Here is a 288,358-nt window from a genome sequence, read left to right as displayed (position 1 = left end):
TAAAGAACTATGAAGCGATATATAAGTCTTAATGCTATTGCTATTATTTTGCTCTCTCGGGAGTGCCAAACGAATTAGTGGTTTAGGGAAATTAATGCTCAAACCTTAATATTGGGAAGTGATTTGTGGGTTCTGTATGATCATTCTTCTTACTATTGCTGGAAGTTGTGTTTGATTTGGAAGTGGCAATGACATACCATAGAAGAATTCACTCTTGTTAAGATGTAGATCTCAGCTAGGATGGTCAATGATTATAATGTCTGAATTTACATACCACAAAAAGCCATATGTTTTAAGCATGGTTTCCTAAATAAGCGATGTAGGGTTGGATTTACACATGCAAAAATATAAATCTTACTTTATAATTCACCATGGTTGGGACCATGCAATATTCTGTACGAAAGTGAAACAAAAATATGAACGATCTTAACAAAACCACTGATAGTGGGCGCTGAACAGCTATAGTTGAATTATTAGTGAAAGCTCTTCTAGTTGCAATCCATGAGGCCTGTTGTGAATATTGCAAGATTTAAGCCACACCACTTGAATAATTGATATGTAATAGTTTATGGATGAGAGCAAATGGTTAGTTCCTTCAGACAAGACTTTAACATGATTACTTTTTATTTTTTAGAGAATTTCTCTCTGAGGAACGCAACATGGAATTAGTATTGATTAAAGCTTTTCTAGAAATAGACAAAGCATACATGAGACACGCCCACTCATCTGCGGATGGTAAGTACGAAATGTTTCTCTGTTTGTTGGTAACACAAAAACTAAATTTACTCCCGTAGCAGCCAAGTGGTACTAAAGCTGCAGGCTAGCTGTCCCAGGGGAAAAATTGCAACTTGAATATCAAGGATTTGCTATATCAAAATCCACAGTAAATCACGAAATCTACAGGAGTCTGTGGACCACAAAAGATTTTGAGAGAGAAAAATAAAATTTCAAAATTAAGTCGGTACATGCTTTAAGACCGTGTTTTCCCAAAGTTGATTCCAAATATTTATTTGGAAATCATCACTGAGAAGTTTTCAGTGTACACTTCCATTAAGTGAGTAATGCAGTTGTTAAACAAATCTGGCTTTTTCCCATTGATTTTGATTGTCCGAAGCTGGCTGAGAAGGTTGCAGATGGTGATCACATGACTTCAGATACTGCAACTGATGTAAGTACATGCCAGTTGCCAAGTGTCCGAAATTTGATCATGTGACCAGGAGGATGCGGGTTGGTTGCAAGTGTGAGGAGCAGTCATTATAACTTTGAACAGTCGCTAAACAAATTGATGTAAATCAAGGATGGTCTATCTGTACAGTATATAGTACTGTGGGTGTAGGAACAGTTTTTGTTTTGTTTCCTGACATACAGTCATGTGAAAAAAAAAACTACGAGTTCTACGGTTTTACATATCAGGACAGGACATTCTTCAAAAGTTTTTCACACATGGCTTCTTCATTTTGGCTTTCTTTTTGTAAAATAAATGAGGACATAGTGTAAAATGTCATGTGTTGTTGTTCATCTGAGGTTGTATGTACCTACTTTTAAGAACTGCTAAAGGACCAGATTGCAGTTCCCAGTTGCAATGTATGGCTGTGAAAGTTGGATCATAAGGAAGGCTGAGCGCCAAAGAATTGAGGCCTTTGAACTATGGTGCTGGAGAAGACTCCTGTGAGTCCTTTGGACTGCTAGGCGATCAAACCGGTCAGTCCTAGAGGAGAGCAACCATGACTGCTCTTTAGAAGGCCAGATCCTGAAAATGAAACTCAAATACTTTGGCCACCTAATGAGAAGGAAGAACTCGCTGGAGAAGAGCCTAATGCTGGGAAAGATTGAGGGCAAAAGAAGAAGGGGATTGCAGAGAATGAGGTGGCTGGATGGAGTCACTGAAGCAGTCGGCGTGAGCTTAAATGGACTCCAGAGGATGGTAGAGGACAGGAAGGCCTGGAGGAATGTTGTCCATGGGGTCGCAATGGGTCAGACACGACTTTGCAACTAACAACAAGGACCAGATGATTTTTTTTTACTATGTCTGATATGTAAAACCATCAAATTCAAAGCTGTATTTTCTTTTCACATGATTGTAACTGCCACTCTAGAAAGCAAACCTATTTAAGGACCTTAAGGTAATTTCATTAAAAAAAAAAAGTTGTGTATCCCACCTCTGAAACAATTCCATCTTCAGATATACGTGTCAGAAGTGATGGACATAATACTAGAAAAACCTTTCGAACTTTGATTGGGCTGGATAACAAAATGGGGGAGGCAGGAAGCGTTAAGATCCCAAGAAGACCAAAAATCTCTATAGAGGAGAGAACTGATCCTTCATTGGTATGTTTGACCTGTTAAGCCTTTGGGAAAGAAAAACTCCTCTCAGCCCACATGTGGATCCTTTACACCAGCCGTCTTCCAATCTGATAGGGTTATACATGCATTATTCTTCAACTCACGTAATTCACAAGAGTATGTTTATTTATTTATTAAATTTATATACCGCCCATCTCGCCATCAAGGCGACTTAGTAAGCCTTCACATTTGTGAATTATGGGAGTGGGTGAACATCAGTTTGGGGAGGCTGACTTACATTATTGCAAGAAGCAAGTTCTTAACAGAAGCTTTATTGCTCCAGCCATTTTTAGTATTCCCTGCTTTATTATGGGTAGTTAAATGCACTGTTTCCAAGAATGATGTTTATGATGATTATTACATTAATCTTAAATGGCGAAAGTATAATAGATGAAAATGTTGGGTTTTTCTAGTTAAAGAAGATGTGAGTCAAAGCCATGGTTTTTAAGTTTTAAAAGAAGGGAGAGAGCTGCAGAAAACTATCTTTAAATTATCATTTGGTATATTTTATTAAAATCAAATTTTCTAATTCTTTTTAATGAGGTTGTAATTAAATTTGAAGTGATTTGTATTTGTAGGACTGTCAGGTTGTCACTTAACTTTTAATTCCATTGGAGTACAGTAATTATTTTGCTCTTTAAAAAGATGCTATATTGTATAAATGGCAGAATCTTTTTATAGTGAAGTTAAGCACAGGCCTGAAGGATTCTACCCAGCTGAAAGTTACAAGACACACAGAAATCGGATATTTGTGTCTGAACACAGTTGTAATTCTTAACACATATTCAATTGCACATTTATGTCTTATTTGGTGATTTCTTATCCCAGTATTCTGAAATCTCAAAGCAAAACCTCTTAAGGTACATAAAAGTGCTCACGTATTAAAAATAAAATGTTTGCTTTTAAAAGTCTTTTGAGTACCTTAACATTTCAAATTATCACTGTTTAGCAGTAGTGAACACTGAAGTCGATTGATGAGATTGCTTGGGGGAAATTAATATGTAGGAAAGAAAATTCAAAATGATAAACATTTCCCCCTCTTTGTTTCCGTAACTGCTTTGAAGAGTGTTTGAATTCAGTGCCTCTTTTGCAGCTCTCTTCCTTCCAGCTGTTGCAGGTTTTCTGAATTGATTTGAAAGCACAATTCCTGGGTGAATTTTTCCTATTTGCCTCTATGTGTACATGTGATTTATGGCAGACACGGTATCCGACCAACAGCTCTAGAATTGGAGACCCGGGACACTATATGCTGGGCTCCAGTGGAAAGAGAGATCTACTTATGGTGGTCCCAGGTGAAGGAGTCCGGCGGGTTCCTAGCCTGGACTGCTGGAAGGTTCCCACATCCACTTTGTCCCATTAGTTGAGATGACATGCTCTAAAAAATGTCCAGTGAGTGCAAAGATACCTATTGAAAGATATTTTTTTTAGATTATAATATATGGATGCTGTTTGGGAAACCACCAATGTCATATTTATGCTTTACAAGTTAAATCAAGCTGTGTAAGTGAGCTTCATAAAAATGCACATGGAGATAAGCACAAGTGATTTTGATTCATGATATGATTCCTTGATTTTGGAACTCTGTTGCTGGTTAGATCTTCTCCTTCCTGCTGTGTTTCTTTTCACACCAGTAGAACTTGTAGCCTGTGAAGACTTCTTTAAGCCTCACCTGAAGTGGACCTAAATTTCCTTGTTATAATCACCATCCTTAACTTGATGCTTTCCATGGGTGTTATTAATATTCTTTAATATGCTATCCATATTAAAGAAGTCTTACAAGTCTCAAAACTTATAAGACAAAGAGATTTCCAGTTAATGAAACTAGAAATTAAGGACATAGGATTGGCATTCATTTCGTAGGTACATATGAAACGCCTATGGAGATTTCTCAGTCATCCAGGTTGTCCCAAAGGTGCTTTTCAAAAGGCAACTGGACTTTCTTAAGTTTTTTTCCCTTGAAAATGTTTCGCTTCTCATCCAAGAAGCTTCTTCAGTTTTCAAAGGAAAAAACCCCCAAGAAAGTCCAGTTGCCTTTTGAAAAGCCACTTTCATACATATGAAGTAGGACAGGGGTGAAATGTTCCCGGTTTGGACTGGCTCGGGCGAGTAGGTAGCGATGGCGGCGGGCAGTTCGGAGAACCGGTAGCAAAAATCCCTGCCCCCGCCCCCCATGCCCAGCTGAGCCGCGTGATCATCAGAGCCTTTTTTTTCTTTTAAATGGCTGTGACGATCCAAGCTCTGACGATCCCAGCTGAGTTGCCTGGTTGACAGGCAACTCAGCTGGGATCGTCAGAGCCTTTTGAAAGCATTTTTTTACATGGTTTTACATGTAAAAAATGGTTTTAAAAGTAAAAAAAAAAAAATTAGCCACGCCCACCCAGTCACATTACACCCCCCCCACCAAGCCACGCCCACAGAACCGGTAGTAACAAATTTTAGATTTCACCCCTGAAGTAGGAAATTTTCCTTTTCCTTTTTTTTTTTTTTTACCCTGTAAGAACTTGTCATTTGAAAACAACCCAGCTGATCTTAAATATTATCTGAAACAAATCCACCCAAATCTGATAAAAGGAGCAGAGCTAGTTTCACCGGAAAAAGCCTTAGCTAACCCTGATAACGACGGGGTGTGATCTGTGGATGTGTTAGCTCCATGAGTAGCTCCTACAGGTCTCTAAAAATAGTATACTTAGACTGACTCAACACATTTTGTACTAACCTATAGTTTACTTTCTGAAGCTTTCACATATTGGCTGGATTCTCATAACGTTACACCAGTGTTTATATTTGCTTAGTATGTTTTGTATACCTGTACAATTTAGCTGTTTTGTAAACTATGGCTTAAGGCTGTTAAACTGTTGTGTGAACACAGCCAATTAATGGCTAATCTAACAATTTTGCGTCATGTGTAAACCTATTGACAGTTGTGCAATTTCTTAACGCTGTTGCACTGGCAACCTCAAAGAGGAGGAAATATTGAATTCATAGTGTTAATCTGAAGAGCAATTGAAGCATCATGATTTAGTGACGTGCATGAATGCAGCCAGAGAATTAACCCTGATCCAAGAATGATTACTTTTTAATTGCCATTGATAGAGTCAGTATGAAGCATTATCCTGGCCCTGAAAAATATGTGTTTTTCATGGCAGAATCATTATATCTGCCATTTTCTTCTCTACTGCTTTAAATGGAAGACCTTCGGATCTCCCACGCAGTCTGAAACATATGAAAAAAATAAGCCCATTAATTTGCTATGTCCAGCAGTTAGACTGACCTTCCTCTAACCCAGTGCCCTTCAGAAATGTTGGACTACTATTCTGGAGTCGTGGGGGTGCAGTGGTTAGAATGCAGTATTGCAGGCTGACTGCCCATTGCCAGGAGTTCGATCCTGACCAGCTCAAGATTGATTCAGCCTGGCATCCTTCCGAGGTGGGTAAAATAAGGACCCAGATTGTTGGGGACAATATGCTGACTCTCTACATAGCTTAGAGAGTGCTGTAAAGCACTGTGAAGCGGTATACATAAGTCTTAAGTGCCATTGCTATTCTGATCATTCCTAGCTAGGCTGTGCTTGCAGGAGTTGGTAGTTCAACATATCTGGGGAGTTACTGATTTATACCTTGGAACAAAAGGATTCTATTGTTGGAAGCAGCATTTCCAAAAGCAAGGAATCGACTGGGGAGATTGTTGGTGGTCTTGAGACTTAGCCTTTAAGCATTGAAGGGGATTGAAAGGAAGAAAGCAACTGTCTTCTCATAGTGTTTTACTCGATTAAAACAGGTATTTTACGGAGAGCACAAAAAGGTTCAAATTGCCTGTCTCAAAGTTCTGTTTTTCCCATTTCTTATCTTAACTCACTTTATTTTAAGCACTCCAAGTAGATTGCCCATAAAGCATATTAATTCTCTGCATTTCACAATAATGAAACATTGAAATCATAAGCATACTTTTTTGCTGATAAGATTTGGTTGGTGGGCTGCCTAATGCATTGCTAAAGATGCGTTCTTAGAGTCAAACATGTGCTGTAAAAATAATCAGGACATTTGACTTTTATTAATACATGGCCTGCATAAAAGGAGTGGAGGAAGAAAACTTACCTCCCTGGAAATTGTCATTCTTACATAAAACTCAAGGACAGTATCCAAGAACTATTTAAAATACCTGTTTTAAATAATAGTAGTAGTAGAGTTCTAGGAATGTATCTCGATTTTCTTTCCCTTTTTGTTTCTTGAGTCTATGGAGTTTGCATAGCACAACAAGGCTTCATGCATATTTTTTTAATCTGTCCAGGATGTATTGAATCTGTTTGGAATATACAGCCCTTTCAAATAACCAGGGACCGAGTATCTTGTTATTTCTCCCCACCCCATTTAAATTCTACATCAGTTTTGTCATTTGAATAGCACTTGGTAACCCATTGGTAAGCAGTAAACAATTCAGCAATTACTATTCTGCCAGAGTGGCTTTCCTTTCACCCAGCTGCCTTCTGGACCAGCTGTAGTTTTTCAAGCAGTTTTCAGAAGCAGTCCCAAGTATAGTATTCTAAAAGGTAAAAGATTCCCCTCGCACATATGTGCTAGTCATTCCTGACTCTAGGGGGCGGTGCTCATCTCCGTTTCAAAGCCAAAGAGCCAGCGCTGTCTGAAGACGTCTCCATGGTCAAGTGGCCGGCATGACTAAACGCCAAAGGCAGGGAATGCTGTTACCTTCCCACCAAAGGTGGTCCCTATTTTTTTACTTGTATTTTTTACGTGCTTTCGAACTGCTAGGTTGGCAGAAGCTGGGACAAGTAACGGGAGCTCACCCCGTTACGCGGCACTAGGGATTCAAACCGCTGAACTGTCGACTTTTTGATCGACAAGCTCAATGTCTTAGCCACTGAGCCACTGCAGTCTAAAAGCATCAATCACTCTTGCCAAGGCTCGGTGTTCCAAAAAGAGCCACAACTAATGGGCTTGATTAAGTTGAGAAAATCTTGGCCATTCCTTCTACTGGTCAAGCGGTAGCCCTGAAGGACCCTCCCTGAATCTCAGACTTGCTTTTCCAGGGAAAGTTTAACCCTATCCAGAGTCAATAAAAGACTAAAAAATGGCTTGGAAGTCTCTGGGGTTCATATGTGCCCTGGAGCAGGGGTCTCCAACCTTGGCAACTCTAAGACTTGTGGACTTCAACTCCCAGAGCTGGCTGAGGAACTCTGGGAATTGAAGCCCACAAGTCTTAAAGTTGCCAAGGTTGGAGACCTCTGCCCTAGAACCCCAGATTGTCTCTTCCTGTCTTGTAAGAATCAAGGATTCTTATATAGGATGTATAGAGAGAGTGGGTGGGGAATTATGCTCTATAACTTAACATTCAACTTACATTGAAGAGCTATGGTGGTGCAGTGGTTAGAATGCAGTATTGCAGGCTAGCTCTGCGCACACACCAGGAGTTCGATCCTGACCGGCTCGAGGTTGATTCAGCCTTCCTTCCATCCTTCTGAGATTGGCAAAAGGAGGATCCAGATTGTTGGGGGGACAATATGCTGACATTTGTAAACCATTCAGAGAGTGCTGTGAAGCACTGTGGAACGGTATATAAGTCTAAATCAGGGGTGAAATCCAGCAAGTTCTGACAGGTTCTGGAGAACCGGTAGCGGAAATTTTGAGTAGTTCGGAGAACCGGCAAATACTGCCTCTGGCTGGCCCCAGAGTGGGGTGGGAATGGAGATTTTGCAGTCTCCTTCCCCTGGAGTGGGGTGGGAATGGAGATTTTGCAGTATCCTTCTGCCATGCCCACCAAGCCACACCATGTCCACCAAGCCACGCCCACAGAACCGGTAGTAAAAAAAATTGGATTTCACCACTGGTCTAAATGCTACTACTGTTGGTACATTTTAGTATCTTGTGGTCTTGTTAGCTAATAACCCCCTCCCTCTTTCATGAAGCCATGTTGTGTTTCTCTTTGCTCCTTCCATCTTTTCATGTCTTCAGAGCTTTAAATATTTTTAAGCGGCGGCTCCTTAGTGGAGTTAGCACAATCCATGCCATTTAAAGCTGAAGGAACTATGCCGTAGGCAAGTTTGGGGCTCAGGTGCTGATTACCTCTCTCTCTGTGACATTTATAGCTACCTTGCTGAATACTGGGACCACAGCAACGGTGGCTCTGCTGCGAGATGGCATTGAGCTGGTGGTAGCCAGCGTGGGCGATAGTCGTGCGCTGTTGTGCCGCAAAGGAAAAGCCGAGAAACTGACCATCGATCACACTCCAGAACGGAAGGACGAGAAGGAAAGGTACCTCTGCAAAATATGTCATTTTAGGCTGAGTTTTTCTCCCCCCAATTTTAAAGAGATGTCTTTTGAAGTTGTAGAAATGGGATGACTTGCCAGAATTCTTCAAGTAAATATTATTGTGTGAATTGTTTGTAGAAACATAACATGCACGATGGTAACTGTTATTTTATATTTTTTCTTTTTAAGAATCAGGAAATGTGGTGGTTTCGTTGCCTGGAACAGTTTGGGGCAACCCCATGTAAATGGCAGACTTGCGATGAGCCGTAGTATTGGAGATTTGGATCTCAAGAAATACGGTGTGATTGCAGAACCTGAAACTAAACGGGTGCAGGTAAGCAGTTGTGTAGTATGCCTTCTCTCGCAGGTCTTATTGAAAGCTTATGTCAGGTTTCAATGCTATCTCAAAATAAATGAGCTTCCAAACTGCCGATCTTTAAGGAAATTTTCTCTTTATTTGAGCACAGCAATCTGATCCTGACTCTTTTCGCGGTCAGTACTGACCTTTGCCCCCCAATCCCTCCCTTTCCGATCCCCAATTCTCTGCTTCTCATTGGCTATCTTCCAAGTCACTTTCCTGATTTTTTCTTCGTCAGGTCACAGGAATGTCTCCCCCCTTCCCATCTCCGAGGAGACCGAATCTTCAAAGGGATTTAGCAGGCAAAAGTTCGGGCTTCTCCTCCCTTTTCTGTCAGTTCTGAGACGCTGACAGCTTATTTGGTACAAACACAGTAGTTGTATGCAACTTGTATGCAACAAGTTGATGCAGGGGTGGGCTTCAAATATTTTAGCAAAGGGTTCTCTGCTGGTTGCTGGGTGGGTGTGACCATGGTGGACGTGGCCTATTCAGCTTCCTGCACCGTGGGGGGGGGCGTGTTTTTGCCCTCCCCAGGCTCCGGAGGCTTTCCTCTAGCCTCTGGGAGGGCGAAAATGGCCTCCCCAGGCTCCGGAGGCTCTCTGGAGACTGGAAACCTCTGGTAGGCCCGTTTTTCACCCTCCCTGAGCCTCCACATGCACCATGCACTTACCTGCATCCAAAACGGGCCACATGAGGACTCCATGGAGGGGAGGGGTGGGCGGGGCCAGCCAGGAGTGGGATTTGGGAGTTTTCTGAACTGCACAGAATCTTAGCTAGAGGTTCTCCCGAACCCCTGCGAATCCCCAGCAGCCCATTCCTGGTTGTGTGGGATGTCTGGTTGTGACATCCTTGTTTTAGGCAGAACTGAGCAAGTTCATGCTCATATCCTGGACTGAGAATTTTATTTATATTTGAACTTCATTGCCTCATTGTATAGTGATAACATCACTCACCTCAAAAGGAGAATAACACAGTGGACAGTCCATCATGCGTATGGTGTCCCTAGTGATGTGTGCATGCAATATGGATCTACGTATAGACCACCCTGCAGAATTCAGAAACTTATCTTTTCTTAAATCAGGAATAGGCAAATATTTTTCATCTGAAAGGTGTTCCTAATAATAAAAATAATAGATCTCCAACAGGTATAGGGTATGAGGTCCATGTTCTGTCCCCAACCACACGCACACACACCAACAGACGTTCAAGAGTTAAAGACCAAACCAGCCGGCAAAATCCTTTTCCTTATGATAACGGAACTTGGCAACAACCTAGTGGCTGCCTGCCAAGAATTTAATATTTACAAAGAGGAGAGAAAACTTCTCCCCACTTCTGATACATCAAAAGAAACAGCTCAATAATTACGGAGTCAATCAAGTCCAGAGATAATCCAGTAAAGTCTATAGCCAAGTGGAGCGCAGGGGGGTCACACACATGCGTGCCCACACCCATAATTCTATGCGCCCCAGTCCCCGCACATGCACGCGTGACACCCCCCCCTGCGTTCCCCCCGCTTTTGGCACGTAATGGTACAGTGGGCCTGGTAGACCCGTTTTTCACTCTTCCCCAGGCTCCAAAGCCTTTCTAGGAGCCTGGGCAGGGCGAAAAGAGCCTCCCCTCCCCCCCCGAGGCACTCCAGAGGCTGAAAATGGCCCTTTTGCTGACTGGTGGGCCCAGAAGTCCTGAAAATCAGTGCGCCGGAGCTGAGCTTGCGTGCCCACCGATATGGCTCCGCGTGAGGTTTGCCATCACAGCTCTAATTCCATGATCCCCAACTCCCGGATCACGACCCAGTGCCAGGCTGCCGCTCACTCAGAACCGGGACGTGGAAGTGGTGGGCGAGCTTGTAAAGCATTTACAAATGCTGCATTTGTAAAAGCTGCTTGCATGCGCGCATGAAACCATCCCACATCTCTTCTCTGCCTCTGGCCAAACTGGGAAAGTTGGAGACCGTTGCTCTAATTTATATATTTTTGCATCCAACCTTATCTGATGTGTGCTATTTTGGAACTGGGAAGTGTGCCAACTAAAATAGGTGTTCCTATTTTTAGTTTAGGAAGAGCCAGTTAGGTCAGTTTGCATAAAAATAGAATCCAAACAAGTTTTTTTTTCATTATTAATCTCCATGTAGCAGTTTCTACTAGAGCAGGGGTGTCCAACTCTCGTCGTCATGTCGTCACGTGATTCGCCCCCCCCTTGCTAAACTGGGCGTGGCCACTGTGTGATGCATTTGGCCCGTGGGTTGTGAGTTTGACAGCCCTGTACTAGAGCATCTTAAGTCTAGATAATTTGTATATTCTTTGTGTTGCTTTAGTTGCATCATACAAGCGACAGCTTCTTGGTCCTGACCACAGATGGCATCAATTTTATGGTAAACAGCCAAGAGATTTGTGATTTTGTTAACCAGTGTCATGATCCAACCGAAGCAGCTCGCATCATCACTGAACAGGTTGGTATTTCTGCCTTGGGAACAGTGGTTACTGGCCAACTTTCAGCTAACGGTACCTGCATTTCTAGGACACCATGGATGATTCCAGTGGAAGAGAATATCAGTAGCTGAAAGAGGAACTGTGATGTTTTTGGTGCTCTCTCAGCTTAGTTGTTTGCTTGCAGACATTTCATTACCCAGCTAGGTAAAATCATCAGGGCACCGGTGATGCTCCCACTGGTGTTGCCTAGTCTAGATAGTCCTTGGCCTAGGACCATAACGGTGCCTGCCCTTTACAGTGGTGATGGTCATAATAAAGCCATGTAAGTGACTCAATTTTATAACCTTTTTTGTGGTGATCGTTTAGTGAATGCAGTGTCGTAGAGTGAATGCCACAGTAGTTAAGCAAGTGTTGCCCTTGTGAAGCAAGAGACACTTTTGCTGAAAATGGGAAGTAAATGCTGGCTTTTGGGAAAACTGTCGCAGTCATGCAACTCTGCAAATGGCTGAAAATGCTGGCTGGTTGCTAGGCAACCAAAATGCAATCATGTGACGGGCGGTGTGGGGGGAGAGAGAGGTTAAAACTTTGGAACTGGGTCATAATTACCGTTGGGTGGGATCTGTTGCTAGGCAACTGGTCATAGAAGTCAAGGACTATCTCTAATAAAATGTCTGCAACAAGTAACCAAGCTTGGAGAGCATCCTTAAATTCCACAATTTAAGGATGAAGTATCCTCTTGTAAACTTTTACAGCTGATGCAATCAGAAAAGCCTGTTTTGTTTTCATGTCTCCGAAGGGGGTGGTAATAATTCTAAAACAACATGGATAGCTTGCCATCTGGCACTCTAGTATGATTTTAGAAGTTACAATTACAGGACAGTGTAAGGCAGAGGTGTCAAACTCAAGGCTTGCGGGCTGGATCTGACCCACAGGGTGCTTAGATCTGGCCCGCGGGGCTGCCTTGAAAACAGAGAAGGACCGGCCCACGGTGTCTCTGCCAGTGAAAACGAAGCTCGGGAGGACCATGTGCGGTCCTCTCGAGCTCATTATAACTGGCAGAGGTTGCAGGAGACCGTCGCAGCCGAAAATGGAACTTGGGAGCCTGTTTTTGCTGGCTGAGCACTCGGGACACCATAGATGCCCCCGGCACAAGTGACATCGAACTGACCATGCCCCCCCATCCTCCCCAAGGTCAAACACAACCCTGATGCGGCCCTCAATGAAATTGAGTTTGACACCCCTGGTCTAAGGCCAATCGTGGGATATGTACAGCTCCCCCAGCATCCATCCATCCTTCCTTCCTCCCTCCCTCCCTCCCTCCCTGTTAGAAACCATGATGTTTTCACCAAAATTGGAGGGCTTAAGCAGGACAGAATTTCCACTCTTGTGCTCCCACCCAAAAGTTTGAAAAAGGCCCCCAAATTAATCCTTGTTTCTTTTGTTAATGTCGTCATCCTTTCAGTTAGCACCTGGGGCGCTTCAGCATGATTGGGTAAGGAAAGGGGCAGGAAAAATTGCTTGTCCTTTGGACTGTGGGGAATCCTCACTCCTGGATAATAACTGTTTCCATAAGATACCCACAGAAACAGTTTGGTTTTAGAAACAGAAAAAAAGTTTTCCTTCTCTTTATAGAGGGTGACTTGATAGGAAAATGTTCCATTAGATTTTATTTAGAGGTTACTAAAAAGACTCCCTGATATGGTTTAATATTTTTGCTGGTCCCCTGCTTAGTTTATCTTTGCTTTTCTGTGAGAGCTGGAACATTCTCCCCATCAAAGCAATGAGCTGTCCCCATATATTATTTTTATTTATCCTATTGAGGCCAAGCTGGGCCTCCAGGAATTCTTATAAATGAACATGATAATAAAGTTCAATATCTCTTCTCTTTATCAATAGAAGAGAATATTTGTAGCTCAGGGTTGAACTGTGGAGTCCTTGGGGCTCTCTGAAGCTGGTTGTTTCCAGGCAGACATTTCATTACCCAGCTAGGTAACATCATCAGGGGTCTGATGATATTGCTTAGTAGGATTATGAAACGTCTGCTGTCAAGTACAATCAGGCTCAGAGAGCACCAAGGACCCCAAAGTTCATGTTTGTTCTATAGAATGACAACTTCCCATTTCCCACCCTTTAAAATATCCTTTAAACATTTTATTTGGGGCTGGAATTAGAATGACTACCATGGTTGTTAGATTGTCTCAACACTGCAACTGAGATTGTTTGAAGATTGGTGATTGAGAGTGAAACTAAAACTTCTGCCTTTCTCATTGTTCTACAAGGCTATGCAGTACGGGACAGAAGATAACGGCACCGCTATTGTAGTGCCATTTGGAGCATGGGGCAAATACAAAAACTCTGAGATCAATTTTTCCTTCAGCCGGGGTTTTGGTTCAAGTGGACGCTGGGCGTGAGCATCTTCTGCACCAAGCTGCTGAACGTTTAAAGATGTAGATTGCAGAAAGGTGATATGTAGGTTAAAAAAAAAATCCCTCCATCTCTTCTAGCAAAATGCCCTTTCTGCTTGGGTAGCAAACTGCTGTTAACTTGATGTCACCTCTTAACAAATGTCTTTGTTACTAGCTTCTCTCAAACCGAGCATTCTCACACTTTTGGTCCTTCCTTGTGGACGTCTGCAGGGGCAAGAAAGATGCTGATATTTTTGTGGCTGACTGTCATTGTGGTATCACCTGTTTCTCCTGATGTTCTGGAGATGTTTTAGAGAAATGAAGGAATGTGGCAGATGCAAGCAGACTGCACAGCACTGCAGTTGAGGAACCAAAGGCCAAGAAAAATAGCATTTTATCTCCTTCGCTATTCCATCCTGTGTAAAAGGAAATTCAAAGACTACTAGAAGGGTGGAGAGTTGGAGAGGTGGGTTTAATTGATAGTTCACCATCACTGTCAGATTGGGGGTTAGAATAGTTCAACTCTTAAAAAGCAGCACTTTGGTCTCAGGACTGATAAGCCTCAGGATTGTGGAGCCCAAAGGCAGAGATATAACTGTGTACTTCCTGTACTGATGTCCCCTTTCTTTGAAAAGCAGAGAGAGAGAGAGTTGTACACTTGGTTAAATATCTGCATTTTGTGTAATGTATGACTCGAGATGCACTATAGCTCTTGAAACAGTACTAACCACGATATGCTGTGTTAGTACGCGTTCTCAAAAATATCAAATGAATTCTGTTTTTTTTTTCTTCTTCTTTCTTTAAAGGGGCCAGTGCTAAAACCCTCCTTTAAAAAAAAAAAAGTTCCACATTGGCTACTCTTAAATTCTTTTTCTAAGTATTCATGCACAGCTTTTAATGCAATGAATTTTGGTGATGAGATTATTTTAGTTTGTTTCACAGTTGAAAAAGAAGATGACGTAAACCCACTCGGTTTTCTAGGTTCTGGCTATTTGAAAGAACATCGTCTAAAAAAGTCTGCTTAGAATCGTCCCCAACTTTTATCTAAAGTAAACATTGGAGGGAACTGAAAGTTTCAGAGAGGCTAAATAATATGTTTTCAAAAGATTCTATCCTTTCACATTTTAAAATCCAGCTGTGAAAGAGAACAAATCCATCAAGGCTACAGTAATTGAAATAAAAGCAAGGTTAATTTCATGGCCCAGACATCTTTCAATTCCCCTGGGCAGCCTTCTCCAACTTTCTGCCCTTTTGATGCTGGCCGCTGATTACACCCATCTGATTGGGAATTTCAAGTGTTTTATTATCCACCTGAGAACATCAGGTGGAAAAGAGAGCAGAAGTACTGGTGCTAACATCTATATTTCTAAATCTGAAGTTGTTTGTCTCAACGGTGAGATCTCATGACAGTGCCGAAATATCACGCATTCTTTGCCGAGTAAGAGAACTGCAGCCTCATGAGATTTGATGATCTTAGAAGCTTCCAGCCTTTGGGGTGGAAAAACCCAATGACTCTTCAAAACACCCCTCATTTAGTCCAGTGCCACCTACATACGTTGTGAGTGTAATGTTACTGGTGGATATTGAATTTCCAGTCCCTATTAATATATTTGTACGCACAAGGTGTGAGAAAGCTGGAGGCCTCCTGAGTCATAGATATCCTTGATAGAGCAAAGGAGGAAACCTTTGTCATGACCTCATCGGACAAATGTGATTGGCATCAATCCGGGGACAGATACAAATTACATAACGTTGTAGGATGGTGTCATGATGATGCACTTCATAATGTTATTGTGACTTCTGATGGATGCCTATGGCTACAATATAAACATTGAGAGCATTTCCTTGGACTAAAAGGGAAATAAATGTTAAATGTATAATGCAATATTCGTCTTCCCCTGCATAGAGTTACTTCACATGTAGGAATAATAGCGCTGAGCCATTTAGTTGAACCCTGGTCACAATGTGAACGATGGACTTTACACAACTGCACATCTAAGCCTGTAGCACCGAAAACCACTTTGGTGTCAATCATTCCGATGCTGCCTCTCTACATTTGCCTGTTCATAACGGATCCTTTGAACTTGTGAAAGACTTTGCAGGCAGCACCCCGGTGTTGTTCTGTTTTTGTCTGCTGTAAATTTTTATTTCTATTCTATATGCACAGTTTCTATAATATTATATAGACTTTAACGGTTAAGTTTACTTTTATCAGTTGCTATCATTTAAGACACTAAAGTGGTGTGTATTGATGTTAAAAACATTTTGTTCTTCCTGGGATTATTATTTTTTTTTAAAAAAGGGCTTTTGTTTTGTTCTTGTTCGCTATAATAAAAACACCATCTCTTCCGTGTGCTAAATCAGAATTATCACCATTATATAATATAAAGATATGACGCAAATATACTTCCAGGAAAAGGAGCAGTTTTGGCCATGAGTCAGCTTTTTTCTCTTAGGAAAAAAAACACTCAATAGCAGCAGCTCATAAAAGAAAAGGAAGCTAATAATTACTGAATGCAGGGAAAGATAATATGTTTTTCCCTTTACTATGGCCCTATCCCCACAAAGCACATGCCATTTTCAGAAAAATGGAATTTTCCTCTAGAGCTCTAATCTTAGTTATCCTATTCTAGATACCCATTCCTCCAGCTGACATGGCTGGCAAATTTTTTTAAAGTTACAGCAATAAACACAAGGACATGCAGATTATTTCCTTTGGCACTCATAAATCTAGAAATAAAGGGAATCTCAGTCAGGAAATTCATAAATCTAATCTTAATATATATATTTAAAGGCACAATATATTAAAAGGCAATGTGTATTGTATAGCGTAAATCTGAAATGGTCTGGTTAGGGAAAAAAATTGTAAAACTTTCAAAGAAATCATTTTAGGTTGTGATTGAAAGCATCAAGGCACTAAACTAATTGCAGCCCTTTTTAGCTACAAGAAATCCAGGTTTGGAAGATGCAATTGTTTGCTTCCTGTTGTCGATTGCAAAAGAGGTTTATCAAACACCTGAGTTACGGGAATAGTTGCCCCCATCCAGCTTAGAATATTACAAGGTTGAAGACATTTATTATCCTGCATCCCTTATTGATCTAGTGATAGTTCAGTAGACATGGAATTGAACTCGGTTGCCATTTCCTTTGTAACCAGGAGAAACTGGACGATGGTATATAGATAGAACTATCAATTCTTTGGCTGGTTTACCTGTGTAGTCAGTGTGCTATCACCGGTTCATTCAAGGTGTGTTTTGTATCAGATGGCTGAGTGAAAGTTGCCCTATGTTTTCATATTCTTCAGTTCCAGCATATTTAAGCTGCATAAGCATACATTTGGGAAAGGAAATAGGCAAACCAGCTGGGATTTAGGAAAGGAAGTTGAGGTGTGTTTTGACACACCGTTTATTGATCCCAAACAATAGGTAAATTTTCTCACCACATTGAATGTACTGCAGGGAAAGTTTCCCAAGGTTATGAAGCTGCAGTGCCTCCTGCACAGGAGGAAACAAATAATGGTTAAGAAAGGATTACTATTCCTGAATATCTAGAAAGGTTTGGCAAACTGGCACATCAAAATTACTTTAAAAAAAAAAATCTAAAGTGTGCTTCTATAAAAGTGTGCTTCTATATTGCTTAGCGCATTGTAAGCCGCCCTGAGTCTCTGGAGAAGGGCGGCATATAAATTAAATTTAAAAAAAAAAATCACTATGCATTTCTGTTTAGAAAGCATGTCAAAAATGTACACTCGGCAATCCAGATTTCCTGGGGGAGGCGTTGAAATTTATGGTGTAAGATGTGTGTTGGCCTTAGCTGCTGTATTTCTGTAGGATGTAAGACGGGAAATGATTGTGGTGAAAGTTGCACAAATGTTTATGAGACTATACTTATTTCTTAAGGCTTATTTATTCTTTCGTTGGTACAATATGCTTCCTTTCGGTTTTATTTCCAATGTTGCAGTGCATGTTCTTGTATGCGTCACCCCCTGGAAGCAATTTCCAAAGGAGCTGCACAGGCCTTGCAAAAGATAGGACTGTTTTAATGATGCAAAAAAAAAGATAGGACTGTTTTAATGATGCATTTGTTTATGTCCTCTTGCATGGCACCGTATCTCTTGGTTGCTTTTCATCACCATTTATTGTTTGGGTTGAAGGCAAGACTGTCCAAAATATCGGGTATTGTGATAAAATATGTACATATTTTGAACGAGTGTAAAGATGACTGGCTTGTTATGTCATTTTCACTGGTTTATTTTACAACTGTATATTTGTCATGGAGCAAATGGAAGACTGAAAACATTTGAAATAAAAGAGCCTGCTCCCTAGTGCTTTCTGCCTTCTTTTTCTTTTCTCTTCAGCTGCATAGTTTTTCATATTTATTTATCAAATGTAGACGCTGTCTATCTTCCTATCCAAGAACTTAATCCAATGCAATGTTGCCCAAATCTAGCATTCCCCAGATATTCCCAGCCAGTATTGGGGATGGGAAAGTAGAAGCGGTATATAATCCAAGAGGGTTATAAGCGATTTACAGAGTCAGCATATTGCCCCCAACAATCTGGATCCTTATTTTACCGATCTTGGAAGGATGGAAGGCTGAGTCAACATTGAGCCGGTGAGAATCGAACTGCTGGCAGTGGAATGCAGAGTTAGCCTGCAGTAGCAATAGCACTTAGACTTATATACTGCTTTACAGTGCTTTACAGCCCTCTCTAAGCAGTTTACAGAGTCAGTATATTGCCCCCAACAATTTGGGCCCTCATTTTACCCACCTCAGAAGGATGGAAGTTAACCTTTGGGCCTGGTGAGATTCAAACTGCCAAATTGCAGGCAGTCAGCCAGCAGGAGTAGCCTGCAGTACTGCATTCTAACCACTGCGCCACTCAGCACATCTGAGATTTATCGCCCTGCTGGGTGGGAATTTAAAGCAGGGTTTTCAACTTGCTTTGTCAAAGGAGAAGGATGTAATTTTACGGACTATGTGCTTTCTATACAGAGGTTAATTGGATCTCCAATTAAAAAGATCTCAATGGTTTGTTATTTCCAGCCTGCATAGACAGTGCTGGGTTTGGTAGGCAAATAATATGACTTGTTATATTGGGTCCGCCTTAGGAATGAATGTTCACATGCTACTTTATTAACCTAACTGACAAACCACAATGGTTAAGTTTACACAACACACCAAACCCAAGCAAAACAAATTACATTATGTTGTGAACTAGGTTCTTGTATTCCATTCATAAAATCAAAGATTGGAAGGACGACTCCAAATGAAGCCATCCACGAATGACACACCGTCCATCTCCCTTGTATTAGAAGACATCCTTGAAAGGGAAGCTCAGTGACAGCATGGTATTACCCTCTCTTCAAGCAGATCTATTTCATGTCACTATTTTTAACACAGAAAATGTACGCCTCAAAATGTTGAACAACAAATGTCTGCATGTTTGCTTGCAATATATACAATGGAGAAATAGCTTAACAGTAGTTACAAAAATCCGGCCATGTGAATTAATGAAGTGGAAGATGTTGGCACGAGATAGGAGTGGCACACATTACGTCAAATAGCTCAGGCAATGCAAAATTGGATTCTCTCCATGGCAAACTTTGAGAGAAATCAACCATGTTAGATGAGATACTTATTTGTAAACTTTTGCCAGGGTTTTTCCCTAGCGAGTAGTCAGAAGGGCCAGTCAAATTAATTAGTAATTGAAGTAGCATGCCACTTTAACCCAAATTTGGAGAGTGAAACTAAACAGGCTAAACTGAACTGCTAAATTCAAGTTCTTGGATTTATAGCCAAGATACGCCCTTTTTAGTGACAGGTGCTCTGACCCAGATATAAAACTCAAAATAGCTTTTGAAATGCTGGCCAAGGCTGACTGACACATGTGGAGAAGCACCTGCCCATCTTGTTACACAAATGTATACACAATAGTGTATGATGAAGGAATGCTCAGCTTTGCCAGGGAAGATGAAGCATTGTTTCTTCCATTGACTGGAACTGGAAAAAAACTTTTATTTTCTCTCTCTCTATATAAAAGCCAAATACCACTCATTCATCACAAAATCTCCAGAACGGTAAAGCCTACAAACTTGAAATTTGGCACATATGTTCCTATCGGCTTCTAGGTGCTCGCTAAGAAAGGATTTTTAGAAATGACCATCAGATCATGAGTATTTCATATACAGTATTATATTCAGACGCTCTGATGCTAAGGAGTTAGATGTTCTACTCCCTTCCCCACCTGAAAAGGACTCTGTTCCAGCTGCCAGTTGTCTTATATTAACACACTCTGATGCTACCACTTCACTAAACCGGGCATGGGCGTGGCCAGTGTGTGACTCATCCAGCCTGCGGGCTGGGACATTCTACTCCCCCTCCCCCTCCGTTCCAACTGCCAGTTGCCTTATATTAACACACACTGATGCTACAGAGTTAAACATTCTACATTAAGTTTCAGACTTTTAAGTGTCAGTTTATCACGCCCAATCACATACTTTTGTAATGAAGCACGGGTGTCCAGCTAGTATATATAATTATTTTATATATTGTTTGGTTCTATAACTCAAAAATACAGACACAGACTTCAGTGGACAATTAAAACAATTGCTACCAACCTGCCTTCCATTGAGGACCTGTATATTGCATGAGTCAAAAAGAGGGCTATGAAAGTATCTACAGACCCCTCGCATCCTGAACATAAATTGTTTCAACTCCTACCCTCAAAATGACGCTATAGAGCACTGCACACCAGAACAACTTGACACAAGGACAGTTTTTTCCCGAATGCCATCACTCTGCTAAACAAATAATTCTCTCAACACTGTCAAACTAAGTCTACACTACTATTAATCTTCTCATCGTTCCACCCATCTCCTTCCGCTTATGACTGTATGACTGTAACTTTGTTGCTTGTATCCTTATGATTTATATTGACTGTTTCCTAATATGATTTGATTGCTTATTTGTACCCTATGACTATCATTAAGTGTTGTACCTTATCTTTTCTTTTATGTACACTGAGAACATATGCACCAAGACAAATTCCTTGTGTGTCCAATCATACTTGGCCAATAAAATTCTATTCTATTCTATTCTATTCTATTCTATTCTATTCTATTCTATTCTATTCTATTCTATTCTATTCTATTCTATTCTATTCTATTCTAAAATTATTTGGTTTTAATGTGTACACTGCTCAGAGCCCCTCTATGAGATGGGCATTTAAAAAGCTTGATAAGCAAACAAACAATTAAATTCTTCCCAGTGTTAAAAAGTTAAGATGTTTAATAATGTGGTTTGTTTTTATCTCAGGTCCTTCTGGACAGAATGTTCTCATTACAATAACATTTCTGATTTGGCCGCTAAACATGGATGAGAAACAGTCACACACCAATTTCAGCCAATCCTTCCTGATAAAAGCAGGCTCCAGCAATTCAAAGGCAGGATGAGATTAATTCCCAACTACTTGGATTCTCTGTAAAATTCAACAAGAGAGCTGTGCGATTGAAGAATAGAAAATTCCTTTTTTAATAGCCCTCTGCTTAAATTACTGGGTGCTACTGGATTCACTTCTTGAGGACACATTTGTCATGCTTTCTTCCAATTTTCTCAGTTTAGATTATGTGGCTTGGTAATTAAAGTCTGGTTAAAAACAAACAATCATTTCATTTACCAAGAAAGTGAAACAGATACTATGGTTCCCTCTTTCTGAGCAGTGGCCAATCTTTTTCAATCTTTTCAAAAGATTCTTTCTAGGTTGGTCGTTCAACAGCCCAGCTGGAAAAGAGCCAGAACAGAGTCACACAGGCCAATCACAAAACCGGCAACAGAAGAGGCTGCCTTACTGTCAACATCATTCAGTTATCCCCGAGGAGGTGTGTGTCTTTCTCTTCCAATCAGAGCTTTTCCTGCAGGTCCTGCCCTCTTCAAACTTCATGCCAAACACAGAGTGTTGCCCGGGGCCAAAATATTCCATCGAGGCAGCTGGCACTTTGCTCATAGGATTACCAAATTGCAAAAGTTAAAAGTCCCCTGCAAAAGTTTTTTTAAAAAAAAACAAGAACAGCAGGATAAGTTTCCATTTTAAGAATCAAAATAAGCAACCCACATTCACATAGAGCTAAACAACCAAGGTCACTGACTGAGATGAGTCAAATGTCCATGGCCTGAGGTTACAGAAAAAAAAAAAAAATCTCTGGCTGGCATCTGATTGGCACCTTCTAGACATAGTCCCTGCGTTTCTTCTTCATACCTCTGCAATCCTGTGCTGTCAGTCTAGACCACAAGTGTCAAACTCGCAGTGTCACGATGCCATCACGTGATGTATCACAATGTTTTTTTCAGTGGTGAAATCCAATTTTTTTTACTACTGATTCTGTGGACGTGGCTTGGTGGGCATGGCAAGGGAAGGATACTGCAAAATTTCCATTCCCACCCCACTCCAGGTGAAGGATACTGCAAAATCTCCATTCCCACCCCACTCCAGGGGAAGGATACGGCAAAATCTCCATTCTCACCCCACTCCAGGGGAAGGATACTGCAAAATCTCCATTCCCACCCCACTCCAGGGGAAGGATACTGCAAAATCTCCATTCCCACCCCACTCCAGGGGAAGGATACTGCAAAATCTCCATTCCCACCCCACTCCAGGGGAAGGATACTGCAAAATTTCCATTCCCACTCCACTCCAGGGGAAGGATACTGCAAAATTTCCATTCCCACACCACTCCAGGGGAAGGATACTGCAAAAATCTCCATTCCCACCCCACTCCAGGGGAAGGATACTGCAAAATTTCCATTCCCACCCCACTCCAGGGGAAGGATACTGCAAAATCTCCATTCCCACCCCACTCCAGGGGAAGGATACTGCAAAATTTCCATTCCCACCCCACTTCAGGGGAAGGATACTACAAAAATCTCCATTCCCACCCCACTCCAGGGGAAGGATACTGCAAAATCTCCATTCCCACCCCACTCCAGGGGAAGGATACTGCAAAATCTCCATTCCCACCCCACTCCAGGGGAAGGATACGGCAAAATCTCCATTCCCATCCCACTCCAAGGGAAGGATACTGCAAAATTTCCATTCCCACCCCACTCCAGGGGAAGGATACTGCAAAATCTCCAATCCCCTCCCACTCCAAGGGAAGGATACTGCAAAATCTCCATTCCCATCCCACTCCAGGGGAAGGATACTGCAAAAATCTCTATTCCCACCCCACTCCAGGGGAAGGATACTGCAAAATTTCTATTCCCACCCCACTCCAGGGGAAGGATACTGCAAAATCTCCATTCCCACCCCACTCCAGGGGAAGGATATTGCAAAATCTCAATTCCCACCCCACTCTGGGGCCAGCCAGAGGTGCTGGTTCTCCGAACTACTCAAAATTTCCGCTACCAGTTCTTCAGAACCTGTCAGAACCTGCTGGATTTCACCCCTGGGTTTTTTTTCCTTCGCAGAGCTGGGGTGGGTGTGGCCTGTATGTGACGCATCCGGCCCGCAGGCTGCCAGTTTTACACCTCTGATTTCTAGATCAGTGTTTCTCAACATCACCCACCTTAACATGTGTGGACTTCAACACCCAGAATTCCCCCAGCCAGTGATATGTACAGCCTTTAAACAGAAATGATTTTTTTTAATGCTGTTCTGATCAACTGTAGTTAGCGGAAGCTCTGGACCTGAACAACCAATCTGGCCTATGATTTCTTGGTAATACTGTACTTACACTTTGAGGAGCACTTCAAAACATCACTGAATTGCCTCTCCTGAGTTCATTGTTCGAAGTGTCATGTCTCTTGAGAGCTGATTCATTGTTCGAAGAGTCGTGTCTCTTGAGAGCTCCTGATGTTTTGACTTATGCTGACCACCAGGGGGCAAGCATTATATAATAAATTTCATCCTAACTCGGGCTGTTCAAATGAAATTAGACAAATGTTATTCTATGAAGTTTAAATCATCTACCAGGAATTGTCTTTCAGCAATTGCAGGAAGGGATGTGTAGAATCTATGCAGATAATATATATGTTACTGGCAATCTGTCAAAAGCAGGCAATGCCTAGGAAATCTATAGAATGTGTGACTTTTTTAGTCAAACCATGAAATGTCTCAGTTATTTAAATATGTTATATACTTTCCTTGCATTGTATATAAGACCTAGACATTGGGCAGAATAACAACAACTATTTAGGTAAAGTCAGGGGTGAAATCCAGCAGGTTCTAACAAGTTCTAAAGAACTGGTAGCGGAAATTTTGAGTAGTTCGGAGAACTGGCAAATACCACCTCTGGCTGGTCCGAGAGTGGGGTGGGAATGAAGATTTTGTAATATCCTTCCCCCAGGAGGGGAGGGAATGGAGATTTTGCAGTATCCTTCCCCTGGAGTGGGGTGGGAATGGAGATTTTGCAATATCTGTCAGCCTCCGCTTTCACTGCTTCAGCTGCCATAAGAAACGGGGGGGGGGGAACCAGTCAGGGCGACGAGGGGGGGAAGAGCGCAGGAGGTGTCTTCCAAAGAAACGAAACCTATTCTCCAAAGGAGGCGTTAGACCAACTGTCACAAAGTCCTGATGGATGACGTTGCCAGATGTGATTCCACCTGACCTTTGGGAGACCTTTGGATTGGATGATGGATGATGAACACAGGGGGGGGGGGATGCTATCTAGATGCTATTTCGCGCATTTTGCTCACTTCCAGCTTTACCTGGGTTGCGATCATTTCAAATTCAGTAAAAGTACTAATCTCTATAAAATATGGAGTTTGGGTCTTTCTTTCCTGGATTTTGAAGGAAGCATACCTGACAATATCCTTCCCCTGCCACGCCCACCAAGCCACGCCCACAGAACCAGTAGGGAAAAAATTTGGATTTCACCCCTGGGTAAAGTATGAAAATACAGCCAAGAAAAGATAACCTAATCCTGGCAATGACCATGACGATGACCCTATCCCTATCCCTAACCCAATTATGCCATTATCATCCACCATATTTGAAGCCTCAAGCTACAGAAAGCAATTCTATGAGTACAGGTGGTCCTCGACGTACGACCACAATGAAGCCCAAAATTTCTGTTGCTAAGCAACACAGTTAAGTGAGTTTTGCCTCGTTGTATGACTTTTCTTGCCACAGTTGTCACGTGAACCACTGCAGTTGTTAAGTTAGTAACAAGGTTGATAAGTGAATCTGGCTTCCCTGTTGACTCTCTTTATCAGAAGGTCACAAAAGGAGATCTTGTGACACTGCAGCCGTCATAAATGTGAACCAGTTGGCAAATGTCTGAATTTTGATCACATGACCATAGGGATACTGCAATGGTTGTAAGTGTGAAAAATGATCATAAATCACATTTTTCAGGGCCTTTGTAATTTCAAATGGTCACTAAAGAAAAGCTTGTAAATTGAGGGCTACCTGTAGTAATTTCAATTCAGAGCAAAGTTCCTATATTTACTCTTTGTTCCCTGCAGATAGATTGTATTGTCTATTACGTCTGGATTCTAGAGCCAAGATTCCTTGGGGATTTGATTAGTTCTGGTTCTGGTTATCTGATTTTTGAGAATTCTGGGATTTGAAGTTCACACATTTTGAATTTGCTAAGGCTGATAAACACTGTGCTAATAGCTCTCAGTATGTCATCTATAACGTAACGGTATGTTACGTTATAGTGTATATAACCTAAATAATGTAACATTATAGTCAGGGGGGGGAATGCTCCCGGTTCGGACTGGTTCGGCAGAACTGGTAGTGATGGCGGCTGGTGGTTCGGAGAACCGGTAGCGATGGCACCTGGTGGTTTGGCAGAACTGGTAGTGATGGCGGCTGGTGGTTCGGAGAACCGGTAGCGATGGCACCTGGTGGTTTGGCAGAACCGGTAATGATGGCACCTGGTGGTTCGGAGAACCAGTAGTGATGGCAGCACGAAGCTCCGCCCAACCTCCCGGTCATCGTTACTTCCTGGTTTTAACCAGGAAGTAACCTGTTTTTTACCATCTGCGTATGTGCAGAAGGGTTTGCGCATGCGCAGAGGGTCTGTGTGCACATGTGACGCATGCGTGCGGTGCATGCACTTCCAAACCAGTTGGGAAGGTAAGTAGATTTCACCCCAGTTATAGTAAATATAACATTATAGTATATATAGTGTATGTGTATATATATATATATATATATATATATATAATAGTATAGTATATATTGCTATAATATATATAATGTAATGGGGTGAGCTCCTGTTACTTGTCCCAGCTTCTGCCAACCTACCAGTTCGAAAGCACGTAAAAAATGCAAGTAGAAAAATAGGGACCACCTTTGGTGGAAAGGTAACAGTGGTCCGTGTGCCTTTGGCGTTTAGTCATGCCGGCCACATGACCACGGAGATGTCTTCTGACAGCGCTGACTCTTTGGCTTTGAAATGGAGATGAGCACCGCCCTCTAGTGTCAGGAACGACTAGCACATATGTACAAGGGGAACCTTTACCTTTACCTTTATGTCACCTATATAAAGAATACAAATGTTAAAAATATCATACTTAGAGAAATAAAAAATAATGTCAATCCATTAAAAGCAACAAGGCCTAAAACAGTACAGTATGAATATTTAAAAATATTTCAGAGATGCCTATTTCTCTTGCAAATATGGATCTATAAGAATCCTGCCCAAATCTGTCACAACTGGCTACTACTGATAGCTAGGTCAGGAACACCTGCAGTACCACTGTAGGCCAACAGGGGCTACCACCGATCTTTACAAAGAAAAGCTTCTCTAACATTTACAAATAGAAGAAACATAGAATTGGAGTCCTTTTGTGTTAAGAAAGCTGTATGGTAGTCTTCTTGCGAGATGTGACCCCCCCAAAAAATCAACTATTTTGCCTTCTAATAACATTTGTTAGTTAGAAAACGTGCTCTTTGTATTCCTTCTAGTTCTTTGCCACTGTAGACTAACACTGCTTTTTTCCTCCAACAAAATGGAGAAGATGAGAGATGTTATTTTGGCTAGCACAACAGCCCTTTGATGGCAAGGTGAGATTAGAACGCCATTGATTGGTTGGTTATAGAAATAATCAACAATTTAACCAATCAGCCAGTTTGGTGTAGAGGTTAAGGTGCTGGCCTAACAGCCAGGATACTGTGAGTTCTAATCCCAGCCATGAAAACCACCAACTAGGTGCAAGTTGCTCTCAGCCCAACCCACCTCACAGGATTTTTGTTGTTATGGAGAACTGGTAGTGGAAATTTTGAGTAGTTCAGAGAATCGGTAGTAAAAATTCTGACTGGTCACGCCATTTTGAAGTGAGGAACCCAAGAAAAAATGCTGCACTGAGATGAGGATTGGACTAGCTAGCTACTAGTCCCTTTCAGCTCTATGGTTTTATCATTTTTGAGAAGCTCCAGGACGAATGGTAATTAATCCCTCTTCCTCTCTCCAGGTGAATCAGGAGTTTTATATCTTTCCCCTACCTATTGTGGCACTTGTGTCCAAGATGGCCTCTGACTAAAGAAAGGTTGCTGATTTTTGCAATTAGAAATAGCAATAGCCTGCAATAGCAATAGCAATAGCACTTAGACTTATATACCGCTTTACAGTGCTTCACAGCCCTCTCTAAGCGGTTTACAGAGTCATCATATTGCCCCCAACAATTTGGGTCCTCATTTTACCCACTTCGGAAGGATGGAATGCTGAGTCAACCTTGAGCCTGGTGAGAATTGATAGCCAGATCTGGCCCTAGATTCTGCCTCAGTTTTTACCTTCCCAATAAGCAACAGAACTGGAAAATCATTCAAAAGCAGTTTATTAGCACTTTATCCCCTGACAAAGTGGGATCTCTCTATAAAAAAACGAGAGAGAGAACCTTGAGCCCCATGTTACATTCCTTTTTATAGTTACCACAACAAAGAAAATGCAAGAGGAAAGTTGATTGGACAGGATAAAAGTAAAGTAATCTCCCCTTTGCATTGGAAATCAGTTACACGTAGTCAAACATGTTGCATATTTGCATCCCATAATACCACGCGTTTGTTAAAATGAGGTCTGACGTCAGAAGGGGTGTAAATTGTAAGGAAAAAGGCTGTTTGGAGTGCACAAAAGAGATAGACCAGACCTCAATTGGTACTAACAAACTTTTTCTTATCTGGAGCCAGTCTCCATCCTGTTTATCAGTTTAGGAATGTTAAAAGCTAATAAACCTGAACATCCTTTTAAAAGAAAGAAAATAAATCGAATGAAAATGCAGAGTAACTATGTTAGTTAGCAAGTTACAAAATCCAGGTCATGTGCCCCTCAGAATTGAACTGCTGGCAGCAGGCAGAATCAGCCTGCAAAACTGCATTCTAAACCACTGCGCCACCACATCTCTTATTCATAGACCTCTGGCTTTTCTAGGCAGGGCAATGTGTCTAGTTACACAACGAATACTACTGGCCTCCCTCTGACTACCTCTCAAGCCGTGTAAACCAGTGGTGGGTTTGCCCGGTTTGGACCGGTTCGCTAGAACCGGTAGTAAAACTGGTGGGAGGCCCTGCCCACCTCCCCAGATGTCATCATCAGCGATCTGCACATGCGCAGAAGCACATGAAGTGCGTTAAGTGAGTGCGTGGGTGCGATCCCGTTGCGAACCGGTAGTAAAGGTAAGTAGATCCCACCCCTGGTGTAAATATGTTTGGGAGTCAACTGTACCCTTCCCCACCTTCTCATTCCCCTTGCACAAGGGGGCCCGGATCATTAGGGGGAAAGACACAACTGTAAGCCCATGAGACAAACTTTTCCTTGCATGTAGAAGGAACACTAGTGTGGATGAGTTATATTGGATTCTGAGCTGGGTTCATTTGATCTGAGAATCTGGCATTAACGAATGTCAAGTGATCCAGTGTCAAGTGACAGAAATTGACAAAATGTGGACGAAGCACTGCATGTGATCAAAGTAGAAAAAGAAAGCAATGAAAGGCATGGGGAGAGAGATGCGACGTTGAAGTAAAATGAGAACTAGAGACATTGCCCTATAAAAGCATTTCTGCTTTCTGCTCAAATGCTGACTAAGACCTTCTCTAAGGTTTGGAAGAACCAAGAAAAAAAGGTTAAATGAGAGCTATTTGGCCCAAGCTGGAACTGTGAAGACACCTCAAAAAGTCTTCTTCCAAGTATACATTGCTTTTTCTTTAATTAGAGCACCACCCTGGACTAATTAAGGAAGGTTCGCCTCTTCAACCTGAAGATACAACACAGGCCTTCAGACCAGAGGGAGCCATCCTATTTGGTAATTATATCTTCTGCTATGATTGTGGCCTTTTGCATAATGGTAGCCTTGGGAAAGCATGCTAAATTCATTAAGCTATTTTAAGATCTTAATCGATATCTTAAATGTGTAATTAACAACCAATATCTTAAACCTGTAATTAATAAAATGGATTTACTTGCCTAAGTAGGTTTACGAAAAATAGAATAACAGAGTTGAAAAGGACCTTGGAGGTCTTCTAGTCCAACCTCCTGCCCAGGCAGGAAACCCTATACCACTTCAGACAAATGGTCATCCAACAACTTCTTAAAAATTTCCAGTGTTGGAACATTCACAACTTCTGGAGGCAAGTTGTTCCACTGATTAATTGTTCTAACTGTCAGGAAATTTCTCTTTAGTTCTAAGTTGCTTCTCTCCTTGATTAGTTTCCAGCCATTGCTTCTTGTCCTGCCCTCAGGTGCTTTGGAGAATAGCTTGACTCCCTCTCCTTTGTGGCAGTCCCTGAGATATTGGAAGACTGCTATCATATCTCCCCTAGTCCTTCTCTTCGTCAAACTAGACATACCCAGTTCCTGCAACCGTTCTTCATATGTTTTAGCCTCCAGTCCCCTAATCATCTTTGTTGCTCTTCTCTGCACTCTTTCTAGAGTCTCAACATCTTTTTTACATCGTGACGACCAAAACTGAATGCAATATTCCAAGCGTGGCCTTACCAAGGCATTATAAAGTGGTAAATATGGCATCTATTCAGTGTTGTTAAACTGTTGTAATACCAGTACTGTTAGCATAGTCCCAACTGGGATCAGGATTAACAGGTAATTCCAAGTAGCAACGAAGCCATTTTTTAAAGAAATGCAAATGGCTACTAAACTATCAGAGGAGGATGCACCAAGATAGGATGAGAACCAGGGGTGGTATTGACTTACCTTCACTATCGGTTCGCAAATGGGAGTGTGCACATGCTCTCTCTCGCTTCGCTCGCACGCGCCAGCTCCGTGCATGTGCAGGACCTTCTGCGCATGCGCAGAGTGTCGAAAACGGGACATGATGATGTCTGGGCGGGTGGCCGGAGCCTCCCGCATCCGCCGCTACCGGTTCTCACGAACCGGATAGAACCGACTGAATAGCACCACTGATGAGAACTATAAACTGAACCCCACATCTAGCTGTGGTCCTGACATTTGGAGAAAGTTCAGAAATATATTGAGAATGGAGAAGACGAAAAGAGAGGACTTCTAGAATATAAATGCTTCCAGTGGTGTTGCAGGACTTCTTTAGTTTGCAATATTACTTTGCAATATTCAGTGCAGGCAGCCAAATTGTTGGCAGAAGGGGGGTCAAAAAAGTCAAGATGATTATGATTTATAAACAAAAATTACTTAATTGGTGTTGTATAAATGGTATGGTTTGATAGATAGAATTTAGCATAATTGGGAAATTGTGTTTAAAAGCATTATTTGAACTAAGAACTATGTTTAAATGTTAAATTGCTAAAATTGTAAATATTTCTAAAATTAAAAAGATAAGATTTAAATTTGATAAAGTAATAATGGAATAAAGATTTAATGAGCATAATGATATATGGCCACCCCAGCGATGCCCTTGAAGTGATGGCCCAGTGCCTGGAGGCTGTACGGATCTGGATGGGGAGGAACAAGCTCAGGCTCAACCCTTCCAAGACTGAGTGGCTGTGGTTTCCAGCATCCCGATATAGTCAGCTGACTCCATCGCTGACTATCCGGGGCGAGTCTTTGGCCCCCGTGGAGAGGGCGCGCAATCTGGGTGTCCTCCTGGATATGCAGCTGTCCTTGGAGGAACATCTGACGGCTGTTGCCAGGGGGACCTTTTGTCAGGTTCTCCTGATCCGCCAGTTGCGCCCCTTTCTTGATTGGGATTCTGTGCGCACAGTCACTCATGCCCTCGTCACCTCTCGCCTGGACTACTGCCACGCTCTCTACATGGGGCTCCCCTTGAGGAGCACCCGGAGGCTCCAACTGGTCCAGAATGCGGCCGCGTGGGTAATTATGGGAGCTGCATGGCGCTCCCGCATAACACCGCTCCTGCGCGATCTGCACTGGCTCCCAGTGGTCTTCCGGGTGCGCTTCAAGGTGTTGGTTACCACCTTTAAAGCGCTCCATGGCATAGGACCTAGTTATCTTCGAGACCGCCTTCTGCCACCGACGACCTCCCATCGACCCGTGCGCTCCCACAGAGAGGGCCTCCTCGGGGTGCCATCAGCCAAGCAATGCAGGCTGGTGACCCCCAGGGGGAGGGCCTTCTCTGTGGGGGCACCTACCCTCTGGAATCAGTTGCCCCCAGAGATAAGGAAAATCCAAGACCTCCGTGCCTTCCGCCGTGCCCTTAAAACTTACCTTTTCCAACAAGCCGGGCTGGCCTAACAAATCTTTTAAATGATTTTAAATTTGTTTGTCTTTTTAAATTTTGGGCCAAATTGAGATATTTCCTTTTAATCTGTTCTTAATGTATTTATTATGTGCTTTTATTTGGCTGTACACCGCCCTGAGTCCCTAGGGAGAAGGGCGGTATATAAATTTGAAGTAAAATAAAAATATAAATATGTTTGAATTGTATTGTTAATAGTGAAGTTTTAGGGTAAGAATTGTTGTATTATGAGTTATTAATTGAATTAAGAATTAAGGTGGGTTAATAGAAGGGTAATTGTTTTGATTAAGTAAATATGTGTTAATTTTTTAAAGATGGTATTAGTTGAATATGTGACATAAGATTTAGAAATAAGTACTATGACAAAATAGTATAGTTAAAATTTTGTTAAAGATTTTGTTAAAAATTGAACAAAGTGATGACCGGATCAAAGCTCTGTTACGAAAGGATGTAATTTGTATGTTTGGGAAAAAAAAAAAAACTTTTTGCAAAAAAAAAAAAAAGTCAAGATGACAGTCTTCACTTTGTGACACAAATAAAAAAAAAATGGAGTTTCAGTCACATAGTGGACATCTCCTTTCGTTTTTTTAAGCCCTGTGGATATTTCAGGCAACCAGAATGCAACCAAATATAAACCATAGGTAAGCAAGGCTGCCAAGAATTTTTGAGCTCTTGTAAAACAATTAGCATGGAAAAATCAGATTGAGTTGAGCAGATTGAGTACAAACTCAGATTGAGTTATACAAATGGAAGCCCTGAAAAAAACAAGTGAATACATCCAGGATTCAGAATGTTAAGAAGGAAAATGCCCAGGAATGAATAGGCTGCATGTTACTAAAAATGGCAGATAGCGTTCTCTTTCACTCAAGCCCATGAATCACTGAAGCCATGCAATGCTTTTGGGAATTTGTGGTCGCTATGATATAAAAAAGACATTGAGACCTTGGAAAGAGTATAGAGAAGAGCAACAAAGATGATTAGGGGACGGGAGGCTAAAACATGTGAAGAATAGTTGCAGGAATTGGGTATGTCTAGTTTAATGAAAAGAAGGACTAGGGGTGACATGATAGCAGTGTTCCAATATCTCAGGGGCTGCCACAAAGAAGAGGGAGTCAAGCTATTTTCCAATTCTCTGCCTCCCGAATCCCAGTTGATCGGGAGGAAATGGGGATTTTGCAGTAACCTTCCCCTGGATTGGGGACGGAATGGAGATTTTACAGTATCTTCTCCTGGAGTGGGGTGGGAATGGAGATTTTACAGTATCCTTCCCCTGCCACACCCACCAAGCCACGCCAACCAAGCCATGCCACGCCCACCAAGTCACACCCACAGAACCGGTAGTAAAAATTTTTGAAACCCACTACTGCTACAAGTCCCAATTTACATATAAATTCAAGTTAAAGACAGATTTACTTTTACTTTACTTTTATTTGATTTATATACCGCCCTACTCCCGAAGGACCCATTCCATTTAGGAATGGAACTTGTTCTTAATCTGGGGACTGTCTATATTACTATATTTGGTTCAGTTAAAACTGAGACAGATATGGTAAGTATCCCATGGATCAGTTTAACAGTCATACAAGGAAACTTAAAAGAGCTTCAGGTTTGTTAAATTCAACTTAATCAGTGTTCACAACAAACTTCTGAATGGAGTTGATTGAAGATTAAATAAAGCAGAATTTCTCCTGATATCAAGTACGAAGGGAAGACCAGAAGCATCAAGAGATGTAAAAAAGCATAACAAAACAAAAAAACTAAAGACATTTTGAATGAACTCTGATGGGATTGAAAATCTTTTCAGAATAGTTGTGGGTGTACAGAAACATGTCACTGAGGAAAAGGAACTTTGTCCCTGTTACTGATGTAATAGTAATTCAAAGCATGTAAACACAACTGAAAATAGCTGATTCATTTCCATTGTGCTTGCTCATGCTTTTGTCATTCTTCTTAGTCATGCACAGAAGTTCTCTAAAAAAGAAACTTGCAGGATAATTTAATATTGAAGCATGTTTGGGAATGTGAACTTTTTGATTCTCTCTCAGAAATGCTGAGAGATGGACATCTGCACTTTGAAAATAGTAGAGAGAGCATAGGAGACAAATGGTAACATTGTCTGGTTCCCCCTTGTGAAGGTAATAGATTTTTTAAAAAAATTCAACTAAGTAATATAACCTGAGATTTGATTACTATGTATGATATGTGGATTTGGTGTCTTTCATTGGATAAGTTTTTTTTCCAGAAAGTATTTTATGAAAGAAAAGTCATAAATGTTCTGGAGGAATACTAAAAGCAGGAGCTTATATCTGTTGAGAGAAGAACAACTGTAATTATTTTGGTGGGTTTTTTTTACATGTGATTTTAAGATAGATTTGCAGACTTTTGGAAATCCAAAAATTGACTCTGAAGTAATAGGGTTTGAAGTAGGAAATTATATCTACGGTAGTGGCCAAAATTGTGGAAACCTTTTGGGAAAAGTATATTTTCTAAAAGTAGCCAATAACACCTCCTTTTTTTTTGAGTAGTACCATAAAATTATATATCAATGGAAAGATAGTTTAATCAAGAATATAAAGCTGTATGGTGTTTTTGGAAGATATATTAATTAATACCTAAGCTGCTAAGTTTTTATTTTTTTATTTGATGGTTTACAAATTTGCAGTTATTGAGATGTGAACTTTTTAATAGTTATTTTATAGGGATTTTTTTTATAATTATGGAACAGTGAACTACCCTAAATTGTGTTTAAGATTGGTGGCCATAAAATTTACTAAATGAAAAAAACAGCCAAAAACAGCCAAAATAAATTAAGATGGTGCTGCCAGAAAGCAATAGAATGAAGTCATAACATGAGAAAATGTGTGAATGTATTTGAGTGATTGGGAAGAAAGATATGGCTATCAGGCGCATGGTTAAAAAAAAATGATGGGAATCAGGTCTGGAAACAAGATTTGGTTTTGAATTTTTTTCCTCCTAATACTCTTGTGAGTGTAGCCTGAAAAGTACAATGGGGCAGCTCTCTAGAGAAGACTATACTGTAAAATCTGGGGAAAGTGGAAGGAAAGAGAAGAAAAAGGATAACCAGCAGGAATGGGGATGGACACAGGGATGGGTTCTACTTACTTTTACTACTGGTTCACAATGGCATGCGCAGATCGCCGATGACGACATCCGGGGCGGTGGGTGGGCCTCCCGCTGGTTTTACTACTTGTTCTTGTGAACCGGTCCGAACCAGGGGCAACCCACCACTGGACGGACAGGATTACAGCAGTGATGGGTGCGCTGTTGAAGACCTGAAGTTCTGAAGAGCTAGGTCGGGAATAGATTAGTAAATCTCAGTGTGATGCTAAGAATTGATAACTAATTGATGGCACATAATCAGTCAATGGGTCCTCCATGCAACCATTCTGTCTTTGACTTTGTACCTCATTAGACTAGACTAGACTAGACTAGACTAGACTAGACTAGACTAGACTAGACTAGACTAGACTAGACTAGACTAGACTAGACTAGACTAGACTAGACTAACAGAATTGGAAGGGACCTTGGAGGTCTTCGTGTCCAATCCCCTGCTCAGGTAGGAAACCCTATACCCGTGATGGCTAACCTATGGCACACATGCCACAGGTGGCACGTGGAGCCGTATCTGTAGGCAGGTGAGCATTGCCCTAGCTCAGCTCCAGTGCACATGTGCATGCTGGCCAGCTGATTTTCGGGCCTTCCGTGCCCACTGGAATTCGGGAAACGGGCTGTTTCTAGCCACTGGAGGGCCTCCGGGGGGATGGGGGTGGGGAAGGCCGTTTTAACCCTCCCCAGGCGCCAAGAAAGCCTCTGGAGCCTGGGGAGGGTGAAAAATGGGCCTACTGGGCCCACCGTGCCATAGCATGCCAAAAGTGGGGGGAGTGCAGGGGGTCGCTCATGAATGCATGGGGCGGGGCGCATTGCAACCCCCGCTTTTGGCATGCGACAGCAAAAAGGTTAGCCATCATGCCTTATATAACATTTCAGACAAATGGTTGTCCAATCTCTTCTTAAAATCTTCCAGTGTTAGAGCACTCGCAACTTCTGGAGGCAAGTTGTTCCATTGATTAATTATTCTAACTGTCAGGAAATTTCTCCTTAGTTCTAGGTTGCTTCACTCTTTGATTAGTTTCCATCCATTGCTTTTTGTCTTGTGCCACCTAATACTGATGGTTAAAATAAAGAGTTGAAAATGGGGAAATGAAGAAAGTCAAGTCAATAATCTTACAGCCTTTACTTATTACTGGGTTAAAGTACTACTCACTTATGCCTGAGTTGGCAGAAAACTACTCTGGCGTGACCCATGATATCCCATCCTTCCTTTATTACTCATGTTTTTCAACACTGCAATCCTCTGTGTCCTTACAGGTTAATGATGACAAAGTGCAACAGATTTTATATGCTTAGAGGCTGCCCTTGGAGGGTGTCAGAAGAAGGGAGAAAATATTACTTAACAGTGAAATAGTTAAAGAAAGTCTAAGTCCATCTTGCCCATGGACCAGAGATGAGATTAAGGCAATATCATGGCTTTTAAAAACGATGCTTACACTTAGTGACTGTTTGAAGTTACAGCCAACCCAAAAAAAGAGGAGTTACAATCTGGAACTGAAGTTCCGATGTTTCTTCCATCCCCACAGTCATGTGACTGCGCTTTGGACACTTAGTAGATGCTTGCAGTGTCCTTGTGCTGTATTGGGAGTGGTGGGAAGGCTTCTATTCTTTGGTTTAGATGGGATTACAGGGGGGACTATGTCTAGGGCAGCCAGAGTCATTTTGGGTCTGATGCAGAGGTGGTATTCAGCAGGTTCTGACCAGTTCTGGAGAACCGATAGCGGAAATTTTAAGTAGTTTGGAGAACCAGTAAATACCATCTCTGACTGGCCCCGCCCCCATCTATTCTCTGCCTTCTGAGTCCCAGCTGATTGGGAGGAAATGGGGCTTTTGCAGTAACCTTCCCCTGGAGTGGGGAGGGAATGGAGATTTTACAGTGTCCTTCCCCTGGAGTGGGGAGTAAATGGAGATTTTACAGTATCCTTCCCCTGGAGTGGGGAGGGAATGGAGATTTTACAGTGTCCTTCCCCTGGAGTGGGGAGGGAATGGAGATTTTACAGTGTCCTTCCCCTGGAGTGGGGAGGGAATGGAGATTTTACAGTGTCCTTCCCCTGGAGTGAGGAGGGAATGGAGATTTTACAGTATACTTCCCCTGGAGTGGGGAGGGAATGGAGATTTTACAGTATTGTTTCCCTGCCACGCCTACCAAGCCATGCCACACTCACCAAGCCATGTGGTATACTAAAAAATTTGGAATCCCACCACTGGTCTGATGGAATTCGGCAAGGAGATGAACTGGGTTTTTGACTCTGCTCGTGTCCAAAAGACAAGGTGCAGTCTTCATTGTGTTTGTTCGATTTATTTTCTCCACCACACAGGAATGGGTGTGTAGCAGGGGTGGATTCTACTTACCTACACTACCGGTTTGCAGGGGGGCCACACGCGCGCTGTTCTGCGCATGCGCAGAAGCGTTTAGATGACGTCAGGGTCGGTGGGTGGAGCCTCCCGCCGGTTTTACTACTGGTTCTATAGAACCAATGTGAACCGGGGGCAACCCACCACTGGTGTGTGTTGTCTGCAGGTTTACTGTGCTCATATGAAGCTAACATCCCTTAACCCTCTTAGAGAAGTTTCCAGGCAGCAAAGAGTCTTCATTTTGCCCCCTCCTTTTCATGCAGAATTACAAATCCCCTACCTCAGTGATGGCTAACCTTTTTGCCATCGCGTGCCAAAAGCGGGGGGAGCGCAGGGGTGTCGTGCGTGCATGTGCCCACACCCATAATTCAGTGCACCCCACCCCACCATGCATGTGCGTGCGACACCCCACGCTCTCCCTGCTATTGGCATGCAATGGCACAGTGGGACCGGAAGGCCCGTTTTTCACCCTCCCCAGGCTCCAGAGCCTTTCTAGGAGTCTGGGGAGGGCAAAAACAGCCTTCCCAACCCCCCCCGAGGCACTCCGGAGGCTGGAAACAGCCCATTTCCCGACTTCCGGTGGGCCTGGAAGGCCTGAAAATCAGCTGGCCTGCATGCACATGTGTGCTGGAGCTGAGCTAGGGCAACACTCGCGTGCCCATAGATATGGCTCCGCATGCCACCTGTCGCACGCGTGCCATAGGTTTGCCATCACGGCCCTACCTGTTTTAGAAAAGCAAAGGAAAAAAAAGTGTGTGTGTGTGTATGTGTCACAGAACTGGTGTTTCTCTAATGGTCTTATTGGCAGGTTGCTTATCTCCTTTGGCAATCATACATTTAGATCCCTTTCCCAGGTATGTCATGTAGATTGGTTCCAGTAGCTGTGAGACAGGATGAGACAGACTCTTCCATGCACGGCTAAATATTGATGTTTTGGCAGTGACAAACACTGTTTAAAAGCGGGATTTCCTATAAAGCAAGAATTGGAGGAAGTTAACACTAATTTGCTCTGATAAGCACTTGGCAATGTCGTTATATGATGGGCGTGGGAGGGAGAATGAATTCAATTGAGGCTCTGTGTTGCTTTATTGTATGAAAGAATCATAGGGCTTGAAGGGATCTTGGCAGGGGTGGACTGCTGGGGGTTCGCAGGGGTTCAGGAGAACCTCCAGCTAAGATTCTGTGCAGTTCAGAGAACCACCAAATCCCACTCCTGTCTGGCCCCTCCCCTCCCCTCCCAGGACTCCCCACACGGCCCGTTTTGGATGCAGGTAAGTGCAGGGCACGCGCGGTGGCTCAGGTAGGGTGAAAAACAGGCCTACTGGAAGTTTGGGAAGGCCAGAAACGGGCCCGTTTCCAGCCTCCAGAGGACCTCTGGAGCCTGGGGAGGCCGTTTTCGCCCTCCCAGAAGCTCAAGGAAAACCTCCGGAGCCCAGGGAGGGCGAAAACGCCTCCCTGCCATGGTGTAGGAGGCTGACTAGGCTATGCCTACCATGGCCACGCCCACCCAGCAACCAGGCAGAGAACACTTTGCTAAAATTTTTGATTCCCACCCCTGGATCTTGCAGGTCTTCTAGTCCAGCCCCCAGGAGTCCTTATATCATTCTGGGCAAATGGTTGTCCAATTTTTTTCTTAAAAAACTCCCATGATGGAACATCCTTATTATTAATGTTAAGAAGGTAATGTATCAGTCACTTATATTTTATTCCTTTTTTTTGTTCGTCAATCCACAGGAAAAGATGCTTGGAGATGTTTCTACAGCATGTTAAAATATTTTCGTTTGTCTTTAATTTGTTTTATAACAGGGGTGTCAAACTGGATTTCTTTGAGGGCCGGATCAATATTGTATTATTATTATTACTATTATTACTATTATTACTATTATTACTATTATTACTATTATTACTATTATTATTATTATTGTTGTTGTTGTTGTTGTTGTTATTATTATTATTATTATTATTATTATTATTATTATTATTATTATTATTATTAATTACATTTCTATACCGCCCTTCTCCCGAAGGACTCAGGGCGGTGTACAGCCATGATAAAATAATACCAACACAAAAATTAAAAAACAATTTAAAATAATTTAAAGCATTGGCCGTATTTAAAACCCCTAGCTAAAACCCCTTTAAAATCATTAAAACCCACTTAAATTAATTCATTCGGTCAGGCCGGCTTGCTGAAACAATAAAATCTTCAGCGCACGACGGAAGATGCGGAGGTCAGGGATCTTCCTTATGTCCGGGGGCAGCTCATTCCATAGGGCAGGAGCCCCCACAGAGACGGCTCTCCCCCTGGGGGTCGCCAGCCAACATTGTTTGGCCGACGGCACCCTGAGGAGGCCCTGTCTGTGGGAGTGTATCAGGCGGTGGGAGGCATGCGGTGTCAGAAGGCGGTCCTGTAAGTATCCCGGTCCTAAGCCATGGAGCGCTTTGAAGATGGTGACTAGCACCTTGAAACGCACCCGGAAGACCACTGGGAGCCAGTGCAGCTTGCGCAAGAGAGGTGTTACATGGGAGCGACAGGTCGCCCCCATAACCACTGGCGCAGCTGCGTTCTGGACCAGTTGGAGCCTCCGGGTGCTCCTCAAGGGGAGCCCCATGTAGAGAGCGTTACAGTAGTCCAGATGGAATTGTAGTTCTCCTCTGTGGGCCAGCACGGGGCAGAGCAGGGGGGGAAACGGGATGGATGCCTCCTGCATCACTTTACTGGCCAAAATGGGGCGCAGGGAGGGGAGGCCCTGTGAGGCCCCCTTGTGGCCAGTGATGGGTTCCTCCCGGTTCGGCCTGGTTCGGCCGAGCCGGTAGTGGTGACGATATGACATCACCGAACCGGTTCACCTGGTCACATGACCTCCAAGCCACACCCACAAAATAAGCCACGCCCACAGAACCGGTAGTAAAAACATTTAGAACCCACCCCTGCTTGTGGCCCATGTTTGGCCTCCCTGGCCTCCAGCAGCACTCTGCCAGTCAAAAACGGGCCACGTGGAGGCCTCTCTTTTACCATTGAAATTCTTCCTGTACAATTTCTATCACGGTATTTAAATTCAATCTTACAGTCTTAGACTTGTTCCCATCTGAATATATGATTTCATATGTAGATGAGTTCCATGGATGAAGGAAAAGGAAGGGAAGGGCTAAATTATCTGTAGTGAATCCAAAAACCAAAACTACTTTCAACGGCTTCCATGCATTAATATCTTAGTTTTTTTTTCCCCTTCTCAAATAATGCTTCAAATAAGTATCAAACATATTGCTCATTGGGCAGAATTTCAAAAACCTTTCTTATCTAAATCACATCTTGGAAAGGAAACCTCTGTTAACACAACCTAAAAACCTTCCAACGTTCTTGATGTAAAAGTTCCAATCCTTTCATGCACCTTCTACAAGGTTTTTATTGCCTGTCTGTTTTTTACGGCTATTTGAGCGGTTGTCACGCATTAGTGCCTGGAATATAATTATTTATTTATGAGAGTGAGTGTCTTTACTCACGGTATAAAACAGCTGAACTCAATTTGGCACTTGTTGCAAAAGAGCACTTGTTGCAAAAGAGCAATTTGGCACTTGTTGCAAAATAGCCAAATAGCAATTACAGTATAACTATATGAACAGTAGTCACGGAATATAGTTAATTATGAGAATGAGTGTCTTTACTCACAGTACAAAGAGGGGAATCCTACTCTAAAATATTGAGGTATTGAGTTGATCCGGCTCCTTTGGAGGAGAGGGGGGGGGTCACTTAACCAAAAAAGGTTGGTGAAATATCCAACCATAGCAAAATGTATTTTCTCCTTAAGGGAAAACTTAAAGAGCCTGTAGTACAGTGGACTAAGCACTGTTATTAAGAACTGCTGCTTGCAATTACTGCAAGTTCGAATCTCACCAGGCTCAAGGTTAACTCAGCCTTCCATCCTTTCTAAGGTAGGTGAAATGAGGACCCAGATTGTGGGGGCAATAAGCTGACTTTGTATAAAAAAGAACACCGCTTAGGGGAGGCCGAAAGCCCTACTAAATATATAATTTATATTTGTATAAATATACAAAAGTATGAAGGCTATTGCTTAACGCATTGTAAGCCGCCCTGAGTCTCCGGAGAAGGGCGGCATATAAATTTAAGCAAAAAACAACAACAAAAAACTGCTGCTTTAGCATTGGAACAATGTAGAGCCATTTTCAGCTGCTTTGGTATGGGCTGGGGACATCTTGAAGACCATGTTTCAGACACGGTAGAAAATAGAGGATACTAGGACATCTTCGTGCCATCATTGAGTAACAAAAAGCCCTAATACTGACTCTGTGCCTGTGTGTGTATACGTGTGTGTGTGCTCATATGTGTGTGCGTGCACATACGTGTGTGCGTGCACATGTGCAGAATTTGGCCTCCCTCCTAATTGCAGAAATGACTGGATTTGAGATAATGCTGGAGCTATATTGAGCCAAGTAAATTATGGAATTTACTACTATGTATCTCAAGGCTCAAAAACGATTGAATAATTGGTGATAGTGGTAAGATCACTGTTTGTTCCACACAGCTGATGGTCGCCATGTCTCTTTTCCAGGCCCTGCTTGCCCTAACTACAGAACAAGAGAGATCCCAAAGTTATTAAACATGAATTGAGTAAGATTGTTATAGTTTTCTCTTCCCATTTAATGGTCTAGGCCCGTGATGGCGAACCGCATATCTGTGGGCATGTGAGCATTGCCCTACCTCAGCTCCAGTGTGCATGCGCGTGCTGGCCAGCTGATTTTCGGGCCTTCCGTGCCCACTGGAAATCAGGAAACGAGCTGTTTCCGGCCTCCGGAGGGCCTCCAGAGTGGGTGGGGAAGGCCGTTTTAACCCTCCCCAGGCTCCAAGAAAGCCTCTGGAGCCTGGGGAGGGTGAAAAACGGGCCTACTGGGCCCACCATGCCATCGCATGCCAAAAGGGGGGGGGAGCGCAGAGGGTCGCTCATGAATGCGTGGGGCGGGGCGCATTGAATTGTGGGTGTGGGCACATACATGTGTGACACCCCCCTGCGCAATCCCCGCTTTTGGCATGCGACAGCAAAAAGATTAGCCATCACTGGTCTAGGCCTGTGATGGCGAACCTATGGCATACGTGCCAGAGGTGGCACACAGAGCCCTTTCTGTGGGCACGCGCACCATCGCCAGCTGGTCTTTGCGGGCGCCAGAGTGCCAGAAAACAGCCTGAAAACGGCCTGGAAAAATGGCCTGAAAACAGGCATGTGCGGTCTTCGGGTTTCCGGCATTCCGGTGTGTGTACATGCACTTGCGTTCCAGTTTGGGCACTCGGTGCCAAAAACGTTCACCATCATTGGTCTAAGTTACAATGTCACCACTTCTCACAGTTTAGATAGGGAAATGCAGATAATTAATTGCTTGGCTTTCTTTCCTTCTTCAATGGAAAGTTACAGATTCTAACCCAATTGAATGATTACAACAGGAGAAACCCAAGGAGAAGCATAATTGCTTATCTATACTTGATCTACACAGTTGCCTTATATTGCATCAAGCAATGAGTTGGTTTATCAAAATTTGGTGCATTCTGAATGCAGCTGGTTCTTTAGTATGTGCTTCCTCCTCAAGAACCTTTAAGTGGAAATACTGGGTATTAAAACTGGGGTCTTGTGAATGCCAAATGTTGCCCTAATGCTGAGTTATAGCCCTCCCAGAAATTTAGAATATGGCTTGGGACATGCTAAGCATTGCTTCTCAGGGATGAATACAAATATGCAATAGAGACCCCACGTGCAGACATTCCTGAATAATCCTTTGTCTCCTTTGGAAAATTGATAAGAAAGATCCCATGTGTTTAGAAAAAAAAGGAAGACTTGTCTTCTTTAGCTAATTTAATTCCTTCTATTTCAGCTGGTTAGTTTTTAACAGCTTGATTGTAGCTGTACATGTATATATGTATTTATACCAGGGGTGAAATCTAAAATTTGTTACTACTGGTTCTGTGGATGTGGCTTGGGGGGGGGGAATAATGTGACTGGGCGGGCGTGGACAACTTTTTTTTTTACTTTTAAAAGCATTCTTTCTACAACCTTAAGAGGTTGCAGAAAAAAATGCTTTTAGAAGCTTCTGATGATCAGGCAAGTCAGCTGGGATCGCCAGAGGCTTTTAAAGGCATTTTTTTCCCTAAAACCTCTTCAGCTGAAGTGGTTGCCGAAAAAAATGCTTTGAAAAGTCTCTGATGATCCCAGCTGAGTTGCGCGATCATCAGAAGCTTTTTTTTTTTTTACTTTTAAAAGCATTTTTTCAGCCGAAGAGGTTGTAGAAAAAATGCTTGTAAAAGTAAAAAAAAAACAGCCTCTGATGATCGCGCGGCTCAGCTGGGCATGGGGGGGGGGAAGCACAGGGATTTTTGCTACCGGTTCTCCGAACCACCCACCGCCATTGCTACCGGATCGGGTGATCCGGTCCGAACTGGGAGCATTTCACTCCTGAATTATACCAATTATACTTGAGGGTCAAAATGTACCTTTGATCCAGCTTTATTTCTTTTGTAGCTTTTTGTAATCTAGCTGTAGCAGTTAAGAGTTGGAAGCCCATACATTGGGAGGGGAACATGTTGGAAAAACTGCCCTAGTACTGCTCTTCAACATCCTACAGAATTTATCTATTTAATTTATATCCTACCTTTTGTTGTTCCGCCAGGCTGGGCTATGAACATAATAATTTTAAATTGGGGTATTTTAAATTTGTGGGGTTTTAAATTGAGCCAAATTTATTTAATTATTTTAAATTTTTAATCGATGTTTTGTCTTGTGTTTTTAAATAGGCTGTACACCGCCCTGAGTCCTTCGGGAGAAGGGCGGTATAGAAATAAAATTATTATTATCATTATCATTATCATTATCATTATCATTATCATTATCATTATCATTATCATTATTATTATTATTATTATTATTATTATTATTATTATTATTATTATTATTAATTTTACAAATAACTCAAGGCAGCAAACAACTCCAATACACCTTCCTCCCCCTATTTTTCCCACTATGTGAGGTGAGTGGGGCTGAGAGAGACGGACTGGCCCAGGGGTAGGTTCTACTTAGCTTTACTACCAGTTCGCAACAGGACCGCGCATGCGCAGAAACTTCTTGATGATGTCCATGTCAGTGGGTGGAGCCTCCCGCCGGTTTTACTACTGGTTCTTGTGAACCGGTCCAAACCGGGGGCAACCTATCACTGGATTGGCCTAAGTTCACCTAGCTAAGGAGGGACTAGAACTCACATTCTCCTGGTTTCTAGCCTGGTGCCTGAACTACTAGAAACCTGTCTCATGTACTTCCCTATGTTCTTAGCTCAATGTACCCTATTGGCAGTAGAGGTTCCTCAATGTACCCTATTGGCATTGGATCACAAGGTCTCTGGTTATTCTGTATTTGTCTCTTTTCTATAATTTATTGCGTAGGGATTCCTACCTGTGCAATAGGAACCTGTACCATTCTTGAAACAGCAGGTTATACAATAAATGGAGATGTTCTTCTGTTTTCCAAACAAACTTTTTATGTTGGTTGGCTGGTTGGCTGGTTGGCTGGTTGGCTGGTTGGTTGGTTGGTTGGTTGGTTGGCTTTCCAGAAATGGATCCACATTCTTTTTAAGCCTGGATTGGCAGCCCAGGATTGTGTTCTTTGTTCTTTGCTTCTTCTGTGCTTACAGCATAGGCATATGGGTGAGGTCTGGATCTATTGCATGTTTACTCCCTTTAGAATTTCAGCTGTTTGAACAGAGCTGGAGGCAGTGGGAAAATACATTTGCCTAAGCATTCTCCTTAATTTATCTCACATGGGCATGAACTTGTGGGCAGCCCGGATGACTCTGGAGCTTTTCCTCTGAACGTATTTAGAGTGGTGGAATCTGGGTGCATGGTGAAATGTCCATGAGGAGTTCCTGTGCGCCTTCTGCATTCTGCTTGGAGCATTATCAGCCACTGAAAATAGAGTCAGGCGAAAGTGTTCTTTGGTGCTAGCTAGTCCCTCCCTAACGCAGACCTTTCACCCCTCCCTTAATTGCAGCTGGAAGGAGGAGGAGGGATGAACCGTGATCTCTTTTACGAAGCGGTGCAAAAGGAATTGCTTGAATTGAAAGAGAGGAGGAGCTCACTGCTTTCTCTTTGTTGTACAAAGCGGGTCTCTTGGATGCCTCAGTTCAGGCCCCAGAAAGCTGTACGCAAGTCGCATTCCATACTTTAGCTCCAGATGTGCTGTGAACACATTTTATTTTCCTGCTGCTTCTGTTGCCTCTTACATTCATTGAAGGTAAGTCCAAAATGGGCATCTAGGGTTTTCTGCCTCCGCCCCTCCTTTCCTTTGTGATAGATGAGTTTTGTTTTGTTTGTTTACTTGTTTGGGTTCTAACTTCTCAGTCGTTTGCATGAGTAAAGAAAGAAATGAAAGAACAGAATGAAATGGTCCTTGTTAGCAGCAACATTTGTGGGTTTCCTTACAGTTGTTCTTAGCTGATAATAAGTCAGTTCCTAGCTCGTGTGATTGAAACTCAATGCTTTTTTCCCCCCCCAAATACCAACTATTCTAAGTAGGATAGGAATGTTCCTAATAGATTCACACAGGAAAGTACCCAAATGTACTCAGGTTTTGCAATGGCCAGACTCAGAAAGACGTAACTGTAAAAGGAAGAACCTGTCATATAACTGAAAATTACAGTAATGTATAAAACAGAGAGATTGGAATAAAACGGAGCAAGAGCTAGAACTAGGAATCACCGGAAGTCAGGCAGCCAGTAAATTTAATAAATGATGATGAATCTAACCAACACTTAATCTTACTGAACAGTAACCGTAGCTGATCTTACTGAATAGTAACCCTGATTGATTTTTTTTAAAAAAATGCACTAAATATTAAAAAGCCAAGCTGAGTTTTTCTTTTTAAAGGACTAATTCTGATGCCTTTAAAATCTGGAAGAAATGCAACAACTTCTTCAGGACCTGATTAAAACTTAACCTGTCCTCCCATTTATTACTATTTTTAAAACTAACTAGAATAATAATAAAAAAGACATGGGACTATCTTCCCACAATATTTTGAAAAGCCTAAACTGTCTTCCCATTTATAATTTTTTTTAAAACTAAGTAGAATAAAAACATGGGACTATCTTCCCACATTATTTTGAAAAGCCTCCCACTTCTGCCACTGTAGTAAGCTAGGCATATTATGGAATGTGAATCCAATATTAAAGTGTAACATTTTAACTAGTTATCACAAGGGTCAGTTTAACAGTGCTTCCCCCACCTCCCTTTCCTTCCCTGTGTCAATAATTCGGATCTATTTAGGCTGATTTATTAACAAGATCATCTATGTTCACTGGCCTTGCGAGAAGATTTTTATAGACGTATAGCGTAAAAACTATACCTAACATGACCTGCATTAGCTTTATACTGAGTATTAAAGAACATCAGACTCATAGCTCTCTCCATCTGGAAAGGTATAGAAATCACTTTTAATCAATCCATTTAAAATAAATTCAGGGCGTTTTTTAAAAATCTGCCCGCACCCATTTTATTTTTAAGGGAAGACATGAAATGTCTCCAAAATCTCACAGCGCCTTTAAAATTTTAGACATACCCTGAGCTGTTCAGACTTACAATTTAGGCTCCTATAATAGCATCAGCCATTTCCAGGAAGACCGTTTTTATCCATCCCTGGCATCGAAGAGACACAAAAGAAGTTTTAATAGCACTTTAAAGACTCAGTCAGGCTTTGTAGCAGAAGCTTTCAGGGAGCTAGTCTGATTCAAGGGATTGTCCTCGGTGTGGGTTATGCCAGGCAGAAATCATTTATTTGCTTAAAACCAAAGGTCGTTACGGAGCAGGTAACACCATCCACGCAAGCTACCTAGATGAATTCCAAAAAGTAAGTATATGATTCTCTCTAATGTGCAGTGCAGCTCTTTGTGTGTGTGTGTTGTGTGTTTTTGGCTTTTCCCATGTGTGCATCTGGGGCTCCGAGATTGACTCCTTATGTTAAGAAATCAAAGCCTTTTGTTGGCGGCATCCTGTCTGTACAATTCTATGCTCGGAAGGGCTAATGGGGGCTTGAGTACAAAGGCGAAACCTTTCCATACAGAAAAACAGCTGTTTTAGAAAACAGTTTTATGAATCAATTTGGAAATAAGTATCGTTTGATGCACAACGGATCTGTACCGGTTGCTGGGAGCGCTCTCATAATTTGCTTTTGCTTTAATTTCTCATCTTGGTATTAATGTTTCCTTCGTTCTGTTTTACTTTGCTGTCTACATTTTGAGAATAAAGGATCATTCAGTTTTTAGAGCCAAAAAGGAAACCTGAGCATGTTTATCCATGCACAATTCTTATATTTCTTTGCCTTTTGATTTTGTCACTTCTCTTTTCTTTGCTACTTTTATTCTACCTCTTCCTAATCGTCCAATATTTCCTTTTGGTACATGACATGATTGTCATGCGTTAATTTAATAATTTAAGTTTTCCAACAAGGTGTTTTTCAGATGAATCTTTTATCCTAGGAGTTCTGGATGTTCTCAGCATACCTTGAAGAAACCAAGCCAGGGAAAACTCTACTTTGCAATAAGAAACTTTAGAAATCAATACAAAGACTCTCTCTCTCTCTCTCTGTGTATTCCTTCTACACACGTACATGTCAATTTTTTAAAAACAAAAAATCTTTATCTTCCCTTTTCTTTTCTTTTTCGTGATTGTTCACCCCCACCCTCATTAGCTTTGTGTTGTTAAATAAGTAAAAGTTAAAGAGCCCCCCAGAGTTGGTTATAAGATAGGCAGCCATAGGAACGTTTTAAATAAATAAATAAAACAATGAGGGACTTTAGAAATGAAAATTCTGGGGAAAATGGAATGATCTTCGCTCCTTAAGTATTGTTCTTTACATCATATCAGCTCAGAAATAAGTATAGATGACTTTCCTTACGATTCTGCTACTAATACTTGAAAGAACCATGTTTTTAGACTTTCTTTGTTTTTCCTTGAAGAGGTTTCGCTTCTCATCCCAGAAGCTTCTTCAAGTTCTGACTTCAAGGCAAAACAAAGTCCAAGTTGCCTTTGAAAAAGCACCTTTGGGACAACCGTGACCTGGATTATTGATAATCTCCATAGACATTCAGTGTAACGTTAGTGAATCATTTATTAAATGCTTTCTTCTCAATATCCCCACTTTCTTGCCAATACAAGAAAGAGGCAGAGAAAGAGACTTCCCCGAATATCTCAAAATTTTCATCCCAAGTTTTCAGATCAATGTCATTCTTTACTCTTTTGCATCTCTCTTTATTTTGCTTCCTGTCTTCAGTTCACTTAGCCTAAGATGTATCTTTTTTTTTTTTATCTTTCACTTGCCTTTTCCTGTCTTCCTATGTTATTTAATGCCTGCAGGGCATCCTAGGTTCCAAAGACCCCCATCTCTGCCTGCTTCTAAATTTATACAGCAAGTTAGGACTTCCGTTTTTGTTTTTGCTGGCAACGGGAGAAGAGTAAATATCAAGAGGACTTTAAGCCATTGGTATGTCAGCCAGGAAGTCGAAAGTCTCAATCACAAGTCTCCTTTTCTTGACCAGCCATCTGCCATGTGCTGAGACACCCAGAGCAGAGTCTCTGTTGATTGCAGTATGTCAAGCCATAAGTAGAAATGTATGGCAAAAGGTGTTTTTCAGATGCTGCGGTCACAATCAGATTCACATAGCTAACATCTATGTTGTTGCTTAGTGCCAAGAAACATTAACTCTTGCTGAATCGTAGTGGCATTGTCTCTGGCAGTGAAAAAGGACAAAAAATTTAAAGCCACAATGTAAAAAATAGTTTTCCCCCTTCCTTCCTTCCTTCCTTCCTTCCTTCCTTCCTTCCTTCCTTCCTTCCTTCCTTCTTCCTTCCTTCCTTCCTTCGTTCCTTCCTTCGTTCCTTCCTTCTGTGAAGTTTCCAAAAGCTATGAAAGCTTTGCAAGTTGACACCTACCTTCCTTCCTTCCTTCCTTCGTTCCTTCCGTCCTTCCTTCCTTCCTTCCTTCCTTCCTTCCTTCTTTCCTTTCCACTATATTTCTAACTCTCTATCTATACATGCACCCAGATAGCATGTATTTAATTTTTTTTAAAAAATGACATATATTATGTGGTGATTAAAATAAACATAATAGAAAGAAAAAATAATTAAAACCCATATGAACCCATTTAATATTGATATGGGCTTAAAAGAACCTGAACATTACAGAAGGAAAAAAATAATTACAATCCATATAAAATCCATTTAGAGTTGATATGGGATTAATTAAATCCTTAAGCTTGTTAAACCTAGACCTTTGGAAATGGATTGCTTCATTTTCTCATTTTTAGAATCTAAAAACTTTTCAAAAATCAATAACTAAGTCCAGGAGTCTTTGGAGATATCTTTAAAAAGCAAAGTTTTAGTATATAATGATAACTTTTTTTCATAAAGTTTTGATTCATTATTATTTTTATATTCTATTTATCCTGCTCTGGGTCAATCAATGAATGTGAAGAATGCATATGGGTATATTCTTAGTACGTGAGAGATATTAGGATTCAGGCTCCTGATATCCTACGGAGCATTGCCTGAAATAATTTTTACATCATAAAAAGCAGAAATCTACAATGGATTTGTAGCATTGGATTGTTCTTAATTGCATGTTGTTAACATTTGAACTAGTCTTTATTTTAAAAAAAGGAGTAAAATTTTTTAAGCAATATGGCCAATATTTTTAAAAATGGTTCAGTTTCTAACATAATTTTTCAGGGCATATTAATTTTCACCTGGTGTGTTGATTGTTTAATACCATTTATGCATTTATACATTTTTAAAATTTGCACGATAAAAGAAAACATTAAATGAAAGACAGTGTGTGTCTGAAAAATAACACATGCCTATGTTTCCTAGGAGTAAATATAATCCAGAAAGATGTCTCAGAGCCCAGAAGTCGTTGTCCCGATGGCAGATTGCAATACAAATGGTATCCAGAATCAGTCTTGGAGCTCAACAAAATCCAGTACCGTCACCTTTCGTAACATCTGCTACAGAGTGAAGACGAAAAGTGGATTTATAGGCTGTCGAAAAATAGTTGAAAAAGAAATTTTGAGAGATATCAAGTACGTACATTTTAGTAAATCCGCTTGTGTGCTCAGCTTGTTTCCTTTGTAGTTATCCTTAGCATTTGCATAGGATTTTTAACATGGCTCAGCTGCAATATTTTGGAAATTTTTAGGACCAGATGGTGGCACTTGGATAATATCCCTGGGATTTGGAGTTTGTCTATTTGTTGAGGTTGTGCTCCAATGAAGCATCAGGTGTATAATTTGAACTCTCTTTTTTTGGTGTGTGTGGGTGTGTGTGTGTGTGTGCGCGCGCGCGTGCCTTTAAGACTCCTGGCCTGGCCTAAATTAGTTTTCTTGGAAAGATTTCAGAAGTAGTTTGCCATTGTCTCCATCCTTGGGCTGAGAAAGAATGACCGGCCTAAGATCACGCCCAACGTGGGACTAGAACTCATGGTCTCATGATGTCTAATTTCATTCTTAACCACTACATTATTGGGCTTGCATTGATAGATTCATTTAGGCCCCAGTGGCTTCCATAGTACGGAGTGCTTTTTTCAGCTTCAGCTGATCTACTAGTTGAGTCTATTCCTGGACAGTCAATATTTGAACTCTTATCTGTGGTATATATATTTTTACATCATCAGAAAGTTCCAATCAAGAAGGGTTCACACTCATGAGAAAGAATACAGTATGTCTTTTTTCCCTCAGTATGACTGTGACAAGCTCATCTGATGTTCTAGGACAGGAGTGTCAAACTCAAGGCCTGTGGGCTAGATCCAGCCTTTGGGGGCTTAGATCTAGCCCGCGGAGCTGCCCTGGAAACAGCAAAGGACCGGCCCGCAGTGCCTCTGCCAGCGAAAACAGAGCCTGGGAGGACCGCACATGGGTGCAGCTGACCACGCCCACCCTGGCCACGCCCATCCTGGCCATGCGCACTCGGCCCACCTGAGGTCAAATACAACCCTGATGCGCCCCTCGATGAAATCAAGTTTGACACCCCAGTTCTAGGATATATCTAATCAAATGTTTATTGACTAATCATTCTATTAAAGATAATTAATATGATGGCCATTGGTAAATTTCAGTGGATTGAGTCTAGTGGAAGCTGTGCAGCAGTGAAAAAAGTGCTATCTTTTTCGAGGTGTACTATAGTCTTTTAGGCTGTATCCCATACTTATTTTTTTTTAAAAAAAATTACAAATGAAAAGAAATAGATGTGTCCCAAGATAATGTTGTAGGATCGATCCAGTGGTGGTATTCATCCGGTTCTATCCGGTTCGGGAGGACCGGTGGCGGCTGCAGGAGGCTCCGCCCACCCGGCCGGACGTAATCACGTCCCACTTATCCACATTTTTGATGCTCTGTGCATGCACAGAAGGCCCTGCGTATGCACGCGTGCGTTCACATTTGCGAACCAGTAATGAAGGTAAGTGAATACTACCCCTGGATTGATCCAATCTGGGTCGGTCACTGGGACCAGAAGTTTAATTTTTTGAACTTTCAGACTCATGCTGGAGCTCATCTTCAGGGAAGTTCTTTCTCACCAGAATGTCCAGTAGAGAGAATGGGCTCCAGCACGGGTCCGAAAGCTCAGAAGACTAAACCTCTAATCCCACTGACCGACTCAGATTGGATCCTAAAACAATCTTATCCTCAGAATCAGCTAGAAGAAAACAGAATATGAGATGAATCTACAAAATCCTGTGGGCATGAAGTGTAACCACCAGATAACACAGGAAAAGACATGAGAAATAAGGCATTGTCTAAATCTAACACAGGGGTCAGCAACCTGCAGTTCCGGAGCCACATGCGACTCTTTGGGCCCTCTGCTGTGGCTCCCTGTCGGGTAATCCCACCACTGGCTGGCCCCACCCCTTGCCCTCCCCTCCCAGTCACTCCTTGCCTGGCCTGAGAAGGTAAGGGTGACAGCAGGGGATGGAGAAGTGGCCAGGGCAGAGACAGAGAGATACAGAGAGAGGGAGAGAGAGGGGGGGAAGGGAGGGAGGGAGGGGAGAGAGAGATATGTCAAAGGGTTTTGTGGTTCCTGGTGTTTTTTAACAACTGGTTCTCTGCCCTAATGACCGGCTGGGTAGGCGTGGCTAGAGAGTCATGTGACTGGTGGAAGTGAGTGACATTGAGTTGGTCACACCCAGCCATATTTTGTGGCTCCTGGTGTTTTGTTTTCTGTGGGAAACGGGTCCAAATGGCTCTTTGAGTGCTTAAGGTTGCAGATCCCTGATCTAACAGTTGGCTGACTTTCCAACAGTTTGGAAAGTATTAAGTAAACACGAAGTATAGTAACCCAGGTTCAAACACCAGGCTCCATTGTCTGCTGTCCTTGGGTGTTTTTTTGTTTGGATCTCCCTTTATTTTTTTTATTTTTTTTTAATTTAAAAAGTTTTTTATTTTAAAGACATTAAAAACAAAACATAGACATACAACATTTATAGAAAAAGAAAAAAAAAAAGAAAAAAAAAGAAAAAAAAAGAAAAAAAAGAGAAAATATCACTTTTCTTTTCGGCTCACCATCCGAAGAGGATTTAATTAAGAAAATTCTGGAATGCGCAGAATTAGATAAACTAACTAAAGAAATTAAGGGAAAAGAAGAATCAAAGTATTATAAGATATAGAGTAGATGGCATGAATGGTTGAAAAATAAGGAATTAAGTTAAATGAGTGAAGAAAGGAGGGGGAAAATGTGGCCGATCAATTTATAGGATAGAGGGAATGAAAGAAAGTAGAAAATGAATGTTAAATAAGTTAGTACTAAAATATCTGTAAATATTGATATACAGAAAGAAAGGATCACTGGATGTCCCTTTAAATGTTAACTTTCCATCATCGTTTTGACCTGTGTAGACTCAGAAGTTCATTACGATACAGGATCAATGTGTGATGCTATAAATAATTAACTGAATTATATTACTCTCTGTGTGAAAAGTAAAAGGTTACTCCCTGCAGAATATCCAACAAAATAGGCAGCTAGAAGCAATGGTTCATGAAGGCAGAAGTAATCAAACTTAATGACACCATAAAAAGTCAGTGTAAACTCAGAGTATATCTGAGGTCATGGTTATATTTTGAAATCAAGATTATTATTTTTCACACAAAAACTCCTGACAATGCATTCAAGTCTCTGCATATTTGAATTAATAGATTTCAATTTATTACTACAGGTAGTCCTTGACTTATGACCACAATGGAACCCAAAATTTATATTGCTAAGTGAGAAATTCGTTAAGTGAGTTTCGCCCCATGAACTTTCTTGCCCCGCTTGTTAAGGGAATCATCATGGTTGTTAAGTCAGTAACCCGGTTGTTAAGTAAATCAGGCTTCCCCATTGACTTTGCTTGCCAGACGGTCACAAAAGGGGATCACATGACCCTGGGACACTGCAACCGTCATAAGTATGAACCAGTTGTCCAGAATATAAGTCACATGACCATGGAGATGCGGCAATGGTCGTAAGTATGAAAAATGATCATAAGTCGCTTATTTCAGTGCCCTTGTAACTTTAAACGGTCACTAAATGAACTGTTGTAAGTTAAGGACTATCTTTAGCTAGATGTTCATGGAGATTCTCAGTCATGCAGGTCATGGTTGTCCCAGAGGTGCTTTTTCAAAAGGGAATTGGACTTTCTTTGTTTTTCCTTGAAGGTGTTGTGCTTCCCATCCAAGAAGCTTCTTCAGTTCTTCAGTATCTAGAAGTACTTTCAATTCATTTACTCATCCAGTTTTTAAACTGTGTTTGAAAAGATGCAGAAAAGCAACAATGAGAAGGATGTAGACAATTTATACAAGAAGAGGCAGAAGCAGTTGGATTTCCTATTTTAGGTTAGCAAGAAAAAAAGCAACTAAGGCAGAGAATACCTTGGATATTAAAAAAAAAAACATAGTTTGTACGGAAAGTGTGGGCAAGATTTTCTCTTCGCATAATAAAAAATATAGTCTTGAAATTAAGTGAGTCAGTAAGGAAGTGTTCTGCCCTAGCTACGGACGCCAAAGAACACAGCACACACAAAGTCCGTTCAAACCTTAGTTTACTGAATAAACCAGTCTTTTACAACAATGGCTGTTAATTAATTGCATTAACAGCCACCAAGAATTCAAAGAATAATAACTGAAAGCTTACTATGGTTGGCAGAATGCCCAGAAGCAATTTGCAGGAAGCTGATAAGATAAGCAAGACAAGACACAAAGGTATGTGAACTAAGTTGTTCCCTGCAAATTGCTTCAGTCAGTGTTCCTCCTTAAATAGGCTAAGGGAGTGGCCAATTAGCCCCAAGCCTTACTCTCAAGAAGACCTCCTCCTGAGGAGCCACTCCTGCCTTTTGGCAGCTCTGCATGCCCATGAAGAGCTCCTCCTCTTCATCCTCTTCACTTAAGGGAGCTTCTGGAGGTTCTGAAGGCCCTGGCTGAATCCCCGCCTCTGGCACCACATCTTCTCCAGCCTCCTCATTGTCTGACTTGAGTGCCAGCTGCACAGGCTGCTGATGCAGCACCACACCAGCCTCCTCGCTGTCTGAATCATCTACTAGCTGCACAGGCTGCATACGGGCCACAACAGGAAGTATTTGCCACAAGAACTATTAGTGGCCACACTGCCTCTTCTTTGTGGGTGGTTCATGTGTATTTAAGTTCATAGTTATGCCTGGCAACATCTGGACAAATCCATGCAGGATTTTTGACCAACATTTTTTTCGGTAAAATAGTCTTCCACTACCAATAGTCCTCAACTTACAACGGTTCATTTAGTGACTGTTCTAAGTTGCAATAGCACTGAAAAAAGTGACTTTGTTAAGGTAATGATGATTTTATAGCTGACCAGCTGCTGTAAGGCTGTAAACCGTAAACCGTTAACTGTAAATAACTGAGGATGAGTCAGCAGGGTTATTGCCCCTTTAAGAAGCTGTCCATATAAGGGAGGCCATTAGAGGGCGTCTCTCTCTCTCTCGCTCCTTGTGTATCTCCTCGCTGTGTTCTATCTGCATTGTAGTTCTCCATTTAGAGTTGAAGATTGATTGCTTGCCTGGTATGTGCGTACCATGTGTATGTTTGTATATAGAAGTCTTACTGTTTGTAAGACAAACCTCTGTGTCCTGAATTTTGCTCCTGGGTTGTCTCAAAATAGTAGTCACACTGTACACATTCTGACAGACTTACGACTGCTTTTCACACTTTTGACCTTTGCAGCACCCCTGTGGTTCACAGTGACCACAATTCAGACGCTTGGCAAGTGACTCATATTTATGGCGGTTGCAGTTTTCCAGGGTGCTGTTGTAACTTTTGAATGGTTACTAAACAAATGTTAGTAATTTAAGGACTACCTGTAATGCGCAGAGTATTTCTTCTGCACTGGGGATTCTTGTGACCTTTTTCCCCCCCTAAATTCTTTTTCAAGAAATTCAGCAGTGGCAGAAAAGCTTCCTTGAATTACAGTTTGTCTTTAGCGTGCAGCTGTTGCAGTGGTGGGTTGCCCCTGGTTCAGACCGGTTCGCAAGAACCGGTAGTAAAACTGGCAGAGGACCCGCCCACTGCCCCAGATGTTGTCAATGGTGATCTGTGCATGCGCAGAAGCTTCTGCGCATGTGCAGAAGCAAGGCGCACACGCGATTCCATTCCGAACCGGTAGTAAAGGTAAGTAGAACCCACCCCTGAGCTGTTGGGGTATTCCATACCATCAGAGACACATTTCTGACCTAAGATATTTGTTTCTACTGGCTTAGAAAGTGACACTGTTTTTTTGTAAAAATAATTTTTATTAAACAGGTTTTTTTTTGGGAAAACAAAAAAGAATCTTTTACAATTTTCTTCTTTTCAACAATATCGCATCGGTAAACATTTTCTTACCTATCCATTTTTTCTCTCTTATTTCAATTTATCCTTTACACATATAATTCTGATATTGATTTATTTACATATATATATATAGATAACATTGTACACAATTTCGTACCTACGATCTGCATCTGTTCTGTTTCCTCTTGTTTGTTACTGCATTTCTGCTCCTATATCTTCTTCATTTACTCTTTCCTTGCCTTTTATCCCTCTCCTCTAACCATTCATACCATTTCTCCCTCACTATATAATATTCTGTTTCCTCTTTTTCGTGTATTTCGTGTATTTGTAAGTTTGTCCATTTCTGCACACTCCAAAACTTTTCTAATCAGATTATCTTCCGTTGTGCGTATATTGTTCTTGCTGCTGTTATAATATGTATAATTAAATATTTTATTTTTTTTCCCGTAAGTCCCTGGGAGTATTCCTAATAAAAATATTTCTGGCTTCATCTCTATATGCTGTGTGGTTATCTCTTCTAATTGTATTCTAATTTTACTCCAATGTTGTTTTGCTTTGGGGCACGTCCACCACATGTGGTAGTATGTTCCCTGATGTTGTTTACATTTCCAGCACGTTGATGAGGTGTTGGGGAACATTTTAGCCAGCCTTGCTGGTGGAAGATGCCACCTATAGAACATTTTGTTCATATTGTCTTTATAGGTTACAGAAAGTGATACTGTTTTGTTGGTATATTTTTCAGTGGAATAATGACACCAGGACTGAATGCAATTCTGGGACCAACAGGCAGTGGCAAATCTTCGTAAGTTTTACAGGACAAATGTGGTTTTTTTATATGTGTGCTTGTGTCAGAAGCTGTGGGACTTCTAGATTGAAAAGATTAGCTGGTGAGAACATCATTGCCCAGGGGACGCTCAGTTGGGAGGCTCCTTTCATGTCCCCAGCAGCAGCTGGAGCAGTGATGGTGAATCAGTCATGTGGAAATGTCACACACGTGCGCTTGTCAGGGCCACGCTCCAGAAAAGCTGAACTTCTGGGTTCTAGTGTGCATGCGTGCCCAACAATCAGCTGGCTGGCGTTCAGTCGCAGGCCAGTTTTCGGCACTGCCACGTGCCTGAAGGGATCACTCTCCAGAAAAGCCGAATTTCCAGGTTCTGGCATGCATGCGTACCTGACAATTAGCTGGCCAGTGCGCATGCGCACATCAGTTTACGGCACTGCTGCATGCATGAATGACAACTGATCGTCGCACATGCATGCACGCCAGAAACCTGGAAGACAAACAGGCAAGGCTGCATGTGCCGGGCGACATGGCTTCGCCTGCCATTTTAGGCACACGTGCCATAGGTTTGCCATCACGGAGCTGGAGCAAAGGATGGGTGCTTACACCTTTCCCCCCCCCCAAGGCAGCACTCGGGCCTCGAGCACGTGCTTGCTAACCTCCAACCCAGCCTCCTAACCACAAGAGCTACCATCTTACACGTGGTTTTCTGTAATCCTTTGCTAACAAAGTAACAGAAATTACTTTGATGCCAATCATAATTTGATAGTTTGATGATGTCCTACTTCCTTTGAAATATTAATTACCTCCAATCTTGCAACATGAGATCAGATCATAACCGTGGTGAGGATGGTGTAATCCTGGCTGAGGAATTCTGGGAGTTGAAATCTTAAAGTTGCCAAGGTTGAGAAACACTGGTTTACATGCTTTAATAGCAACTGCTGCAAAATTAGGCTGGGAGAGATGAGCCAGATGGGTTTTGATGATCTCTGCCAAACTCTCTGTCTCTCTATCTAACCTTTCTATTGCATTTCATTGAGGGTTTCCCCATAGTTGCAGATTTTATATATATATAACCAAAACCATACAAATGTTTAATTGCAGTTGTGTACTTTTTCGTTTAGCAAAATGTGGCAATCACCATGCAATCCTGATTTCTCTTTTAGATTACTGGATATTTTAGCAGCACGGAAAGATCCCCGTGGCTTAACTGGAGATGTTTTCATCAACGGTGCCCCCCAGCCTGCCAATTTTAAATGCATCTCTGGCTATGTAGTACAGGTAAATTGATTATCCCTTTACCCCTCCACCCCACCTTATTGTTCATCAAATACAGTGAAAAATCAAAATGGTTACATGTACACTTCTTTTATGCAAAAAAAAAAATCTAGATATGTATAAAGTAGACTATGCTTTCTCTTCTTCTTTTGGTACTACAAGAATCTGGGGGCAAAAATTGCATGTGTTCCTTGAAATCTGATAGAGGATCAGGTTTTCAGCTGCTGATGCTGTTGAATGCTAAATTGGTCAATAAGAAATCTCCTCTCATTTGTGACCCAGGGGTGGGTTGCTGGGGGTTCGCAGGGGTTCAGGAGAACCTCTAGTTAAGATTCTGTGCAGTTTGGAGAACCCCCAAATCCCACTCCTGGCTGGCCCCACCCACCCTGCCCTGCCCATCTCAGGAGTCCCCACACGGCCTGTTTTGGATGCAGATAAGTGCAAGGCACATGCGGAGGCTTGAGGAGGGTGAAAAATGGGCCTACCGGAAGTTCCGGAAGGCTGGAAACGGGCCTGTTTCTGGCCTCCAGATGGTTTCCGGAGCCTGGGGAGGCCATTTTTGCCCTCCCGGAAGCTCGAGGAAAGCCTCCGGAACTCCGGGGAGGGCAAAAACACCCCCCTGCCATGGTGCAGGAGGCTGACTAGGCCATGCCCACCATGGCCATGTCCACCCAGCAACCGAGCAGAGAACCCCTTGCTAAAATTTTTGAAACCCACCTCTGTTGTGACCTTATTATAGAGGGGCATGCCAACTTTTTTTTTTTTTTTAAATTTGATTTATATGCCGCCCTTCTCCGGAGACTCAGGGCGGCTTACAATGTGCTAAGCAATAGCCTTCATTCTTTTGTATATTTATACAAAGTCAGCTTATTGCCCCCACAACTGGGTCCTCAATTTACCTACCTTAGAAAGGATAGAAGGCTCAGTCAACCTTGAGCCTTGGCGAGATTCGAACCTGCAGTAATTGCAGGCATCTGGTCTTAATAACCAGCTTAATAACAGGGTGCCTTAGACCACTGTACTACCAAGGCTCAACTTGGCAAGCATTACCAAGACATGGCTGGGCTTGAAAGCAGGAGGTTCTGAACTGTACCTGGTAGGATTTGGGGGTATGGCATCTCTCAGATCTGCAGGTCATGGGAGGGGAGTCAAACAGTTGTCATCCGGGACTATCTGTTGGCCTTCAGAGGTGCTGCTCCACAAGTTGCCAGTTGTGAGATCCTGTTTCACATGACATAGGCTTGTGGGATCAGTTGGGATTGTTGCTACTGTATGAGTCTCCCTGCTGCATCGCAACCTCCAGGCTACGAGTTGGCTATGAGTTCACCAGGCTTATGGTATGTGAAGGCTTCAATTTGCTGCCCTGGGATCAGTAGTGGGATTCAAATAATTTAACAACCGATTCACCCAGGGTCAAGTTGGCCATCGTGGGAGACATGGCCCATCCCTATCCTCCAGCTCTGCTGCACATATGGGATAAACCTCCCGTGATGGCCAACCTGACCCTGGGCAAACCGGTTGTTAAATTACCTCCCCTCCCCACTATCAAAGTGGATCCTGGGTGCTGCGCTGCATTGGAGAAATGGGAAACCCAGTGGCCGGCATGAGGGAAGGAGGAGGAACAGGGAGAAGAAAGAGGGAAAGCGGCCTTCTCCTTCCCTCGTGCCATCTGCCCCATTGCCCATTTCTCCATTGCAGTGCAGCGCACCACCCAGGATCCACTTTGATTGCGAGGGGAGGGAGTACTTAACAACCAGTTCACCCGAACTGGTGCAAACCGGCTGAATCCCACCACTGCCTGGGACTGGCCTTGGAAGCAGCTCAGGAGTTCATGGCCATCACCGATTGCATCAGAAGTTGATGCCCACCATATTTTGGTTGAGCCCTGGCAGGAGCCAGATGGGGATAATGGTGACTTTCAATACCATTAACCATGGTTTTCTTTTGGGTTTGTTTTGGGTGCTGGGAATGGGGGCCCACAATTTTAGGCTGGTTCACCTCCTTCCTCTGGACCAGTCTCCATTGGTGTGGTCAGTGCTGTATCTGCTCTTTTTAAATATCTAAATGAAGCCAATGGGTGGAATCATCACAGGATGAGGTATCATCAGTATTCTGATAATATTCAGGTATAAATATCCATCCTGGGGGAAGTAAGTCATGCTGTAGATGCCCTTTTGTGATGCTTGGAGGTTTTGGGGGGGAGGTTTCTGGATGGGGAACAACAAGTTTCAACTGAATCATGGTAAGTGGCTGTGAGTAGGAGGCTCCTCTGTATCTAGGAGCACCGTCCTCCAAGACGCTGGTGAACTCCACAGCAAATCCCAAGATGGCTTCCAACAGCTCAGACAAGGAAGTCTGTAGGTACCAGTTACATTGTGTGTTTTTATTTGTAAAGCACCCAGAGTCACTCAGGTGAAATGAGCGGTGTAGAATTTTGACAAATAAATACATAATTAATTTCTGGTTTGAAGCAAATAAATGGAAATAAGCTAAATGTTTCCTCTGTATTTCCAGGATGATGTTGTGATGGGGACTTTGACTGTGAGGGAAAACTTCCAGTTCTCTGCTGCACTCAGACTACCAAAAACAGTAAAAACTCATGAAAAAGAGGAGAGAATCAACCAGATCATCAAGGAGCTGGGATTGACAAAAGTGGCAGATTCAAAGGTAATGAAATTAAATCTCCCAGAGGACTGAGTTCCATAAAGGGAGGGCTAGAAATGGACTAGCTTTCCCTTATGTGATGATGGTAAGTGATACTTTTGCCAGAATTTCAGAGCTGATAATTCAGGGGAATTCCTGAATAATAAGACAGATGAAATATTCAAGCCAGATCCATTAGATCAGTGGCCCCCAACCTTTGGGGCACTAGGGACTGGTTCCATGGAGAGAGGTTTTTCACGGACTGGAGGGAGCATGGTTTCGTGTGCTGCCTGCATCCTGTGGATGGGGCTTCACTTGTTTGCATGGCCCGGTTTCTGGCATGATGTGGCCCAGTGCTGGTCCACAGGGGCCAGGAGTTGGGGACCCCTGCATTAGATAGAACTGCCTTGCCTAACCTCATGCCCTAACATTATCATGGCAGCCAGAATGACATAAAAACTCTCTGGAGGGCACCAAGGCTTGGAGAGGGTGTTATAATGTCAATTGATATCTTTTCATTTGGTGACCTATTACTTAGGAATATTTGTCAGCAATATATCTTGATTTTCTAGATACCCTATATTCAGAACTTTGCCTACAACATACATATACACACATATAGAAGATCTGTCTTCAATTATTTATATTTGGATCTGGTTCTATCTCTGTATATCTAGCTATACAGTAGTGTCCAAAATTGTGGGAACCTTTTGGGAAAAATGTATTTTCTAAAACTAGCTAATAACACCACTTTTTTTTTGGAGTAGTATCACCAAATTATATATCAATGGAAACATAATTTAATCAAGAATGTAATGCAATAACTTTTATGAAGGATTTGCTATTAGAATAGCAGTTACAGTATAAAGAATAAAAGTGAAACACATAGAAAAAATGAGATATACAAAAATCATCACCATAGAAACAATGAGATACACAAATATTATTACCATGTCAGTTAATATTTAGTTGGGTAACCTTTAGCATGAATTACGACCTTACAATGTCTTCCCATGGATTGAACACTTCAAGTCTTTTAGTTCTGCACATTCTGTTATCATGTGAAACCAAGATTGAATGATTGCTTCTATTAACTGGGTTTTATTGCTGGGTCGCTTCTGACTAACAAGTTTCTTTAGTCGGCTCCATAGATTTTCGATTGGGTTAAGGTCTGGGCTATTCCCAGGCCATTCCAGCAGTGAAATATGATTATCTTGAAACTTTAAAAAAAAAAAAAGTGGTGTTATTAGCTATCAAACCTCAAAAATACACTTTTCCCAAAAGGTTTCCACAATTTTGGCCACTACTGTGCTTATTCCAAAGTCTATACCTTATTAAGATATATACCTATATCTTATACTCCCCAGGACATGGGGAATATTCCTCCTTTCATTTCTTTGAAGTCAAATGCAATTTGGCTGTGCTTTGTGGCATTAATAGTGAGACCTATGATATGATCTATAACACTTCTGCGTAGCTTAACTACAACACAGTATCAACCTTTGGTAGAAGTGAAGAACAGGAAGACTTATGTGCTACCAGATTGTTACATTAAATAAAAGTTAAAGATGGAGAATACAATATTCTGGCTACTAAACTATCAGACTGAGAGAAACTGGTCTTAATGAAATGAAATGAAAGTAATGTATTATTAGCTTTCTGATTAACCATACTGAAGTAAATATGAACCAGGTTAAATGGAGATGAAGTACAGAGAGTGAATACTTAAACCAGATATTGCTATGTGTTCTGTCCCCACACCTCACATAGGCAGACACACGAGCAAAAGACGTCTACCAGTAATTTATTTTTACAAGCTGACCTGAATCCTTTGGCAGATAAAAGTTCTGGCAGCTACTTTCCGAATGCCTGCCAAGTTTCTTATCACCTCTAGAAACAGGAGTCAGCGTATCTGTAGTCCGTTGCTGGGGCAACCAAGAGTTCACAAGGCACAAAAGAATAGTCAGAAGTCATTCACAAAGTCCAAGCCTTAATTCCGAAAGATATCCCATCCGAAGCTCACAATATGCAGTTTTTGTCCGTCACAGAGCCTGCAGAGCAACCCCACCCACTTTTATCCCCTGTGGGGTATGGCTCAGTGACTCAACAATCTCTGCCCCTTCCACACCTCTTCCTTTGCTGCGCACGCCTCTCCCTCCGACGCTGCCTGGGATCAATCCAAGATTGATCTTCGTCACTCCCTATTAGTGGGTGCCCCGACATGCCTTCCTCCTGGCCTTCAGCTGGAACCTGAGGCGTTGCCAGAAAGGAGGGTCCTGGAGAGGGAGGCCTTGTCAGTTCCTCCCCATCACTTTCAGAGTCATCTTCCTCCATGAGGACAGGCTCAGGAACCGGAGTCACAATACTATGGCTTGTTCTTATCAACACTGAATTAGGGTGTTTTTTTAAAAATCTGATTTATATGCCGCCCTTCTCCGGAGACTCAGGGCGGCTTACAATGCGCTAAGCAATAGCCTTCATACTTTTGTATATTTATACAAAGTCAGCTTATTGCCCCCACAACTGGGTCCTCAATTTACCTACCTTAGAAAGGATGGAAGGCTGAGTCAACCTTGAGCCTGCGAGATTCGAACCTTCAGTAATTGCAGGCAGCTGGTCTTAATAACAGGGTGCTTTAGACCACTGTACTACCAAGGCTTCAGCAAAGGGTGCCCCAAAGTAATACTGTATTAACATTGTGCCTGTGCTAATGTACCACTGCTAAGGAATACATATTCCAATTGGAAGGGTCCTTGGTACTCTTTGAGCTTGGTTGTTTTCTGGTAGACATTTCGTTAGCCAAACTAGGTTACATTATCATCATGATGTTATGAAATGTCTTTAAGAAAACAACCAAGCTCAGAGAGTACCATGGGCCCTTCATTTCAACCCTGAGCCACAAATATTCTCCTTTATATTGTTTTAAAGTCAAATTCAAATATGAGTCTTGTATTGTTGGGTGCTAAATAATCTCTGCCTGAAAATGTTTTCAAGAAGACAGTATCATAGGCGTTCTCGTTTTCCATTAGGTTGGAACTCAGTTCATTCGTGGTATATCGGGAGGAGAAAGGAAAAGGACCAATATTGGAATGGAGCTCATTACCGACCCGGCCATTTTGTTCTTAGACGAGCCAACCACTGGTCTTGATGCCAGCACTGCCAATGCCGTTTTGCTGCTCTTGAAAAGGTAATTGCCAGATGAAGTGCTCCATGCAGAAACTACACAGACAATAACTCGAGGTTTTCAAAAACAGACTGGACAACCATTTGGCTGTGATGTAGAAGACTCCTGCCTTGAGCAGAAAGGTTGGACTCAGTGGTGGGATTCAAAGAATTTAATATTTGAGCCTTGGTGGCGCAGCAGACTAAAGTGCTGTTAAATAGCACCAGCTGCCTGCAATTACTGCAAGTTCAAATCTCACCAGGCTCAAGGTTGACTCAGCCTTCCATCCTTCCGAGGTAGGTAAAATGAGGACCCGGTTTGTGGGGGCAATAAGCTGACTTTGTATAAAAAAGAACACCGCTTGGGGGGCCCCCGAAAGCCCTACTAAGCAGGTATATACGAAAGTATGAAGGCTATTGCTTAACGCATTGTAAGCCGCCCTGAGTCTCCGGAGAAGGGCGGCATATAAATCGAACCAATAAATAAATAAATAAATAAATAAATAAATAAATAAATAAATAAATAAATAAACAAATAAATAAATAAATAACCGGTTCTCTGCCCTAATGACCGGCTGGGTGGGTGTGGCCAGGGGTTATGACAAGCAGCAGCACTTGGCCTCCTGCACCCCCCTGGGAGCAAAAATGGGCTGCAGGGGGGGTGACACCCCCCGTGCCCCGTTTTCAGCCAAGTAGGCCTCCCTGCAGCCTCCTGGGAGCAAGAATGGGGCGTGTGGGGACTCCTGGAAGGGGCGGGGCGGGGCAGGGCAGGGCAGGGCGAGGCCAGCCAGCAATTTAACAACTGGTTTGCCCGAACTGGCCTGAACCAGATTATTATTATTTATTATTTTATTAAATTTCTATACCTCCCTTCTCCCGAAGGACTCAGGGCGGTGAACAGCCAAAAGATAAAACACAGAGATACAAAATTTAAAATAGATTAAAACAGATTAAACAATTTGGCTAAATTTTAAAATATCCCATAATTAAACAAATTAAAATTAGTGTTTAAAATTTAAATTTTAAAATTTTAAAAGGGAGAAGATTTAGGCCAGGCCAGCTTGATGAAATAAAAATGTTTTAAGCGCGCAACGGAAGGTGCGCAGATCCAGGATCCTCCGTATCTCCGGGGTGAGCTTGTTCCAGATCGTAGGTGTCCCCACAGAGAAGGCTCTCCCCCTAGGGGCCGCCAGTCGACATTGTTTGGCCGACGGCACCCGGAGGAGCCCCTCTCTATGGGAGTGTACTGGCCAGTGCGAAGCTATTGGTGGTAGCAGGCGGTCCCATAGATAACCAGGTCGTAAGCCATGGAGCGCTTTAAAGGTGGTAACCAGAACCTTGAAGCGCACTCGGAAGACCACCGGGAGCCAGTGCAGCTCGCGCAGGAGAGGTGTTACATGGGAGCTCCACGTTGCTCCCATAACCACCCGCGCGGCCACACACTGCGCCATTTGGAGCCTCCGAGTGCACCTCAATGGGAGCCCCATGTAGAGAGTGTTACAATAGTCCAGACGAGAGGTGACAAGGGCATGAGTGACCGTGTGTAGGGAGTCCCGATCTAGAAAGGGACGCAACTGGCGGATCAGGCGAACCTGATGAAAAATCCTCCCGGTCACGGCCGTCAAGTGCTCTTCTAAAGACAGCCGTGAATCCAGGAGGACACCCAAGTTGCGAGCCCTTTCTGTGGGGGCCAATGATTCGCCCCCAATAGTCAGCGATGGCACCAGCTGACTATATCGGAACGTCGGAAACCACAGCCACTCAGTCTTGGATGGGTTGAGCCTGAGCCTGTTCCTTCCCATCCAGATCCGTACGGCCTCCAGGCACCGGGACATCACTTCAAGGGCATCGTTGGGGTGGTCCGGGGTGGAGATGTACAGCTGGGTGTCGTCAGCGTACTGATGGTACTTCACCCCGAAACCACGGATGATCTCGCCCAGCGGCTTTACATAAATGTTGAACAAAAGGGGCGAGAGGACCGATCCCTGCGGCACCCCACATATGAGGGGCCTCGGGGTCGACCTCTGCCTCCCTGTCAACACAGACTGCGACCGGTCGGAGAGAAAGGAGGAGAACCACCGTAATACAGTGCCTCCCACCCCCAACTCTTCCAACCGGTGCAGCATGATACCATGGTCGATGGTATCAAAAGCCGCTGAGAGATCTAACAGGACCAAGACAGAGGAGCAACCCCTGTCCCGAGCCCTCCAGAGATCATCAACCAACGCGACCAATGCCACCATTGGTTGGACTAGATCTCCAAGGTCCACGTCAGCTCTTTGATTCCATGATTCTATAAAAGGAAATGTTGCTACAGTATTTATGCACAAAGACCACACATAGAATAAAAGAAAGCCATTTTCTACAACATCATCCCCTTGAGAGGATCAAGATATAATTCAGAAGCAGCTTTCTTAACAGCCCCACCCACTTCCTGAAAAGAAAAAAAAAAGAGAATAATAAAAAGAAAGAAACTAGTTAAAATATTGACATTTTGCACAGCCAAACAAAATGACAGATGGATAAATGGATGGATGGATGTTTTAATATGCTGACTCTGTAAACCGCTTAGAGAGGGCTGTAAAGCACTGTAAAGCGGTATATAAGTCTAAGTGCTATTGCTAATTCATTTTCCCCCAAAAAACAAAACAAAACCTAGGGTTTGAGTGATCAATATTAATTTTCAGGGTCTTTTATCTTGAGGACTTAACTTTAGTTCTTTAACATATTTCTGCTTTCTGTGCAGGATGTCCAAGCAAGGAAAAACCATTATTTTTTCCATCCATCAACCACGCTACTCCATCTTCAGACTGTTTGATAAGTTGACCTTGTTGGCTGCGGGAAGACTTTTGTATCATGGACCTGCTCAAAATGCCTTAGAATACTTCAAGACCATCGGTAAGTGTCCAGAAGGCTATTTATTGAATGTCTGAATATCACCTTTTCTTTTTCAAATAACTGATCTGGGATCTGATATAATTTGGAACCACAATGTTGATGGAGAAGTAGTTACCTCTGAGATTAATCTGCCAAAGATCCGGTATGACTCTTAGTTCAAAGTATTCTGTCCCCGTCTCACACACGCACACAAACAGTCAGCCAGGAGTTAAATAAAACTTGCAGACAATAAATTCCTTCGATAATAGGATTGGCAGCAACCCAGTAGCTGCTTGCCAAGAACTTTACTCACAGAGAACCAAAACAAATACACAAAGCCACAGAGTTGTCAAGTCCAGTCCGTATTAAATCCAAGGCAGGCAGATAATGTAGTTTCAGAGATACAATGCGACTCGCTAGTTGTTTAGTTTTGTCCGTCACAGAGCCTGAATGGCCACCACACCCCCTTTTATCCCCTGTGGGGTGTGGTCCAGTGACTCATCTTAATCTCTGGCACGACTCCTTTTCTGCTCCGTGCACTTGTCTCTCCGACACTGGCGTGGATCCAGCCAAGACTTATCTTCGTCACTGTCCGACTGCGACTGCTTGGTGATACCTGGCTCCTGGCCAATCTCTTCTCCTTTGGGAGACTCCTGAGGCATTACCAGAGAGGAGGGTCCTGGAGTGGTAGGCCTGGCCAACTCCTCTCCTTCACTTTCGGAGCCTTCTCTCTCCGATAAGATGGGTTCGGGGGCTGGAGTCACAACACAAAGCACAGGTGAAATGCTCCTGGTTCGGACCGGATCAGGTGATCCGGAACCAGTTGTGGCAGATGGTTTGGAGAACTGGTAGCAATGGCGGTGCGAGGCTCCGCCCACCCACCCGGGTGTCATTATTTCCTGCTTTTAAAAGGTTAAAAAAAAGGCTCTGACGATTGCGCGCCACAGCTGTAATCGTCAGAACCTTTTTTAACTTTTTAAAAGCATTTTTTACAACCTATTCGTCCTAATAGGTTGTAAAAAATGCTTTAAAAAAGTAAAAAAAAAAAGTTGGCCACGCCCACCCAGTTACATTACCCCCCCCAAGCCACGCCCACAGAACCAGTAGTAACAAATTTTACATTTCACCACTGGTTCAAAGACAACAGTAAAGGGCAGGATTGCTCATGGAGTATCAATATGAATAAAATTATAAATTACCTTGCTTAATTTAAACCTATGTATTAGATCTTGGTAATGTATTTAGAGAGGCTTTGCACAAAGTAACCACAGATGGTCCTTCAGAAGCTCATCATATTTCGAGGCTTTCCCTCAGTTTTCTTAGTACTCCTTCTTTGTGTGCATGTTTACGTTCAAAAACCTGAGGAAAAAGTCCGAAGCTGTCACAATGAGCCTTGTAGAAATGTGGCCTTCAGAAACCACCTTCCAAAGACTTTCCACAGTTCTATTACACAATTAATAAGGTGTACCAAATACTGTACATGTATCTTGGAAACTTTGGAGTCTAACCATGTGCTGTTATGTAATAATAATAATAATAATAATAATAATAATAATAATAATAATAATAATAATAATAATAATAATAATTTTATTTCTATACCGCCCTTCTCCCGAAGGACTCAGGGCGGTGTACAGCCTATTTAAAAACACAAGACAAAACAATGATTAAAATTTAAAATGATTAAATAAATTTGGCTCAATTTAAAACCCCAGAAATTTAAAATACCCCAATTTAAAATTATTATGTTGATAGCCCGGCCTGGCGGAACAACAGGGTCTTCAGTGCGCAGCGAAACACCCGCAGGTCGGAGATCTTACGTATTTCCGGGGGCAGTTCATTCCACAGGGCTGGGGCTCCCACAGAGAAGGCCCTCCCCCTGGGTGTCGCCAGCCAACATAACTTGGCTGATGGCACCCTGAGGAGACCCTCTCTGTGGGAGCGGACTGGCCGGTGGGAGGCTATTGGTGGCAGAAGACGGTCTCGAAGGTACCCGGGTCCTATGCCATGGAGCGCTTTAAAGGTGGTAACCAGCACCTTGAATCGCACCCGGAAGACCACTGGGAGCCAATGCAGCTCGCGCAGGAGGGGTGTCACATGGGCACAACGAGTTGCGCCCATAACCACCCGCGCGGCCGCATTCTGGACCAGTTGGAGCCTCCGAGTGCTCTTCAAGGGAAGCCCCATGTAGAGAGCATTACAATAGTCTAACCGGGAGGTATTGAAATAATTTTGGAGAAACATTTATTAAGAAGTAGCCACGGGAGATATGTATGGAAATGTCAAGTCCTTCTCTGAACCAGTGCCCCACCCCCCCACTTTTTGGGCACCAGGGAGTGGTTCCTTGGAGAGGTTTTTCCATGGACCAGAGAGGGCATGGTTTCATGTGCTGCCTGCATCTCGTGGGGACTTTGCTTGTTTGCATGGCCTGGTTTCTGACATGCTGTGGACCAGGATTGGAGGTTGGGGACTCCTGCTATAAACAGTCAATTCTCCATTGACTTGTGGCCTCCCTGGTTCCTGTCACCAGCATTAATTCCCAAAGGAAAACAGCAGTGACGATCCTACTATCTTTGCTAAGACGGAGTCCTGCATTTTTGAAATTGGTGGATAAGTTTTTTGCTTCTCCTGGAGAAATTCACAGAAAATGTCTACCCAATTTCTCTGTCCTCAATTTTATGAGTGAATCTAGGAAGCCTGTTTTGGGCCAACTCTAGCAAACAGTAATGTACTGTAGGTGTTTGCGGTATTGTCAGAAAAGCTTTGCCCTATATTTTCACCAACCGTTGGAGTGACGCAGAAGCGTTTTGTTTCTTTTCTTTCTTTTTGAGGTTATGAGTGTGAGCCATACAATAACCCTGCTGACTTTTTCCTGGATATCATTAATGGAGACTCGACAGCTGTGGCTTCTCATAATGAAACCGACAAAGGTATAGTGTGTAAAAGATAGCTCCTTGTTCGGAATCTGGTATGTTATATGGAGAGGCAATCTGCTTTTTGCACTGTCAACTCTGACATTGAACTCCCTTAGGATTTGAATAGTGCAAATGGCACAGCAAGAAACATATATCCAAGTACATTAGATACATTTGTATGTCAGTATTCCCAAATGCTGCATAGCTTTCGCTAATCATGGCGCCACAGAAAGTAGGGAAAGCTGCATCCATCATTACATAGATCATCTTTTAATACCAGCCCTGACAAATTGATGGCAGAAAAATTGGCCTGATTAACACTTTGTTCTGCAGGGTTAATTGGACTGCATTAAAACCATAGGCTTATCAAACCTCTAGCTACCCTATGCATCTGGTGAAGAGAGCTACAACCCACAAAAGCTGGTACCTTTTAATAAAAGTTTTTTTTATTCAGTATAATGAACTAATATGAAGGTTAAAAGATAATATGTATGATAAGAAACTGTACATTTATGTATGTATTCTTTAAAAAAAAAAGAATAAAAGTTGTTACCAAAAAAGAATAACAGAATAACAGAGTTCGAAGGGACCTTGGAGGTCATCTAGTCCAACCCCCTGTTCAAGCAGGAGACCCTGTACCATTCCAGACAAATGGCTGTCCAGACTCTTCTTAAAAGCCTCTAGTGGTGGAAAACACTCAATTTCTGGAGGCAAGCCGTTTTAATTGATCTCACTGTTAATAAATTTCTCCTTAGTTTCCAGGTTACTTCTCTCCTTGATTAGTTTCCATCCATTGTTTCTTGTCTTGCCTTCTGGTAAGGCAAGCAGTGGTGGGTTCCTCCCGGTTTGGCCCAGTTCTCCCGAGCCGGTAGGGGTGACGATATGATGTCACCGAACCGGTTTTGCCCCCCTCGCCCCCCGCTCCGCCCCACTCCCCTCGCCGCCCCACCCCCCTGTGCCCCCCATCCCCCCGCGTTATTCTTACCTTTTATTTGGCCCCACCCCCAATCTATTGCTGCCTCCTGAATCCCAGCTGATGGCTAGAGGGAAAAAAACTGTTTAAACTCTTTCCACCGGGCTTCAAAGGGCCACCCTACAGCTGATCAGTGTTAAAAGAAAACAAATGAGTAGACCAGTGCCTGCAAAAATACATGAGTAGATTGGTACAGCTCTGCAAGCAGTTAAAAGCCTGGTAGACCAGTACCTCTGCTAAATCCTAAATAATTGTCACATGACCATCAAGCTATGCCCACAAAATAAGCCACACCCACAGAACCGGTAATAAAAAAATTTAGAACCCACCCCTGACTAGCAGACTCTGGGTTTTTTTGGCCATCATTGACTAACTTTGTTCCTTCTACTATTTTTGTCTTTTTACCAACCTTTTAATGTCAGTATTGTTGTTATTTCATCTTAGATTTTAGTATGCACCACTATGAGCCACCTTTAGATGTAAAAGTGTGGTAAAAAATTCAAAATAAGTAAAAGGATATATACACTCTCACCAATTTGTGGGTGACAAGAAAGGTGTTGGACCAGGGGTGAAATGCTCCTGGTTCGGACCAGTTCAGCTGAACTGGTAGCGATGGCAGCCGGTGGTTCGGAGAACCGGTAACAATGGCAGCACGAGGCACCACCCACCCACCCAGTCGTCGTTACTTCCTGTTTTTATCCAGGAAGTAACCTGTATTTTATCCTCTGCACATGTGCAGAAAGGTTTGTGCATGCGCAGAGGGTCCGTGCGCGCATGTGACGCGCGCGTGCACTTCCGTACCAGTTGGTAAGGTAAGTAGATTTCACCCCTGTGTTGGACCATGATCAGTGAGATACAAGTCAAAGTTTGAACTCGGCTACACAGAAATTCACTGGGTGACTTTGATTCAGTAACTTTGTTTCAGCTTAATTTATCTCCCAAGATTGTTATGGGGAAAATTAAAAGGAAGAGATATATGTATGCTATCTCACCTTCCTAAAGGAAAAACAGATATAGATCAAACAAACATACAGTTCTGAACTGGCTTTGCTGAGATCTATAGTTTGAACAGTTTTCTGTCATCATCATTAGGTTAGATTAGATTAGAATTCTTTATTGGCCAAGTGTGATTGGACATACAATCACCTCCCATCTCCTCCCACTTATGACTGTATGACTGTAACCTTGTTGCTGGTATCCTTACAATTTATATTGACTGTTTCCTAATATGATTTGATTGCTTATTTGTTCCCTATGACTATCATTAAGTGTTGTATCTTATGATTCTTAACGAAAGTATCTTTTCTTTTATGTACATTGAGAGCATATGCACCAAGACAAATTCCGTGTGTGTCCTATCACACTATTCTATTCTATTCTATTCTATTCTATTCTATTCTATTCTATTCTATTCTATTCTATTCTATTCTATTCTATTCTATTCTATTCTATTCCATTCCATTCCATTCCATTCCATTCCATTCCATTCTATTCTATTCTATTCTAATATATCTTCCAAAAATACCATACTGCTTTATGCCGATCTGTGAAATTATGCTTATTCTTGGTACTTGGTTGGTGAAAATTGCATTGCCCTTCTCCACACATCTAACATATTAAATGATACCATCACATTGACTCTATTCTATTCTATACAAGGAATTTGTCTTGGTGCATATGCTCTCAGTGTACATAAAAAGAAAAGATGCAGTCATTAAGAATCATAAGGTACAACACTTAATGATAGTCATAGGATACAAATAAGCAATCAAATCATATTAGGAAACAGTCAATATAAATCGTAAGGATACAGCAACAAGGTTACAGTCCTACAGTCATAAGTGGAAGGAGATAGGTGATAGGAATGATGAGAAGATTAATAGTAGTGCAGACTTAGTAAATAGTTTGACAGTGTTGAGGGAATTATTTGTTCAGCAGAGTGATGGCGTTTGGGAAAAAACTGTTCTTGTGTCTAGTTGTTCTGGTGCGCAGTGCTCTATATCGTCATTGTGAGGGTAGGAGTTGAAACAGTTTATGTCTAGGATTTATTATTATAAATATAGGTAGTCCTCAACTTACAACAGTTCATTTAGTGACCGTTCAGTTACAACAGCATCGAAAAAGTGACTTATGACTGTTTTTCATATGATCGTTGCAGCTTCCACCCTGGTCACATGATCAAAATTCGGATGCTCGGCAACCGGCTCATGCTTATGATGGTTGTAGCGCCCTGGGTCACATGATCACCTTTTGCAAACTTCTGGCAAGCAGAGTCAATGAGGAAGTCAGATTCACTTAACAACCTTGTTACTAGCTTAAAAACTGCAACGATTCATTTAACAACTGTGGCAACAAAAGTTGTAAAATGGGGCAAAACTCACTTAACAAATGTCTCACTTAACAACAGAAATTTGAAGCTGAATTGTAGTCACAAGTCGAGGACTACTTATATTTAAGCAACAATATTCTCACAATGTTGAATGCAAAACAATATTCAAAGTAATTAATTTTCCTCTTCTCTCTTTAAAGATGGTACTCAAGATCAGACACTGGCTGAGAAATTGGTAGAGAAGTATTCCAGTTCTTCTTACAATCAAGAAACCAAAACAGAATTGGAAAAGCTGTCTGCAAAGGGCGAAACCAAAAAGACCACTTTCCAAAAAGTCACCTATTCCACTTCCTTCTTTCACCAGATGAAGTGGGTCTCCAAACGGATGTTCAAAAATTTAATAGGTAATCCTCAAGCCTCCATAGCACAGGTAATTTAAAAAGTTTCAAGCGTCCTATCCATTGTCATTCCAGTCTTATGCTTACTCTAAATGTAGATGAGCTGTGGTGGCACAATTGTTGGAATGCGGTATTGCAAGCTAATTCTGCCAACTGCCAGGAGTTAGATCAGTGGTGAAATCTAAAATTTGTTACTACCGATTCTGTGGGCATGGCTTGGTGGTGGGAGTAATGTGACTGGGTGGGCATGGCCAACTTTTTTTTTTTTTACTTTTAAAACCATTTTTTCTACAACCTCTTCGGCAAAGAGGTTGTAAAAAAATGCTTTTAAAAGGCTCTGACGATCCCAGCTGAGTTGCCTGATTGGCAGAGGCTTTTTTTCTTTTAAAAGCCTCTGACGATCAGGCAACTCAGCTGGGATCGTTAGAGGCTTTTAAAAGCATTTTTTTTTTTACAACCTTTTCGGCTGAAGACGTTGTAGAAAAAATATTTTTAAAAGCCTCTGACGATCCCAGTTGAGCCATGCAATCATCAGAGGCTTTTTTTTTTTAACTTTTAAAAGCATTTTTTCTGCCGAAGAGGTTCTAGAAAAAATGCTTTTAAAAATAATTTAAAAAAGCCTCTGATGATTGCGTGACTCAGTTGGGCATGGGGGGGGGGCAGGGATTTTTGCTACCGGTTCTCCGAACTACCTGCCTCCATCACTACTGGATTGGGTGATCCGGTCCGAACCGGGAGCATTTCACCCCGAGTTAGATTCTCACCAGCTCAAGGTTGACTCAACCTTCCATCCTTCTGAGGTCAGTAAAATGAAGACCCAGATTGTTGGGGGTAACTCTGTAAACCACTTAGAGTGGGCTGTGAAACTCTATGAAGAGATATATAAATACCAGTATAAGTGCTATTGCTACTGAAGCTAGTGAGGTATTGCTTGGGACTTAGTTGTCTAGGCTACCTTATTTTCAAGTCCTTCATTATTTTTTACTTTTCCTCTTAGAGAAATCTTTACAGTACTGTTGAGAAATGCAGAGGGTTGTTGTTGCTTTCGGTTAACATGCCTTTCCATCACCGCTAAAGCATCTCTGACCACCCACACCTTCCAATTTGAGAAATCCCAGCTGGGAATTCTCTCCTGACATTCCCTTGACTATAGAAGGGGTCCCAGAAAAGATCAGCTGGAGAAAAAGCTGATCTTCTCTGAGACCCTTCCCATTCTCAGATATAGCACCAGTTTGAATGCTGCCTCTCTAGGAAACTAACCAGGGGTGGGATTCAGCCGGTTTGGACCAGTTCAGGTAACCGGATACTAATTTTACATCTGGTTCACCGAACCGGTAGTTGCAAGGATTGGCTGGCCCCACCCACTCCTCCCCTCCCCTCTCAGGAGTCTCCATGCGGCCAATTTTGGATGCCAGGTAAGTGCAGGGCCCACGTGGAGGTTCTGGGAGGATGAAAAATAGGCCTCCCGGAAGTTCCAGAAGTCTGGAAACGGGCTTGTTTCCGGCCTTGGGAGTGCCTCCAGAGCCCAGGGGAGGCCGTTTTCGCCCTCCCGGAGGCTTGAGGAAAACCTCTGGAGCTTGGGGAGGGTAAAAATGCCGTCCCTGCCATGGTGCAGGAGGCCGAGTAGTCCATGCCCGCCATGGCCACACCCACCCAGCAACCAGGCAGAGAACCGGTTGCTAAAATTTTTGAATCCCACCCCTGAAACTAACTAACCTGATTATCACTCCATTTCCTGATCCAAAGGATTTAATTCATATTTTATTATGGAGCTGTAATTTTCTTCTTGGCTGGGACTTCTGCCTCTTGGGCCTCCTAGAACTTCTGCTCTCTAGCATGCGTCGCCAACCTTGTGTGACTTATGCCACATGTCATGGCAAATTCATGTTAGAGTACCCAAGGATACAAACAATCCCACACCCCAATCACCATTCAGTTGATGTGTCCGGCTGTGTTTTATTGCTGTCTCCGTGCCGTACGGGACAAGGAGCTGAGATTCAGGCTTAACATCTTGGCAACTTTAGGACTCGTGGACTTCAACTCCCAGAATTCCTCAGCCAGCATGACTGGCTGAGGAATTTTGGGAGTTGAAGTCCATGAGTCTTAAAGTTGCCAAGGTTGGAGTCTCCTGCTCTAGCATGCCTCTAGCATGTTTTGCTACTTTCCTCCAGCCAAGACACCCTGTTGTCTTATTTTCCTGCTCATCTCACACAGTAGTTTCCTGATTCTCCCTATTTTTTTCCCTTCTGGCTGCAAAAAGCAGACATGAGAAGAGAACAATGAGGGTGAGGATAAGTTGGCTGTCATTTTTGTACCCTTCCATTAGCCAACTGTAGGAGCTCAGTAATGATGGATGCTAGCTTGACAGCTTGAAATTGCTGTGGAAGATTTGATAAGTGAATCCAGTGACTGTATGTGATAGATAAAATCAAGGTCACGGGAAGTGTTAATACCACTTTATAATGTCTTGGTAAGACCACACACTTGGAAAACTGCATCCAGTTTTGGTTGCCATGATGTAAAAAAGATGTTAAGCCTCTAGAAAGAGTGCAGAGAAGAGCAACAAAGATGATTAGGGGACTGGAGGTTAAATCATATGAAGAACGGTTGCTGGAATTACGTATGTCTAGTTTAATGAAAAGAAGGACTAGGGGAGACATGATAGCAGTCTTCCAATATCTCAGAATGTGCCCCAAAGAAGAGGGAGTCAAGCTATTCTCCAAAGCAACTGAGGGCAAGAGAAGAAGCAATGGGTGGAAACTAATCAAGAAGAGAAGCAACCTAGAACTAAGGAGAAATTTCCTGACAGTTAGAACAATTAATCAGTGGAACAACTTGCTCCAGAAGTTGTAAATGCTCCAACACTGGAAGTTTTAAAGAAGAGATTGGATAACCATTTGTCTGAAATGCTATAGGGTTTCCTGCCTAAACAGGGGGTTGGACTAGAAGACCTCCAAGGTCCCTTCCAACTCTGTTATTCTATTTTGTGTGGAAGTCCTCTTAGATTCAATAAACAAAGACTGATTTTGGGTTCCCGATAAGTGTAATAGTTATGTTTTAAAGGTAATTGCCAGGGAGAAATAGCAGCAAATAAAATCTGTCCACTTTCACCGTCATTTCTTAGAAGTTTGGTGGTGTTGGGAAACTTTAGAAGTGGAGCTTAATAAAATGATCAGATCTGTTTGATTTCTTGTTAAACCTTTGCTCTCCACGGGGCAATAATCGCCTCATCACAACGGCCTTTGATGTGGTATGCTGATGTTATGAAAATCCCTTTTAATTGCATTGTAAAAGCTTGACCTTGTGACAAGAATTATGCCCTTTAAGAGCCTTATAATCCCCCCAGGGCTGAGAGTCCTAACTTCCTGCCCCTCGCAATTGTTTTGATCTTCCTAACCTCCTTAGGAATGGTTTTGAAATGAAATCTGTAAATGCCCCAAGGTATGCCTTTAAACCTTTGGGTTAATCTCCTCAGACTGGTCTTGCTATGATCCTTGCTCTCTAATACAATTGGCTTAGTTGCATGATTTTTGACACTAGGTCTTTTTGGCAGTTTTTGGAATCTCTTCAAGATCAACTCTCAATGGCTTGATATAGGGGTGAAATCCAGCAGGTTCTGACAGGTTCTGGAGAACCAGTAGTGGAAATTTTGAGTAGTTCGGAGAACCGGTAGCGGAAATTTTGAGTAGTTCGGAGAACTGGCAAATACCACCTCTGGCTGGCCCCAGAGTGGAGATTTTGCAATATCCTTCCCCCAGGAGTGGAGAGGGAATGGGGATTTTGCAGTATCCTTCCCCTACCATGCCCACCAAGCCACCCTCACAGAACCGGTAGTAAAAAAATTTGGATTTCACTACTGGCTTAATACTGTTACATTGGCTACAAATTTAAACAATGCTATGTAGTTCTTGTAGTCCAACTTGTAGTTCAACTATTTCAACGGTATGTTTTGCTCCCTTTGTAAAGACTAAAGGCCCCTTTTGTCTTGGACAAGTATTATTGTTCTCCACTTAAGGATTGCAGCTTCCAGAATTCTTGAGCTAACATAGCCTTTATGCAGAAAAAACAATTGCTACCAACCTGCCTTCCATTGAGGACTTGTAGACTGCACGAGTCAAAAAGAGGGCTGTGAAAATATTTACAGACCCCTCACATCCTGGACATAAACTGTTTCACCTCCTACCCTCAAAATGACACTATGGACACTGCACACCAGAACAACTAGACACTAGAACAGTTTTTCCCGAACGCCATCACTCTGCTAAACAAATAATTCCCTCAACACTATCAAACTATTTACTAAGTCTGCATTACTATTAATCTTCTCATCGTTCCCACCACCCATCTCCTTCCACTTATGACTGTAACTTTGTTGCTTGTATCCTTACGATTTATATTGATATTGTTTCCTGATTGCTTATTTGTACCCTATGACTATCATTACGTGTTGTACCTTATGATTCTTGATGAATGTATCTTTTATTTTATGTACACTGAGAGCATATGCACCAAGACAAATTCCTTGTGTGTCCAATCACACTTGGCCAATAAAGAATTCTATTCTATTCTATTCTATTCTATTCTATTCTATTCTATTCTATTCTATTCTATTCTATTCTATTCTATTCTATTCTATTCTATTCTATTCTATTTATGGAGCTTTCTAAGGCCACATTTGTATGAAGAGTGAGAAATCCACACCATATCTGTCTTATCCCATGGTGACGCAGCTTGAGATGAGGGGTCCTTGGTGCTCTCTGAGCCTGCTTCTTTTCTTCCAAACATTTCATTACCCTAACTAGGTAACACTATCAGTGCTAGTCTAGTCTAGCACTGATGATGTTACCTAGTTGGGTAATGGAATATTTGCAAGAAAACAAGCAAGCTCAGAGAGCACCAAGAACTCCTTATTTCAACTCCCAGTTACAAATATTCTCCTTTATTGGTAGCATAAGATGGTTGCATAAAGTCAGCAGATCACACTAGAACAAGTGTTTTCCAATGTTTTTATGTTAGTGTAGAGATCACGCAAATTCCAATTTGTGAAACATCAGTTATCTTAGCTACAAGCACAATTCCAAACTTCTCCTGAAACTAACAATTATTGCTAAAACTAGCCATTCACACTTTGAAATTAAATTAAATTAAATTAAATATAGCATCAACCTTTTGAACTCTGAAGTTTCCTCTTTCTGCTATGTATTCAAAATGGAAAGTGATGTGTGTGTGTATAGCATGTGTATATGTGTGTTATTTATAAGTATAGGTCTGGTGGGCAACTGTGGCCCTTTTACAACCTGTGGACTTCAACTCCCAGAATTCCTGAGACAGCTTGTCTCAGGAATTCTGGGAGTTGAAGTCCACAGGTTGTAAAAGGGCCACAGTTGCCCACCCCTGGTATAGGTAGATACTGTATAAACTTTCTTTTGAGAGCAGGCAACAGAATTTCATTTTTAATGTATGCCAGTGTGCTTACAGTAAAAAAAATGACAATAAAGGCTATCTTATCTTATGTTAAATTGAACACGGTTAGTAATGATGACTGGAAAATTTGTTTTTTATAGCACGATGGCTTTGATTTTTAAAAGAATGAATGAAGGTTATTTGGGGAAGAAAAATAAGCAAAAAATTGTCTTTGGTTTTTATGATGTCAATTTGTGAACCATGATGATATACAACTGAGCATAATATGACATATTTATATTTCAGTTATTGGTTACAATTTTCCTGGGATTAGTCGTGGGTGCCATATTCTTTGGTGTAACAAATGATGGCAAAGGTTTGCAAAATAGGTGAGTCCTTTGGGGATAAAAAGGTGATTAAATGAGTGATACCGTATTTGTTTTGAGTGCAAATTCCAACAAGGATAACTTGAAATAAAGTGAAGCCTTATTTTGACAGATTGAAAGTGTTTATTACACAAAAATGTATGGGGAAGTGGAGAGGCTTCCACTATTTTGTGTGATATTTATCGCTATGCATAGTACGTGTTTTTGCATAATGGCGTCATTATCCAAATTATATTTTGGAGATAGCGCTTCAATTCTGCTATGAAAAAGGCTAGAAATATGAAAATAGGCTGTGCTTTTCATAAAAAAGGGTGATATCTGCCACTTTTACTGTTTAACAGCTTATAAAGCCAAAAAACACCACCCACACAAAACTGACATAACAAGTTACCAGAAGTAATAACTTTTCTTATTTTAATTTTGATAAAACATGTATTTTTAAAATCAAGATTAAAGCAAGATTTTTTGTTCCTTTTTTGACAACTTTTTAAGGGGAAAAAAAATAGTCAAGTCACTCTCTTGGTTTATCGTTTGTATTTCCCTTTTAAACTTTAAAACCTCATCCAGTTTCTTTTGTAGATCCAGTGAAACTTCCTTTTCCAAACCATTCTCTTTGATCTAGTATTCACCTTCTAGAACACAAGTGACAGAACATTTTTTTGCTAAGAAAATAAAACCTAGGAGCACTGGGGCTGACTTATTTCTTTTTAAAAGCCGTTTGAAAAGACTAGTTTCTCACAATGACAATCTGTGTTTTTTTCCCCTAGAATTGGTGCCATGTTCTTTATGACTACTAATCAGTGTTTCAGCAGCATTTCAGCAATTGAACTCTTTGTGGTAGAGAAGAAAATATTTATGTAAGTAAGCCTTCCTAGACAAAATAGAAATAATAATAGGTGATGAACATCTAAAAGAATTCTTTATTTGGTGATAAATCTTTTAATCTATTAGCTCTTCACTTGCAATATTGTCTCCTTGGAGTTGATAAGATCATTCTAGGCCTCAAGGAGTGTGTAAATTTGAACCTCATTGTGGTGTGTGTGTGTGTGTGTGTGTGTCTATATGGCAATCTGAAAACTCAAGATAATGGTCATAATGTTTATTTATTTATTTATTTATTGGTTTTATTTATATGCCGCCCTTCTCCGGAGACTCAGGGCGGCTTACAATGCGTTAAGCAATAGCCTTCATACTTTTGTATATACCTGCTTAGTAGGGCTTTCGGCCCCCCCTAAGCGGCGTTCTTTTTTATACAAAGTCATCTTATTGCCCCCACAATCCGGGTCCTCATTTTACCTACCTCGAAAAGATGGAAGGCTGAGTCAACCTTGAGCCTGGTGAGATTTGAACTTGTAGTAATTGCAGGCAGCTGGTGCTACTTAATAGCACTTTAGTCTACTGCGCCACCAAGGTTCTTCTTCTCTGTGCCTATTAGATAAGCTTATGTTTGTATGACTATTTGTAGCTTTAATTTGTGATAATTATTAAGAATGCTACCTACTCCATGATTCTGGGTAGTACAATGTGCAATGGCACTTAGACTTATATACTGCTTCACAGTGCTTTACATCCTTCTCTAAGCGGTTTACAGAGTCAGCCTATTGCCCCCAACAATCTGGGTCCACATTTTACCGACCTCGGAAGGGTGGAAGGCTGAATCGACCTTGAGCCAGTCAGGATTGAACTGCTGGCAGGATCAAACTGTTGGCAATCGGCAGAATTAGCCTGCAATACTGCATTCTAACCATTGAGCCACCACAGCTCCATGGAGAGACAAAAGAACATTAAAAACATTCATTAAAAACAAATTGGCAAGCATAACCGATATGCCTTGGTAGTACAGGGGTTTAAGGCACCCTGTTATTAAGCTTATTAAGACCAGCTGCCTGCAATTACTGCAGGGTTCGAATCTCGCCAAGGCTCAAGGTTGACTCAGCCTTCCATCCTTTCTAAGGTAGGTGAAATGAGGACCCAGTTTGTGGGGGCAATAAGCTGACTTTGTATAAATATACAAAAGGATGAAGGCTATTGCTGAGCACATTGTAAGCCGCCCTGAGTCTTCGGAGAAGGGCGGCATATAAATCAAATTAAAAAAAAAAATGCAAGAGATAAAAAAACAAGCTAAGTTTTCCTGAAACAAAAGGTCTGGCTAAATAAGTTTGGAATGCTGGCTTTAATCTGTAATTTTAAAAATATACAGGGGAAAATATGAAATGTCTTAAATTACAAGGAATCACAGTTTTTGCAGAAATAAATATGTATATTCTGAGAATGAGAATTTGTGATTAGAATACATATTGATATTAGGATATATCAAAATGTGATATTTATTTTTTGATTGCTTTATTGCTTTATTGACTATAACCTTAGACACTGAGCTTGTCGATCAGAAAGGTCGGTAGTTCAGCGGTTCGAATCCCTAGTACAGGTCTCCTGTGTGAGCAGGGGGTTGGACTAGATGACCTCTGAGGTCCCTTCCAACTCTGTTACTGTTACTTATTTTATCTAGTTTGTGATCTCAGCCATAGAGATTTGAAATGCTGAGCTAGGTTTTATGTACAGAGTGTGAATACAGCTTGCGATTTATTCCATAAACAGTAGTTACATTATTATTCAGTGTACTGTGTACACTTATTGTAAGAGGTCAAATTAAAAACTGTAGAACTTTTGCAAATGCAATTATTCCAGTCAGGATAATTTCCAAGGAACGGTCATTCTGCTGCAATTCATGACACGTGTATATTTTTAATGAGTGAAATTTAATTGAGCCTCTGATTTTCTGGGGGACTGTTTTGTTATAGACATGAATATATCAGTGGATACTATCGAATTTCTGCATACTTCTTCTCTAAACTAATGGCTGATTTAATACCCATGAGGACTTTGCCCAGCATAATTTTCACCTGCATAGTTTATTTCATGTTAGGTAAGTTTATCATCTTTTGTCTATCTGGAAAAAAAATATATCTGCAAACAAATCTTTCGTGTATAGATGTTATAAAACTATAAACTATAAAACTATATGGTAGACGTTATAAAAATTAAAAGGCATCTTTATGCAAATCGGAATGAGTTATGTAACCCAAAAAATAAAAAAAAAATCTAATCCTCAAGGTAAAATAATGTTTGGCAATATAATAGGATTGACTTTCCCATCCTGCTTTTCTTGTTCTCAAGGCCTGAAACCCACCGTAGAGGCTTTCTTTATAATGATGTTCACTTTGATGATGGTGTCATACACTGCAACCTCTATGGCACTTGCTATTGCTACAGGACACGATGTGATGGCTGTCGCCAATCTTCTGATGACAATCAGCTTTGTTTTTATGATCGTGAGTACCTTGAACGGATGTCTCATTAAGGCTACTTTGTCCAACTTCAGAGGTAGCCAAGGGGTCAAAAAAATTGTCAACCACCATTGGGAGAAAGGTCCATCTGGGTTCAGTTCCAAGTGGGGAGAAAGACACTGGAAACATGGAGACTGCTTGAAAAGATGGGGTTTAATGGTGGACAGGACCACATGGTTTTGAGGGAGGGAGGGAGGGAGGGAGGGAAGGAGAGAGAGAGAGAGAGAAAGAGAGAGAGAGAGAGAGAGAGATTTATGACCTCTGTTGGGCTTTTGAATTTGATCTTGTATTCTGATTGGTTGTCAGACTCCCATGGGGCCATTCAGGGGTAACTTTGTAGGTTGTCTTTTGAGTCCCAAGCCTGGTTGAGCCTTGCTGGGTGATGTAATCTTCCCAAGTGCCACGTGGTGAGTTCTGTTGCTAGATGGATAGAGGGCTAATTCTATCTTTGTTGGATCTTGGGTGAGGGAATTTGCCTATGAATAGACCTAGCTATCTCTTTATCTCTTAAGTGCGGACATCTGTTGTGGGCTATTGAGGAGGTTGGGGGGTATTAAGAGTGAGTCTGCTTCCTGCCTAGAAAACATGTTTCTCCATTTCTCATCCAGGGAGGTATAATATTCTGCTTTTTAATATTTCCTAAAACATTTCATTTTTCTAGGAGGGGGTGGGTGCTAACTTTCTACACCACTACAGCCATGGAATCAAATCCTCTTCCTTTGGAATTTGTTGCAACAAAACCCATAAGAAAATGGCGTTTCCATTGCATGATTATGACTTCCCTATTACTAACCCTAACCATTCGCTTGTCCCCCTCCCTATTATCATCCCTATCCCACATAATGCTGTTCAGGTTCAGGCTGTGTAGGTTACACATCAACATTCAGCCAATAGGCCCAAATATGGGCATTTCTCTTACCACTAGTTTAATGATAAATAGTTTGAAAAACCAAGATGGGATACAGATGATACCACACGCAGAATGAAGCGCAAGGATTTAGTTGAGAAAATATAACAGTCTTGTAACATTCCAGGAGATGTTTGATCATTTATTGATTATAGTTTCAAAAATTACATTCTTTTTTTTAATTAATTTTGCATCTTTGATTTGATCTTCAGATTTTCTCCGGGTTGTTGGTAAATCTCACCAGTATTCTGTCGTGGCTTTCTTGGCTCCAGTACTTCAGCATCCCTCGATATGGCATGACAGTAAGTGCTCCATCATCTTCAAAAGAAGAATTGACTAATATGTATCTTTCTGTCCATCCATCCATCCTTCCTTCCATCCATCCATCCATCCATCCATCCATCTGTACATACATACACCCATCCATCCACATTCTCTAGCCCACAATAGTGTGAATAGCAAACAAATCAAATCATTTCAAGACTGCAGAATCTCTGTTCTGTAATGTCATGAGACTAATAATACAAGAAGAGAATATTGATATATCTTTTATTGGTTATGACCCCAATGCAGCTAAACATACAACTAAAGGGTGTCAAGCTTCCAAGTAACATGTCCCATGAAATAAAATCCAAGGCATCCATTTTCCATTAGAGTCTATTTATTAGACTCTTATAAATAGACTCTAATAGACTTAGCTCAGTGGCTAAGACGCTGAGCTTGTTGATCAGAAAGATCAGCAGTTCAAATCCCTAGTATAGGTCTCCTGTGTGAGCAGAGGGTTGGACTAGATGACCTCTAACTCTGTTACTGTTATTATTATATCAAATTGGCAAGGATTTGGTGCCATTCCGACTCTCACCCGGATCTGGAATTACACCCAATAAAAAGCAAAAGTTTGAAGTTTGAAACTTCCCCACAGAGTCACAATCTCCAGTCAATTCTCAGTCCATCAGTCTGGTGACTCCCAACTCCACCTTCCTCCAGCTGCAGGCATCTTCTCTGTTCACACGGGAAGGAATGCCACCTAGACATAACATTCCCCCCAGTGGTGAAATGTAAAATTTGTTACTACCGGTTCTGTGGGCATGGCTTGGGGGGTGGGGGTAATGTGACTGGGTGGGTGTGGCCAACTTTTTTTTTTTTTAACTTTTAAAAGCATTTTTTCTACAACCTTAAGAGGTTGCAGAAAAAAATGCTTTTAAAAGCCTCTGATGATCAGGCAACAGCTGGAATCACCAGAGCCTTTTAAAGGCATTTTTTCCCCCCACAACCTCTTCGGCCAAAGAGGTTGCAGAAAAAAATGCTTTTAAAAGCCTCTGACGATCCCAGCTGAGCCGCGTGATCATCAGAGGCTTTTTTAAAAAAACTTTTAAAAGCATTTTTTTCGGCCGAAGAGGTTGTAGAAAAAATGCTTTTCAAAGTAAAAAAAAGAGCCTCTAATGATTGCGTTGCTCAGCTGGGCATGGGGGCGGGGGCAGGGATTTTTGCTCCCGGTTCTCCGAACCACTGGCTGCCATCGCTACCGGATCGGGTGATCCGGTCTGAACCAGGAGCATTTCACCTGATTCCCCCTTTATCTCTATAACCCCCCTCTCAACAGTTAAGAGAGTGGCAAGCTTGAAGTAATACTAAATTTCTTTAATAGCAAACCTAAAAATTAAGAAAAGAATAGACAATAAAAAATGGCTACACATACGTCATCTTCAGAGTCGACAAAGGGACAATTTTAACAGCAGTGGGCATATTGTAAGTCTAACACACGTAATATGCAATACTTCTGAATGCATACGCATATTGTTGTGCATATAGTGCTTGTTGTGTGTATGTTTTCAAAAACACTATTGTGTTATGTTTTCTCATCTTCAAAGGCATTGCAGATTAATGAATTTGTGGGTCTTGACTTCTGCAATTTCCATACCATTGAAAACGGGAGCTCCAATTGCACAGAAGTTAGCACAATTCAGATGTAAGTATGGATCTCTGCTTTTCTCAGCTCTGCCTAGTACTAAAGACTTGAGGCAATCTTGGTACGAGATATTATAAGTGAAAGAAATGACATTTTATCCTTTTAATATTATTGTTAATGAAGTCTTGAATCCTTTAAAGTAGGAATGAGGAGGAGAAAGCATCTAAGTCTGATCAGGTCCCCCAGAATATATTTTCCTATGTAAAGTCTTTGCACTGATAATACCAACAATTTACAACCACAATTGAATTTAGAATTATAGTTGTAAATCATGTCAGTCATTAAGTGGCTCATCACATGACTAGCCTGATTTTACAATATTATTATGTGATAGTTTTAAGGCCACCCTCAAACCAATCCACATCCATCCCTAGTCACTTTCCATCTTGATTATTCTAACATGCTTTACATGGGGCTGCCCTTGAAGAGCATTCAGAAGCTCCAGTTGGTGCAAAATGCAGTGGCCTGCATGGTTTTGTGCAGATCCCAGTGTGCACATGTATCACCTCTCCTGCAGGAGCTGCATTGGCTCCAAGTGCAATTCAAGGTGCTGGTTGTCACCTTTAAAGCCCTTCATGGCTTGGGACCAGGTTATCTGAGGGACCGTCTCTTGCCGGTCACATCTGCCTGACCCATCAGAGCGGGGAGGCAGGGAATGCTGCGGGTCCCATCCCCGAGGGAGATATACCTGGTGGGACCCAGAAGAAGGGCCTTCTCTGTGGTGGCTCCCTCTCTCTGGAACGTCATTCCCCCAGAGATTAGAACGGCCCCCACTCTAATAAATACTCTTCCGGAAGGCACTGAAGACCTGGTTCTGCCAGCGGGCCTGGGGAACCCAGAGCAGAATGGCTCGTGTGATTGGCTGTTGCCGGGGTGGGGGTGATTATATTATGTTCTATTATGTTATGTTATGTTATGTTATGTTATGTTATGTTATGTTATGTTATGTTATGTTATGTTATGTTATGTTATGTTATGTTATTATATTTCTATACTGCCTTTCTCCCGTAGGACTCAAGGCGGTGTACAGTCAAGAAAAATATAGATACACAAACATCATAAAATTGCTAATTAAAATTATTATTATAACATAGTTTGACCCAATTAAATAGAACCTAAAATTAGATAACATTTTAAAAACATTCACATGTTCATATGTTTAGCCCCGCCTGTTGGAACATCAGGGTTTTGAGGGCACGGCGGAAAGCACGGATATCAGGGATATTTCGTATCTCAGGGGGCAGTTCATTCCAAAGGGTTGGAGCCCTCACAGAGAAGGCCCTCCCCCTGGGAGTCGCCAGTCGGCATAATTTGACTGACGGCACCCTGAGTAGTCCCTCCCTGTGAGAACGAACTGGTTGTTATGTATTGTATTGTATTGTATTGTATTGTATTGTACTGTACTGTACTGTACTGTACTGTACTGTATTGTATTATTAATTTTTTTATTCTTTTTATTAGTTCTATTGTTTTAAATGAGATTTTATATTCTGTAAGCCACCTTGAGTCACCATGGGTGAATAGGCGGCAAATTAAATTAAATTAATTAAATTAAATAATAAATAATTAAATTAAATTAAATTAAATTAAATTAAACTAAACTAAACTAAACTAAACTAAACTAAACTAAACTAAACTAAATTAAATTAAATTAATTAAATTAAATTAAATTAAATTAAATTAAACTAAATTAATTAAGCCACCTCCATGTCGCAGTCCTTGGTCCACACAAGACTGAGGATGCTTTGGTGGTCTCTGAGCTTGGTTGTTTTCTTGCAGGTGTTTCATTACCCAGACTAGGTAACACCATGAGATGTACTGATGATGACGTTACCTAATTTTGGGTTATGAAACATCTGCATGAAAACAACCAAGCTCAGAGAGCACCAAGAGGACTCCTCATTTTCAACCCTGAACTACAAATATTCTCCTCTATTGGTACCACACAAGTTTGGGACCTCTGTGGTGGAGCTTCTGATGACTAAAAATCTCCGCTTGTGTTTCTTTCTAGGTGCACTGGAGAACAATATCTGGAAAGCCAAGGGATCGATGCAACTAGTTGGGGGTTATGGCAGAACCATGTGGCACTGGCTTGCATGACCATCATTTTCCTCACTATTTCTTACTTGAAGCTACATTTCATGAAAAAGTTCTCTTAAGTCCATGAAGTTGTCAAGGGTCCAATCCAGTTAGTCCAATCCAGAATCATGTAAAGAGGAGAATGAGAAAAAAAGACTATTTCTCTCATAACTGTATTCTTTCGAACTCACAAACAAGAAAAACCTCAGCCTTCAGCCAACATGTTTGCCTTTATAATACCCGCAGCAGAGGTGGGTTTCAGCAGGTTCTGACCAGTTCTGAAGAACCGGTAGTGGAAATATTCGGAGAACCGGAAGTAAAAATTCTGACTGGCCCGCCCCCATCTATTGTCTTCCTATCAACTCCCAGTTGATCAGGAGAAATGGGGATTTTGCAGTAACCTTCCCCTGGATTGGGGAGGGAATGGAGATTTTGCAGTATCCTTTCCCTGCCATGCCCACCAAGCCACGCCACACCCACTAAGCCACACCCACAGAACCGGTAGTAAAAAAAATTGAAACCCACCACTGACCCGCAGATATTATTTGGTTCCGTGTCAAAAAGTCTGAAAATCAAATGTCAGTTATTTCCTGCTTACAAGTCTGGAGACTTCCTTTAATATCGGTGGCATTTATTTTATTTATATTTTATTTGTTTCTGCATACTCCTGACATAGCCCATGCTGATTCACAACATTAAATGATAATAAAATTATATTCAAATGAATGGATCCATCAATAAATAGCAATAAAATCAATCATGTCACAAATAAAATTAATCCTTGATTCGAACATAAATAATTCCTAGAAGGGAAATGCTACCATTTAAAAATAGGTTTTCAGGTTATTTTTCAAATAATCAAATATATACCTTGGTACTCCTTGTTAATTGGTTTCAGGAGGCATGATGGGTACCAAAAATAATGAGTACCAAAGAAATTTTTCCCAGTAAGGCAGCTGACAGCAACAACTTCTAGCTTGTGTGTTGAGTACCAAACAAATGATGAGTACCAGAACAAAATGTTCATGTCAAAATGCATTGAGTACCAAATTCTATGAGTTTCAAAGCAGTTGAGTAACAAGGTACCACTGTGTGTGTTTAATTCTTTTCCAGATACTAAATGGTTCTGAAATGCTTAATTCCAGATTAATCATATTTCTCAACAAACAGGATAGTAAGCGATTCATGGTCTGAAGTATAATCATGAAGTGTAACCAAGCCATTGGAGATAAACCAGGACTAGTGACGATACCACAAGAAATACTAAAACTCTACTTTATTGATAGTGTTTATTATTGCTTATTTTTATTTATCAAATTTTGGAATTGCCCATCTCCCTCATTGACTTTGGGCAATGTACAGATAAGATGTAGCTTGATTTAGACTATAACAATCCCGAAAGCTTGAACAGCAGTTCTTTGTTCTCTCTTACATCAGAGAGACTCTAGGCAAGGCAATCTTGAGTATCTTTTGTACACCTTCCTGTTTTCCTGCATTCATGTTTTCCTAATGACTGCCATATATTTTCTTCAGTGCTAACTCCATACTGCTCTACAATTGCACAAAAGGTTGCTTAAATAACCTGTCCAATTCAAACCATACCAATCCAATTCTTTATTACAGATCAGTGATCCAGATCAAGTAAGTCTTAGTCAGGGGTGTGATTCAACCGGTTCGGACCAGTTTAGGCGAACCAGATGCTAATTTTATATCTGGTTTGCCGAACTGGTAGTTGCAAGGACTGGCTGGCCCTGCCTGCCCCTCCCCTCCCAGGAGTCTCCATGTGGTCCGTTTTGGATGCGAGGTAAGTGCAGGGCCTGTGCAGAGGCTCTGGGAGGGTGAAAAATGGGCCTCTCTGAAGTTCCGGAAGTCTGGAAATGGGCTCATTTCCGGCCTCCGGAGGGCCACCGGAGCCCAGGGGAGGCTGTTTACGCCCTCCCGGAGGCTCAACAAAAGCCTTTGGAGCCTGGGGAGGGTGAAAAGCCCCCCCTCGCCATGGTGCAGGAGGCTGAGTAGGCCACACCCCATGGTCACACCCACCCAGCAACTGGGCAGAGAACTGGTTGCTAAAATTTTTCAATCCCACCCCTGCTCTTAGTAAATAAAGCCTAGAGGATACAATCCACAAAGTAGAACATATAAAATAAAATAAGGCATAAAAGGTAACAAAAATTGCAAACACGCTAAACACTATTTTTCTGTCAAATTTTGCTTCAAATTTTATTAGTTGCCACAAAAGAATGGAAACATGACATTTTTGTTTGTTATTTACAGGCTGCAAAACATTTTCAATCCATTGTTATGGATTGTACTTTGTGTGCAATGCATAGAATGAGAATTATCTCTCTACACACTGAAAACCTGTGAATATATGGGAAAACCTTGATATAAAAATGTGCATAGTATGTTGGGATAATAGGTGGTTTCCAATTCAAATGATATATTATCTATAGGCACAGCATACACGTTTTATTCCAGTGCACTGTTGCATTTAAGCTTACTTCACGGAGTATTTTTTTCTCATGACCTTTTTGGAAGCCAGAGATTGAATTACCAGACCTTAAATTTAAAACAGTGATAGTTGGGACCTCCTATGAATAGAAAAGCACTGCATTTTAACCTTTTGGTAACAAAAAGTTAAGGAATCCCTGCTTTATATCAAAACATATTAAGGGTGTCCAACACCGATGTCAATATAAGGCACAAATGGTTGATCGAAACTGTCCCCCTTTTTAACATATACGATGCATTTTTTTTCTTTTGTTCGAACTTGTCCAGTTCTCAGAGACTGCCTAGAGAAGTCAACAGTTTTCTTGACAAGATTTCTTCAGAAGTGATTTGCTATTGTCTTCTTCCCAGGGCTGAGAGAAAGTGACTGGCCTAAGGTCACCCAGCTGGCTTGATGTCCAGCATGAGACTAGAACTCAGATTTCTAACATGATGCCTTAACTACTACTCCAAACTGGGTCTTGTGATCCATATAATAAATCACTTTCTGACGTTATTGACAGCCCTGACATATGCCCCTGCCTCACATCAACATTGATATAAAGTGATAATTAAAAATGACTTCATAGATAGGTAAAGATAAATGTTAAAAATGAACATTGCTTTAAGACTGAGATATATACAGATTCCTTTGTTACTACCTTTAATGGATTTTTAGCATTTGGGAAGGACAAACCTAATTGTGCCATTGATGAGTTTTACATGATAATGGAAATTTTAACTTCCTCAATCTTCGGTTTTATCACTAAGTATATGTTTTCCCTTCTATTTTCTTTGTGGAATTTAAAACTGAGGAAATGAAAACTATATGACTATGTTAACTTTTTAATACTTTGGCAGTATCTTGGTTCTTTCTTCTGGCCAAAATTCAGTTGTATTTCCAATACTGAAGGCTACTAGGCATATAAAGAAGTATGATGTTGATTCTTCGTTCGTGAATTTTATACCTTTGGGCTAATTCTATTTTACAAAGCTCACGTATCTATGTACATATAAAAGTTCATGGATTAATAACACTGCACTTTAGTTCAATTTATTGCCAACAAAACTTTTCAACCATCTGGAGTTTATTATTGCAAAAAGCATTTGGATTGCCTAAGCTACAGAAAGGCGATTTGATTAAAGCTTCTTTTGATTTCATAGTCTGGTCCGGACTTATTACCAGGTCTACAACTCTTGTAATATTATTATTATTGAAAAATGTACTTTACAATTTCCAGATCTATAGTTCTTTAGACAAATATATTATTATGATTGATATTGGTTGTTTGTAAAAACTCTGCAAAGGAGAGATGGAATATTCTATATTAATAATCAATAGTTAACTTGTCTTAAGTTATTAACCAGGTTCCTTGTTATTATAATATGATTTTTAATGTTTATTGGACCCAGAAGAAAAGGTTTAGAAAAAGTTGGCCAGCAGCTCCATTTGGCTAGAAGCAGTTTTGGGAGAACTGGTTGTTAACTTTCTGAGCAGTTTGGCAAACTGGTTATTGGAAGAAATCATTAGGACAGAGAACCGGTTGTTAAATTACTTGAATCCCACCATTGGCTAGAAGTATGAACTGATAAAAGGTTATGCAGTCGTTGTCCTGATATGATTTAATGTTATAAAGTTTGTTACAAGGCATTAGAAAGAGTAAGAAGATTTAAAAATATTAATGTACAATATGTCGTTACAATAGCAAACAGTTACAATTCTATATATAAATATCTAATGCAGGGGTTTCAAACTCACGTCGTCATGGTGTCGTCATGTGACGTATCGGGACTTCCCCCCCTCTTCGCTAAACCGGGAGTGAGCGTGGCCAGTACGTGATGCATCTGGCCCGCGGGCTGGGAGTTTCACAGCCCTGTTCTAATGCAATCACTATGCAAGTGTGTGTGTAACTACCATGCTTTTTCTAACCTATTGTATTTTGTACAAATAAATTCCATACAGGTAGACCTCAACTTACAAACCATTCGTTTAGTGACCGTTCAAAGTTACAGCAGCACTGAAAAAAGTGACTTATGACTAGTTTCCACACTTATGAGCATTGCAGCATCCCCACTGTCACGTGATCAAAATTTGGGCGCTTGTTGCAGTGTCCAGGGATCATGTGATCTCCTTCTGCAACCTTCTGATAAGCAAAGTCAACGAGGGGGGGGGGAAACCAGGTTCACGAATGTAATGACTGCATGCTTCACTTAATAAGCCGTTAAGCAAAATCATTGCATTGATATGCTTAACAGCTGTGGAAGAACAGGTCCTAAAATGGAGCAAAACTTATTTAAAAAGTGCCTTGCTTAATAATGGAAATTTTGGGCTCAATTGTGGTTGTAAATTGAGGACTACCTCAATACTATTCATTATATTTATCCATACAAAATCTATGTTTATAGGCAACCCACTCATAAATAGCAAGTTTATTCGGGCTTACTTTTGTAACAACATATTACAGGTAATCCTTGACTTACAATCACAATGGACCCTGTGCTACAGAGATCTTCAAACTTGGCAGCTTTAAGATTTGTGGACTTCAACTCTCAGAATTCTCCAGCCAGCTATGCTGGCTGCGGAATTTTGGGAGTTGAAGTCCACAAGTCTTAAAGCTGCCAAGTTTGAAGACCTCTGCGTACTATGTTGATGTATTATGGGATAGGACCAGATTTTACAGCCATTTTTACCATGGTTGTAAAGCAAGTTACCATGGTTATGTAACAAATTACAGAGTTGTTAAGTGAATCACATGGTTCTTAAATGAATCCTGTTTATCCAATAGACATTTTTTGCTGGAAACCCACAAAAATACCTCACGAATCGTTGTCACGTGACCAGAGGAAGCTGCAAGCCGTTTTGCCAACCACTTGAAATGCAATCAAGTGAGGGAGGGCTGCAGTCAGAACCTCAAGGATGGCTCTTAAGTAGCTTTTTAAAAAAAATCTGTTGTAATTTTAAACAGTACAAAGGACCAGTTAGCAAGTCAAAACTACCGATATATTCTACATTTTAGTTTTTTCCTGTTGTATTTTTTCATTGATTTTTTTAAGCACCTGTTATGCCTTGTTTTGATAATATATGTATCTTTGTGTCTTTTTCTTCTTTTTCTGTTACCTTGGAAACAATAAAACATTTTATTTAAAAAAAAAAGATTTAAAGATATTGATGCGATGTGGTTTTTCAAATGTTTGGTTTTTCATACCAAACATTTGGAGCTTATCGGTTAGATCAGAGAGGTCTTCAAACTTGGCAGCTTTAAGACTTGTGGACTTCAACTCCCAGAATTCTCCACCCAGAATTCTCCAACTTGTGGAGTTGAAGTCCACAAGTCTTAAAGCTGCCGGATTTGGGGACCCTGGGTTAGATGAAAAGCACTGGAATCCCTGAACAACACTGAACACTGGATTCTGGAAAAAGAAGATTGCAGTATCTTATTATAATAAAAAGACAACACTACTATAGATTTACAGACCTGGAATGAGGGTTGCATTCACTTGGCCTTGAATTCATTTTCACTTGACCTAATGGAAAAAAAAAACCCTCACTGATATTCCATGTTGTCAAGATCTAAAATTGTGGGGGATAAAGGTTTAATCCCTTCTGCTTCTGGGCATCCCAACCCCATTAACACTCAGAGCTCTGCGCATCCCAAGTAGTCTTTCACCATTGCTACACACCTTCCACACACATTTGGCACTGCCACACCAGAACAACAAAGTTGGAAGGGACCTCAGAGGTCATCTAGTCCAATCCCATTACCCCCATACCATTTCAGATAAATGGCTGTCTGGTCTCTTCTTAAAAGCCTTCTTCTGAAGGCCAGCTGTTCCATTGGTTGATAGTTCTTACTGTCAGGAAATTTCTCCTTAGTTCCAGGTTGCTTCTCTCTTTGTTCGGTTTCCATCCATTACTTCTTGTCTTGCCTTCTGGTGCTTTGGGAAATGGGTTGACACCCCCCCTCTTCTTTGTGGCAGCCCCTCAAATATTGGAACACCGCTATCTTGTCACCCCAGTTCTTCTTGCTATCATGTCACTCCTAGTTCTTCTTTTCACTAGACTAGACATATCCAATTCCTGCAAAAGTTCTTTGTATGTTTTAGCCTTCAGTGCCCACCCATCCAAAATCATCTTTGTTGCTCTTATCTGCACTCTTTCCAAGGTCTCAACATTTTTTCCCCCATATTGCAGTGACCGAAACTGGATACACTACTCCGGTAATGGGTTTCAAAAAAATTTACTACCGGTTCTGTGGGTGTGGCTTGGTGGGCGTGGCATGGCTTAGTGGGCATGGCAGGGGAATGATGCTGTAAAATCTCCGTTCCCACCTCACTCCAGGGGAAGGATACTGTAAAATCTCCATTCCGTCCCCAATCCAGGGGAAGATTACTGCAAAATCCCCATTTCCTCCCGATCAGCTGGGACTTGGGAGGCAGAGAATAGATTGGGGTGGGGTCAGTCACAATTTTTACTACCCATTCTCCGAACTACTCAAAATTTCCGCTACCGTTTCTCCAGAACTGGTCAGAACCTGCTGAAACCCACCTCTGCACTACTCCATCTCTCTGTTAAACAAATAATTCCCTCAACGCCTTGGTGGCACAGCAAACTAAAGCACTGTTAAGTAACACCAGCTGCCTGCAATAACTGCAAGTTCAAATCTCACCAGGCTCAAGGTTGACTCAGCCTTCCATCCTTTCGTGGTAGGTAAAATGAGGACCCAGTTTGTGGGGGCAATAAACTGACTTTGTATAAAAAAAACACCGCTTGGGGCCCCCCGAAAGCCCTACTAAGCAGGTATATACAAAAGTATGAAGGCTATTGCTTAACGCATTGTAAGCCGCCCTGAATCTCCGGAAAAGGGCGGCATATAAATCGAACCAATAAATAAATTGGTTGAGGACCGAGTTGTGGGGGCAATAAGCTGACTTTGTATAAATATACAAAAGGATGAAGGCTATTGCTGAGCACATTGTAAGCCGCCCTGAGTCTTCGGAGAAGGGCGGCATATAAATCAAATTAAAATAAATAAATAAATAAAAAATAAATAAATAAAACGCCGTCAAACTAGTTATTAAGTCTGCACTACTATTAATCTTCTCATCATTCCTATCACCCATCTCCTCCCACTTATGACTGTATGACTGTACCCTTGTTGCTGGTATCCTTACGGTTTATATTGACTGTTTCCTAATACGATTTGATTGCTTATTTGTACCCTATGTCTATCATTAAGTGTTGTACCTTATGATTCTTGAGGAATGTTTCTTTTATGTACACTGAGAGCATACCCACCAAAGACAAATTCCTTGTGTGTCCAATCACCTTTGGCCAATAAAGTAATTCTATGCTATTCTTAAAAAAAGGAAAGAAAAGTGCGTCTTAGTTGTTACTTTATTACAACTATAAAAAGCGGTAGCATCACTTCTTTGGTCTTGATTCTATCCCTCTGTTCATGCAGCCTAGGGTCGCATTTGGCAGCACATTGCAGCTGCCCCCCACATACCCACCAAAAACCGACTGCAATCCTGGGCTGCATTAACATTGATGGTTCATTAATTCACATTCATGATGAATTAACATGAGCGCTGCGCTTCCGGTGCTCGGCTTCGCCCAGCCTTCGGAGGAAGGCTGCACGGAGGGAGGGGCCGCCGCTGGAACGCAGCCACGGGGGCAACCGTTACCGAGCCTGGGTAGCACCAGGCGGCTGCATCTCTCGCCTTCCCCGGCAAGGCTCGGCGGGGCTCCATTCCGCGGCCCGCCTTCGCTCGGAGCGCCTCTCCGCCTCCCGTCAGTCGCTTCTTAAACGTCCCGGTAAAAGCAAGAGGGAGGGCGGCCCGGAGGCTTAACCGTAGGAGGCGAAGGGCCAGGAGTCGGTTTCGGGATTGCTGCCAGATAAGCCCAGCCTCCTGCAATCTGGTGCCTTTGGCCGGGTTTCCTTCATCCGGACGGCAACTAGATGATGATATGAATGAGATGGAGAAAAACGTTCCCTGTACGCCGATCCCGCCTTTTTTATTCCCCCCCCAAGCCCTTCCCCAAGTTACAGTTTGTCTATATCTCTTTGTTTCTTCTCTGCAGAGCCCCCCCCCCCTTTTCTCAACTTTGGCAACTTTAAAACCTGTGTTGGGACTTCTTCAACGCCCAGAATTCCCAGGCTTGGGAGTTGAAGTCCACACAGCTTCAAAAGTTGCTATAGGTTCAGGAGGAATAATAATAATAATAATAATAATAATAATAATAATAATAATAATAATAATAATAATAATAATAATAATAATAATAATAATAATAATAACAACAACAACCTTAACAGTTCCTAGGTCCTTGGTTAGGACTCGAGCTGCTGAGCTATTAACCAGCCTCAAAGGCTGTGAATCTCACTAAAGATTAACCAATAAATAATAATAATAAGAATAATAATAAGAATCATAATAAGAATCATAAGAATCATAATAAGAATCATAATAAGAATCATAATAAGAATAATAAGAATAATAATTTAATCTTTAGTGAGATTCACAGCCTTTGAGGCTGGTTAATAGCTCAGCAGCTCGAGTCCTAACCAAGGACCTAGGAACTGTTAAGGTATCGTCGGAGGATGTAAGCTGTTCCGAGTAAGGTGGTTGTTTAACACAAGATCTTGAGTTTCTTATTTTCTTAAGAATAAGATTATTATTATTATTATTATTATTATTATTATTATTATTATTATTATTATTATTAATTCTTCTTCTTCTTCTTGTGGGACTTTAGGATTTAGACTGACAGGCACTTGGTCCACAATACACCTGACATAACAATAGTTGAAAAGAAAAAAGTATGGTTCATTGACATTGCAATACCTGGTGATGCACGGATTAAAGATAAGCAGCAAGAAAAAAATCACAAAGTACCGGGACTTGCAAATTGAAGTTGAGTGACTGTGGAAAAAGAAATCGTGTGTTGTCCTGATTGTAATTGGAGCCCTTGGAGCAATACCCAAAGGGCTACCCCGCTATTTAGAAATTCTAAATTTACCGGACTTGAACATTTTGACTCTACAACAAACCACCTTACTCGGAACAGCTTACATCCTCCGACGATACCTTAACAGTTCCTAGGTCCTTGGTTGGGACTCGAGCTGCTGAGCTATTAACCAGCCTCAAAGGCTGTGAATCTTACTAAAGATTAAATAATAATAAAATAATAATAATAATAATAATAATAATGATGATGATGATGATGATGATGATGATGATGATGATGATGATGATGGCTCTGGTGGCCACCATTATTGTTGCTGTACTCTTAAAAGTTCATTTTGAGGTACTTTTTTTTTTTGATTTGTAAAGGCAGGTCCGTCCTACAAGATGCAAAACTGTGTTCTGTGCTTTTAGGCTCATTTGATTTGTGTAATCCCTCAGTGCGTTGGGTGGTGAGTTCAATTAGTTTATGATCCATTTATATACTGAGAGCTGAGAATATGGCTGAGCTCGCTCACCAGGTTTAGCAGATGGTCTTCATAGACCACTGGCCCATCTGGAGTCGGGCTGTAACAGGAACAGAGTTGGAGGTCATCTAGTCCAACCCCCTGTTTACGCAGGAGACCTGTACTAGGGGTTCGAACCACCGAACTGCCGACATTTCTGATTGATGAGCTCAGTGTCTTAGCCACTGAGCCATCTACTCAGGGCATGTTTTTTTCCTCTGCCTGAAATCTGTGCATGCATTGAGTGGCAATTTTTATTATTAATTCATATTAACTATAATATGAATTAATATATAATATGAATACACACACACACATATACATACACACACACACACACACACACACATATCCTGTTTCCCTGAAAATAAGACATCCCCTGATAATAAGCCCAATTGGGCTTTTGAGCGCATGCCCTAAAATAACCCCCGCCCGAAAATAATCCCTCCCCCAAAAAATTTAAATGCATGCGTAGCCAGTCCCCGCCATTTCCTCTGGTTTCCTCCATGCGCCCCAAAATAATAAGACCTCCCCCCAAATAAGGCCAAGGGCTTATTTTGGGGTTCAAAAAAATATAAGACAGGGTCTTATTTTTGGGGAAACACAGTTTATATTCATTCATATTAACTGATAACACACTGTAGGACTGGTATAGCTAGTTTTTGCCAGAGCAACTCCATTTTGTTGAGAAGAAAAAAAAAACTCTTCATTTTGCTTCACTTCTGTTCTTAGATGTTCCCTCTTTGGGCCTCTCATTCTTGAGCTTCACATCCTTAACCTAAAATTCCTGGAAGGCTAGTCTTATCAAGGGGTTTTACCAGGCCAGGAGTTGACTCAGGGTTTCCTCCCCTTTTCTATTGCAGATTAATTAGCTATATAGTTCTGTGTAGTTAATGACCAGCCTTATCAGTTAGGGACAGAAGGGCAAACCATGTAATATTTTAGTAATGAGCTCACCTTCAGGAAGAGCCATTCTTTAACAGGGATGTGAATATTTTATTGCTTTTTGCTCGTTGTTTGCTAACACAAGCCTCTGTGTTCCAAAACTGTATACAGTTAGTCCTCAAGTTACGACCACAATTGAGCCACAATTGTTACTAAGCGAGACACGTGTTAAGTGAGCTTTGCCATTGACTTTTGACTCCATTGACTTTGCTTGTCAGAAGGCCGCAAAAGAGGATCACATGACCCCCCCCCTCCGGGACACTACAACTGTCATAAATATGAGTCAGTTGCCAAAAGTCTGAATTTTGATCACGTGAGGATCCTACAATCATCATAAGTGTAAAAAAAATGGTTGTAAGTCATTTTTTTCAGTGCCGTTGTAACTTCGAACGATCAGGGAAATGAACTGTTGTAAGCCAGGGACTACCTGTACAGAAATATAAATAAATAATATTTGATACGTGTACAAAGGCTTCCTGAATAATTGAAAACTCTTCTTGTGCCTGGTTCTTGATCATCTGATTCTCCCATGTCACATTTGCATAAGCTGAGGTGCCACAGAATTATAAAAGAAATATCCAAGTACTTGCAAACATAAGGATGTCATTCAGATAGGTTTTTCTTCAAGAACTGAACTGACCCATAGATGTTTGATTTGGGTTTAATGCGCTGGGTATTTCCAGCCATTAAGGTATTGTTTGTTTTATGGTATGGATGGGCTGTTAGCCACATACAACCTCCCACAAGCACTTTCATTATATTTTCTTTTAAAACGAAGATGTACAATATTGCATTAAGGCTTTCGTTGGAGGCCATTTTTCAACGGCGATACGGTTACCCAGATACAAATATCTAATTGTTTTTATGATGGTAAGCCATGGTTCATTCAACCTTATTTTAGCATGAGACGTGTATTATTCCGTAGTGTATATCCGATAGCCAATTATTACTTCCGCCACCTTGTTCTCTTCAGATCTGCCATGGTGTTTCCAATCATTCCTTCTGTTTTTTTCAAGATCCTGACAAAAGCATAATTGACATATCGAAGAGAAAGGTTACTTTCTCCAACAAGATGACTATAGAAGGAAGTACCGTGACCTTTTACAATGTTTCCTATTTTGTGAAATTCAAGACGGGTTACCTGGGCTTTCGAAAAGAAATTAAGAAAAACATTTTGTTCAATGTCAGGTAAGTTTTAACTGAGGAGGGGTTTTAGTGGGGTGCAGTGGGTTAAATTTGTCTGGACTGGGAAGCTAAACAGGGTCAGGCTTGGTTAGGATTTGGATGGGGGCAGGGGCGAAATTCACTTACCTTCGCTACCAGTTCACAAATGTGAGTGCTCGTGTGCGCCTCTTCCACACATGTACAGAGCCTTCTGTGCATGTGCAGAGGGTCAAAAAAGGGACACGATGATGTCCGGGTGGGTGGATGGAGCTCCCGCCGCCAGCGCTAATGGTTTACCTGAGCCGGATAGAACCAGCTGAATTTCACCACTGGATGGGGGAACACCATGAAATTCCAAAATGGCAGCTACAACGGTACGATGGAAGCTCCTCCTGCTTTATTGGAGTAGAGCTTCCATCACACCATACCATTGTGGCTGCCATCTTGACAGTTTTGAGCACATTGTGCAGACACAGCTGGGTATTTGAAAAACATTCGAAAAGTAAACAATGGCCAGCCATTTCTGCAAACAAAAAATTCATGAACACATACATGTAGCCTCTCCCCTCCTTAAAATCCGATTCAATTGTGGTTTATTGTTGCCTTTAAAAATGTACTATTTGTGCCAAGCCTTTTAATATTATTATTATTATTATTGAACTTTTTGAATGTTTATTATTTGTCCAGCCTTTTTAATGTCACGGACACAATAGAGCTGTTGATCTGTTGCCATGTAACTCACTTTTAATCAAACCAGAAACTATATACTTCAAAGAATGGTTAAAAAGGAGAGGAGCCAGAATGCAGTCCTGGTTTATTCCTTTATGCATCTGAATTTTGAGAAATGATTACCATTGCCAAATTAAAATTGGTTGGAATATTTTTTCGTACAGCTTTTTAATTTGGAATAATATTATCTGGTCTATAAAAGAGAGTGTCATCTTGTCATTGTTTATCCCCAAGGCTGTGTGTATATGTGTCAGGGGTGAAATGCTCCCGGATTGGACTGGATCTCCCAATCCGGAAGCCATTTTTCCCTGTGGTTTGGCGATCCGGTAGCGATCGCTGCCTGGGTGTCATTACTTCCCAGTTTTAACCAGGAAGTAATGTTTTTTTACCTTCTGCGCATGCTCAGAAGGTGTGCGTGCGCATGTGATATGCACGCACATGAGTGAAGTGAGCACATGCGCATGGTGCGTGCACTTCTGCACCGGTAAGGAAGGTAAGTAGATTTTACCCCTGATGTGTGTGTTTATCTGCACGCACACAAAAAGAATTTGAGAAAGAGTATCCTTAGCTCCATTAGTCCTTTTAATTCTCAGTATCTTTCAGATTCATCACAATATCATGGCACATTTCTCATTCATCTAGAACAGGGGTGTCAAACTGGCGGCCTGTGGGCTGGATGTGTCATTCCCCAGCTCCGCAAAGGGGAAAAAAACGTCACAATATATTACATAACGGCAACGTGATGCTGCACATTTGATACTCGTGCTCTAGAACTAGTTTGGGTTTCAAGAACAGTTGCACCCCAGTTGTTGGGGTGGGCTGCTGGGGGTCCGCAGGGGTTCGGGACAACCTCTAGCTAAGATTCTGTGCAGTTCAGAGAACCCCCAAATCCCACTCCTAGCTGACTCCGTCCACCCCTCCCCTCCCCTCCCAGGAGTCCCCACACAGCCCATTTTGGATGCAGGTAAGTGCAGGGTGCGCATGGAGGCTTGGGGAGGGTGAAAAACGGGCCTACCAGAAATTCAGGAAAAATGGCCTCCCAGGCTTCGGAGGCCCTCTGGAAGCTGGAAACGGGCCTGCTTCTGGCCTCCAGAGGGCCTCTGAAGCCTGGGGAAGCCATTTTTGTCCTCCTGTAAGCTCAAGGAAAGTCTCTGGAGCCTGGTGAGGGCAGAAACGCCCACCCCTCCTCTGTGGTGCAGGAGGCCGACTAGGCCACGGCCACCATGGCCATGCCCACCCAGCAACTGGGCAGAGAAACCCTTGATAAAATTTTTGAAGCCCACCCCTGGACAGTTGTTTAGGGTAATTCCTTTCCCCCTGATGTTGTAGGATGTAGTCTTCAGGTGAGATAGACAGTGCAACATGGCTTTGTTCCACCACAGTGAGGCACTCCAGGAAGCAATGCCAAATCCTCTTTTATCATTTCTGACACTTGCAATCGATAGGTCTGAGTGAAAAATCCCCTTGAGGTTGCTTCAGTTAAGCCACACGGTCCCTCGTAGTAAAGTGAAGTATCCAGTTTGCTTCACTTTTCCTCCCTAAAGCTTCCACATGCTTCCCAACATCCTCTCTTCTCAGACCTGCAATGATAGGCGCTTTACATTTGCAGAGGTATCTTCTGATGCTTCCTATCAGTTTCATTTTGCCCTTAAAAATGAGGGAAAGAGCTCTATAACATCCTAAAAAGCTTGACGGGATTGTTTTGCTCGAACCTTTGATGGCGATGAAGCAGTGCACAATTCCATCTTCACTATCTTAACCCAAACCAAACTGCTGATCTAGGCTTTTAACGTCCAACCAAAATTAGTAAGTGCCCAAGTACTGTTTGAACTTTAGGGTTCTGTGTCATCTCCATACATGGATCACAGAATAAAAGAATAACAGAGTTGGAAGGGACCTTGGAGCTCTTCTAGTCCAACCCCCTGCTCAGGCTGGAAACCCTATACCCAGGGGTGAAATCCAACAGGTTCCGACAGGTTCTGGAGAACCTGTAGCGGAAATTTTGAGCAGTTTGGAGAACTGACAAATGCTGGCCCCAGAGTGGGGTGGGAATGGAGATTCTGCAATATCCTTCCCCCAGGTGTGGGGAGGGAATGGACATTTGCAGTATCCTTCTCCTGTCACGCCCAAGCCACACCACACCACACCACGCCCACCAAGCCACGCCCACAGAACTGGTAGTAAAAAATTTTGGATTTCACCTCTGCCTATACCATTTCAGAAAAATGATTGTCCAATCTGTTCTTAAAAACTTCCAGCCCTGGAGCATCTATACCTTCTGGAGGCAAGTTGTTCCACGGATTAATTATTCTAACTATGAGGAAATTTCTCCTTAGTTCTAGATTACTTTTCTCCTTGATTAATTTCCATCTGTTGTTTCTTATTTATTTATTTATTTATTTATTTATTGGTTTGATTTATATGCCGCCCTTCTCCGGAGACTCAGGGAGGCTTACAATGCGTTAAGCAATAGCCTTCATACTTTTGTATATACCTGCTTAGCAGGGCTTTTGCCCCCCCCCAAGCGGTGTTCTTTTTTATACAAAGTCAGCTTATTGCCCCCACAATCCGGGTCCTCATTTTACCTACCTCAGAAGGATGGAAGGCTGAATCAACCTTGAGCCTGGTGAGATTTGAACTTGCAGTAATTGCAGGCAGCTGGTGCTACTTAACAGCACTGTAGTCTGCTGTGCCACCAAGGCTTCTTGTCCTGCCTTTAGTGATTTAGTGCCATTAATGATGCTGAAGAACCACTCAGTAGGTATTTAGAAGCAGCTTTGAAACCGATGAAGGTAATCAGTTCCAATGATGAGAAACGTATAGCTAATAATCACATGTTATCTGCCTGTGAATCTAAGATAACAAAGCAAAATGTGTAATTAGTAATATACTGTATATATACAGTAAACATCTCCAGAGTAACAAACTAATTTTATTTTACAGTGGTGTCATGAAACCTGGTCTTAATGCAATTCTAGGACCCACTGGCTGTGGCAAATCTTCGTAAGTGTTAAAATAATGGAACAAAAGCCCTATTTTATGATCCAATTAAATGTATATTGCAACTTAGTACAGTCACAGTCACTGAGTGAGTCCCAGCAATCACAGAGGATATATTTATTAATTGGGGGGAAATGGCACCTTTCTAAGAATAACAGAATAATAGAGTTGGAAGGGACCTTGGAGGTCTTGTAGTCCAGGGGTCTTCAACCATGGCAACTTTAAGCCTGGAGCTGGCTGAGGAATTCTGGGAGTTGAAGTCCTCCAGGCTTAAAGTCGCCAAGGTTGGAGACCCCTGTTCTAGTCCATCTCCCTGCTCAGGCAGGAAACCCAATACCATTTCAGACAAGTGGTTGGCCAATCTCTTCTTAAAAACCTCCAGTATTGGAGCATCCACAACTTCTGGAGGCAAGTTGTTCCATTGATTAATTGTTCTAAATGTCAGAAAAATTGTTCTTAGTTCTAGGTTGCTTCTCTTCTTGATTAGTTTCCATCTGTTGCTTCTTGTCCTGCCCTCAGGTGCTTTGAACAATAGTTTGAGCCCCTCTTATTAATTTTATTTATTTAAAATAAAATAAAATAAAATAGCTTGAGCCCCTCTTATTTATTTATTTATTTATTTTGTCGAGTACATATTAGATAATATATATAAGTGTTATAGAAATGAAAGACTGGAAAACATTCCTGGGTCAGACAGATGCATTTTATTTGCGCAAAGGTTCAGTGCAGTGTTTGGTTCTCGCAAATCTGAACAAAAAGGAGCTATGATTTCACGGTTTTTATATGTTTTCAAGACAAGGAGTTCTATGAGCCCTTCCGGCTTCCATATATGGTTACATTATAAATACATTATACTTACATTACACTTTACTAATTACCAAACCATTACATGCTAGTTAATAAAATCATTTTGGCTACACAATTTTACTACCCCATCATTTTACTAATTATTAAACCTACAACTTTACTAACCCATCACTTTATAGTTTACAACTTTCCTTAAGTGCTGTAATGTTTAAATGCAGAAATTTATGGCTATACTTTAAGCAATAAGTAACTTTCTGTTTCCTATGTATGTCCTTTCAGATGTTCCCATATAGCTGTATTTCCGTAGTTTTGATTCTATTAAGAAGATATATAGAATCAGTGTGTTTGACACAGTGTCATAGGTCAAGTAATTATGAGGAAATCTATGATGTAATTGCTTAGTTTCTTCTCCTTATCAGAGTCAGTTATCCACCAGAACACCATTCTTAGCTTTCCTGATGGATGACAGCTAGGGCCCCTCGGAAGATATATTACCAATAATGGGGTTCAGCTGCCTCTAATAAGCACGATTCTCTCTTATAATAATGTGAATAGAGAGGGTCCTTCAGAGTTCATGTATCTGATTTTATGTATCTGACTTTGTATGATTCCTATTTTATTCACATTATTTCTTATTTGCTATAATTCCTACTTTATTCACATCATAGGTATAAGCATGAATTGAATACATAAAATGAATACAATTAAAGGGAACATTAGGACAGGGACGGTAGGCATGCCGGTGCTCTTTTGCACGCCCATTACAGACCTCTTAGGAATGGGGTGAGATCAACAGTAGACAGTCTAAGGTTAAAGTTTTTGGGGTTTGGGGAAGAAACCATAGAGTCAGGTAGTGCATTCCAGGCATTGACCACTCTGTTGCTGAAGTCGTATTTTCTGCAATCGAGTGTGGAGCGGTTCACTTTAAGTTTGTATCTATTGTGTGCTCGTGTATTGTTGTGGTTGAAGCTGAAGTAGTCATTGACAGGTAGGACATTGTAGCAGATGATTTTATGAGCTATGCTTCGGTCATAACGACGGCGGCGTAGTTCTAAATTTTCTAAACACAGAATTTCAAGTCTGGTGGCATAGGGTATTTTGTTAAGAGCAGAGGAGTGGAGGACTCTTCTTCTTTGTGGCAGCCCCTCAAATATTGAATACTGCTATGATGTCTCTCCTAGTCCTTCTTTTCATTAAACTAGACATACCCAGTTCCTGCAACCGTCCTTCATAAGTTTTAGAGTTTCAGTCCAAGCTAGAAATTTACAGGACTTTTTGAACAATTGAATTCTTGAACAGTTAAAAACAACTCCATATTTCTCCTGCTTATGTAGCTGTTTTGAAAGCTCCCGTTGACATGCAGCTGTGCGTGCATGCACAGATAAATTATGATTTCGAAGGATTGCAAAGCCGCAAATTATGTATTCCTGAAATGTAGGTCTCAAATCACTTTACTTGAAATAGGTTTTATTTTTCTTTTAGGCTATTGGACATTTTATCTACACGGAAAGATCCCCAGGGGCTATCCGGGGATATTTTGTTAGATGGCATGGGTCTGCCAACACATTTTAAATGCATGTCTGGATATGTAGTACAGGTAAGCCTTTTGTTGCAATGTACAATCCACACATTTTATTTCCCAGCAGCCTGTAGTATAGAACCCCTTTTCATTTCTTAATCACTGCTGTTTATTTATTATAAATTGGCCAAATAGAACAGTTTGCTTCAGGAATACATTCCAATATCCTCTGTGTTCTGATCTAGGCTTTCTTAGAAAGTATAAAGCACAATCTTAGTCCCGCAAAACCTCTTTAATTCATACGGCTGTAAATTACTTTCATTTATGGTCTGCAAGGCTTGATAAACAATCTTCCAGAGGAAGGTTATCAACACCCACCTATCGCACGTGGAACGCTGCCAGAGAGCTAATTGCCAGACGCAGGGCAAGGCCAAACTTGGCACAGAGTCACAAACAGAATTTTCAAATCTTGAATCGGCCAGATGAACTAATTGCTTCCTGCAAAAGCTCACGTCCCATTCGCTCTTCTTTTATATCTTATGGGAGGGGCCAATTATCTCCAAGCCTTACTCCCAAGTCGACCCTGTTTTCTTAATTGTTCTTGTTATCAGGCAGCTCTGCGCATGTGCACGCTGGGAACAGGCTCCCACTGTTCTTCTGCCTTGCTGCTGTCAGACTCCGGAGGCTGTACATAACTATCAGATGGCCTTGGCCCCCTCTCTGCCTCTGATGCAGAGCCCTCATCCGAGCTTTCCCTAACTCCCAGGACAGGCCCAAGTTCCTCCCCAACCTCCTCACTGTTGGGACACAACACTCTGTGCTTATATTGTAGAATCTAACAAAGAATGTTGTTAAACAAAATATACAGATGCTGAACATTTAAACAGGAAGAGGAAATCAAATCTAAAAGAATGCTGAGGGGTTATAAAATTAGAAATGAATACAGGTAGTCCTACACTTACAACTGTTCATTTAGTGACTATTCCAAGTTACGAAGGCAATTTTTTAAAAAATGACATGACGGTTTTTCACTCTTACAACCGTTGCAGCATCCCCATGTTCACGTGATAAAAATCCACACACTTGACAACTAACTCGTATTTATGACAGTTGCAGTGTTCTGCGGTCACATGAGTATCTTTGGTCATCTTCTGACAAGCAAAGTCAATAGGGCAAGCCAGATTCATTTAACAACGATGTTACTAACTTCACAACCGTCGTGATTCGCCTAACAACCAGGGGTGAAATGCTCCCGGTTCAGACCGGATTGCCTGATCCAATAGCGATGGCGGCGGGTGGTTCGGAGAACCGGTAGCAAAAATCCCTGTGCCTCCCCACCATGCTCCGCTGAGTCGCACGATCATCAGAGGCTTTTTTTTTTTACTTTTAAAAGCATTTTTTCTACAACCTCTTCTGACGAAAAAATGCTTTTAAAAGTAAAAAAAAAAGCCTCTGATGATCGCATGGCTCAGCTGGGATCCTCAGAGGCTTTTCAAAGCATTTTTTTTCTGCAACCTCTTGGCCAAAGAGGTGGTAACAAAAATGCTTTGAAAAGTCTCTGACGATCCCAGCTGACTTGCCTGATCGCCAGAAGCTTTTCAAAGCATTAGAAAAAATGCTTTGAAAAGTTAAAAAAAAAGTTTTAAAAAAAACCCGTTGGCCACGCCCACCCAGTCACATTACCCTCCCCCCCACCAAGCCACGCCCACAGAACCGGTAGTAACACATTTTACATTTCACCCCTGCTAACAACCGTTAAGAAAGGATGTAAAATGGGGCAAAATTAATTTAACAACTGTCTTACTTAGTGACAGAAATTTTGGGCTCAATTGTGGTTGTAAGTCGAGAACTACCTGTACATCAGGGGTGGGGGATGGAAGTCTTGGAAAATCCGATGCATGCGGGGGCATGTCATAATATAAAATCTATCTCTGCTTTGAGAGGTAGGTAGGTTTGTTTGTTTGTTTATTTGTTTGTTTATTTATTTAATCAAGAACATATTAGGTAATAAGTATAGGCATGGATTGGATACATAAAATAGATACAAATAGAGGAAACATTAGGACAGGGACGGTAGGCACACTGGTGCGCTTATGCACACCCCTTACAGACCTCTTAGGAATGGGGTGAGGTCAACAGTAGACAGTCTAAGGTTAAAGTTTTAGGGGTTTGGGGATGAAACCACAGAGTTTTTAAAGGAATGCTTTGAATGCTCAATACTCTCTTAAGCAGAGGTGGGTTTCAGCAGGTTCTAACCAGTCCTGGAGAACCGGTAGCAGAAATTTTGAGTAGTTCGGAGAACCGGTAAATACCACCTCTGACTGGCCCCACCCCATCTATTCTCTGCCTCCCAAGTCCCAGCTGATCAGGAGGACATGGGGATTTTGCAGTATCCTTCCCCTGAAGTGGGGAGGGAATGGAGATTTTACAGTATCCTTCCCCTGCCACGCCTACCAAGCCATGCCACGCCCACTAAGTCACACCCACCAAGCCACACCCACAGAACCCGTAGTAAAAAATTTTGAAACCCACCACTGCTCTTAAGTGTCTAATAATGATTGTACTATAGCAGTCTAACAAGTCTAATATCCAAATGAAAATGTTCAGTTGTTTTTTTTTTAATCTCTAAGGATGACATCGTGATGGGGACCTTGACAGTCAGAGAAAATTTAATGTTTTCAGCAGCCCTTCGGCTACCTTTATCTACGAGTAAATATGAAAAGAAGCAGAGGGTTGAACAGGTTCTCAAGGAATTGGATTTGTCCAAAGTTGCAGATACTAAGGTATCTATACATACATTAGCATAGTTTTTAAATGCCAAATGAGGTACCAACATTTAGCGGTGTAAATATTTATGCCTATAAAGAACGGTACAAACTCACTACCTACAAAGGGTGGTTTGTTTCTGGAATCTGCAAAAATATGTCTGGGGTTGTATGTAAGCTACAGCTTGGTGTTTGTCCACCTTTGACCTAATCAGAACACGAGAGAAATTTTAGCCCATTAGTATTACTCTATTTTGCAAGAACAACGATCCCTGAGATTTATAGGAACTGCAGTTGGGGCTGTGCTGAGCTTGTAGAAAGCAGCCAGTCTGCAGCTGCTGTATCACTCTTAGTTTAACATAATGTAGCAGCTGAAGGGCCTGCAAAAATGAGCAGTTGTGGATCCTCTCATCCGCATTGCTTCCATTCTTGGATCCACGTGAAAATAGCACAGGCAGACTATGTTTTGGTGGCAAAACTGGACTTAACTAGTTAAAAACCAAGAAAATAAGGTTAAGTGAGAATGCAGTAGGGCTGTGATGGCGAACCTATGAGATGCATGCCATAGGTGGCACGCAGAGACATATCTGTAGACCCGCAAGCATTTCCCTAGCTCAGCTCCAGCGCACATGCACATACCCGCCAGTTGATTTTCGAGCCTTCCGGTCCCACCGGAAGTTGGGAAACGGGCCGTTTCCGGCCTCCGGAGGGCCTCCGGGGGTGGGGGGGAAGGCTGTTTTCGCCCTCTCCAGGCTCCAAGAAAGCCTCTGAAGCCTAGGGAGGTCGAAAAATGGGCCTACCTGGCCCACTATGCCATTGTGTGCCAAAAGTGGGGGGAGTGCAGGGGGGTCGTGCGCTCATGTATGGGGGGGTGCATTGCATTATGGGTGTGGGCACACGCACGCAGGACCCCCCTGCGCTCCCCCTGCTTTTGGCATGCAATGGCAAAAAGGTTAGCCATCACTGCAATAGGGCATGAGATTATGGGATGGGATGCAAATGAACTGTTCTTTGGAGAGATCTCTAGCGATCTGAGGGAAAAGAGCATGAAAGAGAAGGAGGGGCCAGTGAGTGCAAGCAGAGCAACAGAAATGGGGGTGCATATAGACGAGGCTGTTGATCTGGGCTGGAGAGAAGAAAGAGAAGAAAAACCGAAAAATAACCACATGTGTAGATGAGCATTGGGGGAAGAGAGAGAAGCAACTTTACAAGTCTCCCATTTTTGTAAAGGGGTACTTTGAGACTGGACACCCTCATTGTAGATACTAATCTGTGAGGGAAGATTTGCTCAAGGTGGCCATTTTGTGAGTGCCTCAAGGACATACAGGTTCTCAAAATTCCAAAGTGGTCCAGTGGTCCAAAGAGGTTGTCTATCTTAAAAGAACTGTGGTGGCGCCGTGGTTATAGAATGCAGTATTGCAGGCTAATTCTGCTGATTGCCAAGGGTTCGATCCTCACTGGCTCAAGGTTGACTCAGCCTTCCATCCTTCTGAGATGGGTAAAATGAGGACCCGAATTGTTGAGGAGGACAATACTGACTCTGTAAACCGCTTAGAGAGGGTGCTATATAAGTCTAAGTGTTATTGCTATCTTTGGGTGAGGTCTTAGCTTGCAGGGTTCTTATAGATCAGGGGTGTCACTCAAGTTTTCCGTGGCAGAGGGCTGCAAGAGGCTGTTGCGGCTGAAAATGGAGCCTGGGGGGGGCACGTGGCCCCCCGGGCTCCGTTTTTGCTGGCAGCGGGTTAGAAAAACAAACTAAAAACAAAACAAAAAGAGAAATGTTTCCCCTTTTGCATTTGAGCATCCAAGAAGGGACAGGAAAGAAGAAAGGGAAAGAGGAAAGACAAAGAAAAAGAAGGGAAGATGGGAAGAGAGCAAGGAAGGGAAAAAAAGGAAAGAGGGGAAGGATGAAGAAAGGAGAATGAAGAGGGAAAGAAAGGGAAGGAAAGAAGGAAAAAAGGAAAGAAGGAAGGAGATTATAATGAGAGGGAGGGAGGGAGGGTCTAAGGGAAGTCATGCCTTAGCACTTGGCCACTACAGGTGCCCCCGACACAAATGATGTCGAGCTGGCCAAGCCCCCCCCATTTTAAACACAACTCTGATGCGGCCCTCAATAAAATCGAGTTTGACACTGTTATAGCTCTTTCTGGCAACAAAAGATCAAGTGAACTCCATATAAATGTACATTCTTTCACCAGTGCATGAGGACATGTTGCTTAAGATGACCATCTGAGACTCTTAATGCAGGTAATTAATCTTCCCAAGGGGCCATGTGAGAAACTGGGACTGTTGTGGAGGGCTGAACCAATAGGGTTGTGAAAGCGCATAGGCACGCATGCCCCCACATACCCACACATGTAATTTTTTTTTAAAAAAGCAGTTGCCTTCAAATTGAAAGCAATGCAGTTGTATTGCATGCATGGCGTGCACTTATTTACATTTGATTTCCAATTTCTAATTGATCTCATGTGAGCCTGATGGGAACAGTCAAAAGGCTGGATGTGACTTGGGGGGGAGCATAAAATACCGAGGTCTGCCTTAATGTATCACTGCCTTTCTGGGATCCCATATTCTTTCAGTGATGTCCCATTTGATAAACTCGGTTGTTACCAGGAGCGGACATTATTGAAGTATTTTATGCTGAAATACATTTCCCCCCCCCATACTGTTCATGAAATGTTACATTTCCAAGAAGTTAATTTTGCCATTTCCTTTGCTGCACCAGGTTGGCACCTATTTTACTCGTGGAGTTTCAGGGGGGGAAAGAAAAAGGACCAGCATTGGATTAGAACTCATTACTAACCCCAAAGTGTTGTTCTTAGATGAACCAACAACAGGATTGGATGCTAGCACAGCCAATGCTGTCCTACTGCTCTTAAAAAGGTAATCTGTGCCACAGGTGATGCTTGATTTACGGTCATTCATGTAGCGACCTTTTGAAGTTACAACGGCACTGAAAAAAGTGACTTACAGCCAGTCCTCGCCCTTATGACCACTGCAGACATTTGCTTAATCCATCGTGGCAAAAAAAAAAGTTTGTAAAATAGGGTGCAACTCATTTAAACAATTGCTTGGTTTACCAATGGAAATGTCAGGCTCAACTGTGCTCATTACGTTGAGAACCACCTGTACTTGTGTCATTCCTGGTGGCCAGGATAATCTTCTCCATCATGTGTCATTAATTCGTTGCACATGTCTTTTACAACCCTGATGGCACAGTGGTTGGAATGTGGAATTGCAGGCAAGCTCTGCCCACAGCCTAGAGTTGAATCCTTAAGGGGTCAAGGTTGACTCGGCCTTCCATGCTTCCGAGGTCGGTGAAATAAGGATCCAGATTGTTGGGGACGGTATGCTGACATTTGTAAACTGCTCAGAGAGTGCTGTAAAGCACTATGGGGCAGTATATAAATCTAAGCGTTGTTTGGAAAACTCAATTTGCTATGATCAGTGCATGTTGTAAATTTAGCCGTTTAATGAAGGATCATGTTTCACTTTTGATTTTCTCTTCCAAAATAAAAATAAATGTTTTCGTACCTTTTGCTAGAATAAATGTGTGTAGTGTCATAATACACTAATGCACATAATACACATAATGCCAGGATTTGGGTTTGGCTAGTCTAGAGAAAAGAAGGACTATGGAGGACATAATAGCAGTATTCAAGTATTTGAGAGGTTGCCACAAAGAGGAGGGGCTCGACTTATTTACCAAAGCACCTTTAGGCAGGACAAGAAACAATGGATGGAAACTACTCAAGGAGAGAAGCAACTTGGAACTAAGGAGAAACTTTCTAACAACAATTAACCAGTGGTACAGCTTGCCTCCAGAGGTTGTGGGTGCTTCATCACTGGAGGTTTTTAAGAAGAGACTGGACAGCCACTTGTCTGAAATGGTATAGGGTCTCCCACTTGAGTAGAGGGTTGGACTAGAACAGGGGTGAGTTCTACTTACCTTTACTACTGGTTCGCAGTGGGGCCATGCGTGCGTGCTTGCTTCGCTCTCTCTCTCTTGCGCTCTTCTGCGCAAGCGCAGAATTTGACGTTTTGATGACATTGGGGTCGGTGGGTGGAGCCTCCCGCCGGTTTTACTGCCAGTTCTATAGAATCGGTGCGAACCGGGGGCAACCCACCACTGGACTAGAAGACCTCCAAGGTCCCTTCCAGCTCTGTTCTAATTGATTGATTGATCGATTGATTGGCTATTGCTAAGACATAACTGGGCTAAAACAGGTGGCTTTAGCTGAGCAGGGGTAAGGCTATAGGACCCTCAGCAATTTTTGACTGGTAGCTTCATACAAGACCCTGATCCATGTTCTCATTTCAAGCTGTATGTATTGTACTTTAATGCAGAGCAATTAAAAGCAAAGAGTTCTTACACAAATTAATGGTCTTCTCTGTGTTGTACCCAGGATGTCACTGCAAGGAAAGACAATCATTTTTTCAATCCATCAACCCCGGTACTCTATTTTCAAGTTGTTTGACAGCCTGACATTACTTGCTGCTGGAAGGCTATTGTATCACGGGCCTGCTGACAATGCGCTTCCCTATTTCAAAAGTCTTGGTGAGTTTTTAATGGGGTGCTCCCCATTCTTATCCAATTTTATTAGCCCTCTGCCTTTCTATTTGGGCAGTTAACATTCCATTAAAAAAATGGAAAAGGTATCATTTTAATGAAAAAAAGAACACCAGTTAAAATCAGTGGAGTACAAACTCCAAGTGAAAAAGGCCTGGCTGAAAAGGAAGAATTTCATCTTTCCTAAAAGCAGAGATGATGAGACTCGGTGGCTCGGTGGCTAAGACGCTGAGCTTGTTGATTGAAAGGTCGGCAGTTCAGCGGTTCGAATCCCTAGTGCTGTGTAGCGGGTTGAGCTCCTGTTACTTGTCCCAGCTTCTGCCAACCTAGCCTTTCAAAAGCACGTAAAAAATGCAAGTAGAAAAATAGGGACCACCTATGGTGGGAAGGTAACAGCGTTCCGTGCGCTTTTAGCGTTTAGTCCTGCCGGCCACATGACCACGGAGATGTCTTCGGACAGTGCTGGCTCTTCGGCTTTGAAATGGAGATGTGTACCGCCCCCTGGAGTCAGGAACCACTAGCACATATGTCAAGGGGAACCTTTACCTTTACCTGTTAAAATCAGAGAAAGTGGAGCTCAACACAAGGCCCTGTATTTCCATCACTTGCAAGCGGCTACAGGTGCAAATTATGGATGTGCCTGTAAATATTTTGGACAGCAAGAAATATATCTTGAGCAAATTATTAGTGAAAAAAGATTTATTTAGGGAAACACATTGCAGAGGTAAGCAAAGCTTGGCACCTAGTTATCTATATCCGATCTGGAGGAAAGTCTAAGAAAACGGAGCTTTGCTTACCTCTGTAACAGCATTTCTGTACCTGATAGTGTTGTGCTTTTGTGAAGCCTTGATAATCTGGCATTTTCAGCAGACTTTGGATGGTGTATGTGTGTTTGTTTGTGTGTGTGATAGCTAGCTAGCTAGGTAAATAGATAGGATTGGGGGGGGGGATTTGGCTTAATGTAGCAATTTGATGTTCTGATTGTTTTCATAACAATCTTCTACCCAGAATGGATATTTGGCAAATGTCACTAGTGTATATATACTGTATATTTAATTTTTTAAATTGCTGTTTTAGCACTAATCATTCTACTTTTACACTGGGTAGAAGTGTGATAGACTTTGGGATAGGTTATTTCATTGGGATGAAATAAGTTGTAAGAAAACATAAAATAAAAAAATGGTTCATATGTTTGTGTCTGGGAATGAAAACAGAAGGAAATAATCTGAGTTTAAAAATCTCTTGGAGCAGGGATTCCTTGCCTGTTGGCGCCATGGAATTTTTGAGAGTCTGATAAAACCTGCAGATCCCTTTTCAGAATGAATGAATGTTTAAATGCAAAAAACAAAACAAAACACCCCAAAATATACTGCTTTAGACATTAATCATATATTGCAAAGGAAACCGATTATGCTCAAATATCTAAATCATATCTAAATATCTTATCTAAATATTAACAAAATAAACCAATATGCAATGTAGTAATATATGTGCTGCTTTATTAATCCATAAAATAAAAAGATTATGTCTGTTTTTAGGACATACTAATTTGGGATACTAAGATTTGTTGAAGTTAAACATTTTTGGAGTCTAGTGGTCATAAGTTACTTTGTTGCATGCTTGCCTTATTGAATGAAAAGTTGCTTTTCAGTTGGGGTTAGCAATCCCTGCAGAGGAAACTCAAAATAAGTCCTTAACTCCCCTGCCTCCTTGTGGTCAGTGGTACTGAGCACAGTTTCACAAACCGCAACCTCTTACCACCTGAAAAAGGACCTCAGAAAGTTCAGAGCAAGTCAAAGTTATACAGTTCATATAGAATAGGAAAAAAAAATTGTTAGGGCCTGGCAAACAGTTGGCCTCTGGTATAGCCTTTTGTCTTAAGTTTAATATATTCCAGTTATGTTGCAATAGATGGGAGTTATTAAACCTCACTGTCGGGAGAAAGGTCAGTGTTTTCAAAATGAATATTATCCAATGGTGGGATTCAGCTGGTTCAGGCCGATTCAGGTAAACCGATTCTTAAATTGCTGGCTAGCTCCGCCCCTTCCTGCCCTTCCTGCCCTGCCCCTTCCAGGAGTCCCCATGCACCCCATTTTGGCTCCCAGGTAAGTGCAGGGAGGCCTACTAGGTCCAAAATCAGGCACGGGGTGTGTGGCAGTCCCCTCCCCCCGGCCTGTTTTTGCTCTCAGGAGGCTGTAGGGAAGCCTACTAGGCCCAAAATGGGGCACACACCCCCACAGCCCATTTTTGCTCCCAGGGGGGTGCAGGCGGCCGAGTGCTGCCTGTCACACCCCTGGCCACGCCCACCCTGGCCACACCCACCCAGCTGGTCATTAGGGCAGAGATTGTTAAATTATTTGAAACCCACCACTGATATTATCCCTAGATTTATATTTGTATTCTGAGATGTTTTCCTGTTTATACATCTGGAAAATAAACAGTTGCCAATTAATGAGGGAGGGAGGATTTGCTCCGAATCTGGAGTTGTATCATCATTTTATTATTTTATTGGATTGTATTTATTTAAGAAGCCAATAATTGGAGTTAATTTTCCTATTTGGGCAATTTAAGAATATAGCTATTCTTAATGACTAGTTCATTTAGTGACCGTTCAAAGTTGCAACAACACTGAAAAAAGTGACTTATATAATATTTCCGTTTTTCACACTTACAACCGTTGCAGCATCTCTAGAGTCACGTGATCAAAATTGGGGCACTTGGCAACTGACTCATATTTATGATAGTTGCAGTGTCCCAGGGTCATGTGATTACATTTTGCAACCTTCTGACAAACAAAGTCAATGAGGAAACCAGATTCACTTTAACAACCGTCTTACCAACAACAATTCACTTAACAACTGTGGTGAGAAAGGCCGTAAAATGAGGCAAAATTCACTTAAAAAATGTTTCACTTAGCAACAGAAATTTTGGGCTCAGTTGTAGTCGTAACTCGAGGTCTACCTGTATAGCACCTTTGGCTGGATGGGCAGTTTTAGGATCTAAATATAGTAAAACTCTACTATCTCTGAAAACAATTATGTCAGTTAGAAAGTTATGGTTTGTAATGTCTAATTTAAAAAAAATGATTTGTCAGTACCCTTTTTGGTTATCCCTCATAAAGCATGATGAGGTAGCCAAATTTGGACGTAACTGAAAAAACATGCCAAGTTTAATTGTTTATGAGTTTTCATTAAGACTGCTGTGGTAACGATTTTTTTTTTTAAATTCCTTATAGGTTTTGTGTGCGAACCGTACAACAACCCTGCTGATTTTTTTCTGGATATCATCAATGGGGATTCCTCAGCGGTTGCAACGAGTAAAATGACAATTCACAGCGCGGGTATAAATGACCGACCTTTTCAGATATTCTGCAGAAGAAATCGGGGCATCTGTGCATTGGCCCTGAGCCACCCATACATGGGTGGTTGTTTCAGAAAAAGGAATTAACTCATTAGTCCTCTGTCTCAACAGGAGGTGGGAGGGAGATTCTGCTCCAAGGGGCCTTCTCTCTTTCCTATACTCCAGCTCCAAAATAAAAAGAGAACTGGGTGGGCAGAACAGCCAAAAATAACCCCAGCGAGGTAATAGAATAGAATAGAATAGAATAGAATAGAATAGAATAGAATAGAATAGAATAGAATAGAATAGAATAGAATAGAATAGAATAGAATAGAATTCTTTATTGGCCAAGTGTGATTGGACACATAAGGAATTTGTCTTGGTGCATATGCTCTCAGTGTACATAAAAGAAAAGATACATTCATCAAGAATCATAAGGTACAACACTTAATGATAGTCATAGGGTACAAATAAGCAATCAAATCATATTAGGAAACAGTCAATATAAATCATAAGGATACCAGCAACAAGGTTACAGTCATACAATCATAAGTGGAAGGAGATGGGTGATAGGAACGATGAGAAGATTAATAGTAGTGCAGACTTAGTAAACAGTTGACAGTGTTGATGGAATTATTTGTTTAGCAGAGTGATGGCGTTCAGGAAAAAACTGTCCTTGTGTCTAGTTCTTCTGGTGTGCAGTGCTCTATAGCGTTGTTTTGAGGGTAGGAGTTGAAACAATTTATTTCCAGGATGCGAGGGGTCTGTAAATGAAAGATGAAAGGGAAGGAAGGAAGGAAGACATTATAAATAAAATGTATTTATAAAATTCATTTGTAAGGGTGCAAGCAATCCTTGTGTAATGACTGGCTTGCTTAGCAACCATTTGAAGTTACGACAGATGCCTCCCCAAAGGTACTTACAATGTGGATTGGAAGTTCTGAGGGCTAGCCCACCCTCCCCCCACAGTCACATGATTGAATTTTGGCTGTTTGGCAACTAGTCCGCAATTACGGCCATTTGCAGGAAACCATACTGTAGTCATGCGACTGTAATTTACAATATTTTTTGCTTTGTTGCCAAAAATTGGCATTTACTTCTGGTTTCCAGCAAAAAGCACCCATTGCAGTCAATAGGTTTCGTTTGCGACCACCGTGTTTGCTTAATGACCACTGCAAAATAAGTCATAAAATCAGGTCAGTCAGGTGATGACTTGATTAACAACTGGCTTGACTTATGACTGTAATTTCAGGTTCAATTACAATTATACATCAAGGACTACCTGTACACACACACACACACGCACACACACACACACACACACAAATTGATTGATTGATTGATTGATTGATTGATTGATTCATTCATTCATTGATTCATTCATTCATTCATTCATTCATTCATTCCTGGTTATCATCCAATTCTTGTTTAAATTATTTTAAATTATTCCTATCATTTATTTCAGTGTTTTTCAAACTTTGGAATTTTAAGATGTGTGAACTTCATGCTGACTGGGGAATTCTGAGAGTTGAAGTCCATATATCTTAAAATTGCCGTTTGAAAAACACTGAAGTCTTTCAATAAAAAAAAATCTAGAGAGTTTGAACATGTGCTGTGTGTATATATGCATACCTACACAGACATACTGTACATACACACACACATACACACACACACACAGAGAGAGACTTATTTGTAATTCCAGTCTGAGGAGAGACTGACTTGGATACTGAGGAAAACGTGTCTGAAAACACACACAGGGCATGTCTTTCGCTGCCTTCCCTCATAGGCTGTTTTAAGATTCAAACACAGGGCTATTTGAAAAGCAATGAAAAACTGCAAAATCACATGACTCTGGAATCATGGTGGAGCTCAGCGGCTGCTCACCAGCGGAAATGCTGCTGTTTGCAAAGCACAGATATGACCGAGAACATAAGCTATGGATCAACTGTATGGGTCTCTCATTTTATTTGAATGCACTAATTTGGCTTTTCATTGTCACTCAAACAGTTCTTGAGGCAACTGAGAGAGAACAGGAGACCATTGCTCTAACATTAGGAGTACAGTTTTCCAAATGCAATTTCTACAAAAAAATGCTTGAAGAGCTGGATGTGATAACTAAGGAGCAGAAAAGACAGGGAACAATGATTAAAGGACTTCCGTACTCCACTCCTTTTCTTCATCAACTCAAGTGGCTGTCCAGGCGCACATTTAAAAATTTGATAGGCAATCCACAAAATTCTACAGCTCAGGTAAACAAAATGACCTCCTCCTCTTCCTCCTCCTCCTCCTCCTGTTTGATATATTATGAAATAAACTTTATTTATCATTTAACTGTATATATCAGTTTTGAAATAGCTAATCTGTGGCAGATCTAGAATTACTGCATTTAGGCCTATTCACAAATGGAGTCCTTCGAATCTTCTGGATAATGAAACCACCTTTGAGCATTAATATGTCATATTAAGCTCAGCTAAGGGAGCCTGCTAGCTAGAAGATCCAGCAGATGTACTTAATAATTTGTTGGATAGATAATTCCTTTGATCAGTGCTTGACAATGTTTCCCAAATGTACTAGAAGGAAATTTTAATGGTTGTAACAAGCATGCATATGTGGGGATGCCAGGATCCCCCCCCCCAAAAAAATCAAATTATGACTGGGATGTTATGGAATGATGAGACCAAACAACATTCCTGGTCAGCCAGAGACAGTTTATTGCGCAGTTTCAGAATCAGATTTGTATCTGCAATTCTGAACCAAGAAGAGCTGTAATACAACTGCTTTTATACATATCCAAGACAAAGGATTTTGTGAGCACAGCAGTTTTCCATATATGGTTAACATACATTTGTTACATTATAATTGACACTTTCTAATTACTAAATTCCTTCATTATTTTCTAGTTCATAAGATTATCTTAGCTAAACAACCTTCCTCAGTTCTGCGATTGCTGAGGCGTAGATTCATGGATGCTTTGGATAATAAGTAACTTTTTGTTTCATATGGGTGTCCATGCATCCTTGACAGCTAGGCCCCTCAGAAGATATATATTACCAAGAATGGAATTTAGCTGACTTAGTGTAATCTCTAAACAAGCACATTTCTTTCTTATAATAATGTGAATCAAGAGGGTCCTTCAGTGTTCATATAGCTGACCCTGTACTATTCCTACATCATTCCCATTAGGGACAGTGTTCAAAACATCACATCCATCACCACCACCACCAAACAGGAGCAGCTTTGATAGCATGCTTGTAGTTGCCATCTTAATTTTTTTTGACAGCCAGTCCCCAGGCAGTGGAGGCTTTGGGATTGTAACTAGTTTCAAACTTTTGTGACTTAGATGCAATCTTAAATGTTTGAGGACAAGACTAGATTAAAAACAGGTTAAGAGCTCATTTAACAGATTTTTTGTTATTCAGTGGTTGGTTAGGATTGACCATCAGTCAACTGCAAAAGGCAGCTTTACTTGGAACAGCTTGTATCAACAATATCTATAACGATGTCAAACATTCACATCTGCCTATCTCAGGTCCTTGGCAAGGACAAAAATGCCAAAATCAGTCTGAACATCTGGCTGACTGTGCAATGAACTGTAGTTGTAATATATTTGCTAGTTGTACTTTTAACTTGTTCTCTAGGGACTCAGGATAGCCTATACAAGGCTGTGCAATACCTTAGATCTGATTTCAGAAAGGTGGCTTGGTATTTGTGGAGAATGTAGCATATGTCTCCAACTCTTTAAAGCAATTGAGTCTTCTCTAGGATCATGCAAGAATCATGGTTCAATTAAATGTAAAGCCTTGGTACATCCAGCTCCAAAGTTCAATTTTGGAATTGAATATGCAGCACTACATAATGCATATAGAATAACAGAGTTGGAAGGGACCTTGGGGGTCTTCTAGTCCAACCCCCTGCTTAGGCAGGAAACCCTACATCACTTCAGACAAATAGTTATCCAACATCTTCTTAAAAACTTCTAGTGTTGGAGCATTCACAACTTCTGGAGTCAAGTTGTTCCACTGATTAATTGTTCTGTCAGGAAATTTCTCCTTAGTTCTAAGTTGCTCTTCTCCTTGATTGGTTTCCACCCATTGCTTCTTGTCCTGCCCTCAGGTGCTTTGGAGAATAGATTGACTCCCTCTTCTTTGTGGCAATCCCTGAGATATTGGAACACTGCTACCATGTCACCCCTAGTCCTTCTTTTCATTAAACTAGACATACCCAATTCCTGCCACTGTTCTTCATATGTTTTAGCCTCCAGTCCCCTAATCATCTTTGTTGCTCTTCTCTGCACTCTTTCTAGAGTCTCAACATCTTTTTTACATTGTGGCTGGATGCAGTATTCCAAGTGCGGCCTTACCAAGGCATTATAAAGTGCTATTAACACTTCACGTGATATATTCCTTTCAGTTTTTTTTAAACACCATAGCCCTATGAAAAAGTATTGGCCCAGATCTAATAAGTGTTACATATACCGATTAATTTTTGTTTGTTTTGATTGTTGCATATATACCCATTAAGCTGACTCTTGGCTTCAACTTGGATCTCTTTAGTTGTGGTCTAACATCTTAATACTGAATAGGCTAATGTGGGTTTTTAAACATATGTCAACATTGGGACATGGATTTGGAAAGACTGAAATTTTGGGGGACTCAAAAGACTTTCAGGCCTTCTATCTGAAAGGCTTTGAATGTTTTCCTTTATATAGCATCTCTGCCTCTCTTAGTGTGATCTTTGGGTCCAGCTAAGGTTCTTGCAAAATTGTCAAGTTAAAAAAAAAGTACATAGTAATTATTACATTTTCTACGCAAAGAGGCCACGAAGTCAAAAAGTTTTGTTATGTGTATGCTGGTCTTATGTGGATCTTATAAATTGCTTTGTAAAAAATTTGACCTTGTGACAGGAATTATGATTTTAGGAGCTTACAATTTTTCCCTCAGCTAAGAGCTCTGACTTTTTTCTCACAATCATTTCTATCTCCCTAACCTCATTATAGATGGATTTTTGAAGGCATTCTTCCAAAAGCCCTTACATTTCATGGAATTAATCCCCTTTGTTAATCCTCTTAAACGGGTCTAGCTATGATCCTTGTTTCCCACTCCAATTGTTTAATGGTAGAATAAATGCTGGCATTTGGATCTTTCCGCAACTCTCTTGAGCCCCTGAACCATATTTAAGAGCTTCCTGTCATGTTGATTGAGGCAATCCTTCCTGTTCAACACTTCAGAGCAGCCTGTTACCATCACCTTAGCTGAGATTTTAATTATGTGTGCTTATTCTTCAAAATAAAAATCTTAGATATCCGTCAGTTTGATTATGATAATTGGTGCCACAATCCTAGGCATATTTATGTAAGAGTAATCCCCATTAACCAAATGGTAATTCTGAGTAGACATTAGAATTACTTGGTTAACACATTCAAGTATAGTTTACTTTATTTTTAATGCCCTCTATCCTAAACTGCTGCTGTACAATGACATTGGAAGTCCATAGAGTTCCCAGACAGGAATTCTCAACTAATGGCCATACTGATTAAAATGATGGAAGCTAAAGACTCTAGATCAAATGATTTGTTGGTTAGGCCAAAACCAACCCAACTCAACTCAACTCAACCTAACTTAACCCAACCCACCACTTAGTATGTTTTCAAAACTTGGATAAGGTTGGATTTACACATATGCAAAATATGCTTTGATTGTGGAATAGTGGGTTATAGGAATCCAATCCGCTGTATCTTAGTCAATGAACTATGGCTAAGAGAGGTACATACCATTGATTAGTACAATGTAAAATACCTATCTCCCCAGCCAAGACTACCAGATCTAGGGTACAAAAAAATGAGAGTTTTCTTTAACTCTTTGATTCCGTTTAGTGGTTGATTAGATTTTTGCAGTTTAGATCACCCTTCCAGTTATAAAAGCAGGGTCATTGGAATGGAATATTTGTCATATCATTTAAATTGTGGAGCTACGGAAAACAGCTATATTTTTCATAAGCTCATTAATTTGTCAAAACATGTCATCCCTGTTTCATTCTAACATTGATAATTTGAAGTACCCTTTCTTCCTAGATAGCTATTATCACGGTCATGGGAATAATTACTGGAGCTGTTTTTTCTGGCGTTAAAAATGATGCAACTGGCATTCAAAATAGGTTAGTTAATGTAAGAAACATTCTTCTAAACTAAATGCATTTTCTCAATTAACAGTTTAACTTTTGAGATTAGCCGGGCGTAGAACAATTGTACTAAAAAAAATAATGTTAGCATCACAATCTCCAATATTGTTTTATTTGCTTGCTCCTTTGCCTGTAGAGCAGGGAAGAATAATTTCCTAGGAAATTAGATAAATCACATCAGTTTCGATTACTTGATCAAAGTATTGTGTTTTGTTTTTGTTTTGTTTTGTTTTCAGGAAAATTAGGTAATTTCCATTGGGAATGTACCTAGGGAGATCAAGAGCATCAAAATGGTGGGCATGATTTGGCAATAGAAACTATTTTGGGGGGGGGGAATTTTGATATGTTATGGGGTCTCTGAGCTTGGTTATTTTCTTGCAGATGTTTCATTACTAAACTAGGTAATATCATCAGTTCACCAAGGACCTCAAAGTTCAACCCTGAGCTACAAATATTCACTTCTATTGATACTTTATGCTCTTTTATGAGCTTATATTGCATGCCTATAAAACAGAGGTCTTCAAACTTGGCAGCTTTAAGACTTGTGGACTTCAATTCCCAGAAAAGTTGAAGTCTATAAGTCTTAAAGCTGCCAAGTTTGAAGACCTCTGCTATAAAAGGTTCGATCACCTAAGTTGTGTAACCAAGCCCTTGATGCTTCTGGTTTCCAGTATAGTTAAAAGTGCATCTATTTTTGATTGGCAAAAGCCACTATGTATAGGGTGTCTATGTCCTCACTATCTGTATTTCAGCAGGAGAGACAGGGCTTCCTGGTTGCTGTGTTGTATCATGCAACAACCAGCCACTAGATTTGGGTTCCAGATGACCACTGGAGAGAAGCAAAGTCTGAAGCTTTCTCTATTACTTTGCTACCGTCTAGTAGTCATTGGGTAAATTACAACATATATACATATGTATCCCGTGTAAAATTCTCATTTGGAGGCACCCTTGATTTTCTTATATTGTGATCCTATCATGCGCTGTGTCATTAATGCTTCATATTTGTGGTCCATATGTTCTCCCTTTCTAATTTGAAAATTCTTGGGTTTTCTTGTAGAGTTGGTGCTTTGTTCTTTTTGGCGACGAATCAGGTTTTGAACAGTATTACAACCGTTGAACTTTTTATCACAGAAAAAAGGATATTTATGTAGGTAAATCTACATGTAATGGAACATTAAGTTTTTTTTTCTTATAGTTAATAATTGCATTTGTTTACTCTTTGGTTAATCATTTGTTTATTTCAGTCACAGTGCGCATGCATGTTCTTTTGGCTTGTTGTTTGCACCAAACTGTAGTCAGTATCTCCCTCCGCCCCACTCTAGTGGAAAAGCTACTCCTACTCTCTCAAGGCAGGAAGCTCTCATCTTATTTGGGCACCTGTAGTAAATCAGGCTTTAGGGACAAATTAAGCTTAAAAGCATTGTTTTTAAGCCTTAATGAAGGTGTGAAGAGTAATCTGAACAAAAGTCTTCTTGAATTCTTGCTTAGCATTGAATGTTCATGAATTCATTGGCAATGGGCAAGGATCTCTTTGGATGGTGGGATAGGAGGCATATAAATTTAATAAATAAATATAAAGACATAAATAAAAATGATTTGCCAGTAAAATCTCAATTCATGGAATGAGACAACCCACTGCAGCCACCTTGCCGTGGGACAACTCGCCACGAGTTTAGGTCTGGCTTAAGGGAAGCGAAAGTTCCTGCCCCTCCTTTCCTTCCCCCCAACCCGCACGAAAGGCGGGTTAAGCAGGAGTCATTGTTCTGGGCTGGATGCTTCAGTAGGAAGAGTTGCTTGCCCCTCTCTCCCTCCCCCCCCAGGAGCCATTAGGGTCCAGTGCAGCATACCGAAGGAGAGGTCCTTCTCCCGAACCTTGGGAGCTATTGGGAGCTTGCCAGTTTGGATGTGGATAAAGGTCCCCAAGCTCGGAATGGTGTGTCTGTGTCCGTGTATTTGTGTGTGTGTATATGCCTGTGCCTGTGAATAGAAGAATGACTCCTGGTTTGGGAAAGGCAGGAACTTTTGCCTCCCTTAATCCAGGCCATATTTGGAAACCAGAGTGGAAGGCCCAGTCTCATGGTGAGTTGCTCCCCACAGAGAGTTGGTCAGGGTGAGGTGTCACACAGTGAGTTGTCCTAGACCAGTGATGGCTAACCTTTTTCCTGTCACGTGCCAAAAGTGGGGGAAGCATGGGAGGGTTGCATGCGAGCATGCCCATACCCATAATTCAATACCCCCACGCCCCGTGCATGTGCACGCAACCCCTCCACACTCCCACTTTTGGCACGTGACGGCAAAAAGGTTACCAGTGGGCCCAGTAGGCCCGTTATTCGCCCTCCCCAGGCTTCAGAGGCTTTCTTGGAGCCTGGGGAGGGCGAAAAGGGCCTTCCCCACCCTCCCAGAGGCCCTCCAGAGGCCGGAAATGGCTCGTTTCCCAACTTCTGGTGGGCCCAAAAGGCCCGAAAATCAGCTGGCCGGCACATGCTGGAGCTGACCTAGGGCAAAGCTTGCGTGCCCACAGATATGGCTCCATGTGCCATCTGTGGCATGCGTGCCATAGGTTCGCCATCACGGTCCTAGACCCCTCAAGTCATGAGGACTGAAAAATTGTATTTCAAATGTCCTTTTGACTTTGTTACCTTCAGTCCAAAACAGTAATGAGGAATCTTGCCTTAAGAATTCCAAAGACTGAACATTCCTCCGTATCACAAGTGTGGTGGCATGAGTCTTCAGAGTCTAAATTTAAAAAAATAATTCCACTCAGTGATGAACTTTTTCTACTTCTGCTTTGGGCAGTTGTTGTGTAGGACTTTAAAAGTCGTATCCAATACTTTGATTTGGATTCAGAAGCAAACTGGTACCCAATGCAGCTTACATCTTTGGGTGCCCAAGATGGCCGTATTTTGTACAAGCTGAAGTTTCCAGATACTTTTCAATGGTAGCTCCATTGAAAAGTATATAGTGTATATAGTGCATTGCAATAGCCAAATGGGAGATGACGAGGGCATAAGTAACCAAGCAGACAACCTTCCTGTCTTGGAAAGGGTATAACTGGCACAACATGAAATTGATCAAAGCCCTTCCTAGGCAAGGCTGCCACCTACTGTTTGAGCAGGAGCCGGAAGATCCCCAGATTACTCACTGGGTCTGTCTGGGGTAGTGCAACCCCACCCAAGACCAAAGATGATAAACTCCTAGACCATGATGGAGAACCTATGGCACGCGTGCCACCTGTGGCACGCACCACTCTCTGTGGGCACGGGAGCCATCGCTCCAGTTCAGCTCTGCCACGCATGCGTGTGCGCCTCCCGCTGGTCAGCTGGTCGTTGGGTCTCTGCCGCGCATGCATGGGGAGGTGGGGTGCGTGCGGGGGGCCATGTGCGCATGTGCAGGGTGGGCGGGGCACATGTGGGGAGGTGCACGCACATGCATCGGGGTGGGGTGCATGTGCGGGGGCGCATACGCATTGCATTTTGGGGGTTTGGGTGCCATGCGATCATTTGCGCATGCGCACTTTGGGCATTCGGTCCGGAAAAGGTTAACTATCATGGTCCTAGATGCAGAATGGCCCACTCACAGTTACTCCATCCAACCAGGGTTCAGCTGAAGTTTGTTGTTCCCCATCCAGGCCCCCACAGCCTCCAGGCAGCACAAAAGAACATCCATGGTATCACTCCCTTCACCCAGGATGGTGAATGGATGTAAATAGCGAATACGAAATGTAGCTAAAAAGACTATTTCATATTTAACTGAGCAATTAAGATAACTGAAGAAAATTCACTAAATTCCTACATGGGCCTAGGCCCCAATCTGAAACCCGCTATATGCATTTATTTGATTATTCAGGTTTTGTGTATCTATATATATGTGTACAAGTGTCTTTTTTCTTGCAGACATGAATATATAAGTGGCTACTATAGAGTGTCCGCATATTTCTTCTCAAAAATAATAGCGGACATGTTGCCCATGAGGACTTTGCCAGGCATCATCCTCACCAGCTTGACTTATTTCACAATAGGCAAGTGAACTCAGTCCTGCACCCTTTTTTGTGGTAAAGAGAAATGAGATATATTGTTTGCTTTCTGTTTTATTTATTATATTTTAAAAATTCTGCCTTTGTTACTTTTTAAATACCTCAAGACAGCAAACGTAGCTAATATTCCTTCCTCCTCCTATTTTTTTTTTCCTGATAGAAAGGAACTAATTCAAAATCACCCAGGGTGTCTTCCATGACTAAGGCTAGACTAGAACTCACAGTCTCCCGGTTTTTACCCTGGTGCCTTAAATACTACCCTAAATTGGTTCTCTTTAGTTATAATCACTCTTGTATGCAAACAGCTGACCAATTGGATGATTTATTCTCTCAGGAGAAGTATAAGGAGGCAGAAATTGGTTTAGAGCTTGGCACTGAGAGCCACTTTGGTGTAGTGGGATCAGGGGTGAAATCTACTTACCTTCCTTACCGGTTCGGAAGTGTATGCGCTGTGCATGTGCACGGTTGCTTTGCGAGTGTGCGTCACATGCACGCGCACACTTTCTGTGCATATGCAAAGCCTGCGCATGCACAGAAGGTAAAAAAAAAACATTACTTCCTGGTTAAAACCAGGAAGCAATGACACACGAGCGGCGATCGCTACCGGATCGCCGAACCACAGGGAAAAATCGCTACCGGATCGGGCGATCCAGTCCGATCCGGGAGCATTTCACCAATCAGAAGACCAAAATTATTGGTGTGGGGGAAATGGAAGGCAGGAATATAAGGTATCATTGCCACCTGGGGTAATATTATAAAAATGGTGGGATAAAAATATAAGAATAAGAATAAATGGAAGAAGTGCTCAAGCATGGCCAAGCAATACGAAAAGTTTAAAAAGACAGTAATCCCTTCCCTCCCCCAAAATACCAAACCCAATGGTTCATGATTGCTAAGCAAATTCAGTAGTTTTGGGAATGACAGAAATTCTCTATTGTAAAGGGAAAAAATGCAATATCAAATATTTTATTTCTGTCCCTTACAGCAGTAGTCCTTAATCCTCAGGCTGCAGACTGCTACTGGTCCGCAGCCTGTTAGGAACTGGGCCGTGCAGGTGAGCAACGCTTCATCTGCACACATATGGGTTCTAGGTAGCTTATGGAACCATCGCCCCTCCTGGTCCATGGAAAATTGTCCACGAAACTGGTCGCTGGTGTCCAAAAGGTTAAGGAACACTGCCTTACAGCTCATGCCATCCTGGAAAGAAGGACAGGGCTGGGTAGAAACTCTCTTGCAAGGGCCTAGCAATGCACAAAAGAAATTGGATAGATGTCCCACTTGCAACATGCTTGATTGTGATAAATGAGTTATAGGAATTGTTAAGCTTTTAAAACTTACGAGGCAAATATAAACTTGGCTGCAAATTTATATCTGGGCTGCAAAATATAATATGGGACTATTATAATATAATATGGGACTATATCTGCAAAATAAAATATGGGACTATATTTGCAAAATAAAATATGGGACTATATCTGGGCTGCAAAAATCCACCACTAAGGGGTATCAGAGGAATACAGAAAACTCCAACTCTTGCCTTTTAGGATTGTCTGAATGTTTTGCAACTCACATATAGAAGCCTTAATAAAATTATTTTCAACTGACTAGTCAATACAAAGTACAAGCAGCAGAACCCTTTCAATTTGCAAATGAAAGCAAATTCTGATACATGGCGGTAAACACTGATTGCATTTAGGGGCACTTCCTTCTGAGTGTACATGCAGAAAGTTGATGGCTGAAGTACAGGTAGTCCTTGACTTACGACCATAACTGAGCCCAAAATTTATGTTGCTAAGGAAGATAGTTAAGTGAATCTTGCCCCATTTTACAATCTTCCTTGCCACAGTTGTTAAGTGAGCCACTGCAGTTGTTAAATTAGTAACACAGTTGGTAAATGAATCTGGCTTCCACATTGACTGTGCTTGTCAAAAGGTTGCAAAAGCAGGACATTGCAACTGTTATAAATATATGCTAGTTACCAATCACCCAAAGCACCACGGTTTGGAGTACATGACCGTGGAAATGCTACAAGTATGAAAAATGGTCACTTTTTCAATGCTGTTATAACTTTGAATGCCCATGAAATCAATAGTTGTAAGTTGAGGAGTACCTGTATACATCTCTGTTAAGGTTGATATTAAGTGTGTATGTGTACATTTGTATACACCCAACATATGTATATGTGTATATATTAATTCCTTGCAGGTTTCAAGCCAGTTTTGGCATCCTTCTTTATCATGATGTTGACTATTGTATTAATTGCATATGCCTCTAGTTCTCTCGCACTGGCAGTTGCAACAGGACAAAACGTCACATCAGTTGCGAACCTCCTCATAAATATTTGCTTTGTTTTTATGATTGTGAGTGTTGCCTTTTAATATTTACTTGTTATATGTAGCTCTCCTGTCTTTAAAAAGCTAGGTTTCGATATTCCGTTCATTGGCCTAAATGCTGGCAAACTCCATTATGTACAGAATCAGAATCAGAATCAGAATCAGAATCAGAATTGGAATAATGCATCCCAATGCATGTTTGATTTGTAATGGCGATGGGTACCAGTGCTGGGTCAACCAGTGGTATAGTCAGGACAGGAATTTAGAAAAAGGATCCCTGCGATCCTTTCAGCAGGACTGATGCAGCAATGTCCACAATAAGCCCAGCAGATTCACTGTGATACATTGTGTGTCATGACATCACTGCCAAAGGACAAATTTTGTGGAATGATGTCATCCTTGGCCCCTTTGGTCCAGGAGGTTCCTGAAGACTGCAAGCCTGGCTTGCTACATTTCAAAGTACTTCAAAATATTTCTGTTTAAAGAGGGTGCCTGAAAAATATCACTGAGTTCAGAGCCTAGAAATAGATTAGCTGCTTCACCGGCCCCAGCTAAACCAGTCATCTAAAAAGGCAGACTGACCCTCAGATGCTAGAGAAAAAGCAGTGTTGACCCTTGAAGCTCTTATAGTGAGCCACTCCACATTCTCGCTTCTCCCTTATTAGAATATAAGGAGATATTAGGAGATAATTGCTATTTAATAAAAGAGAGGCGGCACGATAGCACAGAGGTTAAGATGCTGGGTTTGTTGGCTGGAAAGCCGGCAGCACAGATTCAAGACTCGAGTTCCACGCAACGGGGTGAGCTCCCATCCTTGCCCCAGCTCCTGCCAACCTAGCAGTTTGAAAGCATGCAAATGCAAGTAGATAAATAGGTACCACTCACTGGGGAGGTACCAGTGCTCCATGACATCATGCTGCCCACACAACCATGGAAAGGTCTTTGAACGGAGAGGAGTACCGCCTCTTGTAATCAGCAATAACTAGTAGAATAAAATCCACAGGGATGACCCCCCCTTTTTTTAGTAAAAAAGATTATACTGACTAAAATATATTATTTAGGTGCCACACAATATCTTATCATGTACTGTATACCTGTGTGACTAGATTGGCAGTCATCTGGGACCCTGGCCATGCTGAAGGGAAATTAGGGGAATGGCAGTCCCAATGCATTTTGTTTCATATTTAGCATCCATTAGAATTTATGGCCTTTCCTCTGATATCTGAAATCACAACATGCATTCCAATCTCCCTCTCTTTCCTTCTATCTCCATCTCCATGAACCTATGAAATCCATCATGTTTTTTGAAGCTTTCCATTATTTTTTTTTCTACTACAATTAAGCCTTACCAATTGGGCACACTTTACACAAGTCTGCGGTCCTAACTTAGATATATACCTAAATTCTGTTTACTGCAAGAAAGAGACGTATATAGGAAAGTATGTCAGGGAATTGCACAGCAGATGTCCAAATGAAATCAGAGATGCTGACACGAACTTCAAGTGTTATGTAAATATAGGTAGTCCTCAACTCACGACCAAAATTGAGCCTAAAATTTATGTCACTAAGTGAGAAAATGTATTAAGTGAGTTTTGCTCCATTTTATGATGTTTCTTGCCACATTTGTTAAGTGAATCACTGCAGTTGTTAAATTAGCAACCACCGCTGTTAAGGGAATCTGGCTTTCCCATTGATTTTGCTCGTCAGAAGGTTACAAAATGGGATCACATGACCCCAGGACAGTGCAACCGCCATAAATATGAAACAGTTGTTGGGCATCTGAGTGTAAATCACATGACCGTGAGGATGCTGCAATGGTCATAAGTGTGAAAAATGGTCATAAGTCACTTTTTCGAGTGCTGTTGTGACTTCAAATGGTCACTAAAGGAACTGTTTTAAGTCGAGGACTACCTGTAAATACATTTTACATCTATATTTACAGTGGACAAGATAGTCAGGCAGACTGGAGCATCATGAGGTAAATCACAGAGCGCACAGGTGCACAGATGAAAAAGGCGGGAAAAAAAGGGAAACTCCCCCTCTACACCCACAGCAACCAATCACAGCGCAGATTGCCTCATGCAGGAGCCAGTATTCTCCAATCAGTCAACTACAACTGGATATTCTGGCTCATTGTACAACCCCAAATATTATCGGGAATTAAAAAGTTTCTGATTGCACAGTTTAACATAGGAGTCCCTCAATAAATAAAAATTACTGGCAGTCTTGGAGAATTTTAGGTCCAAGCTAATTATGACTTACGTTAAGTGTTTGGTTTTTTTCCAAATATGTGGACATCAGCTCCCAGAATTTTCTTTTCCAATTTAACTTTTTTATTAGTTTATTGAAGTATAAAATATAAAGAAAAAAAAACATGGAAAAGTAAGAAGAGAGGAAAGGGGGGAAAGGGGGTATAGTGTAATGGGAGAAAAAAAGAAAAAAGAAAAAGGCATCAACTTCCGACTCTCTTTGACACAGTCAAAGGTAACATTACAACCACAACTTTTTGCTTTTGCACAACAGTATGTACAAGACATTTCTATAACAGTAAGCCTGTCTAGTTTATAAAAACGGAATCAAAGTTTCATTTTTTCCCCCTCTCAGTGGAAACACAAAATCTGGAAGCAATTGCAAATTAGAGACAAAATTAAATATAATCTCTTATTTGGATAAAAGAACCATTTTAATCATCTCAGGACTTTCTCCCAGCTCCCAGAACTTTCTAACCATCTGGGTCATTGTCCAGAATGACAAAAAGTAGCCGAAGGGAACCTTAGTCCATATCCTCAGTCTTTAGGAAATCAGGCCACATAAGATGCATAAGATAGTATCCTGAATAACTTACTTCGGATATGTATATCTGTAATACAGGATAAGTTCATGACTCTGATTAGCTTAATTTAGATTAAATTAACCATAATCATAACAGGTTCACTCTTCAAAGTATAATAGGACACTTCGTTGCTTTTTCTAGTTTTTTAACGGTTATCAACTCAGGAATTTGGACCTGATATTCTTTTCCTGGATACATGAAACATGACACATATTTTACCTCTCTGGAAACAACCCAGTTTCTTTAGTTGCTTTGGAATTAGAAATATAACTTGTTTGCCATTCTTCCTTGCTACTAATTTCCCCATTCAGATAAACACAGGTTTTGGAGCATGAAAGGCACTGAAGTTCACATGATTGCACTCAGTGGTGAAATCCAATTTTTTTTTACTACCAGTTCTGTGGGCGTGGCTTCATGGGTGTGGCCTGGTGGGCGTGACAGGGGAAGGATACTGCAAAATCTCCATTCCCATCTCACTTCAGGGGAAGGATAGTGCAAAATCCCCATTCCCTCCCCACTCCTGGGAGAAGGATATTGCGAAATCTCCATTCCCACCCCACTCTGGGGCCAGCCAGAGGTATTATTTGCCGGTTCTCCGAACTACTCAAAATTTCCACTATGGTTCTCTAGAACCTGTCAGAACCTGCTGGTTTTCACCCCTGATTGCACCTAATCATGGGATAAATGTGTCCTGAAGGCCTCTTTTTTGTCATGTCCCAATGACATTACTTTCATCTCCCGTCTATGAGTAAGACAGGCAAAACTCAGCTTTAGTTGTTAGTTCTTCGCTTTTTTTCTGCCACCCTCCAAAGATATCTTTGGGGTGCACAGAATCTCTTAAAACTCTGTCATCCAGTAATTTGGAAAGAAGGCAAATGATCAGGCGTGATTAGGACCAGAGACAATAGAGGATCAGGGATAGCGGATTTCATGTTGGATTGTTTTCTTACAGGTCAGGGATGAGTAGTTACCGTTATGAATGGCTAGTACAGAAAGGCCAGTGACTTTCAATTTGCTGGCAAGAGAGAGCTTGTGTGTTTCCAAAGACAATATTCTTTTGAAAAAAAAGCCTAAAATATGAATCATAAATAAGCAAATTGCAGGAACTTTGCTTCCCAGGAAATGTGAAAGTCACAAATCTACCCGGGTTCTGTATACTGTATATGCAATGGCAATGACGGATGAGGAATGAATCCTGGGTATAAATGTGAAATTCTTTGTGGAGCTCTGGACAAAATTCTATGCTATAACAGATGTCTCTCCCCCACCCCTTTTTTTTCTTGCAGGTTTTTTCTGGTGTATTGGTAAATCTCACAACCATTACATCTTCGTTATTGTGGCTGGAATACTTCAGTATCCCTCGCTATGGCCTAAATGTAAATAATATTATTAGCACTAGTTTTATTTGTTAGCTATTTGTGAAAGAGCTCATCATCCGGAACTATCAAACTGGTAGAATTGACTGGAGAATGGTCTTTTCTTCCTTGGCATGGCTTCATGCAGTCTCTTGGGGCTAAAGTGTTCCTGTTCAGGAATATTCTGAGTTTAGGCCATTGTCTTACCTGCTTCCAGGATGTCAGTACCATTCAGCAGTTCCCAGAGATTCATGGAAGTTCTGCTATCCCCAAAGATGTTGGGGTTTGAATTCCAAACACTTTCTCTCCAAAGTTGTCCTTGTTCATACAGACATGTCCTCTTTTTTAAATGCTAGAACAAGGACGGAGAACTATGGCCATGCTGGCTCAGGAATTCTGGGAGATGAAGTCCACAAGTCATAAAGAGCCATAGTTCCCCACCTCTGAACTTGAAGGATATTCTCTATTTGGTTTAAAGCAGGATTGGGAGGATCTGTTCCTTTTTAAAAAGAGAAGCATTTGAAGCAAAGCCCCACTTTTCAGAATCAGCACTTGTAGAAGTGTTAGAAGCCCCACTTTTCAGAATGAGCACTTGTAGAAGTGTTAGAAGACCATTCAAGCACCTTTTCTATTGTAATCATTGCTTGTCCTCTTCACTGGCGCCACCACTCCACACATTTTACCCATTTGCACGAGACCCCTTTGGGGAAAACATTGTTAATCTGCCTGTTATTCTGCTTTTATTCTTTTATTATTCATTGTTATTCTGCCTGCTAAGGAATTCTAGCACATCTGCTAAAGAACCACTTGAGGGATTGTAGGATATGTCTTGCACTGCGCTCATTGTCCAGACAGACATCCTTTGGTCTATTTCTATTGTTTCCTGTGAGCCAGCTGTGTATTCGAGCAACCTAACCTTTATAATTAAATGAAGTACTTATAGTGGTGAGCAAACTACTTTCATGGAAGCTCTTTAGCAAATGTTCTTCTTCTCCAGAGCCAAGTCCAAGGAAGTGCAATCTTTTGAAGTTACAAACAGAAAAATTGAATAATTCCTAATCTGATGTTGACATCTAGTGGTTTATTTTGAGAACTTTGTGTGATTTCTGCTTTAGAAGAAACAATTCTATCCTACATAAGTAGCTCCTACATAGTGGCAAACAAAAGAAAAAAAAAGTAGTCTGGCCTTATAACACATTAAAAATGTAAGATACCAGAAATCTGTTTTAGGGGTGACCTGCATCTGCATAACCAACTTGGTCTTTCATCACTTTACCCCAATTTAAAGCTTATATCAGCATAGTTACTGTATGAAGTGAGCTGTAGCTCACAAAAGCTTATGTCTTTTAATGCAATTTGGTAATTGGAAGAAATGGTTCCAGATTCTGATTTTTTGCCACCATAACTAACATGGCTTCCCTCCTCTATAGTCGTACATCGAGGTATGATTTTGTGCCAGGAATCCTCAAAGGATCCCTTCCAGCTCTATAATTTTTGAATGGGCAGTGTCTGTGATTACAACTAAATATTCAAATAGATTTACCATTTGCAGTGCTTCTTAAGAGGTTCAGAAAGAGGCATGGATTACCATGTCATGATTCACACCACACATTAAAATATCTGGCTTTATTTGATGTGGTTTTGATTAGGTTTTCTGTGTGAAACATTCTGGCTTGTAAACCATAGTTTATGGCCTAGTGCCAGGGTTTGTAACCTTAAACACTCAAAGAGCCATTTGGACCCATTTCCCACAGAAAAAAAAAACACCGGGAACCACAAAACCCTTCCCGTGCCTGACTATTTCTTGAGAGGCCACAAAACTAGCATATGTAGTTGAATTAAATGTTTTGTTTTCTTCTGAAACTTTTATTTTCTTGGATTTATCCATGGTTGGCCTACTGGGGGTTGAAAAGCTCAATAAATCGTGTGCCGGCAGGTGTCGCACATTGGTGGTTGTGACGCATATTTTGAGTGACAGGGAGCCGCAGCAGAGGGGTGAAAGAGCCACATGCGGCTCCAGAGCCACAGGTTGTTGACCCTTGGCCTAGTGTGTTATGTAGGTGTATATAAAGTGCTAAAGCTATGGGTCCTCATCTATTTTCTACATATGACTTCTACAGTTCATCCAAAAATTGTTGTCAACTGGTAAATTTGAACTGGATACTGCATGGGAGAGCAGAATAATTTATTTAGAACATCAACATAACAGGGCATCAATATATCCCTATCTATTAAGACTTAAAAATTCTGATGTTGCTTTAATTTTAGCAAAGCACTCTCATTCCTGTCATTTTGTTGCTTTTTAGGTCCAACTGCACGGGAAACCTTTCAGATAATATAAGCAAGTAATTCCATTATCTGTCTGTTTTTCAAAGGCTTTGCAAATCAACGAATTTACTGGACTCAGATTTTGCAATGAAACCCCAGAAGGGGTCAACGTAACATGTGTTTCTACTACTGCATTTACAGTGTAAGCATCTGTCACATGGCAAACTGTTGCACCATCTAGAAAAGTAAAACAAATAAACAACAGTGCCCAAGTTTCTTTAATGATTACTCATGCTTTGTTTTTTTTTTTAAAGGAGATATGTTTATTACCTAAATATATTCAGGACTTGGTAGTGAATAAGATGGAACTGTTGCCAACTTGACGGGGAAAACGTTTGGAAGGGTGGCTTGCAAAAACATATCGAGCAAAGCATCATTCCTTGAAGCATTAAGGTTGCTGCATCCCTGTTTTTGATAGTTGACTCTGAAGGTGTATATGCACCACACTTCTACTGGGGGTCTAGGACTTTTAGTCTCTGACTTTTCATTCTCCTCGGGTGAATCTCCCCCGACTTATCTCCTCAGCTGTACGCCTCCAGTCATTTGCCGTGGGGAATGGGCCACCGGCCTCTTCGTCCCAGACCCTTCGACACGGCCCCTTCGCAGAAAGAGGGTTCGTCCTGGGTGTTCCACCCTCTGTGACAGTTAGCCCCAAACCAATTGGCTAGAGGGGGTGTAATAGAAATCCAGCGAAAGGAGAGAGGTGTAAAAGAATTTGCCAAAATGCCTTCCTTCCTTCCTTCCTCTTCCTCTTGCCTGAGGAGAAACGCCCGAGGAGAATGAAAAGTCAGAGACTAAACGTCCCATTCCGTCTACTGGGACTTCCAGAAAAGCAAAGAAAGCTCACATGAAAACAACAGGGGAAGCATTCTTAGCATGTTTCATTGTGATTCACCAAAACATATTTTTGCCAAAAACTTGCTATTCATACCTAGCTTTCAGCCAAAACATGCCATAGCGAATAATGAGTTTGCTTAACGACCATTCTCTTAATGACTGTGGCATTTGCCTTATGACTGCAGTGTTTGCTTAATGAGTGTCACGAAAAAGGTTCTAAAATCATGGGCTGGCTGTATTATGGCTGTAAACAGAGGACTATCTGTATGAATTTACAATAAATAAAAAAAAAGTAAATTAAGAGTTGCATTGTCCTAATACTAAAATTTTTAACCCATGTTTTTAGATGCACTGGAGAAGACTATTTGGAAATGCAAGGCATTGGCACAACTGCTTGGGACTTGTGGCAGAATCACGTTGCACTTACATGTATGACTATAACTTTTCTCACACTTGCATATCTGAAATTGAAATTTCTGAAGAAGTATACTTAGCAAGAGACTATTCTTATTTAACAGCATTGTATTTTTATAATAAACATTTAGTTCTTGTAACATACGGCATACAGTTCTTGAAATACCTTCCTGATTCATATTTTGTAGTAATAATGGAATTGCAATTGTACAGCTATTGTCTTCAAACTGAGGGCCAGTTTAATCTTGTCGTTTCGGGTGAAAAATAAAATAACATGAAGCCCCTCAAAATTCTATCTGAGGTATCTATACTGCACAAGCCAGATAGCTGATCTTCTGCAATCCAAGAAAAAATAGACATAGAGGTCAACACTCACAACTGGATGGGAAGATGGTATCCCCATAGCAGACTTAATTGGCCAGTAAGAGCAGGCCAGATCCTGGCTCCTGACTGTATTGTTGGTATAATTATTGAGGCACTACAGATTCTCCACATTCAAGATTTATATTGGAAAGGAAAAATTTCATGTGACAGTGAGATAACTGAAGATAATTAGATTGTCTCAACTACAGAGGATGTCATAAAGATGTGTCTCTCTTAAAATCAGGTATCAAGTTATTACTTAGTGGTAAATGAAATGTGAAGACAAGTCCTATAATAGTACTGACTTATTTAATTCACTGAATTAGGGATGTGTGAAGTATTTTGCAGAATATTCTGACCTTGAAGCAATACCCATCTAAAGTTTTGGTCTGGGCTCTGAGCTTGAAAAGAAAACTGTGGCTTTTTAAAAAAAATATATATTCCTTTGTATTTTCTTGATGGTGAGTTTCAGGATGCATTTTAAAATGCAAAGCCTCTACGTTGACCTGGGTTGATTAATTCTGCTTTTTGTGTTCAAGCTTTGGTGCGTGTGCCTTTTATGATGTGAAGAGTAAAAAATATGTTGCTTTAAATGCTTGATGTGCAGATTTTGCTCTTTTTTTATTGTGCAGGGTTAGGTTTTCATTTAATCAGTTAATTTAGCTCTGGCTGTGATTTAATTCATGATTAAATTTACATTTTAAATTGTAATTTAAGATGAGTTCATTTGGCTGGACTGTCTTCCACCCCGAATTTCCAGGTAAAACAAATCTTGCTAAAGTCTAACCTGTTAAGTGCTAATTGAAAAAGAGTGCTGATAAAAGAGATTAATGCTATTTTGGTAAATACTTTATTTAATGAACTAAAAGAGTTTTAATAACCTTGGGTGAAAACTAGACAAAAAAAATCCCAGAGGAGCAGGAGGATTTTGTTTCCATCCCTATTCTGTATGGCTCAAAGAGTCAAAACATTTAAGTTTTATTTCAATGGAATAAGGAAAACTCAAAGCCATTTTTGTGTCTTTGTGGAGGGTGTTTCCATGTTGAAACACATACATATTTCAGGTAAAGTTGTTTTGTTCCAAGCTTGAAATATAAGATGTTTACTATTTCATGTAGGCAGCTGGATTATATTTAGGATACATTCCTATACAGAGTCCTTGACTTACAGCACAACTGAGCCCAAAATTTCCACTGCTAAGCAAGACAGTTGTTAAGTGACTTTTGCCCCACTTGCAGCCTTTCTTGCCACAATTGTTAAGTGAATCACTGCAGTTGTTAAGTTAGTAATACATCTGCCATAAATACAGCTGCCATAAATACAAGCCAGTTACCAAGCATCTGAATTTTGATCACGATCACAACAATGCTCCAACACTCGTCAATGTGAAAAGCGATCATAAGTAACTTTTTCAGTGCTATTGCAACTTCGAATGGTCATTAAACAAATGGTTGTAAGTCGAGGACTACCTGCATTCAATTTTATGTCAGCAATATTTTTTATAAATAACTAAATTGATATGACAGAATTAGAAAAGGAATTTTCTTATTTTTAATCCGTGTGACCATGGAAGACAAAAATAACATTTAATCTGCTGATCTGGTCCATATGGCCAGGTATGTTGTTTACAAGCTTTCAACCAACTTCACTGTCTTTTCATGGGATAAAAGATCGAAAAGAGAAAGGACTAGTAACATCCGTTTTTATTTAAAGTTTCTGTGTAGCTTCCCAAAATGACCATAGAAAGAAAGTCATCCTTATGATTTAGATTGTAAACAGTAAAATGCAAAGTCCCATAACCAGAAATATTAAAGCAAATAAAAATACATGATTATAAATCTTTTATTTTATTTCACAAACAATTAGTTGGATGGCATTTAAGAGCAGAGTAAAAAAATACTCCTTCCTTTGAAATGGATGCAAAGCCCACTTCTCCCTCCCTTTTAGCCACTCAAACAACTTCAAAACACACAAAATCTTTATTGGTCAGGAAGTTGTTCATTGGTACATTTTTACCATTCTCTGAAATGTTCAAAATTAACATTTGTGTTCTTTTCTAAGGCAACATTATCCTAGAAATATATTGGCACTTTGGAACCATATATATATATATAGTGTGCAAAATAGCAGATACTCAAGCTTCTTTGCTGTCATACTTTAAATGTATGTGTACATTGTCAACACGCATGGCTATCCATGAAATCTGAATGCACTTCAAAATGAAGTTTGTTATGAAGTAACAACATGTTACAGAAATGTAAGCTATTACCATATGAATGCAAACCTTTGGTTTTCATAGTACTCTTTTATGTAAAACTCTATTATTGTGAGGGTTGTTAAAAAGAACAGGAAGATATAACTTAAAAGCAAGCATAATAAGCCATGTGAACAGTTTCCCACTCAATACCTCAATACCCAAAGCGTGGGTGATTTCAGGAGTTAAAGATACAAGTGTTTTACAAAGCTTTGCTTGGCACTGTTTTGAGTAACCCAAGGAGTGTTCTTGCCATGAAAATCAGAACAATATAAGATGAAGCATCTACAGCGGGAATGTCAAACTCAAGGCCCGGGGGCCAGATCCAAGCCGCAGGGTGCTTAGATCTGGCCTGCGGGGCCGCCCTGGAAACAGCAAACCACAATGCCTCTGCCAGTGAAAACGGAGCTCGCGAGGGCCCTCCTGAGCTCCGTTTTCACTGGCAGAGGGTTGTAGGACACTGTCACAGCTGAAAACAGAGCTCAGGAGCCCATTTTCACTGGCAGAGCTCTCAGGCTGCCACAGGTGACCCCGACATGAGTGATGACGAGATGGCCACGTCCCCCGCCCCCCCCAAGGTCAAACACAACCCTGTTGCGGCCCTCAAGAAAATCGAGTTTGACACCCCTGATCTACAGTATAGAACAGGGGTCTCCAAAATTAGCAACTTTAAGGCTTGTGGACTTCAATTCCCAGTTCCCAGAATTCTGGGAGTTGGAAGTCCAGAAGTCTCAAAGTTGCCAAATTTTGAGACCACTGGTATAGAACATATCTGGTCCTCCCTGCCAGAAGCAATCCAGTTGCCAGATATGCATCATATATGCATGTTACATTTTGAAATACGTTAGATGCAATTCTTCTACATCTTAATCTGACCTGCACTTCTACACCTTTCCCCAACCTCTCTGTCTTGATTTACATGCAATGAAATACAAGAATATAAATCTTGCAGAAGCACCCCATTAAATACTGTACATTTTGCTGTCCAGTTTTCTGTTAGAACAGCTCATTTAACTTACTGCGTTTATTTATTTATTTTTTACTGAAATTATTTTCATAAATGCTTTCAGAATATATTTAATCAGATCCCTGTTTTATGGTCTTATGAAGATTATGCTCCAGAGAATGCTTTTTCCAGTACATAATTTCACAAGAACAATTATAAGTGGCCCTTTCAGAACAATATGCTATTATGGGAAATTTTTCCTATAATCGTACATTTTCATCTGCAAGATGATTAACGTTGCTAAATTGTGTCGTACATTTTTTTCTCAAAGGGGCTTTGAGAATAATGAAGGTTATCCTCCCAACAACCATATAAAATAGGCTTTGTCAAAATAGGAATTCCTTTTTGGTAAGCTGAAATCTTACAAGATTAAAAGGCAAATCTATCATATTGAAATGATGATAAGCTAATTCATGCAGCCAAACACTGATAATTACTTCTGTATGTATTATTTTGCAGAGAATGTATTACAGACTACCTGTTTCAATTAAAAAAGGGAAGAGTGTCAGAAGAAAATCATATACACTTGATTACTCCACATGAAACAGCTAGGAATAGTATATTTTATGCACGTTTTCTTTTAGAAGTATGTCTCGGGTTTCAATATGTCTTACTGCCAGGTAAATGTGCAAAGCACTGTTACCTTAAGTTCTAGAACTGGAAAATAAATTTACTAGCTTACCTATTTTCTCTTAACAGTAGAGAAATGTACATCTTTCTAATGAAAGCAATTGGAAAGGAAACCAAGGGCATTTAAAACAAGAAGCTCTGGTTTTTTAAAACTAGATCAGATCTCAACATGATAGTTTCCTCTATCTTACTCTATAACAGGGGTGTCAAACTCAAGGCCCGCAAGCTGGATCCAGCCCATGGAGCTGCCCTGGAAACAGCCAAGGACTGGCCCACGGTGCCTCTGCCAGCGTAAACAGAACTCAGGAGGGCCGTGCGCAGTGGCCCTTTTCCAGTGGTGAAATCCAATTTTTTTTTTACTACCGGTTCTGTGGGCATGGCTTGGTGGGCGTAGTGTGGCTTGGTGGGCGTGGCAGGGGAAGGATACTGCAAATTCTCCATTCCCACCCCATTCCAGGGGAAGGATATTGTAAAATCCCCATTCCCTCCCCACTCCTGGGGGAAGGGTATTGCAGAATCTCCATTCCCATCCCACTCTGGGGCCAGCCAGAGGTGGTATTTGCCAGTTCTCCGAACTACTCAAAATTTCTGCTACCGGTTCTCCAAACTGCTCAAAATTTCTGCTACCAGTTCTCCAGAACCTGTCAGAACCTGCTGGATTTCACCCCTGCCCTTTTCGCTGGCAGAGGGCTACTGGAGGCCATCACAGCTGAAAATGGAGCCCAGGGGGGCTGTGTGGGGCCCCCCAAGCTCTGTTTTCGCTGGCAGAATGCTAGCAAAACAAATTACTAGCAAAAGTGGATTCCACAGGTGCCCCCAACACAAGTGACGTCGAGATGGCCATGGCCATCGTGGCTATGCCTTCTGCCCCCCCCAGGTTAAACATAACCCTGATGCAGCCCTCAATGAAATCGAGTTTGATACCCCTGCTCTATAAAATCACAGCCTTGTCCCAAGGCATTTTGTTATTTAGTTAACTCATGATTTGTGGAAAATATTTTGAGCAAATAGAAATGCTACTAGACATGGATGTTGCTCCCTTTATTTCCTCCCCCTTCCTTCCCCCCTCCCCTTCCCCCTCCCCCTCCTCCATCAATGCCTTCAGTGGACTGTGAGGAAGAAGGCCGCGGATTCCTGGTCCGTCCGTGGCTGTTGAATCCCACCGGGGTTCCCAATCGTTGGCTTACTTGGGAAGCAGCATCATCAGATTCCCAGTGTTCCAGTTCTTCTCGTACAAGCCTCTCCATCTGATCCCTGTGCGCGTCATTCTCACAACCCAGCCTTTCATCCTAAGCAGAAATACCACGATCTCTGATCATGCTCAAATGGCTAAACTCTCTTTTAGTGCAAAGAAATAAACACATTTCTAAATTGTTTTTTAATAATAACACGTAGTTTTCAATTTACAATTGGGACCAGGATTTCCATTGCTATGCATGGCGGTTGCTAAGTGGATTGTGCCCGATTATATGATCTTTTTTAGCCATGGTGGTCAAGAGAGTTGTTAAGGGAATCATGTAGTCATTGAGCGAATCCAGATTCACCCACTGACTTTGCTCCCCACCTGGGAAGGTTGCAAATGGCAATTATATGACCCCAGGATGTTGCGACTGTTGTAAATACATGCTAGTTACTAAGTGCCCAAATTTTGATCGTGTGACCTGAGGATGCTGTAACAGTTGTGTGAGGACCAGTCCCAAATCAGTCTTTTCAGTGTCGTTTTAACTTCGATCATTAAGCAAATGGTTGTAAATTGAGAACTATCTGTAATCAGAATGGTATAATTCTGATCAAATAACTTGCTACGAATTATTGATTATAATTCATAGTACAACATATAATACAACACTGGAAATTTTTAAGACGAGATTGGATAATCATTTGACTGAAATGGTATAGGGTTTCTTGCCTAAGTATGGGTTTGAACTAGAAAGAGCAAGTGTAGAGACAGATTATCATGATGAAAATCCATCTACATTGCTCGCTAAGAGTTGACAATGGCTACCGTATTTCCCTGAAAATAAGACCCTGTCTTATATTTTTTTGAACCCTGAAATAAGTGCTTCACCTTATTGCCATGCGCTCAAAAGCCCGATTGAGCTTACTATCAGGGGATGTCTTATTTTGGGGGAAACAGGGCATATGGCAAATGATCAGTTAGCAACGTTCTTTCAACTGAAGAAATTAAAACAGTAACTTTTGCAAAATAAATACTGAATATTTAGCCAGTGTTAAGTAAGTTTACCTCTGCAACTCCATCAAGCAGCCTGCCCAAGACCTCTTTCCTCTTCAGTTTAACTCTCTCCATAGTTTCCAGCTTGACTATGACAGCATCAATCTTGGATACAATGCTGCCTATGGAATGTTCCATGCGATCCACTCGGCGGACCAAACTGAAAGCAGAATGCATTTTGATAAAGAGTTATGGTTTCAAGAACAGTAGGAACATGTTTTCTTTTAAATCTCTATCCCAAAGATGGGCAGAATAACAGTTAAAATAAATCTTTCAGGATCCAATCTGGGTTGGTCACCGGGACCAGAGTTTTTGTCTTCCGAGCTTTTGGACTCATGCTGGAGCCCATCCTCAGGGAACTTCTCCCTAGCAGAGCGTGTGGTTTGGGCTGTTCTGTGTAAATACAGGCACACACACAGAGAACAGCCCAAAGCACAAATACTGCTAGACAGAAGTTCCCTGAAGGTGGGCTCCATCATGAGTCCAAAAGCTCAGAAGACAAAACCTCTGATACTGGTGATCGACCCAGACTGGATCCTGCAACATTAACCTGGGAAACGTATATTCGCCTTCATTCGTGAGAAAATAATCTTTCATCTACTTTCATTAGGAACATCTATGTCCACGAGTCTAGTGGATTCTTGGATAAGAGAGACTGAAGTAGCCTCAGTTCTATTCTGCGGTGGCGCAGTGGTTAGAGTGCAGTACTGCAGGCTACTTCTGCGGATCACCGGCTGCCAGCAGTTTGGCAGATCGAATCTCACCAGGCTCAAGGTTGACTCAGCCTTCCATCCTTCCGGGGTGGGTAAAATGAGGGCCCAGATTGTTGGGGACAACAGGCTGACTCTGTAAACTGCTTAGACAGGGCTGTTAAAGCACTATGAAGCTGTATATAAGTCTTAAGTGCTATTGCTATTGCTATTCCAACAAGATGCAATTGAGAAGAAGATTTGTATGGAAAGAGATTTGTATGGTTAAGTATCACGAGTTCTTGACATAATTCTGTATTTTACAATGAATAAAGTGGGATTTGACAGAAAAAAAACTGTAACACGAACACTTGAAACTCTTCGTATGAGACACCACTTGAGCTGCTGCCTCTTCTTCTGGAGCTGTGTCCACTGTCATCATCATCATCTTCTTCCGAATCATCGAGGCTTCGTGGAAAGCTACGGCCACTGAGTGGACGGTTTAGAGAACTTCTGTCTAGCTCTAAGTCCTCCTTAGTGAAAACAAACACAACTGTTAGAATTTGACTCTTCCTTACTCCTACAATCTGTGTGTCATATTTGAAGACAATGGAAACCTGCTTGACCAACTTTTTTGGTCTTAGTTTTGTGGTTCTTTCAAGGTAAATAGTAGATTGCCCAAACAAACCTACTACAATTCAGGATGAGCAAAACATTTCCTATCCAAGCCTAATACAGGTAGTCCTCCACTTACAACAATTCATTTAGTGACCGTTCAAAGTTACAACAGCACTGAAAAAAGTGACTTATGGCCGTTTTTCACAGTTACAACCTTTGAAGCATCCCCATGATCATGTAATCAAAATTCAGATGCTCGGCAAATGGTTCATACTTATGACCAATGCTGTGTGCCAAGGTCATATCTTGCAACCTTCTGACAAGCAAAGTCAACGGGGAAGCCAGTTTCACTTAACAACCAGGTTACTAACTTATCAACTGTAGTGATTCACAGTTGTGGCAAGGAAGGCTATAAAATGGGGCAAAGCTCACTTAACAAACATCTTGCTTAACAACATAAATTTGGGGCTCAATTGTGGTGAGAGACTACCTGTATACTATTTTGTTGCCTCGTCATTCAACACTCAGCAGCCAGAGATCTTCACTAGCAATAAAATGAGATTGTACAAATTTAGTAAACAGAACTCGGAAAAAATGCTTCTCTGAAAATCAAAAAGCAAATTTCCAAAGAAATGTAATTCCAGAATTCTGTACTGCATTCATAGCCATAAAGATTTCTTTCTGATACAATTGCAGTGCAGGCCAGGGGTGATATTCACTTACCTTTGCTACCTGTTGGCAAATGTGAGTGCACTTTCACACACGTTTGCTTTGCTCGCACGCACCACCTCCATGCATGCGCAGGACCTTCCACACATGCACAGGACTTTCCGCGTATGCACAAAGCATCAAAAATGGGACATGATGACGTCCGGGTGGGTGGGTGGAGCCTCCCGCTGCCACCGCTACTGGTTCGCACGAACCAGATAGAACTGGCTAAATACCACCACTAGTGCAGGCTAACAAATAATCCACCCCCCCCGGCCCTTTTTTTCAAGAATATAATCATGCCATCCAATGTAAAGCTCACCCTCTCTTTCTCTAAATCATCTCTCATTTGTTGATGCTCCAACTCAGTCAATTCTTGATCTCCATCTTGATCATACTTTGTAAAGATGGCTTCAATCTCAGCATCCGTACGTCCCTTTCTGGAAGTTAAGGTTTTAAATATGATTGCTTTAAATGTTTCAGTAAAATTTTTTTTCTGGTGCTAGGAATAAATAAGGGGCCTTCGCAGAGGCATTCGGTATCCAGCAACTTAATTATATTACTGTTTTGTAGAACTGTCATAAAATTAGCAGAGTCACTAAATGCAACCAGAATTCTTACTCTGTATAAAAGTATGCCCTGAAAAAGTACTATTGTGGAGTAATTGTACCTTTACTTTAAGCCAGTAAATAAGGGAGACAGACACTTTCTTGTAACTTAGTTAATTGAGATAAATAAGAGTGCTGTATGATAGAAGTAAAGTATGTTTTATGGATACTTGTAAGAAATGCTTGTGATTAGGAGAATGGACATATATTTTCATATGCAAATGATACAAAGAAGTTCAGATAGTCTGGTTTATGGAAAGAGGAAATAAAGATCCAATCACAAACATAAAGGGAGGTAAATATGCTGAGAGGAAGGGAAAGACCATAAAAAAAAAAATTCATGATTTGAAAGAAATGATGAGAATCTGAAAATGAGATGTGAGAAATTAAACAAAAGGCAACGGATATGATACAAAGAAGACTAGTTTGCAAGGACAGAAAGATATGGAGAGAAATTGCAAACGGTTGTGTGGTAAACTAGATTTAACTACATTTCCTTTCTTTTTTTTCTTATCAAATTCCTTGGCGTACTATTTCTTTACTCCATTTGGGGCTGTGGAAAACAGTAGTTCTTTTGAAAGCAACTGTGCGATCATTTATTTGTTATTTAGTCTTCGTACGAAAGAAGAAGGAACTGTGCAAGCTTACCCCTTTAGGTTTTGCCGCAGTTCATCAAAATTTAATTTGCCTCCACAATGACGCAGACTCTCTGAAATGTCATCGACGGGTGTTTTTTTCAATTTTAATTTCACCATGGCTTTGGTGTATCCCTGAAAAGGAGAGCGATATATTCCTTATGTGGATATAATTGTTAGGCAAGCAATGCAATGCAGTGCCTTGAGGTTTCCAACAGAAGCTAATGGCTTAGCAATTGCAGACTTACATAGTATAAATGAGGTGATTTTTTTTTTCATTTTCTACCCATATGGGTCGTTTTTGCTTTGATAAACTAAATCTCCCTTTTCAAACAATATATTACCTCACAGTTATCCTGTGTGAGATGTTTACATAGAAGTGTGAGGCTGTAAGTATTTGTATGAGTTGCCTGGATCCATTTCTATAGCTTTTCTTGATTTAGAAGTATTTGTTAAAGTAACTGATTTACTTATCCTTAAAATTTCTAAATCCCCAGCCATCTGGGGAATTCTGGGAATTGAATTCCACACAAGTTAAAGTTGACAAGTTTGAAAAACATTGTTATAAATCATATCCAGACTCTATTATATATAGGTATGATAGCTGATTGTCAGATGAGGTTCTGGTAACAACAGATTGTGCTACCTAGGAAGATATTCCAATCTCTTTCATTTTAAAATCTTTGAATAAAATGATAAAATGTTTTTCCTCCCCACATCCCATTATGGAAATAATAATTAGATAATACAGTGTTAAACAATCCAAGGGTGAGATTACCTTCTTAATAAGATCTGAAAGTTCCATTTCCGATTTCTGCTGTATCATATCAGCTTTGACTTCTGAATATGTGTCGTTGATTATGGCCAAAAACATGTTCTGTTTAAAAAAAGCACTTTAGAAATATTTTTTTAAAAAACAAAAAAAACACTGACTTCCTGTTTTTAAGGATCCCAGTACAAAAACAGTAATTTTTTCAGTACCTTTGGAATTAGGATTGGCAACTGCAAATATTAAACAATGTTTTTCTGGTCCTTTTAAGTTGATTTTATGTATTTTACCAGAGTGGTCATTATTAAAAACAAAAATAAAACCATTTATGTGGCATGTGGACAATGAAGAAGGAAATATAGCAGGGCACACCCTTAAGTTTCATTCATTTTGATATGAAAACTGGATATTAGATTGCCATTTGTACTAATGCCTATTCATATATTCAGAAACTGAAGCAGTTTCATCACTTGCTAACACAGGATACCTGTGAGATTTCAGGCCAGCATTCCATGTACGCCCAATGTGAACCATATGGGTTTTGATCAGTGGTGGGATACAAATTTTTTTTACTACCGGTTCTATGGACGTGGCTTGGTGGGCGTGGCCCGGGGGTGTGACAGGCAGCACTTGGCCTCCTGCAACCCCCTGAGAGCAAAAATGGGCCATGGGGGGGAGGCGTCACCCCTCGCGCCCCATTTTGGGCCTAGGAAGCCTCCCTGATGCCTCCTGGGAGCGAAAATGGGCCATGGGGTGGGCGTGCCGCCCCTGCGCCCCCCATTTTGGGACTCCTAGGCCCAAAGCCTCCTGGGAGTAAAAATGGGCCATAGGGGGGCATGCCACTCCCACGCCCCGATTTGGGCCTAGGAGACCTCCCTGCACTTATCTGGAAGCCAAAATGGGGTGCGTGGGGACTCCTGGAAGGGGTGGGGCAGAAAGGGGTGGGGCCAGCCAGCAAGTTAACTAACGATTTGCCCAAACCGGTCTGAACCGGCTGAATAGCACCACTGGTTTTGATTTTTGACAGGCACTTGGCAGATTATCAGACCAAGATGGAATGGGACAACTCACCACAGCCAACTCGCCGTGACCAATTCACCATAGGACAACTCTCCATGGCCAACTCACCGTGGGACAATTTGGCACAGGACAATTCAACAATTCAATTTAATTATTTCAAATAATTTAAAAAAATATTTTACTTTTTGTCATTCACATTTCATTCTGTCCCTCCTTTGGCATCCTTTCTTTAATGATTCTATTCCACCACTTCTTCGATATTAGTGTAACTCTTGTTCCGTGGCAAATTGTCCACAGTGGCCATAGTGAGTTGGCTATGGCAAGTTGGCCACAGCAAGTTGGATGCAGAGGAATCTATACCTTTTTGATTTGATGTTTGTGAAACCTGCCCACTTTTTAGTATAGTAATACAGCAGTGAGATTCTCCCAGTACTAGTGTAAGGATTTGGAAGGTGCATGCTTCTCGTGAGATTGGGTCTTTTTTTTTTTGTTTTGTTCTTCTGGTACACAGATACATAGCATAAAACTGGTATTAGCTGTACTGAAAAATAATAATGCAAAATAAACTTCCATTTGAAAAGATGACCAGCAACAAAAATGTGAAGGAACAAAAAAAAGTTACATACCAAAAGAATGAAGAGCATAAAGAACACAAATGAAGTGAAATAAACGGGTCCTAAGATCCTGTTAGTTTCTTCAACCTCTGTAAAGTCAAAATCTCCCAGCAGGATGCGGAACTGAGTAAAGCTTTAAAGAGAATAACACACTAAAGTTTAGCCAACAGTTAAGGCACTGCGTGGAACTGGAATTTTTTTTACCAATGAACTTTAATCTTTCAGGATATTTCCAGTGCAAAATCAGGTGTTTGAATGCATTCTGTAACCAAGAGGCTGAAGTAAACTGAATACAACGGAAAGAGCCTTGGTGGCGCAGCAGACTAAAGTGCTGTTAAGTAGCACCAGCTGCCTGCAATTACTGCAAGTTCAAATCTCACCAAGCTCAAGGTTGACTCAGCCTTCCATCCTTTTGAGGTAGGTAAAATGAGGACCCGGATTGTGGGGGCAATAAGCTGACTTTGTATAAAAAAGAACACCGCTTAGTGGGGGCCGAAAGCCCTACTAAGCAGGTATATACAAAAGTATGAAGGCTATTGCTTAACGCATTGTAAGCCGCCCTGAGTCTCCGGAGAAGGGCAGCATATAAATCGAATGAATAAATAAATAAATAAATAAATAAATAAATAAATAAATAAATAAATAAATAAGTATTGATGAAGTGTGTGCTAAAACAAACAAACAAACAGGTTCAAGAATGAATGGGTAAAAACAGTTGGAATTCAAGATGGACCAGGGTGGAGGAAATTCATTGAGATTTTGTATGCTCACAAAAAATGAACGAGGACCATATTGCAAAATGACTATACGATGGAACAGTGAATGAGTTGAAATTGATAGGAAGCCCAAGCAAGAAAGCTGTTGTTGGATGGATTTCATAAGATGCCGATGGAAGAGATAATTTAAGGAACAAAGGTTGAAATATTGTATGGATATAATGAAAACAAAACTAATTTGCAAATACACAGTTCTGTCTTTTTCATTTTTATATCTCTTGTCTTTTAATTTCTCTGGTTTCTAAAGCTAGTCCTCGACTTACAACAGTTCATTTAGTGACCGTTCAAAGTTACAACGGCACTGAAAAAAATGACTTATTCACACTTACAGCCGTTGCAGTATACCTTTGGTAAGGTGGTCAGCTTTTGTGACCTTCTGACAACCAAAGCTGATGGGGAAGTTAGATTCACTTAACAATCATGTTACTAACTTAACAACTGCAGTGATTCACTTAACAACCATGGCAAGAAAGGTCATAAAATGAGACAAAACTCATTTAACACGTTTCACTTAGCAACAGAAATTTGTTGTGGTCAGTTGTGGTTGGAAGTCAAGGGCTACCTGTATTTCTTACTTTTTCCCCCACTTCTCAATATGATGTTTGCTTTGAAGGAAACAGTGTAATTAGGATGCGCTTCTTCTTCCTAGCATTATTCTTGTGCTATGGCAGAGTCCACTTGTTGGCAAAGCCATCTCCATTTGGCTTGACTCAGGCTGTCTTCAGGGGTGATGCTCACACATTTCATGCCATGGGATTGCGATATGTAAGAAATATCCCCAAGCTAATCAGACATATATAATCCCTTATATCCTATCTATTAAGTAATGCCTTGTGATGGAGCCAAGGAAGGATGATTTTTCTGTCACTTCTGGGGCGCATATAGTGTATTACAGGTAATCCTGGATTTAGAACCACAACTGAGCCCAAAATTTCTGTTGTTGAGCGAGGCAGTCGTTAAACAAATTTTGCCCTATTTACTACCTTCTTGCCATGGTTGTTAAGTGAACCACTGCAGTTATTAAGTTAGTAACACAGTTGTTAAGTGAATCTGGTTTCCCATTGACTTTGCTGATCAGAAGGTTGCAAACGGTGATCACATGACCCCGGGACAATGCAACCGTCATAAATATGAGCCAGATGCCAAGCATCATGTGACCATGGAGCTGCTGTAACAGTTGCAAGTGTGAAAAACAGTCATAAATCACTTTTTTTCAATGCTGTTGTAACTTTGAACTAAATGAACTTTTGTAAGTTGAGGGGTACCTCTATGTTCTTATTTTCTCCAGTTTAATGAACTATGATTGTGTTTTGAATTTATTCACCAACCTTAATTGTTGAATTGGACAGTTTTAGAAATCTAAATTATAATATACAAACAAACAAAGAAGTTCATTCTACTTACACGCTGTCCTGGAAAGTACTGAAATCATTAACTTGTGTCCCAAAGACAAGGTAAGCTAGCTGAGCATAAGCTAAGAAGATGATGAAAAACATAATTCCAAAGCCAAGAACATCTTTGGCGCATCTTGACATGGTTGTTGACAACTGGTTCATGGTTTGGTTGAAGCTGATAAATTTGAAAAGCTGATAAAGAAGAGAAAATGGTTTAAAACAAGGAACAAACAGTAGCTGAAAGAATTGGGCTACCGACTAGAAAGAATTGCAGTGAACCAATTCCATACCAAATAGTTAAGTTGGATATTTCAATCTCATATATTAAAATTTATATGGAAACCATATCTTAAATATTAAGAAACTTTATGTCAAGGACTATTCCAAAGATTGCTTTTTTGGCAGCTCAAAATATATACAAAGTAAATAGTATATTAAAGGTTTAAATAGTAACCTTATTTTCATTTTTGGTGGTCATTTGTCTATCTTGGTGCTTGGATGTTTTCACCTCAAACCAGGGGTGGGCTTCAGATCCTTTAGCAACGGGTTCGCTGCCCCGTTGCTGGGTGGGCATGGCCATGGTGGGCGTGGCCTAGTCGGCCACCTGCACCACAGCGGGTGTGTGTGTGTGTTTCACCCTCCCCAGGCTCTGGAGGTTTTTCTCAAGCCTCCAGGAGGGTAAAAACTGCTTTCCCCGGGGTCCAGAGGCCTTCCGGAGGCCAGAAACAGGCCTGTTTCTGGACATCTGGAACTTCCGGGAGGCCCATTTTTTGCCCTCCCTAGGCTCTAGAGGCTTTCCTCGAGCCTCTGGGGGGTGAAAACAGCTTCCCCTGAGGTCCAGAGGCCCTCTGGAGGCCGGAAACAGGCTTATTTCCAGACTTCCAGAACTTCTGGTAGGCCCGTTTTTTGCCCTCCCAGACCCTCCGCGTGGCCCCTGCACTAACCTGGAGTGATGAACGGGCCATGTGGCGTCTTCTGGGAGGGGAAGGGCAGGGTGGGAGTGGGAGTGGCCAGCCAGGGGTGCATTTGGGGGTTCGCTGAACCCCGGCAATCCTTGGCTAGAGGATCGCCCGAATCCTGCTGAACCCCCAGGAGCCCACCCCTTCCTCAAACTCTGAATGTACTATCTCAGTAATATATTATTAGAAGAGACAAAAAAGAAAGTCATTCTTGGGGACAGAATATACTGTAAATATCAATTACAGCGGAAATAGTTTGTATTTTTATATCATATTAAGTTGCATGAAGTATGTAAAACAGTGGTGGGGCTTTGATTGTATGATGTAATGAGCCATGAGAATAATCTAGAAGAAGAGGAGGAAGAGCTACAGCCCTGGCAGTGATTAGAGTAGAAATGGAATTTGAGAATGTGTCTCAAACTTTACTCTTTCAAGTTCTTTTTAGGATACAGGCAAAATTCAGCCTTTTGAGGTAGACCAAACATGAACGCCAACGTCATGAATACTGAAAATACACTTACGTCCACAATTGAAATGTAACTCTGTCACTAAATGAGCTGTTGCAAGTCGAGGAATACTTATATTTAATTATAGGGTTACAGTAACAGAATTTTGTAATTCCGAATGTGCCCCTCTCCCTTCCCAGGCTTTTTCCTAGTGAGAACTAGAGAGGGTCTGAGATACTTTCTCAAATTCCATTCCTGCTCTGGACTCAGGTTGCCCTTTTCTGATTTTGCCTTGACTACAGCTCTTCCTCAGAACTCATCCCATAAATTCATGCTGCCATCTTTGATCCTCCTCCTCACTGGACCTCCTGGATTGGAGACAGCATGTAGTTTATCCTTTTCATGGCTCTCTCTCTCTCTGCCCCACCCCCATCCCTACCAATGACTCAGATAACTTTGTCTCTTTTTTTGTTTTGATTTGGGAAGAGAAAGTTAAAGAGTAAAATGGTTGCCTTAAGCCCTGTAGAAGCTTAAAATGTCTACTGTATTTCATGTCTTAAATACTCTACAAAACTTTATCTTGGCCTGATCATCTTTAGAAGGCGACCTCTATCCAGTGGACAAATTCATGATGATGGAAGCTTTTCATTACTCTAGATGTGATTTGCATGGCACAAGAGAGAGAAATGCTTTAGAACCTAAACTGTTATCCTACCTATTATTCTTTTGCAAGACTAAAAGGTCTTCAAATGACCTTTAATTTTGCTTTTGCCAAAAGATGTATAAAACCTAGGAATGCGATTTAGTATTGTGTGGATTGTCTCAAAGCCAATCAATTGTAAGCCATTTTCATTTTCAGTGAATTTTATTATTAAATTTCTGCTGTGTAAGATGGAAAGTGTAAGCCCAATGGTGGGCTTACATTTTTTCCCCCTCATAAACCATGATTTATCATAGCATGTGAACTGAGCCACCGCTTTAGGCAGAAATATTTTTAGGAGCTGCTTTTTAATTTTCCATGCAACCACATAATACTCATTCATAGCATGAATTGTCATATACTTAATTCTAAGTTGTATTATTAATCCTGCAATTATGGGAAAAGCTAAATTGGATTGGGATTTCTCCTCCTTTTTAGGAAAAACTCTTTTAGTCAACCAACGCTTTTAAAATAATTTTTATATGCCATGTCAGAAAGGAGTAAAAAAAAACCCTTAATTGCAAGGATTGTATTTATTGCAGTACATTGAGGGGCTTTTAAAATGTTCTTTGTTCCTGACTTTTAGGGTAGATACACATTTAAAAAAGCAATAGACCTTGAATGCAAATTATAAATATTTAGTTTTTCAAAAAAAAAAACAATGTTCTTATAAAGTGTCTTCATTTACTTGAATTATCTCAGTAAAATTCAAATTACCTTTATCCAGACAAAAAACAAGGTAACAGCTACAACATTGTTGAACTGGATTTGCCAGTATGCTAAAGGTTCAAAATTGGGGAAGCTATTTTGATCTTCCAGCAGTTTCTTCAGTAGCTTATCCACAGTAGATATTTGATAGATATTCAAGCCAATAGCTGCCAATGATAGCTGAGAACAAACGAACAGGGGGAAAAGAAAACATACACAAAGTTTAGTGGATTAACTTTACCGCTCCTGCATAATATTGCAATCCTGTCAATAAAGACAACTGTCCTTTTAACTTCTAATTAACACATGGTACCATCAGAAGAAAACATTTGGGGTATCTTTAGTACCGTAAGTAGATATATAGAATATTAAGGAAACGGTATTGAAAAGAGATTCAAAAAGATTGTCCACACAGTTGGATACCACTTTGAAATTTGTAGCCCATCCTTCTGGACCGTTCAGAATGTCTTGAAAACATGGCTTTATGCCAGTGGTGAAATTCAATTTTTTTTACTACCGGTTCTGTGGGCGTGGCTTGGTGGGCGTGGTGTGGCTTGGTGGGCGTGGCAGGGAAGGATACTGCAAAATCTCCATTCCCTCCCCACTCTTGGGGAAAGGATATTGCAAAATCTCCATTCCCATCCCACTCTGGGGCCAGCCAGAGGTGATATTTGCTGGTTCTCCGAACTACTCAAAATTTCCGCTACTGGTTCTCCGAACTACTCAAAATTTCCACTACTGGTTCTCCAGAACCTGTCAGAACTTGCTGGATTTCATCCCTGCTTTATGCTCACGCCTGGGGCCCATTTTAGAGAACCATCTCCTGATTGTATGTATGATGGATTAAGATGATGCCCGGCTATTCATTTTTATTTTTGTTTTAAGTCCCAAAGGTTCTGAAGAAGCTTCTTGGATAAGAAGCAAAACGTTTTTAAAGAAAAATCAGAAAGTCCAGTTGCCTTTTGAAAAAGCACCTTTGGGACAAACATGACCTGGATGAATAAGAAACTCCATAGACATTTTGTTTTAAGTGTTTTTATCTGTTTATTGTAAGCCTCCTAGCATCACGTAAAAGTCAAATGGGCAGCTACATAAATAAAGTAGAAAAATACAGTATAAAGTGCTTTGTAGTATAAGCATCTGGCTTCCTCTTCCATTGCTATGGCTACTAATTCATCAAACATGGGAAGGCTGTGCTTTATTTTAAATTATATATTTTTTCTAGCAGCATCAGGAAGGAAGGCATCTCTAACAGTTATGGTATAGAAAGGACAAACAAGGAGGCATCTCTTTTTTGATCAGAGGCTTGAGAGTTGGCAACTCCTTCCAAAGTTTCAGGAATATTTCAAATTGGTCAGTATTTAAATGGGTTTACTTACTGTGATAATGAGAACATCGAGACAGTTCCAAAGACTCCTAAAATAGAACAACCTGTGAATGTGAATTTCCAGGATTTCTTCCACCACATAATAAATAACAAAGAGGCAAAACACAATTTCACAAGCAGCCAAGAAGAAGTCGAAAGTGGAAATGTAGTGGATTAACTTCACGGGCTGGAATTGCCAGGATGTCAGGAGGCCTCCAGTGGGTGGGAATTCCACCAATAACCTGCATTTAAAAATAAAAGTTATTTTGTCATAGATTATTATTTTGTGGCTCAGCTAATATTAAAAATCTTTTTTAACCCAAGTGTGGACAATTGAGATGTTAAAGTTATAAGTAAAAATACCTATGGAAATCCTATGCTTTAAGGATTTTATTAAAACATTTTAACTAAAATTATTTTTAACCGCAGACTTCAGAGCATTTCACCCCTGATCTACATGCACCAGATTGTGGCTTTACAAATCAAGAGTTAATAGTCAGTCAACAGTCAAACATTCCAGGCTCACCTGACAATGCAGAAGAGATTGATATTTGCATTGTAGACTGAAAAGTCAAAAAATACTGCCCTTGTGCCTCTGTCAAGCCACAAGTTGTTCTTAAGGATAGCAATCAAGGCAGAAGTGTCTTCTTTGCTTTTCGAAAGGTCCTGGTAATAGCCAGATCCACTGTACGTGGCAATCAAACCCCAGTGGCTGCTTCCATTCAAGTCTTTTTCACTGGTGTACGTCCAACTGAAACACAACATTAGAATCATGAGATCTGGCCCGTGGGATGCTTAGATCTGGCTTGTGGCCCCACCCTGAAAACAGCAAAGGACTGGCCCGTGGTGCCTCTGCCAGCAAAAACAGAGCTCTGGAGGGCCCTCCCAAGCTCCATTTTCGCTGCCAGAGGGTTGCAGGAGGCCATCATAGCCGAAAACGGAGCTCGAGAGCCTGTTTTTGCTGGCAGAGCACTTGGACCACCACAGGCGCCCCTGACACAAATGACGTTGGGCTGGCCCAGCCTGGCCCCACAAAGTCAAATACAACCCTGATGTGGCCCTCGATGAAATTGAGTTTGACATCCCTGCCTTAGAATCTTTAAATTCTGGTTAAATAGCTATGAGATTAAGACATCTATGTATATCAGGGGCATGGCTGGCTCAGGAATTCTGGAAATTGATGTCCACAAGTTGTAAAGTTGCCATAGTTACCCACGTCTGGTCTATATGAATGTGAAGAAATACATACGCTGTCCCATTACGGAGCCCAAACGGAGCAGTGTCTTCATTGGTCACCGAGTAAACATCGTAACAGTCTTTTATTTCATCTTTTAAATCTTCAGGTATTGAACATGAGGCATTCCTCACTTTTAGCTGCCGGATACGAGGCACTCCTAAAAGCAGATTCTCATGGTAGATGAAACTTCTGTTTTCTGCTACTGTTTTATTATTGTACCACATCTCCCAGTACAGTCCATCCAACAACGGACCCTCAGAGAACTGAAAGATTAAGCGAAATGTTTTTGATTGAGGATCAGCGATGGTACGACTTGCTGGACTCTATTGAATTCCAGCCATTTAAAAAATATTTTTTAAAATGAATTATTTTAAATTCGTATTAAAGCTTATAAGTTGCTTTGAGGATCACTGTCGCCTTTCTTGCCATTTGGACATTTAATTTAATTTTTAAATATCACTTTTATTATTAAATATTACTAGATATAGATAGATTCATTTTCCATATATATATATATATATAGATAGAGAGAGAGAGAGAGGGAGGGAGGGAGGGAGGGAGGGAGGGAGGGAGAGAGAGAGAGAATGAATCTATCTATACCTATTTCTCTATTTATCTCTCTCTCCACACACACACATATACAGACATTCATTGATACTCTCATTGTGTCAAATCATGTGACAGTGTTACCTGAAAAGACTGTTTACCTATTTTATGTACTAGCAATTAATTTCCCTGTTCAAAATATAGCAATATAAAAAAATAGAAAACATTTATTAAAATTAAACCATAGATGATCCGTAACAATGTTTACCCAAATCCTTTTCACTACTATTGTGCACAAGTGGAAGTTGAACCATTTTATGTTATACCATGAATCGGGTTATATCTATCCATGCAACTGTTCACAAAGCAAACCTACATGTAACTTACTTAGAACAGTGGGGTTTTTTTGTTTTCTTTTGATAATATGTTAAATCTGTGTGAGGTGCATATAGCTAAGGTGACCAGACGTCCCGCTTTTGGCGGGACAGTCCCGCTTTTTAGCAATTTGTCCCACGTCCCGCGGCGTTTCAAAAAAGTCCCGATTTTTCATTCTGCCTCCTCAGTAAAAATTAAAAAAGCTACTATTATGAGTAAAATAATCATAGAGAGGCGTTCATTCCATGCCAGGTCAGATGTTAATGTAAGGTGACCAGACGTCCCGCTTTTGGCGGGACAGTCCCGCTTTTGAGCAATTTGTCTCGTGTCCCGCGGCGTTTCAAAAAAGTCCCGATTTTTCTTGAGCCCCAGCTGATGGCTAGAAGAAAAAAAAACTGTTTAAACTCTTGCCCGGGGCTTCAAAGGGCCGCCCTACAGGCAATCAGTGTAAAGAGTTTTTTTTCCCCCTAGCTAAGCTGCAGAAACGAAATCGAAACCAGGATCTTTGGTGCAACGTGACAAAATGAGGCAGAGAGAGATTTATTTTTATTTTTATTTTTCCTCCCCAAAAAAGGTAGGTGAAAAACTGCAAACAATGGGAAATTTAGGAGGAGAGTTCAAGATTTTAAAACACAAAAGAAAAAAAAGCTGTATTTAACTAGGGAATTGTAATAATTGAGATACTATTAATTGTATATTGTGTTGAAAGCAGAAATGGTTAAGTTGTGGTTCAGAGGAATATATGGGGGAAATTATTTGGTTTATTATTATTGGTAAATATAATTAATTGATTTGTAAGAAATTGGATTGCATGGAAATAATAGGAATATTCATGTTCATATTGATTAATATACAAAAAAGATAGTTTTATAACTAATTGATTTATATTAAAATGTTGAATTTGTATTAAACAACTGTATTACATAATTACATAATTAAACAATGTGAGGATGGATATAAAAATAGATGACAATGGGAAGGGGTATAATATAGAATAGAAGGGAAAAATTGAATTTGATTAAGATTAGAGATGAGGATGAAGGGTAATATTGGTTTTTTTAAAAAAATAGATGAGGAATAAATATGGCAAAAAGGAAATATAGAAATTGTAAATTTAATTGAAGTGACTAAACACTGTTTAAATTTGTGAACCGGCCAAATACTCTGTTCAAAGAAAATAAATTGTATGTTTGTATGTGTGTTTCTAATTACTGCTATTTATTCATATTTGTTCTCTTTTATTCTTTAAAGTTTAACCATTCATTCTTTATCTTAATATCTTTATATTTGTTTGGGATTGGCTTTCTTCCCTTTCATCTTTTTTATTGTACAGCAATCTTTCTCCTCAAACCTACCACCTCTCTCTTTTCTTTCCTTCTTACTTTCTCTTCCCCCCCTCTTCTTCTCCTCCCTACTTCCTCTTCCTTTCTCCTTCTCCTCCTCTCTTCCTCCCCCTCTTACCTTCACTCCTACTCTAATTTCCCTTCCCTTCCTTCATCCCTCTCTATTGCTGTATCCTTTTATGCATATGGACTACTCAGAGGGCTGAAAAAGTTATTTTTGACTGGTCCTCGCACTTTTGACCAGTCCTCGAACTTACGACTGTCTTCACATTTTACGTTTTTGCCCTATCTTGTCATCATGGTGAAGAGAAGCAGTTGTGAAATGAGTGACATGGTTGTTAAGAATACTGCACGGGCATAAATGTGAGGATGGTCATAAGTGTGAGGACCAGTCAAAAGTGTGAGGACCTGTCAGAAATGACTTTTTTCAGCCCTCTGAATAGTCCCTATACACATAGCCATGGCCACCCGGTCACATGACCAGCTAGCCACGCCTACCCAGTCACATGGCCTCCAAGCCATGCCCACACAATAAGTCACGCCCACAATGGTGTCCTTCTTACCAATGTTAAAATCTGTTCACCTTACCCTATACACATAGCCATGGCCACCCGGTCACATGACCAGCTAGCCACGCCCACCCAGTCACGTGACCAGCTAGCCACGCCCACCCAGTCACGTGACCAGCTAACCACGCCCACAAAATAAGCCACGCCCACAATGTCCCTCTTTACCAATGTTAAAATCTGGTCACCTTACATATAGCATTAATATATCAAGAATCACATTTCAATTAGTACCTTCCAGAAATCTTCCATAGTGGACAAAGATCTGAAATTGGTCTTCTCCATCTTTGATACTGGTGTGTCGAGAAAGAGCTGGGACATTACTCTTGTGTAGTAGTAAATGTTAGAATTCACCATTCCGTAAGATACTGTAAACAGGAATTTGGAAATAATAAGTATTTCAGATAGAAATTTATTAATCATCATCTTCATCCGTAACAGAATAGCGTAAAGTAATATTTTCGTTTCTGCTTTATTATCAAGAATAATCTCACATGGAGCTCTTTACGATGAATAAACCTAGATGCTAGAGATTGTCTAGGTTTGATGCTAAATGCATGAGGAGTAGGTTTTTCTCCACATATTATGTATGAATTTTCCCAATGTCAATTTTTTTGGGGGGGGGGGGTTTGTATTCTTTTCATCAGATTCTTCATATTTTTCCAAGAACACTGGTGTTCAAAGAAGCTAGGACAATGGGAAACCTGTAGCCATCTAAAATAAGAAGACGGACTGATGTATATGTGTATTCGTTGTTTATTTTCTTCTTTCTTTTACTTTGTTTTATTTGCTGGATAAATGCTGTCATAAAATTGGATTGAAACTGAAATTATCTAGATTCAATTTCTGAAGAAAATGTACATGGAAGGCAGTCCTCTTATCCAATCATTAGAACAGTGATGGCTAACCTTTTTGCCATCGTGTGCCAAAAGCGGGGGGAGCGCAGGGGGGTCACGCCCACGCGTGCCCACACCCATAATTCAGTGTGCCCCACCCCCCAAACATGCGCGCGCAACATCCCTGCGCTTCCCCCGCATTTGGCACGTGATGGCACAGTGGGCCCAGTAGGCCCGTTTTTCACCCTCCTCAGGCTCCAGACACTTTCTCGGAGCCTGGGGAGATCAAAAACAGCCTTCCCCATCCCCACCGAAGGCTGGAAACGGCCCATTTGCCAACTTCCGATGGGACTGGAAGGCCCGTTTTTTGCTCTCCCGAGGCTCCAGAGCCTTTCTAGGAGCCTGAGGAGGGCGAAAACGGCCTTCCCCACCTCCCTGGAGGCCCTCCGGAGGCTGGAAATAGCCTGTTTCCTGACTTCCGGTGGGCACGGAAGGTCCGAAAATCAGCTGGCCAGTGCTGAGCTAGGGCAACACTCGCGTGCCCACTGATATGGCTCCGCGTGCCACCTGTGGCACGCGTGCCATAGGTTTGCCATCATGGCATTAGAACATGGACTAGTTTCTAATACTAAACCTATTCGTTTATATTTAATATTTGAAAAAGGAAAAAGCAGAAACATAAAAAATATACATGCATTTCTAATTTATTTGTTTTGGTATCCAGAAAAGCATCTGCAGTGAAGTTGGTTTACTCAGTGAAGCACTGAGCTTCATTCGGTTAATCGCCTGTCCAATTATACTCTCTAGCAGAAATAAAACTCTGCAGGAGACTGCATTGCAGACAAAAGCAGAGCTCTTTCAATATTTGATGTATCCCTAAACATGTTCTAAGAACCAGTTTGTTGTGCTTGTTAAAACCACCAAGCTAGACACTGAAAGACTGTGAGATCTAACCCTGCCTTAGGCATGAAGCTTGCTGGGGGATCTTGACTCAGTTATTCTCTCTCAGCCGTAGGAAGAACGAAATGGCAAATTAGTTTTAAAAACATTACCAAGGATTTGTGCATGTAATTGTCAAGAGTCAAGATTGACTCAAAGGGACAAATAAAAAATATCCCATAATTAAAGAGAGAATAGCTCTTTGAATATCATCAATACACACACCTCATCATGCTTTTGAATTGGGTGGAGTTGGCAGAAATGGCTAAATTGACCATTTTGGTTAAAGGAAAGAAAATAACAGGGGTATCAAATTTGATTTCATTGAGGGCCACATCAGGGTTGTGTTTGACCTCGGGAGGGGGAGCTGAGGGGCGTGGCCAGGGATGGTGTGGGCAGCTTGTGGCGCCTGTGGTGGCCTGAGTTCTCTGCCAGTGAAAACTGGCTTCTGAGCTCTATTTTCAGCCGCGACGGCCTACTGCAGCCCTCCCCAATCTCCATTTTCACTGGCAGAAGCACCACAGGCCGTTCCTTCGCGGTTTCCTGGGCAGCCCCGCGGGCCAAATCTAAGCACCTCGTGGGCTGGATCCGGTCCGCAGGCCTTGAGTTTGACACCCCTGGAATATAAGTACCTTTGTTTCCACATGGAGACTGCTTCTGAACTTTGTGCTTGAAGTGGAAAAAAAATAAAACTTTGATTTTGGGTTTTACCGATTAGGTTGATATGTTTTTATAGAAATGGCTAGTTTATATTATGATGGAAAAACAAAAAGTTGTAGTTTGATGCTAATGCTTTTATTTTGCTGCAACGGAGGGAGTCAGGAGTCAATGTTTCTTCTTTTCTTTTTCCCAGTTTCTGCTCAATTTTTTGTCCCCCTTTTCCTCCCCCCCTTTGTCTTCCTATTTACTTTTGTATTTTGTATTTCAATCTTATAACCTAATAAAAATGTTAAACTGGGAAAATCGTGCTTTCGAATTGTGGTGCTGGAAATGACTGGCCCACAACAGCTGGCTTTTGTAAGAAATATAACTTGAATACAATAAGTGTAGAGGACTATGGAAATAGCCTTGAAGAAAATATGCAGTAGCTGCTGGGCAAACATGAAGGTAACCCAGGAAAACAGGAACACATGAGAAGAAAACTCAAGATTATGTCAATTTGAGACTCTTTGGTATAGACAGACAGAAGGAAGGAGAAAGGCTAACAGATTTTCCAGATTCTAACATTATAGCTCAGGAGTGTCAAACTCGCGTCGCTATGGCGGTGTCATATGACGTATCGGGACTTTTCCCCCTTCGCTAAACTGGGCGGGGGCAGGGCCAGCACATGATGCATCCGACCTGCGGCCTGCGAGTTTGACACCCTTGTTATAGCATATAAAAAGTAATATTTTTGGTGGGTGTGGAGGTGTCTGTTTCCTGATCTGGTCTACCTTGTAAAACTAATAGTATGGCATTCATTGTTTCATGGCAGTAGAATTCTACAAAATTGATATATCCACTGCAGCTGATTTTCTAAAATCTTGGAGTATACATTTTCTCTTCTTATTTTTAAATTATAGACTGAAATTATAACATACTTTTAGATTTACCAAAATGATTTCTTAAGACTATTTTCTCTAGATCTTGAATCAATCTACAGCAATACGAACAGGTTTTGGATGTTATTATAGCATATATGAATTAGCAGTTTTCAGAACATCAAATTTGACTGGATTAGCAATAATCCTGGCCTTGAATGAAGAAATCTTTTGGAACGCTATTCCATTATATATGAAATATCAATTTACCATCACATTAAAATATCTGCAAAGACTACTTACAGACTGATAGGACCACAAGAAAAATCAAATATGTTATTAGCTCACGCAAAACACTTTTCAAGTATTTCTCTCGAGTTGTAGTTTCTTCCATGAGCCGAGTACCCCACAGACCTTAAAAAGAATAACCAGAAATCCATAATAAATATAATGTACTGATATATTAAAGGCATCTGTATAAGCTAGTCATGGTTTGCTGTTGTTTAGCCTGATGTATAAGCTTGGACATTTACTTCCACCTTACAAGATTAGTACAAGACTGACTTTATATCCCTGATGGTGAACCTATGGCACGTGTGCCAGAGGTGGCACGCAGAGCCCTCTCTGTGGGCATGCGCATCATCGCCAGCTGCTCTTCTGGTTTCTGGCATGCGCACCAGCCAACTTGTCTTTGCGCATGCCGGAGCCCCGGAAACCCGAAGACCAACTGGCTGGTGTGCATGTGGCGCTGGCCACCTGGTCTTCAGGTTTCCAGGGCTCCGGCGTGTGCAAAGATCAGCTGACCGGCATGCATGTGCGCCAGTGGTGGGTTGCTCCCGGTTTGCATCGGTTCTATAGAACCAGTAATAAAACTGGCGGGAGGCTCCGCCCACCGACATCATCAAAACGCTTCTGCGCATGTGCAGAAGAGTGCGCATGCACGCGAGTGAAGCGAGCATGTGCGCGCGGCCCTGCTGTGAACCAGTAGTAAAAGTAAGTAGAATCCAACCCTGATGCTTCGGCATGTGTGAAGACCAGCTGGCCAGTGCACGCTGGAAACCGGAAGACCAGGCGGTTTTTGAGTTTCCGGGGCTCCAGTGTGCACACACGTTCCAGTTTGGACACTCGGTGCCAAAAAGGTTCGCCATCACTACTTTATATTAGTTCAATAAGTTATACCTACTAACCAGAACAACAAGGAAAAGAACTAGACAGGGATGAAAGATTGCCACCTAACATGCGATAACTGATTACAAGTAGTCCTCAACTTACAACCATTTGTTTAGGGAATGTTTAAAGATACAATGGCACCAAAAAATTGACTTATGACGACTTTTCACATTTACAACCATTGCAGGATCCATTTGGCCAGATGACCAAAATTCAGACACTTGGCAACTGGTTCATATTTATGATGGTTGAAGTATCCCAGGTTCATGGGATCCCTTTTTGCAACCTTCTGACAATCAAAGTCAATGGGGAAGCCAGATTCATTTAACAACCATGTTATTAACTTAACAACTACAGGATTCACTTAACAATTGTGGCAAGAAAGGTCGTAAAATGGGGCAAAATTCACTTACCAACCACAAGATTCACTTAACAACTGTGGCAAGAAGGTGGGGCAAAATTCACTTAACAACTGTCTTGTTTAGCAATGGCACTTTTGGACTCAAATGTGGTTATAAGGCTGTATATCATTTGCATCAATATTACATCACTGCAGTTCTGAGTACTGCCAAGATCGTTCAAGCAGAAGAACAGTAACCGCCGATAAGACTAACCAAGTTAGAATGGCAAACCTTGGCCAGCAAAATGCATCTTTTGCAATTTTTACTAGAAGATATGGAAATAGCTTTTGTAGACAAAAAATAAATAAATAATAATCTGAGAAACACATATACAAATTTAGTGGAACAACACATGATTCTAGGTAAGGAAGTAAGTTTATCTCTGTCTTAGTAGTAGTTAACAACTTTTCTCTCAGGACCAATAGAATAACAATGATACCAATGGCAACAGCATATAAATACATTGCAATGCTGGTGCACTATTTACAAACATTGCTAAATTGATGTTTTAAAAAGCATTACTCCGCAAATGCAGTTTATTGCAAAGATTCTTCTACAACATGCTCTATAAGAAAACATCCAAAAGGATTTAAAGATTTTAAACATCCCAAATAGGCCAAAAGAGTTACTCAGCCTCTTTTGGAAGCCAGCCAGACCAGAAGGCTCAAAACAGCAGCAAAGTAACAAAAAGAACTATAAAGTTCATTATAAACTATAAAATTCATTAAATTTTTTACAAAGCTGATTAAAATGGCAGTCCTCTTTCAACTGATATCAGGATGAAGAAGGCAAGACATTGTAATCTCTTACACATACACTTATATGTACATAATTACATATTAGAAATTGTAAAATGTATTTGCATGCTGTTGTGTATTCCACTTGCCAGAGAAATAGGGACCCTTGCAAAAGCTAAATTAACAGAAAGTTTTGTAGAAGTTTGCATAGTACCTATTACTGCCCACTTGAACAATAGGAAAAAAAATTAGAACAGGTTTTGCTCTCAACTGCTACCAGTTCTGGCTAATGGTGAAGGATTGCAATCGAAAATTTCTAGAGGTGATCAGATTGCCAACCTCTACTCTTAAAATTCAGGGATTTCTTTTAATATCTGAACAGATGTGTCAAGTTATAGTGCAAATGAAACAGTGGTGGGTTTCAAATTTTTTTACTACCGGTTCTGTGGGTGTGACTTGGTGGGCGTGGCGTGGCTTGGTGGGCGTGGCAGGAAAATCTCCATTCCCATCCCATTCCAGGGGAAGGATACTGCAAAATCTCCATTTCTTCCCGATCAGCTGGGTCTTAGGAGGCAGAAAATAGATGGGGGTGGGGCCAGTCAGAATTTTTACTACCGGTTCTCCGAACTACTCAAAATTTCCGCTACCGGTTCTCCAGAACTGGTCAGAACCTGCTGAAACCCATCTCTGAAATGAAAGTACTCTACATATTTCCCACTTTTTAAAAAGCAAACTATGTTAAATCGTATCACTTTTGAATTAGACCGACAATGAAGATCAATCCTTTCCCTGTAACAGTGGACCATAAAATAAGTGTTTTTGAAGAAATATCCATTTGGTTCAGTTCCAGGTTGGGAGAAAGAAGCTGGAAACAACATGGAGGCTGGTTGGAAAGATGGTTTATTGATGAAACAGAACCACCAATCATGTGTGATTCTGGGCAGCTGACAAAATGGAGTTGAGGTTTTTTTTTAAAAAAATAACTTCTTTGGGCTTTGTATTTGAGCTTCCTGTTCCTGTGCAAGAACATGTCCTTTAATATTCTATTGGCTGTTATCAGATTCCTATGGGGGTCATGTAGGAGTTATATAGGGGTTATAGCTGGCTCTATAGGCAAAAAGGAAATGCAAATCCTGGGTGTTTGTCTGAGCTAATTTGGTTGAAGTTTGGACTGCTCTGGGGGTTATGCAATGAAGGGGCTTGTGTTCTGAAAGGGAGTTAGGCAATTCTTATTGTGTCTAAAGACTTTCATCCTGTGTTGGCTGTTGGGTGGGGGGTTGCTTCTAATCCTACCATTTTGCCTTTGTTTCAAAATAACCTGTCTTGAATGGATTACCAAATCTGCACTTCTAAAAGCTGCCTCCTCAGTTTTTGCTTGGGGGCAGGGAGACTGGGGCTGGTTTTTGAATAGGCTGGCTCAATCTTTCCTAATGGGCACAAAATATCTGCTGGGGGCTATTTAGAAAGACTGAGACTGCTTCCTGCCTCTAAAAAAACATGTTTCTCCATTTCTCATTTAGAGAAATATAATATCCTGCCTTTTTTAATATTCCTCAAAATATTTCATTCTTCTAGGAGCGGGGCTGGCTTCCCACATAAGAACTGAATGATAGATGTTGCCAAAAACAATGCATCAAATCAGTTTTGTAGATCAAAACAGTAGTTGTACAAAATGTGCTCATTTCATCATACCAAAGGCATGTTACTAAAAATAACAGCATGAGCTATCCACAGAAGGAATTGCAATGCAAGAAAAAGGGTATAACTTAAGATATATTATGCCCAATAAGTAAGCTTGCAACTATAGTTTAGCTCTTTTTAGCTGTTAAAATCTGTCTCAAATAATTATCACTTGTGTTTTTTTTAAATTAACTTTTAAAATATATGCTACTTGTAGCAGGACTTTCTGTCTTCTGTTCTGTGAACCATCCTGTATATAAGTAAGTTGCAAACAAATAATATTATGTGAAAAGGAATGGGATACAAAAAAAACTCTGCTTATAGTACAAACTGAAAGTAGCTGCAATTACGTTTGTATTTTTTACTTCTACGGATTAATCTGGCTACTCTTCTGGAATTTGCAGCTAGTTAGATGGTTATCCTGAACTGGAACAAATGAGCAAAGGCTGGTTGGCCGAGCAACAGAAAGTTTGAAATACATTCTGAGTGGATTGGAGTTTGCAACGCTTGGCAAAAAAAGTATTTTATTTCTGGAAAAAATAAGCACAGCTCTTAGACAGGCTTAAAAAATAGGCAGCCTATGAATTTTGTGTGGTGCGCAAAATAAAAGCTTCATATTTTCTAGGACAGTTACAAAGACTAATTTTACTGAAGGGCCAAAGCTTTTCCTTACGACATTTAATTTTGTAAACATTTTCGCTCCTACAGCTGGAGATCACCTCAGCTTGCCCTTCTCAGGGCCTACAGCAAGGGTGTCAAACTGGCGACCCACGGGCCGGATGCGTCACGTGCAGGCCACACCGACCCCAGCTCCATGAATGGGAAAACATCGCGAAACATCACGTGACGACAATGTCACATGGCGAGTTTGACACCCTTGGCCTAGAGTCAGGATGAAAGAATGTCAAAGAGATAAGCAGAAAGATGTTTTCAAGGTTTGTACTTTGCTTGGGAGCAGATGGGGATAGGCCTCAAAGCATGCAAATAAATTGCAGTGAATTTGGCAAATTATGTAATATTATCTGAATGCCCACATCTGCAGCACAGTAACAAGTCTGAATTCAGAAGAAAAATCATGTGATTTCAGAAAAAAAAATCAGGTTTTCAAGCGCACACACACAGAGTTTAAAATAGTGACAGTGATTGCTCTTCTATGTCTAGTTCCACATTATAACTGAATAAACTTGCATAACCTACTTTATTTTTATAAAAACTGCTAGGTTCCATCGATGTCTTTTAAATTTAGATAGCTAGTCAGGGTTAGTATTCAGGAATATTTTAACTGTAATAGTAAAACTAGACAATCAGTGACTTCTTGGGTCATTGTTTCAGAGATATGTCCTTACCAGACTTCTCAATGCTTTCAACAATGGCAGGTACAGGACAGTGGTGAAATCCAGATTTTTTTACTACCGGTTCTGTGGGTGTGGCTTGGTGGGCGTGGCAGGGGAAAGATATTGCAAAATCTCCATTCCCATCCCACTCCAGGGAAAGGATACTGCAAAATCCCCATTCCCTCCCCACTCCAGGGGAAGGATACTGAAAAATCTCCATTCCCACCCTACTCTGGGGCTAGCCAGAGGTGGTATTTGCCAGTTCTCTGAACTGCTCAAAATTTCCGCTACCAGAATCTGTCAGAACCTGCTGGATTTCACTCCTGGTACAAGTGGTCCTCAACCTATGACCACAATTGAATGCAAAATTTCTCTTGCTACGTGAGACATTTATTAAGTGAGTTTTGCCCCATTTTGCAACCTTTCTTGCCTTCTTCAGTTGTTAACTGAATCACTGCAGATGTTAAGTTAGTAACATGGTTGTTAAATGAATTTGATTTCCTCATCGACTTTGCTTGTCAGGTCACAAAAAAGTGATCACATGATCCCGGGATACTGCAAATATGAATCACTTACCAAGCATCTGAATTCTGATCATGTGACCACCAGGATGTTGCAGCTGTCGTAAGTGTGAAAAATGGCCACGAGCCACTTTTTTCAGTGCTGTGGTAACTTCGAACCGTCTCTAAACGAACTGCTGTAAGTCAAGGACTAACTGTACTTGAAAAGTTCTTAAAAATTTAAATAGAGATTCAGAGATGAATCTGCCTTGAAAGTAGCCCACGTTCCTCTGTAAATGTGTTACTGTTAAAGATCAGCAGTTGACCACAGGAAATGTTTTATAACATTTTGTATTATATCATAAAAGTTTGTAACAATGTTTATGTCATACAGTGCTTTATAAAATTTGCCAAATCGCAATTCCACAGGAATCATGGGTTCCAGATTTTGGATGTGTTCTGTCCAGTAGCCCATTAATGGTATTTGGGTTGAAAAAGTTTTGTTTTATGATACACCATTTCACCCAGTCAAAGGCTATATAGACACTGTATTTTTTGTCATGAGACCATCCGGATATTCTTAAATCCAAAATGAGAACATTTAGGTACATTATATTTGGGGCTATAAAGAAAGCCCCAAACTTTTTATTCACAACTATTCTTTCTCCAATTAAAACGCACACAGTAAAGGTAAAGGTTCCCCTTGCACATATGTGCTGGTTGTTCCCGACTCTAGGGGGCGGTGCTCATCTCCATTTCAAAGCCAAATGGACCCAGCGCTGTCCAAAGACGTCTCCGTGGTCATGTGGCCGGCATGACTAAATGCCAAAGGCGCAATGAATGCTGCTACCTTCCCACCAAGGTGGTCCCTATTTTTCTACTTGCATTTTTTACGTGCTTTCGAACTTCTAGGTTGGCAGAAGCTGGGACAAGTAATGGGAGCTCACCCCATTATGTGGCATTAGGGATTTGAACTGCTGAACTGCCGACCTTTCGATCGACAAGCTCAGCATCTTAGCCACTAAGCCACCGCGTCCCTATTAACACAGAGAGACTGCAATTTAAAGTCAACATCAAACCCATATTGAAGGATATTAATTTGGAAAAAGTTGAGCCACCCACCAAAGGAATAAAATTCAGATAACAATTATTAAACTGCAAGTTAATACATGAAAAAAAACCAAACCCTTGAAATTAACAGTAGTGCAGAAAATACACCGTAACCCTCCCTCTTTATAACTACAATTCAATGCTTTTTGAGCCAGTGCAGTTGTTCGTTAAACATTATGGAAGTTGTTGGCTATTGCCTTCTGGAATCTTTTCTTTTTTTTTTGCCCCGTTTCCCCAAAAATAAGACATCCCCTGATAATAAGCTCAATTGGGCTTTTGAGCGCGTGTGCTAAAATAAGCCCCTCCCCCTGAAAATAAGCCTTCCCTGAAAATATTTAAACGCATGCACAGCCAGTCCCCACCATTTCCTCTGGTTTCCTCCACGCGCCCCAAAATAATAAGACCTCCCCGAAAATAAGGCCAGGCACTTACTTCGGGGTTCAAAAAAATATAAGACAGGGTCTTATTTTCGGGGAAACATGGTAGTTCTCAGTTTAACTAATCTACAACCCCGGGCTTTCCTGGTGGTCCCCCATCCCGCTCTACATTTTTAAGCTTTGCTCTGCCCCTTCCAGGTCCCAGTCCTGCTGGCAGCCACAGGTAGACGGAATGGGACAACTCAGTATGGCCAACTTTGCCATGGCCACTCGCCTTCCGCCAGAGCTAACTCGGCACGGGACAATTTGCCAGGGCCAATTCGCTGTGGGAAAACCTGCCGCAGGCCAATTCAACAATTTTAATTGATTCTTTAAAATAATTCAAAAGAAATGTTTTCATTTTTTTTTGTCATCCCCACTTCGTGTTGTCCCTTCCTTTTATAACGAGTCTATTTTATGATTCTTGATGAAGGTATCTTTTCCTTTATGTACACTGAGAGCGTATGCACCAAGGCAAATTCCTTGTGTGTCCAATCACACTTGGCCAATAAAAAATTCTATTCTATGCTATGCTATGCTATGCTATTCCTATTCCTATTCCATTCCACATAGTCTATTCTATTCTATTCTATTCTATTCTATTCTATTCTATTCTATTCTATTCTATTCTATTCCTATTCCATTCCACATATTCTATTCTATGCTATGCTATGCTATGCTATTCCTATTCCTATTCCATTCCACATAGTCTATTCTATTCTATTCTATTCTATTCTATTCTATTCTATTCTATTCTATTCCTATTCCATTCCACATATTCTATTCTATGCTATGCTATGCTATGCTATGCTATTCCTATTCCATTCCACATATTCTATTCTATTCTATTCTATTCTATTCTATTCTATTCTATTCTATTCTATTCTATTCCATTCCACATATTCTATTCTATGCTATGCTATGCTATGCTATGCTATTCCTATTCCATTCCACATATTCTATTCTATTCTATTCTATTCTATTCTATTCTATTCTATTCTATTCTATTCTATTCTATTCTATTCTACCATTTCTTCGATATTAAGTAACTATTGTCCCGAATTGTCCATAGCGAATTGTCCCGTGGCGAATTGGATGTGGCAAGACAGGTAGATGCATCTCCAAGGGGCTGCCCTTCCTCCCAGGAGGGGACAAGCAAGCCGGCGGAAGGCGGGGAAGCGAGGCTGAGCCAGGCGGCCGCTCACTCACCTCGCAGTCGGCTCGCCAACCCTTTGGCCCAAGCGATCCGGTGCGGCGGGGGCTCCGCGGCCTCGCCGTTGCCCTCTTCGGGAGCGAAGCGCGCGGGCAGGGCGTCTCCCGCTCCTGCGCCCGCGGGGAAGGGACGGCCCTGTTCCCCTCCGTCTTCTTCCTCCTCCTCTTCCTCATCGCCCCTCCGCCTGCGCCGCCGCTGCCTCCCTTGCGCGGCGTCTCCGCTTCGAGCGCCGGGCGTCGGCGAGGCCGCTTCGCCCCGGCCCCACTCCACGTCCATCCTCAACACCGGCCCGGCTATAGCCGTCGCCACCCTGGCCGGGTCTTCCTCCTCGGGTTCAAAAACCGGGTTGTCCCGGCTCCAGGCCTGCCTCGAGCAAGAGGAAAGCGGCGGCGAAGGCGAGCCAGGAGGCTGTCCGAGCTGCCCCAGTTCCAGCTGCTCAAGGCCGCCCGGGGGACAAAGTCCAGCGCGGCCACCGCCGCCGCCGCCCCCCGCGCCCGCCATTGTCCCCTTTGCAAGCCCCGCCGCCTCAAGAAACTTTCCCCGCAGCCCCGCCGAGGAAACGGGGCGGGAAGTCAGCGCCGTCGCCCCCTTTTCCTCTCCATCCCCGCCCACAGAGCCTCGGCAGCCAGGTTGGCGGAGCCAACGGCCTCCTCGGACGGGCCGAAGGGGGAAAGAAGCTCCCGAGCTCAGCGGGCTTCCTTTGCGGTGGAAGTGGGTTCTCTGAGTCCATTTTCCCAGGGAGGAAAATCCTCCCCGAGTTTCCTTGGAGTGATTTCCAAGGATGGATGGAGGGAAAGGGAAAGGGAGAGAGGGAGAGAGAGAGAGAGCCGGGCGCACGGATTGCTGGTGGAAGGATTCAGTCCCTAAAGGCGGCCGGAGGCTGGATCTGAGAGGGCTGAATAGAATAGAATAGAATAGAATAGAATAGAATAGAATAGAATAGAATAGAATAGAATAGAATAGAATAGAAGGAAAGGAAAGGAAAGGAAAGGAAAGGAAAGGAAAGGAAAGGAAAGGAAAGGAGGAAAAGAAAAAAGAAGAAAAGAAAAGAGAAAAGAAAAGAAAAAAGAGAAAAGAAAAGAAAAAAGAAAAGAAAAGAAAAGAAAAGAAGAAAAAGAAGAAAAGAAAAGAAAAAAGAAAAGAGATAGCGATAGGGATAGGGATAGGGATAGAATAGAGAAGAGAAAACAAGAGAAGAAAAAAGAAAAGAAAAGGAAAGGGAAAGGATAGGATAGAATAGAGTACAGATGAATAGGATAGGATAGGATAGGATAGGGTAGGATATATTTTTTTTTATTGGCCAAGTGTGATTGGACACACAAAGAATTTGTCTTGGGGTATATAGCAATAGCACTTAGACTTAAATACCGCTTCACAGGGCTTTATCGCCCTCTCTAAGCGGTTTACAGAGTCAGCCTCTTGCCCTCAACAATCTGGGTCCTCATTTTACCGACCTCGGAAGGATTAAAGGCTGAGTCAACCTTGAGCCTGGTGAGATTCGAACTGCCAAACTCCTGGCAGCAGGTGATCCGCAGAAGTAGCCTGCAGTACTGCACTTTAACCACTGTGCCACTGCGCCTCTAAAGCCCTCCGTGGGGGTGGGGTGTGAATATGGAAAGATTAGAAGGGCCAATGGATTATCAGGGAGAAGCTGATGATCTGGACACAGTACAAAATAGTCCTCAGTGTTATGACCACAATTGAGTCCAACATTGATGTTGCTAAGTGAAACGTTTTGGTTAAGTGAGTTTTGCCTCGTTTTACGACCTTTCTTGCCACAGTTGTTAAGGGAATCATTGCATGTGTCAAGTTAGTAACAACATGGTGGGTGGGTGAATCTGGGCTTCCCTGCTGATTTTGCTTGTCAAGAAGGTCACAAAAGTCACAATTGCAACTTGCAACTTGCAAGTTTTGTGACCTTGCAAGAAGGTCACAAAAGTCACATTGCAACTGTCATGAGTGAGTTGCCAAGCGTATGAATTTCGATCATGTGACTGTGGGGATGCTGCAAGGGTCGTAAGTGTGAAAAACGGTCACTTTTTCCAGTGCCTTTTTAACAGTCCTTAAACAAAAGATTGTAAATTGAGGACTACCTGTATTCTTTTGTGTAACAAAGCATTTACCTGATCTTGGCTGTGCTCCAAATGCTAAGCAAGGTCGCCCTGATTAGAACTTGGGAGGAAAGATTTTATATCTATATAGCTATAGCTATAGCTATCTACCATCAATCTTCCATCCGTCCATCCGTTCATCCATCGTCTGTCTGCCCGTCTATCTATCTATCTATCTATCTATCTATCTATCTATCTATCTATCTATCTAATCATATATCTGTCTCATTATCTATCTATCTATCTATCATCTATCTACAGTGTCTGTCTGTCTAATATCTATCTATCTATCTATCTATCTAATCTATCATCTATCTATCTAACTAACTATCTATCTACGGTGTCTGTCCATCCATCTGTCCATCCGTCTGTCTGTCAATCCGTCCATCCATCCATCCATCCATCCATCCATCCATCCATCCATCCATCCAATCATATATATCTGTCTCATTATCTATCTATCTATCATTGAACTATGTTATTGTAAAATATTAGTGCTCCATGAATTAATCTTTCTTTTTTCCTTCTCCCTCAATAAAATAAAGTCAATCACTAACAGGAGTTGTTAAAAGAGAGCGAGAGAGAGAGGCATTTCAATACGAAACGAGATTGCTAATGATAGAGTTTGTGTATTAAGAAACCTGCTAAGTCTGACTTTACGATCTGAAATCAGAGTCATTGCTCCAATCTGTTGAAAATAAATATTGATGTAAATCAGAACAATGACACCATGGATTTATGCTCCAATTTAAATTTTATTACGAAGTTTGGAGTCATTCTGACAACCATTGAGGGAACGCAGTAATACAGGTTCCCTATTCTTCTTTCTGAAGTTCACTTTCTTGAGCTTCATCATGTAAGATAGCCTCTAAAGCTTCCTCAGAGAGCATAATTGCCTCAGAGTCCTGCGAAAAAAAGAAAAAGGCATTGTCAATAGACTTTATAGACCCACTATAGATCATGGGTGTCAAACTCGCTGTGTCATGTTGCTGTCACATGATGTTTCACGACTTTTTCCCATTTGTGGAGCTGGGGTGGGCATGGCCTTCACAGGACTCATCCTGCCCCCGGGCGACCAATTTGATACCCGTGTTATAGATTAATCCTTAGATAAAAGAAATTGAGGATTTGTTTTAATAATAATTTGTTGTTAAATTCTATTTCCCATTTGTATCATGTAAAAAATGAAATGATAGCTATTTTGGCCATGAAAATTCTTGGAACTAGTTCCAAAAACGATTCAAGACAGAATTCAAAATGAAGTTAAGCTTCTGAAATTTTTGTTTCATCTCTTCTCTTCCAGAAACATCTGCAAGGAGGTCAAAAAAGTCATAATGATGCCACACAACTAAAGCCCTGCTCTGAGTAATGGGGGTGAAGCTTTCATGACATCATAGCAGCTGTCATTTGGACTTTTTTTTTTTTTAATATTTCCCTACCCACCTTTGGATCTGGGTTATTTTAGGAACAAATCTGCCCTCCCTTTTTTATCTGCATTATGAAGGTTTTAGGATTCCTTGTACATAGTTAGTCAGTGTAAACTAGTTCCCATTAGAATCATAGTTTGCAGAAAACTTCAGTTAAATCCTGGATATCAAGAACTGAAAGGAAGGAACTATTTTTAATAGGGATAAATGGGAATTGAAAACTATTAACAAGGTCAGAGTAGAATCTGATCTGATCTGACCTGACCTGACCTAACCTAACCTAACCTAACCTAACCTAACCTAACCTAACCTAACCTAACCTAACCTAACCTAACCTAACTTAACCTAATACTTTCAGATGTAATATAATGTTTTCCAGATAGATTCCTGATTTTTTGCAACAACAGCAAGATAAAATTCCATTGGCTCTGCCGACACTTAGAAAACTGTGCAACATTTTCCATTAAGTTGTCTGTTTCTCTAGAAGTCTCATTAAGCCAGTGACCATCTGGTGGCCATCATATGTTTTCCACTAGACATGTAACTTTTGGAAGGAAGATTTACCTCCATCCATTTAGCTTCTGCCAAAGTACAATGAATTATATGACATTTTCTCACTTTAGGTTTAATGGGGAAAGTATATGCGATGCTTCCAATTTGCTGTTTTACATCTTCTTATTTTTAGTTATTTTTTTTAAAAGGAGCTAGCTAGTAGAATTTTTACTTTTTCAAATGTAAGCAGGGATGTTGCTGTGTAGAGAGAAGTGGCAATCAGTTCATTTCTGCAGTGAAATTATTTTTGAGGATGAGGAATTTAATTTAGTTTTAATGATGATCCTTGTGGTTGCTATGAAGAAGAACTATTTTAATGTTTAACATCTGTTCAATGTTAAATGATTTTAGATGTAGGAATCATTATGATTTAAGGGTGTTCCAAGATTGCTTACTCTACTTTTACTTGCCCTATTCATAAAAATATGTATGAGTGACTTGATGATAGATAATTAAAGCAGAATGAATAGGAAGGGGGTGGAGTGGACATTTGTTCTCTTTTATCCTTTTGAGATATTCAAAAACAGTTCTGTACTTTCTTTTTCTAAGGTATGATCGTTTGGTTTAATGGTGAAGGTGTTGACATAGCAATCAGGAGACTGTGAATTCTAGTTCTGCCTTAATCATGATTGCTGGCTGGGTAACTGACTAATTAACTCAACCCACCTCACAGGAGGGGGAAATAGAAGGAGGGAGGAGTATCATATATGTTTGCTGACTTGAATTACTTGAAAGTAATAAAGGCAAGATAAAAGTCTAATAAATAAAGCATGACATTTTGACAGAACAAAAATCTGTCAGATACATTATATATTAAGATGCCTTTTATTCTAGCTGAATAAAAATGTAGTAAAAAAAAATTAAAGTTTTTAGAAATTTAATAAATAAATAAAAATAAATAAACTCTGCCTAGCATTATTTCTCCAGTCCAGAGGAATAGTGAACATTGTACTGGCTGTTGATGTTTTCAATGCACAGGAGTACAAGAATTTGGGGCAGTTAATAAGAAAGGGTGAACTCTTTGCTTATTCAAGATTACAGGTAGTCCTTGACTTACAATAGTTCATTTAGTGACGGTTGAAAGTTACAATGGCACTGAAAAATCTGGCTTATCAACGTTATTCAGACTTCACAACCTTTGTAGCATCGCCATGGTCACAGGATCAAAATTCATATGCTTGGCAAATGACTCATATTTATGACGATTGCAGTCAGGAGATCCCCTTTTGCAACCTTCTGACAAGCAAAGTCAAGGGGGAAGCCTGATTCGCTTAACAACCGTGTGACTAACTTAACATCTGCAATGATTCACTTAACTGTGGCAAGAGAGGCCGCAGAATGGAGCAAAATTCACTTAACAAATGTCTCACTTAGCAACAGAAATTGTGGGCTCAATTCTGGTCGTAAATTGAAGATCACCTGTATTTGTCCCACTGGTGAATCTCATTAAAGAGTATTTGAATTGAAATAGGTATTACGTCTCTGCTTGAACATTTCCACGTTTATCCCTCGCTCCATCATGAAATGCTGCCACTTAATAGAAATGCATCATGACAGAAGTGGAACTTTGAGGGAAAGTATCCATTTTGTTCTTGAATAATTTAATCGTTCAGTGAAATTCAAAACCTAAAAGGTTTGTTTTTTATATAGCGCTAAAGCAAAGTAAGTTCACAATAACTTGATTTCTGCTGTAGGTTTTCTTTTGAGGGTGCGGGTATTTGAGTCATTATTAACTACTGGAAACTGCCTGGACAAGTTCATGTTGTGACCATGACAAGTTTTTTTTTTCAGAAGTAGTTTGCCATTGCCTCCTTCCCGGGACTGAGAGAGAGTGACTGGCCCAAAGTCACCCAGCTGGCTTAGTGCCTAAGACTGAACTAGAACTCACTGTCTTCTGATTCCTAGTCTGGTGTCTTACACTGTTCTAATTATTATTATTATTGTTCTTAGTGGTATAATCTACTAAGATACCTTTGATTAAACCAGGGGTCTGCAACCTTAAACACTCAAAGAGCCATTTGGACCTGTTTCCCACAAGAAAGAAAACACCGGGAGCCACAAAACCCTTCCTGTGCCTGACATTTCTTGAGTGGCCACAAAACTAACATATGTAATTGAATTAAACGTCCTGTTTTCTTCTGAAACTTTTATTTTCTTGGATTTATTCATGGTTGGCCTACCAGGGGTTGAAAAGCTCAATAAATCGCATGCCGACGGGTGTTACACATTGGCAGTTATGACGCACATTTTGAGTGACAGGGAGCCACAGCAGAGGGGTGAAAGAGCCACATGCGGCTCCAGAGCCACAGGTTGCTGACCCCTGGATTAAACAATGGCATCTGATGGGACACAGAAAGTATGCCTCAATCTGCCCTGTGGAAGACCAGGCCCTTTTAGATCTGGATGGCTCTGAGCTGTCACTTTCTGAAGGCATTAAAATCTTGGGTCCCTCCTCCCTCCTCCGGCCTTAGGAGAGAAAATTAAATGAACCCTTGTGTGGAATTGTGAGGTGGGTTGTCTCTGCTGGCTGTTCTGCCCCAGGCTTGATAAGCTCCTGAATTTTTGTTGAGTGTTTAACAATAAAAAGGTTTTTTTAATTTCCTTTTTGCTGATCACGGTTTATGTACAAATCACATCGAATCAAAACAAACAAATAAACACTCTGTAGTGCAAGGGTGATGGCCCTTTTATGACTGGTGGACTTCACCTCCCAGAATTCCTGAGCCAGCATATGTGGACTTCAACTCCCAGAATGCTTGAACCTGCATGGCTGGCTCAGGCATTCTGGGAGTTGAAGTCCACAAGTTATATAGGGGCCATCGTTTCCCACCTCTGCTTTAGTGCTTAATGCATTGAAAAGTATTGCTTCTACCTGCTGTTCCTGGAGATCATCCTGGCTCATATCTGAAGAAGGAGCATTGCCACCAGCGGGGAGCTTCTGCAGATCAGCTGGTGCTGTGGGATCCTTTAAAAGGGGTGTTGGCTTTGAAAGATCCTTTAGTACAAGTGCTGGTGCTGGCGCTGTGGGATCTTCCAAAAGGAGTGCTGGTGCTGTGGGATCCTTTAAAAGGGCTGATGGCTTTGAAGGATCCTTTAGTATGAGCGCTGACGCTGTGGGATCTTCAAAAAGTGCTGGCGCTGTGGGATCCTTTAAAAGAGGTGATGGCCTTGAAGGATCCTTTAAAAGAGGTGATGGCTTTGAAGGATCCTTTAGTACGAGTGCTGACGCTGTGGGATCTTCAAAAAGTGCTGGCGCTGTGGGATCCTTTAAAAGAAGTGATGGCCTTGAAGGATCCTTTAAAAGAGGTGATGGCTTTGAAGGATCCTTTAGTACGAGTGCTGACGCTGTGGGATCTTCAAAAAGGAGTGCTGGCGCTGTGGGATCCTTTAAAAGGAGTTGAAATATTAAGGAACAAATTAAAATAATTTTGTGCACTAACAGGTTTCAAGATTAATAGACCGAAGACAACGATGTTAACCAAAATCATGAAAACAGAAGATTAAACAGAACCGATGAATAAAATGAGTTTTAAGATTGAGTAGAAGATAAAATATCCGGGTATTGCTATGACAAACATGAATTGTACATTATTTCAAAGTAACTATGTTAAGACATAGAATGAAATTTAAAAAGATACATTAGGGGAGAAATTACAACTCTCATTGCTGAGGAGAGTATCTCTGATTAAAAATGAATGCCTTGCGTAGAATGATGCTTTTGTTCCAGACTTGTTTTGATAACTGTTGCACCATTTAAAGAGTGGCAAAAGGATTTATCTAAATTTGTGTAGTAGAGAACTAACCACAAATTAAATATAAGATGCTTGCCATTTAGTTTGGATGAAAGAAGTAAAAGGTGTTTTTGAAGTTAGAAGAACACAACCTGAGATTTGAATGGCATGGAGATCTGTGGTACCACAAAATCAAGGTTAATGTGGATTTTATTGTTGAGAGGATAGCCTTTATGGACTTTTTATGTGAAACAGAAAAAAAAGAATTTATGATTTATGGTTTTGATGATTAGAAAGGTTAGATTATAGAAAGAACAAAGTTATGTAAGCATTGAATAAACAGTACATTTATAGTTACATTTATAACTGCTGTAAAGAATGGAAGCTTTTCTTTTATCCTTTTTAAAAATTTGTTTTCCTTTATTGCATTTTTTAGTCTTCTCTTTGATTTCTTTGTGCGTTTTTTCCTCACCTTATACAGGTAGTCCTCAGCTTATGACTACAACTGAGCTCAAAATTTCTGTTGTTAAGTAGACATTTGTTCAGTGAGTTTTGCCCCATTTTACTACCTTTCTTACCTCTGTTGTTAAGTGAATCACTGCAGTTGATAAGTTAGTAACCCGGTTGTTAAGTGAATCTGGCTTCCCCTTTGACTTTGATTGTCAGAAGTTTGCAAAAAGGGATCCCGTGACCCCCTTGAACCAGTTGCCAAGCATCTGAATTTTGATCACATGATCATGGGGATGCTGCAATGGTCATAATTATGAACAAACGGTCAGAAGTCACTTTTTTCAGTGCAGTTGTAATTTCGAACAGTCACTAAAAGAACTGTTATAAGTCAAGGACCACCTGTATTAGCTTGTATTAGTTTTTATCCTCCTTTAAAAAATCTTTAATAAAAAGTTATACTTAGAGAAGAAGGAGGAGGAAGAAGAAGAAGAAGAAGGAAGGAAGGAGGAGGAGGAGGAAGAGGAAGAGGAATCCTAAACACAATAAAATACAAATGATAAATGTTGGAATGATTGTTATTAGTATTCTTTGGTGTACTTCAACATCGCTCACGTTTTGTTAATTTATTTAACTGGCTACATGAGAAACATTATCATTCAAAATGATAAAATATAATACCAATCATATTAGTTCAGAAGAGGAAATTTAATGTACCAATTTCAATGATGGTAATACTTGAGTTTGTATGGGTTCCGGAGCAAGAATGCCGCCACCAGTCTTAAAACAGGAGAAAAGAACCAAGATTCCGTTTTATATATAGCAATAGCACTTCAACTTATATAACACTTTACGGTGCTTCACAGCCCTCTCTAAGCAGTTTACAGAGTCATCAATCTGGGTCCTCATTTTTCCAACCTCGGAAGGATGAAGGCTGAGTCAACCCTGAGCCTGATGGGATTTGAATTGCCAAATTGCAGGCAGCCAGCAGGCAGCCTGCAGTACTGCACTCTAACCACTGCGTCATCAAGGCTCTCTCTATATGTATTTATATATATACTGCATAGATAAGACTAATTGTTTTTCTTCAGTATAATGTGGGACAAAAATAAACCTTGCACAGGCTTTTGATATTCTGTTATTCATCCTAACTACTCTTGTTTCATTCCAGATCCCCTTGATTGAATAACTGAGGGTTTCTTGACCTGGGCTAGATTTATTTGCAAAAATAAGAACCTGATAGGCGAGGAGGAGGAGGAGGAGGAGGAGGAGGAGGAGGAGGAGGAGGAGGAGGAGGAGGAAAGAAGAGAAATGGACAGACTTTTCCCCATGCAATATTTTGCAACCTTTATTATTTCTTCCAAGAGATCTATGGAAATAATGTTTGCCCTACCTCTTTTGCTTCTACCTGTTCCAAAACATTGTCTGGCAGTGGATGAGCGACCTTGGAAAAAGACAAAGCAGAAGAGGGATGGTGAAAAAGAATTGCATTTCCTGCTGCCAATGCAAATATATTGTCCTTGGCTTTTTGTTTTTTGTTTTTTAAATTGGCAATGTACTTACTGCTAAAGCAAAGATGACGATGAAAAGGCAACAGATTATCTCAAGGCTTTTCATTGTGGCTGGTCCCCTGTAGAGTATTTTATGAGAGGATAAATGTTCAAAAATGAAGCCAGAAGGTAACAAAGATTTTAACCCTTGCTTTTTCTATGTATAATATTATATAATATTATATGGCAGTGTTTCTCAACCTCCGTAGCTTGAAGATGGGTGGACTTCAACTCCCAGAATTCCAGAATTCCACAGCTGTCTATGCTGTATAGCAGAGATGGGTTTCAGCAGGTTCTGACCAGTTCTGGAGAACCGGTAGCAGAAATTTTGAGTAGTTGGGAGAACCGGTAGTAAAAATTCTGACTGGCCCCGCCCCCATCTATTCTCTGCCTCCCAAGTCCCAGCTGATCGGGAGGAAATGGGGATTTTGCCCCATTTGCTCCCCTGGATTGGGGAGGGAATGGAGATTTTACAGTATCCTTCCCCTGGAGTGGGGAGGAAATGGAGATTTTACAGTATCCTTCTGCCACACCCATCAAGCCACACCCACCAAGCCATGCCACACCCACCAAGCCACGCCCACAGAACCAGTAGTAAAAAAAATTGAAACCCACCATTGCTGTATAGGAATGGTTGCATTACACTCAGCGTACCCTTTTTCCCCCAAAATAAGACATCTCCTGATAGTAAGCCCAATTGGGCTTTTGAGTGCATGGCAATAAGGCCAAGCACTTATTTCAGGGTTCAAAAAATATATATAAATATTTATATAATTATATATAAATATATAAAAAAATATAAGACAGGGTCTTATTTTTGGGGATACATGTTATTATTGTTACAGTCAGTAAATATATTTTAGAGCAGGGAGCAGTCCCGGTAGCTTTTCACAATCCCTGAAAATTCTAAATGATCAGAGATAAGAAGGGGATAAATATTCATTCCTATATACCCACCAAAGAGTAAAGGTGCCAAAATGTACAGTAAAGCATAACCAGAATACCTGAGGTATGCTTGCTCTTAACAATTTTGACATTTAGCCACAATATTTTGAAATTTAGCCACTATATTCTTCGTTGTGGTTGTGTGATCGAATAGCCACAGGAAGATGAGTCTTCTCACTATACAAAGAAATCACCAAAAAGTGCCGTGAAAACCATCCACCTTTTGTTCACAGTGGTTGTGTTTGCATAAGGCACTTGTTTATGTAATATGACTTTTTCTGGGTTTGCATAACACACTGAACAAGAAGTACCACAAGCTAATTTAAAGGCAGTGGCCTGTATCAATCCTAGGTCCTTGGGAAGGACTTGATAGGTAGATTAATATGCCAAATCCACTCTAAACATTTGGCTGATTGTGCAATCCACAATACTGATAAGACCTGTGACAAACCAAAGAGAGCACCAATAGTGATAGTCTCCTTGGGTACCATTCCGAAACATCTGGAGCACTATTGAACACCATCGGCATTGACAAAATCACCCCGAGTCAATTGCAAAAGGCAGCTTTGCCTGGAACTATCATTACATCTTTGGATGATACTTTTCGCACCATCAGTTTATTTAATAAATAAACAAGTTAGCTGTTGATTGCTTGGGGCTAGTTGCTATGCCAAAACCTCATAAAAATGAGCTAAATCTTTATCCAGAGAGTCCGATAATACAGGAGAGAAGCGAGAGATGTGCCTACAGCACTCTCACAAAGTGGAAGCGAGCTTGGATGTCTTCTTGGAGACATTCGTAGAGTAGAGTTTACTGATTGTTTACATATAGCAGCTGGCCCTGCCAATCTTGGTTGCAGTATGGTGTCCATGATGGTTTCTTGACTAGACTATTGTTTCTCCCCTGACTATCCTGTTTCTTCCTTGCTTATGTGGATGTTGGGTGCTGGAAAGGTTGGGTCCTAGGGAGGATGTGCTGTGTGTTGTTTGCTCCCTTTTCTTGAATCTTTCACTTGTCTGTTTAGAGACAGAACTAAATTAAAAAGGAGATGTGAAATAAAAGTTATAACTAAGAGCAGGCAAGAGAATCTACAAATGGGAGCAACAGCTTTAAATTGACCTATTTGCATACATTAGTAAACAGCGTAGTGTGGCACAGTAAATATTCTTGATCCATACAGTACCTAGACTTTAGCAGCAATTCTGGTTATTTTAGGGAAGCTATCATCTTATAACTTCAGTAATTTAAGGATAGCAACACTTGTTTTGCTTACAAGGTTCTTGTCTATAATTGCCCTAGATATTCTAAAATACTTTGCGATCATCTTATTACCTGGATCTGAAGAGTAAATTCTCCAAAGGCAGCCAACCACTTAGAATGGACTTCAACGTGTCTTGGATTTCTGACTCAGAAGAGGCTTTTATCTCTGCTGCTGCGTTGCCTACGACCCCCAGGAATTTTAATCCTGCCCAAGGATCAACCCACAGTTTCATGAGGTCAGACTTACTTTAATTTCCTTATTACGGTACTTCCTTTTGCTTACCCACTTTCTCTTCTTTTGGTGGCCTCAGAAACAAAGACATAGTTAAGATTAGTTAAGATATTCCTGATCATGATCTAACATTTGCATCAAAGACTCAGTGGGAGAACTAAAACGAGGTACATAGTATTTCCTTCAATTCAGTGTAGGAGTTCTGAGGAACATATCATGGCCTTTTTATGATGCTGGCAATTGATTTTCTTCAGTCATTAACTGACCATTCCTTAGATTTTCCATGGATAGAAGTATTTTAATGGAGGTGTGCCGTACTGGTTAAATAAAATTATACAGTAATAATTCACCGAAAAGTGGATAGTTTCTGCCTTTGAAGTTTGAATATCAATAGTAAATAAAAAAAAGCAATCGAGAGATATGTTGCAGACCAATACTTAATAGATTAATAATAAAAGCTTTGGAAAAGGTCTTTGAATGTTGTGATGTGCCTATAGCTTCAAAGCTCAGAATTCTGAAAGCAGTGTCAGTGAAGTAGACCAGAAAACTGACTTCACAGAAAGACTGGAACTATATTTTATTGAAATAGGCTACCTTTGTAGAATTTTGTAAGTATCACCACTATGTACATTCCAGTGGTGGGTTTCAAATTTTTTTACTACCAGTTCTGTGGGCGTGGCTTGGTGAGCGTAGCATGGCTTGGTGGGCGTTCAGGGAAAGGATACTGTAAAATCTCCATTCCCACCTCACTCTGGGGAAAGGATACTGTAAAATCTCATCATGTCCGCAGATAATCGCCCGGCCGCCCTGTTCAGGGTGTCCCGCTCCCTCCTGAATCGGAGGGCGGGGGAGGATCCTTTGCGGAGATGTGCCAAGGAGTTTAGTCAGCATCTGCTGGATAAGATCACTCAGATTCGGGACGGTCTGGACTCTGACTGGGCAGGGTCTGACGGTGAGGCAGCCGGTCTTGAGATTTGGGAGGAGTTCAATCCTGTCACCCCTGAGGAAGTGGACAGGATTATGGGAAGGCTGAGTGCCACCACGTGTGTACTGGATCCGTGTCCCTCCTGGCTTGCTTATGCAGCCTGAGAGGTGACATGGGATTGGATCCAGGCAGTAATAATGGCATCCTTGGATGAGGGGATCTTCCCTGCTGCCTTGAAGGAGGCAGTGGTGAAACCCCTCCTCAAGAAATCTGCCTTGGATCCAACCATACTGGATAACTTTCGTCCAGTCTCCAACCTTCACTTTGTCGTGAAGATTGTTGAGAGCATGGTGGCACGGCAGCTCCCATTGGTCCTGGAGGATACAGACTACCTGGATCCATACCAATCGGGTTTCAGGCCAGGGTACAGCACAGAGACGGCATTGGTCGCGCTGGTGGATGATCTTTGGAGGGCTCGGGACAGGGGATACTCCTCTGCTCTGGTCCTCTTGGATCTTTTGGCGGCTTTTGATACCATCGACCATGGTATCTTGCTGCAACGGCTCGAGGGGTTGGGAGTGGGAGGCACTGTTCTACGGTGGTTCTCCTCCTATCTCTTGGGCCGTACGCAAGCGGTGTTGGCAGGGGGGCAGAGGTCGGCTATGAGGCCCCTCACTTGTGGGGTGCCCCAGGGGTCGGTCCTCTCGCCTCTCCTGTTCAACATCTATATGAAGCCGCTTGGGAAGATCATCCGTGGTTTTGGGGTGCGGTATCATCAGTACGCTGATGATACCCAGCTTTTTATATCCACCCCAAACCAGCCCAGTGATGCCCTTGACGTGATGTCCCGCTGCCTGGAAGCGGTATGGACCTGGATGGGGAGGAACAGGCTCCGACTCAACCCCGCCAAGACCGAGTGGCTGTGGGTACCAGCATCTTGGTCCGATCGAGATAGTCCATCGTTGACCATTGGGGGTGAGGTGTTACCCCCTGTGGATAGGGCTCGCAACTTGGGTGTCCTCCTTTATTCACGGTTGTCTCTGGAAGATCATGTAATGACTGTGACCAGGGGGGCATTTGCCCAGGTCCGCCTTGTGCGCCAGTTGTGCCCTTACTTGGACCAAGATGCCCTACGCACTGTTACTCATGCGCTGGTCACGTCCCGTCTTGACTACTGCAATGCTCTCTACCTAGAGCTGCCCTTGACAACCACTCGAAGGCTTCAGCTGGTGCAGAATGCGGCCGCGCGGGTTGTGATGGGAGCGTCCCAATACTCCCATGTTACACCCCTCCTGAGCGACTTGCATTGGTTACCGGTTGCCCTTCGGGTGCGGTTCAAGGTGCTGGTTATTACCTACAAAGCCCTTCATGGCCTAGGCCCGGGATATTTGTCGGACCCCCTGCAGCCAGCGATAATTCCCAATCGCCCGGTGCGTTCCCACAGACAGGGCCTCCTCAGGGTGCCGTCAGCCAGACAGTGTTGGCTGGCGACCCCCAGGGGGAGAGCTTTCTCTGTGGGCGCACCCACCCTCTGGAACCAACTTCCTTTGGAGCTCCGGATGGCCCCTGACCTTTGCTCGTTCCGCCGCGATTTGAAGACCTGGTTGTTCCGCAGCCTGGACTGATGGGGGGTTTCTTAATGAATTTTAAATTGTTTTAAATTGGAATTTTAATTTTATATTGTCTTTTAATGAGGAACTGTGCATTTTTACCGTTGTGAGCCGCCCTGAGTCCTTGGAGATAGGGCGGCATATAAATTGCATTAAAAAAAAAAATCCCCATTTCCTCCCAATCAGCTGGGACTTGGGAGGCAGAGAATAGATGGGGGCGGGACCATCAGAATTTTTACTACCGGTTCTCCAAACTACTCAAAATTTCCGCTACCGGTTCTTCAGAACTGGTCAGAACCTGCTGAAACCCACCTCTGGTACATTCGCCACCAATGGACTGCAGATTTCAATCTACTTTATGGCAATAATTTTATAGACTCACTCTTGGCATGATGCCATTGTCTAGGTTCCATGGGGGAAAGTTCAGATGGACTCAGGAATTATACTGAGTATATAGTATAAATGGAAAAGTAGTGAAACATGTGATCTGTAAAGCCCTACACCCACGTGAATTAATTTTTAAAGAAAAACGTGGACAAATCGGAGGAAGTATTATATCTATTCTCTGATGCTGTCACAGAATGCTACTTGGCATTTTTCATAATTACGATCTGTACTGATTAGTGCCCTGGCATTGAATTCAAAGGATGCACAGCAGATAGATATTTTTAAAATGCTATATTTAGATACTGAAAACAAAAAGCCCACATGCCTATTTCCCTCTTCTTTCCAATCAGTGATGTATCAAAATATAAATCCAGATGTTCTATTGTATAGAACTTCTGGTCCATTCTGATGCCGGGTAAATGAGCAAAGGATGCCTGCTTAAAGTGGAAGTAGAATATATTTGACAGTAAGACAATCAAAGAGTTTTGTTCTCAAAGGTGCCGATGTTTAAACAGTTTTAGAAATATTTATGCAGAGATCTAAGGCTTTGTTAGTGCAACGGACATGGTTTGCCTTGAGGATTTGCCCTGAGTCTAGGAGGCAATGCCATCTTCTCACTCTGCAGGGTGAGACAAGCTTTATATATTTTGTATAAATATATACAAAATTTGGTGTCAGCCATGGGTGATGGGTTCAGATCTGGAGAGTCTTTAATGTGTGTATAAAGGATTTTAATGTTTTGAAGAACTTTTTTAGACTGTGATTTGTGTTGCTGGTATTGGTTTATTTCCTAAGGTAAGACATGGTTAATCAATTTTAGCCCAAGTGTCAGTAAGAGGAAAAGGTTTAAGCTGTGCTTTTGTATTTCTGTCTAGGGTTTATTGAGGGTCAGGGATAGCTGGAATTGATGTATGATCTGTCTAACAGGAACGTCAAGAATGTTTTTACCTTTTAACAGTAGTTTTCTGCCTGCATCTAAGATAACTTCCCCAATCTGAAGCTGCTCCGTTCAGATGTTTGAGGCTGTGTCTTCTAGGCATAGGCAGTTGGCATGTCAGATACAAATCTGGGCAGTCAATTTAGAGTTGGAAGGGACCTTAGAGGTCTTCTAGTCTAACCCGTTGCTAAAGCAGGGGACCCTATATTATGTTAGACAAATGACTGTCTAGTCTCTTCTTAGAAGTCTCCAATGATGGAGCATCTACAGCTTCTGAAGGCAAGCCGTTCCACTCGTTAATTGTTCTTACCATCAGGAAATTTCTCCTTAGTTCTAGGTTGTCTCTTACCTGACTTAGTTTCCACCCATTGCTTCATGTCTTGCCTTCAGGTGCTTTGGAAGATAAGTTGACCCAGTGGTGAACTCCAATTTTTTTTTACTACCGGTTCTGTGGCCATGGCTTGGTGGGCGCGGTATGGCTTGGTGGGTGTGGCAGGGGAAGGATACAGCAAAATCTCCATTCCCACCCCACTCTGGGGCCAGCCAGAGTGGTATTTGCTGGTTCTCCAAACTGCTCAAAATTTCTGCTACCGGTTCTCCAGAACCTGTCAGAACCTGCTGGATTTCACCCCTGAGTTGACCCCCTCTTTTTGGTGGCAGCTCCTCCAATCTGGATAGTGATAGGTTGATCAAATAAGTAAAGGAAAAAGAATTGCATCTGTTTTCAGTGGTATATAGATTGAAACAAAGGTTTTGAAGAAAGCAATAAGGTGAAAAGGCCCCTGTAATGGAATGCATAGGAGACCGAAGTGTCAAGTGCAAGGAACCAGAACAATTCTGTGAATAGGCCAAAGCAGTTCCTTTATTGTTGATCATCTGTGTTACAAGAATCTCATCAGATTGACTATATTCCATTGGGAATTGATAGATAAAAGCTTCACTAGTGCTCCATCTCATGGAACTTCTCCATGCTGGAATGCTTCCTTACTCCCTCTCTCCTTTAGCCAATGATCCCAACTCAGTGACCTTGAAGAAAGGAGAGAAGAGATACTGCCAAGGAAACAATTAGAAAGAAGTGGTAGGAGCCTGAAGTTGTTTACCCGTCAGAGAAAGAAACCAAGGAAGGTCCCACCCTAATGGATCAGGCACATAGTGACAATAATATGGTTGAGGTTGTTTGCCCAGTGTGTGTTACAGTCTTCCACAGCTTACTCTTCTTTTTCCAAAATACGTTGGGTCAGGGCTGAATTTCTCAGAATTCACATTTGGAGCATGCCAGATTGGGGGATGCCGTTGGAACCGGTGACTGAAAATGGGGTGAAAGAGGTGATGAGAACAGAGGTGGGTTTCAGCAGGTTCTGACCAGTTCTAGAGAACCAGTAGCAGAAATTTTGAGTAGTTCGGAGAATCGGTAGTAAAAATTCTGTCTGGCCCCGCCCCCATCTATCTCTGCCTCCCAAGTCCCAACTGATTGGGAGGAAATGGGGATTTTGCAGTAACCTTCCCCTGGAGTGGAGAGGGAATGGAGATTTTACAGTATCCTTCCCCTGGAGTGGGGAGGGAATGGAGATTTTACAGAATCCTTCCCCTGGAGTGGAGAGGGAATGGAGATTTTACAGTATCTTTCCCCTGGAGTGGGGAGGGAATGGAGTTTTTACAGTATCCTTCCCCTGCCATGCCCACCAAGCCACGCCCACAGAACTGGTAGTAAAAAAATCTGAAACCCACCACTGGATGAGAATGATGAGGATTTTCATTTAGAGCAGAAATCTTCAAACTTGGTAACTTTTAAGACTTGTGGACTTCAACTCCCAGAATTCCTCAGCCAGCTATGCTCCATTTTTGCCTGAGCCACACAGTTGTTGTGGCAATCAGGCAGGCATTTGTCTCCAATTCCTCTTAGCGTTTTGGTGTTAATAGTTTCTGTGTTGTCAAACCTATCCTTTGGCTCAAGCACTTTAAAAGACTTTTCTATGAAAACATTACTCAATTGCTATTTTTAAATTTATTCTAGCCATCTATATATCACAGATGTGCTGTCCAGAATGAAACAGCAGATGTGTAAATCAGGAGCGTATGAATAAAAGATGGGGGAAATGAGACCCTTGATTCATGGAATGTGAATATTCTGCTTTCTGCCCATAGGTGTAATTCATTTTACACTGAACCTTCCATAACAGCACATTCAGATATCTTAATCTCGAATGCTTGTTAATGGGACTTGCACTCCCACATGTGTGAAAATCCCAGGTTGAAGAAAGATGAAGATAGGTCTACCAACAAAATTGACCTATATTTTGCAGACAGCCACGGCTGAATTGGCAAAAAAATTGTTGAATACATAACTAGTTGGGTTTACAACAAATGGCTCTGTTTGTTGTAATAACCAGGACAAAGATTCCTTAAGACTTACCAGATCTTATATCAGTTATGCAAAACAATAGAACAAATCACAGGTTTTGAGAAGTTATATCTGATCAGAGAGGCTACGAAACAAACTGGTATTAATTGGTGAGCGTGGCAGTGTATGGAAGGATGCTGCTAAATCTCCGTTCCCACCCCACTCCAGGGGCCTGGTGGCTCAGCAGACTAATAGCATTGTGATTAACACCAGCTGTCTGCAATTACTGTAAGTTCGAATCTCACCAGGCTCAAGGTTGACTCAGCCTTCCATCCTTTCTAAGGTAGGTAAATTGAGGACCCAGTTTGTGGAGGCAATAAACTGACTTTGTATAAAATATACAAAAGTATGAAGGCTATTGCTTAACGCATTGTAAGCCGTCCTGAGTCTCCGGAGAAGGGTGGCATATAAATCAAATTAAAAAATAAATAAATAAAAATTACTGTGCTTCCTTTACAGCAGCGGCCGCCAATCTTTTGGGCACCAGGGACCAGTTCCGTGGGTAAAGGTTTTTCCATGGACTGGAGGGACCGTGGTTTCGTGTGCTGCCTGCATCCCATGAACGGGGCTTCACTCGTTTGCACAGCCTAGTTTTTGGCATGCCGTGGACCAGAGTCAGTCCACAGACTGGGGTTGGGGACCTCTGCTTTACAGCCAGACTCCAGGTTACAGCCATTCATTTAGCGACTGTTAGATGTTGCAATGGCACTGAATAAAGAGATTTCTGATTGGTCCTTACATCTATGATCATTGCAAGATCCCCACATGATCAAAATTTAGCCACTTGGCAACCAGTGTGTATCTACAATAGTTGCAGTGTCCAGGGCAGTGGTGAAATCCAATTTTTTTTTACTACCGGTTCTGTGGGCATGGCTTGGTGGGCATGGTGTGGCTTGGTGGGCGTGGCTTGGTGAGCGTGGCAATGTGTGGGAGGGATGCTGCAAAATCTCCATTCCCACCCCACTCCAGGGGAAGAATACTGCAAAATCCCCATTCCCAGCCAGAGGTGGTATTTGCCGGTTTTCTGAACTACTCAAAATTTCCGCTACCGGTTCTCCAGAACCTGTCAGAATCTGCTGGATTTCACTCCTGGTCCAGGGGTTACGTGATTGCCCATTTGCCACCTTTCCAACCAGCTGGCCACACGATTCACTTTATTTAACAGCTACAGTGATTTGTTTAATCATAAGAAAGAGTCATAAAATCGGGTGTGACTCATTTAACAGCTACTTTGCTTAGCAACAGAAATTCTGGTCCCAATTGTTATAAGTCCAGGACTACCTGTACTGTCCTGATAACTTTAAAAACGCTTTCTTCAGCCACTAGAGGTTGCACATACGACTAACCCAAGAGCCCATCAAGGCCACTACACCAAGGTATAAAGTTTTGTCACTTTATTTAACTCACAACTGTCAACAAAATATACACTGCAATATTAAACATTTCAGAAGTACAGCATTGTAAGATACACAAAAATCAGTGGGAATGTAAAACTAGATTTTTTTTTTCCCCAAGCATTTTTTCTCTCTCTCCTTCAGAGCAAGCGACTGTGAGACAGAGCAGGACTTATGCACCAAGAAGGGCATTGATATTCTCTAATCATCATGACTACTCTTATTGTTCATTTAAAGACTAATATCCTAAGCATGTTTATCTGGAGCAAATTCTACTGAAGATCTATCAGATCGACTCCCAAATAAGCATGAACAGGACCTGGGCAGCATTGTTTACATTTGCTACTAGTTACAAATTTCTACGGCCTGAAATCCGAATTATGTGTATATAATTGGGAGCAAACATTCAAGTTGTGTTGCCTTTCTCTCTCTCTCTCTCTCTCTCTCTCTCTTTTTGTAACTCAGCAAAACAAAAACACTGGTGATGGAGGAGTTGGGCTTTGATCTTAGTTGGGCCCTTACATGCAAAATGTCTGGAGAGGTCCCTCAGATAAGTATCGGCCTATCTCACTCTACCCTTTTAGAGGATGACCTCATTGTCCTCAACGCTATCGTGGTGTTCAACACTGTGTTGGTCTTCAGCGCTGTGGTGATTCTCGGCGCTTTCCAAAGTTTGGTTGCTGACATCATCGGGACTGCTGTCTAACTGTTGGAGTGCCTCACTGTGATCTTTTTTCTGTTCTTCGCTTTCAGTGCTTTCTACGGAAAGGGCAGCTTTGCTGTGGTCGCTGCTGTCTTCCACACTCTCAGGTTTCTCTGGGCTGTGGTCCTCCAGACTTGTGTCATGAGACGCGCTCTGGACTTCATTGCTGTCCCTCAGGTTACTTTTGTCGTCACTTTCGTGGCTTTCCAGAGAACGGGCCTTAGCATATTCATGGCTTTCATCATCTGGGGTGCTGTCCACTTCATCGGAAACATCTTGAGAATCGAACTGAAAAAGTTCACAAGAGAAACCATCAAAGGCCACTCTGCTCTCGTGAGGAATCTCTACAATACTGACCATATAAGATCCACAACGATTTTCCTTTCTTACACAAGGCTGGAGGGTGCTACTTTCAGAAGCTCTAACACAGGGGTGGGGAACTTTGGCCCTTTTATGATTCTTGTGGACTTCAACTCCCAGAGCCTTGGTAGTACAGTGGTCTAAAGCACCCTGTTATTAAGACCAGCTGCCTGCAATTACTGCAGGTTCGAATCTCGCCAGGCTCAAGGTTGACTCAGCCTTCCATCCTTTCTAAGGTAGGTAAATTGAGGACCCAGATTGTGGGGGCAATAAGCTGACTTTGTATAAATATACAAAAGGATGAAGGCTATTGCTTAGCGCATTGTAAGCCGCCCTGAGTCTCCGGAGAAGGGCGGCATATAAATCAAATTAAAAATAAAAATAAAAATTCCTGAGCTAGCATGGGATTATTAGTTCAGTAGGAGTTATTATTTGTATCCTGCATTTAGTATTTTTAAAATAACTCAAGATGGCAAACATATCCAGTACATCTTCCACCTTGTATTTTTCCCACAACAACAACTCTGTGAGATGGTTGGGCTGAGAAAGAATGACTTTCATAGCTAAGGCAGAATTAGAACTCACAGTCTCCAGCTTTCTAGTCTGGTGTCTTAACTATTAGACCAAACTTGCTGTGGTACCTCACTTTGCTACAAAGAATATCCATGGTGTGTTACAAATAAAGTGCAAAATAGGTGATAAAGTATAAAGAAGACTTAAATAAAATACTGCCTCAGGTATATGAAGTATTAATTTCAACAACCTGTATTTTTTTTTATTTTGTTGTATCTTTTGTGTTTTTCATGAGCTCAAGATAAATTTTCTTCATAGGGGAAGTGATTAATAAACTGGTTATTCATGTCCTTTTACACCAGTGTCAATTCCCATGTTTCTCTAAAAGAATTACATTGGTGTAAAACATAAAGTAGCAAAATCATTTCCACATACCATTTTATGGCCACAACATTTAGTCCACAACCAAAAAAAAAAAAAAAAAAAAATCAGAAAACTTACTGCGAATGTTATTAAAAATATCTAAGTGTCTGGAATGTGGATGATAAAAAATGGAAGCAAAGCATGTTTATGTCAACTAATTATTAAAGCAAGGAAACGCTGTGTTTCTTGTTTCTTCCGCCCCAGGCTTTGCAATATTTATTTCGTAGGATTTTTATAGCATTAGTGCAGTAGGTTTTTCTAAGCCAATGGATTCTTTCAAAACATGCTTCCTCCTAGTTCTCATATACAATATAATATTTATTACAGGTGGTTTCTTCACAGCAACCACAGTGTTGTCCAAGTATGTAACATTTGAATATCCAGCTATCAAAAACTGGTGTGACGAGTGGCGTTTAAAGGTGACCTTGTCAATCACCACTAGATGTGGTGAAGGACAGGGTTGGGTTCTAAAATTTTTTACTACTGGTTCTGTGGGCGTGGCTTATTTTATGGGCGTGGCTTGATGGTCATGTGACAATTATTTAGGATTTAGCAGAGGTACTGGTCTACCAGGCTTTTAACTGCTTGCAGAGCTGTACCGGTCTACCTATTTGTTTTTGGAGTGTCCCGGTCTACCCATTTCTTTTTCGAGTGTCCCAATCTACCCATTTGTTTTTGGAGGCACCGGTCTACCCATTTGTTTTTCGAGCGCACTGGTCAGCCGCCCTACAGCTGATCAGTATTAAAAGGCAGTGAGGTAGTGCTTTTTAACACTGATCAGCTGTAGGGCGGCCCTTTGAAGCCTCGCAGCAAGAGTTTAAACAGTTTTTTTCCTTCTAGCCATCAGCTGGGACTCGGGAGGCAGCGAATAGATTGGGGGCGGGGCCAAATAAAAGGTAAGAATAACGCGGGGGGGGGGAAGGGAGGGCCCAGCTCCAGAACAAAGAGAACCGGTTCGGTGACGTCATATCGTCACTGCTACTGGCTCGGCTGAACCGGGCCGAACCGGGAAGAACCCACTACTGGTGAAGAAAGATGAATTGGAGGAGGAGGTTGGCATGACATTTGAAAGTGAAACAACCACTTCAGACATTATTTCCCATGATTGCCCAGAGCTACCAAACAATGTCAGTTGCAGATCAAAATCCTCCAGGCAAAAATATCATGTGTGTGAATGGCAACATAATAGATGGACGGTGTAGTTCTAAATAGGACAGTTGTCTTGTTCCTTGAAATCAAACATTTAAATCACTTCATTTAAAGCAGTGATGATGATATCCAGATGCAGCTAAAGGTGCTTCTCATAGACCTGCTTTTGGGCCATCCCAAGTTCTCCCTCCCCTTATGTGAGTGCAGCAATAAAAGAAAGCCATCAGCTGGCATTTACCTTTCCAGATCTCTCCAAACTCATCTGGTCAACGTTTGCCTTGAATTCATAAGATGGGACATCTCCTCTGGAATCAGTGACGGGAGCCTCAGTGGGAGAGTCAGTGAAGGTTTCATGAGACTCATCGGATTCATCTGAATCTGGATGATCATCGTCTTTGGAAACATCACTATGATCATCATCATCTTCATGACTTTTGCTGGAAGAGGCCAAAATGGTCTGCAAGGAAACCAATGTAACTTCGTTTTACCACGTGCACAAGGACATACTTTGTGTTAGCTAGTTTTCAGTGCCAAACATCAGGATGAGAACCTTGGAAATTTGAGGGGAATATCCCAGAGCAAATGCACAATGTCTTTTGTTCACTAGTTGGCAGCAACAAGAATCTGATGACTATAGCCGAGGTGGCGCAGTGGTTAGAATGCAATACTGCAGGCTACTTCTGCTGACTGCCTGCTGCCTGCAATTTGGCAGTTCGAATCTTAACAGGCTCAAGTTTGACTCAGCCTTTTATCCTTCCGAGGTCGATAAAATGAGGACTCAGATTGTTGGGGGCAATATGCTGACTCTGTAAACCGCTTAGAGAGGGCTGCGAAGGCTCTCTTAAAGCACTGTGAAGCGGTATATACCTCTGAGCGCTATTGTTATTGCTATACTCACCAGGCTTAAATTTTAGATAAATGAAATAATCTGAAGGCGCATGATGGCTCATTTGATTAGGACACTGGGCTGATAAGCAGTAAGCCCATGTTTGAGACCCGAGTACTGCCATGGGACAGGGTGAGCTCTTATGCTTTGCTCCAGCTCCTGCTGGGACATGAAAGGAGCTTCCAACTGGGAGTTCCCTGGGCGATGGTGATATCATTGGCTAATCCTTTCAACCTGGAAGCACCTGGGTGCTTCCGACACAAGTGTGATGCGATTTGCAGGGTTTCTAAAGGATCTCTATTTGGATTACTTAAAACTATCCAGAAGCTACAACTGGTACAAAATTCAACATGTAAGCTCCTAGTTGGTAAGCAAAATCATCTCAAGGGATATTTGGATCTTCTGGCTTGGAGGGGTACTTCATAGCTCTTTAAGACGTCACCAAATCCTTTAATTATGCAAATTCATGCACAGGCACTTAAAGAAGTCATACTGAATCGTCAAGAAGATGGACAGGGCACAGTCCTCAGAATAGTTTTGTACAGTCCTAACACAAACCCTATGACACCGCATTGAAATAAATGCCTTAGTTATCCATTATTATTTTTATTTTTTTTGGATTGTGCATTGGTTTTGCTTTCAAAATCCAAACCTTTCCTAGTTTAGGATATATATCCAAAGCTATTAAAGGTTTGAATTTTGAAACCAAAGGTGGTATTCAGCCGGTTCGAGCGAATTGGTAGCGGCGACTCTACATAATGCCATCCTATTTAGCCATGTTTTTGAGGCCGGGCGCATGCGCGGAAGGCCAGGTGCATGTGTGGAAGGCACACATGTGTGCAAAGTGAGCATGCGCACATGCGGCCAACCGGTGGTAAGAATATGTGAAACCGACCACTGCAATGCACAATATATAGAAATTTGACTTACTATGAATCTGTTTGCCTGTTATTAAAATCTGTGTATGACACTCATCTATAGACATTGCTGCTCAGTGATACACTCAGGTGTTACTTTTTACAAATGAAACCTATGGAACTTCCTTTTTTTCTGCACAACTATCAAAGGTGGATTACTTTTGTCTCCTTTTTCACCGGATCCAAAGGAGGCTACGAATTCAGTCAAGTTGGTTGTCACAACAGGGTGATCAAAGCTTGGCCTGATTTGTTTGCATATAAATGCCAGTTGTGGTTACCATCTTGAATGTTTTCATCAAACCCTGCAGGCTACTGGGGAGAATGGTTGATGAAAAATAAACTTGCACCCATGATCTTCTGTGGGTGGGTTCAAATATGCAGAGACATGTTGAGTTAAACTGACCTGTTGCTCAGTGATCTCATCACGATCCTCCAAAGACTGAGAGTTCTGAAAATGAAATAAAAGTGCTATAAAAACGACCAGTGGATTAAGCTCAATTAAGCTAATAGAATTCATTACTATAGGTCCGTGATGGCAAACCTATGGCACACGTGCCACAGGTGGCACACATAGCCATATCAATGGGCACGCAAGCTCATTTTCAGGGCTTCTGGGCCCACCTAAAGTAGGGAAACAGGCTGTTTCCTGCCTCCGGAAGGCTTTGGGTGGTGGTGGGGAAGGCCCATTTTTTGCTGTCCCCAGCCTCCAGAGCCTCTCTAGGAGTCTGGGGAGGGCAAAAACAACCTTCCCCATCCCCCAGAGGCCAAAAATGGCCTGTTTGCCAACTTCTGGTGGGACCGGAAGGCCTGTTTTTTGCTCTCCCCAGCCTCCAGAGCCTTTCTAGGAGTCTGGGGAGGGCAAAAACGGCCTTCCCCAGCCCCCAGGAGGCCCTCCGGAGGCCGAAAATGGCGTTTTCGCATAGAATTATGGGTGTGGGCATGCACGCATGCAACCCCCCTGCCCCCCTCCTGGCACGCGATATAAAAAAGCTTAGCCATCACTGCTATAGGTAATTCATTTAGTGACTGTTTGAAGTTACAATAGCACTGCAAAAACTGACTTGTGACCATTTTTCACACTTATGACTGTTGCCGCATCTCCATGGTCACATGATAAAAATTCAGATGCTTAGCAACGGACTCATATTTATGACGGCTGTGGTGTCGTGTGATCCCCTTTTGCGACCTTCTGGCAAGCAAAGTCAATGGGGAAGCCAAATTCACTTAACAACCATGCTACTGACTTAACAACTGCAATGATTCCCTTAATCCCCTTAACAATTGTGGCAAGAAAGGTCATAAAATGGGGCAGAATTCACTTAAAAACTGTCTTGCTTAGTAACAAATAAAATTTGCGCTCAGTTGTGGTTGTAAGTTGAGGACTACCTGTGTATGTAGCTGGAGAAGAGATCAGTTCATGAACAGTAGGTATATTAACAACCAGTAATCATGGTTAATGATTAGCTTTAGTAGCTATATAATTCTGAACACAGTGGGGTGGAGAAACAGAGAAGGAAGGGTATTCTGGTAAAGCTCAACTAGTAGATTTCCCAGAAGCAGTTAGTTGGTAACTAGTGGAGATGCTGAATCATTTGGATCCAGTTGAAGCTTTCCTTTTTATTCAAGGAATAATAGGATTTAGGGCCTGGATTGAACGGAATGGAAACGAATGGTGTAGTGGCCTAGAGGTGGAGCTCTCACCTCACAATCAGGAGGCTGTGAGTTTGATCTTAGATAGAGGCAGATATTTCTTTCTTTGGGCACAAGTAGAATATATCTGCTGAACAAAACTCCGCATTGGTGACAGGAAGGACATCCGGCCATTAAACACTCTGCTAGCTCCATTCAGTTGCCCAGACTCCACCCCACAAGGGATTATGGAGTTGTTAAAGATGATGATTGAATGGAATGGAAATAGGGCTGATGGGAGGTATGGAGAATGATGGACAGGGAAACAAGTTAAATAGAATAACGGATAAAGTATCTTGCACTAAATCTCATCAGGCCTAGTTTGACCATGACTAGACCCAACTGACAGCTAATTTGTGTCCCATTTTCGCTTGCTCTTCCCACTACAACATTTCTTTTTACTATGTTGCTTTTCCGGGGTGTGGGGGGAAGGGGCTTTTCTCACTCTAGTTATTGGACTTGCAACTCCATAATCCCCAGATAGCACCATCTCAAACCATTCCATCTGGGTTTATAGGCACATCCAGAAGCTGCCAGATTGAGGAAAGCTCCTAACGGTTTATCAAAGAAGGTGAGTTGCATACCAGTTGAGAAGATGTATGTTCTGGTGACTCTTGACTATGTTCATGGCTGTTTCCGTGCTCTTGACTGTGTTCATGGCTGTTTCCGTGCTCTTGACTGTGTTCATGACTGTGAGAATTGTGGTGGGGATGGTGGTGTGCATAAGCTTCATTTTCTCTGGAGTCCTACAACAATACAAAAACATTAGAATTTAGCATGCAACATCTCAACACTTGGTCACCACTAAAGGGCAAGGACCTAGGGCTTGGTACAAGGATCCCTACAATAGAGAGGAAATAGTTAAGATAAAGGTAAAGGTTCCCCCTCGCACATATGTGCTAGTCGTTCCCGACTCTAGGGGGCACTGCTCATCTTTCAAAGCCGAAGAGCCAGCGTTGTCCGAAGATGTCTCTGTGGTCATGTGGCCGGCATGACTAAACGCCAAAGGCGCATGGAACGCTGTTACCTTTCCACCAAAGGCGGTCCCTATTTTTCTACTTGCATTTTTTACCTGCTTTCGAACTGCTAGGTTGACAGAAGCTGGGACAAGTAACAGGAGCTCACCCCGTTATGTGGCACTAGGAATTTGAACTGCTGAACTGCCGACCTTTCAATCAACAAGCTCAGCATTTTAGCCACTGAGCCACCGCATCCCCTTAGGAAATAGTTAGGAGGATCTAATTCAGTGGTGGGTTTCAAATTTTTTTACTACCAGTTCTGTGGGTGTGGCTTGGTGGGTGTGGCATGTCTTGGTGGGTGTGGCTTGGTGGACATGGCAGAGGAAGGATACTGTAAAATCTCCATTCCCTCCCCAATCCAGGGGAAGGTTACTGCAAAATCCCCATTTCCTCCCGATCAGCTGGGACTTGAGAGGCAGAGAATAGATGGAGGTGGGGCCAGTCAGAATTTTTACTACCAGTTCTCCAAACTACTCAAAATTTCCGCTACCGATTCTCCAGAACTGGTCAGAACCTGCTGAAACCCACCTCTGATCTAATTGCCATGCTATCTAACTTCATTCTCATTCGACTTTCGTGAAAAAAGTAAAAGCAGTGTTAAGAATAATTAGATAATGTATCTAAAACAACGCAGAAAGTGCCTGGTTAGCAAGCGAAATGAATCTTCATACTATTTTGTGGTGAATTGTAGTAGTGTAAATTATAGCTTTAAAAAAAAAAATATTATTTTTTTGAAAAATACAAAAAGGACAGCCGTAGTAACTAAGAAATAGAAACCATGAAGTTCAGGGAGAGGATTACAGGGTTGTAAAAAGGAAGGTTTTTTGCTTTTTGTTTAGTTGGGGAGACGTATGGCCCAAATAAATGCATTTATTAAAAGGATTAAGATTCCTTTTAGCAGTAGGACCTTTAAAAAAACAAAACCGGAAAGGTATTGTCAATTGTCTCACTCAATGAAATTGATGCCTGGCAGATTAGGTCTGAAAAGACTGTGTGTGTTTACATACAGATGTAAACAGGAAATAATTGAGGATGCTGTATTTCCCCCTCTAGCTATACGAATTTAGCTTAATTCTAGTAAGTAGAAAATGTGAAGAAGGAAATTCCATATGACCATAAAATATTAAGATTTGAAGCAAAAGAATGCTCCAAGGGCGGGCTTCAAAAATTTTAGCAAAGGGTTCTCTGCCTGCTTGCTGGGTAGGTGTCGCCATGGTGGGCGTGGCCTAGTTGGCCTCCTGCACCACGGTGGGGGAGCGTTTTTGCCCTCCTTGGGCTCCAGAGGCTTTCCTCGAACCTCCAAGGGGGTGAAAACAGCCTCTCCAGGCTCTGGAGGCCCTCTGGAGGCTGGAAACGGGCCTTCCTGAACTTCTGGTAGGCCCATTTTTCACCCTCCTTGAGCCTCCGCATGTGCCCTGCACTTACCTGCATCCAAAACGGGCTGCATGGGGACTCCTGGGAGGGGCAGGGTGGGGCGGGGCGGGCAGGGCCACCCAGGAGTGGGATTTGGGGGTTCTCTGAACTGCACATAATCTTAGCTAGAGGTTCTCCCGAACCCCTGCCAACCCCCAGCAGTCCACCCCTGGTATGCTCCAATTCTTGACTGGTTTTTATTGTTAGAATTTAAATTCTAGTACCTTACTAGTACTAGTACTAGTACCTTAGTAAAACCCCCATATTTTTAAAGTTTTAGATAAAAAACATAGACAATCTGGATCCACTTGAACTGAACGAGGTTCAATAAAGATCGTAACAAAAGCAATTCTCTGCACACGTACAATACACACTTACATGATTTCTTTCTGCGCTCCTAGAGTCGTCATGATGTCTCGATTTGCTGATCTTTAAGAAGAAGAAAAAAAAAAATAGACAGCATTGATTCCTTTCTGCTACACCAAGGAAGTCTTGATTGACTAGTTAAATGCATAGCGTACTTACCGGTAAGGCAAAGGCAACGGTGAAAAGACACAAGATAAGCACCGCGATTTTCATGATGACGGATCCTTGTGGAATAGTTTGCAAACGCTTGGTAAGATTCCTGTTCCAAAAGAACAATAACAATTTGTTTGCCCTGTTTTTCACAAACTGTCTAAATATATGTAAACAGTAACTCCAGACTGAAGGTCTCATGATGGATTGATCAGATATCCGCCAATGAACTGCCTAGACTGCAATGTTGATAAAGCTTTTCTAGATCGTACCTTCTTAAACCAATAATAATAATAATAATAATAATAATAGTAATAATAGTACATCTAAAAAGTTGTGGACTATCACTGCCTTCTAGTTCTCTCTATATTTATCACTCTCTTTCATCTCTTTCAGAACACCTAGCCTGGCTAAGATTTAAAGAAGCAGAAATTAAAAGGATGAAAACTGAGAAAGGTAAAAGGTAAAGGTAAAGGTTCCCCTCGCACATATGTGCTAGCCATTCCTGACTCTAGAGAGTGGTGCTCATCTCCGTTTCAAAGCCAAAGAGCCAGCGCTGTCCGAAGATGTCTCCGTGGCCATGTGGCCGGCATGACTCAATGCCAAAGGCGCACGGAACGCTGTTACCTTCCCACCAAAGGTGGTCCCTATTTTTATGCTTGCATTTTTTTTTAACATGCTTTCGAACTGCTAGGTTGGCAGAAGCTGGGACAAGTAACGGGAGCTCACCCTGTTACGTGGCACTAGGGATTTGAACCGCTGAACTGCCGACCTTTTGATCGACAAGCTCAGCGTCTTAGCCACTGAACCACCACTCAGGTATAATAATAAGGCTCCCCTTATTCCCCCATATTATAGGAAACTTTGTGACTTGATTTATAAAACCCACCAAGCCATAAGGTGGTGTGTTTGCTTTTCATTTAACGTGAAGTGGGAACTCACTCATTATGCCATTACATTGTGTGCAGAGTAGGCCACTGCAGCTGTTTCAACCAACCATGGTTTGAAACATTCTGGCAAAGTATATATTTATATTTGAATTCAGATTAGCTTGATGGACATGCATGCATTGCTTTTCCACAACATTCCATCAATGCAATGACCCAGGTTTTTTTGGATAATGTTATTGCTTTAGAAGACAAAAAAAAATAGAAAAAAAATAGAAACCAATAAATACAATAATACAGTACATATAGAAAAAAGGCTCCATTTCTAAACATAGTATTAAATCTTGGCCACACAGGATAATCTTGGTTAGTCTTCTCATTGAATTGCTAAATAGTATGTTCATAAGCAGAGAGTCAACGCATCTCTGCTTATGAACAGACTAATCACATAGGACTAAAGAATTTCTTATTTCCAGCATAAACTTTCTGTGACATATCCAGTACATGCAAAAGAAGTATCTTTTCCTTTAATAATATTTTAAGATTGTAGGAAACCCACTAAATATTTTTAAAGATGCTTGGGTATTTATTTGTTAATGTGGAATGTAGCAATTCCTTACTTATTGCTAATAACTAATATTCAGTTCAACAATTATCTGTGCATAAAAAGAGAACAATTCAAAACTCATTTAAATGCTGATCGTAATTCAGGAGTTTTAGATGTTGCTACTGCAGCAGGATGCAGTCTCTTGGGAAGATGGAGGAAAAGTGAGAGTATATTATGAAATAATTCAAAGGCAGATATTACAAAACTTAATGGAAATTCTGCAAAAGAAGGTTGCAACAAATCGGAATTTCTTCTGCCTTTGGTTGCCTCCCATATGCATATGAATAGAAATTTAATTCAAGCATAATTGTAATGCTTTAGCAACAATACCATCGATTTGATTGGGTCCTTTCTTCTAAAGCATTTTGAAAAGATTTCAGAGTCAGATAGGATTACACAGTTATGTGTGACACTTTGGAAAAAAGCTGTGTAATCAGGACTCAAGGGATATATGAGAAATTGATGAATCATGATGGAAGACTGTATCAGGAGCCAGGCTGATGGGGGAGCTGGCATCCTTCCTTATGCATTGCCCTTCCTCTTACAAGGTTAATGAGCACTTGTGCTAAAAGCAAAAATCAATGTGAAAACACTGCACCAAATTATATCTGAGTAATACGCCTAAAGAGCCCATCGGAGGAGAGCCAATGGTTTTTATGGAGATTAAATGCAACACTTTTAGCCAGAAATACTTGGCTAAATAAATAGGCGCTGTATCAGTCATGGGGACTAGCAAGAATTTGAACCCTTCTTGGATGGAGCTGGATGGAGGATTTAACTTACATCCGGTTCCACTGGTCATCTGATATCAGGATATTTCAGATAAGGGAAATATTCTTGAACACAGACCACTCTGTATGATTTCCCCAGATTACTAAATTATCTTAATACGACCGCTATTTTTGCCTTTAACAGCAGAGCAGGAAGCAAAGTATGCGGCTTCTGGAGATTTCTGTGCCCAGATGTTACTGTTTAAAAAAAAAAAATAGGACCCTTGATAAAAAAAAAAAACAGCAGCTGATAATCCTAATGACCCAAATCATGATCAATTTATGGCTTGTCTTCCTCTTCCAACTCACTTCAGTGCCTTCCCATAGTTACTTCTACAACAGTCTTGCGAAGTAGATGAAGTGTGAGACACCCAAGGGAATGAGCGTTTGCCAACACATCCCAACTATGATGCAATCTGTCCTAGTCATAACCCAGCCATCCGCACCCTCACTCTCTGCAATTTAGCACTAGAGATAGTGCTAAAGAGAATGCAGACCATAAGCCATTTTGAGCCAAAAAAACCCATGCAGCAATTTGACTCCCCCCTCTAACTCTTAAGAAAGAGCCATTTGTATTTTTTTGTTTGTTGGTTTGTTTTTAGAGGCAGTTTCCATTTGGCAGCACGCATCATCCCTGTATCTTTAAATCTGCTCCCAGATGCTATGCAAACCGCACTGTTGTTGGAACCGAATCTATTTCAGGCAAAATGCTCCCCTTCTCAGTGGAAACAAGTCTCCAGCAGACTGTCAGGGTGCTTTTTTTCCCCCCTTAATAAATTGCAGCGCAGCTTGAAAGTAACAGGTAAGAAAGGAAAGGCAATTCGGTACCTGGAGTGATGCTTAGATCCTCAGGCAGCAATCTGCAGCTAGGTCAGTGAAGCTCAGAGCAATGCTGAAGTCAGTTCAGCTAGTTCCACTCACTCTCCTCTTCTGTTTTCCCCTCTGCAGACCTCTGAATTTAAACTGTAGTCCAGATACCAGCCGACCAATCTGCGCCAGGCGGAAAAGATGAGGTCATGAGTCTCAGACCTCCCACCATTCTGCTACATTTCCTCTCGGGGGTGGGTGGGTGGGGGAAGGTTTGTGGCTTTCCAAGCAAACAAGGAGCTATTCCATAGTTAAAACATTACTTATGTAAAGTCTGATTAACTTGTGTTTTAGATCAACTCTCCCGGCACTCTGTCTGGAAGGAGAGGAATTTAATAAGCATGGAACTTATTAGCATTTATGGGGAAAACTACATTCAAATGCATCTTCCTCTTCTTCTTCTTCTTCTTCCTCTTCTTCTTCTTCTTTTAACAAAAGGCATAGGCAGCTTCTGCTAGGAATGGTAGAATATAAATAACCTCCTGCAAAGTATAAATCTTGGGGCCGCTTGGAATTCCATTTGCCTGAAAATAAGATACGTCTTCAAGCCTTTATGTTTTTGGCATTTGGATGAAGAGAAAAAAAAACATCTTTTTTATCTCTTTTTCTAGTAGCAAGGTTTTGCAATGTGTCTGGCATCTTAAATATTATTCACAAGCCAACTCGGAAGCCCCCAGCTCTACTTCACACTGGCTGAATTTGCACATTATATGGAGCCCTAAATCATGGTTTGCAAGCCACAAGAGCAAAGCCAAATAACGGTAACGTTTAAACCCAGGACATGATTGTTTATTTATTTATTTATTTATTTATTCATTTATTTATTCATTCATTCATTTATTTATTTATTTATTTATTTATTTATTTATTTATTTATTTATTTATTTATTGGTTCGATTTATATGCCGCCCTTCTCCGGAGACTCAGGGCGGCTTACAATGCGTTAAGCAATAGCCTTCATACTTTTGTATATACCTGTTTAGTAGGGCTTTCAGGGGCCCCCAAGCGGTGTTCTTTTTTATACAAAGTCAGCTTATTGCCCCCACAAACCGGGTCCTCATTTTACCTACCTCGAAAGGATGGAAGGCTGAGTCAACCTTGAGCCTGGTGAGATTTGAACTTGCAGTAATTGCAGGCAGCTGGTGCTATTTAACAGCATTTTAGTCTGCTGCACCACCAAGGCTCTTATTGTTCTGTTTGGCTTCTTTCTTTCTTAGTATTAGACCCTTACAAAGAGTGCAACCTGGAAAGAGAGATTCGCAAAAGCCATAAAGAATAAATAATAAGATACTAAGATACTAAATTTTAGAAATGGAACAAGCCCAAACTTTAGCACTCATTTCATTAAGGCAGGGTTTCAATGAACGATCTGAATCTCTTTTCCCCAAAATGCCAGACTGAAGGACTAACTAGCTTCCCCCACCCCCATAAGAGTAGCCTTGAGCTTTTCTCATCATTAATAATGTTTTGAGATATTTTTTTTCTCTTCCCCAGAGATCTTTCTTAAAACCAGCCTAGATCCTGTGTGTAGGATATCTAGAGGAAATTGATTGGCTAAGACATTGAGCTTGTCGATCAGAAAAGTCGGCAGTTCAGCGGTTAGAATCCCTAGTATAGGTCTCCTGCAGGAGCAGGGGGTTGGACTAGATGACCTCCAAGGTCCCTTCCAACTTTGTTACTGTTACCTGTTACCTTGGCCCTAGAAAGCTGTACTTGAAAACAGCAGGACAGAATGCTTCATCTCTGACAGATTGTTCACACAATATCCTTAACTTGATTATTGAATTAACCCGTTTTCTAAGTTTGCCCAATACATTAAATCCTACATTAACTGAAAATACTGCATTCGTTAAACTCATGAAAAACAAAGTTAATACAGATAGTCCTCGACTTAGGACCACAAGTGATCCACAAAATTTCTGTTGCTAAACGAGACATTTGTTAAGTTGAATTTTTGTCCCATTTTACGACCTTTCTTGCCACACTTGTTAAGTGAGTCGCTGCTGTTGTTAAGTTAGTAACACAACTGCTAAGTGAATCTGACTTCTCCATTGGCTTTGCTTGTCAGAAGGTTGCAAAAGGGGATCCCGGAACCGTCATAAATATGAGTCAGTTGCCAAGCGTCTGATGATGTGACCGTGGGGAGGCTGCAATGGTCATAAGTGTGAAAAATGGTCGTAAGTCACTTTTTTTCACTGCCATCATAATTTTGAATGGTCAATAAATGAACCGTTGTAAGTCCAGGACTACCTGTATTGATCGAGCTACACATCCGAAGTTACTAACCAAATTAAGTTTATTGTGCGTGCACATTTCCAAGGTGGCATAATAATTATAACCAGGGATATCTGAAAAAAAGTGTCAAAAAGTGTCCATGGGGGAAGGGGGTAAGTGATATTTTACCCATTATCCAGTATGGCATTATAATGCAAAGCCTATGACTTTCATACTCACTGAAAGAACATATCTGTATGATTATAAGATGCCCAGAGTTACTCTGTGATGGGTAGCCACAGGGGCGGGCTGCTGGGGGTTCACAGGGGTTCAGAAGAACCTCTAGCTAAGATTCTGTCCAGTTCAGAGAACCCCCAAATCCCACTCCTGGCTGGCCCCACCCACCCTGCTCCGCCCCTCCCAGGAGTCCCCACGTGGCCTGTTTTGGATGCAGGTAAGTGCAGGGCGCGCACGGAGACTTGGGGAGGGCGAAAAATGGGCCTACTGGAAGTTTGGGAAGGCCGGAAACGGACCTGTTTCTGGCCTCTAGAGGGCCTCCGGAGCCTGGGGAGGCCATTTTCTCCCTCCTGGAGACTCGAGCAAAACTCCCCTCCCATCATGATGCAGGAGGCTGACTAGGCCATGCCCACTATGGCCATGCCCACCCAGTGGCATAGAACCCCTACCTAAAATTTTTGAAGCCCACCCCTGGGTAGCCAATATATTTTATAAATAAGTAAATAAATAATATTTATGCTGTCACATTCCCATTACTTTTTGTCATTGTGGCTAGTAGTGGAACCCATTATATAGTGTGATTTCAGACACATTATTACACAAATTACACAATTCACTTAGGCACAACGATACAATGATATGCTGATATGTCATTATGGTTTTTATCAAGGCGACTACGGTTACAATTTTGGGATAGAATTGGAGAGAGACCTGAGATTAAGTCCACCCAGTTATATAGATCAGGGGTCTCCAACCTTGGCAACTTTAAGACTTGTGGACTTCAACTCCCAGAATTTCTTAGGCAGCTTTTGCTGGCTGAGGAATTCTGGGAGTTGAAGTCCACAAGTCTTCAAGTTGCCAAGGTTGGAGACCCCTAATATAGATCACAATTTCTCAGCCTGACTTTTCTTGGAGGAAACTCAGGAGAATAAAATGAAAGCTGGAGAGTAATTCACATGGCGGGAAATCAGAATGTGACTGTAATGAAATAAGTGTCTATGGAAATTCTCAGTCATCCAGGTCATGGTTCTGCCACAGGTGCTTTTTCAAGAGGCAACTGGACTTTCTGGTTTTTCTTTGAGGACGTTTCGCTTCTCATCCAAGAAGCTTCTTCAGTTTTGGCTGGATGGTGGGGAATGGAAGGATTCCTCCATTCTTCCAATAAATCCTTCCATTCCCCACCATCCAGTCAGAGCTGAAGAAGCTTCTTGGATGAGAAGCAAAACGTCTTCAAAGAAAAACCAGAAGGTCCAGTTGCCTTTTGAAAAAAAGCACCTTTGGGACGATAATGAAATAAGCAACCTCTTTTGATCAAAGTGAGCAGCGTTTCTTTCGAAGATCAACTGCAAACTGCAGAGGCTTAGTTTAGAAGATGGATTACTGAATGGCCTATTTTGGAATGAGAGTGTGTTGGGATGTGCTTATGTATGTATGTATGTGCAGTTAGTCCTCAATTTATAACAGTTCATTTAATGACTATTCGAAGTTACAACAGAACTGAAAAAAAAATGTGACCAATGAACATAAAGCAAAGTCAATGGGGAAGCCGGATTCTCTTAACAACCATGTTAACAACTGCAGTGATTCGCTTAACCACGGCGGCAAGAAAGGTTGCAAAACGGGGCCAGGCTCACTTAGCTTGTCCCTATTAGCCACAGAAAGACGCTGAGCTTGTCCATCGAAAGGTCGGCAGCTCAGCGGTTCGAATCCCTAGTGCCGCGTAATGGGGTGAGCTCCCGTTACTTGTCCCAGCTTCTGCCAACCTAGCAGTTCGAAAGCACGTAAAAAATACAAGTAAAAAAATAGGGACCATCTTTGGTGGGAAGGTAACAACGTTCCGTGCGCCTTTGGCATTTAGTCATGCCGGCCACATGACCACGGAGACCTCTTCGGACAGTGCTGGCTCTTCGGCTTTGAAACGGAGATGAGCACTGCCCCCTAGAGTCAGGAACGACTAGCACCTAGGTGCAAGGGGAACCTTTACCTTTATTAGCCACAGAAATGCTGGGCTCAATTGTGATCGTAAATCGAGGATGACTTGTATGTGGTATCGTACGTGAAAAGTCATGGTATCGTGTGGATATCTCTGATTTTTATTTTTAAAAAAGTTAATATTTTAAGATCGATATTATGAAATTTTCCATGCTATAGTCCTAGTCTATTAGTCTGACACACTCCTTCTGTCTGTACCTTTCTTATCAGAATAAGAGGAGGTGAAGGACAATGACAAAGCTCTTTAAGCACTTCCACTCAATTACAAAATGATTTTTTTTTTCAGGAAGACTTGCCTAGGAACAATGTCACCGTCATTTAGGCTCCAGGAGAAAATCTTTTTGTATACCCAAGCATTTTTAAAGGGGCTTTGCTTTTAATCTGTGCCCTTTGCATGTCATTCCCTCGGTTCTGTTTGTATACCCTTCCTACATTTCAGAATTGTCCCTTATGTTATTGATCTTCCATTCTCTTTTTAAAAAAGCCTTCCTCAACGAAAGGAGCAAAGGCATAGCAAGAATTGCAAGTGTTTTCTCTCCCCCTTTGACCCAAACAAAACTGCTGCCCAGGAGGAAAAACGTCCTGCCCCATTAAGCTGATGACCAGAGCGCTTTCTGGATGAGATAGATGAAGGCTTAGATTAACTGCAGGGAAACTAATGGCAGAAAGGAAGGTGGAAATTCTTGGAGGGGAAAACCCATCTTGGAGCACAATCGCCTAAAGGCTAATTGCATTCTTCTGGCATGAGAGGGAGAAAATCCTGTCAGAACTTCTTCCCTGGCTTGGAAAGACAAAAATAAATAATAATCAACGAAAGGGTCATTGGTTGGATGTTCTTTCAGGATCTGTCAGACCAGCTGTCTGAGACAGTTGCCTCATGAAGTCTGATGGAGAACTTGTCTTTGGAACACTTGGGGTAGACACCACCTGAAGACACACCACCTTTCCTTCAGGTTGTGATTCACATCCTTTGACGAATTGAGGCAGGGCTCTTTCTGTGTGAGTCTGGGAAGTTCTGTCATTGGAAAGTTGTCTGCAGGAATGGTATCGCCTCAGAAAGTCTTTCATTTTTTCAGTAGACCATAAAATATGGTCTGCTCCTATAATCTTGACAGCTTTACACCTCATTTCTAATAGAACTCTATTGTGGCTGTCCTAAGGTTTAGATTTATTTAATGCATTTTTATTCATTCTTTCAGAATAAAAATCTTTCCATAGCTGTGTGCACAACAGAATTTTTTTTTTAAAAAAAAATCAATAAAAATGGCTTACAATACAAAATACGAGACAATAACACTTAAGGGTGAAGCTTAAAAGAACTAAGTTAAAGCGAATCAGTAAAAATGCTCATGGATGTTGTTGTTGTTGATCAGGACAAGCATCTAAGGACCAGTGGAAATTAATTGATGAAACACCCCCAAATCTAACTTCCAAGTTTTCAAGATCAATATTTAGCTACTTTGAGAGCAATAGTACCAGGCAAGCTATAATGTACACAAACAAGCACACAAACGTTTGACATCTTTATGGGTTCGTCTAGTGTAGGTGGTGTCTAACCTTGGCAACTTTAAGACTTCTGGACCAACTCCCCAAAATCCCCAGCCAGTCATGGGAGTTGAAGTTCACAAGTCTTGAAGTTGCTAAGGTTGGACACTCTTGATCTAGTGCAGGGATGTCAAACGCGATTTAATTGAGGGCCACATCTGGGTTGTGTTTGACCTCAGGGGGCAGGGAGGGCGTGGCCAGCTTGATGTCATTCACGTTGGGTGCGCCTGTAGTGTTCCAAGCACTCTGCTAGTAAAAACGGGTTCCTGAGCTCCATTTTCGGCTGTGACGGCCTCCTGCAACCCTCTGCCAGCGAAAACATAGCTCAGGAGGGCTGCTCGCAGCCTTCTGAGCTCCGCTTTCTCTGGCAGAGGCACCTCAGGCCGGTCCTTCACTGTTTCCAGGGTGGCCCTGTGGGCTAGATCTAAGCACCCGGGGCAGGGGTGAAATGCTACCGGTTTGGACTGGTTCACCCGAACTGGTAGCGATGGTGGCAGGTGGTTCAGAAAACTGGTACCGATGGCAGCATGAGGCTCCGCTCACCCACCTGGTTGTTGTTACTTCCTGATTTTAATCAGGAAGTAACCTGTTTTTTACTCTCTGCGCATATGCAGAAGGATTTCCGCATGCGCAAAGGGTCCACGCGCATATGTGACACATGCACACACTTCCAAACTGGTAGGGATGGCAAGTAGATTTCACCCCTGACCTGGGGGTTGGTTCTGGCCCCTGGGCCTTGAGTTTGACACCCCTGATTTAGTGGGATAAGGTAGTAAGTGATGTTCAAATCTACATCTGTTATGGAAACTCACAAGAGACTTTGGGCTAGACCATACCTCCCAACTGGATTGTTGTTATGGGAGTAATTGGAGATTGAACAGATATGTATACTGCTGACTTGTCTTCCTGGATGAAACCAAACTAGAAATCCAAGTAATAGAGTGAAGGAGAGGCTCAAATGTATGCATCTTTGTGGAACAGGGATAGACGGAGGGCTAATAGAATAGTGCTTGACAATCTAACCTTGATAAGCTCCCCTTACCCATCCACCACATGAAATAGTAGCGCAGGCCCAATTTGTATCCATCATGGTAAGATCACATTTACATCTTTCAGTACCAAAAATCTCTGTCAGACCATGAAAATCTTTTGTAATATTTTTCATATCATCAAATCTCAGGGAGAAAATGGTTGAGCCCAGAAGAGTTAAATATGTGGGGCAATCAAGCAATGAGTAATTTCCACTTAAACTTGGAAAGAGCCTGACATTTCTACATGAGCAGTTTCTTGACTAATTAGAATTGTACTCCGTAGCTGCAGAACAACTCACAAGCCACCAGAGGGCTCTTTGAGACATCCCTGTGGACCATACCATCTCTTCAATGATGGAGGATACTTGTGTGAGCAGAAAAGAAAATGATTGGTGGAGAAAAATCAATTAGAGAGTCTGTATTTGTAGTCTGGGCTACGACAACCAATATCTTTTAAACTGGGGTGGAAAAAAATATCAATACATTATCACAAAGTTTCTAGGAAAGCAATGAAAACAAAGTCAACCCAAAATTAAAATCTGGGTTGAAAATGTCGGTTGGCTTCCACCATATATATACAGTACCTGTGGTTACAATTTCCCACAGCAAGACAGACTCAAAAATAAATAGCAGCCTACATAAAAAAACAAACCGGGAAAATAAAAACCCACTAAGATTATTACTATGAATTTATTTTGATGGCAGGAAAGCAGAATTTAACATAAGTGGCTCATCTCACATAGACCATCTGATAAAAATCCAGAAAGAAATGCTGATCAATTGAATTATACGCTTTTATTTCAAACAGGAGCAATAAAATAGGCTATTGTCAATTGAAAGAAGAGAATGCAATCACCTCAGGCTACCAAAATTTATCTGCAGATATCATTCTGTATTATAATGGATGAGGTCCTGAAGAAATCAGTACCATTCAAGTGTGGCTCCAAAATCAAGAAAGACATTCTTCCAAGCTGAATTCTTTATTGATCTGTACTTATAGACAGAATCTTGTCAAACTGAAGCACTCTACTATCTGCATCTATTGCTGTGATGGTGAACCTATGGCACGCGTGCCAGAGCTGGCATGTAGTGCGCACCCTGTGGGCATGTGAGCCGTCGCCCCAGTTCAGCTCCACCACGCATGCACACAGCTGGTGCGCTGGTGCGCTCCCGCTGGCCAGCTGATCTTCAGGACTTTGCTGTGCATGCAGGGGGCATGTGTGTATGCACGGGGGGGGCACCTGCGGGGGTCCACACGCGCATGCATGGGGTCAGGATGCATGCGTGGGGGCTGCATGCGCATTGCGTTTTGGGGGTTTGGATGCGCATGCTTTGGGCACTCCGTCCGGAAAAGATTAGCCATCACTGATCTATCGTACATTCAGAGAACTATTAGGGAGGGCTTGTCTTCACCCTCTTTCTCTCACACAAAATATCTGGAATGAACTGCCTCTAATTCCTCTGGAATGTACCGCCTCCCTCCTGGGAATTCAGCCTATTGCATTCCGTCACAGTAACCAATCAGGTTGCATATGGATTTCTTGGACTAACAATCCAGCAGTCAAGACAAATGGAAAGGGCTTGTGGATGTTGAGGTTCAAAGAATTTGAGAGAACCTAGGTTTCTTTCACTTAAGCCAGCATTTTCATATACTGTATGGATTTTAAAATAGTAATACCGTAGATAATTTATAAATAACTGGATGCATACAGACATTTAGGCCTGACATTGTAAGGTTTGCCTTGTTCATGAAATTAGATCCATCACATCAGTGTTTTTCCTCAGAACTCTATTTTTCACCTCGACTCATTTCATGATGGAACTTTTGAATCAAAGCTTTTTCTATGTGATGTTGAAAATAATTAGCATCACTACCATATTATTGGATCATTATGGAAGTGGTTTCAATGCCTAGCTGCTTGCTGGATAACGTCTTCCCAAATTCATTTGTGTGCTCTATAGCATAATTTTTATGGAAGGTAGTTGGACAATCAAATTCATTCTGAAGTAGAGTTGAATGAGCTACTGAGTGAATAGTTTCCTGGAATAATCAATGTCACAAATGGACTACTTTCCGGGAAAGGAAAAAATTTATAAACTATCCAGATAATTGAACACACAAAATGGGACAGGTTTCTAAGGAGAACCCATATCTGGGAAAAGACAACATTAATATCACGAGGCAACATTGTGTATAAATGACAGTCTCTGATCATATATTAACAGAAGAGCATTATTTATCTCTCTCAAGTAAAATACTGGAAATGTTCCACGTAGAGTATCAAGAATGAACTAACACACAGCTCCTTCGTTTTCAGTATTCCAAGTTAAAATAATCTGTTTGTACTATTTGTGTAGTATTGTTCCTAGGGATTGTAGAAATGTTAGTTTCACATTCTCCCCCCCTTTTTTTCTTTTTGGGGAGAACAACAAATCAACGAGGGGTCTGTGTGGTTACTGGAGTGGGCAGAAAATTAGGGAAAAAAAATGGAAGGATATCCGGTGTCCTGAACAAGAGGTATTACGTGCTGTGAAGTTGGGTCATGGGGTCCATTTGTACTGAAAGCTTAACGGTCTGTTTAGACATATTGTGTCTGCGATATTTTTACCATCATTCATCTCCCGTGGAGCAGACAACGTTATAGCCAGACAAGTTACGAAAACAGATCCTTAGGGCTCAAGCATAGTTTACAAGTTGTTAACTGCAAAGATAATGGTTTCAGTTACCGACAAAACATCCTGCTGTATAATTTGATGTTAGACTTATAGGAAGATTATTGGCTAAGCACATGGATATATGTTTGGCAGGAGCAAAGGCAGAAGCAAAATGTGGATGGTTGCTTATGTGGACAAGGAGATTAAGTTGTAGAGTATATATTACAGAGAGGAAAGGAAAGCTTTCCATTCTGAATCAGGCCACAAAAAGAGGTCAGAAATGCTACTTAGGGAAAGCAATAAAAACATATCTCCGTCCCTTACAAGTTTTTTTCTTTTCTCTTGCAGGACTTATTAACTCAGGCCAGCTCATCACAAGAACTTTCCTTAACCCAATGCTTTTCAGATTCCAGAAATTTGAGTTCTTGATGTAAGTGAAGCTAAAATGGTCAGGAAATTCAAGATTCAGTTTTTATGGGGTCAGCATCAGGGGTGAAATGCTACCGGTTCGCTCCAGATCGGTTGAAGCTGTAGAAATAAAAACTACCAGTTCGGGCGAACCGGTAGTAAAAAAAATAAAACTACAGGTTCAGTCAAATCGGTAGTTAAAAAAATACTACGATCCGACGATCACCTGTGCCGTACAGTTTAGCTTTCCTAAAAAGCAGGATTTCCTGCTTTCTAGCAAAGCTAAACCATGTGCCACAGCTGATCCCCTCCTTGCTGTTCTACTTACCTTCCCAAGCCTCCTTTTGGCGCATACTGCACACACGCACATGTGCAGTATGTGCAGTATGCATGCGCGGCCAGCGAACCGGTAGCAAACCAGTTCAGATTTCACCACTGGGTCAGCTGAATTCTATTTAGGCCAGGGGTGTCAAACTCAAAGCCCGTGGGCCGGATCCGGCCCACGGGGTGCTTAGTTCCGGCCTGGAAACAGCAAAGGACCAGCTGTAGAACCTCTGCCAGCAAAAATGGAGCTTGGGGGAGGGGTCATGCGCAGGGGCTTGAAAGACGCCGTTGCGGCTGAAACTGGGGCGCCGGGGGGGGCTACGCACACACGTCCCAGGCTCCATTTTTGGTGGCAGAAGGCTGTAGGAGGCCGTTGTGGCCAAAAATGGGGCACCCGGGGGCCAAGCTCCATTTTTGTTGGCAGAGGGCTAGCAAAACAAACTAAAAACAAAACAAAAGAAGAAATGTTTCCTCTTTTGCATTTGAGCATGCAAGAAGGGACAGGAAAGGAGAAAGGGAAAGAGGAAAGACAAAGAAAAACGAAGGCAAGATGGGAAGAGTGCAAGAGGGGAAGGAAGAAGAAAGGAGAATGAAGAGGGAAGGAAAAAGAAGAGAAGGAAGGAAAGGAAGGAAGGAAGGAAGGAAGGAAGGAAGGAAGGAAGGAAGGAAGGAAGGAGATTATAATGAGAGTAAGAGTCGGTCTCAGGGAAGTCCTGCATTAGCACTTGGCCACCACAGGTGTACCCAACTTTCCCATGTCACACCCACTATGGCCACGCCCTTCCCCCGGCCCACCGAGGTCAAACATAACCCTGTGAACTCATTGAAATCGAGTTTGATACCCCTGATTTAGGCCAATCTTCCCTGATGCCTTTTATGGATAAAGCATCTTCATACTAGTGGTTAACAAAAACAGCATTGCTGCTCCGTAAGCACATGACAAAAATTGTAATATAATATGAGCTGGCCTAATTATTATGCTTATAACAGAAGCACAACAATATCTACAGGTTCCTCTGGAACCCTGGTGCTTTTGGCAACCCGTAGCGCTACAATTCCCAGGTCTGTTTACTACTCTCTGTGTCCAATATTTTTCATTTTAATTTTCTAATGTTAATCTGCTCAGGCTCAAAATACTATGCCTTCCCCCCCTCCTGTGCATTTGATAGAGAAACTGTCTCTGACCAGTTTCTCAGACTGGTTTAAAACCCTTGGGCAATTCTTTTCAATCTAATCTGTAGGGCTGTTACAATACAGGCAGTCCTCAATTTACAACAGTTTATTTAGTGACCATTCAAAGTTACAACAGCACTGAAAAAAACGACTTGTGACCATTTTGTGACACACTGGCAACCATTGCAGCATTCCCCATGGTCATGTGACCAAAATTCGGATGCTTGGCAACTGGTTCATATTTATGACGTTTCTCACAGTCACATGATGAACTTTTGTGACTGTCTGACAAGCAAAGTCAATGGGGAAGCCAGATTCACTTAACAACCATGGCGAGAAAGATCGTACAATGGGGCAGAACTCACTTAACAAATGTCTCACTTAGTAACATAAATTTTGGGCTGAATTGTGGTTGTAAATCAAGGATTACCTCAGTGGTAGTTTCCTCCCGGTTTGGCCTGGTTCGGCTGAGCTGCTAGCGATAACGATATGACATCACTGAACCGGTTCTCTTTGTTCAGGAGCTGGGCCCTCCTGCCTCCCCCCCCGTTATTCTTACCCTTTATTTGGCCCTGCCCCCAATCTATTCGCTGCCTCCCAAGTCCCAGCTGATCGGCTAGAAAGAAAAAAACTGTTTAAACTCTTGCCGCGGGGCTTCAAAGGGCCGCCCAACAGCTGATCAGTGTTAAAAGGCAGTGTGGTGGTAGACCAGTGCGCTCAAAAAACAAATGGGTAGACTGGTGCCTCCAAAAACAAATGAGTAGACCAGAATGCTCCAAGAACAAAAGGGTAGACCGGTACAGCTCTGCAAGCAGTTAAAAGCCTGATAGACCAGTACCTCTGCTAAATCCTAAAGAATTGTCACATGATCATCAAGCCACACCCACAAAATAAGCCATGCCCACAGAACCGGTAGTAAAAAAATTTAGAACCCACCCCTGGATTACTTGTATTGATTCCCTTACTCCATGGACTGATTTATGATAATTCTTTTGAGAGCTTTCGCCTGATATTTTGCTTAAATAATTAACACACACCACTTTTCTAGAAGCAGCGGCGAAATGAAGTTGATATTTCTGCTGATTTGAACCACGTCATTGGTCGTCGCAAAGAATGCCCCCAAAGCAGAATTAAGGAAGTAGGTCTTACTGTGACCGAATCTCATATAGCCTGTTTTAGTCAAGTGACTTTTCATTATTCATGGAACATCTACATGGCAAGAGTTGCAAGCAATCTGTAGCTCTGCGGGGGTGGTATCTGTAATGGAAAAAGTTATCATGGAAAATGTTTTCACGTGGTCTTCATTCATATATCACAATATAAGGCATGCACTACTTAAGTTAAAACTGGAATTCCAAATCGGAAAGACAGAACAACTAGTAGAAAATATTGGACTGAAATTCCAAAGAAAGAAAGGAAGAAAAAAAAAAAAAACACAGTGGAAAGCATTTGTTCCTTCTACAAAGAGCAGCAGATTTAACAGCAGGGTTTCAACATAAAGCCTTCCTAATGATTTTATCATCACATGTAAAACTGCTCGAGGGCTGTTTCACTCTAGACTTCAAGTGGGGAAAATGACATGAATAATGTAAAAGCTAGCAAAATCCCTTTCTGTGCATAGAAAATGGATTACAGAGAAAGGGCTCCAGACCTATTTTCTCTTCGACATTCTCCTTGGAATTCCCTCAACTTGGCACCTTAAGATGTTTACTTGCAGCCTAAACAAAGTTCTTCCTTGGGATTAAGGCCTTACCCAACCTGTATATTCCCAAATACATTCAACAATTATTCTCTAAGATCCCATCAACGTCCGTCTGTCTGTCTGTCTGTCCGTCTGTCTGTCTGTCTCTCTCTCTCTCAACATCTGTCAATCATCCATCCATCCATCCATCCATCCATCTATCCATCCAGCTATCTAGCTATCTAGCTATCTAGCTATCTAACTATCTAACTATCTAGCTATCTAGCTACTATTCTATCATTCTATCATAATGTCTGTCGTCTGTCTGCTTATCTATTATCTATCTATCATTTATCTATATCTGGCTTTAGCCCACCACCCAACTCAGGCAATGCTAGTCTAGTTGGCTTGCAAGAAAACAGGTATGACAAAGAGCCAGTAATGTCTAGTGCAGCGCTGTCAAACTCCCGGCCTGTGGACCGGATGTGTCACGCACTGGCCACGCCCACACCTGGTTTAACAAAGGGGAAAAAAGTCCCGATACATCACGTGACGCCGCCAGGACCACGTGAGTTTGACAGCCCTGGTCTAGTGGTTAAGGCACTTAAATTAGAAAGTGTGAGACTGTGAGTTCTAGTCTCACCTTAGCCTTGAAAGTTGGTGAGTGACCTTGGGCCAGTCACCAACTCTCTCAGCCCAACCCACCTCACAGGGTGGCCATTGTGGGGAAAATAGGAGGAGGAAGGAATATTGATTATGTTGGCCGCTTTGAATTATTTGTAAAAAATAATAAAAGTGGGAAATAAATAAATAATAAAGCTGATAGCAATCAGCAACAATAAAGATAGGCAACCTAGCTCACATTCATATCGTCTCCCAATAGGAAACTGCTCATCACATCCTCCATGCCAAAAAAAAAAAGGGATGGTCACATCTTCAAGGTGTTGGTTCTCACCTTTAAAGCGCTCCATGGCATAGGGCCAGGATACCTGCGAGACTGCCTGCTGCTACCGATAACCTCCCACCAGCCAGTATGCTCGCACAGAGAGGGCCTCCTCAGGGTGCCGTTGGCCAAGCAATGTCAGCTGGCGGCCCCCAGGGGGAGAGCCTTCTCTGTGGGGGCACCCAACCTGTGGAATGAGCTACCTCCTGGAATACGACTGATCCCGGACCTCCGTGCTTTCCGAAAGGCCCTGAAGATTTATTTATTCCAACAAGTTGGCCTAGCTTAAATGGTTTTAATGGGGTTTTTAAATTTTCGATTTTATTGATTCTGGGTTTTAAATTGGGAACTTTTCGATTTTGCAGATCTGGGATTTTAAATTGGAAATGCCGATGATTTAATTTATTTTAGTTTTTCTTAACTTTTGTACTATATGTGTTTTAAGTTTGGCTGTCCACCGCCCTGAGTCCCCCTGGGGAGAAGGATAGTATATAAGGGCAGGCTGAGGATTTTGCACAGTATCTGCACGATAAAATCGCTCAGATTCGGGAAGGCTTGGACTCTGACTGGGTAGATCCCGGCGGGGTGACTGAGGCTGGTCTTGAGAATGTTACCTGGGATGAGTTCGACCCTGTGACTCCTGAGGACGTGGACAGGATTCTGGGGAGATTAAACGCAACCACATGTTTATTGGACCCGTGCCCCTCCTGGCTGGTACTGGCCACCCGGGAGGTAACACGAGGCTGGCTCCAGAGGATCATAAATGCTTCTCTGAGAGAGGGTTTCTTGCCTCCCGCCTTGAAAGAGGCGGTGGTGAGGCCCCTCCTCAAGAAGCCTTCTCTGGACCCGGCCGTTTTGGCAAACTATCGTCCGGTCTCCAACCTTCGCTTTGTTGCGAAGGTTGTGGAGAGTGTGGTTGCGCGCCAGCTCCCACAGTTCCTGGATGAAACCGTCTATCTAGATCCGTGCCAGTCCGGCTTCAGGCCTGGGTACAGCACGGAGACGGCATTGGTCGCATTGGTGGATGATCTCTGGAGGGCTCGGGACAGGGGTTGTTCCTCTGTTCTGGTCCTGTTAGACCTCTCAGCGGCTTTTGATACCATCGACCATGGTATCATGCTGCGCCGGCTGGAGGGACTGGGGGTGGGAGGCACCGTGTTGCGGTGGTTCTCCTCCTATCTCTCTGACCGGTCGCAGTCTGTGTTGGCAGGGGGGCAGAGGTCGACTTCGAGGCGCCTTGCTTGCGGGGTGCCGCAAGGGTCGGTCCTCTCGCCGCTCCTGTTCAACATTTATGTGAAGCCGCTGGGTGAGATCATCCGTGGTTTTGGGGTGCGATGCCATCTGTACGCTGATGACACTCAGCTGTACATTTCCACCCCAGACCACCCCAATGATGCCCTCGAAGTGATGTCCCAGTGTCTGGAGGCCGTGCGGGTCTGGATGGGGAGGAACAGGCTTTGGCTCAACCCTTCCAAGACCGAGTGGCTGTGGATGCCGGCGTCCCGGTATAGCCAGCTGGTGCCATCGCTGGCTATTGGGGGCGAGTCACTGACCCCCACAGAGGGGGCTCGCAACTTGGGCGTCCTCCTGGACACACGGCTGTCTTTAGAAGAGCATATGACGGCCGTGGCCAGGGGGGCTTTTTATCAGGTTCGCCTGATACGCCAGTTGCGCCCCTTTCTGGATCGGGACTCCTTGTGCACAGTCACTCATGCCTTGGTTACGTCACGCCTGGACTACTGTAACGCTCTCTACATGGGGCTCCCCCTGAGGAGCACCCGGAGGCTCCAGCTGGTGCAGAATGCGGCTGCGCGGGTGATTATGGGAGCGACGTGGCGCTCCCACGTAACACCTCTCCTGCGCGAGCTGCATTGGCTCCCGGTGGTCTTCCGGGTGCGCTTTAAGGTGTTGGTTCTCATCTTTAAAGCGCTCCATGGCTTAGGGCCAGGGTATTTGCGAGACCGCCTGCTGCTACCGATAACCTCCCACCGGCCAATACGCTCTCACAGAGAGGGCCTCCTCGGGGTGCCGTCGGTCAGGCAATGTCGGCTGGCGGCCCCCAGGGGGCGAGCCTTCTCTGTGGGGGCACCCGCCCTGTGGAATGAGCTGCCTCCTGGAATACGATTGATCCCAGACCTCCGGACCTTCCGTAAAGCCCTGAAGACGTTTTTATTTCATCAAGCCGGCCTAGCCTAAATGGTTTTTAATTGGGATTTTAAATTTTATGGATTTGGGGTTTTAAATTTGGGTAGCCGATGATTTAATTCTTTTAATTATCTTAACTTTTGCATTTGTATGTTTTTTAATTTTGGCTGTTCACCGCCCTGAGTCCCTTCCGGGAGAAGGGCGGTATACAAATTAAATTAATAAATAAAATAAATAAAAATAAACAAATAAATAAATTAAAGGCTTTTCTAAAGATCAACAGGGCCAGGACTGGATAAACATTGGACAAATGAGGGTTCAAGATTGGACAAAGCTAGTTAGGAACATCTGAAAATGAACAGTTATGGTTCGTGTTCCATTCTGCCCCCCCAAATTGTCCTCTCCTACACCAAAGTTCAAAGGGATTCATATTCTTCCTATCCTTTTTCTCTAAAGTCCAACTTTTGCTTCCATAGAGTGTCACAGCAAATACCAAAGCCTGCATGGTTCTGATCTTTGTAGATATATAACACACCACGGCATTTGAATATTTTTTCCAAAGCCTTTATAGCTACTGTACCTGGGGCTAGTCTGAAGTGTATTTTTTGATTGCTTGTTCACTGAATTTCATTAAACGGGGAGTGAAATTCTCATTGAGGCCTAGTAATAAATCTATATCTGAACAGTTTCACTTGACACCGCAGGATGAACTAATGTAAACAAACAGTTCTTCATAGCACACAAGGGGAAAAAAACACCTCAGGGGAAAAAGATCTACACTACCTTTATTGACCTACAAGTTTTCCCCCTAAGGAAAAAGTGGGTGGAGGGGGATGTAATTTTATGGAGCATTCAGGTATGTAAGATGTCATCTGCAGTGATCTAGTCTAGACACACATTTATCATTTCAGAACTAATGAGTCTTGGAAGTTCAAAATATATTCAATTGATTTGAAGCTCATCCAAAATCTATGAGGTAGGAGGGGAAAAACCTGGATGCTAAACCAACATAAAAAAACCAAAACTCATGACATTATGGCTGAGAATTAACTTCCATGTTTATATATTTAATTTATACGCCAACCTTTTATTCAAGCAAAAACTCAAAACAGTAAGGCAACCAACTTTTTTACAATGAAAAGGACACGTGCGTGTGTGCCGTGTCGTGTTTCGGTAAGAAGTAAACAAAGCCACTTGCGCGCGGCACACTCTCTCAAAACAATTTTCCTGTGCGGAACGCATGCGTCTCATAATCGCGTCTTGCCACACTGTACTGAGCCTTGACGAATCGTCATGTCAAATACAAATACGTCACATCACACGCAACGGATTGGATCGGCATTGATCGAATACGGAGATTTATAGATTAGTCTTCAAATATTGAAAAGGAGGACCCTTTTCGAGAGAGGACAGAACTTACAAAAGAAGGACTGTCCTCCCTAAAGGAGGATGATTGGTCACCTTAAAAGCAGCTAATCCAAATTGGGTTCACTTGAGGTGCAATTGGTAATCTATCATCTGAACAGATATAACAGGTTTTATCTTTTCAGAGTTACCGTGTTTCCCTGAAAATAAGACCTTGTCTTATATTTTTTTGCACCCCGAAATAAGTGCTTGGCCTTATTTTTGGGGAGGTCTTATTATTTTGGGGTGCGTGGAGCGAAACGGGGATTCTCTTGCCATCTTACTTGATTTCCAGCTCTGTCTCCCCAACCCTAACCAGAGGAAATAGTGGGGACCAGCTGCGCATGCATTTAAATATTTTGGGAGAGGTCTTATTTTGGGGAAAAGGTTTATTTTCAGGGAGGTCTTATTTTCAGGGGAAGTTTTATTTTCAGGGAGGTCTTTTTTTCGGGGTAGGTCTTATTTTTGCGGAAACATGGTAGTACAGGTAGTCCTCGACTTACGAGGACAATTGTGTCCAAAAATTTATGTTGTTAAGTGAGACATTTGTTAAGTGAGTTTTGCCCCCATTTTTACAACATTTCTTGCCACAGTTTTTAAGTGAATCACTGCAGTTGTTAATTTAGCAATCCGGTTGTTAAGTGACTCTAATCCGGCTTCCTCATTGATTTTGCTTGACAAAAGTTCGCAAAAGTTGATCACATGATCCTGGGACACAGCCACCGTCATAAATATGAACCAGTTGCCAAATATCTCAATTTTGATCACGTGACCATGGGGATGCTGCAACGGTCGTAACTGTGAAAAACAGTCATAAGTCACTTTTCTCAGTGACGTCGTAACTTTGAAAGGTCACTAAATAAACTGTTGCAAGTTGAGGACTATCTGTATGTATTTTGCATTCATAAATACAACTTTTGGCAATCAACAACGATATGACTAGTTTTCCAGCAATTGTGGAACAGGAGATACACATCATATTTCTAATGTTTTTTTTCAGCAATTTAACGGAAATGCATACCAAGGGTCTTTTTGGAATTTATATGTGAATGGAAACATATTACCCACAGAAAAGTCTGAATAGCTACCATAAAAATAAACCTGTGATTTCACTGGAACATCCTAGCTGACACTTGGCCACAAGGTAAACATTGCATCTAAAACTTTCAGCGGAAGTTATGGCTGCAAAGTGTTTCAGAAACTGTTTTTTAATAGACTTCGCAAGAATCACAAGAATCAACAAAAAGAACATCCCACTGAATTACATCAGCAACCATTTCCTTAATGAATTTGAAACTAGGATCCAACAAAAAGTGTTTTTATATACATTTTTAAAAAATATATATTATTTAAATTTTGATTGATAAAAATGGGAATAAAATACAAAATACAAAACAAAATAAAATAGAGAAGAAAGAAAAAACATAGATCCAACAGTAACAACAAAAAAGAAATAATGTGTACAAAAAAGGAAAAACATTGACCTAAATATCAAATAATCCAACATTAAACAAAGAAAAAATCCACCCTGGCTGGATGCTGAAAAGAATAGGAAAAAAAAATGTAAGGAGAGGAGAATTTTAAAGTTTTTAATTATATTATATTACAAAGTTTTAGATTTTATTATATTGCACACATTCAGAAGGACATCTAATGGAAATCCATGGGTTCATATTTACTCCCAGATAAATATGGCTTCAGCTATGATATGCTTAAATTACAAGTTATAAAACAAATATACTTATCTGGCAAAAATATTTAAGTTTAGCTAGATCATTTCAATCCAGTTCCACAAAAAGGAAACTTTAAAAAGTCCATGAGGTAAATTTGATCATCTGCTGCAAATCCAAACAAAAAAGACTCCTCTTATCACTTTAAAATGTTGCAGTAAATGTTTTTGTGGATAAATATTATAAAGCATATTTATTTATTTATTTTATTTTATTGAATTTGTATACTGCCCTACTCCTGAAGGACTCAGGGCGGTGAACAGCCATAGAATAAAACATATAGATACAAAATTTAAAATAAACTAAAACGAATTAAATAATTTGGCTGAACAAATTTAAAACCCCAATAATTTAAAACCAAATTTAAAATTTCCATTTAAAAAGGGGAAAGACTTAGGTCAGGCCAGCTTGATGAAACAAGAAAGTCTTGAGCGCGCGACGGAAGGTACGCAGATCCGGGATCCTCCGTATCTCCGGGGAGAGCTCGTTCCAGATAGTAGGTGCCCCCACAGAGAAGGGTCTCCCCCTGGGGGCTGCCAGTCGACATTGTTTGGCCGCACGGCCGCACTCTGCGCCAGTTGGAGCCTCCGAGTGCTCCTCAAGGGTGGCCCCATGTAGAGAGTGTTACAATAGTCCAGACGGGAGGTGACGAGGGCATGAGTGACTGTGCGTAAGGAGTCCCGATCTAGAAAGGGACGCAACTGGCGGATCAGGCGAACCTGATGAAAAATCCTCCCCGTCACGGCCGTCAAGTGCTCTTCTAAAGACAGCCGTGAATCCAGGAGGACACCCAAGTTGCGAGCCCTTTCCGTGGGGGCCAATGATTCGCCCCCAATAGTCAGCGATGGCACCAGCTGACTATATCGGGACGTCGGAAACCACAGCCACTAGGTCTTGGATGGGTTGAGCCTGAGCCTGTTTCTCCCCATCCAGATCCATATGGCCTCCAGGCACCGGGACATCACTTCAAGGGCATCGTTGGGGTGGTCTGGGGTGGAGATGTACAGCTGGGCATAATTAAAGGGAGAAATAGCAGAGTTTATCTTGCTTTATATTTCAACTTTATGTAGAATAGATCATAGACAGAGGAACTCTAATCTAGATCCCAATCTGGCATACAGGCCTAAAAAGTGCCTTTAATTATCATTCAGTTCTTTTTTTTACACATTGAAGGAGTATTTTAATTATGATTTTTTTTAACACTGTGATGAGCAATGCTTGTTTTTCCCTTAACTATGATTGGGTTATATTAAATCGGGCAACCCTGCTTGTTGTGGCTGGAAAATACCATTCACACATTCCTTTCGTATCCCCATATGCTTGATGTTGTGACAAATAATTTATCTGTTCAATCCTTAAGTTAAGAGCCAGTTCATAATTATAATATTTTGTCTGATGTCCTTAGTCATCCTGGAATAATAAAATTACTAAAGTGAGGGCTCAGAATCACCTTGGCCTAATCTAGAGTTGCTAAGAAGGTTCAGGTGGAGACAGATAGTCACTTTTGAGTGCTTTGCTGGGACATGCACATGCACCCACCCCCCAAAATAGCAGGTGGGGTCAATGATTAATTAAAATTAAATATAATTCATATAATTATTCTCTAGAATGTGTTTAGGAATGTTTCTCTTCCATCACATTAAAATTTACAGTTTGGTAATAGGTTAGAAAATCTCTGGGACCAAACCCTAGTCCTCAGTTTCAAAGATTGAGCAGATTTAAAAAAGCAGCAGCAACATGGTGTCACAGACTTGTAAGGGTGTAGTAATGAGCCATGGTGGAGCAGTGGTTAGAATGCAGTATTGCAGGCTAATTCTGCTGACTGCCATCAGTTCGATCCTGACTGGGCTCAAAGTTGACTCAGCCTTCCATCCTTCCGAGGTTGGTAAAATGAGGACCCAGATTGTTGGAGGCAATATGCTGATTCTGTAAACTGCTTAGAGAGGGTTGTAAAGTACTATGAAGAGGTAGATAAGTCTAAGTGCTAAGTGCTCAGGGGCTATTTAAACCTTCTTGTTCATTGCAGTGATCCAAGTTAAAGTTTCCAAGATGGATAGCTATCCAGCTTCTACTTGACCACATCTAACTGTTGTGACCTAGGCCCAAGTAGTTATTACCAGACACAATCAATCCTAAACAGACATATTTTATTAGAACAGCTGAGAATTACTTCATTCTCAGCTTAGTCCAAATTAATTCCAAAACAAATTCTTCATAAACAGTCCTTCGGCCTTATCACCAACCTTTGTCTTCTTTGGCACCCTGCCAAAGGCTTTTCTTGGCAAAACCCCACGAAGTTCAGAAGCAAGAGACGCCGACAAGAAACAAATGTAGCAATATTGCTTTCCTGCAAAGATCCCAAGAGCCTTTGCTACTCTTTTAAGCCTTCTGGGAGAGGCCAATCATCTCCTAGTCTTACTCCCGAATCGTCCTTTTTGCTTTAGCTGCTCTTGCCTTCTGGCAGCTCTTCACATGCACGCACTAGGAACAGGCTCCTCCTGTTCCTCTGTCTCTCTGCTATTCGCCTCTGGAGGCTCTGGAGTCCGCACATCGCTCCCAGATGGCCCTGGCCCCATCTCTGCCTCTGACGCAGAGCCCTCATCTGGGTCTTCCCCTGACTCCAGGACTGGCCCACTGTCCTCCCCAGCCTCCTCACTGTCCGATTCCGCTGCCAGCTCCTCAGGCTGCTGGCGGACCACAACACCAATAAAGGAGAGCTTTCCACTTCTCTGATAACTTGTTTCTCTGTTCTTACTATTAAGTTTTCTTGACCCCTACCTCTTCCCCAGCTTTAAGCTTCATTCTGCCTTCCCATAACTTAAATCCATTATCTTCTCTTTGCATCCTGGAATGATGGAGAACAGAACTTGATGTTCTCCAATGTGTTATTCATTGAGATATCTGAAGAGGGCTATTATATTCCTGTCTTCCCTCAAGGCTAAATATCCCTGCTTCCTTCAATATCTGTGGCAGGCTTGTGATCCTCCTTGTTGCCATTCTCTGAACCTAGTCTACCTTGTTTAAATCATTCTTAAAGTGTGATGCCCATAACAAAATACAATACTTGGAGAAAGGTGTGGCTACTGATTGATTGATTGAAACAGTGTTGACTCTTAGCCACCATGTAGATAGATCTATTCCTATTCCCCTATCTGGGCAACCCAAATACCCATAGCTACCCAGTTTTGAAAGGATTGAATGTGAGATGGTTTTATCCCAACAAAAAAATACACAATCTTCAGGCACAGTGACAGAAATTTGATAACCTCACTTGGTTTGGCCTGGGTCAAAAGATATATCAACATGCTGAACTCCAATCTTACCCAGTGATTTCATGCGTAGGTTGAAAAGGAGGTGAAAGACAAAAGAAAAAACAAAAATCTTGTGGCACCTTATAAAAGTGGGACTTAAGGAGATAATGTTCCCTACCCAACTCTGTCTAGAACTGGAGAAAGTTAAAAAAAAAAATGGTGTCCCAATCCCCAACCCACAGAGTCAGCTCAAAATGATACCACGCTTAATGATATTGAAAGTCACTAAGAGATTCAGGAGAAGAATAATGGATGTGCTATCTCCATCTTGGCTCTGCTACAGATCTTCTATAAGTGTGACTCAATCCAAAACCAGACTGAAACAGGTATAGAAAGTGCTGCTGATATTTTTATTTAAAATATAAAAATAGTAGGACATGTGAGGATGGCTTCCTTCTTTCCTTCCTTCCTTCCTTCCTTCCTTCCTTCCTTCCTTCCTTCCTTCCCTTCCCTTCCCTTCCCTTCCCTTCCTTTCCCTTCCCTTCCCTTCATTCCCAACCTCCCTCCCTCCCTCCTTCCACCTTCCAGTCAGTGAAACTCAGTCCAGTGTAACAACAAAAAACAACAAAAACCTAAGTCAGGGGTGTCAAACTGGCGGCCCGCGGTCTGGATGCGTCACATGCAGGCCACAACCCACCCCAGCTCTGCAAAGGGAAAAAATCAGAGGTGAAATCCAGCAGGTTCTGACAGGTTTTGGAGAAACTGTAGCGGAAATTTTGAATAGTTTGGAGAATGGTAGCGGAAATTTTGAGTAGTTCGGAGAACTGGCAAATGCCATGTCTGGCTGGCCCAGAGTGGGGTGGGAATGGAGATTTTGCAATATCCTTCCCTCAGGAGTGGGGAGGGAATGGGGATTTTGCAGTATCCTTCCCCTGGAGTGGGGTGGGAATGGAGATTTTACAGTATCCTTCCCCTGTCATGTCTACCAAGCCACGCCCACAAAGCCACACCACGCCCACAAAGCCACGGCCACAGAACCGGTAGCAAAAAAATTTGGATCTCACCACTGGAAAATAATGTTGCGATATGTCATGCTATGTCACATGACGCGATCGAGTTTGACACCCGTGACCTAAGTCAAGACTTCCTCCCTAGAATTCTTAAAAGATTTCTGTAACTTCCATCCATGACAGAGCTCCAGAAATATAACAGCTGGTCCCAACAGCTGGGAATAGAACTAGGATGTCACAGCCTTCTAAAAAACCTGACAGGGTTTGGATCATCAATAATTCTGGGGAGAAGACTATAGGGTAGGTGCCAAGACAGAAAAGGCATACCTAGAAATCATCACTGCATACATTAAGGGATCAACAGAAAACAAATTACCAGCACACCAAGGGCCTAAGGGATTTTACAGTGCAACATTTTCATTTTGCTCTTTATCCATAATTTTTGTTATATGCAGTCGCGGTCAAAATTGTGGAAACCTTTTGGGAAAAGTGTATTTTTGAGGTTTGATGGCTAATAACACCACTTTTTTTTTTTTGAGATTCAAGATAATCATATTCCACTGCTGGAATAGCCTGGGAATGGCCCAGACCTTAACCCAATTGAAAATCTATGGAGCTGACTAAAGAAACTTGTTAGTCAGAAGCGACCCAGCAATAAAACTCAGTTAATAGAAGGAATCATTCCATCTTGGTTTCACATGATAACAGCTGCAGAACTAAAAGACTTGGTTCACTCCATGGGAAGACGTTGTAAGGCCATAATTCATGCTAAAGCAGTAGTGGGAATTCAAAATTTTTTACTACCGGTTCTGTGGGCGTGGCTTGGTGAGCGTGGCATGGCTTGGTGGGCGTGGCTTGGTGGGTGTGGTAGGGGAAGGATACTGCAAAATCCTCATTTCCTCCCAATCAGCTGGGACTCAGGAGGCAGAGAATAGATGGGGGCAGGGCCAGTCAGAGGTGGTATTTACCGGTTCTCCAAACTACTCAAATTTCTGCTATCGGTTCTCCAGAACTGGTCAGAACCTGCTGAAACCCACCTCTGTGCTAAAGGTTACCCAACTAAGTATTAACTGACATGGGGATAATTTTTGTATATCTCGTTTTTTCTATGGGGATAATTTTTATATATCTCGTTTTTTCTGTGTGTTTCACTTTTCTTCTTTATACTGTAATTCTAATAGCAAATCCTTCATATTATATATCAATAGAAAGATAATTTAATCAAGAATGTAACGCAATAACTTTTTTGCATTACATTCTTGATTAAGTTATCTTTCCATTGATATATAATTTTATGGTATTACTCCCCTCAAACAAGTGGTGTTATTAGTTAGTTTTATACACTTTTCCCAAAAGGTTTCCACAATTTTGGCCACTACTGTATTATAAACTTACAGATAGATCTACTTTAAAATGCCTAATTCTTTTAGGTAGTCGATCAACACACCATTGGGAGATTATAAACCTTGGAAATCTGCAAAGATCTGAGGATACCACATTAAAAGTGGGCAGCACCTCTGCTTGAGCTGATTTAATTTTGTGGGCCAGCCCCAAGCTTTGTCGATTTAAAAAAAAACCAGACACCATAGTTTTTAATTTTTGCCTGGAATGCTATAGATAGTAGAGACACGTTATGAGACCTCAAGGATTCAAATGCTGTAAATACATGGGAAGAAGCCAACCCAACAACAATGAAACTCTGTATTATGTCATCCTTAATTCTATTTGCATTGTTCTTGTTTTTACTGTAACAATTTACGGTCACAGGGAAGCTCAGAGTAAAAAGTCAAGGAGAGACATGTTGAATAAATAAAAGTATGCTAACCATATAATTGCATTCTAGACATGCAAGGTTTTCAATTACCATTGTTGTTACGGAAAATCCTATCTTTGAGGTATAAGTGGGCAAGTGAGATTAGGGTATATTTGTGACTGAATGCACACAGACATAAACACAAGAACCACAGGTTGTAATGTAATTTAAGTTCACTGCACACAATTGCTTATCTTGAACAGACCTGAGACAATGCTTCTTTTGAGTTCCACCAAGCCCTCATCCATAGGTAGTTTCCTACTTGTTTACTCAAATTCTTTGTGTCCCAACTTGGTTTATTATTATTATTATTATTATCAGGGATGAAATGCTCCTGGTTCGGACTGGATCGCCCGATCTGGTAGCGATGGCGGCGGGTGGTTCGGAGAACCGGTAGCAAAAATCCCTGCCCCAACCATGCCCAGCTGAACTGCGCAATCATCAGAAGCTTTTTAAAAAAAATTTTAAAAGCATTTTTTCTACAACCTCTTTGGCCGAAAAAAATGCTTTTAAAAGTAAAAAAAAAAAAGCCTCTGATGATCGTGCGGCTCAGCTGGGATCGTCAGAGGCTTTTAAAAGGCCGAAGAGATTGTAGAAAAAATGGTTTTAAAAGTAAAAAAAAAAAAGTTGGCCACGCCCACCCAGTCACATTACCCCCCCACACACACCAAGCCACGCCCACAGAACCGGTAGTAACAAATTTTACATTTCACCACTGATTATTATTAATAGTCGATAAGTAAGACAAAAGTCGAGATTGTGGACGTGGCAGTATCTGAAGAGAGCAGAAGAGAAGAGAAAGAACTGGAGAAGATAACAAAATACAAAGACCTGCAAATAGAAATAGAATAACTGTGGCAAAAGAAAGCAAAGGCAGTACCAATAGTAATAGATGCTTTGGGTGCAATCCTAAAACAATTGGAGCACCACTAGAACACCATTGGCATTGACAAATTTTACATCAGTCAATTGCAAAAGGCAGCTTTATTTGGAACAGCTTACATCCTGCGATGATATTTCTAACATTATCAAACATCAGCATCTGCCTATCCCAGATCCTTGGGAAGGGAAGGGAAGGGAAGAAGGACAAAAATGCCAAATTCAGTCTGAACATCTGGCTGACTGTGTGACAAACAAACAAAAAGTAATAATAATTTTTAAAGGTAGTAAAAAATGAGCAGCTTAAAAGGTTGTGAGAAGCCTGAATACAAACTGGTAGTCTTAGCTTATCCCTTATCAGATTTAACTGTGGTTGAACAGAAGAAAGTGTGGATAATTAATGTGGCAATACCAGGGAATACGTACTAGTATACAAGAGAAAGAACTGGAGAATATCACAATATTTAGTGTGATTAAGTATTAGGATCTGAAAACCAAAGTTAAAAGATGGTGAAATGAACAAGCAATGATGGTTCCAGTGGTTATTGGCACTCTGGATGCCATGCTAAACTTCTTGGACCACACTTCTCAGTATCTAAAGAACTGGCAGCTGTCATTTCACATTGTTGTGTATATCATCATCATCATCCAATAATAATAGATATGGAGAGGATGAGTTGAAAAGGCAAGTCAAGGCTCAGAAAGATAGAAAGGGAAGATTTAGGAAGGATGAGGAAAACTTGATCTAAGGAAGAAACTAGATGTGAACTTAAATGTGAGCCAGCTGTGTGCTGCAGCTGCCAAAAAAGCCAACACAATCCTAGGCTGCAGTAATAGAAGGATAGAACCAAGATCACATGAAGTGTTAACACTACTTTATAATGCTTTGGTATGTCCACACTTGGAATACTGCATTCAGTTCTGGTTGGCACGATATAAAAAAAGTGTCGAGATTGTAGAAAACTGTGCAGAGAAGAGCAGCAAAGATGATTAGGGGACTGGAGCTAAAACATATGAAGAATGGTTGCAGGAATTGGGTAAGTTGGTTTAATGAAAAGAAGGACTAGGGTTGACATGATAGCGGTGTTCCAATATCTCAGGGGCTGCCACAAAGAAGAGGGAGTCAAGCTATTTTCCAAAGTATCTGAAGGCAGGACAAGAAGCAATGGATGGAAACTAATCAAGGAGGGAAACAAACTAGAACTAAGGAGAAATTTCCCGACAGTGAGAACAATCAACCAGTGGAATGACTTGCCTCCAGAAGTTGTGGTATTCCAGCCCTGGAGGTTTTTAAGAAGAGATTGGACAACCATTTGTCTGACATGGTATAGGGCAGAGGTCTCCAACATTGACAACTTTAAGACTTTAAGACTTGTGGACTTCAACTCCCAGAATTCCTCAGCCAGCTTTGCTGGAATTCTGGGAGTTGAAGTCCACAAGTCTTCAAGTTGCCAAGGTTGGAGACCCCTGGTATAGGGTTTTCTGCTTGAGCAGGGGGTTGGACTAGAAGACCTCCAAGGTTCCTGCCAACTCTGTTATTCTATTAACACAGTCTTTCAAGAACAGTCAAGACATGCCTGATAATGAACTATAAGATCATAATGGTTTCAAATAAATTGACAGAGAAAGAAAGAGAGGAAAATGTATCCCTAAATTCAAGAAGCCAGTTGGGGCAGAAGTTAGAATGTATTTTTGACTTCCTTCTCGTATTTAAGAAAGCACAGTAACAAGACATACGTTTCTTTGGGGGAATGTAATTAACATCGCTTCCTTCCTGTTTTGAACTGTAATTCAGCCAGTAAATTGAGGCATATGAATGAGGTTAGATCCCTAGCTATAGTTTGTGCATTTCAAATAATCTATAAACGTAGATTTGTAACAAAAGAAGGGAGGGGGAAGAAGTGCCCAACAGACGTCTCTTTCTCTTCCTGCTGAAGTCTATATTCTACCAAGGAAAGATGCAGCCTCTAATGACAGTCGGCTAACTGGAAGAAATTGGTTTCTCCCTCAGTCTATAAATGTAATTCTAGGGAGGTTAAACGAGAGACCACAACATGCATAGGCTTTGTGTTGTGATCGTTGGCCTGACATGAATTGGTAACCTAGACTATGATTGTGTATAATTGCAATGCTTCTACCAAAAGCTTGATTGATTTAGAAGTACATCTTTGCCCTGTTCCTGAAAGCTTTACTTCGTTCCAGTTTGCATGTATAGCAGGAAAAAGAAAATGTGGGTCAGGGAAGGCACATCAAGGATGGCTGATGCTTTATAGTTATTACCGAGTTCCTCACAGATTTAGACGAAGCTGAGTACGGTGTATGGATCTAGTATTTCTTCTCATGAAGGAATGTGTGATGTGCCACCTACATGGGGTGGGCAACTTGGCCACCTTATGACCTGTGGACTTCAACTCCCAGAATTCCTAAATCAGCATGGAATTCTGGGAGTTGAAGTCCACAGGTCGTAAAGTGGCCATGGTTGCTTACCCCCCTGAGCCATATCATTCTCTATTGAATTTTGATCTAGTTGCATTTGGTTTCCAGCTGTGATTGCAGCAGAATCATTCCATGTGGAATTACATTTGGAAAAGTTCTAAGAAGCTTCCAATCTGTCCAAAAGTCAGCCGAGAGGGCCAGGGGTGGGTTCTACTTACCTTTACTACTGGTTTGCATTGTGCCTGCGCCCGCGCACTTGCTTCACTCATGCCCGCACGCATTCTTCTGAGCATACGCAGATCACCTATGATGATGTCTGAGTCAGTGGGCGGAGCCTCTTGACGGTTTTACTACCAGTTCTTGTGAACCGATCCGAACCAGGGGCAACTCACCACTGGAGAGGGCCCTTGGTAGAACCCGTATCCTACGGACAATTTAATTTTTGTGCTTTATCATTTTGGTTGGCCTCCATTGGGTTTCCGGGTACAGTTCATTTTTTCCACTTGAAATGTCCTACCTAAAGGACAGCAATCTTGATACAAGTAGTTCTCCTTTAGTGACCATAGTTGGGACCAGCACCTCAGTTGTTCAGCAAGTGGCCGCTAAGTGAAAATGTGACTGTACGATCTTACTTTGCTGAACAGACATGTGAAGGTCATAAACGTGAAGATTGGTCACACCTTTTAAATCACTGTCTTAATGTATGAATGGCCATTGTCTGAGGCAGTCACTAAAGGAGGTGTATATAAGCTTCTTGAGTCAGTCAGTCTTCTGAAGTGGAATTCAGAACACTCAACTTTGTTGCTGAGCTGGTTGATAGGAATGGGTTTTGACCTTTGTCATTGAATTTCCAAAATAGTAATGGGCTTGTACTATCAGGTGCAAAATTTCAGATCCAAACTTGAAGGCTCAATTAAGCTGATTTATTGCTCCAAACCTACGTACAGGAATCTTCTCAATTAACAGTCAGCACCTGGTTAGAGTTAGATAAGGGTCAATGGCACTCAAGGGTGGGGGTGGGACTTAGTTCATTTATGTCTACCTCGTGATTCCAGGGTGATTCCTCTTTTCACTCCACCCCCAGGTTCTGCCATTCCTTCTCCTATAAGTATGACCTCTTTACTTTTCCATACATTTTGGGATTATACCAGTGGTTTGTTGCCCCCGGTTCGCGCCAGTTCTATAGAACCTGTAGTAAAACCGGCGGGAGGCTCCGCCCACTGACCCTGACATCATCAAAACGCTTCTGTGCATGTGCAGAAGCTTCTGCGCTTGCGCAGAAGAGCACACATGCGCACGAGTGAAGCAAGCGCGCATGCGCAGCCTCGTTGCAAACCGGTAGTAAAGGTAAGTAGAACCCACCCCTGGATTATACCCACCTATGCAGAACTTTGCTGAGATAAGGGCAAGCAGGCTCTTTCAAGGACAAATAGAATAAGCAATCTGCTTAATTTTAAAAAGAATGCACAAACAAAGCTAAGGAGGAAGTAACGTTGGATATATAATACCTCTCACTGATTCCAGGAGTAGTTGGATCAATAATGCAGAACTCAAAACACGCCTTAATGGTGCTTCAAGAATACTTAAAAGGTTTGACTATTGTTTGATCGAAAACAAAAAATGAAACAGTAAACATTTGGTGCCGGATCTTTTGAAATTTTACTTTTTTGTAGTAAGATGTAACAACATCTGGGTGGAATTACGTAACTCTTATGAGAGTTCAGCTACTGATTTCAGGCCCTGTTTGAAAAGTTTGTCGATTTTTGCAGGCACAACGTTTGAAAAAATATTTGGGCTAGGTTAAATTGCTTGACTCCCTCTTCTTTGTGGCAGCCCCTGAGATATTGGAAGACTGCTATCATATCTCCCCTAGTCCTTCTCTTCACTAGACTAGCCATGCCCAGTTCCTGCAACCGTTCTTCATATGTTTTAGCCTCCAGTCCCCTAATCATCTTTGTTGCTCTTCTCTGCACTCTTTCTAGAGTCTCCACATCTTTTTTACACCGTGGCGACCAAAACTGGATGCAGTATTCCAAGTGTGGCCTTATAAAGCGGCAATAACACTTCACGTGATCTTGATTCTATCCCTCTGTTTATGCAACCTAGAACTGTGTTGGCTTTCTGGGCAGCTCAACGATATCTTCATGATGATATGCAGCTACTACATACTGTCTAATTCTGGATGGATTCTGGATGTCACAAAACAAAGCCCACATTTGGTAATTGACTAAAGGATTGGATAGGAAGTCAGCTATTGCAAATTGGTGAATGGATTCTCTCTTACTTGGATATTCTTTGTTGCTTTATAAAAGCTGCTGGTTTTTCTTTTCCACCATGAACAGAAGGGCGGTGCCTGGCAAACAACAGCAGTCATATTTCATCCTTGCATTTTTTTCCATCTTTCTCCACCAAAACCCTAGAAAAAGACATCCAGTGACAGTCAAAAAGGAAATCCATGACCAACAAAACAAGTATTTTCCCTTCCAGATCATTATTGAAGCCTCTTGGTATTCTGGCTTCTGTATTGCTCTACCCTGCTATTGAGACAAATGTCAAAAGGCCTGTTCTTGTATTTATTCCACCCAACCTTTTGGCACAATGATGAGTTTGCTTTATAAAGTAAAGTTCTGAGTTTCCCTCCCTAGACTTGGGTGGATTCTGTACTAATCCTCAGTGAACTGCACTGAACATGTCCAATCAACTAAAGACAATACAGCTCAGTATATCTGTATACAGGTAGTCCTTGAGTTACAACCACAGCTGAGCTGTTGGTAAGCGAGATAGTTGTTAACTGAGTTTTTCCCCATTTTACTATCTTTCTTACCACAGTTGTTCAGTGAATCACTGCAGTTGTTAAATTAGTAACACAGTTGGTAAGTGAATCTGGTTTCTCCATTGACTTTAATTGTCAGAAGATCACTAAAAATGATCACATGACCCTGGGACACGGTGACCATCATAAATAGGAACCAACTGTCAAGCATCTGAGTTTTGATCATGTGACCATGGGGATGGTGTAACGGTCGTAAGTGTGAGAAAAAGTCACTTTTTTCAGTGTTGTTGCGACTTTGAATGGTCATTAAATGAATGATTGTAAATTGAAGACTACCCTGTATTGATATCTATCATTGCTTAAAAACCTTCATTGCATTGGAATAGTACAGTCAAATCCTAGCTTCATGATTGAAGTTTCATAATTAGTTTGCCATTCAGCATTGCTGGAAATGTGTGTATGTGTGTGAAGTGGAAAACAAATCAAGATGGTGATTGTGGCAGGATGGATTGCAGTCCTATGTCTTTTGTTTGAGTATAACAGAATAACAGAGTTGGAAGGGGCCTTGGAGGTCTTCTAGTCCAACCCCCTACTCAGGCAGGAAAACCCTATAGCATTTCAGAGAAATGGTTATCCAATCTCTTTTTAAAAACTTCCAGTGTTGGAGCATTCACAACTTCTGAAGGCAAGTTGTTTCATTGGTTAATTGTTCTGTCAGGAAATTTCTCCTTGGTTCTAGGTTGCTTCTCTCCTTGATTAGTTCCTACTTCATTCCTACCAATTCACATGGCCATACTATATAGTATTTTATTTTATTTATTTTGTCGAGTACATATTAGATAATATATATAAGCATGAATTGAATACATAAAATGAATACAATTAAAGGAAACATTAGGACAGGGACGGTAGGCACGCTGGTGCTCTTATGCACGCCCCTTACAGACCTCTTAGGAATGGGGTGAGGTCAACAGTAGACAGTCTTAGGTTAAAGTTTGGGGGGTTTTGGGATAAGACCACAGAGTCTGGTAGTGCATTCCAGGCATTAACAACTCTGTTACTGAAGTCATATTTTCTGCAATTGAGTTTGGAGCGGTTCACATTTTGTATCTATTGTGTGCTCATGTATTGTTGTGGTTGAAGCTGAAGTAGTCATTGACAGGTAGGACATTGTAGCAGATGATTTTATGAGCTATGCTTAGGTCATACCGAAGGCGGCGTAGTTCTACATTTTCTAAACCCAGAATTTCAAGTCTGGTGGCATAAGGGATTCTGTTGTGAGCAGAGGAGTGGAGGACTCTTCTTGTGAAATATTTCTGGATGTGCTCAAGTGTATTAATGTCCGATATGCAGTGCAGGTTCCAGACAGATCAGCTGTATTCAAGAATTGGTCTAGCAAATGTTTTGTATGCTCTAGTTAGTAGTGCAATATTACCGGAGAAGAAGCTACGCAAGATTAGGTTTACAACCCTTAATGTCTTTTTGGCGATGTTGTTACAGTGGGCTTTGGCACTTAGATCACTTGATATGAGTACTCCAAGGTCCTTGACAGAGTGAAGGTCATCTGGAAGGTCATGTCCACTTAGCTTGTATTCAATTCAGACAAATGGTTGTCCTATCTCTTCTTAAACAAATCTCCAGTGTTGGAGTACCCACAACTTCTGGAGGCAAGTGTTGATGTTGCACACACATCAAAGGGATCAGGTTTTAATCGTGTGCTACAAACACCACCAAATTTATTTATTCTGTTATTTTCCATATTTTATTCCATATTTACTATGGACTGGCCCATTGACCCATCCAGCTGGCTGTCATGTTTTCAATTTATATAAAAACACATATTTTTCCTAGATATGTATAGAAGATGTGTACAACAGGAAAAGTGGACTAAGGAAGGAAGATGGGTTTTTTAGCTTTTCCCTCTTCAATCTGCCGTATTGATACATTAAGACTTTGACATGTCTCCCTCTCTCTCTCTCTCTCTCTCTGTCTCTCTCTCTCGCCCTAATTTCAGTAGAGTCAAAGACTATCCTTGAGAATGTGTTGATGGATTTTTTTATTTTATTTTGGCTATGCTTTATTGACTTACCGGTGGCCAAGAAATATTGAGTGCTATCGGGATAATTAAGAATGACAAGCTTATAATGATTTCTGGAAGTAAATCACCAAAGTCTACTAGTAAGAGCTGTCTGCAAACATTACTGTATCCTGTTAAACTAATCTAGACTAGTTGATGTTGACATCCAGTAATTGGGTGGAAAGTGAAGCAGACAGGAGTGTAATCCAAATTCCCGGACAGGTTGATGGTTTTGGGTGGTTGTCTGAATGTCCTCCAAGCTTTCAAGAGGCAGATGAACCACAAGTCCATAAAGAACAAGAGAAGGCCTATGTGTCATTGAGAAAAATTGCTCACCTGTGTTTGTAGCTAATCCTTCTGGAAGCTTCATTAAATAACAATCCAAAGCACCTTGAAGATGAGATCTGGCAGCACTGTCTTTGATCAAAATCATGATCTCACTTTTGTTATATACTGGAGTTCTTTATTCAGACAGTGTCTAGAGGGTTTCTGCCAACTAAACCCAGGGATTTATTATTCTTAATTACAGTAATTTATGCTAATATTGTCTGACACGTGAGTTTCTTTCTAGGTTTATGAAGCTTGAGCAAGGTTGTTTATTAATTGTATTACTAACTGTATATTATCCTGATAATATAAAAGTTAGGAAATGGGCCAGCCTCCCTCTCCAGATCTGAGGGAAAGTATTTTTCAGTTTTCTTTTTTAGGAGGAAGAGAATTCAAAACTCACCTCCCCAAAAGAGAAAAGTCACAAACTTCAAGTAAGAACCAATAAAAGAGGAATGGGTAATCCTTATCTGTTTCTCAATCTTGGTAAGTTTAAGATGGGTGAACTTCAGGCTGCCTGGGGAATTCTGGGAATTGAAGTCCATGCATCTTAAAGTTGCCAAAGTTGAGAAGCATGAGTCTAGATTCCATTCCTGTTTTATTTAGAGTTTGGTGCAATTAAATAAATCAGTTGTGGTTTCCTCACCAAACAGTGATTAAAGCGATATGAACCATTTCTGGACTTTTTGTGCGAAACTGAAATTAATAGTTGATATGGGGCTTTGATGATTAGATATGGGATTATGGAAATAATGTAAACAACTGTTAATCTCAGAATAAAAATTTGATCTATTGTTTACTTATATCTGTACCAAAGCAAGCTGGAAATCATTCTTTTTCTGTTTTCCTTCTTTTCCTCTTTCTTTCTTGTACTTTCACTCTATTTCTTTCCTGAGCTTTTTCTTTTTCAAATCTTTTTTATTTGTTTATTCTTAACTTCGCATTTTTTTTTTTGATGTATGAAGGATCAAAGACTCAGCCATTATAATTCTACATTCCTTATTTACAGAAAACATATCAAAAGTTAGAATGAAATCCACTGGAAGCCATCTCATATAAGGCAGGCTTTGAGTCCTTCTAACCAAAAAGTGCTTATCGATAGAAGAGAATATTTGTAGCTCAGGGTTGAAATATGGGATCCTTGGTGCTTTCTGAGCTTGATGGTTTTCTTGCAGACATTTCATTACCAAGCTAGGTAACATAATCAGTATGATATTAGAAGGGAGTGGGGTTTGCTCTTATTTTTAATATACTAGTGGCTTACCCTGTCAGTGTTGCTTCACAAATAGTGTTTGTTTTGATTGTGCTGGGTCTCTACAGCCTCAGGCAGAGAAAGGCATTTCTGCACCCCTCCCTCAAATGTTCTTTAAAATACAGAGTTTCCCAGCATTCCTTTAGGAGCCTCCAGCATGCAAACTGTGGTTACTCATCCTAAAATGAATCCTCTTTACCTGGAGCTTCAAAATTTGCTGTTTGCTAGGAAGGTGTGTAGCTAAAAGTTAGTCTGCATCTGACTTTGGGGATGTTTCTTCATAACCAAACAGAAGTGTATTTTCTATACAGTTCATACCTCTTGCTAATTGGATCTGGGTGTGGTTTCTCTTCTAACCCTTTCTTTAACCCTTACATTGCAAAGAAAAAAAGAAGATTGGAATGGTTATTCTTTCTCAGATTGCCTGGATTGGGTAGGAACAAATCAATGCCTTCATTGGGTGGAGCTTTGAAGATATTTCATTTGGTTTATTTTAATCCTATCTAATATCTTGGTATAATCTCCATTGATACTGGAGGTCACCACTGCATAGAGTAGAACATTTCACTGCCATCAGTGGAATTGTACTGATTATGGCACAGTGGTTAGAATGCAGTATTGCAGGCTAAGTCTGCTCACTGTCAGGAGTTCGATCCTGATTGGCTCAAGGTTGATTTAGCCTTCCATCCTTTCAAGGTCGGTAAAATGAGGACCCAAATCGTAGAGGGCAATAGGCTGACTCTGTAAACCATTTAGAGAGCATGGTGAAATGGTATATAAGACTAAGTGCTGTTGCTAAGTGCTATTATTATCTATTCAATAACTGTTCAAAAGCTTAGCTCCTTAGGAAGCAAAAAATAAAATAAAATAAATGTGAAGCCTACAATGGAAATAACTGACTTGGATTGTTGTGTCCTCTTGGCCACCAGTGTTTCCAGCAGCTGAATCAAATGAGGAGGTGTGGGAGTGAGGGTCAGCATCAAGACAACCTGAGAGCTCTGAGGAGGAAGAGGGAATGGAGCTGTCAGAGAGAGAGACAGACGGACAGCCTGGGCCATCCATCAGCCCTCAGATGGAGAGTCAACAGTCCCCAAGTCTGGAGGTGGCTGATGAGGAAGATGAGGAACCATTGGGCCCAGTGCCTGACGCATGGATGCACAGAAGGCAGAGGAGAGGAGAGCAGTGGAAATCTGTGGGCCGATCCTTGGGATGGAAGAGCCACTGCTGCTAGCAAAGCCCCATCCTAACTCTGGGGATAAAAGGCAGGGCGCGGAGATGAATAGATGTGGCAGACAACTATTCATCTCCCTGCCAGACAGATTTGTTAGCCTGCGGTGAGAGAGAAACTTTTTGCTGGGGCTGCTGGCGCTCCTAATAAAGGAATCTTTGAGTTCACTTCAGAGGGTTTGTCATGTTTGGGGAGCTGGGTCAGAGCATGAATTAAGAAGAGAAGAGAACACCTGCCATTTCTTCTCCATTTGTACATGAGTAAAATTCTGCCAAGGTTATGTAACTTAACTCGTGATTTGTATTCCACTGTGCTCACCCTTGGATTTGAAACTACTATAACTGTTTGCTCAAGAAACAAGGGAGAAAAAGACAGGGAAGTGAGGGGAAATTGCCATTGAGTTTTAGGAATCAACTGTCCCAGGGCCCTTCACCACTCTGGCGTTAAAATGCTTTGTATTCTGATCACATGAGACAGAGATGTGAAACCTTACTTATCAGACAGCATTAAACATATATCATACCAAGGTCTTCTTAATGCCCAGGTGGGTTTTACAGGGTTATAGAGAAGACAGGTGAGGTGGGCTTTGATTCATACTATCCTAGAAAGGCAAATAAAGACGCTGTTCATTATTGGCAGCTGCTGATTGTTTCCCATGAGGGAAATTGTAAGATGGCAAAAAAAAATAAAATAAAGATAAAATACAAGGAAGTTGTGGTGTAGCTGATACAGACAGTTCCTCATCCCCAGTGACTGAATCTTGGTAATTCATAATACTCTGTGACCTCTTTGGATCAAGTTGCACCACATTTGGTTAACAGCCAGAAAGTATTTTCGGAGTTTAAGTGACTGTGAAGTGAGAGGTTGCAGCCATTAAGGTGAATAGGACAGTCTGTGCTGAGCAGGCTAGATTAAACAGTCTGAGGTAACATGCAGACTAACAGGGATTTGTGGGCAGAATCCATCTAGTCTTGATTTGGCAGGAAACTATAACTGGCATGAAATTTGCTGTCCTGATTTTCAGTCCTGATGTGCTTTTATTGCATCTCTTCCCAATGGGGCTGCTCTGATTTTGGTTTATGATGGTTGATTTCCTCTGGCAGTGCTGCCCACTCTTTTCACAGCCAGTGGCGGGAAAAACTCCTCCATAAGGAATAAGCCAGAGTTGTCTTTCATCCCGTACCCCATTCTGTCATCGCCTAAAGTGAATAATGAAGAAACATACCAATCGGAGTCTTGGAAGAAACGGAGTCATAAACTTTACTTTGATGTAGGATTTAATTCTGTTTCCTTTCTTTACATAGGTAAAGATAAAGGTTCCCCTCGCACATATGTGCTAGTCGTTTCCGACTCTAGGGGCCGGTGCTCATCTCAGTTTCAAAGCCGAAGAGCCAGCGCTGTCCGAAGACGTCTCCGTGGTCATGTGGCCGGCATGGCTAAATGCCAAAGGCGCACGGAACACTGTTACCTTCCCACCAAAGGTGGTCCCTATTTTTCTACTTGCATTTCTTACATGCTTTCGAACTGCTAGGTTGACAGAAGCTGGGACAAATAACGGGAGCTCACCCCGTTACGCGGCACTAGGGATTCAAACAGCTGAACTGCCGACCTTTCGATCGACAAGCTCACCATCTTAGCCACTGAGCCACCGTGTCCATCTACATACATGTTTACATAGGTAACAAATACCGAATTCCAGAATCTTCCTGTTGGCATGGCTGGAGTGGAAGGGCAGGTTGGTCGCGTTATTAAGAATTTCATCTTAACTGGCAAGGCCCATAACATGAATGCATCTCCAGTTCCAGTGACTATCCAGTCTACTGCAATCTTATGGTTCTGATAAGTCATTGTTTATCTACACTACTGTAGATATGTATACCTGTGGAAAATTGCAATCCACATACCCCTGAATGGGATAGTCAGAGGAATACAAAGTGAAGCCTATGGTAGGAAGTTAGCACCCACCCCTCTCCTAGAAGAATGAAATATTTTAGGAAATAATAAAAAGGCAGAATATTATACTTCCCTGGATGAGAAAAGGAGAAACGTGCTATTGGAAAGCAGCCCCCACCTTTGCTAATAGCCCCAGAAACAGTGGTGGGTTGCTCCCGGTCCGGTCCGGTCCTATACCATTGCGAACCAGTAGTAATGGTAAGTAGAACCCACCCCTGCCCAGAAAGGCTGGGCCAGCTTATCTACAACACAAAAGACCTTCACCTGTCTCATCTTAGGCCACTTTATGTACTTTATAAGTTGGTCAGTCAGTTAATAGATAGTTTATATATATATTTATCAGTTGTTGATTTTAGTTCATTTGGTTCTGCTTCTGTATTATATCAAAAAATTAAAAAAAAAAATTACATGCAAATGTGTAAATGTAAATATATTTTTAAAATGTATTTTAATTTTTGTATGCAAAGTATGCTAAATGTATTTGGAACCATATAGAGCCAAAACCTGCACTGCAGAATTTGGAAACACTGAGAGATAATTTTGTTTGGACCCATAGTCTGGATGATTAAAAAAAATCCTTAAGCAACTTTGCTCCATGATCTCTGATTCACAACAGAATTGGGACATCACTAAGACCACAAAGGCACAAGTCTGCTTGGGAAGATGACCTCAACATGTTTTATCACTTGGTTTCTCAGCCCTTGAAGTTCCTTTCTGAAATGACTACAGTTGTGTTGTGCTTCCAGGTTGAAAGGATTGAAGGGTGACCTCACTGTTGCCTGGGGAGAGGGACACACCCAGTTTCATATTCCTGTTAAGTGGCCCACCAAAGTGGTACCTATTTATCTACTCGCAGTTGCCTGCTTTTGAACTGCTGGGTTGGCGGGAGCTGGAGTGTATGATGGGAGCTCACCCCCTCCTGGTGCAGCAACTGGGTCTCGAACACAAGCTTGCCGATTGTCATCCCAATGCCCTAACCTCATAAACCACTGTGCTCTCTCCTTTTTGAAAGAGATGATAGATGACAAGATGCCCCCTTCGTTCAAGTGAATCCCCATCAGTTTCCTAGGAATAATAAAATCAGATTCTCCTTCTGAGGTTGGAAAGCTCCAGCATCAGAAAGAGAAGTCTTATATTGGTTCCTCCTTCCTGGCCTTTATGGAAACAACAACAGCCCCTTCTTTCTTCTTGATGTTGGACTTCCGTGAATCAGAACCACAGTATTAATAGGATACGGATAGATCTTAATATGAAGAATCCTAAGCTCTGCACCGTGCTTCTAGCAGAGAGAACCAGTGAAAAATTCCCTTTTGTTAGGATAGTAGGTCTACCTGTACTTCTTTGTTGCCTGCCCCTGGTCTTTACATTTTTTGCAGCTTAAATATGGTACCCTTGTGATAGGCAGATTAGTAAAATGGTAGGGATAAATGGTAGCTGACCAGAGTCATCATATCACCATAGAAATGATGGAAGATTTTAGAAGAAAACCTCCTACCACATCTTACAATACTAGACAACACAGTGTCAACAGTAGAGTCCTTCAAGTTTTTAGGTTCTATCATATCTCAAGACTTAAAATGGACACCTAACATCAAAAACGTCATCAAAAAAGCACAACAAAGAATGTTCTTTCGGTGCCAATTCAGAAAGCTCAAACTTCCCAAGGAGCTGCTGATTCAGTTCTATGGAGGAATTATTGAGTCTGTCATCTGCACCTATATACTGTAACTGTCTGGTTCAGTTCTGCAACCCAACAAGACAGACACAAACTTCAGAGGATAATTAGAACTGCAGAAAAAACAATGGCTACCAACCTGCCTTCTATTGAGGACCTGTATACTGCACCAGTCAAAAAGAGGGCTGTGAAAATATTTACAGACCCTTCACATCCTGGACATAAATTGTTTCAACTTCTACCCTCAGAATGACACTATAGGGCATCTGCACACCAGAACAACTAGACACAAGGACAGTTTTTCCCCGAACACCATCACTCTGCTAAACAAATCATTCCCACAATACTGTCAAATTAACTACTAAGATCGTATTACTATTCTTCTTCTCATCCTTACTAGTACCGATCTATTCCCACTTATGGCTATATCCATGTTGCTTGTATCTTTACAACTTATATTGTTTTTATTGCTTCCTAGTATGATTAGATTGCTTATTAGTATCCTGTGACTATCACTAAGAGTTATATCTTATGATTATTGATGAATATATTTTATTTTTTCTTTATGTACACTGAGAGCATATGCACCAGTGGTGAAATTCAAATTTTTTTACGACCGGTTCTGTGGGCGTGGCTTGGTGGGCATGGTGTGCTAGATGGGCGTGGCTTGGTGGGCATAGCTTGGTGGGCATGGCAGGGGAAGGATACTGCAAAATCTCTATTCCCATCCCACTCCAGGGGAAGGTTATTGCAAAATCCCCATTCCCACCCCACTCTAGGGGAAGGATACTGCAAAATCCCCATTCCCACCCCACTCTGGGACCAGCCAGAAGTGGTATTTGCCAGTTTTCCGAACTACTCAAAATTTCCGCTATCGGTTCTCTGAACTACTCAAAATTTCCACTACCGGTTCTTCAGAACCTGTCAGAACCTGCTGGATTTCACCCTGATATGCACCAAAGACAAATTCCTTGTGTGTCCAATCACAGTTGGCCAATAAAGAATTCTGTTCTGTTCTGTTCTGTTCTGTTCTGTTCTGTTCTATTCTATTCTATTCTATTCTATTCTATTCTATTCTATTCTATTCTATTCTATTCTATTCTATTCTATATTAGTGAAATAGGCAGCATAGATAATGATAAACAAACAAACAATAAATAAACAAATAAATGTCACTCATTCTTGAGGAGCTTAGCAGCTATACAACAACTTTTTAAACACAATTTTGGAGCTCTCAGGATTGCAGAATAAACGACGTGCCAAGAGAACTTCCCAAAGGAATGAATTCCAAGATTAGCTCTGGAGATTAAGTAAGCATCACCATTTGGTTCTTCATCTGAAAAAGCTCAGAGAGTAACTTACAGATCTGTCCTCCAAGGAAGAACATGAGGACAAAGGGAGGAAAAATTAAAGGGCTCCTTAAACAATGGTTACAGTGAACTCTGAAAGCCATTTAGCAAGAGAGCAAGGCAGATGTATTTAATCCCTTGACAGAGTAGCCCCATTTTTCCATCTCTCCTTCTATTCTTCCGACTGAGGCCAAGAGTGAGATGAGGAAGAACTGGAGGTTGCTGGTATTTTTTAAAAGAAAACTTTAAGAAGGACTCTTTCCCTTTTTCTCTGCAACCTACACAATAGTTGCAGTTTAGTGAGAAAAATGGAGCCAGGGATGTTGCTAGGGTGTCATTCACAAAATTTCCTAGCAATCTTTTTGGTTAAGCTGTCTGATGTTAATTTAAGTAGGGCTGTTCTCAGAATGCTTGTCATTCTGAGAAAAATTCAACGTCTATCTCTTTACTTTTTCATCTTCTTTATTGTGTTTCCTTTCTCTTTCAATTCTAACATGCTCAACCTCATCCATGCCTTTAGAGACTCCAGGCTAATCTCCAAGTCACCACAACTGCTTGGACGTCTTCATCTCAAATTCGACTGCCTCCATTTCCCACAAAAAAGATTGTAATTATATGAGTAAGAAAGGCAATACTCCAACTTGGATCTGTGAACAACCAGATCATAACAGCCAAGACGGACAAGGACTGAAACTACATGTGGTGACCTAAATATATCTTCAAATCTCAGAAGCTGAAAAAAAGGTCCCCCAAATCATGACACAGTCAATGTTCTGGATCTCTCCCCTAATACTACTGCAAGCATAGCATCACACTCTACATGGACATGAGCAATTGACAATTGATGGAATCATTATCAATCCAGTACTTCACAATTTGAAATTGTTCAGGTAAATAATAACTTTAGTATTTAATGGAAAAGAACTATTAAATCCTGTTTCTTCCCTATTATTTCCTCATTGCTACATATCTATATATTGATCTATATCAATATTGTAGCCTCACTTGTACTTCAGGTTTTCAACTTTTGGACCATCTGGGTTGTAGTAGTCTTATTCATTTGATCACTCAAAGATGCTCCAAGAAGCAAATGACATTCTAGTCTCCCAAGAGATAATTTACACGAAATTATGTTGATGACCCTTTCCATCTTCAATTTAAAGATAAAATAGTATATAGTATCCATGACAGAAGGATTATGGAACCACCATCAGCCCTAATGCTATTTTCTTGACCCCGTTGCAAAATCTGGCCCAAGGAATGATCTGCTGTATGAGTTAGATCATTAATGAGCAATGTCCTATGTTGAACTTGAAGATCACAGCTTGGGTGAAGCTTCTCCTAAGGATGCCAGGGCTGGTGGTAGTTATCTCATCCTCCTGTCATGGAGACATGGCAAAGAAAGATTACAAAAGCTCTAGCAACTGAGTGTAGAGGAAGTGCTGGCAAAGAGAAGATTGTGGTGGTTCTTCGGACTTCCGGTTTGCGAGCTTCGGCGACGGCGGTGACTTTTTAAAGACCGCCAGCCCCGCCGCCTGTAGAGCCGCCCCGCGAACGAGGTGCGGCTCGAAAACTCCGAAATCTTGAAGATTGCAGGAGCAGAGACAGCAGGGTACAGGTTGAGCCCCTGTAACCCCCCCAGGGAATTGCTTCTGGGGGCGAAAACAGGTGTGGCTCCCTTCCAACCTGCGGAGACTCCGGGTGGCGTGGGACGATTCTGCCTTCAGCAGAACAAGCCGGCAGCAGCAAACTTTTAAAGTGAGAGGAATTAATTTTAACAAACAGCGGAAATATCAACTTGAATCCAGAAACTTGAAAACTGCAAGTATTGGTGCTTTGTTGACTTTTTAAATCAAAAGAGAAAGTGAGCGAGTGAAAGTGATTTGAAAAAAAATGGCGTCCAGCGTTTGAGTTAACGAGCTAGTGAAAGTGGATTTGTGAAGCCTCCCTGCTTTGCTACAAAGTTGTAAAATTGCTACAAAGTTGCTCTATCTAAAGAAAAAATTTCTTTTGCTAAAATTTGACTTTGCTTTATTCTAGTTCCACCTGATTAAATCTGGGGGACTTCTTTAGAAGTTTCTGTGGAAGAGGGAAAGGAAAAAGAACTTCCCTCTTCAAAAAAACTAGCTTACGTGGCACGATGGCTTCAAAGAAGCAGGAAGGGAAGGCATCAGGGGGGGGATCCCCCACACATAAACATCAAACACAACTTCCCCCTGCTCAACAGTTACAAACTCAGAAAAAAGAATTTGATGTGGCAGATTTAAAAGAATTTATTTCTAAAACTTTGGATGATAAATTTCAAGAATCACAACAGGAGATAGATGATAAACTTCAAAAATCACATCAGGAGATAGATGATAAACTTCAAAAATCACATCAGGAATTTTTGCAGGAAATTAATGAAGTTAAAGACATGGTGAAACAGAATCAAATTATGGTGACCAAAAAAATATCAGAAGTGGCGTCTGGCCTGGCAGATTTTATTGGGAAAGTTGATTTTAAAGTTGAAGAATTTAAATCAGAAGTTAATGTTAGGATGAAAGATAATGACTATAAAATTGATGAAGTTGACAATAAAATGCAGAGAATTGAAGATGAGATTGTTATGATACAATTCCGGGCGATGGAATTTGCCATACGGCTTCGGGGAATTCGAGAGGAGGAAAGACAGGACTTGAGACAAGTTTGCTCTGAAGCCCTGGCTAAGATTTTACAAGTTAATCCTGATTTGGTATTTCATAAAATAGATAAAATTTACAGAGTGAACTCTTGGGTGGCCAGGCAAAGACAATTACCCAGAGATGTGGTCATATACTTTACTGAGAGAGAAATTAGAAATGATATCCTGCAAAAATCTTTTCACACTTCTATACAAGTGGGGGGCTCACGGCTTGTAATTTTTAAAGAATTACCTCCTAAAATGCTGAAAGCTAGAAAAGAATTTGATTTTCTTGTTAAGGAATTGAAAAATTTACAGATACCCTTCCGGTGGGATGCACCAGCTGGGGTAATTTTCAGATATAAGGGAGAAGGATATCGGTTGAATACCGTGGAGAAGGCGCAACACTTTTACAGTACTATTCTTAAGGAAAGAACACCATCTCCACGTACATCTACAGTTTTGGAGATTAAGGAGAGTGAAGAGAGGCAATTGAAAGAACAGTCTAAGCAGGAATTAGAAAACGTGCAAGGTGCAGAAGGAGGTATTCTGAGTGAGCCATTGCTGGATTCTTCTCCAATTTTGGATTTGATTCAGTTGACTGAAGTTAAAGATCAACGTATAACTAGAGCTCAATCCAAGCTACTTAAACAAAAGCAACAACAACAACAGGAAAGACAAGACAAGAAGGCAGTTAAGAGCACTGCACAAGAGATTGGCGCTATGGGAGGAGCGAGATCGAAGCTCTCGGATGAACTTCAAGCATATTGCTCTGCGCTCCAGAAAGAGGCTAATGACCTTTAAGTGTTTATCTTGGAATGTCAATGGGTTGAATTCAGCACAGAAAAGGAAAAAATTATTTACATATTTGAAACAATTTAATAATGATATAATATGTTTACAAGAAACGCATATTACAACTCAAGATCAAAAATATTTGATAAACTCAAAACTAGGAGTACATTATATATCTTCAACTTCGCAGAAAAAGAATGGTGTGGTTATTTATGTAAATAAAAAATTAACAGCAAAAGTTATAGAAGTAGATCAAGATGGTAGATTTGTAGCAATTGAATTGTTTACAGCAAATGGGCAAATTCTTTTGATTGGAATTTATGCTCCCAACCAACAACAGGATTATTTTTACAAGATGTTACATACTAAAATATTGCAATGGGACTACAGATCTATTTTAATTATGGGAGATTGGAATGGAGTAATTGATTCTAAATTAGATAAAAAGAGCTTGGCAAAGTCTAGAATTAGATTACCACAGACCTTTTTTGATATGAAAGAAGATATGGAACTAAAAGATGTTTGGAGAATACATAATCCAAATGAATTGGATTACACTTTTTTTTCTGATAGACATAGATCCTTTTCTAGGATTGATTTTATCTTGTTGTCAAATGATCTACTTGTTAAGACAAAAAGAACAAAGATTTTTCCAAGAACTTTGACTGATCATAGTCCTGTATGGATAGAAATCGAGATGGATAAGGTTGAGAGACGTTCTTGGAGATTAAATGAGAACTTGTTTAGATATGAAAAAAATATAATAGAACTTAAAAAGCATTTGAAAGAATTTTTTGAAATAAATTTGAATAAAGGTACCCCAGTTGAAATTGTTTGGGATGCAAGTAAAGCTTATATGAGAGGGGTACTTATCTACATGAATTCTAAACATAGACTGTTCCGACAAAAGAAAAGATCTGAGTTGGAAATGGAAATAAAGAATAAAGAACAGTTACTTATTAAAAACCCAACAGATGAAAGAATACGAAGTGCTATAAAACTTTTGAAAGACCAATTCCAAATGCTTATGGCGGAACAAGTTGCAACAAGCTTACAATACGCGAAGCATAATACATTTTGCAATGCTAATAAACCGGGCAGATGGTTGGCCTACACATTGAGGAAAAAACAAAGTATGCGGACTATTGACAGTATCGATATTGGAGGGAAAGAAATTTTTCAACAAAAATTAATTAAAGAAGCTTTTGTGGATTATTATACTAAACTATATGCTAAAGAAGAGGTGCAGAATGAACTTATAGAAAAATATTTAAAGGATAAGAGAGTTACAAAAATTACTGATCAACAAAAGGAAAGAATGAATTATCTTATAACAGAGGAGGAGATAATAGTAGCAATTAAACAGCTAAAAACAGCTAAAGCTCCTGGCACGGATGGTTTGACTGCAGTGTATTACAAAACTTTACAAGCTGAAATGGTGGGACAACTTAGAGATTTATTTTGCAATATTCAACAAGGGGGTAAAATACCCCCATCCTGGACAACTGCTTATATATCTTTGATACCAAAGGAACAAGTTGGTCCTAAAAAACCAGAGAACTACAGACCAATATCTCTTTTGAACACAGACTATAAAATTTATGCGAAGGTATTAGCCAACAGGTTGATGCCAGTAATCCAAAAGGTGATTCATGAGGACCAAGCGGGATTTATTGAGGGCAGATACATGAAGGACAATGTAAGGCAAGTAATAGACTTATTGGAATATCTTGATAAGAATAAACAGATTTCTGCAGTGCTGGTCTTTTTGGATGCGGAGAAGGCCTTTGATAGAGTGGATTGGAATTTTCTACTAAAGACTTTAAAAAAGATGGGCTTTGGGGACCAATTTACACAGGCGATCTCAGCAATTTATCAAGAGCAAAAAGCACAGATTATTATTAATGGAAGTTTGACGACAGAGTTTAAAATTGAAAAAGGAACAAGACAGGGATGTCCGTTGTCCCCACTTTTATTTATTTTAACATTGGAAGTCTTGCTAAATACAATACGGGACTCAAAAATTTTGAAAGGTATAATGATAAGGCAAGAGGATTATAGAATAAAGGCATTTGCAGATGATCTGGTGGTTACCCTATCACAACCAATGGAATCAACAATCCTGATGAATGACATTATACAAGATTATGGTAGAGTTTCAGGTTTTAGACTGAATTTAAAAAAGACTAAAATGATAGTCAAAAATATGACACAAGATCGTAAACATGAGCTTGAAAGGAGGGCAGGTTTTGAAATTGTACCTAAGGTAAAATATCTTGGAGTTCAGGTTGCAGAATCAAATATGAAATTGTTTCAAAATAACTATGAGGTGTTGTGGCGAGAGGTTCAGAAAGACATGGAGACTTGGAAAAAGCTGCAACTGTCTTTACTTGGAAGAATAGCAGCAGTTAAGATGAACATGTTGCCAAGATTTCTGTTTTTGTTTCAAATGATTCCGGTGCTTAAAAGTGATAAACAACTGAAAGTTTGGCAAACTGGACTTAATAAGTTTGTCTGGAACGAGAAAAAGCCGAGAGTGAAATTGAAAATTATGCAAGATGTTCCAGAAAGAGGAGGCCTTAAACTTCCAAACCTACAGTTATATTATGATGCAGCAGCTTTAACTTTAACAAGTGATTGGTTTGGGGGTAAAAAGGCTGGAATATTGAATGCAGAAAGTTTTGATCTTGAATTTGGATGGCATGCTTACCTATTTTATGATGACAAAGTTGATAAAGTATTTAAAAGTCATATACTTAGAGACTCTTTGATGAGAGTTTGGAAGAAGCACCGACTCAAATGGGATTATAAAATACCGCTATGGCTGGATCTTGGTCATACCTTGTGGAATACAAATATAATGTCACTCGGGGGGTTTTTATACAAAGAGGTTCTTTTTACAGATGCGGGCAGATGGCAGTTGAAGACATTGCAGACACTGTTGGATGAAGGGATTAATTTAACCTGGTTACAATATAATCAATTACAATTGAGATGGAAAGAGGACCAAAAAACTGGTATTATGTTGCATGAGGAAGAATTGGTTAGACATATAAGAGAGAAAGGTCTAATGCATATTAAAAGGCTTTATAATGTTTTGCTAGAAAGGGATTCAGAAACGGAATTAGTTAAAGATTGCATGATTAAGTGGGCACAAAATTTTGAAGAACCAGTGATGTTGGAAACATGGGAAAAAATTTGGGTTCAGAATGTTAAATTTACACAGTCGCAGAATCTGAGGGAAAATTTTTATAAAATGTTTTATAGATGGCATTTAGATCTTAAAAAGTTGTCATGTATGTACCCTAATGTTCAGCCAAAATGTTGGAGATGTGAATGTTTGGATGCTACGTATTATCATGTTTGGTGGACCTGTAGGAAAGTTAAGGCTTTTTGGATAAAAATATGGTGGGTCATGCAGAACGTTTTGAAGAAAAAAATTCAATTTTCTCCACAATTGTTTTTATTGGGCATAGTTAAGGGTCTTACACGGGATGAAACAAAATTAATATTGTATATGATAACAGCAGCAAGATTGTTGATAGGTAAATATTGGAAGAATGAAGCTTTGCCTACTATCGAGGAATGGACTTCGAAGATGGCCAGTTTTGCAGAGATGGCGAAGATTTCAGCATATTTAAAAGATTGTTCACAAGAGACTTATGAATGGGAATGGAAAAGGTGGATAGAATATGTTCAGAACAAATACCAAATTAGAAAGTATCAAATAGCTTTTATTTGAAAACAATGTATTAGAAATATTTTAATATAAAGAGACAAAGAGGGAAAATTATATAGGGGGAGGGATGGGTTCAGGTATATATATCAGTGTTATTAGTTATGAGTACATAATAGGGAAGTCTGGGGGGGGGAGGGTTAGGGAGGGTTAGGGAGGACGGGAAGTTTGGGGAGGGAGGTGGGGGGGTGAAAAAAGGGGTGAAAATGTAATTGTAAAACTTTTGCAATAAAAAAAAAAAAAAGATTGTGGTGGTTCTTGGAGGCACGTGCAACAGAAGAACAGCTGGAAAAGCAAAAGAGTAGCCTTGGCATATCAGTTTGGACATAGATCCATGGGTGGGCTTCAAAAATTTTAGCAAGGGATTCTCTGCCCGATTGCTGGGTGAGTATGGCTATGGTGGGCGTGGCCTAGTCGGCCTCCTGAACCACGGCAGAGGGGGCATTTTTGCCCTCCCCGGGCTCCGGAGGCTTTCCTCGAGCCTCCTGGAGGGCAAAAACTGCCTCCCCAGGCCTGTTTCTGGCCTTCCCAAACTTCTGGTAGGCCCGTTTTTCGCCTTCCCCAAGTGCAGGGTGCTCTGCGCGTGCCCTGTACTTATCTGCATCCAAAATAGGTCGCATGGGGACTCCTGAGAGGGGCGGAGTGGGGTGGCCGGGGCCAGCCAGGAGTGGGATTTGGGGGTTCTCCAAACTGCACAGAATCTTAGCTAGAGGTTCTCCTGAACCCCTGCGAACCCCCAGCAGCCCACCCCTGCATAGATCCAGAGTTGGGACTCTTAAGAAAGAGCTGTTTGCTACTTTAAAATTCCTGTTATAAATAGGAACAATGAACAATAACTTTAAATGGTTATGTGAGTGGACTGGGTATAAGAGAAAGCAACCTGAAAAGGTGGTGACCAGGGCATGTTTTAGTGGAGGAATAGATTTGAGGGATGCTGTTTTGATTAGCTATAATTCTGTGGCTCTGGTACACACTCTCTCAGACAATGGCCATTCCATTAAGGCTGCTAGGGCCCTTTCCCATAGGAATAAATGGAGTCACATAAAATGGGGGGTCTACCAAAAGGCATTTGTTTAGGCCCCTTGGAATTTAGAGAAGACCCTGTATTGAACAATTTTGTGGGATAAACCTTCTGGAACTTCTGTCAAAATGCTATGAAGAGCAAAACTGCTCTGATTCATCCTACCACTCCTGGTTCAGGCTATGGTCTGGTGAGGAACCACACTGGGTTACCACCAGACAAACATCTAAGGGTGAAGAAGGAAAAAATGCAGCCCTCGCTCTGAACAAATTGTTTTTCCTTTAAGTGTGCCTATACATAACCATGCTGCTTACAGCTCAGCTTTTGGATTTATGCAGACAGACAAAAATCAACATCAGTTTGCTGGTAGGGGGAAAGGAGGGCGTGTGTTTCGTAAAATAAATGAATCCTCAACCAAGTCAACACATTTTACTAGAGTAGGGCAGTGGAGTTTGTGGTAAAAGTGAAAACGACATTATTCCCCCCCCACCTCCAGTAAACTCTTTAATGTTCCACAAAGCCAGTAAGAAAAATAATAACAGACTGTCTGGGTCTAAAACTATGAGTGTCATCTGTAACTCTATCCGTTCATGGATGTGGTCCTTCTCCTTAGGAAACAGCAGGATTATGCGTAAGAATTCTAACATATTCCACTGACAGAGACTTGTTCAAAATAGTTCAAACATCTGGCAGATGTCTTATGCAATTTTAACATGGATTTGTTGACTCTGACCTGAAATCTTTAAACTTCGTGAATTCACACTTTGTAAAAAGCCAGGCTATATTTTGTTGGGTCAACCATACGATTGACATATGAATAAAGAACCAATTCGGTCTAGGGGTTAAGGAATCAGGCTAGAGACCAGGAGACTGTGAGTTCTAGTCCCACTTTAGGGTTGAAAGCCGGCTGGGTGAGTTTGGGCCAGTCACTGAGCCCAACCCACCTCACATAACTGTTGTGGGAAAAATAGGAGGAGGAAAGAGTGTTAGGTATGTTCATCGCCTTGAGTTATTTCTACAAAAATAATAAAATTGGATTAATAAACAAGCAAACAATAGGCCCGGCGTATCTGCAGGATCATCTCCTGCCTTCCTCCCACCGTCCGGTGCGCTCACGCAGAGTGGGCCTCCTCAGGGTGCCGTCGGCCAGACAGTGTTGGCTGGCGGCCCCCAGGGGGAGAGCGTTCTCTGTGGGAGCGCCGACCCTCTGGAATGGGCTGCCCACCGGCCTCAGGACAGCCCTGGACCTCCTCTCCTTCCGCCGTGAATTGAAGACGTGGCTTTTTCACCAAATGGGCTGAATCCGTAGGGGTGACTTCAAATAATTTTAATAATTTTTAATTGATTTTAATTTAATTTTAAACTGATTTTAATTGTTTTTTTTTTTTATTGAAAAGGTTTTCAAATACAAATTTTTCCCCCTTTTTCCCCCCCCTCCCCCCCCTCCCTAACCCCCCCTCCCCACCCTTCCCCCCCTGTGACTTCTTCGTAACAAAAAAAAACCCTAATTCATAACAGATTACTTACTCCCTCCTCAAAATACTGACCTTTACTTACTAAGAGTATTATAAATCCCCCTTTATCCATACATTTCAGAAAAGAAGAAGAGAAAAAAAAAAACAAAAAAAAACAAACACATTATACTATAACTATTATAAAATAACTCTAATTTAGCATAATGGTGTTTTATATCTATGCATTATTGCAACAATTCAAAACCACCTTCCACTTTAAAACTATACAATAAGTCCTACTTTAATAACATTTCAAAGCGGGCTCCCCATAAAATCTAATTTAACATTTATTCCACTCTATCCATTTCCTCCACTCCCCTAAATGTATCACTTAAAAATCCCTTTTCTTAAACTAATCAATCTGTAGCTAGCTTATTCACCCACTGTCTTACAAATTTACCATACACAACAATTCTTGATATCTTTAATTCACTGCCCACACTACTTAAAAATATATATATATATATATTCCATTATATCTAAATAAAAAAAGAAAAGACAATAACTTTAAATTTATAGTCCATATAATATCTTCTTGAAGTCTTTCCACTGGATTGTTAAAACCAACATCCATAATAGGGTGACATAGCTTGCAGATGCAACAGTTTATTCAAGATCTCCAATCATATCTGCCCCCATCAGTAGTAAACATCTTCTTATATATATAAAAGTAAAAACAACCACCCGAGTGACATTATAATTGTATTCCATATAATAATAATTGTGGGTTTCATCAGGATTATTAATTTCCATCATCGTATTGGGTAACAACCCGATCTTCTGCATGTCCCAATGTGATTCTCTTGCCTTATAATTCAAGATAATTATAATATATTTATCAACACAAAAAGAAGTTTCAAAGTAGATAATTCAAAACCATCAATTTGAGGCTCTTTCCATGTCCCAAAATTACGGCAATGCAGAGATCTGCCACTATCCTCAGGATGATATTGACCAATATGTCGCCTCCTCTATGTTTTCACATAATCATTCATATTTTAAAATCACTGGCTTCACTGTTGCTTGGGTTAGAAATTTCTATTTTTGTACAACCTATTTCTTTTTTTGTTTTCTTTTTGTGGGTTTGACCTCCATCCTAATTTTTTGTGTCTCGCATTTCTTTTTTATCCCTTGTATATCCTCTAATTGGTTTCCATGCTTGTCCTTGCCTTGATAAGTCATCACATTAAAATCAGATGGCACTTCTCTCAAATTTGTAGATAATCCAGCTGGGGTATCCGATAAATCCAAAGGCAATTTATCTGGTACAGTCTCTGTCTTTAGTTCCAGCTCCTTCTGCTTATCCTGTATTATATCTGAAGACGTTAAATTCATTTTCAACCTATTTTGATAAAATTCTTCCGCCCTTTCAACAGTATTTAACTGGTATCTTTCTCCTTGATATCTCAATATAATACCAACTGGGACGTCCCACCGGAATTGAATATTTCTCCTTTTTAACTCAGACACCAGAAAGCCAAATTTCTTCCTTTCCATTAGTATCTTAGGTGGGAGTTCCTTGTAAATCCAAATCTTTCTTCCATACAATTGCAAATTAGAATTGAAGGAATTTTGCACAATTTTATTCCTAATTTCTTTATCTGAAAAATAGATTACCACATCTCTAGGCAATTGCCTTTGCTTGGCAGTCCAGGAGTTTATTCGATAAGCTCTATCAATCCTACAAAACACTTCCTCAGGTTGAATCTTTAAAATCCCAGCTAGAAATTCAGAAGATATTTTCCTTAAGTCATCTCTGTTATTTTCCTGCAAACCTCTAAGTCTTATTGCATATTCTGTGAAATTATATTGTATCTTTAGAACCTCTTTTTGAATCCTCTGTTCCAGATATTCTACATTACCAGACTTTTGGTCAGCATCCATTTTAAATTTTTCTTCTGAACTATAATCCTGAATATTTAACAAATCATTTTCAATTTTTTGAATTCTATTGTCCAATTTATCTTGAATTTCATCCATTTTTGACTCTAGTAAATTAGTATTTGTATCCAACCGAATCATGAATTCTGACAATTTTAAAATTTTTTGTTGCAAAAAGTCAAACTTGGATTTCACCAATTCCTTAGTTTCCTGCTTAAATTTTTCAAGTTGCTGATTCACAATCTCATCCCTTCTTTCAATCTCCTCTAAGAGAAATTCTATTATATTAAAATCAGGTTTCTGGGACTGAAGAGTTAAAACTTGTTGCTTTAAATTCTTAGTGGGGGAATCCCCCCCACCTATTTGTTTGTCTGACTTCACAAGCCTCAGTGCCATGTTTCCGCCTAAGCAGGCTTTGTTAGAAGAAGAAAAAAAAAAAAACAAGACAAAAGACTTCCAGCCAGCAACACTCAAGCCTCCAGGGAAAAAAGAGAAAAACAAAAACAGGAGCGGAGTTTTGTCTACAAATGTAGCCAGTGGTATTTATTCCGCTACATTGTAATAATAAAAAACGGAAGAACTTTCCCTCTCAAACTCTTCTCCAGCCACGGCAGACGCCATTTTAAAACTGATTTTAATTGTTTATGTAATTCTTTGTTTTGTTTTGTACGCCGCCCTGAGTCCTACAGGAGAAGGGCGGCATATAAATTACATAAACAAACAAACAAACAAACAAACAAACAAACAAACAAACAAACAAACAAATGTGAGAGAGACACATAGATGTGTGTAACACTTTTTCATTGTTCACAGTTATGCTTTGAGCCCCCATTTCATTCCTGGTACTGTAACACAAGAGGATATATTTCTTTTTGTTAAACATTGGAGGTTGGAAGAACCCAATTTGAAACATCTACATCTCAATTCCCCTGAAAGAATATCAACAACATTCAGACACATGATTTTCCTCTGCATGGCCCAATTCCAATGAATGGGGTCTGTTCATAAATAGCTTACTCAAAACAAACTGTTATCTTTCAAAGCAACACAGTTTTGAAATTACCGTAGGTGTAATATTGAAGGAGGCAGACATCAAAGTATATGGAGAAAGAACTGACTTCAAATCTCTCTCTCCCTCCATTGATGTTCACCAGGTACTTTAGGCCTATCACATCTCTGGATGAAAGTCATTTTCGAAACATAATGTGCGCTTGTGAAAATTGAATAGAATAACATAGTTGGAATAGATCTTGGAGGTTTGCTAGTCCAATCCCTTGCTTAGGCAAGATACCCTATACCATTTAACCCAAATGGTTATCCAATCTCTTCTTAAGAACTTCCAGTGTTGGAGCATTTACAACTTCTGGAGGCAAGTTGTTCCACTGATTAATTGTTCTAACTGTCAGGAAATTTCTCCTTACTTCTAAGTTGCTTCTCTTCTTGATTACCTTGACTCCCTCTTCTTTGTGGCAGCCCCTGAGATATTGGAACACTGCTATCATGTCATCCCTAATTATTTTCATCAAACTAGACATACCCAATCAAAATAGTTCCCAAGGGTCAAGAGAAGTATAAAGTGATTGAATGGATCCAGGGGTGGGCTGCTAGGGGTTCGTAGGGGTTTGGTAGAACCTCTAGCTAAGATTCTGTGCAGTTCAGAGAACCCCCAAATCCCACTACTGACTGCCTCCTCCCACCCTGCCCCTTCCCTCCCAGGAGTCTCCACACGGTCCATTTTGGATGCAGGTAAGTGCAGGGTGTGCATGGGGGCTTGGGGAGTGCGAAAAACAGGCCTAATGGAAGTTCAGGAAGGGGCCTGTTTCTGGCCTCCAGTGGGCCTCCGGAGCCTGGGGAAGCAGTTTTCACCCTCCCGGAGGCTTGAGAAAAGCCTCCGGAGCCCAGGGTGGGCAAAAATGCCCACCACCACCATGGTGCAGGAGGCCGACTAGGCCACACCCACCATGGCCACGCTCACCCATCAACTGGGCAGAGAACCCCTTGCTAAAATTTTTGAAGCCCACCCCTGAATAGTTCTCATAGAGTTTGGATACTTACCGAATATTTGACCATAGGTCATGGAATTGGGAGATTATTTTCATCCAAAATGTTAGGAGAGTAGTTGTTTATCTACTCCTGATTTAGGTTACGTTGCATCTCAAGCTTAGCCAAATAAGGTCGTAACTGTTCAGAAGTACCCTCATTACAAGTACAGATCCGTCTTTCCATCTTTCCCTTTAAAAAATCCACTGGTCACAAAATTAGAATCTTGCTAATAGAAATTAGCACACTTTTTTTAAAAAAAAATGCAGACTGATGGGGAAAAAGAGAAGAAAAAAATGCATGACTGAATACATGTGAAACTGGCATGAAATGGAAAAAAAAAGACTGATTCAGCTATCCATACTCTTATACATTTTTAAAATAGCTAGGACCGAGACTATGACACCACTCCTTTCCACCGGGGCCCTGATTAAAATTCTGTCCGTGTCTCTGTTTTTTATTTTTAATAGGAGAAATACTGATGCAGTTTGAGTCTAGTAGGCCACTTGTAAACAATGGGATTCCTTTGAAGCTTTTGATGGTAGTTTTTCAAAAGGAAAAAAAAAATCCATAGTTTAGCTGAGATTTGGCTCTCCTGGTTTTCTTTTATTCTACTTTCTTGTTATTTATTTCTTATGCTTCTAGCTGGGGGTGGGGTGCAGCGTTTGGGATAGGCATTAAATCAAGAGCTAGACTACAATGACTTAAGATCAGCTGGTGTTGGGCCGAAGCGTGAGACAGTCCTGCTGAGATTCTTTTCCATCAAGGGGGAATTGAGTAAATATTTCATCTTCTTCGTCTGTTTATGGCTGATTTATTAGGACAGTCCATGCTTGCTCGCAGTCTTGAAACCAGCACAATGCATAAACTTGCCATTTCTTGAACGTTAATGACGTTTAAAGAGGACTGCATTGTCCCTCATTAAAATATGACACATTATGTTGTCAAACTGTGGCTCCTGGTACAATTCACTCAGATTGCAACACATGTCTGCCCTTGCCACAACCGTTCTGCAGCACAGATTCTGCTCTGTAAATATTTTAAGAAAACTGGATTGGAAGGTAGGAAGGAAAAGACGCTGTTTGGGTTGCCAGCTGGTTAAAAAGGGAAACCAGAAATGGAATTCAGGAGGAAAGGCAGTTGATAAAGCTAGTTGGTCCAATGTGTCAGATGGAATACAATCATCCCTTTTTAATTTCCTATACGCAGCTATATATCTGTTACATCTCTCCAATTATTAAAATTGCCCCCAGTTAATCAACAACAGCTGTATTGATCGGTATATTGATTAAGCCAATTAAATAAGTAATTAAGAATTAAATGTTGTTCCAAAATGAACTACAGGTAGTCCTCAATTTACGACTGCAATGGACCCCCAAATTTTTGTTGTTAAGTGAGTTTTGCCCAAAGGTGGGATTTTTTTTTTTTTAAATTTGATTTATATGCCGCCCTTCTCCGGAGACTCAGGGCAGCTTACAGTGCGTTAAGCAATATTCTTCATACTTTTGTATATTTTATACAAAGTCAGCTTATTGCCCCCACAAACTGGGTCCTCAATTTACCTACCTCAGAAAGGATGGAAGGCTGAGTCAACCTTGAGCCTGGCAAGATTCGAACTTACTTTAATTGCAGACAGCTGGTGTTAAATTACAGTGCTTAGTCTGCAGAGCTATCCACTTACCTTCCCTATCGGTTTGCTAACGTGAGTGCACGTGCCACCTCTGCAAATGCACATGGCCTTCTGCACATGCACAGTAGTCGTGTATTACGTCTGGGCGGGTGGGTGGAGCCTCCTGAAATCGCCGCTACCGGTTTGAGCAATCCGGAGAGACCCGGCTGAATCCTACCACTGGTTTTGCCCCATTTTACGACTTCTTTCGGCACACATTTGTTAAGTGAATCCCTGCAGTTGTTAAATTAGTAACACGGTTGTTAAGTGAATCTGGCTTCCCCATTGACTTTGCTTGTCAGAAGGTCGCAAAAGGGGATCACATGACCTTGGGACACAGCAATGGTCATAACTATGAGTCAGTTGCCAAGTCCATGCGCTGTGCATGCACTTTCAAACTGGTGGGAAAGATAAGTAGATGACTTCTGCTCATTCACAGAATTTCCCAGGGAGGGTAACAATGGCCATACTTTTACTTAGTTTGAATTAATGTATCTGGATTTTAAAGTTGTTCATTGTTAGAGGGAAAGAAAAGATGTATCGATTAAGGACTCCAAAATGAAAACGGAGGAAAACAAGTGACAGAAAGAAAAGAGAACGATAACAATGTGAACAGGAACAAAGTTTTGTTGCAGAGGATGCTTATTTCTGCTGGAGTTTTGAATCCAAGTTTATTTTTTCCATTTTAGGAAAACTACACCATCTTCCCAGCAGTGAACAAGGGAGCATCATACTCTCTGTTAGGTATGTCAAAGATTTTTGCTGCAGATTTTAGAGTTAAAACCTCCTCCCCGCCCCCTTCAGCACACTGTAACAGGTCAAATGCTGACATGGATGAAGTCTGGCTGTGCAAACTTTTAAATTATTTTCATATTATTGACAATATGAAAAAAAGACTTAATTATTTTTCATTGTAATGCTTTGGGAGTGTCTAGTGCCATCAGGGTGGATTTGATTTAAATCGAGTTGATTTAAATCACAATTTAAATCATGATTTAAATCACTAGTAAAAAGGCTTGATTTAAATCAACTCGATTTAACTCATAATTTTTAAAGAGCAACTGTCATCTCTGCTACTCCTTTGACCCACTGTTGACTCACCGATAGTCCCAGTGTTGCAGAATATACAGCCTCATGCTACATAACTAAGCTCCATTTCATGCTGAATAAACTAAATTATTTATGTATCTTAAATAGAAAACTATCTTACGATAGATTTTTACCCCAAAAGTTTTTTATTAAAATCCGATTTAAATCAAAAAAATCCGATTTAAATAAAAAAATCTTATTTTTTTGATTTTTTAAAAAAGATCATTGATTTTTATCCACCCTGAGTGCCATGATGGCGAATCTATGGCATGTGTGCCAGAAGTGGCACGCAGAGCCATCTCTCTGGGCACGCCAGCCATTGCCCATTGATCTTTGGGGTTCTGGTGCGCACATGCGCACTGGCCAGCTGGTCTTCGTACACGCGGGAGTGCTGGAATCCGGAAGAGCAGCTCCCTGGCGCGCATGCGTGCTGGCCATCTGGTTTTCACACACGCAGGAGCGCTGGAAACCGGAAGAGCAGCTAAGCTTCCTGTTTCCGGCACGTGCAGGCACGCCGGCCAGATGGTCTTCGTGCATGCATGCACACATAAACCAGAAGACCAGGTGACAGGCACGCATGCACACACAGGAAATTGGGAAGCTGCTCCTCTGGTTTACGGCACTCCCCCCCTCCCGCGTGCTTCCCCCACTCGGTGCCAAAAAGGTTCGCTAATACTGGTCTAGTGCTTCCTGGAAACACACAGAAAAATGCAAGTGCCACCATTACATGGTACATCTTAAACACATATAAGTTTTCCCTCTGTCCTTAAATAAACCAGCACATTTATCCCTCAATATTTAAACTCTATTTTTAATGATTCTAAAATTCTCGAATTATGTTTAATTTTAACCCATCTGTCATTTTCTTTTGTTAGCCAGATATATCTTTACAAGGGGAAAAGAAAATTTCTGCAATTATAGTAGCAAAGATTTGGGCTCGCATCCCGGAAAATATTATTTTCATGTCCAGGCTGATCTCTACAGGAATGAATTCTTAGGTTCCAAAACAATAATAAATAATAACCTAGTATTACAAGCTTAAACATTATAGACCAATTATTCTGAAGCATAAGACTACATATTAAATATACACTTAAATTTTAGAAGAATGCAATTTTTAGTTCTATCTCATTATTCTCCCATTCCAGTTTTATGAATGAAAATTTGACTAAATATTTTATGCCACCGGGAAGCAGAATTTGTAAGATTGTAACTGATCTCCTATTGTCCATTTTTCATCCTTAATTTATACTAGTCAATATACTAACTTGGATCCAAAATTTGTCACTTGTAGAACAGACATGTAGAAATAGAATAACTGAGTTGGAAGGGACCTTGGAGGTCTTCTAGTCCAACCTTCTGCTTAGGCAGGAAACCCTATAGCTGTGATGGCGAACCTATGGCATGTGTGCCACAGGTGGCACGTGGAGCCATATTGGTGGGCACACGAGCTCAGCTTCGGAGCACATGTGTGCACGGTCCAGCTGATTTTTGGGCCTTCTGGGCCCACTGGAAGTCGGCAAACAGGCCGTTTCCGGCCTCCGGAGGGCCTCTGGGGTGGGGTGGTGGTGGAGAAGGCCATTTTCACCTTCCCCAGGCTCCTAGAAAGGCTCTGGAGCCTGGGGACGGCGAAAAACAGGCCTACTGGGCCCACCATGCCATCATGTGCCAAAAGTGGGGGAAGCGCGGGGGGGGTGTTACGTGTACATGCGTGAGGGTGGGGCGCATAGAATTATGGGTGTGGGCATGTGCGTGCGCAACTCCTACCCCGCACTCCTCCCCGCTTTTGGCATGTGATGGCAAAAAGGTTAGCCATCACTGCCCTATAGCATTTCAGACAAATGGTTATCCAGTCTCTTCTTAAAAACTTCCAGTGTTGGAGCATTCACAACTTCTGGAGGCAAGTTGTTCCACTGATTAATTGTTCTCACTGTCATTAAATTTCTCCTTAGTTCTAAGTTGCTTCTCTCCTTGATTAGTTTCCACCCATTGCTTCTTGTCCTGCCCTCAGGTGCTTTGGAGAATAGCTTGACCCTCTTCTTTGTGGCGGCCCCTGAGATATTGGAACACTGCTATCATGTCTCCCCTAGTCCTTCTTTTCATTAAGCTAGACATACCCAGTTCCAGCATGTTTTAACCTCCAGGCCCCTAAATGAATGAATGGGACATTAGTCACAAATACCTCTTGATCTCACTGAGTCCATTATAAGCAAGGCAAAATAGCAGAAAGAAAACACACATTTTTATTTAGGTGTTGCATAAATTACTACGATAGCTGTAGACGGATGCCTGCCAAGTTATTTAGTGTTTCATGTCACATTGCTCATGACTGCTGTCTGTTTTTTTCCACCAGCACTTTCCCCATCTGAGCGTGGGCAGGATTTAATGATTACCCACGAATACAAAATAGCATCACTTCACTTTAGCATGGTATGTGTGGGAAGGAGGAAGAGGCGAATGTGGAAAGAAATGAGGGCTGTTCATTGACACAAAGCTATCTGTTAAATATGCTCAAGGTTAAAACTGGTGACAGGACGGTACGGATGCATTAGCAGTATGGAGGAAAGAAGCATGGGTAGCAAAGGGGCAATTTATTGCTTTTAAGTAGAAAATATCAGTGTAAAATCCATCTAATTCAGAATAAAGGTATTGCTGTTCAGAGGTGGGCTTCAAAAATTTTAGCAAGGGGTTCTCTGCCCGGTTGCTGGGTGGGCGTGGCCATGGTGGGCATGGCCAAGTCGGCCTCCTGCACCACAGCGGGGGGGGGGCGTTTTTGCCCTCCCCGGGCTCCGGAGGCTTTTCTCGAGCCTCTGGGATGGTAAAAATGGCTTCCTGAGGCTCCGGAGGCCCTCTGGAGGCAGGAAACGGGTGCCTTTTTGGCCTTCCTGAACTTCCGGTAGGCCCGTTTTTCACCCTCCCTGAGCCTCCGCATGCGCCCTGCACTTATCTGCATCCAAAACAGGCCGCATGGGGACTCCTGGGAGGGGTGAGCAGGGCCAGCCAGGAGTGGGATTTAGGTGTTCTCCGAATCTTAGCTAGAGGTTCTCCCAAACCCCTACGAACCCCCAGCAGCCCACCCCTGTTGCTGTTCCAATGAATTGCTTCCAGACTTTTCCGTGAACATTATGTGTGGTAGTCCCAAAGGGGCTTTTTCAAAGGAGGCAACTGGACTTCCTTGTTTTGTTTTGTTTTCTTTTGAACACGTTTTGTTTCTCATCCAAGAAGCTTCTTCAGCTCTGACAGGATTGTGGGGAATAGAATCCTGTCAGAGCTGAAGAAGCTTCTTGGATGAGAAGCGAAATGTCTTCAAAAGGAAAAAACAAGGAAGTCCAGTTGCCTTTGGGACAACCATGACCTGGATGACTGAGAATCTCTACAGACCATTATGTGTGGTATGAAGCAATAGTGAAGAATGGCTGCAGGATTTGGGTTTGGCTAGTCTAAGGAAAAGAAGAATTAGGGGTGACATGATAGCAGTATTCCAGTATTTGAGGGGCTGTCACAAAGAAGAAAGGGTCAAACTATTCTCCAAAGTACTGGAGGGCAGAACAAGAAACAATGGTTGGAAACCAGGGATGGGATTCCAAAATTTTTACTACCAGTTCTGTGGGCGTGGCTTGGTGGGCGTGGCATGGCATGGCTTGGTGGGTGTAACTTGGTGGGCGTGGCAGGGAAAGGATACTGCAAAATCCCCATTTCCTCCCAATCAGCTGGGACTCAGGAGACAGAGAATAGATGGGGGCGGGGCCAGTCAGAGGTGGTATTTACCGGTTCTCCGAACTAGTCAAAATTTCTGCTACCGGTTCTTCAGAATTGGTCAGAACCTGCTGAAACCCACCTCTGTAGAGAGAAGCAACCTGGAATTAAAGAGAAACTTCCTAACAGTGAGGACAATTAACCAGTGGAACAGCTTGCCTCCAGAAATTGTGGGCACTCCATCACTGGAGGTTTTTAAGAAGGAACTAGACAGGTTAGCATCAGGTTAGCAACCTAACAATAGATTAGTACAGGTAGTCCTCAACTTATAACCACAGTTGAGCCCAGAATTTATGTTGTTCGTTGAGAATTTGTTACGTCAGTTTTGCCCCATTTTACCACATTTCTTGTCACAGTTGTTCAGTGAATCACTACAGTTGATAAGTTAGTAACGCTGATTGTTAAGTGAATCTGGCTTCCCCATTGACTTTGCTTGTCAGAAGGTCGCAAAAGAAGGTCACATGAACTTGGGACGCTGCCACGGTCGTAAGTATGAATCAGTTGCCAAGCATCTGAATTTTGATAACATGATCATGGGAATGCTGCAAAGGTTGTAACTGTGACAAACGGTCCTAAGTCACTTTTTCCAGTGCCGTTGTAACTTTGAATGGTCACTAAATGAACTGTTGTAAGTCGAGGACTAACTGTATTAGTGTTAGTGTTTCTGAAAAAATATAGTTTAATAAACTGGGCTAATTGGGAATAATGTGCATAGCGACCATGAAACACAGGAAATCCTCAAATTAAAACCACTTGTTTAATGACCGTTCAAAGTTACAATGGCCCAAAAAATGACTTATGTCATGACTTATGACTGTTTTTCATACTTACGACCGTTGCAGCATCCCCATGCTCACATGATCAAATTTTGGATGCTTGACAATTGGCATTTATGACAGTTGTAGTCTCCCGGGTGTCGGGATCACCTTTTGCGACCTTCTATTCAATGAGGAAGCCAGATTCACTTAACAACTGTGTTACTGACTTAACAACCGCAGTGATTCACTTAACAACAGTTACAAGAAAAGTTGTAAAATGGGGCACAACTCAATTAACAGCTGTCTTGCTTACCATAGGAAATTTTGAGCTCAAAATTGTGGTTGTAAGTTGAGGACTACCTGTAATAAAGGTAAAGGGTCCCCTCACACATATGTGCTAGTCATTCCCAACTCTAGGGGGCAGTGCTCATTTCCGTTTCAAAGCCGAAGAGCCAGCGCTGTTCAAAGACGTCTCCGTGGTCATGTGGCCGGCATGACTAAACGCCAAAGGCGCACGGAACGCTTTTACCTTCCCACCAAAGGTGGTCCCCATTTTTCTACTTGCATTTTTGATGTGCTTTCGAACTGCTAGGTTGGCAGAAGATGGGACAAATAACGGGAGCTCACTCTGTAATGCGGCACTAGGGATTCGAACCGCTGAACTGCCGACCTTTCGATCGACAAGCTCATCGTCTTAGCCACTGAGCCACTGCGTCCCCTACGTATCTGTACTACACTTACTTGTAATAAGCTGGGCTAATTGTGGGAATAGTATGCATAGCAATCATGACATAATCATTGACTGCTAGCAAAATGCTGCCAATTTCCTTGTGTAAGTTCCAAGTTTTAATAATTTGTTTCCCAAATTTGACCACTGTATGAGTTTGCGGGACAATTCTGGGAGATGAATGGGTGAATATTTTTTACCAGTGTAATAAAACAGTGTTAGACCCACTATATTTCTTTTCACTTGACACAAATAGCATGGTGGACTAGCACTGGTTATATAAATATCATCATTATTCTGGCCTACCGTTCTATTTTTTTCTGAGGCAAAACCACTGCAACTGAGAGTATTTCAAAATTGCTTGCAAAAATAGACAATAGATAACCGAGTTTTATCTGTCTCTCCCAAGCTTTTAAATAGGAACTATTCAAATGAATGACATCAGAACAAACTCATGGGCCATGAGCTCTTAGTCAATCCAAGCATAAGACTTTAGTCCTATGACTTTAATGGAAAACCTGTTCTTTTCCTGACTCTAAATATAGAGTCCATATTTGCTCAGTCTTGGAAAAAAAGAAGAGCAATGTTAGTTTTAAATTGAAATCACTTGATCTAAACTACAACATTCAAGTTATTTGCATTGGAGTTGACATTAGCCCTGTATGGAAAAGAATATCATATATATTTTATCATAGATGAAATATTTATTTGTGTCAATTCTCTTTCGGCTTGATGACAAATTGTGATTTTCAAATTTCTTTCACATTCATTTTTGTTGTTGAAATTCTGTCAGGCCCAAAGAACCAAGAACAATACATGGAGTCACTTCTTAGTAGTTCCATTACTGTTATTACATTACAAACAGAATCTTGCCAGACTAAAGCAATTATCTGCAACAACTATAGTATAGATAGGGGCCCGCAACTTGGGCGTCCTCCTGGACGCACGGTTGTCTTTAGAAGGGCATATGACGGCCGTGGCCAGGGGGGCTTTTTATCAGGTTCGCCTGATACGCCAGTTGCGCCCCTTTCTGGATTGGGACTCCTTACACACAGTCACTCAAGCACTCGTCACCTCTCGTCTGGACTATTGTAACGCTCTCTACATGGGGCTCCCCTTGGGGTGCACCCGGAGGCTCCAACTGGTGCAGAATGCGGCCGCGTGGGGGATTATGGGAGCGACTGGGCGCTCCCATGTGACTCCTCTCCTGCGCGAGCTGCATTGGCTTCCGGTGGACTTCCGGGTGCGCTTCAAGGTGTTGGTGATCACCTTTAAAGCGCTCCATGGCTTAGGGCCAGGGTACTTACAGGACCGCCTTCTGCCACCAATAGCCTCCCACCGGCCAGTTCGCTCCCACAGAGAGGGCCTCCTCAGGGTGCCATCGGCTAGACAGTGCCGGCTGGCGACCCCCAGGAGGAGAGCCTTCTCTGTGGTGGCACCTACCCTTTGGAACAATCTACCCCCAGAGATACGAGTGATCTCCGACCTCTGGACCTTTCGTCGGGCCCTAAAAATTCATCTCTTTCAGTTAGCCAGTCTCTCTTGATTTTATGATTTTATGGTTGGTTTTAAATTTTGATATGGATTTTAAATTGATAAATTTTAAACTATGGGCCAAATTTAATTATTTTAAATCTATTTTTAATCGTAATTATGTATAAATGTTTTTTATTTTGGCTGTTCACCGCCCTGAGTCTGAAAGGAGAAGGGCGGTATAGAAATTCGAATAATAAATAAATAAATAAATAAATAAATAAATAAATAAATAGATGTACTCTGTGAATTGCTAGAGAGCAGTGGTGGTATTCAGCGGTTTGGGCTGGTTCAGGCGAAAGGTAGTTTATTTGCTGACTGGCCCTGCCTCTTCCAGGAGTCCCCACGCACCCCATTTTGGCTCCCAGGTAAATGCAGGGAGGCTTCCTAGGCCCAAAATGGGGCGTGGGGGATGCGCCCCCCGCCCCCCGTGGCCCATTTTTGCTCGCAGGTATTATTATTATTATTAGTTAGGTATTTTAGAGGGGGATTTGTTACAGATGAAAATACCTAACCTGATATCTGTAAATATGTGTGCTTGTTTATATGTCATTGTGTGATGTCATTGTGTCACTTACCATTGGTTAGTACTTACCATTAGCCCCGCCTTCTCTGTATATAAGTTCTTGCTCCTCCCAGATTAGTCCCTGTCTAATTGTGTTCCTGAGGAAGAAAAGAAATAAATATTACTATTACAAGAAAGCCTACAGTCTCTTATATATGGGCCTAACCAGGATAACCAAACTAGCAACAAATTGGTAGCAAGAGGATGGTTTGGTAGGCCCAACCGAACATAAAGATGCAAGACTCACATAACGACAAAAGAAGACCTGCCACCAGATACATAACGAAAAGAATGGCAGCTCAACTAACTCCTGACAAATATACACCACTTGAAAATATTAAGAAACAAACGCAATTACAAGAAAATGAACTGCTAACACCAAACAAAGAAGATGAGGTAAAAAGTAAAATACTAGAATTAATAGAAACAACTACAGCTGAATCAAATCTGCTTGTGAAAATCCGCAGCATAATAAACGACCACGGAACAGCAGCAGATAACGAAAATAACAAACAAGAAAACTGCAAGGTAAGAAATTCAACCCCTGACTTCAAAAATGACACCAAAGATGGCGACAGCTTCCCGCCTTTTTCATGGCAGCCATCTTACCCACCTAATACCTCTAAAATGCCTGACCAATTACTAAAAGAATTCCAAACCTCAAACTACGAAATAAAAAACAAAACCTACCAAGAAGATGATTACCCGAGTCCAAAAACAAATAAAAAACAATTATTTAAACAAAACAAAGCTCAACCTACTGAAGTAGAAATAGACAATGCTATACAGGTGCTAACTGCAGCACTCGGGACTAAACTAACAATACCAAACAAACAACCAGAAAATGAAATAGAAAATTCTAAACTACCATCTACCAAAGGCCAAAAAGAAATAGACTGTCTAAAGAAAGGCCTAGCCACCCGAAGAAAGACAAGCTGGCAATCATACTTACCTACTGAAGAGCAGCTCCCTGAACAACCCGGCTCCATTGGCAATGGCGGCCCGCCTCAAGCTCCACTTACTGACGACCTCAGAGAAGACTCCCCGATGAGCAGAGCAGCACCCCAGGCATTCTTCAGTCACCAGAGGCCCTCCGGAAACAAAGCAGAGCAACAGAAGGCCGTCTGGGACTTCACCCCAGGAGCTGCAGACACAGGAACCTCCCTCATCGACTGCTGGAGAAAAATGAGGACTGAGCATGCCCAGAACGAGCCTGCAAAGAAAGAAGAAGGAAACATAAATACAAGTCAGCGCAACATAGAGATAAGTAAATACAGACATACATCTACCATACCCAGGCCTTATTGTGAGTATGCTAAGGTCTTAAATCATGGACAGCTACTAAACATGAATAACACCTCACTACACTCAGGGACAATACCTCCAGACTTTATAAAATTGAAATTAGATGGAAGCAACTTAATGGAATGGGATCAGTGTTTACAGATTGTATATATGAAAGAAAATGTTTTATTTTTTATTGATAACCCACCAAATAAGCCTTGGACCTATGAAATAGACTGCCTCCACCACAAAGCATACTATATGTTAATTGTTTCTATTTCCCCAAGTATACTCCCCAGTATAGAGCATAATTTAACTGTATTTGAAGTATATCAAAAATTATTCAGACTGTTCTATAGCAAAAATGTAGCCACTACCACAAAAATCTCTAGGGAATTCTATTCTGCCAAACTAAAACATGATACATCCATGAGTGAGCATATCTTGAATTTAAACGCTGTAAGAGCAGACCTTATTCAAAGGGGAGAAACCATTTCTGACAACACCATGAAAAGCATTATAATTAACTCACTAGATCACAGCTGGGATAACTACATTACACTAATAGATAACCTAAGTATAGAGCAAATTACTTTAGAAAACCTTACCAATAAGCTTATTACTGAAGATAGACTTAGAAGAGAGCGATATACACAACAAAGAGAAGGTAGAAATCAAAGAAGGACTGATTTCAGGGCCAGAGACAGATACCCACATGAATGTCTCACATGTGGATCTGAAAGACATCAGAGTAGAGACTGTCCCAAGAATATAGGATACAGTGACTCATATAAACACAAGGATAGAAGAATACACTTTTTAGACAGAACCTCCCCAGATTACAGGTATAAGAGAAGAGAATCACCACACTCTAGAGAAAGACAAACATACAGAAATAACCCTAGAAAAAATAAGAAAGGATCACTATATGGAATAAGAAATAATAACACTTTGATATCTGATTCACTCAACACCTGGCTCATAGATTCAGGAGCCACATGCCATACAACTCATAATAGAGAAATATTAAGTAACTTCACTGAAAAGAAATATTATATTAAAGTAGCAAACAGAATTTAATTGCCACTTCCACAGCGGAAGCCGAATATGTTTGTTTATCCAAAGCGGTCAACAATCTAACTTGGTTCGATGACTTGTTAACCAATGTGTGGGATGAACCTGTTTATCCAATTATTATCAATGAGGACAATAAGGCAGCAATTGATATATCAGCTTCCGAAGCAATAGGTCAACGATCTCGACATATCGATATAAAATATAAACATGTAAGACAACTGTCAAGTATAGGATTTATTAAAGCTATCCATTGTAATACTAGTGAACAAATTGCTAATATCCTCACTAAGCCATTGCCGACCAAACAACATATGTATTTGACTTCCAAACTTGATGTGCATATATAATCTTAATAACCCACCATTAGTTAGGTATTTTAGAGGGGGATTTGTTACAGATGAAAATACCTAACCTGATATCTGTAAATATGTGTGCTTGTTTATATGTCATTGTGTGATGTCATTGTGTCACTTACCATTGGTTAGTACTTACCATTAGCCCCGCCTTCTCTGTATATAAGTTCTTGCTCCTCCCAGATTAGTGCCTGTCTAATTGTGTTCCTGAGGAAGAAAAGAAATAAATATTACTATTACAAGAAAGCCTACAGTCTCTTATATATGGGCCTAACCAGGATAACCAAACTAGCAACATTCTAGACCCAAAATGGGGGCAGGCCTGCAGCCCGTTTTCACTCCCAGGAGGCCTACTAGGCACAAAACAGGGTGCAGGGGGCAGCGCCCCCCCGTGGCCCTTTTTCACTCCCAGGGGGGTGCATGAGGCCGAGTGTTGCCTGTCACACCCCCTGGCCACGCCCACCATGGCCACGCCCACCCAGCCGGTCATTAGGGCAGAGAACCAGTTGTTAAGTTATTTGAATCCCACCACTGCTAGAGAGGGTCTGCCTTGCTCTCTTCCTGCCTACCAGACATTCCTAGCTCCACAACTCTTCACTATCTGGGAAACAGCCTCTCTAACTCCGACTATATTCCTCCACAAATTCTAATGAATATCCTTGCATCTATTTAATTACACGTAGTCCTTGACTTACAACAGTTTGTTTAGTGACCGTTCAAAGTTACAACGGCACTGAAAAAAAGTGAGTTCTGACCATCTTTCACACTTTCAACCATTGTAGCCTCTCCATGGTCATGTGACCAAAATTTGGATGCTTGACTCATATTTATGAAGGTTACAATGTCCCAGGATCATGTGATCATCTTTTGCGACCTTCTGACAAGCCAAGTCAATGGGGAAGCCAGATTCACTTAACAACTGTGTTACTCACTTAGCAACTGCAGTGATTCACTTAACACTTGTGGCAAGGAAGATCCTAAAATGGGGCAAAATTCACTTAACAACTGTCTCGCATAGCAACAGAAATGTGGGACTCAGTTGTGGTCATAATTCGAGGACTACCTGTATATCAGTGACCTGGCTACGTGTGAATGTTTTGTCTCTTAAAATGTAGCCTAGAGATAATGCTATTAAAGTTTGCTGGCATAGTGGCTAAATTTTGGCAATGTGATTTCAGCCCATTAACTTTTAAATAACTTAAATTTAAAATGGTTTTAAATGTACAACGATTTACAGTTATAAATTTTAATCTAGGCTACTGACCACTGGTGTTTTTGATTTTTTTGTTTTTGTATTTTTTTACATGTTTTCTACATGCATCTTAAGTAGCAGAGGTTGAAAACCACTACTCTAACATGTACATAAAATAACACAAAATACCATCAAGCAAAATGTGAAGGAAATTCCAAAGCTTTCTGGAAATTAGGTAAAAAAAAATCCAAAGTTTTTTGTTTTTTTTTTGTAGAAGAAAACATTTGAGAAACTGCAAGGCAGCATTCGATATTCTGTATTTAGACTGGAAAAAGAATGGAGTGAGTAGCTAATACGTAAAATTCTACTGACTCTTGTAAACCTATAGTTCTGTCTGTGCTCATAATTTTCATTCAAGGACTGTGAGTTAGGGACTAATGTTTCTGGTATGGGAGAAAGGTTTGAGAAGTCAATAGAGAAATACCGGTGTGATTCCCAATGGGAGACTCTGTAAATGTTGACACTGCTTTCTAATTAAACTATTGGCAACTAAATCTCTTCCATTAGGTTTCAGGAAAGGGTAGAAAGCCCAGGTAACACTTACAGAACATATCACAGTGCAAAGAACATGGTATGTTAGAGGATATACAGCTTGGTCTAAACTTGCTATATCATGGCGGTGTCACGTGACGTATCGTGACTTTTCCCCCCCTTCACTAAACCGGGTGTGGGTGTGGTCAGTGTGTGACGTATCTGGGCCGCAGACCGCGAGTTTAACAGCCCTGGTCTAGTAGTTAAGACCCCAGGCAAAAAACTGGGAGACTGTGAGTTCTAGGCCTACTTTAGGCATGAAATCTAGCTGGGTGACTTTGAGCCGGTGACTCTTTCCCAGCCCAGCTCACCTCACAAGACTATTGTTGTGGGAAAAACAGGAGGAGGAAGGAATATTAGGTATGTTTGTCTCCCTGAGCTTTTTGTAAAAATAATAAAGGTGGGATTAAAAAAAAGTCTAGATAAATAAATAACGATATCATTGGGAGGGTATCATACGCAGCATTCACTGTTTTCATTCCAGGAAGGATATTGCAAGTTGGGTTGGTTGTGGGCCTAGTTAGCAATAGATTGCCAAAATCATGGCTTGATCCTTTATGTAGATTTAAGATATGACATCCTTTCAGCGCTCTAGTATAAGACTGACAATTTCATATAAAAAAGAGCATTTGCTTTATACGCAAAAAGTCATGGAACTAGTCCTCAGCATCTCCGAGTTTTAGACCCTTCAGAGCTGTCTCCTATTAGGAGAGGCAAAACTGGATTAAAGTCTGTTCCTATATACACAATTTCCTATGTTACATGACAGGAGTTGACTTTTCTTTAAAATATATAGTAGCTGTTACCTCTATACTTCATTGTGAGTCCCATAAATGGTACTCCACTCCTAAATTTATAAATTATTTTAACTCTATTTTTTAACTGTAATGTTATGTATAGATGTTTTTATTTTGGCTGTTCACCGCCCTGAGTCCGAAAGGAGAAGGGCGGTATAGAAATTTGAATAATAAAATAAATAAATAAATAAATAAATTTCCTCACTGGGAACTAGAACCAGCATGGTTTAAAAGCATGGAGAAAACCAAGAAGAGACTTTTCTGGATTCATCTCAGCCATGAAAGCTCACCAAATAACTTTGAGCTGGTCACTGTTCAACCTTCCTCATTCAAGTGTTAATGCAAGAAAAAATGGAATTAGAAAATACGTGTATACAGGTAGTCCTCAACTTACAACAGTTCATTTAGTGACCGTTCAATGTTACAACGGCCCTGAAAAAAATGTGACTTATGACTGTTTACACAGTTATGACCTTTGCAGCATCCCCATGATCATGTGATCAAAATTCAGATGCTTGCCAGTTGGTTCATATTGATCACCCTTGTTGTGTTCAAAGTCATGGGATCAGCTCTTGTGACCTTCTGTTGTGGCCCGTCAGCGGCCTGTGCGGATTGTAACTGATTCCGACAATGAGGAGGCTGGTGTGGTGCTGCGCAAGCAGCCTGTGCAGCTGTCGCTCGAGTCGGACAGTGAGGAGGCTGGAGAAGATGTGGTGCCAGAGGCAGGGATTCAGCCAGGGCCTTCAGAGCCTCCAGAAGCTCCTTTAAGTGAAGAGGACGAAGAAGAGGAGCCTCTTCTCAATGCACGGGCGCGCAGAGCTGCCAAAAGGCAGGAGTGGCTCCCCAGGAGGAGGTCTCCTCGAGAGTAAGGCTTGGGACTAATTGGCCACTCCTTTAGCCTATTTAAGGAGGAACGCCAACTGAAGCAAGCTGTAGGGAACAACTTTAGTTCACTCTCCTTCGTGTCTGGATTCTCTGCAAAATTGGTTCTGGGCTTTCTGCCAATTCTAGTAAGACTGTGATTACCTTATCTTAGAATTCTGGTAGGCTGTTAAGAAAGTTTATTAACAGCCTTTGGTTGATAAAGACTGAGTTATTTGAGTAAAATAAGCTTTGTATAGAGTTTGTGTATGCTGCGTTCTTTGGGGTCCGTAGCTGGGGCAGAACACCTTCTGACAAGCAAAGTCAATGGAAAACCCAGGTTCACTTAACAACCGAGTTACTAACTTATCAACTGCGGTGATTCACTTAACCACTGTGGCAAGAAAAATTGTAAAATGGGGCAAAACTCACTTAACCAATGTCTCACTTAACAACTGAAATTTTGGGCTCAACTGGTGACTGTAACTCAAGGACTACCTGTACTTTCTTAAGTTTCTAAGAGGGAAGGAGAGAAATAAATAAACACATTTTTCACATACACCGCCACATGCTCTTTTCGTTGGGCAAGAGAAGGTTTACAGATAGAATTATCTGTAAAATAATAATGACAAGCAATTTTTATGAAGGTGTTTTAATATAGAAGTCAGCATGATTATATTGTCACTGCAAACAGTATTGTTTTCCCAAACTTTGAAACATCAAAGAAAACAAAGCATCCATAGAATGGTTATGGAGTCTACGAATTTATTCAACCTGACCTCAGCCAGATGCCCTGGATTATATTTCTCACATCACCTGGTGACTGAGGACGATGGGCAGGGGTGGGTTCTACTTATCTTTATTACCGGTTCGCAACGGGATCGCACACGCGTGCTCACTTTGCACACATGCATTGCTTCTGCGCATGCGCAGATCACTGATGATGACATTTGGGGCAGTGGGTGGGGCTTCCTGCTGGTTTTACTACCGGTTCTTGTGAACCAGTCCGAACTGGGGGCAACCCTCCACTAAAAATGGGTGCTGTAAGCCAACGTCTCTGGAAGGGACATGTTTTGGCAGCATCATCATGGAACTTTTCAAAATTTGCTAACCACTTGGGAAAGGGAAGAAGGAAAATAGGAAGCGAAACCCTCTAAGGAGGATGTGGTTTGAAGATCTGACCCAAGACAAACGTTGTGAGATATGAAATCCGGTCATTGCCACACAATCACTGTCCACAACAGCAGCAGCCCCAGGTCTCTTGCCAAAGTTTATTATAGCCTTCGGCTTCAGCGTCTTGTATAGTGCGTCTTTCAGTGACTCTAAAGAGGGCTTTCTCTTCCAGTAAATTACTGCCTACAGTTGGTTTTGAAGCAAGTTGGTAAACTTGTGTTTTCGTATAGTCTGGCTCCTCAGCCCTGCCTAAACATTGAATGTACACAAGGCTGGAGCATATAGCCAGGTGATTTGCTGTTAGGAAAACAAATGTATGGATTTCTTCTGTCAACAAGATTTCTTCTGGTTATTTACGGGACCGCCTGCTGCCGCAAACGGCCTCCCACTGGCCGGTACGCTCTCACAGAGAGGGACTCCTCTGGGTGCCGTCGGCCAAGCAATGTCGGCTGGGGGCCCCCAGGGGGAGAGCCTTCTCTGTGGGGGCACCTACTATCTGGAACGAGCTCCCCCCAGAGATACGGAGGATCCCAGATCTACGCATCTTCCGCCGCGCTCTCAAGACCTTTTTATTTCACCAGGCTGGTCTGGCCTAACCTCTACCATTCTCTTTTTAATGTAAATTTTAATGTAAATTTTAATTTGTTCTTAACCTGGGGTTTTAAATTTGTCTTGGGCTAAATTGATTTAATTCGATTTTACTTCTGCTCTTAAATTTTTGTATTCTATGTGTTTTATCTTGTGCCTGTTCACCGCCCTGAGTCCTTCGGGAGTAGGGCGGTATATAAATCAAATAAAATGAAAATGAAATGAAAACAAGGAGCAACAACTTGCTAAGAAGAATAACAACAGGGACATAAGGATTTGCAGCTGAATCATCCATGCAATCAGGCTATTATTACGCAGGCCATTACTCAATTCAAACTCATCAGCCCCACATTCCTTAAACGTTAAACATTAAACTTGGAAAAAAAGGAAAATGTCTGTTAACGTGCGCATAGAAAAGCAACAGGATAAGATTCAAGTACAAGTCCGATGATCATTACTATCAACACGTGTCCTCTCTTTTCCAGGTGCATTAGAAATGCAAATTCCAGAATTCCTAGTCAACAGACTAGGTTTATTGCTAGCTGGAATTCTGAAGGTCCAAACACACTTAGGGACTATTAAATATAGAAGATACAGGATAGGCCAACTCCCAGTCTGCATAATTTCCCCAAATTTTCAGGATCAGAAAAAATATTTCTCTGTTCGTCTTCCAGTATCGGCTTTCCGTGTTCTTTTATGCCCTGGTTTCTTCAGATTTTTGTCTATGGAGATTCTCAGTTATTCAGGTCATGGTTGACCCAAAGGTGTTTTTCAAGAGGCAACTGGACTTTCTGTTTTTTCTTTGAAGACGTTTCACTTCTCATGCAAGAAGCTTCTTCAGTTCTGACTGGATGGTGAGAAATGGAAGGATTTATACTCCTTGCAGACAGCTGGTCATTTGCATTCTTTTAGTGGGTCGTTAAGGTCACCTTGAGGTGTATCTGTGTCATCAGGGTCACCTAAGTTTGTTAGTTTAGTTTATTAGTTTACTTTATTGTCATTGCACCTCGTACAATGAAATTAAATGTCATCTTCAGTGTAAGTGGTGCAAATGTATTGTAATTTAACTCCAGCTGTTTGCAATTAGTAAGTTCGAATCTTGCCAGGCTCAAGGTTGACTCAGCCTTCCATCCTTTCTAAGGTAGGTAAATTGAGGACCCGGTTTGTGGGGGCAATAAGCTGACTTTGTAAAAAATATACAAAAGTCTGAAGGCTATTGCTTAACGCATTGTAAGCCGCCCTGAGTCTCCGGAGAAGGGCGGCATATAAATCAAATTAAAAAAAAAATGGGTGTGGAGCCTTCTTACAGTCCTTTCCAACAGTTCCAAGGCGGCCCCACATCCATTTGCACCCCTGAGGTGATCCTGATGACACAGATAAACTTCCAGGTTACCTTAACGATCTGCTAAAAGAATGAAAATGTCCAGCTGTCTGCTAGACATTTATAGGGGTATAAATCCTTCCATTGCCCACCATCCAGTCAGAGCTGAAGAAACTTCTTGGATGAGAAGCAAAATGTCTTCAAAGAAAAACCAGAAAGTCCAGTTGCATCTTGAAAAAAAAAACACCTTTGGTTCAGATTTTTGTGTTTCTCAAGAAGGAATTTTATTGCATTTTAAGATGTCCAACTTCTGTTGAGATGGATAGTGAAATTTATTAATCTGCAAACTTTTTGTATCTGTGTTGAAAGCAACCCATGGTTAGAAAGCAAGATCGCAGGCTAACTCTGCCTACAGCCAGGAGTTCGATCCTGACCGGCTCAAGGTTGATTCAGCCTTCCATCCTTCCGAGGTCAGCAAAACGAGGACCCAGATTGTTGAGAACAATATGCTGATATTTGTATACCGCTCAAAGAGTGCTGTAAAGCACTATGGGAATGGCATATACTGTACGTCTAAGTGCTATAGCTAGTATCAGAGAATATGTTTTACATTAGGAAGATCCCAGGTTCAGTCCATGGTAGGCAGGTCCAATCTGCAATCCTGAACAGCTACTACTGCAGCCCCACAAGATCTTAAACTTTTAACATTAATTATGTGCATTGTATACATTAAACATATTATATATTTTATACGTGGGACAAGACCATTCCTTTTCACATAATGCGGCCCAGGCAAACAAAAGTTTGGATATGCCTGATCTGTGACGTTTCCAGAAAATCCTTATTAGGTCAGCCTTCATATCCCAAAAAGCCTTTTCTGCTGTAATGAAATCACCTGCTTCACCTTATATGGTGGTGACATTCAAGACTGGTTCTGAAACCAGAGATGCCTAAAAGTACAGATGCTTTTGGAGGTAACTTTGAACCCAGGTTATTAGGAACTCTAAACATCAACACTAAAATTTCAACTGAAAACAAGCAGGGGTGGGATTGAAAAATTTCAGCAACCGGTTCGCTGCCTGGTTGCTGGGTGGGCGTGGCCATGGGGGCATGGCCTACTCGGCCTCCTGCGCCATGTCGGGTGGGGTGTTTTCACCCTCCCCAGTCTCCGGAGGCTTTCCTGGAGCTTCCAAGAGGGCGAAAACAGCCTCTTTCAGGCACCAGAGGCCATCTAGAGGCCAGAAACAGGCCGTTTCTGGACTTCAGGTAGGCCCATTTTTCACCCTCCCAGAGCCTCTGCGCGCGCCCTGCACTTACCTGGCATCCAAAACGGGCCGCGTGGAGACTCCTGGGAGGGGTGGGGTGGGCGGTGTCAGCCAGTCCTTGGAACAACCGGTTCGGCGAACCAGATTAAAATTAACATCTGGTTTGCCTGAATGGTCCGAACCGGCTGAATCCCACCCTTGAAAGCAAGGGTATGGTTTCAGGTACATTCTGCCTCTAACACTACAGGTAGTCCTCAATTTACAACAGTTCGTTTAGTGACCGTTCAAAGTTACAAAATCACTGAAAAAAGTCACTTCTGACCGTTTTTCACACCTACAGCCATTGCAGCATTCCCATGGTCACCTGATCAAAATTCAGAAGCTTGGGAACTGACTCGTATTTATGACGGTTCCAGTGTCCCAGAGTCATGTGATCTCCTTATGTGACCTTTTGAGAAGCAAAATCAGTGGGGAAGCCAGATTCACTTAACAACCATGTTACTAACTTAATGACTGCAGTGATCCGCTTAACAACTGTGGCAAGGAAGGTCGTAAGATGGGCCAAAATTCACTTAACAAATGTTTCCCTTAGCAACAGAAATTTTGGGCTCAATTATGGTTGTAAGTCAAGAACTACTTCTATTTGTCCTTTTCCCCATCATTAACTGCCTAAGGCAGCAGCTTTTCTTAAGGTAAAAAACAATCACAACATTTTCTCTTTTTGTATAGTCTTCTTAGCATTTGAAACCCTACGATTTTCCAGGCTGATAAATACCACCATCATCAAATTTATCACTCTCATTAGCTATGAAATTTGGCTGATAATGAATTACTACATGCGAAAAGAGTTACTTGACCACTGCTGGCTACAGTTTTTTTCCCCTCAGAATTTAGCAAAAGTTCACCAAACCACTATATGTATATATTTTTGAATCATTTAATTAATGAGCATTTAGATTACTAGTTAAGTGAGCCAAGTGCGTTTTAGAAAACCTCAAAAAGAGGGGGGGGTGTTTCATGGTGAAGATGCAAACAGTAGTGTTATATTTCTGGAACATAAGGTGAGATTTTATTTCTTATTTTTTTAAAAAAACTGTGACCATGAATTTATGACAACATTTTGAAGGCATCTGGGTTTGTTATGTTTTATTTGTAATTATTGACAATTATGTGAGTAGGTTGTGAAGCTGTGACGATATTTCTTCTTGGATTGGCAAACAATTCAAATACAGAAAACAGGATGTTGTATAATTACCCCCAGCCAGTGTTTTAATTTATAAATGGATAATTTATAAATAGGTTATAGGTATGGTATCCATGAATATTTATGTTTCACTTTGAGGAGGAAATAAAATTCTTTGTTTTAGGGAACAAGTGTCTCAAATAAAATCTAACAGATTCCTGGAAAACACCCATTTCTGGCTTATATATTAATAATATATATAGGAAGGTTGATTGAAATTTACACTGTGTTATGACTTAAAAGATTTTTTTTAAAAGAAACCCGTATATACTCTTAGTACATGACTCCAGAAAAATTGTCTAGAATGTTTAAAATTACTTCAAATTTATGTTGGCATTTTGGATAACAAGAAGAATCATTTTATCATTCCTGGGACACTTGCAAAAACATCAATGTTTCTTAATCTTGGCAGTTTGGGTGTGGACTTCAAATCCCAGAATTCCCCAGCCACATATCTCCAAATTTGCCAGGGTTGAAAAACACTGAAGTAGAGGTTAAACCAGATATGGGGAACTATGGACCCTTTATGACTTGTGGACTTCAACTCCCAGAATTCCTGAGCCACCATGGGCCAAAGAAGGTATTTCTGAATTGCCTTTCAGCCCCACATTAAATAATTCTATGGCAACTTGTAATTTAAAATTTTAGAAGCATCTAAAAGAGGGGTGTCAAACTCGATTCCATTGAGGGCCGTATCAGGGTTGTGTTTGACCTCGGGGGTGTGGGGGGGCGTGGATAGGGTGGGTGTGGACAGGGTGGGCGTGGCCAGCTCTATGTCACTTGTGTCAGGGATGCCTGTGGTGGCCCAAGTGCTCTGCCAGCATGAACGGGCTCCTGAGCTCCGTTTTCAGGTGTGACAGCCTCCTGCAACCAGTGGTGGATTGCTACTGGTTTGCCCCAGATTGGGTGAACTGCAGTGGTGGGTTGCCCCCGGTTCGCACCGGTTCTATAGAACCAGTAGTAAAACTGGCGGGAGGCTCCGCCCACCGACCCCAACATCATCAAAACGCTTCTGCGCATGCGCAGAAGAGCATGTGCGTGGCCCCGCTGCAAACCGGTAGTAAAGGTAATTAGAACTACCCCTGGTGAACTGGTTGCGGTGGAGGCCGGAGGCTCCGCCCACCTGCCCGAACGTCTCTGTGCATGTGCAGAAGCATTGCACGCATGTACAAGCGTGCACCCACAAGCAAACTGGTAATTTCAACTGAAATTGAAACCCACTACTGCCTACAACCCTCTGCCAGTGAAAATGGAGTTTGGATGGAGCTGCCTGTGGCCCTCCTGAGCTCAGTTTTCACTAGCAGAGGCACCATGGGCCGGGCCTTTGCTGATTCCAGGGTGGCGCCGCAGGCCAGATCTAAGCATCCCAGGCCTTGAGTTTGATACCCCTGATCTAAAAAAGTCAAACCAGCAGGCATAGAAAGGCAGAAGAAACAACTTTAAGAAAGAAGCAAAGGAAAGGAGAATCATTTGAAATCATTTCAAAGAGTGAAAACAATAACAACGAGAAAAGGTTTAACAGTCTAGTCCAAATTAAAGATAAGTGTTTTTAATCTTGGAATACAGAAATCAGCGGTCAGCTATAAGTGCACTGGAAAAACCAAATAGCTTGTAGTTCATTAGCTCACATTCCAAATTACAAGTGAATGAACTTCATCCCACTTTACATTTTACAGGTAAAAGCAACCGAGCATTATTAAACTTACGCTTTATAGTAAAAACTACACATGGTTACTGGACAGGAATTGGCTAAACATACCCAGAAAGTACCAGTCTGGGGAAGATCAAGTAACAGCCATTAAATAAGGGCCCACTTTTACCGCCAATGAGAAGGGATATTGATTTCCCTTTCAAAGCATCGTAGTTTTATGGCTGATGAATCACTTTGTTGGCTGATTGATTCCAGATTCATCAGGTGAATGTTTTCCTTAGCTTGCACAACATAATTTTCACCACCTACTAGAACAACATTTGCACATTCCAGGTCAATAGTGCTTCCTTGAAAAGACATGTTGTGTTCCGTACAAGAATATTGGGTAACTTTCATATCTGAAACTGTAATTAATGGCAGTAAAATATCCACTCCACACACCCCCCTCTCTTTAGTATATTCATTACCTTAAAGCTCCTAAATAACAGAACAATAAGAATTTTATATTTGTGTAAATGTAATTTTATTGAAATAATATATTGTACCAAACCTGAGAAGATAGGGTAACAGATAATCTATATGGCTAGATTTAATACTATGTTAAGAGACTGAGCAAGCTCTATGTTAATATTCTATGGAAATATTTTTAGTTTCTACAAATGCCACTCATTTATTCATTATTCTACATATTCTTTTCCGATTTTCTTAGCACTATTATATCTTTGATTGCATTTCATCATATTTTCTGGTTGTTATACTTACGAATAATACATATACGTTATCGGCAATGTGTGAAAATCTGGCATTGAATGGAATGCCTAGGAAATCTATTGAATGTGTGGCGTTTTTAGGTCAAATATGAAATGGCTGTGTTATTTTAATATGCTATATACTGTACTTTCCCTAGGCAGTGTATATAATAACTAGACATTATGCAGAATGACAATAACTATTTAGGTGAGATATGAAAAGAGAGTTGTGAAAAGGATTAGGGTGAGGGTGAGGGTTAGAATTAGGGTTTGGCTAACCCTAACCCTCACCCTCACCCTCACCCTCACCCTCACCCTATCCCTATCCCTCACCCTCACCCTCACCCTCACCCCTCACTCTCACCCTAACCCTAACCCTAGCCCTAACCCTAACCCTAACCCTAACCCTAACCCTAACCCTAACCCTAACCCTATCCTTATTCCTCACTCTCACCCCTCACCCTAACCCCTACACTCACTCTCACCCTAACTCTTTATTGAAAGGACATATATGAAAATGAAAGAAGAAATGCAAAATAAAGTACAGACTTTCTTACTAATAATAATAATAAAAAAACAAGCAAAAAAGACCAGTATTGATTGACTTGTTGCAAGTAGAAAGGCCAGAATGGTATTTTTGTGGGAATATTTCACACTTTGCCAGTTTGTCTTTTGACATTGTGTAGAATGTTTAGGAAACGTGTAAAATATTAAGCATTTCATACTTTGATATCCCATTTTTGGCATTCCATAGGTTTCCTAGGCATTCTATAAAATGCCTAATTTCACACATCGACGGTAGCATACTGTATATATTAAAGAAAAAATTAAAAATGCTGACCTCACATAATATATCTGGAATGAACCCTGAGGAAAGTTCACAAGACCCAAAGCATGAAACCATTCCCCAAACACCTCCGGTCTTGGAGGAAATGAAATGTGGCATGATCCAAAGCCACATATGAGAGCACTTTAGGGTGTGTGTGTCTGTGTCTGTTTGTGTGTGTGACTGTCTAAGAACATGCTGGCAATATTTATCTAGACATCCTCGTCATGGGAGTGTTTTTGCTGTTGCTTTTAAATTTAAATTTAGGATGAACTGTTTGCCCTGATCTTCGTGTATTGATACACATAATTGTCCTTTCCAAAATCTGCCGTTATCTATTTGTAGCTAAAATGGAGATAATTTCTTCACCAATCCCAAAAAAAGAAATACAGACAGGGCATCTTTAGTTAAGTGAGTGTATCTAAATATCTAGTTTTAAGGATCTACAAAAGATATGAGTTGGGAACACCAAGAACCTGTGAGCCCTTAAGATAGTAACAAGTAGACCCTGAAAAGTTATTTTCCTTTTTTGTTCTAGGAAATATCTCAGTGGCAAAAGTTGTCATCACCAGTTTGACGTTTGCAACAAGGTTATCTTGGGTTATTTTAGCTTTTTGCCAAACCAAACTCTGCATAGACAGGAGCATAAACAAGAAATTAAGGATGGAAGGTTTAATTAAGGCGTGTATTCTGAAACACAATTTAGAGTTCTGGGTAGAGCTTCAAATTATTATTTTAGCCTTCAACCTCAATCCAAATCTATCAAGGTAGGGGAACTTGTACCACTGAATACTTTATTTGGCCAAGTGTGATTAGACACACAAGGAATTTGTTTCTCGTATGGAAGCACTCAGAGAACATGCAAAGCAACAGAATAATACCGTGTTTCCCTGAAAATAAGACCCTGTCTTATATTTTTCTGAACCCTGAAATAAGCGCTTGGCCTTATTGCCATGCACTCAAAAGCCCAATTGGGCTTATTATCAGGGGATGTCTTATTTTGGGGGAAACAGGGTAATAATAATGATACCAATAAAAGGAGGAGTAGAGAAGATAATAAGAAGGATAAATAATAATATAGGTAGTCCTTGACTTACAACAGTTCGTTTAGTGACTGTTCAAAGTTACAACATCACTGAAAAAGTGACTTATGACCATTTTCCACACTTACAACCAAATCAGGCAAATTGCTAAAGCCAGGGTAGCTTAATGACCCAAAAATTCAGATCATGGATCTTATCAGAAGAACTTAAATCCAGCTTTACTTACTTTAAACATGGGCTACTTGCTTTCAAGCTGAATTCAGGTTTTGGTGACTGCATGGATGCAACATTATGGAAAGGGTTCAGTCCAGATCTACTATATAAAGTAGTCATTGTACAATGGGCTCTTCTATTCATTTAGTTCAGACCCTTGCTTGGTGCAAGATCTGCTAAAGAATGGGCTTGGAACATCTAGCTCTTGAGTGCTTACGTAGAGAAGTGGCAGCCATTCAGTGGTGGGATTCAAATAATTTAACAATCGGTTCTCTGCCCTAATGACCAGCTGGGTGGGTGTGGCCATGGTGGGCATGGCCAGGAGTGTGACACGCAGCATTTGGCCTCCTGCAACCCCTGGGAGCAAAAATGGGCCGTGGGGGGGGGGGAACGTGCCACCTCCACCCCCTGTTTTGGGCCTAGTAGGCCTCCCTGAAGCCTCCTGGGAGCGAAAACAAGCCATGGGGGGGGGGGCGCCGTACTCCTTGCGCCCCGTTTTGGGCCTTGTAGGCTTCCCTGAAGCGTCCTGGGAGTCAAAATGGGCCGTGGGAGGGCACCGCACACCCCCGCACCCTATTTTGGGCCTGGTAGGCCTTCCTGCACTTACCTGGGAGCTAAAATGGGGCATGTGGGGACTCCTGGAAGGGACGGGGCAGGGAAGGGTGAGGCCAGCCAGCAATTTAACCACCAATTCGCCCGAACCGGCCTGAACCAGCTGAATCCCACCATTGTAACCATTCCATAGTAAAACATGGAAGGGTTTGGTCTATATATCAGTGAACAACTGAGCTGGCTAAATGCATATTAGTGACAGCTCATTAGACACCTCAGCAATTTCACTAGATCTGGCTGTTTGTCTCTGCCATTTCTTAGGGTTTCAATTACCGTTAGGCTTAATAAAGCCATCACTAGGATGTTCTTCAATTAATTAAGATAAGGAAATTTGCTTGATGAAAAACCCTTTCATAAAGTGCACCGCATGCAATTTGATCTTGGCCCGTATGTAATTATAGGTCAAGTTTGTACAACTGCTATAATATAAGAGCTATGTACTATTTATGTAAGTAATTGTGAATTGTAATCTTTTGGTCAGAGAGTCCTAATGGATTGAAAGTGTATTAGTCAATTACATGATTTATTCCATCAATCCAAAGTACCAAGGAAAGTTGTGGCAAGAGCTGTTGGCTATAATTCATGTCTTCTATTCTTTTTCCTCAAGAGACAGTATATTGTATAGTAGTATACACTACATGGCTCAGGGCCAGGCTATCTTCGAGACCATCTTCTACCGCATAGCTCCCAGCGACCGGTAAGCTCCCACAGAGTTGGTCTCCTCCGGGTCCCGTCAGCTAAACAATGCCGGCTGGCGGGCCCATGAGGGAGGGCCTTCTCTGTGGCTGCCCCAGCTCTCTGGAACCAGTTACCTCCTGAGATCCGGACTACCCCCACCCTATTGGCCTTCTGGAAAGCGGTGAAGACCTGGCTTTTCCGGCAGGCTTGGGGCTGTCGATCTCGCTGTTGCAATCTTGTGAGATCCGGCCATGAATGGTGTGCATAGGCTTTTAATGTTTTTAAAATGTTTTTATAATGTTTTTAATAATTTTTCTATGTTCATTGTTTGCATTATTTTTGCTGTAAGCCGCCCAGAGTCCCTGGGAGTTGGGCGGCATAGAAATGCGATAAATTAAATTAAATTAAATTAAATTTGTTAGGCCTTTGTAACAGCCTTGAAGGAGCATGTCTCTTCCGCTGAGGTTTCCACAATCCATTTCTTTATTATGGCTTCATAAAGTGACCTGGTGCTTTGATTCCAGATACTGCATCAAATGGATCATTTAATTTGCCTTTAAGGGATTTTTAAACATAAGGTTGCAGAAGATATTTCCACCAAAATAAAGGAAAGCAAAGCAATCTCATCAGAGGTGGGTTGTACTTACCTTTACTACGGGTTTGCAATGGGGCCGCACGCTCTCTTTCTCTTCACTCACATTCACACCACCCCTGATGACGTCGGGGTCAGTGGGCAGAGCCTCCTGCCAGTTTTACTACTGGTTCTTGTGAACCGGTCCGAACCGGGGGCAACCCACCATAAAATCTCATGGTATCCAAAGGAAAGTCAACCACCTGACGGCCGTGACCAGGAGGGCCTTTGCACAGGTTGGCCTTGTGCGCCAGTTGCGCCCTTTCCTAGACAGAGATGCCCTTCGTATAGTCACCCACACTCTTGTCATCTCTCGCCTGGATTACTGCAATGCCCTCTACATGGGGCTGCCCTTGGGGTGCACCCAGAGGCTCCAGCTGGTCCAAAACGCAGCCGCGCGGGTTGTTATGGGAGCTTCCCGTTACTCCCGTGTTACACCTCTCCTGCGCGAGTTGCACTGGTTACCAGTGGTCCTCCGGATCCGCTTCAAGGTGCTGGTGCTTACCTATAAAGCCCTTCATGGCATGGGCCCGGGGTACTTGCAGGAGCACCTACTGTCAGCCTCTCACCAACCAGCTCGCTCGCATAGGGCAGCCCTCCTCTGGGTGCCGACGGCCAGGCAATGTTGGCTGATGGCGCCCAGGATGAGGGTGTTCTCTGTGAGCGCGCCGACACTCTGGAATGGTTTACCCACTGGGCTCCGCATGGCTCCCGACCTCCGGTCCTTCCGCAAGGACCTAAAGATGTGGCTTTTTAAACAAATCGCCTGACCTGTGGGGTGTTTTTAGTTTTGGTTTTAATATGGGTTTTAATTGTTGTATTTTTAATTAATCTAAATTAATTTATTTTTACTGTTCTACAATTTTAATCTTTTGTGAGCCACCCCGAGTCCTTCAGGAGAAGGGTGGCATATAAATTTGACCAAATAAATAAATAAATAAAATATTCAGTCAGAGTCTGTCATCTATCTGAAGTCCCACCATGAAGTAATTATCTCCAGCAATCAAAACTAAGGTGGATCTTCTTGCACACCTTTATTATTACTTAATATATTTTATTCAATTTCAATGACCTTGGATAAAAACAGGATATGCCTGCCCTCTAGTGGAGATTTAAATTGCACTGATTTATTTGAATAGTTTCAACACATGGCTGCTTCCAGGATTTGTCCATGAATACATTATGTGTTCTCTGCCTGGCTGGGACTATAAGAATTGGATGATTTTGCTGAATTCTTCAAAGAATGAGCTTTCCCACCAGTCCCAGAAAGGCCCCGATTTCACAAAAGAATACAACTTTTAAAACATGATGTTCCAGATTTGATCTTGGCACTTCCAGCTGGGACTGAGAAAGAAGCCCCTAGGCCTGTGATGGCGAACCTATGGCACGCATGCCACAGGTGGCACCCGTAGCCATATCAGTGGGCACGCGAGCTCAGCTCCGGCAGCTGATTTTCAGGCTTTCTGGGCCCACTAGAAGTAGAGAAACAGATTATTTCCTGCCTCCGGAGTGCCCCGGGGGGTGGTGGGGAAGGCCCGTTTTTCTCTCTCACCTGGCTCCAGAGCCCTTCTAGGA

At 41.4% G+C, this 288,358-nt stretch overlaps 6 protein-coding genes across 15 annotated transcripts in view; 3 read left to right on the top strand and 3 right to left on the bottom strand.

The window, feature by feature from the left end:
- Positions 1-18,122, top strand: part of PPM1K (protein phosphatase, Mg2+/Mn2+ dependent 1K) — a 37,617-nt gene extending 19,495 nt beyond the window's left edge. For all 5 annotated transcript variants that reach the window (XM_034440462.3, XM_034440464.3, XM_034440466.3 and 2 more), the window contains 5 exons: positions 635-735; positions 8,444-8,609; positions 8,796-8,940; positions 11,279-11,413; positions 13,673-18,122. In XM_034440462.3, the coding sequence (XP_034296353.1) occupies positions 635-735; positions 8,444-8,609; positions 8,796-8,940; positions 11,279-11,413; positions 13,673-13,804 (679 nt within the window). In that variant the 3' untranslated portion in view covers positions 13,805-18,122. The remainder of the gene's footprint in view (positions 1-634; positions 736-8,443; positions 8,610-8,795; positions 8,941-11,278; positions 11,414-13,672) is intronic.
- A 26,475-nt stretch (positions 18,123-44,597) lies between these two features.
- On the top strand, positions 44,598-88,001 carry LOC117678942 (broad substrate specificity ATP-binding cassette transporter ABCG2-like). Of its 2 annotated transcripts, none has more exons than XM_034440459.3 (16): positions 44,598-45,198; positions 49,827-50,035; positions 56,523-56,582; positions 57,728-57,842; positions 60,354-60,506; positions 63,512-63,669; positions 66,391-66,542; positions 69,353-69,451; positions 72,939-73,168; positions 78,846-78,928; positions 79,693-79,782; positions 81,727-81,851; positions 82,103-82,257; positions 83,392-83,481; positions 85,051-85,148; positions 87,160-88,001. In XM_034440459.3, the coding sequence occupies exons 2-16, from the start codon at positions 49,848-49,850 to the stop codon at positions 87,305-87,307; spliced, it is 1,944 nt and encodes a 647-aa protein (XP_034296350.2). In that variant the 5' UTR covers positions 44,598-45,198; positions 49,827-49,847; the 3' UTR covers positions 87,308-88,001. The 2 variants fall into 2 exon arrangements, with proteins under 2 accessions (XP_034296350.2, XP_034296351.2); XM_034440460.3 differs by lacking the exon at positions 44,598-45,198 and adding an exon at positions 46,621-46,809.
- A 7,438-nt stretch (positions 88,002-95,439) lies between these two features.
- On the top strand, positions 95,440-136,477 carry LOC117678943 (broad substrate specificity ATP-binding cassette transporter ABCG2-like). Of its 2 annotated transcripts, none has more exons than XR_015729213.1 (16): positions 95,440-95,710; positions 99,148-99,319; positions 102,968-103,027; positions 105,314-105,428; positions 107,981-108,133; positions 110,841-110,998; positions 112,522-112,673; positions 115,921-116,025; positions 118,035-118,276; positions 122,098-122,180; positions 123,262-123,351; positions 126,098-126,222; positions 128,443-128,597; positions 132,690-132,779; positions 135,065-135,228; positions 136,270-136,477. XR_015729213.1 is itself a non-coding variant. In XM_034440461.2 (16 exons), the coding sequence occupies exons 1-16, from the start codon at positions 95,683-95,685 to the stop codon at positions 136,415-136,417; spliced, it is 1,971 nt and encodes a 656-aa protein (XP_034296352.1). In that variant the 5' UTR covers positions 95,440-95,682; the 3' UTR covers positions 136,418-136,477. The 2 variants fall into 2 exon arrangements, 1 of the variants encoding a protein (XP_034296352.1); XM_034440461.2 differs by having other exon boundaries at positions 135,134-135,228.
- A 2,047-nt stretch (positions 136,478-138,524) lies between these two features.
- PKD2 (polycystin 2, transient receptor potential cation channel) lies at positions 138,525-171,991 on the bottom strand. 2 transcript variants are annotated; one of them, XM_060686966.2, is made up of 15 exons: positions 170,753-171,991; positions 162,499-162,609; positions 159,135-159,268; positions 156,083-156,333; positions 155,360-155,584; positions 154,847-155,075; positions 153,477-153,647; positions 150,665-150,846; positions 148,497-148,617; positions 146,860-146,958; positions 146,095-146,216; positions 145,161-145,278; positions 143,882-144,045; positions 142,836-142,983; positions 138,525-141,879 (listed from the first exon to the last, which is right to left on the bottom strand). In XM_060686966.2, the coding sequence occupies exons 1-15, from the start codon at positions 171,255-171,257 to the stop codon at positions 141,610-141,612; spliced, it is 2,850 nt and encodes a 949-aa protein (XP_060542949.2). In that variant the 5' UTR covers positions 171,258-171,991; the 3' UTR covers positions 138,525-141,609. The 2 variants fall into 2 exon arrangements, with proteins under 2 accessions (XP_060542949.2, XP_060542950.2); XM_060686967.2 differs by having other exon boundaries at positions 143,882-144,042.
- Positions 171,992-173,602: 1,611 nt separating this feature from the next.
- On the bottom strand, positions 173,603-183,047 carry LOC117678940 (uncharacterized). Of its 2 annotated transcripts, none has more exons than XM_060686968.2 (5): positions 182,852-183,047; positions 180,588-180,654; positions 180,418-180,468; positions 177,719-178,231; positions 173,603-173,772 (listed from the first exon to the last, which is right to left on the bottom strand). In XM_060686968.2, the coding sequence occupies exons 1-5, from the start codon at positions 183,010-183,012 to the stop codon at positions 173,683-173,685; spliced, it is 882 nt and encodes a 293-aa protein (XP_060542951.2). In that variant the 5' UTR covers positions 183,013-183,047; the 3' UTR covers positions 173,603-173,682. The 2 variants fall into 2 exon arrangements, with proteins under 2 accessions (XP_060542951.2, XP_087731250.1); XM_087875124.1 differs by lacking the exon at positions 182,852-183,047 and adding an exon at positions 181,579-181,649.
- A 7,603-nt stretch (positions 183,048-190,650) lies between these two features.
- Positions 190,651-269,829, bottom strand: SPP1 (secreted phosphoprotein 1). 2 transcript variants are annotated; one of them, XM_087875122.1, is made up of 10 exons: positions 269,588-269,829; positions 268,666-268,733; positions 234,540-234,671; positions 203,346-203,507; positions 200,263-200,362; positions 200,116-200,166; positions 197,890-198,051; positions 196,020-196,064; positions 194,052-194,270; positions 190,651-191,656 (listed from the first exon to the last, which is right to left on the bottom strand). In XM_087875122.1, exons 5-10 carry the CDS (start codon positions 200,314-200,316, stop codon positions 191,246-191,248), a joined length of 942 nt encoding a protein of 313 aa, XP_087731248.1. In that variant the 5' UTR covers positions 200,317-200,362; positions 203,346-203,507; positions 234,540-234,671; positions 268,666-268,733; positions 269,588-269,829; the 3' UTR covers positions 190,651-191,245. The 2 variants fall into 2 exon arrangements, with proteins under 2 accessions (XP_087731248.1, XP_087731249.1); XM_087875123.1 differs by lacking the exon at positions 234,540-234,671.
- Positions 269,830-288,358: the final 18,529 nt, after the last annotated feature.

Source organism: Pantherophis guttatus, chromosome 8 (genome assembly GCF_059756535.1).
Source record: "Pantherophis guttatus breed Tessera chromosome 8, ASM5975653v1, whole genome shotgun sequence".
NCBI classification, from domain to species: domain Eukaryota; kingdom Metazoa; phylum Chordata; class Lepidosauria; order Squamata; family Colubridae; genus Pantherophis; species Pantherophis guttatus.
The sequence above is the reverse complement of the archived record's forward strand: the minus strand, read 5'-3'. Positions and strand labels throughout refer to the sequence as shown.

Coding starts and splice junctions, on each gene's coding strand:
- SPP1 (XM_087875122.1), bottom strand. CDS start 200,316: ATGAAAATCGCGGTGCTTATCTTGTGTCTTTTCACCGTTGCCTTTGCC. Junction 200,167..200,262: donor CCGTTGCCTTTGCCTTACCG/GTAAGTACGCTA, acceptor TTCTTCTTAAAG/ATCAGCAAATCGAGACATCA. Junction 198,052..200,115: donor GGAGCGCAGAAAGAAATCAT/GTAAGTGTGTAT, acceptor GTATTGTTGTAG/GACTCCAGAGAAAATGAAGC.
- PKD2 (XM_060686966.2), bottom strand. CDS start 171,257: ATGGCGGGCGCGGGGGGCGGCGGCGGCGGTGGCCGCGCTGGACTTTGT. Junction 153,648..154,846: donor TCGATGTTCTCATTATCACA/GTAAGTAAACCC, acceptor GTTTGTTCTCAG/CTATCATTGGCAGCTATTGG. Junction 146,959..148,496: donor TTATGCTCTTCATTCTTTTG/GTATGTAACTTT, acceptor TTTTTTAAACAG/AACATGTTTTTGGCCATAAT.
- LOC117678942 (XM_034440459.3), top strand. CDS start 49,848: ATGTCTCAGAGCCCAGAAGTCGTTGTCCCGATGGCAGATTGCAATACA. Junction 66,543..69,352: donor AGAATACTTCAAGACCATCG/GTAAGTGTCCAG, acceptor TTTCTTTTTGAG/GTTATGAGTGTGAGCCATAC. Junction 85,149..87,159: donor GAAGTTAGCACAATTCAGAT/GTAAGTATGGAT, acceptor GTTTCTTTCTAG/GTGCACTGGAGAACAATATC.
- LOC117678943 (XM_034440461.2), top strand. CDS start 95,683: ATGAATGAGATGGAGAAAAACGTTCCCT. Junction 110,999..112,521: donor GTCCTACTGCTCTTAAAAAG/GTAATCTGTGCC, acceptor TGTTGTACCCAG/GATGTCACTGCAAGGAAAGA. Junction 122,181..123,261: donor GCAACTGGCATTCAAAATAG/GTTAGTTAATGT, acceptor GTTTTCTTGTAG/AGTTGGTGCTTTGTTCTTTT.
- LOC117678940 (XM_060686968.2), bottom strand. CDS start 183,012: ATGAAACTGTGGGTTGATCCTTGGGCAGGATTAAAATTCCTGGGGGTC. Junction 180,655..182,851: donor AATTTACTCTTCAGATCCAG/GTAATAAGATGA, acceptor AATACTCTACAG/GGGACCAGCCACAATGAAAA. Junction 178,232..180,417: donor AACAGGTAGAAGCAAAAGAG/GTAGGGCAAACA, acceptor CTCCTTTTAAAG/GATCCCACAGCGCCAGCACT.